Source organism: Panthera tigris, chromosome A3 (assembly GCF_018350195.1).
Source record: "Panthera tigris isolate Pti1 chromosome A3, P.tigris_Pti1_mat1.1, whole genome shotgun sequence".
NCBI classification, from domain to species: domain Eukaryota; kingdom Metazoa; phylum Chordata; class Mammalia; order Carnivora; family Felidae; genus Panthera; species Panthera tigris.
In genome coordinates, this window is record NC_056662.1 from 78,336,484 (window position 1) to 78,624,841 (window position 288,358).

At 38.0% G+C, this 288,358-nt stretch overlaps 4 protein-coding genes, 2 long non-coding RNA genes and 1 pseudogene across 14 annotated transcripts; 5 read left to right on the top strand and 2 right to left on the bottom strand.

The window, feature by feature from the left end:
• Window positions 1-53,245: 53,245 nt before the first annotated feature.
• LOC102957540 lies at window positions 53,246-73,991 on the bottom strand. The gene is made up of 4 exons (XR_006215745.1): window positions 73,914-73,991; window positions 73,476-73,536; window positions 53,816-53,896; window positions 53,246-53,399 (listed from the first exon to the last, which is right to left on the bottom strand). It is a non-coding gene; the product is annotated as an uncharacterized LOC102957540 (long non-coding RNA).
• LOC102957257 lies at window positions 53,620-53,797 on the top strand (annotated as a pseudogene).
• A 141-nt stretch (window positions 73,992-74,132) lies between the features above and the next one.
• REL (REL proto-oncogene, NF-kB subunit) lies at window positions 74,133-108,056 on the top strand. Its single transcript, XM_007075372.3, has 10 exons — window positions 74,133-74,475; window positions 84,372-84,514; window positions 85,028-85,176; window positions 90,048-90,139; window positions 102,349-102,489; window positions 103,598-103,702; window positions 104,444-104,656; window positions 105,462-105,530; window positions 105,659-105,724; window positions 106,922-108,056. Exons 1-10 carry the CDS (start codon window positions 74,466-74,468, stop codon window positions 107,683-107,685), a joined length of 1,752 nt encoding a protein of 583 aa, XP_007075434.1. The 5' UTR covers window positions 74,133-74,465; the 3' UTR covers window positions 107,686-108,056.
• A 784-nt stretch (window positions 108,057-108,840) lies between these two features.
• On the top strand, window positions 108,841-154,898 carry LOC122237331. Of its 4 annotated transcripts, XR_006215749.1 has the most exons (5): window positions 108,841-112,313; window positions 123,909-124,013; window positions 125,206-125,313; window positions 131,504-131,643; window positions 154,723-154,898. It is a non-coding gene; the product is annotated as an uncharacterized LOC122237331 (long non-coding RNA). The 4 variants fall into 4 exon arrangements; XR_006215748.1 differs by lacking the exon at window positions 154,723-154,898 and having other exon boundaries at window positions 131,504-131,739; XR_006215746.1 differs by lacking the exons at window positions 131,504-131,643; window positions 154,723-154,898 and having other exon boundaries at window positions 125,206-125,722.
• On the bottom strand, window positions 119,162-190,204 carry PUS10 (pseudouridine synthase 10). 2 transcript variants are annotated; one of them, XM_042981447.1, is made up of 19 exons: window positions 190,118-190,204; window positions 189,254-189,308; window positions 185,870-186,010; window positions 182,535-182,798; window positions 181,711-181,797; window positions 152,168-152,202; window positions 148,072-148,183; window positions 145,901-145,962; window positions 145,610-145,655; window positions 143,145-143,209; window positions 141,706-141,791; window positions 140,508-140,633; window positions 134,060-134,116; window positions 133,137-133,213; window positions 132,988-133,043; window positions 131,820-131,937; window positions 125,294-125,436; window positions 122,144-122,243; window positions 119,162-120,045 (listed from the first exon to the last, which is right to left on the bottom strand). In XM_042981447.1, the coding sequence occupies exons 3-19, from the start codon at window positions 185,993-185,995 to the stop codon at window positions 120,007-120,009; spliced, it is 1,599 nt and encodes a 532-aa protein (XP_042837381.1). In that variant the 5' UTR covers window positions 185,996-186,010; window positions 189,254-189,308; window positions 190,118-190,204; the 3' UTR covers window positions 119,162-120,006. The 2 variants fall into 2 exon arrangements, with proteins under 2 accessions (XP_042837381.1, XP_007075433.1); XM_007075371.3 differs by lacking the exons at window positions 189,254-189,308; window positions 190,118-190,204 and adding an exon at window positions 189,696-190,004.
• Window positions 190,205-190,236: 32 nt separating this feature from the next.
• PEX13 (peroxisomal biogenesis factor 13) lies at window positions 190,237-207,888 on the top strand. Of its 2 annotated transcripts, none has more exons than XM_042981448.1 (4): window positions 190,237-190,400; window positions 203,455-204,149; window positions 204,682-204,807; window positions 206,466-206,646. In XM_042981448.1, exons 1-4 carry the CDS (start codon window positions 190,309-190,311, stop codon window positions 206,540-206,542), a joined length of 990 nt encoding a protein of 329 aa, XP_042837382.1. In that variant the 5' UTR covers window positions 190,237-190,308; the 3' UTR covers window positions 206,543-206,646. The 2 variants fall into 2 exon arrangements, with proteins under 2 accessions (XP_042837382.1, XP_007075432.2); XM_007075370.3 differs by lacking the exon at window positions 206,466-206,646 and adding an exon at window positions 207,133-207,888 and having other exon boundaries at window positions 190,238-190,400.
• A 13,776-nt stretch (window positions 207,889-221,664) lies between these two features.
• On the top strand, window positions 221,665-276,938 carry SANBR (SANT and BTB domain regulator of CSR). Of its 4 annotated transcripts, none has more exons than XM_042981452.1 (21): window positions 221,665-221,778; window positions 225,272-225,430; window positions 235,220-235,406; window positions 236,216-236,309; window positions 238,312-238,550; window positions 241,881-241,939; window positions 244,457-244,617; window positions 249,053-249,139; window positions 249,252-249,362; window positions 251,865-251,988; window positions 255,440-255,592; window positions 263,962-264,107; window positions 264,843-264,942; window positions 266,419-266,451; window positions 267,287-267,386; window positions 270,453-270,544; window positions 271,443-271,471; window positions 271,549-271,622; window positions 272,449-272,537; window positions 274,184-274,275; window positions 275,171-276,938. In XM_042981452.1, exons 2-21 carry the CDS (start codon window positions 225,281-225,283, stop codon window positions 275,205-275,207), a joined length of 2,157 nt encoding a protein of 718 aa, XP_042837386.1. In that variant the 5' UTR covers window positions 221,665-221,778; window positions 225,272-225,280; the 3' UTR covers window positions 275,208-276,938. The 4 variants fall into 4 exon arrangements, with proteins under 4 accessions (XP_042837386.1, XP_042837387.1, XP_042837388.1 ...); XM_042981453.1 differs by lacking the exon at window positions 221,665-221,778 and adding an exon at window positions 221,864-222,219; XM_042981454.1 differs by lacking the exons at window positions 221,665-221,778; window positions 225,272-225,430 and adding an exon at window positions 234,690-234,737.
• Window positions 276,939-288,358: the final 11,420 nt, after the last annotated feature.

Genomic DNA, 288,358 nt, shown 5'->3' on the forward strand with positions numbered 1-288,358 from the left:
CTCCCCATCCAACCCAAGCCACTCTGAGCTCCCTCTAACCCATCTCCCTGAATGCCATGCTCCCCCCGAAAAGGAATCCTATGGTTCTGTTCTTGCCATGTCTGCCTGGACAGCCCTCCATTCCATTCCCATCTGCCCCCTTCCAATGTATTCCTTTCATTTTCCCCCAACATATTCCTTTTCAACTCTCAAGCTCCAGCTCACGTCCTGCTTCCTTAGTGAGATCCTCCCCCAAATCTCCAGTCTGAATTAACATCTCCCCAGCCTAGTGTTGCACCTGTTACAGCCCTACAGCTTGTCACACGTTATCATTAGGTTGATGGGGTTTTTGGTTTTCTCCATTGGAAGGCACATCCTTGGAGGGTAGAAAGTGTGACCCAGGATCTTTAAGTGGCTGATGTTCTTGGCAGAGTGGCTGACTCACGGTCAGTGCTCAGTCCTGAACCACGTAAAGTAGTTAAATAATAAAGCTGAAGACACCAAGCTGTAATAGGTCTGCCTGAGGAACTCTGAGATCAGAGAGGCAGTGAGCACTTTATCCACTGTGCTTCTGCCAACACTCCCGACAACGGTGTAAGAGTAGACCTTCCACCGTTTGGGAAACTAAGGCTCAGAGGTTCAGATACTTGTCCATGATGGGTGTTTTCACACCTCGCTAGGCTCTCATCCAGTCTCAAGGCTAAGTTCCATGATTATGCTGATGACCCCCAGATTTCATCTCCAGCCCAAGCCGTTCCCATACTGGAAACAATTCCCAACTGCCTATACTGCATCTCTAACAGACTTCTTAATCCGCTGTCTTCATCCTGGTAAATGGCAGCTTCCCTCTACCAGCTAGGACTAAAGCCGACTCCTCGCTTTCACACACCCATACCCAGCCATCCTATCGGCACCTGTCAGCTCCACCACCAAAGGCTGTCTAAATTTGACCGCCCACTCCCACTTCAGCACCTGCTGGGAGCCCCCAGCACCGCCCACCTGGATTATTGCAAGCTCCTTACCATCTCCCTGCTTCCACACCTGCACCCTACAGCCTGTTCTCCACACAGTAGCAGAGAGGATCTTGCCAAATGTAAATCCAACCAGTTCACCCTTCTGCTTAACACCTTCCAGCAGTGTGCCCATCTGAGTAAAAACACAAGTCCACACGAGGGCCCATGGGCCCTACATGATTCAGGCTCCTGTCAGTCGCTGCTCAGATTGTTCAAATAGCTTCTTCAGGTGTAATTCACATGTATACAGTTTACTTAATGTGTGTGGTTGTGTGGCTTTCAACATATCCTTAGAGCTGTGCAGCCACCCTCTCAGAGAATTTTGGAGCACTTTCGTCATTTCAAAGAGAAATCCTGCCTCTTGCAGCTGGCACTCCTCAGCCTCCCCTCTCCCTGGCCTAGGCAACTTGTTTTCTGTCTCCACAGATTTGCCTACTGCAGAGATTTCCTATAAACCTGTCTGATTTTATCACCTACTTCTGTCCCCCTTCCCCAGGCACCTCCTACCTCTCCCCCCCTTCCCGCACCTGAACACCCCCAGCATACTCCCTTCCCAGGGCCCTTGCCCTGCAGCTCTTGTGCCTGAAAGCCACACTGCACAGCCACACCTTCCCCTCTTCAGGTCTCTGGTCAAAATGCCACCTTCTCAGGGAAGCCTTCCCTGACTTCCGCACAAAACAACCCTCCCACCGTTCCTGAACCACTCCCCGCTCTACTTAATTTTGTCCATGTCACTAATCATTATATCACAGTATATATCATAATTACATATATTATATATTTGATATTTTTGTTATATATATATATTTTAAATTGTGCCCCCTCCGACACCCATGGAATATAAGTTCCAGAGGCAGAGATATCATCACTTTTGTACCCTCAGTGCCTTGAGAAGCATGTGAAATATACTCTATAAATATTGTCAAATGAATGGCAACAATAGTTTTCCAACAGGAGCCTATCAGACTCCAAAATCCATACCCTTGGTGGTGCCTGGGTGGCTCAGTCAGTTGAGCGTCCATCATCAGTTCAGGTCATGATCTCATGGTTAGTGAGTTTGAGCCCCCCCATGGTTAGTGAGTTGTGCTCTGTGCTGACAGCTCAGAGCCTGGAGCCTGCTTCAGATTCTATGTCTCCCTCTCTCTCTGCCTCTCCCTTGCTCTCTCTCTCATTCTCTCTCTCTCAAAAATAAATATTTTTAAAAATCTATACCCTTAAACATTATGCTCTGCAGATCTTAGAGAACAGGGAGGATTTGAACAGATGGTAAAAGGCCAAGATCTACCGCCCACGCTCAGTGTGGTGGATGCTGAGGTACATTGCCCAGCTCTCCCCTCAGGACAGGGCATGCATTACCCCAGCTGCAGCTCACAGTTGCATCTTTAGGGCTTGCCCTGGCCTAAAGAGACTGCCCTACCCAAGACCACTTCCCCTTTTCAGCACAGCCTGTACTCAATGGTCAATGCAGGGGCAGAAACCCTACCCTGAGCTCCGGTTTTAAAAGGCCACCCTATATGATCCAATAATTCCACTATGGGGTATTTATCCAAAGTAAACTAAAACACTAACCTGAAAAGATATATACACCCTTATGTTTATTGCAACATTATTTATAATAGCCAAGATATTGAAGCAGGCCAAGTGTCCATCCATAGATGAACAGATAAAGAAGAGGCAGGGTGTATGGGTGTGTATGGGTGTGTATGGGCGTGTATGGGTGTGTATGGGTGTGTGTGTGTGTGTGTGTGTGTGTGTGTGTGTGTGTGTGTAATGGAATATTACTCAACCATAAAAAAGAGTGAGATCTTGCCATTTGTGACAACATGCATGGACCTAGAGGGTATTATGCTAAGTGAAATAAGTCAGACAAATACCATGATTTCATTCATATGTAGAATATAAGAAACAAAAGCAAACAAGAGACAAACAAGAACCAGACTCTGAAATACAGAGAACTAAGGGGAGGTGTGTGGAAGGATGGGTGAAATGAGAGGATTAAAGAACACACTTAATCATGATGAGCACTGAGTAATGTATAGAATTGTTGAATCATTTACATTGTACATCTGAAATCAATATAACACTGCATGTTAATTATACTTGAACAAAAGAATCTTTTTTTAAATATGGCATATACATACAACGGAATGTTATTCAGCCTTAAAAAGGTATGAATTTTTGATGCATGCTGCAACATGGATGAAACTTGAAAGCCTTTTGTTAAGTGAAATAAACCAAACACATAAGGAAAAACTAATAATAAAAGAAATAAAGGACCATCCTAGCTTCTGAGCTCCTTGTGGTACTACTGGCTGAAGCCTTTGTTGTGACAGCATCAAAGTTCAACTTTTTGCTGTGTCCATCCTGTTTCCTTCCCTCCCCCCGAAGGCGACCATCTTGAGAACACTCCCCAATAAGCTTTGTTGTGCACACAAATCTCACAGGGCCTGCCTCCTGGGGAGCTCAACCTGTGATGCTCTGAACAAATCATCTGATGGCTTTTTAGAAAGGCTGAAGGATCTTTGGGAAATTGGACACCGAACAAGTAAGCTGGGCCTCTGAAATCCACACCAACAACCAGATGAACCAGTCCCACCTGTATCTGCATGAACCTGGCTCTCATCATAGCCCTTTTAACAAAAATAACATGGAAAGGAAAAGAAGGTGGTGTGCATAGCCCACGATCAGCTCCACCGCTCTGAAGTGTCTCTCACGTGAAAAACAGCCCCATCTTGGTCAAGCACACCTGAGCTTGGGCTGTCTGTGCTGTGACCTCACTCTGGTGAGCCAAGTGTACAATGACTCATAAGTCATCAGGCTCAATCAAAATTTCCTCTTGGCTACATACCCCGCCCCCACCACAAGGCCCGTGGTTATCTCCACCTCCCCCTTGTGGAGCATGGCTGCTGAGTGGGAGAGAAGTGGGAAGGGGGAAATCAGTCAGTCAAGAAGTGACAACCCCAAGGGGGCAGCAATATCCCTGCCTGAAGTCTAGAGAGGAATAAGCAAAAATGATTAAAATCATACTTGCCTGTCAGTCTTTTAGTAGAATAAGAAATTAGAGGGGCACCTGGCTGGCTCAGTCAGTAGCATATACAGCTCTTGATCTCGGGGTTGAGTCTGAGCCCCACTTTGAGTGTAGAGATTACTTAAAAATAAAATCTTTAAAAAAATTTTTTTAAGTGTTTATTTATTTTTGAGAGAGAGAGAGAGAGAGAGAGAGAGAGAGAGAGAGAGAGAGATAAAGACCAAGCAAGCAGGGGAGGGGCAGAGAGACAGGGAGACACAGAGTCCAAAGCAGGCTCCAGGCTCTGAGCTGTCAGCACAGAGCCCAATGTGGGGTTCAAAACCACAAACCGTGAGATCATGACCTGAGCTGAAGTCAGACGCTTAACTGACTGAGCCACCCAGACACCCCATATAATCTTTTTTTTTTTAAAGAAAGAAATTAGAGGGTGCAACCCTCCCTAGTGTGGGAGCAACTTGAGGGCAGGTATCGATTATCGACGTAATAGTAAAGGTCAATGCTCACATTGGAGAGACAGTGTGCCAAGCGTTGTTTCTGAGCACTTCACATATATTCACTAGTTTCATCCTCATAACAACACTAGGAGGTAGGTACATTATCACCCCCCATTCTGCATATGAGGACACTGCAGCTCAGAAGACCTAAGAAAAGGTGTGAAACTGACGAGGGCCATACAGATCATAAGTGGGTTTAGCCAGTATACTACACAGCTGGTGTATGTACTTCAGGACTAAAGGCAGTGCCTGGGGCTCTGCGGGTTACACCGCCCCATTGCCCTTCTCACAGCTGACCACATACACCTCAGGAGCAAGCGAACCTGGTTATAGACAACACAGGTTAAGAAGAACCACAGGGGCTGCTCTCAGAGCCCCCCTTCTTCCCGCCTGATGTCCAAGGGGCCACTCGCATCTCCCCTTGGCTTGATTTGTGGTGTCTGCTTTCTGTATGATGCATTCATTCTTTCCAGATTTTTTACTTTCTTTCCATTTGCTCACAAGGGAAGGCCTGCTGGGGTGGAAACATCACGCATGAGTTAAAGGAGAACAATGGGCGCTGAGGAAGCCCTGAGTGTGGTGGCTGTATTGTGGTTCCTGAGCTTCCTCCAGGCAAGATCTGATCGTACATTACACCCAGCAGGGCTGATGGAGACATTTATCACTTCCTCCCTCAACAAAAGGTGCTAATCAAAGAAACTTTTGCTCTCAGGGGCCAGTTAGCCCCTGTGCTGACTACAGCAAGAGCTCTACGGACTCTGGTTACTTACTTGTCCTTTCAGAATGGGACTGTGTCCTTATACCTACAAGCCCCAGCCCCTCCCAGTACACACACAGGTGCTCAGCTGCGTTCTTCCTTGGGCATCTCTGAGTAGCATTGCTTATTCTCGACTTATCCTCCTTGACCAAAAAGCAAAGGGATCCCCTGAGGTTCCAGATTTTGGAAATCGGAGACTGTCTAGATTGAGCTAGACCAATGTTGCTCAAGCTGTTTTCATTATCACTCCCTAAGGAGCCTTGACAGGCATTTTTTTCCCTAATCACCCTTCTTCCCATGGCATTATTATGTATCAGTATTTCTCAGATATTACAATGGTTTGTGTCCCTAAGTTTTTTGTCCCTACACTCCCGTCCCCTCAAGGAACGATTTTCACCTCCTTGGGAGCAATACTACCTATTGAGAATACATCATATACATACAGATAGAATCAGTCCCCCACCCTGGCATTCTCTTCCTTTGGGTGGTGACTGTTGACATCCTGCCCCGACACTGCATGTCATGTTCATGGTTGAATATAAACTCCCATCTACCTCTCACAGTGGAACCTAAAGCCTAAAACGATTTCCCTCCCAGGTGATAATGACCCAAGAGAAACTGAGTGCCTTTGTCCACCAAAAGACCAGTTCAAGAACATTCATAACAGCTTTATTGATAAAAGCCGAAAACTGGAAACAATTTAAGTGATCTTTGATAAAAGAATCATATGTTTACACAATGGAATACTACCAGCAATAAAAAGGAACAAACTATTGCCACATATGACAACACAAATAAATTGCAAAAACATACTGTGAGTGAAAGGAAAACAGACACAGAAGAGTACATATCATTTGAGTCCGTATCTGTGAGGTTCAAGAAAGGCAAAACTAGCCCACGGTAATGGTCTGAAAAGCATGTGCTGCTGGGAAGCCTCAAGATCTACCTTGATCTGAATTGTTGCACAGGTACATACAGGTTCAAATGTGAGTACCTGCATAAAAATTCTAGCTATACATTTAATATTTGTGCCCTGAACTCTAAGTAAATTATACCTTAAAATTTTAAACAAGTCCTTGAAAGCTCTTTAAGAAAAATTCAACTAGGGGTGCTTGATTAAGATACAGATTTCCGGAGTGGCTCAGATGGTTAAGCCTCTGACTTCAGCTCAGGTCACAATCTTGTGGTTCAAGCCCTGCGTCAGGCGCTGTGCTGACAACTCAGAGCCTGGAACCTGCTTTGGATTCTGAGTCTCCCTCTCTCTCTGCCCCTCCCCCACACGTGCTCTGTCTCTCTGTCTCACTCTCAAAAATAAACATTAAAAAAAATTTTTTTTAAATAAAAAAGATACAGATTTCAGAGTCCCTCCCAGAGACCTAGCCTATGGGGCAGGGCTGAGAAACAGAATCTTACCCAGCCCCCCAGGTAATTCTGGTACAGGTTGTCCTGGAACAGTGCTCTAAGACACAGTGGTCAAGAGTTTCCACAGAAGATCTCTACTGGCTCCATTAGCTTCCCCGCACATGTTCCCATTCTGTAAACCTAAACAACTTGAAGTGAATTTAACAAACGTTGCAAAATGTTCCCTGAAAACCTGTGAGGAGTACAACAGAAGTAGACCCCAGTGTCCTATAAGTTTAAATTGAATCTCTGTACAAACCGGCCCCTAGGAATGAAGGCTGTGATGTTGGAAGCAAGGAAAAAAAGCAAAGATACGAACACTTATACTAAACGGTTTTTGAACTGCTGCGATTGAGTACTCTGGTTTGAGCCCATCCTACATTACTGGGTGGTGGAAGGCACAGATCCTAGCTCCTCCTGTTGTGAGCTGTGTGACTTTGGGTGAATTACTTAACAACTCTGATCTCCAGGTCCTGCTCTGTAAAATGGGAATAATAGGGTTTCCTTTCTGTGGTTGTTGTAAGGCTTAAAAGAGATTTTAAAAAGGGGGGTGGGGCGCCTGGATGGCTCAGTCGTTAAGCATCCGACTTTGACTGAGGTCGTGATCTCATGGCTCATGAGTCTGAGCCCCACGTCGGGCTCTCTGCTGTCAGCTCAGAGCCTGCTTCAGATCCTCTGTCTCCCTTTCTCTCTGCCACTCCCCAGCTTGTTCTCTGTCTCAAAATAAATAAATAAACTTAAAAAAGAAAAGAAAAGAAAAAAAATGTAGGGACCATATGTAGGGGAGGAAAAAAAAATCTTTCGCTCTCTGCCGTTTTCAATTTTCTGCCTGGAGCCCTGCAAGTTAGACTGACAAAAGACAAAGTAACAAGAGAAAAAGAAACAGAAGTGTAGTTTACTAACAAATGCAGTGCCTGTGTGCAGGGGTACCAAGTGATGAGGGTATGAAGCACAGGGGTGGTTAAAACTTAGTTTATATAGCATCTTTACAAGAAAGAGAAAGAAACTTTTAGACAATTGACGGGAAAAGGAAGAGAATTTTGAGTTCCTAGGGCAGCAAACTGTGGGAAGGGAAACAGAGGAGGGAAACTAACGGAAGATAAGAGCTAGTACTAAGGTTTGTGATGTAGGCCCTTCTCTGGGGACCACCTCGGGCTGATACAAGCCTACAGTTGTCTTTAGTGATTAACGTCCCTCCTTTCTGGTAAAGGGGGGAGGTGGACACATTCACAAACTTTTTCCGGCTTTTAGACAAATGGGGGAGAGCAGAGAACTTTTCTTGAATCTGTTTCTTCTCAATTGTCTTCAGCTCAAAATAATTTTTACACCAAAGTGGCATACTTTGGGGTGGTGTAGTTGCCACCATTTAGAAGCATGCAGATGGAGCTTTTTAAGAGTAGCTTTCTCCAATCTTTCCTGAAATTTAAGTTCCTGTGTGCACTAGCTTCAGCCCCGTATTCACACACTAAATATTTATTGGGGTGGGGGGTGGGGGGCACCTGGGTGGCTCAGTCGGTTGAACGTCCAACTTTGGCTCAGGTCGTGATCTCACAGTTTGTGAGTTTGAGCCCTGCATCCAGCTCGCTGCTGTCAGCGTGGAGCCCGCTTCGGATCCTCTGTCCACCTCCCCCACTCACACTCTCTGTCTTGAAAATAAACATTAAAAATAATAATAATAATAATAATAATAATAATAATAATAAAATAAAAAAATAAATATTTATTGGGCATCTATTTAATGCCAAACACTGTGCCAAGGATGGGGGTTAAAGGGATGAATGAGATGTGGACACTCACATTAGATGGGGCAGGTAGAACGACCTGGGAGGACAGGTACTGAGGATACCCTGCATAGTTGCAGGCACGCCCCCCCCCCCCCCAATCTCTGGGAACTAGGGAAGTCCTCTCAGAGTTCCCCTGAGCTGACTTTAGCAGGATACATAGAAGCTGCCAAAAAGGCAAACCAAAAAAATGGAGAAACAAAGGCTTGGAGTGAGGAGGAGATATAGCTGTGTAAGCTTTCTGGGTTCTCTTTCATGGGGTACACTCATTCGAAAGCCAGCATCTAGTGAGAGGCAACAGGTCAGATACTGTGAGAAACATGGGGATGACTAAGACAGTCCATGGTCTCAGGAGGCTCACCATCGGAATCAAACCTTCCCAGAACTACTTGGGTGGTAGAAAGCAGACAATCAGAATTATACACATAATTCTATTTGTCCTATGTTACTAACCATGTGCTGGTCTTCAGAAGGGTGGGAAGGGGTCTTGGGTGCCTTTAGTACTTGTCCCCGGGATCTGGGGAGAGTCTCTGACCATGAGGGAGTCAGCAAGCAGTGATGACTGGCCACTTCCAACCACCTCTATCGCCCTCAAATTATAGCATTTAGGAAGCCCTGCCCTTGAAAGTCAACTTCCAGGGAACATTCACAAATAACAGAAATCACACTCCATCTCAGGTGGATCAGAAGCATCTTTTCCCAGCTCTCTCCAGATCCAAAGGCCACCATGTCACTTTGCCATAAATCCAACCCTTTCAAGAAGACTTGTGATGCTCAGTGAAACTGGTAACTTCTCGAGAGGTCTGTGAGAGGTCCTTCATGCTCAGTGGCATGCTAGTAAGTGGTCAACGTCAGCTCTCCAGGAGAAAAAGCCCTGATCTGTTGGGCAATTTTTCTAGTGAAAATGCTCCCACCATAACCGAACCACCAGTGTGAAGCCACTGAACATAGAGTTGGGAGAGACATGTGTCATTAGCTCACAAGCAGAGAGGACCTGCTCTGACACACCACCACGCCATGCTCTCCCATAGCCCTGAGAGATGACTTCCAGAATATCTACAAATGTTACCCCAGTGATGAACAACAGCACACTTTTTTTTAACTTTTTTTTTTTTTTTCAAGTGAGCTCTATCCTCAACATGGGGCTTGAACTTACAACACTGAGATCAAGAGTTGCATGCTCCACAACTGAGCCAGCCAGGTACCCCAACAACAACATATTCTTACCAGCCCCAAAGCATTGTTTGAAACAGCTTCAGGCACCATAGTGACCTGCATTCAGAGCTGGGCCCAGGCCTCAGGGACCAGGCCACCTCCCACAGCAGGTCCCATCCTTTCTCTGCCTGGTCACCTCCTACTCAGCCTTCCCATTCTCAGCTTGAGTCACTTCCTCAGGGAAATCTTTCCAACACCCCACCCCAGCCTAGGTCAAATCCTCCTACCAGGAGCTCCCAAAGCCCCACCCACCTCTCCTTCCTGGGCTCATCACAGTTTAATGGTAGATCTTGTAGGTGTGATTATTTGATTTGCATCTCTCTCCGTTTAGACTAATCTCCCAATGGATACAGACTGGTCACCACTAATCCCTCCCTGGCACATGACAGAAACTCAGCATATACTTGTGAGACAATGAAGACATGATGTGACGAAGTGACTAAACCCAAAAAGCACGGACACTGGGCAGAGCCAGAACTACCTTTCAGGGTTACCCTGCGGTGTTCTCTTGCCTTTACCTTCAGTCAGTTTCAAGGTTTGGGGCTCTGATATCAACTTAGCCACTCAGTCATCATCCAGTAGAGGAGGTAATTTTCTAGCTCTGAGGAGGAGGCCAGCTAGCCACGGGCCACCACCAGCCTGAATGGCTGTGTTCAAAGTAAACAAAGATCTCCCCTCTAGCCAGATGCAACAGCAAGAACTCTTGGATTTGCTACAGAATGTTCTTTGGGGACCAAAAAATGCACCTTTTCTCAGAGCATACAGCTTGGTGGGCACATGGGGACTGAATTTCAAATTGCAGCCTGGCATCTGTGCCAGGGCACAGCGCATAGTGTTCACAGCCGCCCTGCTGGCTTAGCCTCCTCCGGAGCCAGTCTTGCCAGGATCTAGGGTCAGAGAGTTTCAGACAGAATGGCAGTTCGAATCCCCTGAGGCAGGTCTGAGCTCAGGCATTGCGAAAAATGAGGCCAGAGTGGCTGGAACACAATGAAGGCAAAAAGGAACGGGGAATGGGGGAAGAAGAGGGTCAGAGAGGGTGGCAGGGGCCAGAAAGGGAAGAAGGGCTTTAAGTGGAGAACTTGTATTTTCAGTGTTTGTTGACTTGAATGGAAGTCATAAGATTGGATAAAACAAAGTTTTTCATTCTTTTTTTTTTTTTAATGTTTATTTTTGAGAGAGTGCAACCGGGAGAGGGGTAAAGAGAAAGGGCGACAGAGGATCTGAAGCAGGTTCTGCACTCACAGCAGTGACAGCAATGAGCCTGATGTGGGGCTGGAATCCATGAACCATGAGATCATGACCTGAGCCAAAACGAAATCAAGAGTCGGATGCTCAACTGACTGAGCCATCCAGCTACACCCCAAAGTTTTTCATTCTTATTGTCCTTATCTATTGACAGTGCATGAAGAATAGGCCCTAGGAAATGTATCAAGGTCATCCCCTTACTACATACAAGAGTCTGGGGACAAGGCCCTCCCCCAGGACATGTGAGACCTGAGCCAAATTATAACATGAAACTTCCTTACTCCACTTTCCCCTCCAGGTAAAATCAGACCACAATAAGCATCAAGGATGGCCTAAAGGGGTAGATATCTATTGTTGCATGTATCTACCTCCTCGCCTCTCTTTGGGGATTGTTTCTTTCCCTACTCCAAACACGTAGTTTGAACAGGGACTTCCATGTTCTCACAGACCCTGCTCCCAGCCACAGTCCCGAGATGGAAACTTGGCCCTAGCTAAGCCAGTCAGAATTCTCCTCTGGGATTTTTATTATAGTATGGACCAGGGGTCCTCAGGAAGTCCTTTCCGGTGCTTTCACTTAGCCGTTTTTCGTTTGTGGGGTGAGCACTTATAAAAACTGTACTTAGGTATTAGGGATACACTGGTAATAAAAGGAAAGGACACAGTCCCTGGCTCCCTAAAGCTTTCAGTCTGGTGGGAGGGACAGAGGAGAGTCCTTCCTGCTGGCCTGTAAAATTCCAGTGGGGACAGTGATTACAAGGGACAGTCAGGTGGTGCTCTGAGGACCTATGAGAGGAATCTGCCTGGTGAAGCAGGTCAAGGACAGCTCTCTGGAGGCAGTAAAGCTGAAGCAGAGATCTAGGCATCTGGAATGGCTTGTGAGAACCTAAGTGGCAGGATATGGTGAGCATAAGGACAGAAGACAAGAAGGAGAAGGGTAAAGTAGCACCTGGTGCCCAACGAGGATGAAGTGCAGAAGGAGCACACTATATCTGTTAGGTTCTAGTTAGAGAAAGGAATGGCTTCAAAAAGATAGAAAGTCTTCAATTCTCCCCTGAAAGTGATCTATAGAAAGTAGGCCTCTTCATCCCAGGCCCCTTTCACCATTTTCTCTGCCAGTTTTAGTGCTCGTTTTCATCTTCAGGTTTTCCTCACTCTCTCAAGATGACCACTGTAGCACCAGCTATCATATCCCCTTTCAAGGCAGAAGGAGGAGGAAGCCTTAAGAGCAATAACGGCAAAACTTCCAGCTGAGTCAGCCTTTTGTAAAGGACTTTCCCAGGAAGCTCAATTTCATTACTTCTGCATACACGTCACTGTCCATCCCTGGCTGCAAGGGCTGGAAACTGTAGTCTTTTCGGCTGGGTACATTGCCACTTCCAACAACATGGAAATTCTGTCACCAAGAAATAAGGGAAAAGTTTCAGATGCCCTTGGGATACCCAAGAGTAGATGCCAGCTAGGCATTTGGGTACACTGGAAAGTTGGAGAAAGGTCTGTGTTGGAGAATTAATTAGTGAATCCTCTAAGTAGAGATAGTGATTGCATGAATGAAATCACTGAGAAAGGGAGTAAGAGCACCTTGGATAGAGACCTGAGGAACTCCAATAGTGGACAGCCAGCTCAGGGGCTGAGCCTGCCAAGGAGACAGAGAAAGAGAAGGTTGGAAACTGGGAAATGTGAGGCTGTGGCCCCACCATCATGGGGAAGACCCCAATCTGCAGAGTTAGGGAAGAAAGCGTCCTTTGCAAAGAGTTAGCTGGAGGAGAAGAAGAAGAATTATAGGATGGGGAGGAAGGGTGAGGGGGAAAAGGATTCCCTGGTTCCCTCATAGCTGATGCCCTGCCCTTCCTGTGACTGTGTTGAACTTTCTTCCTGTCATCTGAGCCTTTTAATACATCTTCTCTCTTGTCGAAGTCACTGGGAGTCTCTCCCTTTATAGTTTATTAATGTAGACAAGTTGAGGCCTGAGGAGTGTAGAAAGTAACACCATCCACTGGGTAATGTGAAAGAGGAAGCAGCAGCTAATGGTAGATGAGTCTCAGGTCTTTTCAGCACATTTGCTGGGCCCACTTTGGGATGAATCCTAAGTGTGAACTCTCAAGGTCAGACCTTGTGCCTTTATGGCTCATAAAAGTCTCCTTGTGTTTGAATGAATAAATGTTTGTGGGATGAGAACCACCTCGGCATGATCATTGCTCAAGCACTCTTGAAACCACTGGCTTAAGAGTTGGTTCATTTAGTCATTCACTTCCCTTCTCCTCTTTCACTCCATCACTCTTTCAATGATCCCAAGGCAGAAGCCCCACATCACATTTCTTCTAGCTACAGTGACAAGTAGACCCAATGGCAACAGAGAAACAAACAAGGATAAAAAATTCGTTGCTAATGGTTGTGTTTTTGACTACAACATTTATCTGAAGGGCAGGGGCAGCTTATGTCCTGATGAAAAAAAAAAGTGTTAATCATTATGTAAATGACATTCCTGAATTTTCAAGATGATGAATCACCTAATTATCTATATAAAAATTCAACAAGCAGAAGTTGTTAACCAAGCTCTCTATCCACAAAGCCTGAGAGGAAAAACAAGATCAGGTATGGCCAAGTGGAAGAAGGAGCTTTGAATAGCAGGGAAAGGCCAGTAAAAATATTGCCCATTTTTGGGTGGGAGGATGGGGAATGTTGGAGGAGAGAGGTCCACCTGATATAAACCATATCTAGTTTCCACGTGACTTAAAGTTCTCTAGATACTGATATACAAGGATATGAAACACATGTCATCTCTTCTCAATTAACTAGACCAATATACTTATATTCACATTGGCTATTACTGGCCATAAACTTCTCCAAAGCTCCTTTTCCAATCCAGTCCAATTATACACACATAAACCATCAACTTTATCAGTGCTAGAGATGAACAAGGAAAATAACTCAGTCTGAATCCATTTCTCTACAGGAGGGTTTAGAGATGAGCATTTTAACTCAAGCCAGTCTTAGCAGGTAAAATCTTACCCATCCCCGTCAACTCTCTTGAGAAGGAACTAAACAACTATGATGAACCTGGAAAAGTGAGCATTTGATTCAGGAAGGGTGGTATCCAATACTTTTCAAACTGAAATCTTTTTATTCTAGGAAGAATTAGTCCTAAACAAATGGTGGGTTTCTCACTGGCTCAAGGTTTAATCTAACTGGTGGGTAACTGTCCATGAGAGATCAGCTGGTCTTAAGAGTTTGTATCACCATATACCATGCTTGGGTGAGCTGTACACACACTTTGCCACCTTGAAGTCTTTGCTCGCAGCGTTTACGGCATTAAACCCTTTTGGCTTCCCCCTTACGGGGATATGAAGCTGTTGTTTGTTCTAGTTCAGTCACTGAATTAGACAAAACTCAGCGACCTCTGAATAAGCCAACTCACTTCTGGAGTCAACTTGAGCAATATTCACTTATGTCATTAGTACTGGGGCGGTGGGGGGGAACCTTCTAATGTGCAACTTTCAATAGCCTAAGTCATTCCCTAATAGAAAATTAAGAGTTCAGTGATTCATACCAACCCTTCTCAGCCAAAAAAGATGCCTCCAATATTATGACTCGGTAGTCCCTTATATACTTTTTCCCCTGGGGGACAAAGAGTGACCTACTACCACAAAATGTTTCCCTCTGTCCCACCCTACCAGTTAGGGTAGGACAAAACTTGTTGCCTTCCCTCCCAGGAACCTCCCTCTCCCATTTAAATGAAAACTCCCCTCAGAAGAGCAGTAGCTTTACTTTAATCTGATTTACACAGGAGAGCATGTGAGGGAGGGCAGGCTTTCTTTGGTAAAGATTTCCACTCAGACTTCCCACTAAATATCACTGTCTCAATCTACTCTTTTCTCTTGGGGCCTCCAAGCCATTCCTGGGAAGGAGTTTGGAAAATGATCTCAAAGGCAGGATGGGAGGTAATATTGTGTCAGTTAAGGGAACACATACAGGTCTGCATTGGGATCTGCTACACACAGGCTGGATGACCCCGGGCAAGTTACTTTAACTTCTCAGTGCCTCAGTTCCCACATCTGTAAAATGAGGATAATAATGGCACCCACTTTGTGTACCTAAAGTATAAGATATGACGATGATGAAAATCTCTCTCCATTCTTCTCTTCTCTATTCCAATAAGAATGAACTTCTTTTCAGTTCCCTAAAACCCTCTCCTGTCTCTGTCTTTCTCTCCTGATATGAGCCTTCTAGAATGCTTTCTCTTTTATTGGGACAACCCCTCCCCCAACTTTACCCCTCCAATTCACCTAACACAGTCAGGTTTTACCTTAGATATTACTTTCTCCTGGAAACTGTCCCTGACCAGCCACCCCCAAGCCCAAGGGGACTGTCTGTGTAAATATTCCTGCCACATCCTACATTTAGCTTATCCAGCACCCATCATACTGAACTGTAAGTGTTAGATTAGACTACACTTCCTGAGGACAGGCACTGTATCCATCTTGTCCAAGGACTGAGCACAGTTTTGATAAATATTTGTTGAATTAAGGAATGAATCAAATGTTAGACAAAAGCTTACTAATACCAATTTATGGAAATTCCTATAGACATTTCAGTGGAGAGGGTATAAGAATGGAATTACCCAGAGAAGGGATCCTTGCCATCAAATAAAGATTTAGTGCCCAGACATTACTTCCTTGCCTTATAAAAACTGATGGCATTTGATGCCAATGGCTCAAAAACTATTTATTGTTTCATTTAACTTATCTCCACATATGTAGTAGTAATATACTATCAGGATAACAATACCAAGAAGTTTCTTTTAGGTATTTCTTTTTTTATTTGAGCAGAGGACAAACAGGAAGAAAAAACAGGAATTGAATCCCCTAGCTTGTAGTCATGTGTTTCTGCTTCTCAGAGCCTTGGTTACAGTGAAGAGGTGAATGACATTTAGATATGAAGCTAGTGACTTCAGATCTCAGTCTCTGGTGAAGTAGGGTATTTCCATTTGGAAATCACTGCTCTAAAAACGGCAATAGTGTGTCGTCATTATGCTAAACAGAACTCCAGCCCAAAGGAATTTCCCTGGGAGCCCTACTTCAGCCATCTCTCTGGCCTCTGGAAGGGTTTCTCTGGTTTTTGTCAAGTGCTCAATATGAGGTCATCACCATCACTATTGCTTTTCAGGATGCTATTCCAGGCACTGAGAAACTGAAGGGTAGGAGCTGAACATAGTGCCCATCCAGGAAGCAAAGGGGACCCAAGGAAACACAGAGCCAGGGAAAGGAATGAGGCTTTACCCAGTAAATGAGTGACTAGACAGGCCAAGGAGTACATGAAGGAACATAAGAGGTGGTGAAACAGACATTCTCCTTTTTTTTTTTTTTTTAGTTTACTTATTTTTTGAAACAGAGTGAGTGAGTGAGCAGAGAGAGAGAGGGGGAGAGAGAGAATCCTAAGCAGGCTCCACATCGTCAGTACAGAACCCAATGTGTGGTTCAAACCCACAAACTACAAGATACTGACCTGATCTGAAAACAAGAGTCAGATGCTCAACCGACTGAGCCACCCAGACACCCCAGAGACACTCTTCCTTTTGACAGGCTGTGAGTGAAGCAAAGGAAGCAGGGCAGATGGAATGTGTACACAGGGGAAGAAGGCACTTGGGAGGGGAAGCTGAGCCATGGGAGAGGGAGGGGATAGTTAATGGAGTGAAGTGCACTGGGGAACAAGAGGAAACCAAGATCAAGATGGGTGGGGGGAAACTTGGGGTTGAAATTACTTTTCTTCTTCCTAAACCTAGGAATCAAGACAGAGGCATTTTCAGAAGAAGAGAGAAGTACAGGGAGATGGCATACTAGAGATGGCAGTCCTGGGACCAAACACCTGCATTGACTTGGAAGAAGTGAGAGGCCTCTTTAAAGCTCTGGTTTCATCATGTGCAAAGCAGGGTTGTCTATACTCACCTTGCAGATGAAACACATATATGGCACCAACCTAGTGCTTGCGGCTGCTGCATAAATGATAGCAGCTGTGATTGTTACTCATCTCAGGAAAGCAAGAGACAAGGCCATCTGCAGAAGGGAAGCAAGAGACAAGGCCATCTGCAGAAGGGAAACAGGAGAAAATGGTTTGGGGCCTTGAGGGAAGTGAGCCACCATGGGAATAAGGCAGAGATACAAACAGTAGGTGACCAGAAGGAAGGTCAAGAGGACCAGCTGAGGTCAGAGGGCAGGAATTTGGGGCAGTCCATTGGCAACTCTGGGATTTGAACTAGTAGGGTTCAGCAGCATAGAAAGGTGTGGACATTTCCATCAACATTGCATTAACATCCACATTGTTGAGGGAAGTAGCTGATTGTTTTAGTTTGGGGGAAGCAGCTCTTTTGATGGGGAATGCCACAACAAAGCACCCCTGCGGTGCCTGGGATTCTCTTGTAGTGCTGAAGCCTTTTGGAACCCAGATCCTTCACCAAGGGGCAGACTCTGTTTCTCTGTTTCTCACACATCGCTGCCTGCACCAGGTTTTCACTATTGTGTTTATTAGAGCCATTGTCCTGTAAGCCTTTGCATGTGTGTATGTGGGAGACAGGTGGTGGGTAGGAGTGGAAGTTAGGAAAGAAGAGCCAGATACCTCCCGAAGATGGTTTATGGGGAAGACCAAACTGCAAAAATGCCTTTGAGAAGTTACCTTATACTGTTTGCTGATTGTTCATTTTGACAACCTGAGTTGTCAGTGACCTGCAGTAAAAGGAATACCCTGGGAACAGGATTTTTCAACATCAGAACTACTGACATCTGGGGCCAGAGACTTCTTTGTCATAGGGAGTTGTCCAGTGCACTGCAGGGTATTTAGCAATATCACTGGCGTCCACCCCTAGATGCCAGTAGTAGCCCTCCACATCCCAACCCATTTGTGACAACCAAACAGGTCTCCAGATGCTGCCGAATGTCTCTTGGGGGAAGGGGGTGTAAGGGTTAAATTGTAGTGTAGGGCTAACCTGTAGCTTTAAGAAACAACAGCTTTGTTTTAACAGTATAGGTTAAGAGATAACAGCCTTAGCCTATCAATCAAGGGACTGATTAGTGTTTGATTGGATTGGGGCAAGGGCCTGTTTGAACTGTTTCCACCTGGGAACTATTCCTTTGTTCTGTTCCCAGGTGATAATAAGACGATGTGGTCGGCTATAAAAACTCTGTACCCTGGCTATTCAAGACTGCACTCTGGTCAAGAGTGTCAGTCCCGATCGATCGGTTTGCCTTACCTCTCATTGCAATAAACTTTGTTGTGACTGTCACTGGTGCCCGTAGCATTCTGTTTCAGGAGTCGTGTGGATGCAACAGGGGGGAATCACCAGTGGTTGAGAATCCCCACCCTAGAAGGAAAGGACAGTCCTTGAAGGAAGCCATCCTAGCCTCTGCATTTCATCACTTTAAACTCCTTTGTGGTGGTTTCTCCCCTCCTGGCAGTTCTCCTGGGCCCTTCTTCCTCATCATCACATCCCCTACTCAATCATCACAGCATCACCTTCTTGGCAAGGGGGGACTACATGACTGCAAAATAGTCCATCCGGAAGGCAAGAGCAACAGAACGAGAGGCAGGCATTTCATCAGGAGCAGACTGAGGGGGCCTGAAACTTACATAATTTGGGTAACCCATTTATGAACACTAATGCAAAATTACAAACACAAAATTGCCAGGGTCCCTCTTGGGGCTCTGGAAGAGTCTGTACATTAGGGTGGAGCCCCGTATCTCAGGCTTCATCACTTTCACCACGAACCCTCTTTTATACACCATGCAAACCTGAGTCTTTCCTCAATTTTCTTCTCTTGCCTGAACTTTTATTCCCAGAATACTATATGTCGGGTTACCTCACTTAGGACATCCAGTGTGTTGTTCTCTTGTAAACAGATACGTAAGACATTATCCCTTTTGCTCCCCCCACCCCCCATAAGGTATTTAAGCTGAAACCGTACTGCTTTCTGCAAAAGAGGTACAGAGTTGACCAGAGATTGTATAAAAGGAACCATCTAGATTTTATTTCCTAGGCTGCATGGAAAATGAAATTGTTCTACTTATTAAAATAGCCTTTCTTCAAATTCTTGTGACTTACTAAAAATGACCATTAACATTTTCAGTTGGTTCCATTTTGGTTTTGGTCAGAGTTTCTTCTGAATTGAGTTTCACTGACAACTTTGGTGACATTTATCCTTCACTTCCTTTTTTTTTTTTTTCTAATGCCTTCTGGGACTGAGGCTAAGGGATGTGCTGCTCTTGTGGGCACAGCAGCTTTCCTCTCTGGATAGGACTGAGACCTGATGCTCCAATTATGGCAATAAATCATATTTTTCTTTCCAAACCACTTATTTACTCTCCTTAATGTTCTGTGTAAGAACCTCCTGTGAGCACAACATAAACCCAGGCTTATTTGGGAATCAATCCAACAGCAAATAAAGCCCTCTCCTCATCTCAAAGAGATCTAATAGGAATGACACATAAGTATATATAAACAATAACAACAATAACAGTAATGGTATTAGTAATACAGTTGGCCTTTGACTAATGTGGAGGGTAGGGGCACTGACTCCCGCACAACTGAAAATCTGCATATAATTTTTGACTCCCCCCAAAACTCAACTACTGATAGCCTGTTGACCAGAAGCCTCACCAATAATATAAACGACACATATTTTGTATATGTATTGTATATTGTATTCTTATAATAAAGCAAGCCAGAGAAAAGAAAATGATATTGAAGGGCACCTAGGTGACTCAGTTAAGCATCCAACTCTTGATCTCAACTCAGGTTGTGACCTCATGGTTGGTGAGTTCAAGCCCAGGATCAGGCTCTGTGCTGACAGTGTGGAGCCTGCTTGGATTCTTCGTCTCTCCCTCTCTCTCTGCCCCTCCCCCACTCTCTCTCTCTCAAAATAAATAAACTCTAAAAAAAAAAAAAAAAAGAAATAAAAAAGAAAAGAAGGGGCACCTGGGTGGCTCAGTTAGTTAAGTGTCTGACTTTGGCTCAGGTCATGATCTTGCAGTTCATGAATGTGAGCCCTGTGTTGGGCTCTGTGCTGACAGCTTGGAGCCTGGAACCTGCTTCGGCTTCTGTGTCTCCCTCTCTCTGGGCCCCCCTCCCTTGCTCGCTTGCTCTCTGTCTCTCTCAAAAATAATAAACATTTTAAAAAAAGAAAATGCTATTGAGAAAATCATGGTGAAGAGAAAACACACAGTACTGTAAAAAAAAAAAAAAATCCACTGATGTATAAGCAGAACCTCACTGTTAAAACCTGTTTTTCAAGGGTCAACTATAATTTGAGTATGCTCCTATACAGTTCAAGCACTCTACAAACATTAACTCACAAAATCCTGGGAAATACTGGATATATGTTATAATAATAAATGACAAATAATGTTATCTGAGGCATGTTAATTACAGCTATGGTGGAGAGCTGCCAGGAAATCTTCACAGAGAAGGAGGGATTTGAACTGAGCCCCTGAAATCACCATGCTTTCTGTAAGCCGAGAGACTCCCAGGCATCAATCACACACTTATTTCTTATCAACTCTTATCTTCTCACACAGTATTTGAAGCTACTTATAATAAAAAACGCAGTCACAACAGAATTGTTAACCCAAGACTTAAAACACAAAGATCACTTGGAGAAAGGAGAGCTATATGAGAGAACCCAGACAAACTAGTTCTCAGAATTGAGGTAAAATCAGAGTCTCCTGGCAACTTAGGTATAATGAGTTTCATAACTTCAACTCCCATGTAAAAACAAAAACAAAAACAAAAAACAGACAATACACTTGCTCTAAACGCTAAGAAAATTGACAGGGTGAATCTTTATCCGGCGGCAGGATACGGGAGCAGGAGATGGGAGGTGGGAGGGTGGTAATGGCAACATAAATTGTTTTCCACAGATACAGAAAGATCTTTCACACATGTGTTTCTCACACTTAAATTACTGTCTTGTGATGGCACTTCTGTGGGGGGGGCTGAGAAGCTGCGATCCAAGAATGCACATGTCCTGTGTTCTAATTCTGACCAGATAGAGGGAAAGAGCTTAGAGCTGTGCTTTTCAAACTCCAATGTGATCGCAGGGACATGGGATTCTAATTCAGTTGGCCTAAGTTGGGGCCTGAGGGTCTGCATTTCTCATAAGCCTGTGAAACACTGGCACAGAGCAGCAGTTCTCAGATGTGAGCGTGAACCAGAACGCACAGATGTCTGGGTCCTATCTCCTGAGTTTCTGACACAGAAGTTCTGAGGTGGAGCCCAACAGTTTGCATTTCTTAAAAAAACAAACAAAAAACAAAAACACCCCCACCACTTTATGGAGGTGTGATTGACATACAAAAAGCTGTCGAATTTTACATATACAATTTGATGAGTTTGGAGAGAAGTATACATTCGTGGACCCGTCGCCACAATCTATGCCGTAAACATATCCATTACCTGCAAAAGTTTCCTCCTGCCCTCTTTTTTATTAAGTCTTGTGGTGATAGGAGTTTGCATTTCTAACATGTTCCCGGGTGACACTCATGCTGCTGACACATCTCTCCCCAGCCACCGCATTTTAAGGACCACTGGCTTAGAACATCCCCCATGAGTGTTCAGTGGTCCCTCCTGGGCTTTGCAGGAAAGTTGGGGGGGTAGACAATTCAAGATAAAACAACCAAGATGGGCCTTCCAAGTAGGTATTTTGTGAGCTTAAAATGAAAAGGGGTCCGCACGCTTCAGATAATGAAGGTAAGGATAGCTGGCATTTGTTGACATTTTCTCTGTGCACCAAAGGGTTTAACTCACATCATCTCAGTCAGCATCCGGTACGGGCAGCAGAATTGGCTTCTGAGGTGCAGTGGAAGGGCCGGCGGCCCTGTGTGCGTGCCAGGAGGTAGTGTCGCATCTTCTGTGCGTTGCTGTGGTCTGCAGAGGTACCTGCAACGCAAGGCCAAACCGGCTCTCAGGAAACATCTTTAGATCTGGACAAGCAGACGCTGGAGGCCTGAGTTCTGCTTCACAGGGCTTGCAGGAAACAACCAGAAGAATTTGGGGGCAGGTGTTAACAATCATCTGTCTCAACCACAAAAGTACCTGAATATAGAACAGAGTTTATCAGCCCTGGCGTACACCAGAAGCACCTGGATGCCCAGGACCCATCTGGGGAGACGCAGTTTTAAAGGCTTTCCAGCCAGGGTTGAGGACTATTGGTGTAGCTGTGATTTCGGGAAAGATGAGTGGGCCAAGGACGAGAGCAAACACCAAATTTATCAAAGAAATCACCTATTCCCAGAGTGGGTCACTTAGGGGCTTGCCTAACTGGCCACACTGGTGTCATGCTCTTCTTTAGAGCAGAAGTCATCCAATTTCCGGACAGACCAGCATCACCTGGAAGGTTTGTGAAGGCAGGTTGCTGGGCCCATGTGTGGAGTTTTCTAATTCAGCAAGTCTGGAGCGGGCCCGAGAATTCAATTTCTAACACATTCTCAGGCAATGCTGATTCTCCAGATTCTAGAAGTTTAGCTGGTTTGCTGTTAAGACCTTAACTACTACATAGAGACGGATGCTTGTATTTCAGATTTTCTATTTTTTTCTCAGCCTTTTTTTTTTTTTTTTTTAACTGGAGCAAAAGGAAAAATGAAGATAGACAAAATAAGCAACAACCTTTTTTCCCTACACCCTAAATATGTATATACACAACTTTTCCAAGAAATAATAACAATTATATGAGGAACATTATTAGATCTAGAAAGATAAATATACACTCAGTGTCCCTTATATAAAAATCTATACAATAGGGGCACCTGGGTGGCTCAGTTGGTTGAGCATCCAACTTTGGTTTAGGTCATTATCTCACAGTTTGTAAGTTTCAGCGCCACATCAGGCTTGCTAGTGTCAGTGCAGAGCTAGCTTCGGATCCTCTGTCTCCCTCTCCCTGCCCCTTCCCCACTTGTACTCTCAAAAATAAATAAACATTTTTTTTTTAAATCTATACAATAAAATTTGCTTTGGGGTACCTGACTGGCTCAGTTGGTAGAGTATGTGACTCTTGATTTTGAGGTTGTGAGTTTTTAAGCCCCATGTTGGGTGTAGAGGTTACTTAAAAATAAAATCTTGTGGGGCACCTGGGTAGCTTAGTGGTTTAGCATCTGACTTCAGCTCAGGTCATGATTTCACAGTTCATGAGTTCAAGCCCCACATTGGGCTTCCTGCTGTCAGTGCAGAGCCCACTTGGGATCCTCTGTCCCCATCTCTCTCTGCCCCTCCCCCACTCATACTCTCTCTCTTGAAAATAAACAATAAAATAAAATCTTCAATAAAATACAATTTGCCTTGAGTTTAGAGCTATAACAAAGTTTATTTCTTTTGATAATGAATTAAATATCTTATAATTAAACAGTTTTAAAAAAGCTATATCCAGCTATTTAAATAAAGGTTTAAAAGGCTATTATAGCCTTGTTAAAATGCTATTTAAGGTTGAACTGTAGAAGTATTATTTTGGTAAAGCCTCTGAAGAAATGCATAAAGTGTAGGATCTCTATCAAGCTACAGAGTTTGGCCCATAAATGTTTCCTTTTATATACTCAGAATAATCGTCAAGAGATACTAAAGGTTTTCAATGTTTATAACTCTTTTCTCTATTGAGTAAAGTCAAGAACAGCAAAGATTAAGAGTCGAGTGCACTTAGAATTTGCTTATCCCTCACATGTGGGACAAGAGTTAGAAAAGCAGCCCAGACATCCTGGCATATGACGGTACAGCCTTTGGATGTGGCTGTATCACCTGTGGGCTAAAAGATTCTATATTAAAAAGAAGACAGGGGGCACCTGGCTGTCTCAGTCGAAAGAGCATGTGACTCTTGATCTCAGGGTCACGAGTTCGAGCCCCATGTTGGGTGTAGACATTACTTAACAAAATAAACTTTAAAGCAAATAAATAATATAAAAACAAAAGAAAGCCAGAAAAGCATTAAAACAACAACTAGGTCACTACAGTAAAACACAAAAGTACAAATGAAGAGTCAAAATCCCCACAAAGGGCCAGGCAAACAAAAACAATGAAAATCAGCAGAAACTGTTCTGATTTATTTCAAAGAGTGAACTTGAAATTAAACTCAGGAATCACTTCTTAAGCAAGGATGGCCACAGGCAGTCCCTGAAGGCTGGTGTCCCTAGTGGTAGTTTTCAGTCACTGCCCCAGGTGAGGAGCCTCACCCTCACCCTCAGAGTGTCCCCCAGGGCCAGTCTTGCTGGCCATCTGTACACAGGGTCCCCCAATTGTCTCTCCACCAGACAGCCCCATCCTCCCCACCACTCTGAGACACACCCAGCCAGCCCCCAGGCACCAAGCCGCCAGTCTTCACTCCTGGAGAGAAGGGCACCAACAAGGAGGGAGGGCGGTTTTCTCAGCTCTGGATGCACTCCTGAAAATGTCCATGCCAGGGATTCTATTTAATTGGTCTGAAATGGGAACCAGCAGCAATTTTGTTTCTTAATCAAAGTAAAATATGTAGACAAAAAAGTACACAGATCATAAGTATGCAACTCAGTGAATTACCCAATGTATATGTATTTTTTTTATTTGTATAACCATCACTGAGGTACACACACACACACGGACATTACTAGCAACCCAGAAGCCCTTCTTGCGTCCTCCCTATCATCTACCCATTTCCCCTTCTCTAAAGGTCCTGGCTTCTAACACCATAGAGATTTACAATTTTCCTGATTTTCATTACTTTATGATATCTCATATTTTGAGGAAAATCTTTTATGTCAGTATCCTTTCACTGAATGCTCTATTTGTGAGATTAATACTATTTGTAACTATAGTTTGCAAATTTTCAATACTGTTCAGGATACCATTATATGGATATACCACAACTTGTTAATCTATTCTACTGATGGGCATTTGAGTTGTTTGTGCTTTGAGCAATTGCAAATACTATTGCTGCAGATATTTTTGTACGGGTGTCTTGGTGCACATGTGCAAACATTTCTCTTGGGTATAAACCTAGAAGTAGAATTGCAGATCACAGGGAGATGTTGGTTCAACTTCAACAGACTACAAACGGCTTTCCCAAGTGGTTGTACCAATTATACTCCACTTAACATGTTTGTGAATTTTACTTGCTCCACATCCTAGCAGGAGAGCAGTATTTGTAAAAATTCCCTGGAAGGTTCTGCTATGCATCAGGTTAAGAACCACTGGTGCCATTATATGTCAAATACTTTGGAAATGGCATAAGGTCTCACATACTGCTGGAGTGCTAGAGAACGGGAGGATAAAGGGTGATGTTTTCGCAACCACCCAAGAAGCAGACAGGACACCTAGTTTTATTCCCATTTGGCTAATGAAGACACTAAGACTCAAGGTCATTGACTTGCCAGAAATGAAACAGCCACATAGTGACAGTCAGACTAAAACCCAGGACTCTTGATTTCTATCCCTTTGTGTGTTCCAACACACAACACAACATTATTCATTAGATGTCCAATATATAGAGGTTTGGGCCAAACCAGATGCCAAGGCAACTTCTCTGTTATCTCCTGTCCCAGACTTTAAGAAAGAAGAGAAAGCAAGGGCACTTGGGTGGCTCAGTCAGTTAAGCATCCCACTCTTGATTTCGGCTCAGGTCATGATCTCATGGTTCATGAGTTCAAGCCCCACATCAGGCCCTGTACTGACAGTGCAGAGTCTGCTTGAGATTCTCTCTCCCCTCTCTTTCTGCCCCTCCTTCTCTCTCTCTCTCAAAAATAAATTAAAAAAAAAAAACATTAAGAAGAAAAAGCAGAAGTCTCTAGTCATGATTGTGAGAAGCACACACTCTTCCTTCAGGCAGGAATGTAAAACAGTAAATGGGCCCTTCATTGCCTGGGAAGCTCCATGACCAGAAGAGTGGTCAGTCCCCTCAGGAACAATATGGTCTGAGCTTCCCTCTGACTCAGCTCTTCTCTGTCCTTACTGGGCAACCTTGGACAAGGGACTCAATCTCTGAGTCTCAATTTCCTCATTGGTAAAGTGAAAATGATAATATATGTACATCTCGTGTTTTAAGGAATGAAGAGCATACATAAGAACCTAATACATATAAGCACTCAATACAATGTAGATACTCTTAACATTACCAGTGAGAGTCCACTAACCCTGAATCTTCCCTTTTCCCTCTTTTTTTTTTTAATGTTTATTTTTTGAGAGAGAGAGAGACAGACAGACAGACAGAGTGTGAGTGGGGGAGGGGCAGAGAGAGAGAGGGAGACACAGAATCCGAAACAGGCTCCAGGCTCTGAGCTGTCAGCACAGAGCTGGACGCCGGGCTCAAACTCACAAGCTGTGAGATCATGACCTGAGAAGAAGTCAGACGCTTAACTGACTGGGCCACCCAGGTGCCCCCCCTTTTTCCTTCTTTACTGGATCTTTCCCAACAATGTACAAATGTGGTTATCTCCCCTATTTTTAAAAATCTCTCTCAACCCTACTTCCTTCTCTAGCTGGAGCCCCATTTCTCTCTTCCCTTTACAACTTACGGCCTTCAGGGCATCGTTTGTACTCACTCACTGCAGTTCTTCCTCTTCATTTGTTCTTGAACCTTTCCAACTAGACTTTCACCCCCACCACTCCACTGACACTACTCTTTTTCAAAGTCACCAACGACATGGACTTTGGAAGCTTCTTAGTCCTCATCTTACTTACTCTGTCAGCAACAATGGGTACAGTGGAGCACTCCCTCCTCCTGGATACATCCTTAACTGGCTTCCAGGACTTCCAGGCACTATACTCCCCCTCCTCTCCTCCTATCTCATTGGCTAGTCCTTTTGTCTTTTCTGCTTCTTCCTTCCCATCCCCGTCATAAACACTAGACTGTTCCAGGGTTCATGTCTTTACACTTCTCTTTTCCATCTACTGTCATTTCCTCAAAAAATCTCATCATCTCTTAGTTTTAAATACCATGTATTCATTGATGACTCCCAAAAGTTTCTTTCTAGCCCTGACCACTCTCCTGAATTCCAAACTCATAGATCTGACCGCCTGCTTGGGTTCTCCTTTTGGATGTCTAAAGGGATCTAACATGTAAGTCCCACCACTGAACTTCTGATCTTTTTCCCATCCTGAACCCCGTAAGTCTTCCCTGTCAGTTCACAGACTCCCTTTTTAGTTGCTCAAGCAAAAGACCTTGATGTTCTATTTAACTCCTTTCTTTTCCTCACACCCCACAACCAATCCATTAGCAAATCTTTTGATTCTATTTTCAAAATATGTCCAGAATCTCACCACTCCTCACCATTTCTAATATTACTTGGTCTAAGAGACTTTCTTCTCTTCCTTGGATTATTTCAATAGCTTCCTGACTGGTTTCACCATGTCCTTCACAGGCTACTCTCAACAGCCAGAGTGATCCAGCTAATATGCAAATCAGACCATGTCACTCCTTGGCTTACATCGTATTGTCGCTTCCCATCTTGTTCTGAGTAAATCAACATGCTAACAAGAGCCCTCCGTGATCCTCCACCCACACACCCACGCTTTTCTGACCTCACCTTCTACTCTTTCTTGTACTCATCCTGTTCCTGAGTCAGTCACTCTTGGCCTGCATGTTGATCCCTAAACTTGCCAGGCATGCTCCTGCTTCTGGGCTTTGTCATTTGAATCTTTCCAACAAGGTTCTACCTGTGCCGAGAATGCTTCCAACCCAGGTATTTTCTCCTCTCCATCTCCTTCATGTCTTTATTTAAATGTCACCTTCTCAGGGAGGCCTTCCCTAACCACCCCATTTTACACTGTACCCTTCTTTATTTTCTCCCTAGCACTTCTCACCACCAAACACAAGACACACACATTGTTGTTGTTGTTATTACTCTTGTTTACCAGTTATGTTTCCCAAAAGAACGTACAGGGCACAAAGGCAGGGCATTTGCCATCTCAGTTCACCCCAATATCTCCAGCAACTGCAGCAATGCTTACTTATAACACAAGCTCAGCAAATTTTGGTTTAATGAATGAATTAGTCTCTACTCACAAATGAAAAACAAATAAACACATCCTTGGTAAAAGAGATCCTGGGGGAAATCCTCAAGAGTTCTTTGGCCACTCAGAAAGAAATATAACTTATTTGAAGGGGAAATGGTTTTGGTTTTCCCCTTTATTTCTGAAAGTTCTATTTAACAAAGACTAGCCATATCTGCCCCCAGTAACTCATTTCCAATATTTAAGATGCTTTAATGAGAACACAGAAAAGAACAGGGAGTAGGAGCCTGGGAAGGGGTGAGGAAAAGGGAGGAAAGGAGAGGAAGACAAAGGAAGGGCCCAGAGCTCCAGGGAATGCAGGAGCCACAGAAACCAGACTTGCCCTGGGTCTTTCTGCTTCAATTCAACCAGGTCCTGAAGCAGGTTTCCCGCCTGCTGCTCTGCTCTCTGGCCCCTCCCAGGTTCATCACTCCTCCTAACCAAAAAATCCTTCTGGCTGGTTGCATCACTAATGGCGCTTCTTTCAGGTTATGTCAGAGCCCTCCCATTTAAAATTTCCATCATACAATGGTATGTATTAAGAAAGAATAAAAACTACTTATAGCCACTATAAATACCATTTCTCCCAGTAGAGGGGGGAGAGGTTGGGAAGGGATGCTGACTGCCCCAGTGCTTGATAAAGAGGGGGCAGTTCACTTTTCGTATTCACACACCTCCATGATAAAGGAACGGCCAACCGCAGTTCTCCATAGGACCAGCTAGCAAAGGCAGATAGGCAGCCACTCACCTGGCATGATTTGAGAAGCACTGAAGCCTGTTGCTCTACTCACCTGCCATAGCATTTGCCCTGCTCTAATTAGGACTGCTCTTCCTTTATGTTGTGTCACTAGGCGTTGCCTATCAAAGCCCCAGATGCCCTGTGGAAGGCAGACAGTCCAATCTAAGATAGTTGCTCACACTTACCAGCGCAAGAATGCAAATGGAAGCCTATAAATATGTGTTTAAATATTTAAAAGTTATAAACCAAGCCAACAAACTGATGAAATATGTTCCATTTTCCCCACCCTGACACCAACCTGGAAGGCTGGGTTCAAACTTAAAATTCTCAGATTCTTTAGACCTCCCCACCAGAACTGGTGGCATACGAAGGGCCAGCCCCCAGGCCCCAGGTGCACGGCTTCCCTTCTCCCATCCTGGCTCCATCCCACACCACAAGGGCCTCCTGCACATGCATGTGGACATCCCAGTGTGCACCTCTGAGTCCTGTTCACCTCCCCAGACAGCTGGGCACAGTCTTTCCTCAAGAGGACCCATATTTGGAAAAGGCCTGAAAGAGACCTGGGGCTCTTCGGGGCCTCAGGTTCCCAGAATGTGCTCTAGAAGGAGAGCATAGGCTCTGGGATAGGAAAAGAGCATGTGCCTTCAGCCCTAAGGATTCCTAACCCCATGGGGAAAGGCAGGGCAGGAGCAGCCCTCTAAAGCACGGGGTTCAGTGCAGGGCCCCTCTTGTTTGGGTCTAAAGGTTACGTTTCCCAGTTCTGGGGAGTGAAGGAAAAGACAGAGAAGTATGAGGGAGGGAGAAGAGGGCACATCTCATGTGCCCAGCATGAGATGCTTCCTGCAGAGCTGCACACATTGAGGGACCCCTGGACAGCCAGGCGGCCAGCCCAAAAGAGGGGTAAAGGAAAGTCAGGAGAAAAGGAATGGGAAAGCAGGTGAGTGGAAAGTGAAAAGACACTCAAAACAAAACGATTTTATAAGTAACCTTGGGCGTACTTTATCTATGTAAGTTATATAATGTATTTTTTTAATTGAACTACTAATCATACTCCCCAGCTCATTACATGTTATCATCATCATTACTATATCATTGGGTGGTAAAGAGCCAATCTTGTTTTATTTATATATTTCTTGCATTTCCTCTCCATTCCCTACTCCACACCTCTCATCCCCACTGGCAAACATTCTACTATATTAACAAGTATTTTGTATGTAGAGGGGGCCATCCTGGTTCCTCTCTCTTTATCTTTGGGTGCAAAAGCCTTGTGTCCAGCCATGCCTGAACCAAGAGATCATTCCTCTGCATGGACCCATTATGTCTCTTTGAAGTGATCATGTGTCTTCCATGTCCCTAGACCTAGTCAGCAACCTCCTAGACCTCAGAAGAATAGAACCACATTAAAACTGCCACAAGACCCTGTTGACCCTGGAATGGATTTGCAAAGACTCCACCTTGGATCCCAAAGGAGAGGCCAAAATCTCATGAGAATTATCTTCATCTGCAAATAAGTCCAGGCAGTTTTATTGTTCTCATGCTGTTTTGAAGTCTATTACATCCAATGTAATATTTTATCTGCTAAAAAAGAGCTTGGTATATTTTATACAGTAGATAGAGCAATGTTTCTGTACTTACTTATTCTTGGGAAACAGTCCATTTTTAAGTTTCTGGCTACTCCATGCACAGTAACTTTTTTAAATTTTATTAATAATGTATTTATTTTTTTAATTTATATCCAAGTTAGTTAGCATATGATGCAACAATGATTTTAGGAATAGATTCCTTAATGCCCCTTACCCGTTTAGTCCAACTCCCACTCATGCACAGTAATTTTGATCATTTTTATCTTGCGTATTCCAGTTATCTCTTCCATTTAAACATTTCCTATTCTTTCTATTGTCATTCCACTTACCTTTGAACACCAAAAATATGTATGGGTAGATTTTCATTAACTTAAAATTGTTGTCTAATTGACTCCCAATTACAGTATACAAAGTTAGACTTTTAAAATATGGCTGTTTAGGGGCACCTGGATGGCTCAGTCGGTTAAGCGTCCGACTTCAGCTCAGGTCACGATTTCGCGGTCCGTGAATTCAAGCCCCGCGTGGGGCTCTGGGCTGATGGCTCAGAGCCTGGAGCCTGCTTCCGATTCTGTGTCTCCCTCTCTCTCTGCCCCGCCCCCATTCATGCTCTGTCTCTCTCTGTCTCAAAAATAAATAAACGTTAAAAAAAATAAAAGAAAATAAATAAAATAAAATCTGGCCGTTTAATAGGATTGCTGTGTGTGTGTGTGTGTGAGAGAGAGAGAGAGAGACAGACAGAGACAGAGAGACAGAGAGAGAGAAATGACTTACATATTTAAATTATCCAGAGGCCAATTTAAAATAAACTTTTAGGGTGCCTGGATGGCTCAGTCAGTTAAGCGTCTGACTCTTGATTTCAGCTCAGGTCATGATCTCATGGTTTGTGAGTTTGGCGCTTGGAGTCTGCTAGGGATTCTCTCTCTCTGACCCTCTCTACACCTTCCCCACTCACACTGTCTCTGTCTCTCTGAAAATAAATAAACTTAAAACATTTTTTTAATTAAAAAATTAAAAAATAATAAACTTTTAGCATCAATCCTAATTCTTTTCCTTCAAAAAGAGATTTAAATTTTAATGTAAACTAAACATACCTTTGTAGTAATATGTTTTTATTTATGGAATTTTATTTATATTACAGGAAACACATGTTAAGAAGGAAAACAAATACTAAGAGACCCATGAGATCTTAGCAAAATTGCCAAATTCTCTCTCCCAAGTGTACTTATTTTTATTTTCCAGATATGTGGGCATATGATAAATGGTTTAGGAGACTAGAAGAATGTGGAACTAGCAGAAGGAAGCTTATCATTAAGAAGTCTCTGATGGTAATATTTCTGTTATGTCAAAGTTAGAAAGAATTTAATTGAAAAAGTAAGATATTATAAAAAGGGGTTAAGTCCATGGTTATAAAAATTACATCTAAAGACCAGCTCTTAAAGAATATGGGCTCTGAGACTAGGGGTAGAAGGTAGGGAGAGACCACCAACTGGTCCAGGGAGCACTCTCCAATCCTGAGAAGCAGAGGCTGGTCTGTTACCTTTGTAGGCCCCTCACCATTAATCTAAAGTGTGGATCTCTCGGGGACTAAGGGGTTGTCACTAAGGGAGGGTTAGGACCATTGGATCCGGATCATTCTTACCAGATCAGGATTTAAATGAAAAAAAAAAAAAAAATGGTCAAATGAAAAAAAAAAAAAGGTCAAATGAAAAAAAAATTGCATCCCTCCCCCCAGATAAATAAATAAATAAATACTTGGTCAACTTGTGCTAAAACAATCAAGGATTGCCAAAAATACAGGCAAACTCTTTTTTTTGGTAATTTTTTAAACACTTATTGATTACTGAGAGACAGAGAGACACAGAGAATGAGCATGGGAGGGGCAGACACAGTATCTGAAGCAGGCTCCACGCTCTGAGCTGTCAGCACAGAGCCTGATGCAGGACTTGAACTTGCGAACAGTGAGATGATGACCTAAGCCAAAGTCAGATGCTTAACTTACTGAGCCATCCAGGTGCATAAATACAGGCAAACTCTTGAAGTGAAGAAGAGACTTTCTTGTTTCTGCCCTGGGGGATTGGGAGCTGTCTGTGCACTTGGAGCCAGAAGCCTTCAGCATCTAGTCCTAGCTATGCAGGTGACTATGTGACCTACTATCCTTTATGCCATCTCTTGTGTACCAGCATCCTCCCATCCAGGGCTACTGTTAGCTCACACTGCATCTTCGTGTGAATTAGGAAAAGGTACTCCATGTAGACAGATGGAACACTCCACCCAAGGTACCTGGCCTAGAGAACGGGGTACCAGCTATTTGCCCCAACCACAAGCTCAGAAGGCTGTCATTTCCCATCAGCTTTCAAACAAGCTTTGTCCCTCTTGAAAAAGCCTCCCCCTCAACACCCTCCAAAGACTACCCCAAAGCTTGGTTCCCCTTCCCACCCTTCAATAAGGTCACCATATGGCTAAATCTAGGGGACAGTTTTTGTTCTCATTTTATAGGCCCTCTCAGGAAAGTTTGACCCTGCTGATCACTCGCTCCTTAAAATGATCTTCCCCTGGCCCCTGTGGCACCACATGCTCTTGGTCCTCCTCCTCTGTCTGGGGCTTCCTCCTTGAAACCATGTTTAAAAGTGAGCCTTCCTCAAGCCTCAGTCCTGACCATCCCCTCTTCCCATTCTAGGCTCTTTCCTTTGTGCCAGTGACCTCAAATATTATTTCAACAGCCAGGGAAAACCTTATTCCTTCATCGTCCCATTCACCTTAGGAGGGAACGGTATTGGAACACCTGTCCTGGCTGTCAACCCACAACTTACCACTCTCCTCCAAAGACCAAGTAATAGAGCTGATTGGGAAGGGTGGGGAAAGGCTGCACTAACTCTAGTGACAACACGATTGGGTCTGGCAATCTCCCCAGCAGACCAGAAGGCTAGCAACTGGGGTGGGGAGGTTCGATTCAAGGTGAAGATATGAGGAAGCCCAGAGATGGCTGCAGATTCCTAGCTACATTTTCCAGTTCGACTTTATCAGCAATAAAAGCCTTCTATTGATCCCTAGTGGTTGTCTGATCCTATTTCTCAGTTGGTTCTGAACTCAGATGAAGGGGATTAGATTTGTTTCCTCCTCACCCCCAAGCCCCATATATGGCCCACAAACCAGGAAAGCTTGAGGAACAGGCACAAAGATGGGGCTTTGGAGACATAAGATATACTCAGAGAGTTAGGTGTTTTGGGTGTGGCTGGGATAGGAGGTGTCAGTACTTCGTAAGCACAGGGCTTCTTGGCCCTTGATTGCTTGAAGACACAGCAGTTTAATGAGACTGGTGTCACAGAGCTATGGCAAACCCAGGCCTTTGCAACCTCGGTGCACACAGGCCGGGCAAGCTTTTGCAACTTACAAACCTAAGCAGGTGCACCCAACATGGGGATTAGATGAATCTCTCTGTCACTTCAAATATACAGAGCTCCAGTGGAAAAAATTCTTTAGGCATTAGTGGTTGGGAAAATTTCTTGCTGCTCCTAACATATTTCTCAGGCAGGAACAGCCTAAAGGAAGCTGTTTCACATGCAACTTCCTGTAAATGGAGCTAAGTGTCACTTGGGAGAGAACTGTGGTTCTTGACTCATCTTAGTGAGCTTGTTTAAGTAGTTTCCTGGGCTCCCGCCCCCAGTAGGTCTGGGTCAAGGCCTTTGAATTAGCATTTCTAACAAGTTCTCAGGTGGTGCTGATGCGGCTGGTCTGAGAACGACTTGAGAACACAGGGTTAGAATGTACTAGTTATGTCATTCTAGCTTTAGGTGCATTAAGTCAACTACCTCAAATTCTCTTCCTCTTAGTGTGTTGAACTGAACCCAGTTTTAGGGCCAAAGAGCGAACTGTGGTAGATTTAACCTCCTGGTTCCTTATGGCTTACCTACAGACTTCTAGAATCACCCTCAAACCCCACCACGTGGATCAAAGTCCTCTAGATTTGTTACCTAAGCCTGGCCATGGCTTTCATCAGAGATTCAAATAAGGGCCTTATTTGATGGGTAGCAGGCCATCTTTTGGGGCATTAATAAAAATATTATTTTTTAGTCTCAGAAAGAATAATAAAAGGCCTGTGCCAGGAACATGCTATCTGTAGGAATCAAGGAGGAGCTGGATTGGTTTAGAAACTAACAAAGATCCTTTCATTAACCAAACTCTAGAAGTCTCCTCTGAACTCTTTTCTCAACTGGGCCCTGATTTCCGGGCTTCCATGTTCATCTTTACATTGTCCAATTGTAACCAGAATCCTGCTAAGTGAGTTTAGCCAGACCACCCCCACCCCAACCTCAATATCTGATCAGGTTCCTCATCCTCCTCGGCCCACAGGTGATATCTGGTCACCCTGGCCTGCCTTCAGCAAAAATCCTATGAGCTGGGTTCAGCCAGAACCCCCTTGTTCCTGATGTTTCCTCTTAGTAATTTCCCATCCACTGACCACCCCCCTCCCTGCCCCTTGGCTATAAATTCCCACTTGCCTAAGCTATATTCTGAATAGAGCCCAATCTCTCTCCCCTACTGCAAAACCCCGTTGCAGTGGTCCCTACACCTAAATAAAGTCTGCCTTACCATTCAGTCTCTAACATTAGGTATGAATAATTTTTTCTTTAACAAAATTTTGATCTTGAAGCCAGAATCAGAGCAGTTGGAGAAAGAAAGATAAATAAAGGAGCCAGGATGATAATGGAGGGGGTGGTCAGCAGGGGAAGACTGAAGTTCAGCCAGAGACATGCCTGGCTTGTTTGCAGGCAGTGTCTATTCTGATCATCCAGCACTGGGCCTTACCACCACTGCCATGTAGAGAGAAGGATTTCCTTAAGAGACACGTTTTGATCATGGAGGTCAGGCTAGTCCAATATGAAAGGTGAAATAAGGGGCACCTGGGTGGCTCTGTCAGTAGAGCATCCGATTTTGGCTCAGGCCATGATCTCTAGGTTTGTGGGCCTGAGCCCTATGTCAGGTTCTCTGCTGTCAGCACAGAGCCTGCTTCTGATCCTCTGTCTCCCTCTTTCTGCCCCTCCCCCACTTGTATGCATGCTCTCTCCTCTCTCTCTCTCTCTCTCAAAAATAAAATAAACCTTAAAAGAAAAAAAAAGAAAGAAAGGTGAAATAAGATATGCCTGGACCTAACAACTCTCAAGGAAGGTGTTAGAAACCTTTTTGTTTAGGTCATTACTAGACCAGAAAGGTTGACTAAATAGGATCCAAACACTTCTAATAGAAGGAGGTAAAATTTCAGAGAACAGACTGGAATAATCTAGACCCTGCCACCCCTAACCAGGGAGTACAGTTCCAGGAAGCTCTTGAGAAGTGCCCTCTTAAAAGGTCAGATAAGGAGTCAACAATAAGTTTAATTGGGGAATCACCTTTTAAAGATTGCCACAGTTATGATAGGTAGTCATGCAACTGTGGCCACATTTGAGGGGAGAGGTCTGGGAAGATGGGCCCAGAATGCTTCTAGCATTACCAGTGAGCTTTCCAGTGGCTCAATTATTATAGGAGACGATTCAGACGTGGCATGTGCCTTGAGGGAACATACCCGGGAACTTCTGGAGGAGGGCTTTCAGGAAAGGCACAGGAAGATGAAATGAACTGCACGCAAACCAGCCAGGGCAGTGGTAGATAGAGTCCCAGCCTAGGTTAGATACCCATCTAGGCTAGTATCGACAGCCATGAAAGAACACCTACCCACGAAGAATAAATAAAGGAGGACAAGACCAGTATCATCAGCCATGTTTCTGGCAGGCTCAAAACTTCATAACTTCAAATTGTTCACTCTGGTGGACCCCACAAGACAGAATCTAAGGAATGTATCAGGAAAACAAATGTCTTGATTCAAAAGCAAAGGGAAAGAAAGAGGAAAACACTAATCAATACAGTGCTTGGCTGACATGATAAGGAAGGAAATGATCAACTTAAGAAGCAAGTTAAAATGTTAAAAACATGGCTGAGTCTTCCTAAAAAGAGAAGTGGAATGACAGAGGCAGATGGATAAATGAGAGATGTGTCGCACTTCGCAGAAAAAGACAGGACAGTCTCTGCTGCCTTTGACACAGCTTTAATACCTGAGAGAAAGGCAATGCTCTGTGGACTAGCACATGGTGGAGGGGGTTGTCCTCACCAGCCTCAGAGAAGATCCTCAGAACCATCACCACAAATATGTGCTGAGACCCTCCATGTGCCAGGTATGTCCTAGGTTCTGGGAAGACAGCTTGAACAAAGACCTCTGCCCTCATGGAACATATATTCAACAGCAGCTTTGGTTGAGAAATCCACTATGAATGATTGTCCAGATTAAATAAGTAGGAAAACTGCTTCAGGAGGCAGGTAGTAGAGACATTCCAGGAAAGAGGCAGTGGCTTTTAGGGGCTCAGGAAAGCTGATAAATATTCAGAGATTTTGCAAGGCACAGCTTTGGTAGCTTGAAATCTTCCATGGTAGGAGTACTTACACCGAGGAAATTGGCAAATGCTATAAATCAGGATCTCTTTCTTTTTTCTTCCCTCCAGAGAGCCTGCTTATCAGTATACCATTGCAATGATTGCTCTTAAGAAGAAATGTGGCTGTGTCCCTTGGTTTGACAGAGACAAGGGGAAATAGAAATTAGGGATTTTAAAATATACAGAATGGGGAAGAAAGGAGCTTCTAGCAAATTTCGGAGCATCATTAAAAATTACTAAATTTTTCAAGGGGGTGAAAAGGTTACAATTTCTAGATATGATATGGTAAACCCAGGCCATAATTAACCTCTTGATGAAAGACTTCTCCCAACACTAAGAAGTCCACAGGTCAAGAACTACAGAAAACTCCCATATAGACTGAGACGCATGCAAGATAAGCCTGATATCGGCAAGATTTTATTTCACTCTTTCATGTTTTCTCAGTTTTCCTTTCTTCCCTCAGATATTGCTATACTCTGTCAGGGCTTTCAGCTGGTGCCAGTACTATGTGTCTGTTCTGAGATTCTAAGAACTTGATTTTGGGGCACCTGGGTGGCTCGGTCGGTTAAGCATCCGACTTCAGCCCTGGACATGGCCCTGTAGTTCATGATTTCGGCCCCACATCAGGCTCTATACTGACAGTGCAGAGCCTGCTTGGGATTCTCTCTCTCTTTCCCTCTCTCTGTTCTTCCCCTACTCATGCTTTCTCTCTCTCTCTCTCAAAATAAATAAATAAACTTAAAAAAAAGAACTTTATTTTGATTGAAGTAGATATTCATCATGATTTTGGCTGCCCATCATCTGCTGACCTCTCCCCCCTCCCTAAGAGTCTTGATGGGAGGCAGAGTCTATCTCCTTTTGTAGAAGCAGAAAATGCCATTTACACAATTTCCCAGCTTCCCTACAGCCACATGGCAAGGGTGCGGCCATGTGACCAAGGCCCAGAACTTTGAATCCAAAGTCAGTGATGTACAGATGTGGGCCTGGCAGAGAACTCCCCATGAAAGTGGGTGCAAAGCTCTGTTCCCATCAACAGTGCCTTCACGGGGACACTTCACAGGTCACACTACTCAAAGCCAGGTTTTCCAGTCTTCCCTGCAATTTCCCCGCCTTTCCAAAGAACTGTCAATCAATTCCTTCTCTACTTACATCAGGCAGAGTCAGTTCTACAGCTCACAACCCAGAATCAGGGCTGATACAGCTGGTCTAAATGCTACAGGGCCGAGCAGATTTGCTCAGGTTTTCTAAGTTTCTCACGTGTGGGTGGGGCTGGTGCTGGGGTAGCCTTCTATGTCCTGTAACCCTTTGGACTCCAAAAGTGGAATATATAAGAGACTTTGGATGCAGCCATGGAGGGACCCCTCACTTCTCAGGCACTGAGTGAAGCCCCTGGGCTGAGGCTGACCAGAACGAGTCTGTGTACCAGATAGCTGTGTACTTCCATATCTGCTCTTTATCTTACAAGAGCAAGGAGATTTGGTTTGGGAGCTTTTATTCCTCTTTGGGAACAGAATACTATATTTCATAACATCGAAATACCACCAAGAAAGGGGGAGAAACTGCCAATTTAAACTTTAACACAACACTTGTCACTTAAAATGTTGATTTTATACTTACTTAACAAGCTCTTTTAGACTGACTTAGACATAGATTTTTACCATATGTTGTTCTTGTGCATACATAAAAAGGAAAATATGAGCAAAATAACTTAAAGTATTCTTAGAAGCTCTTTATATTCAGAATCCAAATATTCTGAATCATGTTTGTTTTCAGAGTTGGAAAAGAGCTTTTATTGAATATCTTTTCACTTTTTTCTTAAGGGTTCACACAAGTCTATAACATACTCTGCATACAGATTTTTTTCATTTAAAAAAATTTTAAATTTCTTTTTAAAGTTTATTTATTTTGAAAGAGAGAAAGAGAGAGAGAACACACACTTGCAAATGAGTGCAGGGGAGCGGCTAAGAGAGAGGGAGAGAATCTCAAGCAGGCTCTGAGCTGCCCATGTGTGGCTTAACATGGAGCTCAATCCCATGACCCTGGGATCATAACCTGAGCCTAAATCAAGAGTCATATGCTTAACTGACTGAGCCACCCAGGCACCCAGACACCCAGGCATACAGATTTTTTAAATAAGACCTCCATTTTATACAGTATTCCCCCCTCCAAATTTTTTCAAGCTTTAAAATTTTTTTAATGTTTATTTATTTTTGAGAGAGAGAGAGAGAGACAGAGTGCAAGCAGGGGAGGAGCAGAGAGAGGGAAACACGGAATCCAGGCAGGCTCCAGGCTCTGAGCTAGCAGCACAGAGCCCAACGCGGGGCTCAAACTCACAAGCAGTGAGATCATGACCTGATCTGAAGTCAGACACTTAACCGAATGAGCCACCCAGGTGCCCCTTCAAGCTTTTTATTGTGAAATAACTTTGGATGCAGAATAACTTGCAAACATAGCACAAAAGTATTATATCCATTACCTAGCTTCCCCCAATATGTTGAGTCACTTTTTAAAAAAATTGAGATATCATTCACATACCACAAAATTCACCGTTATAAAGTATACAGTTGAATGGTCTTTTGTATATTCACAAAGTTGTCCACTGTCACCATTACCTATGCCAGAACATTTCTATCACCCCAAAAGGAAACCCTGTGCCCATAAGCAGTCATTCTCCAGTCCACTCTCCCCACACTCCTACCCCTGCAACCACTAATTTACCTTCTGTCTCTATGGCTGAGCCACTTTTAAAATCAGAGTGGCCCATGTAATATCTGATGGTGTCACTCTCTGTGCCATCAAGAGCACTGGTGATGGAGCATTTTATAACAATGCTCTGCTCTATCTGCTGGGTTTTCTTCTAAGTTGCTGATATCCATTCTGCCAGGTTTGATGCATATGGCAGGTGATGGCACCACCATCATAACAGCTGCCTGGTGGATGAGACTATAATATGACTCCCAATTTTAGAGAGGTTAAAATGTGAAAAAAAACTGTTTCACATCTTAGTATTACTGAAACAATGTAATGGAAAAAGGTTATTTGGGACATTTCCATTTCATTGGTATTGCATCACTGTCAAACATCACATTGTCATATATTTATATTGTCATTTGATCCCATTGCATATCTTCTGGTAAACCTGTTGGACAAAACAGCTGAGCAAATATGAGATAGGAATTTTCTTTTCACCCTAGGTGAAAAATGAGGATAGTCCTTTTCTTTTCACGCTAGGTGCAGTGGGCATTTAAAGAACTATTCTGCTTCCATTTCAGAGCCTTCTTGGAGTAAAGGCTAAATTACCCAGCAATGGTTGAAGGAGGAACCCAAAGGAGCAGTGGATGGTAGGGTGCACGTAGTGAGGTTAGCCTCCTAAAGGTGGGAGCAGAACAACAGGTTTCTAATCCTCACCTCAGGGAAGTTCACTGCCAGGACTGAACTGTACAGTGACACCTCTTGCCCTCTCTCTAGCCCTTACTAACAACATGCTGGTTATGTTTTTAAGTTTACTTATTTATTTTAAGGCAGGCAGAGAAAGAGAGAGCAGGAGAGAGAGAGAATCCCAGAGAGCCCGGACCCCGATGCGGGGCTCAAACTCAATGACCCATGAGATCACGACCTGAGCCGAACTCAGATGCTTAACCAACTGAGCCACCCAGGAGCCCCCATGCTGGTTATTTTCTGATTGCCTATTCCCCACCCTTTTCTGCCCTCTGTGCCTGGGCAGGCTGACTGCTACACATTGCATTCCCCGGTCATTATAGTCCACTAGTTTCCTGTGGGTCAATGGGACGGAGTTCAGATGGTGGGAAGAGCAAGTAAGCAGGATATTTATCTTCCCCCACAGCCTAACCTCACCCTGGGGCAGTCAGAGCCAGTTTTGGCACTGGCTCCTTTCCTCAGCCACATTCCTGTTGGACGGCATCTCTTCCTTAGCTAGAGCTCTTGCTGAGTTCTGGTAAGAGCTCCCTTCCCTGATCCCCACTAGAATTTCCCTGTATGTAGTTCCTGGATGTTTCTACATCCCTTGTTGGTTCCATTAATCTTGCCCACGCCTCAGTTAATAATCCCTTTGCTATATTCCCCTCAATTACCTCTTTGAGTATACCATTTGTTTCCTGCTGAAATACTCAGTCCTTCCCCCAGGAGGAGTGACTCACGCACAGCTTGGGTGTCTCTCCTCTTCTCTCTTTCTCTCTTTCTGTATAGATCTGTCGCCCCTGCAGCAGGAACACAGTCCTTTTTCTCACATGACACAATCTTATTAGGCCAGGCTCTGTTTCTGCAATATGGAGGTTTGCTGTTGGAGGCCAATAGGTTAAATTCAGGGGGAGGATATTAAAAAGCCCGGTTTTGGGGCTCCTGGGTGGCTCAGTCAGTTGGGCATCCTACTTCGGCTCAGGTCATGATCTCACTGTTTGTGGGTTCGAGCCCCACATTGGGCTCTGTGCTGAAAGCTTGGGGCCTGGAGCCTGCTTTGGATTCTGTGTCTCATTCTCTCTCTGCTCTTCCCCCACTTGTGTTCTGTCTCTAAATAAAGAAATGTAAAAAAAAAAAAAATTGTAAAGCCTTGTTTTGTCTACTGATCAAAGCTGTATTGTACAATACAATTTAACCAATTAAAAAGCTGGGATTTTGTCTGTTGCTCTGAACTCATAAGATAGGGAGCATTATTCATGGGTCCCCTTAAATCCCAACAACCACTCTCAAATTATATCTCCAGTTTCAGCTCCATATAGAAAACTGTATTGTTTAGCAAGCTGCTCAGAACAAACATATCCATGACAAACTCAAGATCTACATCTTTCTACCCCAAACTTCCAATGTTCCTTATTTCATTCTCCTCTCTTCCCAGTTGCTAGAAACCAGAAAGTCATTCTTGACACCTTCTTCACCCTTAAATGCACAAACTTTCAAATACTGAAGATCCTCTTTCCATTTGCTACAACCTTGGTATAAGACACCATTAACTCTTGACTGGACCATAATAATACCTTTTTTTAAAGGTTTTAAGGTATAAACACACTAAAGAGACAAAAATTTTCCCACTTTCTAGTCTCAGATGTATCGTGAAGCTTCCAGGAAGTTCAAAATAGCTAAGAAACATTCATTCTAGTATAGAATGAATTCTAGTCCTTTGGCTAATAGTAAGTGACTTTTTTTTTTTTTTTTTTGTCTTTATTTTTTTAAGTAAGCTCTAGGTCCAGCATGGGACTCAAACTCATGACCTAGAAATCAGGAGTAACATGCTTCACTGACTGAGCCAGCCAGTCATCCCAAGTGACATTTTTTTCTCTTCTTTTCTTTCCTTTTTTTTCTTTTGAGAGAGAGAGAGAGAATCTTGAGCAGGCTCCATGCTCAGCAGAGAGCTCTATGTGGGGCTAGACCCTGCTACTGTGAGATCATGACCTGAGCTGAAATCAAGAGTTAGACACTTAACACAGCCACCTAGGTGTCCATCAAGTGACATATGTTTTAATGAAAGCACTAAACTAGTATCTAGGAGCCTTAAAACAACAAAAAAATAGTGTCCAAGTGTTTGGAGCTGTGGTCATCAAGAAGGGTAGTGCTACATGCTCCAGTTTTACAAATGCAAGGAAGACCTTTGACCCTAGGATCCTCCAGAGCTCTCTGTCAAGTCCTCTGCTGTTGTGGGTTAAATTGTGTTCCCCCCAAAAAGATATGTCCAAGTCCTAACCCCCAATACCAGTGAATGTGATCTTATTTGAAAATAGGGTCGTTGCAAATGTATCTAGTTAAATAAGGTCACACTGAATTAGTGTATGACTGGTGTCCCTATAAGAACAGGAGAAGAAATACAGACAGATACAGAGGGAAGATGGCCACATGAAGACAGAGGCAGGGATTAGAGTGATATTGCCCAAGGAACACCTAGGGCTACCAGATGCTGGAAGAGATAAGGAAGTATTCTCCCCCAGAGCCTTTGGAGGAAGCATGGCCCTGCAATATTGATTTCAGATTTCTGGCCTCCAGAACTGTGAGATAATAAATTTGTGTTGTTTTAAGCTACCCAGTTTGTGGTACTTTGTTACAGAAGCCCTAGGAAACTAATAAGCCAGACTTTAGAAATATAGGTCTCTAAAGCAGGAATTGTCAAAAATATAGCCTATGGGCCAAATCCAGCTCACTGCCTGTTTTTATATGGCCCAAGAACTAAGAACTTTTTTTCTCAGAACATTTGTTATCAATTTGATGATAGAGAATATTAACTTTGAACCTCAGTTAAATGAAATGTTATCTCCAAAAAAGAATTATTTTCATTAATAGACCTATATGACACAAAAATTCTGCTCAATTATTATATTTTTAATTTCATCATTTTAAAATGTGCAGAAATCTGTTTTCTCTTTCATTATATGAGTAGCTACATACTATCCACCATTTTGCCTCTTGGCCTGCAAAGAAAGCCTGAAATAATTTCTGTCTGGCCTTTTACAGAAAAAGTTTGAAAAAGAATAAAAGTTTGCTAAAGTTTGAAAAAGAATAAAAGTGTGCTAAACCCTGCCCTAGAAGAATCTCAGCATTATCTTCTCATTTAGCCAAGGGGATTTCTAAGCATCAGTAAAAACATTTTAGTTGTGATCAAGAGGATTGATTTTAATGTTTTAATTTTACATAAGCTTTTTTCTCATGTTATTTTTTTAATATATAATAGCTTCGTTGAGATATAATTCACCCATTTAAAGTATACAATGCAGGGCACCTGGGTGACTCAGTCAGTTGAGCATCCAGTTCTTGATTTGGGCTCAGGTCATGATCCCAGGCTCGTGGGATCGAGCCCTGCATCAGGCTCTGCACTGAACGTGGAGCCTGCTTGAGATTCTCTCTCTCTCCCTCTCTCTCCCTCTGCCCCTCTCCCCTGCATGCTCTCTCTCTAAAATAAAAATATAAAATAAAATAAAATAAAATAAAATAAAATAAAATAAAATAACAATGCAAAGTCTTTTCGTATATTCAGAGTTTGTAATCATCACCACAATCAGTCAGTCCCCAGGTCCCCCTAGCCTTCTGCCTCCAACCCTAGGGAACACCTAGTCAACTTTCAGTCACTATAGATTTGCCTATTCTGGTCATTTTATATGTAATAGGTCAACTTATAAGATATCAGAACGCTAATTGTATATATAATTGTATATAAGTTCGGCTTAAACTCACCTTTCATGAATAGTTGAGATAAAAGGCTTATGTAGTTCTCTATTAGTTTTATCAGAAATTACTAATGGCCCTATCTCGCTTCTGTGACCTCGCCTGCTTGCTAAATAGATAAATTAGGATGCAAAACGCTCCCCCACCTCCTCTGCCAAGATCTGGCCTAGGCAAGACCAACATGTAAAAAGTCATGTACTCGGGGCCCTACAGAATCTCAGAAGTCTAACTATGATTGGTCATTTTAAACCCTCTTAGGACAAAGACCTTTAAATTGATAGGTTCCTGCCAAAACTAACATCTGTGTGTCACAATATAATTGGCTACCATGAAATGTTGTAAATTGTAATTGGTTAACCAAATAATGATGTATGCTGACTTGCTAAAATCCATATAAGCTCACTGCTGCCTTTGTTCGGGGCCGTTCTCTGCACTTTCCTCCTTAAGATTAGGAGATCATGTTTGGCCTGGCCGTGAATAAAATCTTGCCTCCCTTCTATTCGGCGTCTGGTGGTTTTTTCCGACAGCACCCTGTTTCATTATATCTCTGTTCCATGTTACTTTTCTACCTTTGCTTTGGCTGATCTTAATTTTTATTTCATTTTTTTTTCGGTACTTTAAAACAAGAACTAATACCAGAAGTGTGAGCCGTAGGAGGCTTTGACTTCTCTGACATAAATCTTTCCTATCCTGAAATATAGCCCACAGATATGGCCCCACTGGCTACATGTCCTATATAGACTAAAAATGTCCCGGACTTTCCCTTCCAGAAATGTTCTGTGACTAAACGTCCTAAGGTCAGGAAACGAACACAGTGGATAGGGATACTAAACCTCCTAGCTTGTAGCTTTTTGAGTTGCTGAGTTGACAGGTTAGGAATCAGCCCAACTATCTGCCCTAGTTTGCTGGTACAGTAGTTCTCCCCCCTCCCTCGCTATCTGCAGTTTTGTCTGCCATGGTTTCAGTTACCCACGCTCAACCTTGGTCTGTAAGCAGATAATCCTCCCTCTGACCTATGGTCAGAAGGAAAAATAGTAGCCTAATGCTAACTCACAACGCCTCAAAATTTTCACTTCATCTCATCACATAGACATTTTATCATCTCACGTCATCACAAGAAGGTTGAGTACACACTTAAGCTGTTTTGAGAGACCACATTCACATAACTTTTATTACAGTATATTGTACTTGTTCTATTACATTATTCTTTATTTTTGTTAGACTCTTACTGTGCCCATTATATAAATTAAATTTTATCATATGTATGCATGTATAGGAAAGAACATAGTGTATATATGATTCAGGACTACCCATGGTTTCAGGCCTCCATTGGGGGGTCTAAGGACATATCCTCCACAGATAACTGCAGATACAGAGGAACCACTGGAATTTGAATCTCTGAAGTGGGAATAAAAAGTGGTGAAAAGAAAATTACTTATACAAATTACCTTTGAGAGATATGGCATAATCTTTAAACATTTCATATGAATTAAAACAAAATTCTTTCAGAGTCATTATTTTTTAAAACTATAACTTGGTCTCACTAATTATTTGCTTTTATTATTGGTAACAGGTCCTTTTGACAGGAAAGCACCACTTCACCTGGCTTGTCATGGTAATTAGCTCTAATGACTTCTAATGGGCCCTTGGGTTCTCTCCTTACTTAATAAAGAGCCATAGCATTGAAATCAACTCATCTATTGTTCTGGTTATCTATTGCTGCATTACAAGCCACCCCAAAGCTCACTGGCTTAAAACAATAATCATTTTATTAACTCACAAGGTTTCTGAGGGTTAGGAATTCAGGAAGAGCTCCACTGGGTGGTTCTGCCCCTAGGATTTCTTGTATAGTTGCAGGAGCTGGAAGAGTGGGCATTGGGAGAGTGTAGGACGCCTGGGCATCTCTCTTTCACCATGTCAGGAGGGCTCTTCACATGGTCTGTCTGCATGGGTTAGCTTGTGCTTCCTCTCAGCATGGTGACCTCAGGGTGATTAGGCTTCTTACAGAGTGGCTCATGGCTGTCCAACGAACCTGGTAGAATTTGCTCCACTTGTTATGACCTAGCCTGGAAAGTCACATAATGTACTTCTGCCATAATTTACTGGTCAACCAATCATTAAGGTTCGTGGCCCACATTCAAAAAGAGGGACCACAGAACCCACCTCTTCATGGGAGAAGAGTCAAGGAATTTGTGGAAATGTTATAAACTGCCATTCTTTATGCAGAAGACATTCTTTGGTTTATGTAATAATTACTCTGCTGAGACATATTATTTCTCTCTTCCTTTTACTTCCTGTGTTTTCTTCCCTCTTTCATGATCCCCTCAAACTGTCCACAAATTAAAGATTTCAGCTTTAAATTTTTGCTTGGTACTTATGTGTCCTGCACATAGATTAAATTTTGTGCCAGGTTCAAATATTTCCGGCTGTTCTGTTCTACTCTGCTTACTTCCTGTTTGGTTGATTTTTATTTCCTGTACTCTTTGTCAAAGGGTTTTGTCAAAGTTGTAAACTTCATTCTGGCCCCAGCAATCTGTTCTATTTCTGAATCTGCCAGTGGTCTTAAGCAACAGTATGCATACAGTAACTGTAAGTATAATACAGGAAGTGAAAATAAAAGTACTGTGTCTTAATATTGATAGAATTAAATGCCCACTTTAAAGAGATACATATTTGAATGGAGTCCATTTTCCAAGATCTCAGGCCTCAAAGAGTTGGTTCACCTTCCCAGTAGTGAACTGCTCTTGGCCATTGGTTGGATTATTGAGGATCTAGCCCCAAAGATCTTATTCCCAAGTGATTACAAACCTAGCTAGAATTCTCTTTTAGGGACAGTTCTATATTTCTTAAATCATTCTGGGCTATAAGTAGGAATCTCAACTCAACCGACTTAAACCATAAGGGAATATTTGTTATCTCATATTTTATAATACAAAGAGTCTGAGGGGCACCTGGGTGGCTCAGTAGGTTAAGTGTTGGACTCTTGATTTCAGCTCAGGTCCTGAACCTTATGGTTTTGAGATCAAGTCCTGAGTTGGACTCCATGCTGGGTGTGGAGCCTGATTAAGATTCTCTCTCTCCCTCACTCTCTGCCTCTCTCCTGAGCTCTCTCTCTCTCTGTCTCTCAAAAAACAAAAACAAAAACAAGGAATCTGAGGTGAGATGATTCCAACTCAGTAACTAACCATGTCATCAAAAAAATCAGATCCCTTCTAAATCTTTCTGCTCTAACATCTTTAGCATTTTGCTTTTATTTTTAATTCATGGTCTTAAAATGGCTCCTATAGTTTACTTGTCACATACAGACACAGCAAAGTCCAGTGAATTCCTGGGTACCTCTTTTCATTAATGAAAAAATGTATTCCAGAATCTCCCCAGCAAATTCCCCCTCTTGTATCAGTCAGAATTGAATCATTTGCCAATTCCTAACCCATTCTCTGGCTCAAGAATGGGATTATCAAGATTGAGTTAAAGACGAAGTTGGCATTTATAGCAGGGTAGATTACCCAAACAAAATCAAGGGAGAAGAGGAGAACGAATGATGGATGGAGGGCTTTTAATGTTTGGATTTACTGTAGTACAAAGAGAGAGATTCCCCTTCCCTGGAGTTCTTAGATCATTGAATGGCTCCACAATGAAGAGTTGCTCAAAGCAGAAAACTGGCAATGCTCTTTACCTACATCTCCCAAACATCCCTTCCCCCAAGCCACTGCCTCAAATCAAGCACTAATCTTCTCACCCCATCATTATTACAACTATTACAACTAACAGTCACCTGCCTCTGGTCTTGCACTTCCCCCAATCCCTCTTCCACATTGTTGAGAGAGGGTGAGCTTTCTCTCATGAATTATCAGGGTGTTCTCATTAGAGCTCAATTGCTAAAAATGAAGTTAGATGCCATTTTCACTCTCCACTTCCTCCAACATGAGTTCATTTATATAGTGAAATTTGTTTTGTAGCTGCAGAAATAGGAAAGTGTTCTGGTAAAAGGAGGTTGTCCTGGGAAAGCCAGGACAGTAGAGGAGACGTGATGGCATTTGTCACTATAATCAGTCTGATGACAATTTGGAGTCACAGTGGAGGAGGCGGTTAGAGCTGAAAGATAAAGGAATTGTATTCGTGGTAGATTCTGTGATACTTTGGGCACAAACAGTCCTATTGAGGCCTAGGTGACAAAGTATGATATAGCACTGGATAGGAGGGGAGGTCTTCTGGGTTCATCAAAGTAGGAGACAAGACTCCATGCTCTATTGTATTCTGTCCCTCCTATTTCAACTCTAATTAGCTATAAGGTCTTTGATGCTGAGACAGAGTTTTTCCTCTGCATTCCAAGGGCCTAGCACAGTGTTTGGCATGTAGTAAGTACTTAATCATTGATTAATTCAACATTTATTAAGTTTAATTTTCATTCATATACACAGACCCCAAAAAGAACCACTTAGAGAAATGATACAACCAAAATCATATAAAGTTTAAGGCAAAAAAGGCATTCAAAACACACTCAGTAGTATTAAAGTATAATTTTATGATTTATGATACTGATCTATCACTTTTTTTAAAATGCTTATTTACTATTGAGAGAGAGAGCGTGAGCAGAGGAGGAGCAGAGAGAGGGGGACAGAGGATCCGAAGCAGGCTCTGTGCTGACAGCAGTAAGCCCAACGTGGGGTTCGAACTCATGAGCCCTGAGATCATGACATGAGCTAAAGTTGGAGACTCAACTGACTGAGCCACTCAGGTGCCCCTAATAATAACTAAACATAGATAAATGTGTATATGTTATCCATAAAAATGAAAAAGTTCCACCTGGAATATCCAAAATTAGGTTAAATACATTTTGAACTTCATTAGAGTTTTTGATTGTTTGCTATAAATATTAGATGAAATATTTAGAACAATTAGATTATTAGATGAAAATTATGCTTGTCTTCAATCTCAGTTGTTAGATAACAAATAGAGCAAGCCTTTTTTATGCTATAACTTAGAAAGTACAACTTCCAGATCATAATTTCCTATTTTTCCAACTTTCCCACTCCATGGTCACACAAAATCTGTTTTTTAACTCATTAAGACCTACAAACCTTGGCAGTATTTCTAGTTTCCTAGGACATTCCTTCTCTAACTAACTTCCTTTCTTATACAGCTTAGTATAAAAAGTATGTAACAACACAGGAAAATATGAATAGTATAATATTCAGTAGAAACAAAAAACAGGCTACCATATTTTATTTATGTATAGTATTCATGATTGTAGCTATATAAATAAACAAAAGAGTTATGTAAGGATGGGATACCTGGGTGGCTCAGTCGGTTGAGCATCCAACTCTTGATTTCAGCTCAGGTCATGATCTCATAGTTCATGGGATTGAGCCCACTTTGGGCTCTGAGCTGACAGCAAGGAGTCTGCTTGGGATTCTCTCCCTCTCTCTCTGCCCCTCTCCTGCTCGCGTGTGCGTGCTTGCACTTTCTCTCCCTCTCTCTCTCTATCAAAATAAATATATAAACTTAAAAAAAAAAAAGTCACTTTAAAAAAAAGTTATGTAAAGATATACTCCAAACCATTACTCTTGGATATTTTTTGCACAGGGGTGGGAGTAAGGTTATTTTAATTGAGTATCATTTTCTCTACTTCAATTCTTTACCATAATCAAGTAATAGCAGAAGAAATATATCAAGGTTTGCATATAAAATGCCCTGGGGGCACCTGGGTGGCTCAGTTGGTTAAGCATCCAGGCCTGGAAACTGCTTGGGTTTCTGTATCTCCCTCTCTCTCGGCCCCTCCCTGGCTCACGCTCTGTCTCTCTCTCTCTCTCTCTCTCTCTCTCTCAAAAATAAATAAACATTAAAATGCTCTGGAAGAGAACACATAGACACATACTCATACATGTACACTGGTGACATTTGTATTAGTGAGGTAGAATTACAAGTCATTTTTCTTTTCTCCAATACTTCTTTAAAATGTATGTGTATATTTTTGATGCTATAATTTTAAAATAAAAATTTTAACAAAAATTAAGGACTTTGAATATTATTTTAAAACTTGTTGACTGGTTGACTCGCTTGCTTTTACTATATTAATCCATGATTTTGTATTTGTCTTACTATAATCACCACTATGCCTCTCTATAGGCATAGTTACTTACCTATCTCTTTGGAATCAGAGAGCTGAATCTTGTGCTTCTTTTTCTTTTTAATAGTTTTTAATGTCCAGTGGTGATATATTGTCAGTCATATCAATACTGAAGTGATTCAGTGTATAAGAATTTATATTTCTTTAGATATTTACTGAGCATATACAATACTCTGGGCAATGTCCTAAACATTAGAGGGAACAAACGTCGAAAAAGACACAGTCAATGCCTTTAATAAAACATGTTAAAGGACTTATTTTTACTTTCTCACAGAGATGGTGAATTGATAACTCTTGGGAAAAAAAGCATGAGGGTCTTAAAAGATACAAAGCCTTGTGAATGCTAAGCACTCCATATGTTAGTTAGCATTTTTATTCGTGGGATTATGGTGGCTAGTTAGCTAGCAAATATTTTTATATTGCTTTATGTTTAAAAAAATGTTATTAATGTTTATTTATTTTTGAGAGACAGACAGAATGTGAGTGGGGGAGGGGCAGAGAGAAAGGGAGACAATCCAAAGCAGGCTCCAGGCTCTGAGCGCAGAGTCTGGTGTGGGGCTCGAACCCATAAACCGTGAGATCATGACCTGAGCTGAAACCGGACACAACTGACTGAGACATCCAGGCACCCCATATTGCTTTATGTTTTAAATCACAATTGAAAATGTGACATGACAATGGGGAAAAGACCCAAACTAAGAGTTTGGAGGTCTAGTTTCAAGTCTCAACTCAGCAACTAATTAGCTGCATGAAGATGGACAAACTACTTAAATTTTCTGTGCAATTTCTTCACGTGTAAAATGAGGGTCTAAACTAAATGATCTATAAAGTTCCTTCCAACCTTAAAATTTAACTATCCTCGGGCGCCTGGGTGGCTCAGTCGGTTGAGAGTCTGACTCTTGATTTCGGCTTAAGCCATGATCCCAGAGTGATGGGATTGAGCCCCACGTCGGGCTCCATGCTGAATGTGGAGGCTGCTTGAGGTTCTCCCTCTGCCCCTTTCCCCTACTCCTGTACTCTCTCTAAAAAAATAAAAAAAAAAATTTTAAAGAATCTAAAATTTAACTATCCTCTGTTGAGACATATCAGAAACATCATATGACTTGAAGGTGATGATGGCTTTATTACCAGTTCTGAAAAATGCTAATTCCAAATCTGTGCAAGTAATTATTGGATCTCATGTTTGTGAAACATCAGATATTACTACTGTTACAGAAACCAAATTAGAACACTGTGTTATACTTCCAAGCAGTGCTATGCACACAAAACTAGCATATATAATACTATAGGTCCTAAACAATATAAACATAGAGATTAAAGAGAGGCATTTTTAAAATGAGTGTTGTATGACTTTTTTTGAGTTTTCATGAACTAAGATTTCATTTCTCTGGGTGTTCACAAACATTATGTTTCAGTTCCTTAAATGAAAATAGGTGAGTGGGCAGGTTTCTCAGAGCTACAGTCTTTACTTTAGGGACTGTCCCTTTCCCATAAAGTTTACTTTAGAAATGGTGGTACATGGACTCATGTTGGATAGGAAGGACAATAGGTGAAATTGATGATGGCAGGATCTGGGTCTGCTGACATACTCCAAGCTATTTACATATATTTTTAAGTTTATTTATTTTTGAGAGAGAGAGAGAGAGAGAGAGAGAGAGAGAGAGAGAGAGATCAGGGGAGGGGCAGAGAGGGGGACAGAGGATCCCAAGCAGGGTATGCATGAACGAACCTTGAGATCATGACCTGAGCCAAGATCAAGAGTTGGACACTTAAACAGCTGAGCTACCTGGGCACCTCTAGTTACTTTTTTTTTAATGTTCATTTATTTTTGAGAGAGGGGGAGACAAAGGATCCAAAGCCACCCAGGTGCCTCTTATAATTTTAAAAAATTTTTTTTTAATTTAAGTGATCTCTATACCCAACATAGGGCTTGAACTCGCAACCCCAAGATCAAGAGTCACATACTCTTCCAACTGAGTCAGCCAGGCACCTCTGATTTTTTAAAGTTAATCTATATATTCCATTTTCTTGCCAGCAATTTCTGCTGTATCAACACTTTTCCAGATTAAAAATTTGGGACTTTTGGGGGCACCTGGGGGGCTCAGTTGGTTAAGCATCTGCCTTTGGCTCAGGTCATGATCTCGGGGTTTGTGAGTTCAAGCCCCGCATCAGCTCTTTGCTGTCAGCACAGAACCTGCTTCAGATCCTCTGTTCCCCTCTCTCTCTGCCCCTGCCCTGCTTGTGCGCGTGCACACTCTCTCAGTCTCAAAAAAATAAATAAATAAACTTTAAAAAAATGTTGGGGCTTTTCTTTGCCCTTTGGTTCTCCTTAATTCCCTATAACCAGCTGGTCACCAAGGCCTATAATTTTTTCTAATGTCTCTTGATTGTTTTCCTTCCTCTTCATCTTTACTTCATTTCCACATTCAGGCTCATGCTTGTTTCAGGCTCATGCTTGTTTCACAGCAATAACCTCTTCATGGAAGCTTTCATGCAATCAGTCTAATTTCTTGAACCACTTGCCTTCATCATAGCACTATCAGGTTTAAGAACTTGCAATTTTCAGGGCACCTGGCTGGCTCAGTTGTTGGAGCATATGACTCTTGATCTTGAGGTTGTGAGTTTGATTTTTTTTTTTAATATTTGTTTATTTTTGAGAGAGAGAGATGGAGCACAAGCAGGGGAAGAGTGGAGAGAGATGGAGACAGAATCTGAAGCAGGTTCCAGGCTCTGATCTGTTAGCACAGAGCCTGACGTGGGGCTCAAACTCATGAACTCTGACATCATGACCTGAGCTGAAGTTGGATGCTAAACCAACTGAGCCACCCAGACACCCCTTGGGGTTGTGATTTGAGCCTCACACTGGGTATAGAGTTTACTTAAAAAAAAAAAAAAACTTGCAATTTTCTCCATTGTCTACAAGATAAAACTAAACTACTCCTCCCAGCATTATAATCCCTCCATTACCAGATTTTAACCTTATTTCTCTGTTTTTTAGTATGTATTCATATTAGTTAATGTTATGATAGCTGCTATAACAAATAGACACAAATGACTCAGAAAAGCCAGAGACTCACTTCTTTCTTAAGTTTATTTATTTATTTTGAGAGAGACAGCAGGAGCAGGGTAGGGGCAGAGAGAAGTAAAGAGAGAGAATCCCAAGCAGGCTCTGCACTGCCAGCTGCAGAGCCCAATGCAGGGCTCAAACCCAGAAACCATGAGATCATGACCTGAGCCAAAAGCAAGGGTCAGATGTTTAACCGACTGAGTCACCCAGGCTCAGAAATTCATTCCCCAGAAATTCATTTCTTAATTTAGTGTCTGAGTTCCAGGCTGCTCCATACAGTCATACAGGGTCCTTCCATCTTGTTTCTCCATTCAACAGGGTTGAATATGGATCACAGGACATCTTCTTTTTAGCCCTTGAAAAGGCAAAAAAGCAGGCTTGCCATCTGAAAGTCTCTGCCTAGGAATGGGTGGGCGCATATTATCTCTACTCAAGGGAAGTTGGACATACAGCACTATTCAGCAATCATGTATCAAGCTACAGTTAATACAGAAAAAGAAGAGAAGTTGGGCGAGGTAGCTGCATATGTTGAAGGACCTAACTGGCAGATTGGTGTCTTTTGCAAGATTGACATCATGGCAGATCCAAAAACTGATGACCAATTACATTTCACTGATATCAAAAAAATATTTCAACTCTTATACTCTCACAGGTAGAATGAATTCCGTACTGGCCACATATGGAGGCATTGCTTTGATGGTCTTATACTTCAAGTTAAGGTCTAAAACAACACCAGCTTTGAAAGCAACATAAATGGATTTTAAACTGTACCTCATCTGTTAAGTTCCCAAGCCCAGAGAAGCTAATGTCAATTCATCATCTGGTATTCAATTTGTACAATACATTATGAACCTGGAAAAAAGAAAAGAAGAAAAAAGAAGTCAGCAAGCTCTGTGTGCCACACGCCCTCTGCTTCCATTGTCCTGGTCTCTCCAACACTCAGCTTTTCTTTCCTTCTCTCCTTCTCTTCTCTCCACTTATCCAAATAACATTCACCCTATTAAAGTATTACCTCCTCTTATACATATTGCAGCCATATTAAAGAATGTCTCAGTAAGCTGAAGGAAGTGGAAATAGTTCCAGGCTCTTTAAAACTGATTTGTAGATCCTGGTCTTTGCTCTTCATGAAGTGCTTCCCCCCTTACTTTTGTTTTTTACAACTTCTTGAATTCTTGGAAGTGGATTTCAGAAATCTTAAATAACACTCACAGAATAATAAGTAAAAAGGGGAATGGTGGGGGTGGGAAGAGGGGTTGCCAATAGCACGGGTAGAATCCACTTCTAATGGCTGAGTCCAGCTACCACAACTATTTGTCCTGACTTGATAGTACTCTAATTGGGACTAGAGTGTAGTCTTGATAAGACTTAATTTCTTGTAAAATAACCTTGTTGCCTAAATTGATGTAAAATATCTACATAAACTGTGCAACCAAGGGAAGGTAATGCAGATAAAAAGGGTATCAAAGAGAAGCAGTTTGGCAACGTTCATCCAGAATTGTCTGAGGGAAAGACACTGAATCTGATGAGCAGGATCATTCTGGTTATTAGAGAAGTGTAAAAATAATTGCTTCTTTACATATATATTTTTTTTTAACTTTTAAACTTTTTATTTTTAAGAGAGAGAGAGAGAGAACATGCACAAGTGGTGGAGGGGCAGAGAGAGAGGGAGACACAGAATCTGAAGCAGGCTCCAGGCTCCAAGCTGTTAGTGCAGAACCTGATGTGAGGCTCGAGCCCACTAATCGTGAGATCATGACCTGAGGTGAAATCAGACACTTAACCAACTGAGTCATCCAGGCGCCCCGAATGCTTCTATATGTTGAAGTATTTAGGGAGAAGTGTACCAGTGTAGGGAATTGATTTTGAAATATGTTTTTAAAAAAATAAGGTAGATGAGTGGATGGATAGAGGAATGGAAAAATGGCTAGACAGGTGGTAAGTGTAGTGAAATTTATATTAAGGGTAGAATCTAGTTGGTGAGTGTATAGATGCTCCTTGCAAAATTCTTTCAACTTTGCTGCATGTTGAAAATTTTTATAACAAAATAGGATAGAAACCTGCTAACATTTTTTAAATACTTTCCCTGTGTCAGACCCTTTACATTAATGATCCCATTTCATCCTCAGGACAAGCCTGTAAGACAGACACTATAGTATTATTAACTCCATCTTATAAATGAGCAAACAAGCACAGAGAGGTTAAGTGACTTGCCTGACATCCCACATTTAAGATGAGGCCAATCTAAGATTTAAATCCAGGTGTGTGTTGTTTGCAAAGCCAGATCCCTTGGTTATGGGACAGGGATAAGTCAACAGGCTTTTTTCACAGCCTCCATAAAATATTACTCAAGATTCTATCATTCATTTTTCCTGATTCCTTATCCATGAAGCAGTCTTCCTACTTCTTCCCAAACAACTTGTATCTGGGAAAAGAGTGTCCTACGCCTAGTGGATGAACTACATCTCTGGTCACAAGCCTGTGATCAAACTCCAGAGCTGTGTTGGTTCTCAACTGTTAGTGGAAAACGAATGTCATCTATGTGGGGTACTGGGCTTTCATATTCATCACTAAATCAAGCGCCTATCAGTTACGATGTTCACTTGGAAGGGTAGGATGCCATTGCCTTTTGGCCCGGTTGTCCATTTGAACTCTGGTAGGCTACTATTAACCTGGGGCTCCCCTGGTCCCTCCAAGTACTTTCCTTAAACTCACCCAACACCATCCATTGTTTTTCTGGACCTTCGCTATTATCACTTCGGTTTCAAAATTTACTTCTGTGTAGGGGCACCTGGGTGGCTTCAGAAAGTTAGGCATCCAATTCTTGCTTGGTCATGATCACAAAGTTCATGAGTTCGAGCCACACGTCAGGCTCTGTGCTGACAGAGCAGAGCCTGCTTGGGATACTCGCTCTCTCCTCTTTCTCTGCCCCTCCCTGGCTTGTTCTCTCTTTCTTTCTCAAAAATAAATAAATAAACTTTAAAATTTATTTCTCTGTTAGTTGTTACAGTAGCAAGAATATACCCAACAGTATTATTACAATTTTCATCTACTAATGGAACTTTTACTTTTGTTGGCATCATAGAGTGATGGCAATAAAATTTATTGCCAACAATACTACTACAATTTGTATGACCCTAAGAAACAAATGTACCAAATGAATATCTCAATATAAAGGTTCTTTATAGGGTAAATTTGTTCCCTGCTGTGTCTTGGATTCTTTAGTGGAACACAGTAAGTTGAGTATCAGGGCTTTAGTGAAGAACAAATCTTGTCAGAGTGAATTTTGAGGGACAGAACTCTTAGGATAGTCAAAGAAAAAACATGGATCCCAGAGCCCTTCCCCTACCTACTAAATCAGAATTTCTGAGAATGGGTGCAAGTAATGTGCATTCCAAACAAGTTCCCCAAGTGATTCTTATGACCACCAAATTTACTTTAAAAAATGTTTTTAATGTTTATTTTTGAGAGAGAGAAAGAGAGAGAGAGAGAGAGAGAAAGAGGGAGAGAGAGAGCGTGTGAGGAGGAGGGGCAGAGAGAGAGAGGGAGACACACAACCCGAAGAAGGCTCCAGGCTCTGAGCTGTCAGCACAGGCCCTGATGCAGGGCTCGAACCCACAAACCATGAGATGACCCGAGCCAAAGTCAGAAGCTTAAGCAACTGAACCACCCAGGCGCCCCTTATGACCACCAAATTTAAGATCCACTATTCCAAATGACTTGGGATATTTTGGAAATCTGTGACCAAACTGTTGGTTGTCAAAATGATTTGGGGGCACCCATGGCATTCACTGTGGGGGTGGTTAGAGATGCTAGATGCCCTCTAGGGAGAGTCCAGCACAGCCAACCATCCTCATGATTTTCCAGGGTCTCACCAGATAGTCACATTCACATAGGTGAAAAATCTATTATAATAACGTAAGCCTAGAACACAACCCCATTTTACATATAAGCACAAAATATTTTTTGTGTGGTTTTAATATACACTGAATTTCTCAGGAATGCAACTACCATGTTAATCAAAGATTATTTTATTAGAAAACTTTTTGAAAGTTGTAAAATCACAATTCTGACAGCTCACCAGTATAGAACATCAGCATCAGACTGCATGTGCTGCACCTACAGTGATTCCATGTCTAGGCATAAACATTTGAAAACTTTAAGTCTTTTAATGTAGTCATACCCAAGTGTGTAAGGAAAAATTCAGTTTTCCTCCCTTACTCTCATACTACTATCAAACTCACAACTTCTGATACCAGATGTGTGGAATTTTTTGCCCATACCGGACAATTCTCTGTGACACCAGCAAGGTGTCTTATTAAATTTAACTCAATTCTGACACTAGCTAATGGAGACAACATGAGATCCCACAGATTTAAGGGCTCAGTCCCATGAGATTGCCCCCACTTCAGATGTCAACTGCAATTAGTAGTTACCCATAACCTTTGTCTGACTTGGCTACAAATCCGAAGTTCCCATGACCTCCTTCCCTTGGATTCAATTACCTGCTAGAACAGTTCACAGAACTTAAGGAAACATTTACTTATGTTTACCAGTTTACTATGTTATAAAGGATATGACAAAGGATACAGATGAACAGCCAGAAGAACAGATACACAGAGCAAGGTATGTGCAATATGGAGCTTCCATGCCTTCTTTAGGCAAGCTACTCTCCTAGAACCTAGATGTGTTCAACAATCTTGAAGCTCTCTGAACCCCATAATATTGGGAATTTTATGGAGACTTCATCAGATAGGCATGACCAATTATCAACTCCATTTCCAGCCCCTCTCTCCTCTTTGGAGAGTGGGGGGTGGGGCTGAATATTCCAAGCTTCTAATTGCCACTTGGTCTCTCTGGTGACCACCCCCATCCAGGACTCAACCAAGAGCTCACAGAGTTGACTCTTTAAAACAAAAGACATTGCTATCACCCAGGAAATTCCAAGGGATTTATGAGCTCTGTGTCAGAAAATGGGGGTCAGAGACCTATATATACATATTTCCCATTATTCATACCAAACGTTTACATATTGAAGTATTATTTTTTTTATAAATGGCTTTCTTTTTATTTCTCCTTGACATTGTTGTTAGAGCATTATTTTTATTTCTTTGAAAATATACATGTGAGGTAGATTATATCTATGAATTTCACTTCAGGATAGTAAACAGGATGTTACAAATATAAATTATAAAACAGTGGACACTGATCTGATAAGGTGAAGAATCATTGCCCTTGATACTAAAGAACATGCCTTAAACACATAAAATCTTTTTTTAAATAAAACAGCAATCATGAAGTTACATTTTTTAAGAAACAAACAAGTCTGGCTAGTAAATGGATGTGTTCTGGGTCTATGATCCAGAAGAATATGAAAGAGAGTGAGAGATAACAAAATGAAGTTGCCTTATAGATTTTGTGTTGTTGTTGAAAGATAAAAAAGATGCCCATTATCAAACTGAATAGATGTGTTTATAGAAAAGTTTCATAATAAAATCAACCACTGTGGTCCTCCATAGGCTCAGAAGAGCTATCCAAATGCAAGGTGTATAATATACAACACACTAAAGACCAGACATGGTGGGGCGTGTACTAACCCAACCAGGCTCAAGGAAGAAAGGTACTGACTTCTAATCAAGATAATTCATTCAGCAAATATTGAACATCTGCTATATGCCAGCTGCCAGGAATAAGAGAGTCACTGCTTTTAAGGATTGATTTTATATTTTAGCAAGGGAGCCAGGCATATGACCAAATAACCATACTTCAGTGTGATAGGATGATAGGTAATACGCTGGTTTTCATGTTGCACATATCTTGGAAGAGGTTGAGAGGATGTGATCACAAGGTGACCCTCAAGCTGAGCAATTAGAGTCTCTTTACCCCTCCCTTGTCCTTGGAATATATGCTCTACTCACCATTCCCACACTAGGAGACATTTCAAGGATGCAGCCTTAAGAGAGTAATGTGTTGTTGAGGCCATCTGGACTTTGTACGTGACTGGGCCCCATTAAGGCATTAATATAAACTTTTAAGAATCTGGCAGGTGGGTGTGGAGATCTACTTGTCTTACAGCTGACCAACACAAATATTGTATGGAAGTTCCCTTGCTTATTAAACCTGCAATTTACCAATCTGGAAAAGTCCCCTTCTTTCTTCTGTCTCTCCTGGTCCTCTGCATATGGGGGCCAGTTTTGAATTTCACCTGGGAAACTCCTGCAGATGCTAACCAAGGACAAAGAAAGAAGAGTCTATCTGGCTAAGGGAATCTGTAAAGCCTTCCTGTAAGCTGAGTCTTAAAGGATGAGTGGAATGAAACAAGTGAAGAAGTCTGTGTTAGGAGGCGGGGAGAAGGGAGATAGGTGATAAGCAGGGTGTCAAGGGAAGGCTATGCATGTTGTGTGGCCTTCATGGGGAAAGTTATTCAGAAGTCTATTCAAATATTTTAAAAAATTGAGGTATAACTTATGTACTGTGAAAGCCTTTACACACCACTATAGCTCAGTTTTTAAATATACGTAATCCATGTGAAAGATATATAAAGCCAGACTCTATAGTGGTATTGAAATAAGGAAGAGAGCCAAGTGTAAACTGAACTCAACTTTGATTTGTGCAAAGGTAACTAGACATTTTCAATGAAGAAGGGGGAAATAGGGAAGGGAAATGAGCAGTCAGGAGTGTGGAAATTTACAAAAAATGGGAAAGGGCCATCTGTGTTTGTTAACTGGCATTTATTGACGTTAGGCTCCTACCCTGCCAGAGAGACTAGGAGACAAGCATCTTGTGGCTAGGTGTTGGCTAGAACAAACAGTAAATACTTTCAGCAGGCTTGTGCTTTCCCAAGCAGCAACCTAAGGGGGATGAAGTCATCATCCTGGACTTAAGAAGTTAGAAACTTTGCTAGTGTTTGTTCAAGTCTCTTAGTATAAGGGGTGGGCAAAATAATTTCTGCTAAGAGTTGTCATAGTTAAGGGTGCCTGGGTGGCTCAGTCCATTAAGTGTCTGACTCTTGGTTTCCACTCAGGTCATGATCTCATGGTTCATGGGTTCAAGCCCCTTGTCAGGCTCTGTGCTGACAGCGTGGAGCCTGCTTAGGATTCTCTCTCTCTCCCTCTCGCAAAAAAAAGCAAAAAAAAAAAAAAAAAAAAAAAAGCCCACCCCACCAAAAAAAAAAAAAAACAAAAAACCCACAGAACAAAACAAAAAAAAGAGTTGTTATAGGTCAAGACTGAGGGCTTGTTGAAAAGAGGGCTCAGCAGAGGCTGACTAGAGTTTGGTCAAGGATTAAGTCTTTATCACCCATCACTCAGATCAAGATATAGAATATATCTAGCAACTCAGAAGGCTCCTTTGGGCCACTTCTCATCAATACCCACCCCAAAGGTACCCAACATTCTGCCCTCCATCACAAAAATTAGTTTTATCTGTTTTTGAACTCAATATACAGACATATCTTGTTTTATTGCTCTTTATTGTACTTTGCAGATTGCAATTTTTACAAACTGAAGGTTTGTGGCAACCCTGCACCAGCCAAGTCTATTGGCACTATTTTTTCAACAGCATTTTCTCACTTTGTGTCTTTGTGTCACATTTTGGTAATTCTCACAATATTTCAAATTTTTTCATTACTATTACATTTGTTATGGTGATCTATGATATTTGATGTTAATTATTTTGGGGCATTGCAAACAGCACCCATAAAAGATGGCAAACTTAATCGATACATGTTGTGTATGTTCTGACTGATGCACCGACCAATTGTTCCCCATCTCTCTCTCCTTCCTCAGGGACCCCTATTCCCTGAGACATAGCAATATTGAAACTAGGCCAATTAAGAACCCTAAAATGGCTTCTAAGTATCCAAGTGAAAGAATAATCACATGTGTATCACTTTTTTTTTTTAAGTAAGCTCTATGACTAATGTGGGGCTTGAACTTATCACCCAAGATTAAGTCTCATATTCTACCAACTGAGCCAGCCAAGCACAGCTCACATTTCTCTCACTTTAAATCAAAAGCTAGAGGGGCACCTGAGTGTCTCAGTCAGTTGAGCATCCAACTCTTGATTTCAGCTCAGGTCATGATCCTGGGGTTGTGGGATTGAGCCCCAAATCGGACTCTGCATTGAGCATGGAGCATTGCTTAAGATTCTCTCTCTCTCTCTCTCTCTCTCTCTGCCCTTCTCCCCCACTCATGCTCTCTCTCTCTCAAATAAATCAATCAAAAGCTAGAAAAAGGCATGTTAAAAGCTAAAACAAGCCAAAAGCTAGGCCTCCTGCACCAGTTAGCCAAGTTATAAATGCAAAGGAAAAGTTCTTGAAGGAAACGAAAAGTCCTACTGCAGTGAATACACAAATGATAAGACAGTGAAACAGCCTTATTGCTGATATGGAGAAAGTTTTAGTGGTCTTGAGAGATCAAATCAGCCACATTTCCTTAAGCCAAAACCTAATCCAGAGCAAAGCCCTAACTTTCTTCAATTCTGTGAAGGCTGAGAGAGGTGAGGGAGCTACAGAAGAAAAGTCTGAAGCTAGCAAAGTTTGGTTCATGAAGTTTAAGGAAAGAGCCATCTCCACAACATAAAAGTGTGAAGTAAAGCAGCAAGTGTTGATGTAGAAGCTGTAACAAGTTATCTAGAAGTTATCTTCATTAATGAAGGTGGCTACACTAAACAACAGACTGTCAATGTGGTCAAACAGTCTTCCATTGGAAAAAGGTAGGACTTTAATAGCTAGAAAGAAGTCAATGTCTGGCTTCAAAGCTTCAAAGGACAGGCTGACTCATTATTGGGATCTAAGGCAACTGGACTTGAAGTTGAAGCCAATGCTCATTTACCATTCCAAAAATCCTAGGGCCCTTAAGAATTATGCTAAATCTACTCTTTCAGTGCTCTGTGAATGGAACCACAAGGCCTGGATGACAGCACATCTGTTTCAAACACAGTTTACTGAATATTTTAAGCCCACTATTGAGACTTACTGCTCAGAGAAAAATGTTCCTGTCAAAATATTACTGCTCATTGACAATGCACATGGTCACTCAAGTGTGCTGATGGAGATGTATGGTGAGATGCACGTTGTTTTCATGGCTCCTAACATGACATCCATTCTGCAGCCAATGGATCAAGGAGTCATTTTGATTTTTATTTATTTTTTTTATTTTATTTATTTTTTTAATTTTTTTTTAACATTTATTTATTTTTGAGACAGAGAGAGACAGAGCATGAACGGGGGAGGATCAGAGAGAGAGGGAGACACAGAATCTGAAGCAGGCTCCAGGCTCTGAGCTGTCAGCACAGAGCCCGACGCGGGGCTCGAACTCACGGACCGCGAGATCATGACCTGAGCCGAAGTCGGCCGCTCAACCGACTGAGCCACCCAGGCGCCCCAATCATTTTGATTTTTAAAACATATTATTTAAGAAATACATTTTGTGATTTGGTTAGTGTTTTAGTAACATTTCAAGTTTTTTTGTTTGTTTGTTTTATAGACTAAATGTAGGGTTGGTATAAAGCAAAAATCTAATTATTAAATTTCTCATTTGTGTTTTATTTTCTTGAATACTTTTTTTTTCAGTTGTTTAAGGAGATTTAAAAATTATTGTACTTTGGTCAAAAAATAATAAATATATCTTATAAATGTAAAAAGAAGAAATATATTTTGATTCAGTAAAGTTGCAGGATACAAAATTAATATACAGGAAATCTGTTGTGTTTGTATATACTGATAACTAGCAGAAAAAGAAATTAAGAAAATAATCCCATTTACAATTGCATCAAAAAGAATAAAATACTCAGGAACATATTTAACCAGGGAGGTGAAAGAAATGATAAGACACTGTTAAAAGAAAGTAAATATACATAAATAAATGGAAACATACACCATATTTATGGATTAAAAGAATTAATATTGTTAAAATGTCCATTCTACTCAAAGCAAGCTACAGGTTCAGTGTAATCCCTATCAAAACACCAGGAGTACTTTTCACAGAACGAGAACAAATAATTCTAAAATTTGTGTGGAACTGCGGAAGACCTCAAAGAGCCAAAGCAATATTGAGAAAGAAGAAGAAAGCTGGAAGTATCACAATCTCAGATTTCAAACTATACTACAAAGCCACAGTAATCAAAATAGATGATAATGGCACAAAAATAGATCAATGGAACAGAATAGAGAGCCCAGAGAAAAACCTCTACATTTATAGAGAGGTTCAATTAATCTATGACAAAGGAGACAAGAATATACAATGGAGACAAGACAGTCTAATAAATGGCATTGGTAAAATGCAAAAAAAAAAAAAAAAAAAATGAACCTGAACCCCTTTCTTATACCATACACAAAAACAAACTCAAAATGGATTAAAGACCTAAATGTAAGACCTGATGCCATAAATCTCCTAAAAGAAAACATCTCTTGGACAATGGCCTCAGCAATATTTTTCTGTCTCCTAAGGAAAAAGAAACAAAAGCAAAAATAAACAAGTGGGACTACATCAAACTAAAAAGCATTTGTACAGCAAAGGGGACTATTAACAAAATGAAAAGTCAAGCTACAGAATAGAAGAAGATATTTGCCAATGATAGATCTGATGAGGGGTTAATATCCAAAATATATAAGGAACTCATACAACTGAAAAAAAATCTGATTAATAAATGGGCAGATGGGATACCTGGGTGGCTCAATCAGTTGGCTCAATCAAGCGTCCAACTCTTGATTTCAACTCAGGTCATGATCCCAGGGTCATGGTATCAAGCCCTGTGTTGGGCTCCATGCTGAGCATGGAGGCTGCTTGATATTCTCTTTCTCTCTCTCCCTCTGCCCTTCTCCCCAACTTGTACTCTCTCTCTCTCTAAAATAATTTTTAAAAAATGGGCAGAGGATCTGAAAATACATTTTTCCAAAGCAGACATATAGATAGCCAACAGACACATGAAAAGATGCTCAACATCACTAATCATCAGGGAAATGCAAATCAAAACCACAATGAGATATTACCTCACACCTGTCAGAATGGCTAGTATCGAAAAGACAAGAAATAAGAAGTGTTGGTGAGGATGTGGAGGAAAAGGAACGCTTGGGCACTGTTGGTAGAAATGTAAACTGGCACATCCACTATGGAAAACGGTATGGAGTTTCCTCAAAAACTTAACAATAGAAATATCATCTGATCTAGTAATTCCTCTTCTGGGTCTTATCTGAAGCTAACAAAAACACTAATATGAAAAGATATATGCATTACTATGTTTCTTGCAGCATTATTTACAATAGCCAAGATATGAAAGCAACAATAGAGGAACGGACACAGAAGATGTGGTATAGACAAAGGAGTATTACTAAGACATAAAAAAGAATGAAATCTTGCCATTTGCAACAACATGGGTAGATCTAGAGGGTGTTATGCTAAGCGAACTAAGTCAGAAAAAGACAAACACAAGATGATTTCACTTATACATGGAATCTAAAAAGCAAGACAAATGAACAAACAAAAGCAGAAATAGACTCATAAATACCAGAGGACAGGGGAGTGGGGGCATGGGCAAAATACATAAAGGGGATTAAGAGTTACAAACTTCTAGTTATAAAATAAATAAGTCATGGGGATGAAAACTACAGCATAGGGAATATAGTCAGAAATATTGTGATAACCTGGGGCACCTGGGTGGTTCAGTCAGTTAAGTGTCCAACTCTTGATTTTGGTTCAGGTCATGATCTTAATGGTTCGTGAGACTGAACCCCCCGTGGGGCTTTACAGTGACAATGTGGAGCCTGCTTGAGATTGTCTTTCTCCCTCGCTCTCTGCCCCTCCCCTGCTCACACTCACTCTCCCTCAAAATAAATAAAGATTAAAAAAAAATGTTCATCAACACCAGAATACATAAACTGTGGGGCGCCTGAGTGGCTCAGTCAGTTAAGCATCTGACTCTTGATCTCAGCTCAGGTCTTGGTCTGGAGTTGTGAATTTGGGCCCTACATTGGGCTCCACTGTGGGTATGAAGCCTACTTTAAAAAAAAAAAAAAGAATAAACTGTGATATATTCATAAACACGGATTTCTTTCCAATTATGAAAAAAATGTACTATTGCCATACAATATAGATAAGTCTTATAGATGAAAAGCCATACACAAAAGAATATATACTATATGACTCCATTTATAGGCATACCTCAGAGATATTATGGATTTGGTTCCAGATAACCACAATAAAGCAAATATTGCAATAAAGTGAGTCAAATGAATTTATCAGTTTCCCAGTGCACATAAAAGTTATGTTTGCACTATGCTATAGTCTATTAAATGTGCAATACCATTATATCTAAAAAACCAATGTATATACCTGAACTTAAAAATACTTTATTGCTAAAAATACTAACCATCATCAGAGCTTTCAGCGAGTTGAAATCTTTTTGTTGGTGGAGGGTCTTACTTTGATGTTAATGGCTGCTGACTGATCAGAGTGGTGGTTGCTGAAGGTTGGGGTGGCTATAGTCATTTTTTAAAACAAAACAATGAAAGTTTGCCACATTGATAGACTCCTTTTTTTGTGAATGATTTCTCTGTAATGTACAGTGCTATTTGATAGCAAAATGTGAGATCATGACCTGAGATGAAATCAAGTCAGAGTTTTAACTGATTGAGCCACCCAAGTGCCTTGGCATTGTTCTTTTAATTTTAGCCATTCTGATGAAGGTGTAGCAATGTTTTATTATGAGTTTTGTACACATTTCCCTTTTGACTGAGCACCTTTTTATATGCTTATTAATTATTTGGCTATTCTCTTTTGTAAAGAGACCTGTTGGGGTCTTCTTCCCACTTAAAAAATTGAGTTATCTTTTTCTTACTGATTTGTAGAGTGGATAGGAGTATGTTAGTTGGATCCCATGGGAAGCAGATACCAATATGAAAGGATCAATGAGGGGTGCCTGGGTGGCTCAGTCGGTTGAGCAGCCGACTTTGGCTCAGGTCACGATCTCGCGGTCCCTGAGTTTGAGCCCCGCGTCGGGCTCTGTGCTGACAGCTCAGAGCCTGGAGCCTGTTTCGGATTCTGTGTCTCCCTCTCTCTGACCCTCCCCTGTTCATGCTGTCTCTCCCTGTCTCAAAAATAAAAATAAAACGTTAAAAAAAAAAAGAAATGATCAATGCAATTGATGTATTGGGGGTAATGCCTATGAAAAATAAAGGGGAGAGAAATAAAGGAATAGGCAGGAAGAGTCTTCAGATGCAGATCTGACACTTGTGAAAAAGGAAAAGGAAGGAGAATTGGGTAGGAATACAATCAGATTGAAGTACATCTCTGAGAAAGTCTTAACCAGTCCAATGAGAAGCTCTAACACAACAGCTCCCCATAGAGAAGTTCTGTACTGGTTGGAGATAGTGAGCCCTTGTCCCACAACTGTGCTTATAACTGGCTAGATGTTTCTAAGGAAATGTGTGTACTTGGCTTGCAAGCTGAGGTAGATCTTTTCTAGAAGTGAAATCTAAGCAAAGTAACTGATGGACACCACAGAATTCTTTACCAGATGTATGTATTGCAAGTATCTTCTCCTAGTATGTAGCTTGCCTTTTTATTCTTAGTGGCATCTGTTACTTTTAATTAAGTCCAATTTATCTATCTTTTCTTTGTTATTGCTTTTTGTACATTGTTCAAGAAGTCTTTGCCTTTCTCAAGTTCATGAAGGTATTCTCCTATGTTTTCTCCTAGAAGTTTTATCATTTTGCTGTTCACATTAAAGTCTATGATCCATTTTATTTTAATTTTTTTTACGGTTTATTTATTTTGGGGGGGGGGTGCAGAGAGAGAGGGGGGAGAGAAACCCAAGCAGACTCCACGCTGTTAGCACAGAGCCTGGCACAGTGTTTGATTCTACAAACAGTGAGACCATGACCTGAGCCGAAATGACGGGTCAAACACTTAACCAAACTGAGCCACCCAGATCCCCCCATAGTCTATGATCCATTTAAAAAAATATTTTGGGCATGGTGTAAGGTTAGGTTCAGGTTCTATTATTTTCCAGATGACAAATTTTTCCCAGCACTAATGAAAAGACCTCCTTCCCTGCCCCACCCCCCCCGCCCCCACCTGCAGTAGAGACTGTTCTAAACAAGTGACTGTATATGTGTGGGTCTGTTTCTGGATTTTCTAGTCCAGCCCATTATTCTATTTGTCTAAACTTGTGCTAATATCATACTATCTTAATTTCTGTAGTTTTATAATAAATTTGGATATGTGGTAATGTAGATTCTTCAGCTTTATTCTTCACTATTGGCTTGGCTATTCCAGGACCTTGGCATTTCTCTATATATTTAAGAATCACCTTTTCAATTCCAACAAAAATATGCTGCAGTTTCAATTGGGATTCATTAATTCTATAGACTAATTTGGGGAGAACTGATATTTAAACAATATTAAGTCTTTCAATCCATGAACATGGCATGTTTCTGGAGAGGAACTTCTAGGTAGAAGGGAAAGTAAGAACAAAGGCAGATGGACAAGAAAGAGCATAGCTTCTGGGATATGAGAAGCTACAAAGCAGTTCATTGAGGTGTAAAAGTGCAAGGCATGGAATGCAGAAGATGAGGCTGAAAGATGTGCATTCATACTAAAGACTCAGGTGACAATGGATTTGAATAGGTTCGAATGGCTTTCACAGGGGTTAAAAGTGTAGGCAGGGATAATAGTTAGGAGACCATTCCAGGAGTTTAGGTGAGATATAATGAAGAACATTGACAATGGCAATCAAAGTGGGAAAGAAATGGATTCATATTTTATTGGTAAAATCTGCAGTACTTGGTGACAGGATGTTGTAGGGTAGATGGGAGATGGTGAGAGTCAGAGATGGCTCCCAACTTTCTAACCTGTGTCTGAGTAGATGGCGGTACAAAGAATATGTGAGTAACAGTAAACCTGGGAGAGAAATGGTGAGTAGGTTGAGGTTGGCATGCCGATAGGGCTCCCAGCGAAGTGTCTGGAAGACAACTGGATACATATGGTCCTGGAATCATAGGTAAAATCATGAGAATGGATCAGATCACACAGGGAGTATGTGTGGGTTGAGAAGTATTAAGCATCCTTCCCTCATATTCTCAGTGAAACTTAAATTTTCCTAATTCTTTGTCTTCTTTTTCAAGACAATATTGCCCATTGATCTTCCCTGGGTTAAAAATCATATAAAGGGGTGCCTGGGTGGCTCAGTTGGTTAAGCATCCAAATCTTAATTTTGGCTTAGGCCATGATCTCACAGTCCTGAGATCAAGCCCTGCACTGGGCTCCATGCTAGATGTGGGACCTGCTTCAGATTCTCTCTCCTTCTCCCTCTGCCCCTCTCCCCCACTTTTTCTCTCTCTCAAAAGCAAACAAAAACCATATAAGAAATAGTGTTTACTGGTCTGACATTACGTTTATGACCACAAGTTTCAAATAGTCATTCAGTGCAGCAGAAATACCTTCTAAAGTTCCACTCTCAGAAACCATGTTTTTGGCTTCTCCTCTTCCTCCAACCTTCTATTCTCTCCTTGCCCTCTACTCTCAGTTGAATTTTACCTCATAATTTACTAAAAAAAAAAGGGGGGGGGGAGAAATTTGACTACCTCATTTTAATTTTTATTTATTTATTTATTTTTAAAATTTTTTAACGTTTATTTATTTTTGAGACAGAGAGAGACAGAGCATGAACAGGGGAGGGTCAGAGAGAGAGAGGGAGACACAGAATCCGAAACAGGCTCCAGGCTCTGAGCTGTCAGCACAGAGCCCGACGCGGGGCTTGAACTCTCGAACCGGGAGATCATGATCTGAGTCAAAGTCAGATGCTTAACCGACTGAGCCACCCAGGCACCCCTGACTACCTCATTTTTATACCATCAAGTGTACCAGGTTCTCTGCATCCTCTCTGCCTTCCTTCTCATTACCACAGAGGAGTCCCCATTCCAATCTACAGCCAACCCTGTACATCTGTCCTCTACATTTCACCCTTTTTCCCTGCCTCACTCATTAGCCCCCTTCTCTCTATCATCAATTTCTCCTTTGCTGCCAAGTCCCTTTCATCTTTATACAAATATGCCTTAATATCACTCTCTATAAACAAAGCAAATCTTCAGTGCCAGAGACTGCTAGTGCTCACTGATACTCATTTTCTTTTCTTCTTCCCGAGCATATAGCTAAATGCTATTTCTCAAATTCTATTTTTCAGCCTCCTTGTGGAGGTCATACAGAAAGTAAATTGTGACTTAGTAATGTACTCAACTTTCAGGCCTGGCCCATAAAAATCTCCCATGTATGATCCTCTACTCTCTTTTCTTTTCCAGGCTGATTTTGAAGGCCGCATGTTGATGCTACAAGACCGAAGGCATCTTCCAGATTACTCCTGGAAGAAAGCCACTCAACTCACACTGGACTGTGACTTGAATAATAAACAAACTTCAATTGTGTTAACATGTTGAAATTGTGGTTGTGAGTGACAGCCCTTAGCCTCATATAGTTCTGCATTCCCCCTTCAGTTATTGCCTCATTTCTGTTTCCTTTAACACTCTTGAAAGGGTTGTCTGTACTCCTTGTTTTCATCATTCTCCTCAACCTCCTCAAATTCAGCTTTCATCCCCACCATTCCATTGACATGGCTCTTATCAAGGCCATTAATGACCTTCATCTTGCCAAATCCAAGGTCCTTTCTTTATTCTATCTTTTTCAATCTCTCAGCATCATTTAACACAGCTGACCATCTCCATTCTTTCTGAAACACCCTCTGGGACATCATAGTCTCTTGGTTTTCCTCCTGCTTCGCTGGCAGCTCCTTCTTCTCTACCAGTTCTCTAAGAATTCAAGGATCCCAGGGTTCTTTTTCATATTTTTTCCCCTCTATCTACACTCTATGTTTAGGTAGTCTTATCCCAAATGAAATGCCACTGATTCCCAAATCTTTATTTCTAGCCCTGACCTTTTCCCTTAGCTTTTGTTCTGTATATTCCACTGTCTACTAGGATGTCTACTAGGCATCTGTAACTTAACATGTCAAAAACACAACTCCTGATTTTCCCTCTCAAACCTCTTTCTTTACTAGCCTTCCTTTTTACCTGGTTGCTTAAACCAAAAATGTGGGAGGGGTGCCTGGGTGGTTCAGTCGGTTAAGCATCCGACTTCAGCTCAGGTCATGATCTTGCAGTCTGTGGATTTGAGCCTGGAGCCTGCTTTAGATTCTGTGTCTCCTTCTCTCTCTGACCCTCCCCTGTTCATGCTCTCTTTCTCTTTCTCTCGGAAATAAAAAAATATAAACATTAAAAATATTTTTTTTAAAAATGTGAGAATTGCCCTTGTTTACTTTTCTCCCTACTCCTCCCTACATCCAGTCCATCACCAAGTCCTTCTGCCTCGGTCATCAAAATAGCTTACTAAATTTGACTTCTTTTCGCTATCTCCTCTGCTAAGACACTAATCCAAAGCACTTCTTTCATTTAGACTACTCCAACAGCCACCAGGTAGTGTTCACTAAGTTTAACATGTCAGCCTGAGTAAACATCTCAAAATGTATTCATAAATCAATCACACACAACACTCTCCAATAGCTTTCTGTGTGCTACTGGAATTAAACCTCATCTTCCTTATCATCGTCTACAAAGTCCTAGAGGATCTGGCCCCTGCTTACCTCTTCAACCTCATTCTGTTTGCGTTAGTCCTCCTGGCCTTCTCTCCATCCCTCAGGTAAGCTCTTACCAATCTCCAGGATTTGGTACTTGCTATTCCTCTGACTGGAATGTTCTTTCCCTGAATCTTCCTGTGGATACCTCTTTCTGATCACTTAGGACTCAGCTCAAATGTCACGTCTTCAGAGCATCCCCATCCTCAGTCATATACTATCCCATTGCTTTATTTTCTTTACAGAAACAAAAAAACAAAATACCTTCAGGATAGTATTTTAAAGGATCTTTTTTGATAATATGCTCGATGTCTTTCATGTGGGCCATAGCTGCATGAAGACAGATGCTCTGTCTTCTTTCTTAGTGTGTCACCACCTAAAGAGTACCTGGCACAGAGTAGATATTTGTTGAACTGAATGAACAGTATCTACAACTGGGTGCCTTCGAGGAAAACTAGCATGCGCTATTCTCTTCTATAAGTGCCAATAACTAGCTGCCTATCATCTTTACAGTAATAAGCTCTTTTTCTCAGCATAAGTCCTCTCAAAATCAAAATTACTACTTACCTTTGTTGTTTTTTAGTCCATCCATCACCTTGTCTTGCAATCTTTCTATCTTAAAAAATTAAGTGAGGGCACCTGGGTGGTTCAGTTGGTTGAGCATCCGACTCTTTGATTTCAGCTCAGGTCATGATCCCAGGGTGGTGGGATCCAGCCCCACATCAGGCTCTGCCCTAAGTGTGGAGCCTGCTTGGGATTCTCTCTATCCCTCTCTCTCTCCCTCCCTCTGCCCCTCTCCCCTGCTCATGTGCATTCTCTCTCTCCCTCACTCTAAACTTAAAAAAATAGGGGCACTTGGGTGGCTCAGTCAGTTGAGTGTCTGACTTCAGCTCAGGTCATGATCTCAGGGTTCTCTGGAGCCCCACATCAGGCTCAGTGCTGACAGCTTAGAGCCTGGAGCCTGCTTCAGATTCTGTGTCTCCCTGTCTCTCTGCCCCTCCCGCCCTCAAAAATAAACATTAAAAAAATTTTTTAATAAAAAAATAAATAAATGTATCCTGTACAACTAAAATATTTTCCCTTTTCAGATACGGACTGAACCTTTCAAAAGAGCGTTCCACTACTTTAAAAAAATGTGAAAGGGTTAAAACAAATCTTTAGGAAGGTAAGATAATAAAACCCATAGCTTAGTCATATGACAAATTAAAAAAGCCCTGGAAATAAATATAAACATGCGGTCCTATTAATGAGGAGATTTAAATAAGTCAGTCTTTGAAAAATAAAAGATAACAATTGATTAGTTCAAAATTCTATGGTTGTTACTAAATCTCCTTAGGTAAACTTGTGAGTTTACAGATTGGAGTGGTGTTAGAACTGGTCCTAAGTACTGCAACTGGGACAGATTCTGTTCGGTCCAGAACTCTTCAGTAGACAAACATTATTATCCTCTATTAAGTTCAAGAGGCACCTAAAACCAATCAATTTCTGAAGGTGGAATATAAACAAATAGACACAAAATATTTTCCATTCCTATTTGTCATTCACCTTCCTAATGAATTCTTAAACATCTGTGCTAAGTTCTCCCTTACAGTTCTGATATTGGGGGTTGTAAGGTTAAATTCGTCTAAAAACTAAATTAAAAAATTTCCCTGGTACCAAAATGGACAAGAAATCTCACCTCCTTTCTTTTTACTCAGCAATTCCTTTAGAAAAATCGAAATTATAAATGATGTCTCTCTTTGAGAGGTATGTATACCTTTTAAAAAGCTAAATAAGCCTCTTGCCAGTTTTGAATCCCTCTAAGGTCTTTCTTAGGGGCCTTGAAATTACCTCTTTGAAACGCAAGCACCAGGGAGGACCCTGTCCCACCTCTTGGTCTTTGTGGGATTTTAAACCCCAGCTGTTGGCTTCCAGATGTAACTTCGTATTATTTTTTTCCTTTGGATAAAGACAGCAGGTCGGTGGTGGATTATATCTGCCTGGCTACATAAACAAATGAGGGTTGTTGTGTCTTTCTTTTGTTTTTTTTTTTTGTGGGTTTTTTTTTTGTCTTTACAATCTCTTTAGGGCATCACATGTTTTAATGCTTATTCAATAATAAAATTGTTTCATTCTTTCCTACTTTTAGCGGAGAGGATATTATGGAGATGGTAGATTTTATTTTTATTATTTATTATTTTTATTTGTGCGAGAGAGATATTGAGCGATCGAGAAAGCGAGAGAGCGAGAGAGCGAGGGAGAGATCGCCCAAGCGTGGGAGAGGAGCAGAGGGAGAGAGAATCTTGAGCAGGCTCCACGCTCAGAGCAGAGGTCAACAAAGGGGCTCAATCTCACGACCCTGGGATCTTGACCTGACAAGAGTCAGAGGCTCAAGGGACTGAGCCACTCAGGTGTACCAGATTTTATTTTTAATGATTTCCCCAACTGGGTCCTCCAGTTTCAGCACTTGTATAGCTGGCTGATAATCCCCATGCCCCCTCCACACTTGTCTTAGGCAGTAAGGTATAGTGCAAAGACCACGGAATCAGACAACCCTGGGTTTAAACCGTGCTTTTCATTTTACCAGAACGTAACTTCTCTGAAGTATTACTTCTTTTTTTCTCTGAAGTATTACTTAACTTCTCTGAACCCCTATCAACCTCATTTACAAAATTAGGACAATACGTTTTAAATGAGGTAAATAAACGGACACACAGGAGGTGCTTAGCACTCGAACGAAACAGAGTTATACCACACTGCCTGCACACACTAAACGTGTGTTCCACTCCCCCTCTCCTCGTGGGTACCTGTCAAATCCCAGGATAGCGTTTACCTCACTAATCTCGAGCACACTGCGTTAATAGGCAACGACCTCGCAGTGAGGATCTTCACAGCTGAAAAAGATTTAGTAGGTAAAGTTGACAGAGCCCTCGCAATTCAAACAGAATGGGGGAAAATCAGGTTGCGGGGGTCCCCAAATGCAAATACGTGAATTACAAATGAATACAGGCGACAGCGCTTCCGCACTTCCTCTCCGGGCACATCAGGACACCGCCCGCCGACGCGGGGGCGAAGATTTGCATGTACGAAGTTGGGAAGAGGCGGGGAACCACCCATCGAAAACCCCGGCCGCTGTCCCCCGGGGCCCCGGAGAGCCAGCCCCACTTCACCGCCCGGCCCGCCCCCAAGTGCTCCGGTGCGGCCGGCCCCCTGGACGTCACCGCACCTTCCCACCCTCTTCTGAACTTTAAACCACGCGCCTCAGAACAACCTGGAGGAGGGGGATTTCTTCCGAGCCTGCGGCTTTCGCACGCTCACAATAGTCACCGCCGGGCTCCCAGCGTTCCCCGCGCTCCCGAAGATCCCGCCTCCCACTTTCCAGACCCAGTCTCAAAGCATTGGGCTGCAGGGGGCGGGGCGCGGGGTAGGGGCGGGGCGGGGCGCGGGCCTCCGGGACGCCCCGCCTCTCCGCCCCCGGGGCAGGCGGCGGTGCGGGGGTCTACGTCAGCCGCGGGAAATCCCCTCTCCTAGCTGCCCGCCCCTCTGCCTGGCCGGCCTGTGGCTCTGGCGGCGCTCCGCCCCCTACCCCTGGCTCCCGCACCTAGGGAGGGCGACTCTGGGTGCTCCGAACGCGAGAATTAAGGGGGTGGGAAGGTGTGAGCCGCAAACTCCGAGGAGGGCGGGAAGGAGGAGGAGGCCCCGGGGGTGGTCAGGGGAACAGGGGGTCCCGTCGGCAGAGTCCGTCGGCCGCCGGACCGACGCGGGCTGATCGCGGAGGTCTCGGGTCTGGACGCTTGGAGCGGGCGGCGAGGTGAGCGGAGCCATGGCCTCCGGTGAGTGTTCCAGGCGCGGGTCCGGACCGGGGGAAGGAGCTCCTCCGGACGTCGGAGTTTCGGGGGTCCCAGTTTTGGTTGTGCGCGTTATGTTTTAAAATCGTCTCATCTGGCAAATTGTCAGCCTTTAACAAGTTCCCCGGTTCAAGGTTTGCGTGCGAAATCAAAGTCACGCTCTGTAATTTGATGCCAACGATTTGATTTTTAGGATTAGGGAAGTAACAATTACCTAAATAAAGGAGGACGGATAGTTCTCGTATTTAGAAGTTGTTTTATGTTGAAATGGTGGTTATGTTTTAGAGCAGGAATGAAGAAGCTTCAGACCTCAGGAGTGCGCTTTTTTTTTAAAGTTTAATTTCATCAAGTGCCGAGAGGTGATCACTGATGTGTTGACAGTTGTACAAAATGTGGTGCGGCTTTAAAAGTCACCAGTGGTATCCCAACAGCTTTTAAGTGGAAACGTTGCTTGAACAAAGTGGACAGTTTCTACTCTAAAGCGCGTACATTCTGTTTTATGGAAAAGTCATTTTTTTTTTTTTATTGGAAAGGAGTATTAGAACACCGGTGCTTTTAAAATAGGAGCAGGAATGAAAACTGTGCATCACTAATGTAGAAACTGATTTTCAGTTAATAGATGCGTCCATTTCTTGCTTTGGAGGGAAACGACTTTATCAAAAAACAGGTTAGAGGACAGGGGAGGGAGTCACAAGTATGTAGCCGTGGTTTAGATCTGTTTGTAACCTAAAGGGAAGTAAATCGAGTAGATTGTTCCAGTTGGACCTTTACAGGATGCTGGCAAGGTTCATGAGGCCGTTTCCCGGCAGAGGGAGCAGCTTGAGCAAGGCTGGGAGGCCTTATCGATAGTATTAAGTTAGCGCTGTACTAAGTGGCAGAAGAGGGGACCTTATTTTTGCTTGACCCGCGTCCTCCCAAGTCCCTGGTTCAGTGACCCTCAGAAGGCTGATATCTAGCAGAGAAGAGGAAGTAGAAAGCATTAAAGGATTTTTTTTAAGGGTTGAGCAGAACAATGCCGTAGCTACTGCTGTAGGCCGAAAAGGAAATTGGGGTGGTTCACATGACATTTGATTTCACTTTGTCTGTGGTTTTCATGTGAGAATACAAGTGTAGTTTAAAATATTTCAACTTTCTCTTTACCCACTTCAGTGACCCCAAACTTTAAGATAATTTTGTAAATTTATAACTTCAAAGCACATTTAGAATAAAAGTGCAAAGATGATCTGAAATATTTGGCTAATTTATTATTGGTTACCAGAAAGAGATTTTGTGTGAAAGTAGTAAAGAAAGGTGAACATTATAAATAAAAAAGGTCAGACTGCTGTCATCTTAACCAAACTTCGTTCATATGTGGCTTGAATACAATACTTCTAATTATTTTACAAGGGAGAAAAGAACCATTTACACAGAGGGTAGCATAAGCCCCACAGCATTCAGGAAGACGATACAATTTAAATTTGTTTAATGGCAGTGTATTTTGTGCTGTTGTGAGAGCTGATTCCCTAAATGGAAGGGGAAGAAATTTAAAGGAATGGAAAGCTGTAGAGCAGTTATCTCTCTTTTTTTGTTTTTGTTTGTTTTCTGGGTTTGTTTTTTGTTTTTTGTTTTTTGCCTTTTCTGGAGTTGCATTGAAATGGGACTATTTAAAATATAACAAGTTATTTGGGGCGCCTGGATGACTCAGTTGGTTAAGCGTCCAACTTCCGTTCAGGTCATGATCTCACGGTTGGTGGGTTCTAGCCCCTCGTTGGGCTCTGTGCTGACATTTCAGAGCCTGAAACCTGCTTTGAATTCTGTGTCTCCCTCTCTTCCTCTGCTCCTCCCCTTGCTAGTACTCTTTCTTTCAAAAATAAATAAATTAAGTAAATAAATAAAAATAAAATATAACAAGTTATTTAAATTGGAATTCAGTTGTTTGAAAACTGCCAAGGAAATTTTTAAAAAGGAGTCTGGGTATATTTTCCTTAATCACTTGTAAAGGCCTTAGAGAAAAAGATGCAGTAATTACAAATTCTTTTCCTGTTTTGAAGCAGTAATTGAACCGAAAGAGTAATAGGAAAAAAAATTTTGCTTAGTTTATCTTTGTTTAGTTTAGATTATTTGTAGTAAGGTAGTATTGGAACCTCAAAAAGTATTTTTATTGATTACCAAGCACTTTAGACCGTGTCTTTATTTCTCACCGGATGTCATATGTAAATAGGTATGTGTAGTTGCATATGTTATCTGTATAACGTAAAAGTAGGAGATCATAATCTCATAGGCAAAATTATATAAGTACCATGAGTAACTGGGACTTTGATATGTTTATGATTCTAAATTTTGTTCAGGTAAATTACCAAATTAATTATTTAGGATTTCACAGATCAGGTTCTATTAAGTTGTCTTTATTGCTTGTTTGTTTGTTTGTTTGTTTGTTTTTAACACGTTGATTTTTCTGTCTTTTGGCACAATTAATTAGAACAGGTATTGCTAAGAAGAATGTTCCTTGTCCACTTAGGGTATGCGTAGGCAGTCATTACTCTTGTATATTTATGATTCTGTTTTGCTTAACATAAGCAAAATTAGCTATTTTATGTCTGAATTTAAGGCTTCTCATTGTTCCAGTAGAAAGTACGGAATGCTCTTATGCACACATAGGTCTGTTTCCTAATAAGCAGTACTGTCTTTGGTAAAATATGTTTTAATATTTAGATAATTGATTTTTATTCGCAGTTTTCTTAAGTATAGTTCTGTTGTGTCATACAATAGGAAGTACATGAAGAAATTGTTTTTGTAAGCCACAATACTTCCAACTCTGTGGTGTGAGTTTCAAGAGAACTATAAGTATTTCTCTTGAGTAAGGGGAAAAAAAATCAGTGTAGGTATGATGCAACTTAATCTTTAACGATAAAGCTGGAAGCTGGAATTGGCAGCTAAAGCAAATGACTTTTTTAAGGAGAAGACTGCACACTGTAAACACGAAGGCTGTTTCAGACTTGCCACCCATGAAAACGTAGAGACAATAGTGGTATGAAAGAATGAAGGTACTGACAGAATGAAGTGGTATGATAGAGTGAAGGCACTGAGTGAGCAAAATGGCTAGGGAGGAATCATGATGAATCATAATTGGTCCCATCTGGGGTGTGTGTAGTATCTTTCCCAAATACAACTTAGGAGGCTCAGCATTTCCTTTTGTCCTGTCCTTCTCTCATCTGCGTTCTCTGCAAAGGATTGTGTTTGTAGGCACATGACACAAATACTTGCGTGGGACATACTTATACTAAAAACCAGTCAATATTTGTTTAATACTTTTTAAAATTGGCATCCTGTAATGTTTAGTTTTAAATTTGGCAGGCTTTTTAAAAATATATATTTATTTATTTATTTTGAAAAAGAGCATGCGCGCACAAGCGGTGTAAGCGGCAGAGAGTGAAGATACAGAAATCCCAAGCAGGCTCAGTGCTGTCAGCACAGAGCCCATCCGTGGGGTTTGATCCCACAAACCGTGAGATCATGACCTGAGCGGAAACGAAGAGTCAGTCGCTTAACTGACTGAGTCACCTAGGTGCCCCTAAATCTGGCAGTCTTAATCAAGACAGGTGATTTGGTATTGCCATTTATTTTCAATTTAGTTAAATACCTGAGTAATCTGGGACAGATTTTAAATATTTCTCTACTTTTTCATCCCAGAAGTTAAAATTTTTTTTGAGATCCTCCCTGCCCCCCAACACAGTGAAATCTCTAGCACTTACCAACTCTTACATCTTTTATTTACCTTATGCTGCATACATCAAATACACATCCAAAACTTTCCTTACTTGGATTCTTAAGGCCCCTTTCCCAGTCAGCCTCAGATATTGGAATAAATCTGGACTTTAGCCCATAATGAAGCTGGTTTTATTCCAGTTCTGCTACTCTGTGAGATAAAAATGAGAGAATAACTATTATAAAGGCTTGTTTTTAGGAACCCATAAATACCCATCAATGTTAGTTTTCTCATGTAGTGGAGCTGTTTGGGGACTCAGACCTCTAGGAAATGGGACTTTCTAGAGATAGTTTTGAGTATCCTGACATTCTAGAATTCTGTGAAACCTTAAAAACTTACAATAATAGGCTAGAACAGATGCTAGACAGGAAATAGTCTTTCAGGAATATATAAGACTACCCATTTACTTTTAAACAATTTGAAATGGTTTTCTGTATTTTTAAACTAGGGCAGAAGAATTTAACAGTGATGTTTGGAGGCAGTGTATCTTTTCTCTGTTGTCCACTTAAATGATACTGAACGTTCTGAAAAGAAAGAAAATAAAAAATTTCTTAGTAGATAAACAGTGTGTCCTTTTGCTAATGATTGATATAACTTATCCTTCATTTGATTTCTTTTGCACCTTCTGTGTTATTCTCTTTCTATCCTGTGGGAATAGGCTTAAGTTTTCTTTGCCTCTTCGTTAACTGAATGCCATTCTATGTGAGAAATGGTAACTCTAAATTTTGACCATAATTAGGAAGAAACGGAAAAGCTCACGTGTGTCTTAAGGTAGAGAAGATTATCACCACAATTCAGTTGGGTTCCTAGGTTTGAGGAATGACAAATCTTTTCTTTTTCTCCAAAGTGAGTGAAGGTGATATTTAGAAAAGTGTATATTGTTAGCTCCATTTCCTCCTTTGACTCTCAGGCAGTCTGTTATCCAGTACTTCTGTAAGAGAGATGTGGTCTGTAGTCAGTTATTCTCAGCTGTGGTGTTGACATTTTAGTGTGTTATCATTTGCTTGCTGTATTGTAACGAGTATTACTAATGATAGTTAAAATATTAGTTTTGCAAACAATTTACCTTTTAAATAGATCGCTGTGATTGGAGACCATCCCATCATAATGCCTTTTTCCCTTGCTTATATTTGGCTAAGCTTCTTAGACTGGGAGAGAAAGAAGACTTAAAAGTTGTCAGAATTCCTCTGCCTAGTTTGTCTATCACCCAGCTCATACTTGTATATGAATTTTTGGACTGCTCTCTAGATATGTGCATTGTTTCTGCTTCTTTATGTTTTAGGGCAGTGGTTCTTAATCAGTAGTTTGTTAGAATGGTTTGGAAGGCTTTTTCAGAAATATGTTGGGGCTTTAAAGATTTCTGTTTCTATTCAGCAGATCACAGGTGGGATCAGGGCGTGTATGTTTTTTGAAAAAGCTTCCTAGGTAATTCTGATACATACCCTCACTGTGAACTCTGTTCCAGGAATTTCATTGGATCTAAATACTGACTTCCCTATACCAAGATGCATTATCTTCTTAAATTAAGTTGCATTTATTTTAGGTTATTTGCTGTAATCAGTTATTGTGACTTTACCCCTAGTGGTTTTTATGTTTGGGTTTTTTTGTTTGTTTTTTAATTTGATCCATTGGGGTCCCAGCTATCATATTTGCTAATGTCATTTATAATTTCTTTTTCTTATAACTTCATAATGTTGAGCTTTAGCATCTATAAAATGTGATAATAATTCCTGTTCTGTTTTTATGAAGATTAAAGTTGAGAGGATCAAATAAGAATATATATAAGAGTACTTTAAAACAGTGTTATAATTACTGTAGTTAACTTTTTACTGAACAATTAACACTGGTTCCCAGTGCTGGCTATAAGGTTTTAGTTAAGGTGTCTATTTCTGACAATTAAAGCTCCATTTTTAACTTTTATTTCAATGTAATTTAAAAAAAATTTTTTTAAGTTAATTTATTTTTGAGAGTGTGTGTGTGCAAGTGGGGGAGGGGCAGAGAGAGAGAGGAAGACAGAATTTCAAGCAGGCTCCTTGCTGCCGTCGCAGGACCCCATGAGGGACTTGAACCCACGAACCATGAGATCATGACCTGAGGTGAAATCAGGACTGGCCACTTAACTGGACTGACCTACTTAGGCACCCCACAATGTAATTTTTTTTTTTTATCTTAAAAACTCAAATAGCACCTTTTTTTTTTGCCTAAGTGCAAATAAAAACATGAATATATCTTGCAAATATTTTGGCTATATTTCAGATGTTTTACAGTATTGTTAAAAATGCAGGGGTCAGCCCTAGCTTTTGTATAGTATTGGTTAAAGAAAAGTGCAGTAATCAAGAACTACTTAAAAGAAATTTCAACTTTTCAAAACTGTAGTGATTTGAGATAATCTTAGTTGAGAGTACTTATTTTCCCTACAATTCCCTCATTGATATTTTACCTTCTTCCACTCCATAGATGACTACATTTCAGCACTTTTTTCAGGAGAGTAGCATTTTAAGGCAGAGTACTGAGGAAGGAAATAACTGGTACACTGTACTGATGCGTGATATAAGTGATTTATAGTTGGGAAGTAGTTTTAAATCATAAATACAGATAAATTAGACTGTAAATAAGTATGAAGATTAGAAAAGTGTAGCAATTCTGGTACCCACAAAGCACTGTTTTTTTTCCTTAGTAGGGAAACCTACTGAAGGATCATCAGTATGATCCTTCAATGTTTGTGTAACTTACACAAACAAAAAGATTTTTAGATTTTCAGTTATTCATTCTCCAGATGTTTACCGAATATCAGTGTATAAGGCACTGATGAATACGTTACAATTCTTGCCTTCAAGTAGCTTGAAAAGAAATAAGACCAGTAACTTGATGAAGTAAAACAAGTTGCTTTTTTTCAAGAAGAAATAAAACAGTGAGTCTCCCCTTAATTATAGTAATTTGGAATAATTGTCATAAACAAAATACTATGGCAAATTAGAGGAGGGGGAGATTATTTCCAGCTGGGGGAATGTAGAATATTATAATAAACTGTTGGTTGCTCATGAGACTTTTTTTTTTTTTTTAACCAATAAAGAGCTTCTTCAATAGGAAGAATAGATTTCAAAGGGTTTTAAGTACTTGATGTTATATGATAACTAATATTTTTCATTTTTATAATTTCACATTTTTAAAAATTATTTTAATCTTTCAGCAACTGCTCTTTTCTTGTCTATAGCCTTTTTTCAAAAACGCTTTCTACTTTAAGGTAGTATTTTGTAACCAATGAAATATTTGAAAAATCACTATGAGCCTAACTAGCACTTTTACTCACACTCATCTCCCAAAAGTTAGCCACTTACCATTAATGATGTAATTCTATATCAACTTCCCACCAACCACCTTTAAATAAATAGTGGGCATGGATTTATTTGACCTTTAGTTCAACCACATAAATTATTTTATGTATCACTTTAAATATTGTTGAGTATTGAGAGGAAAATGTACTTTATTTTCAAATACTCCTTCAATAATATATAAGGATATGAAATATTTGAAACTGAAATGTGAATTTGAGTTATTTGAAATATGTGAAGTTGAAACACTCATCTGCATGCCTTACATTTTTCAGTAAAACTGAAATAAGTGTTAGGAACAAGAGTAGGTTAAAGTCCGTTTTCCCTGGCTCTTTGTCTTTTGCCTAAACAAATAGGTAGTAAATTCAAACAGGAGTCTGAACCAACCAATTAATTAAAGGTAACATTAACACTTCATTCAGTAACCCAAAGTAGAAACTGTGGAGCCTCAGTGATTCTTTACTTGCTCTTAACCCTAATGTTCAGTCACCAAGGAGTGTTAATTTTATGTTTTCAATAATCCTTCATCCTTGTTATTACTACCATATGTCAGACGTGCCCTCATCATTGGGCACAGTAGCATAACAGCCTCTGAACTGATCATCATGCTTTCTCCTTTCTTTCCAATCTGTCCACTGCCATCAGAATTCTTACTCTAAAATGTCAGTCTGATCATATGGTTCCCCTGCACAAAACCATTCATTGATTCTTTGTCACTCAGAAGGAAATCCAAATCCCCAGTGTACTCTGGCATTTGGTTCTAAAGGTGAAAGTGTATTACACGTTCATTATGGTTATATTGGTGATTCTTAAACTTTCTTTTCTGTGCTGCCACGACTTTGGACTCCCTGCTGAATGCCAACTTTCTCCCTTCCCCCTCTGCTCTCTCCACCCTTTTGCTTCATTAATTCTTTTTCCTTTAACACAGGCATGTCTGACTCTTTTGCTCTTACTGTCATTTTATGCACAATTTGTTAGCATAAACAAAATTTTGTTTTGTTGGACTCTCCTATAGTCTAATAGTTTGTGTTGTTTGCCTCATTGGTTTTTTTTTTTATTTTTTTTTTTAACGTTTATTTATTTTTGAGACAGAGAGAGACAGAGCATGAACGGGGGAGGGTCAGAGAGAGGAAGACACAGAATCTGAAACAGGCTCCAGGCTCTGAGCTGTCAGCACAGAGCCCGACGCGGGGCTCGAACTCACAGACCGCGAGATCATGACCTGGCTGAAGTCGGACGCTTAACCGACTGCGCCACCCAGGCGCCCCTGTGTTTGCTATTAAGATAGGACTAAGTAGGAGTCACAAGTCCTCTTCCTCATACTGTACTGGGAAGACCCATTGTGTTACCCTTTTGAAGAGTTTTCTTGCATTCTAACAGAAGATAAGTCTTTAGTCAAAGAAATTGATTATCTAATTGTGGGAATTTAAAAGTCACTAAGCTGACTGAGGGAATTTTTTTTAATGGAAGACATCTTTACCTCCCTGAAGTAAAGACACATTGCTAAGTACCCTACTTGTAAGCACACTTGAGTGTCTCCACTGAGCTTTCATTTCCACAAAATGGATCATAAGAGGGGGTAAACAAACATGCACGTGTTCTAGGGCAGCTCTATTGACATATAATTAATGTATGATAAATTACACATGTTTGAAGTATGCAGTTTGATAACTTTTGACATAGAAATACAACTCTAAGAATCATTATCACAGTCAAGATAATTAACATATCCATCATCCCCCAGGTTTCCTCATCCACTCCACACCCCTGTTCTTAGGCGATCAGTGTTCTGCTTTCTTTGATTATAGTTAGTTCATATATTCTAGAGTTTTATATAAATGGAATCCTACAGTATGTGCGCTTTTGGTCTGGTTTCTTTCAGTCAGCATAAAGTTGCATGTTTTAAATGACATTCGTTATAGAAAGTAAGTAATTATTTTCTTTTCCTCTGTTGTGTCTCATACTTTAGTAAAGGTTTAGATGGAACTGATTGAAAATTGTGGTGAGCTTAAAATCACTTCTGGAACTTGTTTGGATATACTATGTATCAATCCTTTAAGATTCCAATGGAGATATTTAAAAAACATATCCTTCTGCAAGGATTTAAATGCATTTTCAGTTTCTTATTTTTCTTTCTCTTTAATGTTAATTTTTGAGAGCAAGAGTGAGTGAGCGAGCGTGTGGGGGTGAGGGGAGAGAGAGACAAGGAGACACAGCATTCAAAGCAGGCTCTAGGCTCTCAGCTGTCAGCACAGAGTCCAACACGGGGCTGGAACTCAAAACTGTGAGATCATGACCGGAGCTGAAGTTGGACGCTTAACCGACAGAGCCACCCAGGCGCCCCTGTATTTTCATTTTCAATTAGCCGTCTTTTAGTACTGTTAAGAGTCTAATGCAAAATCAAGCAGTTAAACTCACTTTTGGAGTATGATATTGCACTTCTGAAGACTATCTTGACCCTTCTGTGGGAATCTTGAAGGAAACCCTTCTACTTGTTCTCATATGAGAAGTGGATATCTCTGAAGTGGGTATCTCAGAACTTCACACTGGCATTAGCTGTAGATATTAAATGATAGAGTGCTACCTAATAAATATGATTTGAGTGATCTGTGTTAACATTATGTTAATTATGAGTGGGAGAAGAAGGTGCCTTTACAATTCAACCTTGGGTAATTGTATTTCAACCTTATTGTTTAATATTGGGAGGGAAAAATTTTTAGTCTGCTGTTTTGAAAGAAACAAAATGGTTAAATCCATTATTACTGCTATCCTAATTTCAATCTTCCTCTTTTTCAAATTTCCAGGTGGGTATAACCCATGTATAGAGATAACTGAACAGCCCAGGCAGAGGGGAATGCGTTTTAGATACAAATGTGAAGGGCGGTCAGCGGGCAGCATTCCAGGGGAGCACAGCACAGACAACAACCGAACATACCCATCTATCCAGGTAATAGACCATTTTCCTGTGTGTACCTAACTCTTAATTGCTTCATATTTTAGCTATAGCAATTACATTCAAGACCCAGTTTCTTCACAATGTGCTGTCATTTCTACTGTGGCTTGTGCTGTCATTTCTACTGTGGCTTAAATATATACTTTGAAGGGGTATTTATGGTATGACAGTGAACAGAAAAGCCTGGCATTCAGTGGCCCAACATTCAGGTGTTTTCTCATGCTCCATGATAATATTATGGTATAACTTGTTTTAAAAGGAAAATGGGCAGAATCAGATTATGTGACCAATTGAAATTAACGCAGAAAATAGTACTCCAGAGAACTGAGAGGTAAATTCTTCCCTTCTGGTATTCTCTGGAAAGTTTCATCCAAACTGCATTTGCCAGTCAACTGGACTTTATTTATCTGGTGCTAACTGCATTATATATATTCAACTCTCATTTAGTAGATCAATTCTTAATGAGATAAATTTATGGATTATATCTTTAATTTCCCCCTTTTTCAGATTATGAACTATTATGGAAAGGGAAAAGTGAGAATTACATTAGTAACAAAGAACGACCCATATAAACCTCATCCTCATGATTTAGTAGGAAAAGACTGCCGAGATGGCTACTATGAAGCAGAGTTTGGACAAGAACGCAGACCCTTGTTGTAAGTACACAGTCACAGATCTCTTTAGGAATAGGATAAGCATAGGATGCTCTGTTTACTATGCATGTACATCTGTTATTTTTTAGCAGAATAGAGTAAACATTCAAGGTTAGTTGTGGTTAATTCTACTATAGCCACTTCTCACTTGGATGCGAAAGCTTCTCATACTATGAAAACTATTAATATAACTGCTGTTAATGAAATAACGCTATAGTGTACCTTTAAATTTTCTTACCATTTGCTTAGAACCACCCTTTTATTCTTTACTAGTGGACAGCCCATGATGGTAGCAGGAATACTTATTGTTACTGAAGGTATACATAAACTTATTTCATGCTGTGATTTTCTTTCTTAGTTTGAACCATTTATGAAAGGTTTTCTTTCATATATTTTACTTTGTCCTTTCATTAATAGTTAAAAATCACCAAATATGAGAAAATCAACTGGAAAACTGGAATTATTATTTAGAAAAGGACAGGTTATAAAAGTAACATACAATAGTAATTCTAAGATAAAAAAAATCATTTAACACTTTGGTGTTGGTGAGGCTGCCACAAGATGGGTCCATTATCATGTTGGTGGTAGTACAAATTAATCAAATCCTTCTGGTATGCACTTTCACATAGGAAAAACCTGAAAAATATGAATGTCTCTTGAACCGGCAATTCTGTTTCTAGGAGTTTATCCTCAGGAAACAATTAAGCTTAATTTAACTATAGTGATATTCATTGCAGCTTTGTTAGTAAAAGCAAAAAGTTTGAAGCAATTGAAGTAATAAACAGGGAGGGACTAGTTAAATAAACTGGTACATCCAGGCATTAAACATAACATTGCAAATATCTCTTTGTATAGAAAGATATTCACACTATGTAAGATAAATTGGTTTTAAAACAATATGTGATTAAAAATATATTTTTTTAAATGTATGTGTACATATACTTGGTATTAATAGTAGTTGTCTCTTGGTGGGTAAGATTGTGGGGTTTTATATTTTTCTTTTAACTTGTGTTTATTCTATAGTTAGTTTTTGTGATGAACATATATCGCCTTTGGGGAAAAAAATGAACCTAATTACAACAGGGAAAATGTTAGTAGCCTCCTTCTGTATTAGTAGTGACTATTTAGAAAATATACTTTAAATTTATTATTATTTTTAATGTTTTTATTTATTTTTGAGACAAAGAGAGACAGAGCATGAGCAAGGGAGGGGCAGAGAGAGAGGGAGACACAGAATCTGAAACAGGCTCCAGGCTCTGAGCTGTCAGCACAGAGCCCAACGCAGGGCTCTAACTCACAGACCGTGAGATCATGACCTGAGCCGAAGTCGGACGCTCAACCGACTGAGCCATCCTGGCGCCCCTAGAAAATATACTTTAAAAATATTCCTCTCACAGTAACAACATAAAACCAAAAATAATTAGTAATGCACATGTGGCAAGAAATATTTCCTGTTTATATTATTTGACCTCCCAATGCCATTTTACACTGTGGACCCTTCCTTTCTTAGAACATTTTTATTTCTTGATTTCTGTGAAAATAACCTCTCCTGTTTTACTTCCTACTTTTCTCGATCTTAGTTACAGGCAGTTACATTTTTGGACTATCTTGGTTATGTTCAACAGTGCCCTTTATGGCTGTCCTGTTTCTCCCCCCAATCCAGGTTTCTGTTAAGGATCACATATTGTATTTACTTGTCATGATTATTTAAGTTGTCATGATTATTAAAGTCTCCCTTAATTTAGAACAGTTTCCCAGTCTTTTTTGGTCTTTCATGGACATTAACATTTTTGAAGAGTCTGGGCTGTTTTGAAGATTGTGTTCAGTGTGGATTAGTCTGAATAGTTGCTGGTTTATATTCATGTTAGTAACACGAATAATACATTCATGTTAACCTGAAACAATTTGGATGAGAAATCTACAGAGGTGCTGCTATGTTGTTCTCAAAATATCCCTTCAGGAGACATGGGATATTAGTGTTTTCCATTGGTGATGTTAATCAGCATTCTATTGTAAAGAAAAACTTTTCCTTTTTCCCCTTTCCTATTAAAAAAAAAAAATAGCACTGTAGCCCCATGGATTCTTATATACACTGTACTGTAGTCCATTATTGGCATTATTATTTTGATGTTCGGGTTGACCCATATATGACTAATGCAAGCCCCTTCAACCTGTTTCCTATGTCCTTTTGATATGTTCCCATCTTTCTTTGAGCACTTTTTTACTTTCTGACACAGCAAAGTGTTCAAGACTTACTTGTACTTTTCTTGCCCCAGCTCTGAAATCAGTTTTTTTCTAAGGAGCCCTGGTTCCCTTCAGTGGAGAATGGTATTTAGTCCCATTGTCTTTTTGACATATTCTTGTAAATATCAAAACACCTCAAATAGAGTATTCCCAAAACCGTGATTGTACCATGATCATACTTTTTTCTCAGTGCTTCTTCCAATGTGCCTTATCTCAGTGGTTGCTATAAAAGCCCCAAACTTGGGTATCATCCATGACACCCCTCCCACAGATGCATACTTTGAATTCATTAACCAGTACTTCTTAAATAGTTCCTGAATCTATGCACTTTCCTCAGTGACCTCCATCACCACCACACTACCTGTAGTCTAAATGTAAGCTGCCAGAATAGCCTCCTGACTGGTCTGCTTGCATCTTTTTGTACTCCCCCTCTCCCCCCTGCTCCCCAAGTCTGTTCTCCACTTAGCCAAAGTGATCTTTTGTAAAAGTTAAGTTAATTTATTCAGAGTGAGCTTTTCAAATACAAATCTGAATGTCAAATCCCCATTTAAAATATTTTAATGGCTTTATGTGGCTCTTGGAATAAGGACAACATTCCTTATTGGCCTGTGAGGTCTGCATGGTCTCCTTGTATTTCTAGCCTGCCATTATACTGTGCTTTCCTTGAACTTTACACTCCAGTCATAGAGGCCTTCCTTTAGTTTGCTGTATTTACAATGCTCTTCTGTAGGGACCTTTGCTTGTTCTGTTCCTCCTGCCTGAAGTCACTTTACTCTTCTCTTCCCCTACTTCATTTCTGTTTATATTAAGTATCAGTTCATACAATAAACCTGTTTGTCCATCCAGAATTGATCAAGTCTCTCCCATCAAAGGCTCCTATGACAAAGTGTATGTCCCCCTTATCAAATTTGTTAGGATTTCAGTTTAGCATTTGTCTTTGTTTTTTTATTTTATTATTATTGTTATTATTTTTAATATTTTTATTCATTTTTGAGAGAGACAGACAGAGTGTGAGGAGGGGAGGGACAGAGAGAGAGGGAGACACAGAATCTGAAGCAGGCTCCAGGCTTGGAGCTGTCAGCACAGAGCCCGACGCGGGGCTCAAACTCGTGAACCATGAGATCATGACCTGAGCCAAAGTCGAATGCATAACCGACTGAGCCACCCAGGCACCCCAGCATTTGTCTTTTGCATGTGATTATTTAATACTTCTATATCTGCTTCACTAGACTAGAGGTCAGCAAACTTTCTCTGTAAAGAGCCAGATAGGAAATAGTTTAGGCTTTGCAGTCCGTATGGTCTGTGTTGAAACTGCTCAATTCTCTTGTAACATGAAAGCATGCCTAGACAATATGTAAACAAATTGGCTTGTCTGTGTTCGAAAAAATCTGTGTTTGCAAACACAGGTGGCGGGCCAGATATGGTCTGGGGGCAATAGTTTGTCAGCCCCTGCGCTAGACTGTGAGCTGCATGAGGGGAGGGATTGTATGTCCCCATAACTTTCCAGACAGTTTTGGTACAGAGTAAGAATCCAAAATTTCATTCATTAAATTTTTTGTCAAAGAGAAACGAGAACCAAGCTATGAATCTTTCAAAGAAGTAGAATACTTTTGAGGAAGAGGATTATGGTTTCAGGGTTTTGAGAAAGGATTACGTATTCCAGATTTATTTTTTAATTATTGGAAGCAGAGGAAAGAAATGTCAAAGGTATCTTAGGTGCTAACAAAATCACAAGTATGGTGAAGGTGAAGAGCAGGAACATAAGACAGCATGAAACAAGGCAGGCAGCCTCCTGTTGCAAAGTGCTGTTATGAAGTTTGAACAAATAGTAATGTTATTATAACCAAGTTTTGCTTCCTTATTCACACCCACCCAGCTTTAATGATGTCATGGTTTTTCCATGTGGGAACAAGTATGACTGGTGGTGGTAGGGGAGTTCCCCCCTCCACCATCTATGCTACAATATGCAAATTAGTAATATTTGTAGCTATTGAGAAGTTTTCCATAAATGACATTTTAAAACTTTTGTTAAATATTATTCACATTAAACAACTTTCTAATTTAAAATGTTTCAGTGTTTTCTTATGAATGATTATTATAGCTTCATATAATATAGCATAAAACATATTCCATTGCTACTAGCAGTGAAGTCAGGGCTCAGAAATCAAATGTCTGTGGAATGGATCGGGGATAAGAGGACTAGCAGGCATTATAGTAAATTGGAGAGCCCTGCATAAGTGGGGCTGCAGGTGCTCAGCTCTAGCCAGGTGTTTCTGTGCCAGTCTACTGTTGCCAGACCTTTAGAATGTTGAAGAGAAGCCAGAAATCCATATATTTATATTCAGTTAACTTGATTGTTAACTGTGCGCATTTGTTTTTTTATTTAAGGTAGATGACACTTTTATGGGCTTAGTAAAACATACCTGTGGGCTTCAGCTTATGGACATCTTTTTACAGCTTTTTTGTTCGGGAGGTCAGTTTTAGCTTTGTGGTGTCACTTTCCTGTTAATCTTCATCTAATTTTGGTATATTTGACATATTTGATTTTTGCAGTATCCTTCGGTAAAACCTCATTTATATGTCTTTGTATTTAACTGTAAAGCAGTTTGAAAGTTCTGTTTTCCTTCTAGTTTTCAAAATTTGGGTATTCGATGTGTAAAGAAAAAAGAAGTAAAAGAAGCTATTATATCAAGAATAAGGGCAGGAATCAATCCTTTCAATGGTAAGTATGCTTGGTATAATCATTTCTGTTATTTGGGTATTGACCTATTTGTGTTAGTGAATTCTATTTGTATCTCAAACCTGTGCTTTAAGAGCTACCTTAAGTTCCATGTTCACTTTTCTACTTGTTAGCGTATACCTGTATCTGAAGAATGAAGAATATTTAAAATCTTTCATAGTGTTGGAAAAAAAAAATTCTTTGGCAGACCAGGCTTTCTGGTATCAGTGGAAAGTGCCATTGTTTTCTATAAGAAAACCTCAAAAATGTTCTGATTCTTTTTGAATGTGGCCTTCCTTTTGCCACCCCAGCAGATAGTATACATTACCTTTTCTGAATGTTGAATAGGCACTGTGGTTATAAGATATTGAAGTACATTTAAATCAAGAGCATATTCAACAGCAAAATTTAAATTAATCCCAGTGTGGAAGAAGATGTATAGAAATAGTAGAAGCTATACAAAATATTTTCATTAGTGTATTTATGTATAAGGCTAGATATTTACTGGTTAGTAGGTTTTGTTAGGGATGGAGTGATACAGTGTAATGCCTGGCAATTATAAGCACTCTGTTGTTTGGATAGATAAATGCTGGCATCCTACACTACAGTTAGTTTCCATTGTAAGTCTTCTGCAGCTACTTAAATAAGCATGATTCAGGAATTGAACTACTATAAAATTTTCAAAGAATACATTTCTCTGTCATATTTAAGACATCCTTATATTGTTGGGGCATCTGGGTATCTCAGTTGGTTAAGCATCCAACTCTTGGTTCTGGCTCAGATCGAGCCCTGTGGGATATTCTCTCTCTCTCTCTCTCTCTCTCTCTCTCTCTCTCGCCCAGGAGGTGCTCTCTCTCTGGCGCTTCTGGTTTCATGAACTCTGTCTCTTTCTTTCAAAATAAATAAATGAACTTTTAGAAAAAAATACATCCTTATATTGTTGGTTGTTTGTTTTTCCTGGATGTATAAAAATAATTTAAGGGATACGAAGTGAAGTTAAGGAATATGTTCATAGCCAAGTGCGGTGTTTATATGAATCATAAGGTCTGCATCTCTTTTCCCTAGTCTTTATTTTTCATACTATTTAGTATAATGCTAAAAGCAAAAGTCCCCTTCAGCCTTCCTCATCAGAGGAGACGACTATTAAATTTGATGTGTATTTTTCTAGAATTTCCTTTATATATGCATAGCTGTCTCCCTAGTTTAGCAGCTTCTCATCTCGTAGTTTTTACAGTGGTGACTACTGTAGGGTAGGATGCCGACATTTAGCTTGCTGTAGTCATTTACCTATTAAAATAATACAGGGTGCTTACAGTTGCACTACTCCAGATAGTGCCATCCCCAGCAAAATCCACTAAACAGTAAATATATATGAATAATATAAATGAATATACACAAATATACATATTTATTTTTTTATATAATGGAATCATGCTATACTGCTACTGCTTGTTTCTTTGTACTTAGGAATAGATCTTAAATATCTTTCCATGTTAGTACTTTTGAATCTATTTTACTTTTTAACAGAGTACTCTATTGTTTGGACAGACCATAATTTGTTTATCTAGCCATCTATTCATGAGCGTTTAGGTTTTCATTTTATTAAAAAAAAAACCAACTCCATTGAATATATACACTTTGAGTTCTTGTGTGATTATTTCCTTAGGATAAATTTTCAAAAGTGGAGAATTTCTGGGTCAAGAGTCTGCTCATTTTCATTGCTCAAGTAAAAACCAAAACTTAAAAATTAAAGAGTCCATCTAAGTTTAGATGTAGTATAAAACAGGGAAATGTAGCACAAAACAAGGAGATCATGAATAATAGCTACCATTTATTAAGTACTTTTTGTATGTCAAGAAGTAAATGTTAGGTGCCTATGTATGCTATTTATTTAATCATTGTAATGGCACTTCTTTTCAGAAGGGAATTCCAAAGCTTTGGTTATTTAATTTTCCCAAGACGTGTAGCAAATGGCAGAGCTGGAATTCAAGTCTGGATCTGACTCCAGTGGAAAAGCAAAAAAGGAAAATGTAGATGGACCTTCTAGAAGTTTTTTAGGTTTTTTTGTTTTTGTTTTTTTACACCAATCCAGAACCAGGCATGATGGTAATAACGCTCATATAGCACTCAGAGTAGTTCCTAGTACAAAATAAGTGCATTACATACTTATTTCATTAAATTTCTTTTTTAATTTTTAAAAGTTTCTTTACTTCTTTATTTATTTAAATAATCTCTACCCCCCAACGTGGGGCTGGAACTCACAACCCCAAGATGAAGAGTCACATGCTCTTCTGACTCAGCCAGCCAGGCACCCCTTATTTCATTTAATTCTTATAGCAGCCTGTGAGGTAGGGACTATTGTTGTTATCTCCATTTTATAAATAAGGAAATGAAGGGATAGAAAAATTAAGTAATTTTCTCAAGGTCATATAGTTGGTAAGTGATGGTACTGGGATTTGAACACAGCCTGGCTATCAGGCTCATGATCTCTCTACTGCACTGCCTAGGTGGATTTAGATTTGGGGAAGGGAGCAATCCTGCCGGTTGAGCCTTCACAGTATTTGTGCTTTTGGTTGTTATTTAGTTTTTTGTAACGTCCCTTTCTTCCCCATAGCCCTTTTGCTCCCTCTTTAGTTTAGGGACCTACCATCTCACAATTTGAATTGTAGTAATCTCCTCCCCCCACACCCCAGTAGAATAATCTTCTTAGAATAGTGCTTTAGCATATTACTCTGATTAAAACGTTGAAATGGCTCCTTTAAAAGTTTAAAAACTAAATGGCCCTAAATTGAAAGTCTTCCACATGTAGCTCCAGCATATCTTTCCTGCCTTCTCTTCCACGGCTCCTCTTCATGAACCCCTCGCTATTCCAGCAAAACTCTTTTGGCCACCTACCCTAACCATTTCTCCACCATCTTCTACATTTTTCTCACTACCATTGTAGGAATGTAAACTTAACATCATTTATAGCTGGACTGTTGCTGACAGCCCCTAAACTTGTGTTCCTGCCTCTGTTCTTAATATCCTCCAAGCAGTTTGTACACTCTGCATGCAAAAATATCCTTCTAAAACAATAGGAATTCAGTGGCTCCAAATAATTTTCAGCAGTGGTTCTCAAAAATATACTTCATACTTGCTAAAAATGTAGATTCCAGGTCATATTCCCACTGATTTGCTAGGTCTAGCATGGGGTCTGGAATGCTGTTTTGAGAAATCTCTAGCTTCATGTTTCTTAACTTACTTGACTGTGACTCACAGAAGAAATAGCTCTTGTTTCTCCACCAATACATACATATGCACACATACATACATACATAAAGCACTGTTCTTACTACATGCAGTATACTCTATTCCATGCCTTTGCATTCCATTTCTTTTTCTTTTCTTTTTCTCTTTTTTTAAAGAAAATGCTTTTCTAACACACCAAATTAATTTTATAACCAATGGGTCCCAAACTCTTACTAAAAATGTCAATCCACATCCACCTCTATGTTTATAGTGGCATTGTTTACAATAGCCAAGACAAGGAAACATCCCAAATGCCCATTGATTGATGAATGGATAAAGAATGCTATATATACACAATGGAATATTATTCAGCCATAAAAAAGAATTAAATCTTGCCATATGCATTGACATGGGTGGAACTAGATTATAATGCTAAGCAAAATAACTCAGCGAAAGACAAATACCATATGATTTCACGCATGTGGAATTTAAGAAACAAAACAAATGAGCAAAGGGAAAAAAAAAAGAGAAAGAGCAAACCAAGAAACAGACTCTTAACTCTAGGGAACAGATGGATGGTTATCAGAGGGGAGGTGGGTGGGGGGATGGGTGAAATAGGTGATGGGGATTAAGGAGCACACTTGCCATGGCGAGCACCAGGTGATGTATGGAAGTGCTGAATCACTATATTGTACACTTGAAACTAATATAGCACTGTATGTTAAGTGAAATTAAAATTTAAAAAAGAAAATGCTTATCCAACCACCAAATTAATTTTATGACCACTGGGTCCCAAACAATAATTTGAAAATCTCTTCCATAGATGATTCTGGTGCAAGCCAACCATGGACCACGCTTTGAGAAACTCTGATCTACTTGCTAGATTCAACTTCTCACTCATAGCATTCAAAGCCTTTGATCATCTGATCCTTGTTTTCCGTTCCAACTTCTTCTCTGGCTTGCATCCTCTGCTTTGACTTCCTGTCCCTCCTTCCTCTAACACTGAGCGCACACATATGTGCTTTGTTTTTGCCATCTGAAATATTTTGCCGTGTTAGAAGAGCCACATTCTTTCTTGCTACTGTGCCTTTATATACGCAATGCCCTTACGTGGAATGCCCTGATCTACCTAGTAAATTCTTCCTGCTCAGCCTTCAAGTTTAAAGGTTGCCTCTTTGAAGCTTTCTGTGACCTTGCCACAGGGAAAAGTATTGTTTTCTGAAAATGTTGTACATCTTTCCAATATGATTTGCTATGCCTTTGTGTGTTTCTCCCTCACTGATTCCTGAGGCTATGAAGGACTGTCTTCTATGTATCTCTAACACACAGTCTAGTGTGTGGCACATGATAGGGGCTTAATTAAAATTTGCTGAAAGAGAAAATGAACAAATGAATGAGTGAACACACCTTGTTTGTACTTGTCCACCAAAAATATACAAGTTGCTTTCCTTATCTGAAATGCCCTGAAAGCCTTTTTAGCTCTGTTGAGCCCAAGGTAATATCCCCCTAATTATACCAGTCACTCAGCAATTGGTCATGAAAAGCTTTGTGACATCTGTTGGATTATTTAATTCTCCAGCAGTTGTTTTATGAGATGAATTTTATGCTCATTGTGGACAGGATCTATGATGGAACTTGCTTATATTTCACTTTGGTACCTAAACCGTATATTTATATTACTGTTAAAACAAATATCTTCACAATATATTTATATTACTGTTAAAACAAATATCTTCACAATATCTTATATTTCACTTTGGTACCTAAACCGTATATTTATATTACTGTTAAAACAAATATCTTCACAATATCTGAGGTAAAAGTTTCCTATTTATATACAGTAAGTTATGCATCTTAACTACTGATGCATTCATTCCTTCAATAGGAATGTTACCTCATTCGGTCTTTATAGTCCTAGGTTGTTGTAGGTGGTTGGGATAAGTTAGTGAACAAAACGAACAGAAATTCCTGCCTTTGAAGAGCTTCTATTTCTGTGGAGAAAGACCGACAATAAACAAATTTACTAAGTAAATATAGTAGGTGATTTATTAGGCAATGAAAAGTTCTCAGGGGGAAAAATCAGTGTAAGGAGTCGGGAATCTGTAGTTAAGGGGAAAAGGTTATACATTTAAATAGGACGGTTAGAGTAGGCTTCATTCTCTATTCCAGTATAGTTTTTATAATAGAAATTATGGTTATTATATGTTATTGTTTTCCTAGAATATTGAAATAAGACCTAAAATGTACATTTCTCTTTTTTTAAGTTCATTTTTTTATTTAGAGAGAGAGTGAGAGCGAGTACAAGCAAGGGAGGGGCAGAGAGAGAGAGAGGGTGCAGAGCCCGATGAGAGGCTCAAACCCACAAACCATGAGATAATGACCTGAGCAGAAATCAAGAGTTGGATGCTTAACCGACTGAGCCACTCAGGCGCCCCCTCAAATGTACATTTCTAATACTAAGCAAAACAAAATCTAATCCCCTTGAAAAAACTCAAAACACCAAAAACTAATTTAGATAACTCAGAATTATCCTTTTCTTTGGTGGTTTATTTTATTTTTGGGATATACAAGTTCAAATTCTACCATGTACATAGAAATTTGTCAGTGCTGAATTTATACTTTTTCACAGGTGTATCACTTCACATAGGAAAATTCTGTTAGTACTGTAAGAGATTAGTTGACTTTGTTTTTATGATCTATATTTGTGATATATAGAAACAGTAAAATTGGAAGTGTTTAGTAAAATAGGACCTGCACTTTCTGGTCTATAGACTGATGTTACATCATTGTGACAGTCTGTTTTATAGACATCAGGTATCGTGTGAAAATACAAAAACTGGTAAAAATTATTCTTAGCTTTGTGTAGGATTAGTTTATGTACTACATCAACTAGTATGTTTTAAGGGCATTCCTTACTTTTCTTGCTATTAATTCTTTAGAACTATCTCTTACAAAAAAGGGATATACAGCAATCAAGTAGTGTTAAACTTGAGGTTTCATGTAAGAATATTGTTCAAATTGTCAAAGATGTGCTGAAATCTAAATTGCACAAAGAATTTAATGAAGGGTTCCAATATCAAGTTTTTTGGTTTTTTTTTCCAATATCAAGTTTTAATAGTGTCCACTTAGCTGGAATAAAAGAATAGCAGTTAGACTTCATAGAGGACTCTTACAACAAAAGCTGAAAAAAAATTAAGTTATTTATCATTTTCTAGCTATGTGTTTAATGATGTACAAGGAATTCTAATATTCATTGATTAAAATCGATAGGATTTTGACAATAAAGAATTTACAATTCAGTTTTATTCAGTGTCTTATTATTTTTCCATATAGAGAGGACACTGAGTTGTTACAAAGACTATTTTACAATTGAGTTTGGGGGGATTATCTTATATTGGTAGTCTGAAAGATAACACAGTTTAAAAAGACAAGTGATCTCTAACATAGATTCATTCTGGTCTCTAAAGTCTGGTTTAATACAAGAAAATATAAGAGCCTTTCCTCACAACTTTAAGCTTAAAAAACAAGAAGAGGGGCACCTGGCTAGCTCAGTCCACTAAACATGCAACTCGATATTGGGGCCGTGACTTTGAGCACCATGTTGGGTATAGAGATTACTTAAATAAATACATTTTTTCTTTTGTTTTTAAAAGACAAGAAGAAAAGCTTTTGAGTACTTCATTATCCTTTCTTTACTGCATTCACTTTAGTTTTTCAAACCTTATTGATTATCATGGGCAGAACTTGGGGCACTTCTTTCATGCCGTCTGTATTCAACATATTCCCATTATAACTCTTTTCATGTTATGTAACTTTACCTATTTTTCATGGAGACACTAATCTCACTAAGAGCAGGCATGGTCTTTTCATATCTGTATCTGGTATTTATTTTAGTGCACAGCACATAATAGTAACTCAATAAATATCTTGAAAGAATGAGTAATGATAGATGGCTGTGACCATTTACCTTTTGCCTGGCCACGTAAGCACTTTAAATGTTAGCTTTTCTTATGTTATACATGACAGGTTATCTATACATTTTTTAAAAAGTTTTATTTATTTTGAGAGTGAGAGTGCATGAACAGGTGAGCTGGGGAGGGGCAGAGAGAGAGGGGGGAGAATCCCAAGCAGTCTCCACGTTCAGCATGGAGCCTGACACGGACCCACGACCACAAGATCATGACCTGAGCCAAAATCAAGAGTCAGACGCTTCCAGATACCTGGGTGGCTCAGTCGGTTAAGTGTCCGACTTTGGCTCAGGTCATGATCTCACCACATTGGACTCTGAGCACCACATTGGACTCTGTGCTGACAGTCTGGAGCCTGCTTCAGAGTCTGTGTCTCCCTCTCTCTCTGCCCCTCCCCCACTCACGAGTGCACGCTCTCTCTCAAAAATAAATAAACATTAAAAAAAAAAAAAAGAGCTAGACACTTAACCAACTGAGCCACCCAGACGCCCCTCTATACATTTTAAATAGCAAGTCAAATGAATTATAACTAAACTTCATTTTTTTTTTCTGAAATGAGACTTAAATGAAATGAGCTTTTTTTCCAAATGACTTTTAAATGAAGTGAGCTTTTAAAATTATTAGCCTATATACTGTGTATTTTTGTCCTGATGTTTACTTGTATTTCAGTGATATTTAACTGTATTAGAATTTTGGAAATGTCACATCTCTAGAGCTAATATATACTATAATTGACTTTAAAATTTTGAATCCCTACTTCTAAGAGAAATACATCATGGTAATATTTTTCCGATAAAAATTAAATTCTTATACATACTGCTTTTAGGACTAAGGAGTAATATTTATTTCTAAAGACAGATTAAGAAGAACAATTGTTACCTTGTTGCCTTTTGATAAATATAAAGGGAAATTTTAAACTAGTTTAAGAGGAATTTAAGAGAATTTGATTGTTCTTCGTCAGATTTTGCATATTTTTAAAAGCTGAGAAGCATTCTCCACATTGCAGACCAAAATACTGCATTTTGTATTATAGAATGATACGTATATTTTTAAAAACCTGTAGCAAGCATTATCCTAAATGAAGGAGACATCAGAAGCAGGCTTTGAAGTTAAGAATGAGAAAAGAATGTGTATTCTTGCTACTTCTGTTCAACATTGTAGTGGAGAGTGTAGCCAATGCAGGGACACCTGATTGAAAACGCAGAAATAAAACTGTAATGATCAGAAGCTATTCTTTATGGTGAAAACTCAAAAAGATATACGAGTATATTATCAAAATACTAACCTCAAGAAGAATGGATATAAAATTAATATACAAATATCAGTAGCATTCTATATATCAACAATAAATAATTAAAGGAAATATTGTCAGAAAATATAAAGTACGTGGCAACAAATCTGAGAAATGACAATGAAGATTTCTTTAGGGAAAATTATAAAATTTCATTATGAGAGGGTGGAGAATACCTAAACCGAAGGAGAGATAGGTCATGTTTACTAATATCAATATTATAAAGATGTTATTTTCCCCCAAATTGACATACAGATTCAATGCAATTCCAGACTCTTGAGATTTTTCATTAAATATGATAAAATTATTCTGAACAGGAAAAGGAGGATATTTTATAGAAGAGAAATAGCGATGACAAACTGGCTTTATCAGATACTAGAATTTATTATAAAGAGAAGTATTAATTAAGGCAGTGTAGTATTGAGGTAGCAATAGACAGATTGACCAGTGGAATAGAATTGTGACCCCAGAAACAGACTTAAGAAAATATGAGAAGTTGGATTTTTCTAACTCTTGCTATATACAAAAATCAGCTGAAAATGGATTACAAATTTTAATGTAAATCAACACTTTTAAAAACTCTCGGTAGAAAATCTTGGTAAGCAGATTTTAGTCCTTGGCATATACAAAGAGAAGACACAAAACAAAGTTTTATAAAACAGTTGATACATTTGATGGTATTCTTAATTTCAGTTTATTGTATTTTTCAATTCTAGAATTTATTTGGTTTCTTTTCTAATAGTTTCAAGTTCTGTACTAAGTTTAATCTTGTCTTTTAACTCCTGAGTACATTAAGTATAGTTATTTTTAATATTTTATTTATTTATTTATTTATTTATTTAGAGATAGAGACCGTGAGCAGGGGAGGGGCAGAGAGAGAATCCCACGCAGACCCCGCACTGTCAGCACAGAGCCCAATGCAGGGCTCAAACTCACAAACTGTGAGATCATGACCTGAGCTGAAGTCAAGAGTCAGATGCTTAACTGACTAAGCCACCCAGGCACCTCTAAGTGTAGTTCTTTTAAATCAGGTTTCTGAAGACTTCACTATTTGAATCTTTTGCAGTGTTTCTATAGACTCTTGTTTTTCTTTTCTTTTTTTTGTTTTAAATCACTTTATTTTGTCTCCTCATATGCCTGGTTATTTGAAATAGAATACCAGTCATCATATATGAAAAATTCTAAGGATTTTAGATCTAGGATGTTGTTATCTGCCTTCAGAAGATTTTCTTATGGTAGGTGACTAGTCACTAGCAATCTCAGATCACCTCAAATCAGTGAATGATTTAGGTTATTTGAAAGCGGACTTCATCTCTGTGGATCTGGTATCTTTCCAGTTCATTCTTTTTTTTTTTTTTTTAATTTTTTTTTTTTAGTGTTTATTTATTTTTGAGACAGAGAGAGACAGAGCATGAACGGGGGAGGGTTAGAGAGAGGGAGACACAGAATCCGAAGTAGGCTCCAGGCTCTGAGCTGTCAGCACAGAGCCCGACGCGGGGCTCGAACTCACGGACCGTGAGATCATGACCTGAGCCAAAGTTGGACGCTTAACCAACTGAGCCACCCAGGCGCCCCTCCAGTTCATTCTTAACTCCTGAAGTGTAGCTCCTCCAGGGCCCCAACCAAAGAACTGGGCATTTTTCAGGTCCTCCATCCTCACTATACCCTGAACTCCCTTTATCTTTCCCCTACAGGCTACTGAGAATTTATCTTAACTTCTCATTTTCTTAGCCACCTCTTAGAAAATTGGCAGGCTATATCTGGAAAAAAAGAAGCCTCTCATTCTGAACTTAACCTCTATGGGTTTCTGTGATACTGTGATTTATAATAAATATATATTTAGTCTTCACCCCCATTCCTGACATAAAGCTCCTAAAACCTTTTGTAAGTGATAACAGAAAAAAAAAAAAAAAAAAAAAAAAGGGTCTTTTGTTGTTTGTAATAAACTCCTTTCAGCCACCCCTGTTATGTCATATTATGTTATGATATGAACACCTGCATCACAGGTGTTCATATCATAATATGTTGACTTTTTAGTTATACAGATATGTTCTTGTAGACTCCTTCAAATGCTTGGCTTAAGAATGCAAATGAGAGCAGCGCCTGGGTGATTCAGTTAGTTGTGTCTGACTCTTGATTTCTGCTCAGGTCATGAACTCACAGTTGCTGAGTTCGAGCCCCGCATAGGGTTCTACGCTGGCAACATGAAGCTTGCTTAAGATTGTTTCATCTCTTTCCCTCTCTCTCATCCTGTCTCCCGCTCACAGTCTTTCTAAATAAATGAATAAAGCTAACTTAAAAAATACTGATGGGAATATTTAAGATTTTTTAATGTTTATTTTTGCCAGAGAAAGAATGAGCAAGAGAGGGGCAGAGCAAGAGGGAGACAGAGGATCCCAAGTGGGCTCCACACTGATAGCAGTGAGCACTAATGGGAATATTTTAAATGTTCTGATAGCTACAAAGACTGTGAGCATAGTTTAAATAAAAACAGTCAAAATTGCATTGCCATTTTATTAGTTATTTCCTGTAAGGACCAAAGAATTTGGTATTTAACTGTGTTTTCAAATTTAGTATTTCAAATTTTAATACTTTCTGAAAACTAAAATTTCATAAAAAATTTCCACATTGCATATTTCATGCTTTTAAAAATATGGCTGTTATGATTTATTGCTACAGCTTATGTTATTTGAAAATGCAGTTAATATTTTCTTGTTGAACTGTATTTCTTTTCAAATATCAACTTAATAAACTGTTACTACATCTATTCTGTCATAAAGAATAGGTTTTTATATTTTTTCAGAACTGTAAAATTTTCCTGCTAGTGTTTTTGTTCCTTTTAAAGCAAACTTAATTTGTACATAAAATTCCTTACGGAAACTAGCTAGTTACCTTATATCATCTATTTTCTTCTAGGTATTTAATCCCTAACATATTGTTCTGAATTTTAGTAGTTATTTCTATGTATGTCATTTTTATGCAAAACATACGTAAAGCTTTCTAATAGAGTTCAGTTTTTGAGAGCATAGGTTCAGGATTCAATGACGTCTTAGTTTGAATTCCTTCTCTACCATTGCCTATCTGTGAAACTTTGGAGAAGTAATTTCATCTCCTTAACATCAGTTCTTGGGGTGCCTGGGTGGCTCAGTCAATTGTCCAACTTGGACTCAGGTCATGATCTTGCGGTTCGTAAATTCAAGCCCCGCGTCAGGCTCTGTGCTGATAGCTCAGAGCCTGGAGCCTGCTTCAGATTCTCTGTCTCCCTTTCTCTCTGCCCCTCCCCCACTCACACTCTGTCGCTGTCTTTCAACAATGAATAAACGTTAAAACATAAAATTCTTCATCTGTAAAACAGGGATGATAATAATTCTTATACAGATTTATATTCTCTTTTATATTCTTCCTATTCTCTGTTGCATATAATCTGCAACTACTTTGTAAGAATTTGTCAATTATTAATGTCAGTTTGGGGTTCTGCTCTAAATTTCAGATAACTTAGGATAGTTACTTCCTGACCATGGCTATAACTTAATACTGTTAGTGACTGACTACGTGCTGGTAATGATAAAAGGCATTCTTGGATTGTGTGCCATTCTATTTTGTTAGCACAGATTGGATGCTACTTAGGGTTATTGGATATGTTGGGCAAGGAGGAGGACCTAGCAGGATTTTAGTTCTATGTGACTGTTTTACATGCTTAAAAAAATTGTACTATTTATATTTAGTTCCTGAACAACAGCTGCTTGATATTGAAGATTGCGATCTCAATGTGGTGAGATTATGTTTTCAAGTTTTCCTCCCTGATGAACATGGTAATTTGACAACTGCTCTACCTCCTGTTGTCTCTAACCCAATTTATGACAACCGTAAGTACTTTATTTTCTTATATTTGTAGCATTAGCTTATGGGGTTTTTTAGTTTAATTTTTTATAGTATTTTGGCAATTAGAAAAAAGTATGATCATTGTAAGAAAAATTCAAGTATTACTAAAATAATAGGAATAATCTTCTATGATCTCCTCCTTCTCCAAAGATAATCACTATCCTCAGGTACATTTAACCAGTTTCTTCATATATATTCACAATATATTTTTGGCAACTTTAAAAAAAATCACAGATCCTTTAAAAAAAATTTTTTTTTCCTCTTAGCAATATATCTTTAGCCTTTTCCCCCTTTAGGTACCTTATTCTTTCCAGTAACTGCATATTTCTTTATATGGCTATATCACATTTTGTGAAATCATTACCTTATTACAAGACATTTGATTTGCTTCCTTCTTGACTTTTTTCTCTAACAAATTGTACTTCAGTAAATATATCCTGTATGTGCATATTTTATGCAGATGTGTCTCTAGCATAATTTTATAAAAGTAGAAATGTTGGCAAATGCTAGATCAAAGGATATGGATATTTGTAGTTTTAGAAGATTATGAAATTGCCCTCGAAGTTTGTGTGTGTGTGTGTGTGTGTGTGTTTGCTTTTATATGCATCCACTCATGGTATATGACTGCCTGTATTGCATGTAGAAGCATAGTGGAGCATAGGCTTATAAAGGTGGATCAGAGTATCCTCATCATGGAGAACTTTGAATTGCCAGGGAGAATTATTGAAATTGTATTCCTATACATGTCAGTATGAAATTGCATTGCTCTAGAGTTATAGTCATGATGTCATGATTGAAGAGATTAATCTGGTGACACTGTGTAGGATGGATTGAAAGAATCCGAATTTAGAAACAGGGAGATTTAACTAGAGGACCTGTTATTGCCGAGAAATGAAGTCACAAGGCTCTAAACCAGTTTGGGCAATGTAGTTAAAAAGGAAAAGGACAGATGTGGATTATTAATGTTTTTAGTGTCCTTAATTTATTTATACACTAAAGCTTTTATCTGTCCTGTAAGTTGTTTTCCTAGAATTCTCACCATAAAAAATGAGTAAAAAATATTACTAATTTAAAAAAATCCTTTATGTTTAGGTGCTCCAAATACTGCAGAATTAAGGATTTGTCGTGTAAACAAGAACTGTGGAAGTGTCAGAGGAGGAGATGAAATATTTCTACTATGTGATAAAGTTCAGAAAGGTATTTATTTATTTGTTTCATTGAATTTAGAATATACAGATCTTCCTGGGCTTACAGTGAGGTTACACCATGATAAACTCACTGTAAATTGAAAATAATCTTAAATTGAAAATGCGTTAATACACCTAACCTGCCAAACATCATAGCTTAGCCTAGCCTACCTTAAACATGCCCATAACACTTACATTAACGTGCAGTTGGGCAAAATGACCTAACACAAAGCCTATTTATAATAAAGTATTGAATATCTCGTGTAATTTATTGAAAACTGTACTGAAAGTGAAAAACAGAACAGTTGTATCAGTTGTTGACCCTCCTGATCAGGTGGCTGACGTGGCTGGCTGACGTGGCTTGCTGCCACTGCCCACCATCTTCAGAGTATTGTACTGCATATTGCTAGCCCAGAAAAGATCAAAATCTGAAGTACACTTTCTACTGAATGCATATTGCTTTCACGCCATCATAAAGTCAAGACGTTGTTAAGTTGAACCATTGTAAGTTGGGGACCATTTTATTTCATATTTATTTAGAGAGAGAAAGAGCACGTGTGGGCAAGCAGCGGAGGGGTAGAGAGAGAATCCCAAGCAGGCCCTGCGCTGTCAGCACAGAGCCCATCACAAACCATGAGATCATGACCTAAGCTCAATTGACTGAGCCACCCATGCGCCCCCAATCTGTACTTTAGATTAATAGATGGATTTTGTTTTCCCATTGCTATTTCTTTGCTTTTGTATTCACTAGATGACATAGAAGTTCGGTTTGTGTTGAACGATTGGGAAGCAAAAGGTATCTTTTCACAAGCTGATGTACACCGTCAAGTAGCCATTGTTTTTAAGACTCCACCATATTGCAGAGCTATAACAGAACCAGTAACAGTAAAAATGCAGCTGCGGAGACCTTCTGACCAGGAAGTTAGTGAATCCATGGATTTTAGATATCTGCCAGATGAAAAAGGTAGGATTTCTTGATGGTAAGGTTTTATACATTTCTTTCATTTTTTTTTTTTAACGTTTACTTATTTTTAAGTAAAATAAGAGAGCACAAGCATGTGGGTGCAAGTGAGGAAGGGGCAGAGAGAGGGGGACAGAGAGGATCCAAAGCCGGCTCCACGCTGACAGCACAGAGTTCAAAGCTGGGCTCAAACTCACAAACTGTGAGAGCATGACCTGAGCTGAAATCGGATGCTTAACCAAATGAGCTACCCAGTCACCCCAATATATATTTCTTAAAGTTAGTTCTCCTAATAACATTTTCTTATTAGATACATTTGAATACAGTAGTGTTTATTCATGATTTACATTTTATTTCCTGAAAGTTTTCAGCTGATTTTTTACCAATTGATCTTTATGCTCTTTTGCGTCTCTTTCTTTAGAAAGGAATCTGGAATAGTTTCAAAGTATCCGAACTGTTCATCAAAATTTATTTTATATTTGAGGTTCTGTTTTTGTCCTTATCATGCCCTTTTTATAGATGGAAAACTTGCCACTCAGAAACTGGTCTTCATTTTGGTTTGGTCCTTAATCTGCCCTTATTGTGTTAGTTGACATTGTTGACTTATAGGTGTTATAAGAAAACAAGATGAGTATTATACCTTTTACTGCTGACTTGGGACACATACTGCAATACTTACTAAATCCATATTATATATATATTTTTAAAGCATTTTCTGTATGGGAATAAAACACCTATTTAGTTGTTGAAGGAGAAGCAGCACAATCCTATGATGATTCACATACTTTCCTGCTTTCTTTTTAACCAGATACTTATGGCAATAAAGCAAAGAAACAAAAAACAACTCTACTTTTCCAGAAACTGTGGCAAGATTGTGGTAAGAGTATTTTGGATTGATTTGTATTTAAATAGATTTGGGGGTTTTTACTTTATCCCATTTTCCAAATTTTAACTGATGTTATTTTTAAAATTGCGTTTAATAATGAAAAAACTTTATCACAACAGTTAATTTTCCTGAAAGACCTAGACCTGGTCTAGGATCAACTGGAGAAGGACGATTCATCAAAAAAGGTATTTCATCCCCTGTAGACTATTCCTTAAATGGTCAAAAGATCAGTGCTTTGCACAGTATATTGGAATTCCATTCTTAAGAATGAAAACTGCTTCTTTGCTATTTTCCATTCCCACAAATTATTTCATGCTTTGGATATTAAATGAATTGATCTCCATTTAAAGTCCTGTTGGAAACTATGATTATGTTTTTGGGATTCATTGTTTGAGAAATTACATTTGTTCATATGGTGGTAATTTTACTTAATTATGGTGTGTCATGGAAGAAGTGGTTTGGATCTGGCGGGTCACTTATCTTTAAAGTTTTACTGGGACACAGCCACGCTCATTTGATGACATATTGTCTGTGGCTGCTTTTTTTGCATTACAGTGGCAGAACTGAGTAGTTCCAACAGAGGCTGTATGGCCCACAGAGGCTAAAATATTTGGCTGTTTATAGAAAAAAAGTTGTGAACCTCTGGTTGAGATCATTCAACCAGGGTTATTTAATTAGAAGTCTTTCGTTCCCCTTAACATTCTTAAATGAGTGCTTTTTCCTGGTTGAGTATGTATAAGCAGTCATATACTATATAAATAGATACAGAATCCTTAATTTCTTTCTGACTGGGAATTATATGGTACTTTAGAGTTCTAGCTTAATAGATCTTAGCAAGTTATGTGGATTTTTCAATCATCCCTAATGAGCATTTCCTCCATCCCTCCATTTTCTCCTAAAAATAGTGAATTTGAAATGGTTTTGGCTAGTTAGATTCCCATTACCTGAAATTCTGATTTTTTTTTAATGCTTTATTTTTTAAAGTAATCTCTACGCCCAATGTTGGGGCTCGAACTCACAACGCCAAGATCAAGAGTCACATGCTCTATTGACTGAGCCAGCCCGGGACCCCTGAAATTCTGGGATTTATTTTTCACTTTTCAAAAATACCTTTCTAGGGCCTCAGAAGCTAGATTTTCATATTTAACTGGAGTGAAGTTAACTATGCCCAAATAACTTACAAAATTAAAGGTATTTGTAAAACAGTGTTACAGAATGCAGCTTTAGACTCATGTCTAAAGTGCAATTTACTATTTTTATCTAAACTGTTACATCAGTGTCCTTGAAAGTTTTCTTTATTAGTGTGTTTATGCTATTTTAATTTAGAGATATTTTTTATACTTTTATTTCAGTTTTGTAAAAATGTATTTTCCTCCCCACAGAATCCAACTTTTCTCATGGTGCAGTTTTGACAGATATGTCCAGGACCTCAGGCATTTCAAGCCAAGCAGACTCCTACTATTCCTCGTCTGTGTCCATCTCGAGTGCGTTGTCACATCATACTTCAGCCATACCTGCAATGGTATCTCAGCCTTCAAGCTGGTCTTCAGGGGCCCACCCCACCTCACGCTCAGTCAACACAAATCCACTGAGTAGTTTTTCAACGGGGACACTTTCCTCTAATTCACAAGGTGTCTCACCATATCTGGAAATACCTCTTGTGAGTGATTTGAATGCCTCTAATGCTTGCATTTATAACAATGCTAATGACATAGGCAGAATGGAAGCATCATCCATGTCATCAGCTGATTTATATGGTATTTCTGATGCCAACATGCTACCGAATTGCCCTGTGAATATGAATGACAGCATGAGGGAGTCTGATAATCCAAGACTTGTGAGCATGAATCTTGAAAACCCCTCATGTAATTCAGTGTTAGACCCGAGAGACTTGAGACAGCTCCATCAGATGTCCTCTTCCAGTCTGTCAGCAGGCGCCAGTTCCAGTACTACGGCTTTTGTTGCACAGTCCGAGGCATTTGAGGGATCTGATTTCAATTGTACAGATAACAGTATGATGAATGAGTCGGGGCCATCAAACGGTACTAATCCAAACAGTCATGGCTTTGTTCATAGTCAGTATTCAGGTATTGGCACTATGCAGAATGAGCAATTGAGCGACTCATTCGCGTTTGAATATTTTTAAGGTAACTTGTGTGATTTAAATGGTTACTCAAGATTTAAATCCTTTGACATGTTTGTAACCATTTTTATGTTACCTATATAGATACAGTATTTTATATTTCTCTGAGACTATAACATAGGGTTTTGTTTTGTTTTGTTTTTTATTTAAAAGATGACAGTTCAAAACTTCTTTATCAGAGAGAAGTATAAAACTTTGGGGATGTAGGGCCTTCCTCTAACAGGCGATCTTGGCTCTGGAGCTCCTTGTTTAGCTGGCAGAGAATTTGTCAGGATATAATGAAAGATGAATCTTCAGTGCTGAAGCTACAGCTTGAAAGAGAGGGATGAAATCATTTCCTAACTTCAGGAAGAGGAGGAAAAATTCCAGCATTTACAGAAGACTTTTGCTTCAAAGAGTAGATAAATCTACACAGACTGAACTTCTAGGCTAGGATGCCCTATAGAGTCTGACATCCAATGAAGGTTTATTAAACTAGCACATACTTCAGCTTAGGCTAAATCATTATTTGACATGAGTGTATAAAGTACATGTTAAATATTGAATAAAACCAATTTTCCCATTAACCCCCCCCCCCCCGCCCCCACACACACAACTTCGGGTATATTGAATATAAAGCTAGAAAGTACCATAAAAGGACAATTCTGAAATGGAAATTTAAAAGGGCCTGTTTTTTCTTTTGAAACATGTGACCTGATGCTGTGTGCAGTGCGAATTCTGTCTTTAGAGTCCTATCCCATTTCCCCATGACAGAATGAGAAGGTGAGAGAGAGCAAGGCTCTAGTTTTTCCAAATATACTTTTTTATACTTCTTTTATATTGTATTAATGTATTCTTAGGTAAATGAATTAACTGATATTTGCTTTTTAAGCAAATTTAAGGTGAAACCTGTAATGACTATGTCATTGGAAAAATGAATTACTTATTATTTTTGAGACCCATGGGCCAAGGTGACCCCTAAGGGGTTTTCTGGAGTTTCTTAGATTTTTTTTTTTTTTTTTTAGAGAGTGAGTGAGTATGAGCTGGGGGAAGGGGCAGAAGGAAAGAGAATCTTAAGCAGGCTCCACACTCCTTGTGGAGCCCAATGCAGGGGTTGATCCCATGACCCTGGGATCATGACCTAAGCTGAAACCAAGAGTGGGATGCTTAACCAGCTAAGCCACCCAGGTGCCCCTGAGTTTCTTAAATTTATATGTAAATCAAAAGTCTTTAAAAATTTAACTTGGACAGAAGGGAGTTGAAGTGAGCTTTCAAGGCAGGGGAAGTTCTCTACATTTCGGTCTTAAATCCCTACCTTTAGAATTGCTTGTGATTTTAGCTTTACATCCATGTCTTTAAGGTGAAGAAGTTTCCTTAGACCTCTCTTTCTTGTTTCCTGACTCACTGTGATCTCATCCAATTTCGTGCCCTCTTCCTAAATTTTACCCTTAGACCTATCCCCTGACCTCCAGACTTGGAGCTTACATTATGCATGCAAAACTGATTATTTGACATCTCTGCTCAGAACCTAATTAAAGCTCAGACTCGACATAACTAAAACTGAGTTCTTGATCTTCCCTCCCAAATTTGCTTCTCCTTCAGTCTTCCCCAACTTAGTAATAGTAATGCCATGCTCCTAAAGTTGCTCAGGTCCAAAACCATGGAGTCATCCTTCATTTTTTATCTCCCTAATCCAATCCGTCAGCAAATCTGGTAGGCCCTGCCTTCAGAATATATCCAAAGTTCACCACCTCTTTTGACCTCTACTATCAACTTCCTGTTCTAAGCCACTATCGTATCATCTCCTGCCTATAGCCTCCAAAAACGCTCCTACATCCTTGTGCCCCTACTGTCTATTCTCCCAAAAGTAGCCAGAATAATTATTTTTAAAAGAAGTCAAATTGTCAGTCATCTGCTCAAACCATCCAGTGGCTCCCTACTCCCACGCAGAGTAAAGACCAAAGTCCTTAAAATTAGCAGGCCCACACTCCCTCTCCTGTCTCATCTCTTACCATTTTCTTTTCCTCATTCAGCTCCAGGCATTTGGAGCCTCCCTTCAAAAACACCACTTATACTCATCCCTCAGACTCTTTGTGTTTGGTGTTTTCTCTGCCTTGCCTGTCTCTCTCAGATACATGCGTGGTTCACTTCTTAACATCCTTCGGATTCACTCAGCTGTTGCTGATCAAGGCCTTACTCAACTATCTACACATGAGCACTCCATGCCCCCTCTCCCTTATATTGGTCTATGGTACTTATCAGGATCTGACTTTACTAAGCATTTGTTTATTGAATCCCCAGTTTGTGGAATAGTGTCTGCCTCCTATTAAGCACCGAGTTATTTCAAAGTACTACTACTAGAACTTTCAAAGTGTAGTACTAATAGAATGTTCAAAGTATTATAGAACTTTGTTTTTTGAAAGACCAGCTCTAATTATTAGATGCTTAGGATTTTTTATAATTCTGTTTAATGTGACATGGGGTTTATGTCTGAATCATGTACCTTCAGGTCAAGGATTAATACTGGTAATCCAAACTGTTTGAAAGCAGAGCAATCCCAGTGGCAAAATGATGGTAGAATTTAGGCAGTAATAGTAGTTGTGATGGAATTGTCATGATGCTAAGTAAATAGCTTGTCAAAGACTTAGTCTCTTTTACAACCAGAATCTCCCATAAATATTGAGCATGTTCCGAGCTAGAAACAGTGTGTCATTTCACTTACGTAGTGTCCAAGCAAACCAATAAAGTTTATTGGAACAATCAAAATGGGAAATGTGTGGATGTCATGTAAATAAAAATTCCGAGTGAATGATCCTGGGAAATGAGAAGGCGAGCAAGATAAATCTTGACTTGAGGTCTGGATAGTTTAGGAAGCAGAAGAAAAAGAGTAAACACACTTAAGTACCATTAATATTTCTCAGAAATTTGATTTCAAATCAAAACATTTGTTATGTAACTTTAAAAACCATAAGCATATAGCATGCTTTAGAAGTACTTAACCAGTAAGTGAGGAAAACTTGGAAGGTATAATTCCTTTTTTATTCAAAATATGAACCCAGGATATCTCCAGATAGTGGTTCATAGGTGCTGAGTTTTGTTTTTGTTTTTTTTTAAAGAGAATCCTATAATTTTATATTAATTAGCACTGGCAAGCTTAAACACAGTTAGAATATCTAAGTGGATTTTCATTAAATAAGCAATTGACTTGTTTCGCAGTTTTGGATTTTTTTCTGTGTAAGCCGCATTAAGATACTGCAACATCTGTGTTTAGAGTATTTCCAATGGATTTCTCATTTTTCAGGTGCTATTTACTGATTGTAGAATTTATTTTATAATTTAAAAAGAATTTGGCAGCCAGCTTCTCCTTGATCTCTAAATGTATTTATGCTCTCACACGTAGTTTCCAAGGAAAAGGTGCCCTTCTGCCTTTCTAAATGAACTCTACTTGTACCTTGGACTGTCCTATCTCTCCCGTCTTGTTTTTGTGTCCTCATATCACCATTTAGTGCCGGTTTTCTTTGTATAAATGTGGTAAATGTCTTCTCTAGTCTAAAAAGAAAGGAAACAAAAATCTTTCCTACCAACTTCATGCCCTTTCCTTCACATCTGGGCTTGGGAAATGCTTTCAGCCTCCCATTTCCTCAGCTCCCATTCTTTGGCTTACTGTTTCATAATATTCTGGGGAGAGGGCCAGAGTCACTGTCCTTGTCAAATCTAGTGTCTTTTTGTCAGTCCTCACTCTGCCTGACCTATTCATAACCTTCTTCCCTATTGGCCACTCCCTCCTTGGATGCTCCTCCCCGGCTTCTGTGGTAGATAAGATTCTCCGAGGCTGACATTTTTTCCAGTCTCATCCCAAGCCCTCATTTGGTGCTATTTTTCCCCCTGGGTGGCCTCATCAATGCCCATGATTTCAGCTTTCTCTCATGCTGCCCACACTTACCTTTATAAACTGGCTCCCCCTTTGGATTCTCTACTTTCATTAATGGGATTGCCATTTACCCTGCCACCCAGAATAGTTAATAGGAACTTCAAAGTCACATTTTATTCCTTTTCTCCCTCCCTCACACTCATACTTAGTCATCTGGTCTTTTTAATTCTGCCTCATAAAAATGACTTGCATTTTTCCCTCCTTCCTTCCTAGTGCTTTCTTAGTATAGGTCTTCATTTCTTTTCCCCAACAAGAATCTTCTGTATACTGTGGTTAACAATAATACCACATTCTCCTTAAGCCTTATTATGTAGCTGGCATTCCTTGAAAAATCTCTCAGGCTGCCAGGCCTCCATGCCTTTAACATACTCACTTGTCCTCTGCTCTTCGGCAACAACATGTATCCTTTTTTTTTTTTTTTAAATATAAAAATCTGTATTTATTATAGTTAGCATAAAACATTTTTTGCATCAATTATTGTTGTAATTTAGGCTGAATAACTCCAGCTATTTGGCTACTGTACCGAAGTCCTCTTTTGAACCTACAACGAAGAGCCTGTGATAGTTATGGAAAGCGTTACCATAGCAACCTATATTGATGTCACAAGCTCAGTCTTCTGACTTCATTGCATAATGTAGTAGCAACTGGGTTTGCAGCAGAAACACCCTGCTAAAGAAAAGTACCTTGGTTCACAGCAAAGAGGACAAAGGAAAACAGCAAGGTATAGGGAGTTGAAAGAAAGGAATTATTAATGCCTTGTAGTAGGTAACTAGCTCACAAAAATGAAGAGGACACTTTGAAATTAAAAAGCATATAGGGGCACCTGGGTGGCTCAGTCACCCGGGTGGAACCTGGGTGGCTCAGCGGACCCGGTGGCATCCGGCTCAGGTCATATGGGTTGGGGGGTTTGAACCTTGTGTCAGTCTCCACACTGACTGTCCAGAGCCTGCTTGGAGTACTCTCTCTCTGCCCCTCCACCGTGTGGGTGCTCTCAAAATAAACAAACTTTTTTTGAAAAAGCATATAGCTAGAGTTTTTTATTTTTTGAAATAGTAATGGGTAAAGGATATGATTGATGTCCTAATCTTAATTTTAATAAAAATGTGGAGAACTCTTACATCAATATGTCATATTATATAGCTAGATCTATTTAAGCATGTTTTTGTATGTCTCAGTGAAAGATTGTATCTGTTAATGAGTATTATGCTTCTTACACTGGGTACATTAAATCATCAGTGTTTATTTTACCATGCAAATATTCATCCTCATTAGAATACAAATAAGTGACATGGCTTTGCTCATTTAAAATACAATAAAAATTTGCAATGATATCCTTTTTTAGACAGGCCTGATCTTTCCATTGGAGCCTAAAGCCTGTTCATTATGTCAGTTGGTCTAGATTTCTATCATACAGTGAATTTCCGAATTGAGATTTTGGAACTTGAAAAGGCATTTACACTAATAAACTTCCTCACCAGAAACTAAGCAACACATATCCTTTAAGACTGGGCTTCTCCTCCGTGAAGCTGAGTCCTCCCCCAGTTGAGACACAGTTCGGTGCGTGCGCCTGTCGCCGCGATCCTCTCAGTCAAGTACAGTCCTTAAAGGTTTGTCTCATTTGGCTTTTGGACTCTCACTTGGCACCATCTGTGGCATCGTTGGTGCTGAATAAATGGTAGCTATTCATTAAAGAGGGAAGGATAAAACTGACAGAGGATTATAAAATGTGGACAAGGATATGATTTTTAAGGGGAAAGTTTACTTAAGCTGGTAGGAAAAGCAGTGATGCCAAGATTACCCAGTTTGTGAAATACTTTACTGTCTGCTTCCTATACTGTCAACTGTATTAGGTAGAAACTTTAATAGTTATTAGGATTGTTTCACATCTCTGACCTTGCTCCTTTTCTCTGCTGTATGTGGCAGTTTTAATCTTCTAGGCGTTTCTTCAACACCGTACACTTGCACAGACACTCCAGTATTAATGTAATAAATCACATAGCACATTTTTAAAAGTTTATTTATTTATTTGGGGAGGGGGGCAGGGAGAGAGGGAGACAGAATCCCAGGCAGGCTCTGCGCTCAAACTCATGAACCGTGAGATCGTGACCTGAGGCAAAATCAGGAGTCAGATGCTTAACCGACTGAGCCACCCAGGCGCCCCTTTTTTCCCTCACAGAGCACATTTTTGTTAAGTCTAATGTGCAAAGCACAGTGTTAGGTGCTAGAAATGAAACAGGTGATGGAGATAAATCTCCTGCTCTCACAGATGTCAGTCTTTTTCTTTTAAGAGGTAAAATACTCTGCCAAGTACAGAAAGTGGACTAGTTTTAAGTGTACAGCTTGATGAATTTTTACGTATGTAAACAATCATTTCCAGTATCCCAGAAGTTTCCTCCATGCCCTTTCCAATGTACCTATATCTCAAAACCACTATTCTTATTTCTGTCATCAGAACCTACTATTATAATGGCCTTTTAAATTGGTAACTGGGTTCCTCTAAAAGCTGGGTTGTCAGTTTTAAACCTAATGTTTCAGAAAAAAATTTGTCCATGTTAAGAGACTTGGAATTGGTGATCTAGGCTGCCCGGTAGTGCCCAATAACTTGTTATATAATAGGGGATTAAAGAAATTGCCACGTGATGTTAAATAGCGTGGGAAAATGGAAGGAGTAGGGATTTTTTTTGTCGGAACATCTAGGTGTGAATTTTCAGCTCTGCAACTTACAGGTTATGCAATATTTAACAAATCATGCCTTCTGTGGGCCTCTCTTCAGATATAAAATGCAGATAATACCTTCTTTACCTACCTCACAAGATGTGTTGTATTAAATAAAATAATGCACAAGAAACTAGTGCTAATGAAATATTAATAAACCAACATCTATGTGTATCCTGTGGCCCTGAGTAATCTCTAAATCCAGACATTCCTTCTAATATATGGCAGAGTGAGAACTATGGAGTAGATTCCTTAGTAGGAACTCTGAGATGGGTTTCTCTTTAGAGTGACCATCTGTTGTGCCCAGATCTGGAGGCTGTTCATTTGGCCTTACTTTTAACAGAACCATTTTCTACCATATTCTGTTATATAGCAAACCTAAGATCATTTCCAGTTCTGAAATTCTAGGATCCTTAATTTATTTGCCAAAGTTGATTATGAGTTGGGAGTTGTAGCACTATCTTCCTACAAGGGAGCCTCATCATAGCTAACGAAGTTGCCACTGAAAGATTTCTGATCGTTTCCCCCCCCCCCCCCAGGGGTTGAGTATGAAAAGGGCAAAATTAGGATGCTTTTCGTAGCACACAGAATAAAAAATTTCATGCTATTTAACATAAGCCCAGGAGTGGGCAGCTAATGAGAGCGAAATGTATGGTCTGTGTCTGATCTTATGCCTTTGTCTAAGATTTAGTCAAATTGCTATTTTAACTAATACATCTTAGCAGAATTTAAAGGACAGACTTAAAATCATTGGATAAGATTGAATCTCAAAAGTAATTGTAATTTTTTTCATGATACAAAAGTATAGGTTAAGAAAAAACCTTTATGTCCCCACTACTGTCACTAATAAATAAAACACAGATAAAAATTTTAAACATTCATTTCTCCTAAAGATTTTCTAAATATGTTTCATTTCGAAATGTCTATAGCTTTAGGAAAAAATACCACCTGCTAGTAATTATCTATTTAGAGGGGGTAGAATTTATCATTTGTCACTTACCACTCATTTCCACTTCAGTTTACGATTGGACTTTCAAAAATTTAAAGAATCTTAAATGTTTAAAGAATTGAAAGAACTTAAAATTTTTCCTTAAATAGTTATGTGTGAATAGTAATAATAATTAGTAAATAATGGTGCTTCAGTAAATCGAGTTTTCAGGGATATCAGCAGAGTAAATAAAATGTGTTTTTGATAAAAGTAAACATCTTGGCTGTTTTTCTTATTACATAATCAAAACAGTGTAGCTTTGCATAAAATGTAGTAATAGAGAAGATGGGAGTATTTGGGGATCTACTTATGGAATTTAGTCTCAGGAGACTTCATTGGGAACATGGTACAGTCTAGACGAACCCTTTATATGTCTTATGTTTTAAAAGAATGTATTAAAGGGGCACCTGGGTGGCTCAGTAGGTTGAGCATCTGACTCTTGATTTTGGTTCTGGGAATGATCCCAGCACCATGGGATCGAGCCCCACGTCAAGCTCCATGTTGAGCACGGAGGCTACCTAAGATTCTCTTTCCCTCTGCCCCTCCCCTGCTTGTGCTCTCTTTTTCTTTCTCAAAAAAATAATAAAATGACTTTAAAAGAATGTACTTAAAAATGGTGTTAACTAATGAATTACCCTTCTTACGGGCTCTAATAAATTTGAAGGCACTGTAAAAAGTGGTTTTTGTTAAGTTCTCAGGTATTCAATTATTTATGTTAAATGTCACATCAAGATGTAATCATTTGTAAAATGTCAAGATGCTTTTTGTTGTACAGAATATTTTATTACCTTTGTAATATCTTTGTATACAGTGATTTTTTTTTCGTGGTAATAAATGGAAAAAACTCAAAGACTTAAAATTTTGTTGTCGTTTGACTTAAACTATTGATGAGATTTTGTTATTTATAGCATCCTCCTTGGGAAAGGTAGTTTGGTTGCTTAGAAACATTAGGCATTTTTATGGAAAGCTATAGCTGAATATACCTGCATATGTAACTGTTCTGTGAAATGATAATTTTTGTAGAGTACTAAAATGCATTTTTAAAAGATTTTCATTTTCTGCCTTCCTGACTTATTTCCTGCCTCTCTCCCTTCCTGTATAATTCAGGACAAAAGTCATTCACTTATTGTGAGCAAGGTACAGGTAAGTACTTTGCCACAGGAGGCAAAGGTGGTGCCCCAGTGTGGGACTGCTGGGTGGAGCTGAAGGAGAACATTTGAGGGTGGTAGAGAGGGGACTTTCTGGGATCTGGAATAAGAAATAGGAGATTGGTTATTTAGGAGGGGGACTGATCTATCAAGTAAATAAATAAGGCTAATGGGAGCCAGATTTCTGTCAGAGAAAGGTATTACAAATATGAAAAGGGAGAAAGCTAGAATAAGGTTGGAATTGGAAGTACTGGTATACAACTCCCAATTTTCAATATGTGTAAAGTAATGTGTTTGTGCGTGTATGCATTTGCATTCGTAAGTAACAAATTATAACCCGTCAAATAAAACAGGAAGCCACAAATCCACAAGAAGGGAAACTTCTGCCTTTCAGTGGAATGGTAACCAAGAAATGTAAAAGGAACGGTGGAATTAGAAAATCAGTATTTGACAAATCTTCAGCAAATGCTAAAATTAATAGATGAAAGTGTGATGATCTCCTTATAAGATACTAATTAAAGGGAAAAAAGAGTAACTATAAAAGTGGAGGAGCCTGGCAGACACTACCTTCATTAAGTGATTAAAATCCAGTCGTCAGCAACTGCACAAATCAAAATTGTATAATACCTGATAAGATGCAAGAAGATAGTATCTCCTATGGTACTCTTGCGAGGAAGGTACAACCTGAGTCTAATAAGGAAACATCAAGCAAACCCAGATGTAGGAGCAATCTACAAAATAACTGACCTGAAATCTTCAAAAATATTAAAGTAATGAAAGTCAAGGAAAGACAAACTTTTCAGATTAGTGGAGATTAAAGGAACGTAACAGTTATATGCAAAGCGTGATCCCTTGCCCGTGAAAGTCACCGTTGGGACAACTGGTGAGACTTAAGTGGGGTCTGTGGATTACGCAGTCGTAATATCTATGTGAACTTCTGAGTTGATGGTTCTGTTGTGGCGAAGAAGAATTTCCTTGTTTGTAGAAATTACACACTAAAGTATTCAGGGTGATGAAGCATCACTGGCTCAATGGTTTAGGGGGAAAAGGTTCTTTGTACTTTTCTTGCAACTTTCCTGTAAATTTGAAATTATTTCAAAATGAAAATAAATGAGTATCATAAAAGCGGTATTTTTTTTTTTCTCCATAATAAAAAAAGCAGCACCTAGGGGGCTCAGTCACTTAAGCATTTGACTCCTGATTTCTGCTCAGGTCATGATCTCACAGTTTGTGAGTTTGAGCCCCATGTCAGGCTCTGTGCTAACAGTTCAGAGCCTGCTTGGGATTCTCTCTCTCCCTCTCTCTCTGCCCCTCCCGTATGACTTTCTCTCTCTCAAAATAAAAAATAAAAAAAATTAAAAAAAAAAGGAGGGGGGTACCATTTCAGAAAATCCAAAAAGCTTGTGTCAAAGCTCATTCTCTTTACATGGGCTTAATAATCAAGGATAAAGATCCAAAAGAAAAGATCAGCCTAAGTAAAATGTTTTTCTCTTTGGAAATGGAAATTTAACTTCCAAGTTTCTTTCATATAACTTGTTAATGTCACCAGTTATCTTACTTGGGATATTTTTTTTTTCTTTTTTTCTTTTCCAGGTATTCAGAGTTGTTTTTCCTAAACTAAATCACAGACTATATTTGGAACAAAGAAATACTAAGAAGTACAATAGGCCCTTTCTTTAAGTGTTATTAAAGACTTAATTTAAACAAAGCTATGAGGGGAGATCACAAAACTAAAAATAATTTTATATGGGCAAAAGTGAAACTGTAGCACTCATTACTTAATATTCCCAGCTCTGCATAACACAAAGACCTAACGTTAACTTTTAACAACCTGTGTCTCATAATATATGAACATATGGAATAAATAAAGTATGAACAGCTAATGTTTTTGCTTAAAACTTTGCATGTCAGGAATAGGAATTTAAGAAATAGAAATCTGTTAAGGAAGTTCTTAATTTTTCCAGTTTAGAGATTCCACTAAATTCAAGGCTGAGCCACAAGAAACATGCAAAAGACTATCTCCCAAATTATTTAAATCTTTTGTGGCAAAACTTCCCCAGAAATGGAGAAACACACAAAATTTCTTACCTGTTTATCAGAAGTTTATTTCCATTATCCCTTTCTCACTTTCTGGCATTGAAAATAGTGAAAAAAGTTTTTGCTAGTATTCACATACGGAACTTCATGTCAATTAGATAATTTTCCTGATTTCTAAAATGAATAATACATCTTGGTATCTATGAAGTAGGTTTAATGAAGAGATGGAAAACAATAATCCAATACCATCCAAGTCACATGTGTTTTAAAATAAGCTCAGATAGTTGAATCAGGGTGACAAATTATACTTAAATCTCAAATTTTAATGATATTGCTGAAACATTCCTCTTAATGACCCATCCATTTTCTTTAGGTTTGGCTTATTTCCTGTTCTCTCTTCATAGTACCAACTTACTAACAAATGGTCATCATATGAGATCATATGAAATACACTTGGGCTATTTTTTTGGTAAGCTCCTTGATTTGGCATCTGAATTCTAAAAGTCAATTCTCATGGTTAGTGCATTTAAATGACATTCTCAGGTGCCTCCTTTACACAGTGGGTGCTCAATAACAAGGTTTATTAAGAAAGGACCTTAAAGACCAGGACACTTCAGTTTTAGCCCCTCCTAAGGAAGTAACTAACAATTTTAGACAAATCATTTAACTTCCATTCTTTGGTTTTCATATTTATAAAATGGAAATGATGAAATCCTATCCACTTGATGCAAATGTGGGAAATTGGATAATATATTGAAGCACTCTGGAATATATCAGATTGTTTAGCAATCTTAATTTTTCAAAATCTTATCCCTGGGGTTGAAATTACTGAAGGCACTTGTGTCTCCTTATTTAAAAGATTTATGGAAGTCTCTTACCAGGGTACACCTCAATTCCTAAGTTTCACTTTCCCTCCCCAGGAAAGGTATTGATTTTTTTAGGTTGTCAAAATAGTAACTTGAAGCCATTAAGATTTGTGACAGATTATACCAAAGAGTACTTCTGTTGACAACGGCTTGCTTGAAGTTTACCGGGAAAAATATCAATGATGTCAGATTTACATTTGATATCTTAGGATATTATAGGATACTGTCCTGTGTATAAATCTAGATCTTTTGTCAAGATCATTTAACAAATTTAGAACATGATTTTGAAGGTGGTATGTCTTGTGCAGGGAAATTGTTCTGAAAGAAATTCTAGCTTCTCAGATTATCAGAATGCATCCTGTTTGTGTACTTCTCTAAATGGAATAATTAAGAGAATGTTTCCATTATTCATAGTTTGGCTTGTGGGGGTTGGAGAGGGAACAAGAAAAATCATAAGATATCCTTAGAACATTTAACACAAAATATACACATATATAGATCCTGAGATGTTACAACAAATGTTAAAATATATAGACCAACATGATCCAAATGGTTTCCAAGACACTGTTATGGTGAGTAAACAGCCATCATACAGTGTATGCTGAACGGATGTCCACATCGTGCCACGAAAACCCTACTCTGTGTTTCCAAGTTTGAAAGCTAGTCATCCAGAGCAGGGGGCCAGTCAACATCTACAGACTAGAAGGAAGAAAACAAGACATTAAAACATTACTGTTCCAGTAAGCATTTGCTGATATGCTTCTAAACTTAATAGTTTTAATATAACACAACAGAAGAAACTGCATTTGAAGAACAGTCATTAAATACCACAGTTCAACACTCTAAAATCCACATGAGGCCTTGAGATTCTTGGGCCCAAGGTCTGTTTCTGAATTCATAGAGTATTTGGTTATCAGCCAGTTATTAATTGTACCTTTGAACAGTAAGAGACTAGAGTACCTCTAAATTTTCTAAATGTTATTTATGGGTAAAGTAGCAAACAAACTCAGGGAGCAAGACCAACTTTCCCTCGGAAGTCTCAGCAACTTTTACTCTTCAGATCATTTTCATTTTCCCATCTTGCATTTAACAAATACTCAAGCAGTTTATACACTTATAGTGTTATTTGTAACCTAGCAACCAAATGAAAAATAAATGAATATGAAAGAGCGCCTGGAACTAGAAAAGAATAAATGATCATTGAGTATCATTTCAGAAGTTTTGTTTCTTGAAAAATCAAATTTATCTATCTCTACTCACCTGGTTTGGCTCTTCTAGAACAAAACCTTTAAGTCATAGTGAAATTACAGTAGCAGACAATTTTTTCTCCACATAAGCAATCACTTCCTAGGCTTTACAAGTATGAAATTGCACCTTGTAATTTACAAGTATGAATTGCACCTTGTAAGAGGGCCTAATTTGAGAGAAAAGTTTAAAAAAATCCACTGTACCCATGTCTTGTTTTGTTTTGTTTTTGAGACTTAAATTTTAAAACCCAGTATGATTTACTAGACATGATTTTTTAAATTAATCTACAAGTTACTACCAGAATCAGGAAAATTGGGTGTGTGTGTGTATATGTGTGTGTATTTTTTAGAAATCCCAAGATATTTTGGTTCTGTTTCAGAACACAGCCATGTACTTAACACCCATATATAAGTTCATGGGTTGTCTCTCATGCCTGAAAACTAAATATTTCATACCATGATCTTGTATGTGTTGAACGCAGGAGAGGTTTCAAAAGCTCCCTAGGTGATTCCAATGGACAAACAGGGATGAGGAACATTGGCCCGTGACTCTGATATTCCTAAACTGTTCTAAGAACTGAAATCAAGGAAGATGAATGCAGTTGAGATTTTCTTCAACTAAAGGTTGTCTTCCTCAAAATAAGTCTCATGAGAAGGCTCCCTGCAACCTTGAAGGTGCTGTCACTGGCTATACTGCAGGAGCTGTATAAAATCTAATTTGAAAGCTCTGAAGAAAACTGCCAGTAAGGTATTAATGCTCCAGTGATCATGTGATTACCATAGATGTTTTCACAGTAGGCAGTTATACCCACTTCTTTTTATAACATCAATCCCAGGTGCAAAATGCTAGCCTCCTAAAATTGTTTTTGTTGGGGGGTGGGTTGGGAGAGGGACCCCCTTCCTCAACAGGTATTTGTCAGAGACACAACTTGTGACTCAATACCTACTGATGCTCAAATGAGAAAAAATACTTATGGAGAATTTCCTGAAAGACCTATTCATGCCACTCTTCTAAATACTTAAGAATTTAACCTTGTTTCAATTCAGACTATTAGAGCAGAGAATTTGTACCACATCATAGAGGTCCCTTACAGAACTGCTTTTATAAATAACCGTTGGCTTATCTCATTTTCTATCCCTGTCCTGAATGTATGTTTCTGAGCAATCTGAAACTCCTGAAACAAAACAGGTATGGGAATTAACTCTCTAGAGTCCAAAGGACATATGAAGGGCTCTTAAGCATCATTTCCTCACTCCGTTTAAGGGTTTAAGATCTCATGCCACATGTAAAGCAACTTGGTTAGCAAATTAGCTATATATTTGCAAAAATCACAAATGAGACCTTGTATTTTTTAAAAAGATAAAAATTCCAAAGAGTCCCTCCCTGCAATACAATGCTACTGTGAGATTTTGACTATTTTCAAATACCTATTACGGTGAATAGAGATAGGTACCTGTTTGGCTTAATGCGCCACCCCCCCCCCAAAAAAAAAGCAGAACTTTGTTGAATTCAATGTACAAACAGGCATTTCCACAATAAAATGGTTTACCTCAACATCCAGCTCAAGAATGTCTGCAGTCATATTCATTAGAGAGCCAATGTTCGGCTTGGTTCTCCCAAAGTCTCCATGTACAAACTCTTTAATGTAGCTGGGATTTGTTTAAGGAAACAATGGAGATAGCTATGCAGCACCAACTGTTTGGTGAGATTTGATAGGTAAAAGGGAAAGGACAGACAAAAGCAGAAATGTTACAAGGGTAAGGTTATTTCCGAGCTGTGACCAGTGATGTGTGTCTTAGAAAATAAGCTCTGGGGGGCGCCTGGGTGGCTCAGTCGGTTGAGCGTCCAGCTCGGCTCAGATCATGATCCCACAGTTTGTGGGTTCGAGTCCCGTGTCGGGCTATGTGCTGACAGCTTGGAGCCCGGAGCCCGGAGCCTGCTTCCAATTCTGTGTCTCCCTCTCACTCTGCCCCTCCCCTGCTCGCACTCTGTCTCTGTCTCTCAAAAATAAATAAATGTTAAAAAAAAAAAATTAAAAAAAAGAAGAAAAGAAGCTCTGGCAACTGGTTCCCACCAGCCTGGAAGCCAATAGCAGGACTCAGCACTAAAAGTCATGACTTTCTTTTTTTCTTTAGTTCACCTCCAAGTGCCAAAGTTTAGCTATGGAATTTTTTTTTTTTAAGTTTTGTTTGTTTGTTTGTTTCAAGTAATCTCTACACTCAGTGTAGAGCTTGAACCCACAAACCCAAGATCAAGAGTCACACGCTTCATTGACTGAGCGGGCCAGGCGACCCTGGATGTACATTTTTTTTTAAGTTTATTTATTTATTTTGAGAGAGAGTGTGTGTGCATGCATATGCACACGAGCAGGGTAAGGGACAAAGAGAGAGGAGAGAGAGAATCCCAAGCAGGCTCTGTGCTGTCAATGCGAGCCCCAGGCAGGGCCTGAACTCACAAACTGTGAGATCATGACCTGAGCCAAAATCAAGAGTTGGACGCTTAACCAACTGAACCACCCAGGGGCCCATGGATATGGATTTTTTTAAGTTAACTGTAGTTCAATACTAAGTAAAACAAAACCTTAGCTATTTTTTCTCTGCCACAAATTCCATTTTGTCATCTTTTTGGCCTCATTTTTCAATAATGTCAGCTGGCATCTGCCAAATGATAAGTTTCCACAGGGTCACACACAGAGTAACCTCAATGATGGCTTTCCTGGTAATGTGACCCAGTGACACAATAGGAGTAGGATGGGAGGGACAATAAGAATATTAATTTAGTCTTGAGAAAGGTCCTTCAGAAGGATTATCAAAGGACCTAAGTTCTTGTTTGCAACTCTTGCATGGTTAACAAGAGAATTAGGTTAATTCTTCTTTTAAAGGGGCAATTTTGTGTTTCCCTCATAGGTCTTCGAATTTTGAAGTCAATGGTTAATCCTAGAATTACTTATTAAGATTATATTAATATTCCTTACACAGGACTCTACTACAGGCTTGAAAATATTTATCTGAAAGATATAATTTTGCTAGCATTCAGTAAAACTCATTTAGCGTTATGTTGTGTTCTATAAACCAGCACTTAGTATAAAAACTTGATATAATTTGAATAGGAAAAGTAAGTTTATTCTTAGATGATAAAACACTTCCACCATTAACATGCTGATATGATGTCCTCACTTTCTGAAAGTTTATTCACTCTACTTTCACCAAATGTTTTGACTCAAGGATAAGACATATAATTATCTAGTAACTGCCTTCTTTACTAAATGCATGATTACACAACAGTTATAATTCTTTTTCTCTCACTTTCTTTAGAGAATGCTACTTCTGAGGAGCAATGATGAGGGGACATGACCAAAAAGCCCCAGAATAACCAACTGGAAGGGCCAGAATGTTCTTATTCATATCCAGAAGGATGAGGTATAAGTCAAATGAACTAGTTCAGTGTACTGGGCAATGTATGTGAAAAATCCACATACTTCTGTGTATAACCACATGGTATCTAAAGCTTTACCAAGTAGTCTTTCTTGGCTAATCCCTTAAATTCAGGTACATGGCTAGTCCTAAAAACGTTTTAGTAAGATTGAAAAGATACTTGTTTCTTCAAAAGACCACTGCATTTCACCTGAGCACACTACACCTAAACTGGAATTAGGTAAAAAAAGTGGGAACAACAACAACAAAAAAGAAGTGATTTCTTTGACATTCCATTTACAGTAGGCAAATGTGCTCCAAACAACGGAATTACAAAGGTCTGCCTGCTGTCTTCTCAACAGATCAATCCCTCGATCTAAACCAAAAGTTGAAAAGATTTTAAGAGTAAATAACATACATCTATTTCACCTTCGCAAATTCTGGTTGCTTCTGGGATGTCAAAGGGCGGGGTGAGGGAGGAGGTTGGTGGGGAAAGAGAGACAGACTAATTACAGCAATATGGTGACAATGCTAGTTGGTGATTAAAATAACTTTTTTTTTTTGTTGCCTTCGATCCATAAGTAGATCATTAGTTTTATTATAGTTAAGTATTTTATCACTTCATACTATTGGATCACTAAATAATATAAAAACAGGAAACAAACACACAAATATTAGGAGCACTTTTGAAAAGTAAACTAGAGCTAGGACTAAGGCAACTGCCAGATGTATTTTAACCAGCAGCTCAGGGTTAATACAAAACCATACAAGGCAGAGCCCAATATGAAGAAGTGATCATTTGTGGACTGTTCTCTTGTTTTGGGCCAGGGGGCAAATAAAGTGTAGATCAGTATGTAAAGTAGGGCCACTCCCATCTACTATCAGTGTTTAATAATCTGGGGCAAGCGCTCCAAATACTGAAAGGACCCAAATGTCGTTATGAAAATGCGACTTGCAAAATGTTATGAAGACACAAATCAATAAATGAATCAATCAGAACTGTTTCCTGAGTCCTTACTATGCAGTGGGCATTGTGTGAGACACTGTGACTATTTTAAGGTTCACATTCTATTGGCTGCTGACTCATGGTTTAAAAAGTCATTTTGAAAAATACAAATTAAATGGGACCCCCCCCCACACACACACACCCAAAAACAGAATTTTTCTCCAACCTAATCCTTACCCTAATTGTTCCTAGATCAAGTTGAACCTATCTTCTGGGGCAGCGTGAACTCTTCCACTAAGGTTCCGCTTAGATTACTGCTGGGCGGAAGGCGAAAGGATACGTGCCAGCTTGAGTCTTCAGGTAGAGGTGGAAGTGATGTTCATCCACATAACGCGTCTCCATGGAGTGAATGATGCGAGTTCTCACAGCCAAGGGCCTCCGATGCAGGACTCGGAGGGGTGTTTTCTGGTCAATCTTTAAGTCCTAGAGGAGGATATGTTACACAACCATGGAGTCAGCTTTGCTCCCAGGGCACCCGGGGAAGCCCATCTCAGTGTCTCCTTTGTCATCCATGGCTCACCACAGAGGTCTTCTTTGGTGGACCCCATCTATCACTGTCAGGGTAGATACTGGTACTATAATAAATTGTACCTCCAAAGGTTCAGGCTCTATGGAACTTCTCATAATCTAGTCCGTAGTTACTCATTTTCTGGGCCTCCCTATGCTATTAAAAAAGGATTTGGATGGGGCACCTGGGTGGTTCAGTCAGTTAAGCCTCCAACTCTTGATTTCTGCTTTTGGTCATGATCTCACAGTTGGTGGGATCTAGACCCACGCTGGGCTCTGTGTTGACAGCTCGGAGCTGGCTGAGAATTCTCTCTCTCTTTCTCTCTCTTTCTGCCCCTCCCCTGCTTGTGTGCACTTGTGCTCTGTCTCTCAAAAATAAATGAATAAACATTTTTTTTGAAAAGGCTTTGAAGTAAATGATCCCCAAGGTCTCATTTACTCTAATATTTAACAAATTGATTAGGACCCCAGAGTTCTAGTCTATCCTTTATTTTAACAGAGCTCTTCTAGAAGATCTGTTCTTACCTTTTTTTCCCCTGACCCAACAGATGATTTGACAGTGGGGTGAATGGCTGAGGTGAGAAATGGCTTTCTGTAGAAGGTGAGACCTTGGCATCACTTGTGTGTATGGGCAGTGTGCAAGTTTGAAGGACAACCATATACCTACTCACTAGGTTATTTTTTTTGGTTATATGAAAAGATGTATCTGGAAAATTAAGTTACATCACTGTTTAGGGTAGTATTTTCAATATAATAACTACAAAGAAGTGTGTACAATAAATCAAGACCTCTCAGTATTTGTAAGCCCAGTTCAAGTTACTTGAGAATAACAATACTACATGCTTTTGACAATTTAGATTTTTTAGGGGCACAGCCTTGTTTTTCTTCAGAGATTTCCTTTTGTCACAAGACATAAAATAAGAAATAGAGATTAAAATTGTAAAAGGTCAACTAATTCTAAGTTTTAAAAATAGATATTGGATATAACCAGAAATGTAGGTTCATGAGAACTTTGAATCCTCTGCCATTTCTTGCTGGAACAACTCCTTCCTAATTTATACGACTTGGGAGCGCCTGAAGCCATGCTAAGAGAACAAAGATTTCTGTCTGGTCTCCCCTCTATCAAGTTTTCCACCCAGAAAGAAAGAGCAAGTTCTGACAAAGACTACACTTGAAATGGTGTGACTGTTTTGATCATAGCAGTGAGTCAATGGCCCCTCCTAACTTGTAGGTTTTATGATTCCATAATTCTTTGATTTAGAAGCATGTTGTTCTGCTGAGATATGCTGTCTACATAAGGTCTGACATTTCTCTGGCCAAAAAGACAAAAAAAGGACATGGCTGAACTGTTAAGGAATCTGTACAGATACAGCCTTCACTGTAGAATACAGAAATAACTGGCCTTTAAATGAGTGACTAAGGAATGCTCCTCTCCCTGTACTAGTACTCACTCCCAGTCCTAGTCAATGGAAGTACTGACTGAGCTGGGAGACCCACCACTGCTTCCAATATAACACTCGTTCAGCACACACTCCTGTGTGTTTTGTGTCTGCTTGTTTTCAGTAGACAAAAGGAAACTATTTACTTTAACATTGCATTCTTCTGGCCCCATTCTGATGAATTTTCAGAAATACAGACACATACGCAGACAACTTTTTTTTTTCCTTAGAAATAGAATACTCTTAAAAAAGAAGAGACAACAGACTTCAAGCTGTATTAGAAAGCTGTAATCATCAAGACAGTATGGTACTGGCACAAGAACAGACACTCAGATCAATGGAACAGAATAGAGAACCCAGAAATGGACCCACAAACATATGGCCAACTGATTTTGACAAAGCAGGAAAGAAAATCCAGTGGAATAAACACAGTCTCTTCAGCAAGTGGTGCTGGGAAAACTGGACAGCAACACGCAGAAGAATGAACCTGGACCACTTTCTTACACCATACACAAAAAATAAACTCAAAATGGATGAAAGACCTAAGTGTAAGACAGAAGCCATCAAAATCCTTGAGGAGATAGCAGGCAAAAACGTCTCTGATCTTGGCCGCAGCAACTTCTTACTCAACACGTCTTCGGAGGCAAGGGAAACAAAGCAAACATGAACTATTGGGACCTCATCAAAATAAAAAGCTTCTGGACAGTGAAGGAAACAATCAGCAAAACTAAAAGGCAACTGACGGAATGGGAGAAGATATTTGCAAATGAAATATCAGATAAAGGCTTGGTATCCAAAATATATAAAGAACTTACCAAATTCAACACCAAAAACACAAATAATCCAGTGAAGAAATGGGCAAAAGACGTGAATAGACACTTCTCCAAAGAAGACATCCACATGGCCAACTGACACATGAAAAAATGCTCAACATCACTCATCATCAGGGAAATACCAATCAAAACCACAATGAGATACCACCTCCCACCTGTCAGAATGGCTAGCATGAACAACTCAGGCAACAACAGATGTTGGCGAGGATGAGAAAGAGGATCTCTTTTGCATTACTGGTGGGAATGCAAGCTGATGCAGCCACTCTGGAAAACAGTATGGAGGTTCCTCAAAAAATTAAAAATAAAACTACCCTATGACCCAGCATTGCACTACTAGGTATTTATCCAAGGGATACAGGGATGCTGTTTTGAAGGGACACATGCACCCAATGTTTATAGCAGCACTATCAACAATAGCCAAAGTATGGAAAGAGCCCAACTGTCCATCGATGGATAAATGGATAAAGAAGATGTGGTATATATATACAATGTAGTATTACTCAGCAATCAAAAAGAATGAAATCTTGCCATTTGCAACTACATGGATGGAACTAGAGGGTATTATGCTAAGCGAAATTAGTCAGACAAAGACAAATATATGACTTCACTCATATGAGGACTTTAGGACACAGAACAGATGAACACAAGGGAAGGGAAGCAAAAACAATATAAAAACAGGGAGGGGGACAAAACATAATATGGAGAACAAACAGAGAGTTACTGGAGGGGTTGGGGGGGATGGGCTAAATGGGTGAGGGGCATTAAGGAATCTACTCCTGAAATCACTGTTGCACTATATGCTAACTTGGATGTAAATTTTTAAAATTAAATAAATAAATAAATAAATAAATAAATGTGAAAAAAACAAAAAAGAAGAGACAAATAGTAAATTTGAAGTGACTTTTTCTCAAAATGGGGTAGTAACTCAGTTTTTCTATTTTTTTTTTTTAATGTTTATTTATTTTTGAGAGAGAGATAGCAAGAGCAGGGGAGAGGCAGAAAGAGGGAGACAGAGGATCCAAAGCAGGCTCTGTACTGACAGCAGAGAGCTCAAACTCATGAACGATAAGATCATGACTTGAGCTGAACTCAGAACCTCAACCAACTGAGCCACCCAGGCGCCCCTCAGTTTTTCTATTCTTGATGACAATAGGAATATTTGAAAATAGTTTTAACCCCAACACAAAAAAATTATTAGAAGTCAGCTAGTCCCATCAGTCCATTTGAGCTATGAACCATTAAAATAGACCCTTTCATTGCTTACTCTGCACCTACAAAAATTATCTTTCACATTATTCAGCATTATTTCTGAATTAGCTGTGAATAGGGCTACCTTCAAACTATGAATGCATTTTTTTTAAGTAATCTCTATACCCAACATGGGGCTTGAACTCACGACCCCAAGATCGAGAGTCACATGTTCTACCAACTGAACCATCCAGGTGCCCCAAATCTATTTTTAAAATGAGTTCATCTTCCCCTCAGAATTCTGAATGACTTACATATGTGGTGAAATAGTGGTTTAGAAATTTGTTTTCCAATCTTAAGAATATCGGTCTAGAGTTAAACTATCATTCTAAAGGCTGCAGATAATGGGCTAAAAACCAAACGGCTTTTGATATAGACTCATGGAACATAAGATCTGGAGGCCCACTGGGGGTGATCTAGTCAACACCCACCCCCGTGTTAGGGATGAACGTGTCTTAACAGGTGAATGATTCATACTATAAACATTATTCTGCACTTCACTTTCTTTCTCATAATGTCATGTGTGTTTCTGTAAGTCATAGGTGTGGACCTACTTCTATCCTTTTTTCCAACAATTTTAGGCATATATACACACAAGAACATAAATGGGATCACATGCTGCTTTAGTTTTTTTAATAACTTTATAATATTCCAGGTTCCTCTGCCATTTCCTTTTTTTTTTTTTTTTTTTTTTTTTTTAATGTTTATTTTTGAGAGAGACAGAGACAGATGCGAGTGGGTTGGGGCAGAGAGAGAGGAAGGCACAGAATCAGAAGCAGGCTCCAGGCTCTGAGCTGTCAGCACAGAGCCTGACGCAGGGCTCGAACTCACGAGCTGTGAGATCATGACCTGAGCCGAAGTCAGACGCTCAATCGACTAAGCCACCCAGGTGCCCCTGCCATTTCCTTTCTGAAGGAAGTTCACTTTGTTTCTAGCTGTGTTGTTGTTGATTTTGCCACTTTGAATAAAGTCAGTAAACATCTTTGTGCACAATCCTTAAGCCCTGGAGTTTTATTTCTTCAGGACAGATTGCCAGTAGTGGAAGTGCTAGGTAGAAGACGAATGCGTTTTTAATTTTTATAATCACTGCTACATTATTTTCCAAAAAAGGCTAAACACTTTACATTTCTACTGACAAAGTATGCAACTAGTCTTCTCCATGCCAACCAATAGGTGCTAGTCTCAGAGGACTAAAGTGATGTCTTATTGTTACTTTAATCCAAAGTGGAACGTCTTTTCAGATGATCCTTGGTCATATGCAGTTGCTCTTTTTCAGCTGCTTGATCCTTTGTCTATTTTTCTCTATTGGGTGTTTGCATTTTTCATAAGTAGAAATCCTATTTATGGTATCTTTTGCCACACGATTTGTTTTGTACATAGTTGCATATATGTGTATACAGAAACACACACTCATGTATATGTTTTAATGTTTATTTATTTTTGAGGGAGAGAGACAGAGCATGAGTGGGGGAAAGGCAGAGAGAGAGGGAGACACAGAATCTGAAGCAGGCTCCAGGCTCTGAGCTATCAGCACAGAGCCCAACATGGGGCTCGAACTCACGAACCATGAGATCATGACCTGAGGCCAAGTCAGATGCTTAACCGACTGAGCCACCAAGGCACCCTTCTCATGTGTATGTTTAAATCACAATGTATCACCCAATAAATACTCTTATAGTTTGTTTTCTTCCCCTGAGCATTTATCAGGAACATTTTCCTTTGTCAATAGTCATCTACCACATAATTTCTAACAGCTGGTTAGCAGTAGTCCATCATACAGATAAACCATAAGATGAAGTCTGTCTCCTCTAGTAGGTCATCTAGATTATTACAAAATATTGCCCATTTTAACAACGTTGTGATAACTATACAGACCTCTATATCCATTTATGCTCATTCCTTGCATTTGAGAGTAAATTATCCTTACAGGAAGAGATGGGAATAGGTGGGAAGAAACATGCAAAGGAACAGGCAGACCCTCTACAGTGCCATATGCTCATGTGAAGGAAAACCTAGCACATGCCAAAATTTGTGCTGTACATATATTATCCTTCTTAAAAATTTATAACATGTTGGGGCGCCTGAGTGGCTCAGTTGGTTAAGAGTCCGACTTCAGCTCAGGTTGTGATCTCACAATTCATGGGTTTGAGCCCCGTGTCGGGCTGTGTGCTGACAGCTTGGAGCCTGGAGCCTGCTTCAGATTCTGTCTCCCCCTCTCTCTGCCCCTCCCCCACTTCCATTCTGTCTCTCTCTCTCTCCCTCAAAAATAAACATTAAGACAAATTTATAACATATTTTATTTATACACTTTATCTTAGCATCAATTCTGTTAGACAATTCTATTTCGTATTTCCTTTCTACGGATGACCAAATATAATAATAGCATTGCTCACGTTTTCTATGTACCAGATACTGTTCTAAGTGTTTCACATGACAACTCATTTCATTCTTCTGATTCTACAGATGAAGGAAACAAAGCATAAAGAAGCCAAGCAACGCGTCCAAAGTCACACAACTAGGAAATGCAGATTCAGGATTTGCAGCCAAGCAATCTGTGCCCAGAGGCAGGATCTCAATCACTGGCAATGCTGCCTCTCAAACAGGTTCGATGAATTGCCCAGTCATTCAACCAGTAAATGGCAATGCCAGGATTTGAAAGCAGGTCTCACATTCCCCCAAGCCCATGCTTTATGACTTGCTACTAACAATCTAAAAGACAAAGAAATATTTTATAGGCAATCAGAAAAAAAAAAAGAAAAAAAGTAGAGCATTTAACTACCTTTATGTCATTTAGGAATTCAATGTCTTTTTTCTGTATGGCTTTATTTGTCCATATTAAGGCACTGTAGGATTTGGTCTTTTCTTCTTCACCTTCTTTCATATGTCCTATTGCCTCTCTAAACAAAAACAAGAAAAGAAAGTTTGTCTAAACACACAAAATACACTTAAGCCTTGCCCCAACTTCCCTTTCTTCAAAAATAGCTTTATCAAGATAAAATTTACATACAATTCCCATTTTAACTGTACGATTCAGTGATTTTTAGCATGTTTAGAGAGTTGTGTAGCTATCTCCATAATCTAATTTTAGAATACTTCATCACCCCAAAAAAGAAACTCCATCCCTATTTGCAGTTGCTTCCCATTTCCGGTTTTCCCTAGCCCTTGGCAACCACTAATTGACTTTGTCTCCATAGATTTCCCTACTCTGAATATTTCATATAAAATGGAAGCACACAATACATGGTGTGTGGTGTCTGGTTTCTTTTACTTCATAATGTTTTCAAGGTTCATCATGTTGGTGCATGTATCAGTACTTTATTCCTTTTTATTATTGAATAATATTCTGTTGTATGGAAATACCATATGTTACCCATGGACATTTGGGTTGTTTCTACTTTTTTGCTATTATGAATAATGCTACTATGAACATTCATGAGCAAGTCTTTGTGTGGGTGTACATTTTCATTTCTTGTGGGTATATATCTAGAAGTGGAGTTGCTGGGCCATAATGGTAACTCTACATTTGACCTTTTGACAAACTGCCAACTGTCTTCCAAAGTGGCCACACATAATCTCACAGCAATTTCTTAGGGTTCCCATTTCTCTACATCTTTGCCAGCATTTGTTTTTTTCTGTCTTTTTGATTATAGCCATCCTAGTGAGCCACCCTAGTGAGAGTAAAGTGGGATATCACTGACGTTTTGACTTGCCCTTCCCTAATGGCAAATGATATTGAGCATTTTTTTTTTCATGTATTCATGCATAAACATAACATCCTCTTTGGAGAAATGTCCACTTAATCATCTTCCCCATTTTTAATTGGGTTGTTTTCGTATTATTGAGTTGTAAGAGTTCTTTATATGTTCTGGATACAATTCCCTTAACAGATACATGACCTACAACCAAAACTTCCATTTTGAGTTCGTCTCCAGTGAGTCTACCCTTACCTTGTGACAAGCTGCAAGTCACGGACTTGGATTTTGTTAGACGAATTATTAATTTTCTGTAGTAGCAGAAAAAGAAAAACAATTAGCAACTCTAGTTCAGTTACAGAGTTGCAGAAACATGACGATTTCCATGTCATGAAGTGGTTTACCTGCTGAAGTTCCTTAATTTCTTGTGAAGTGAAATGTACTCTATGAGGATTCACCAGCTCAATTGCAAAGGGCCTTCCTGGCAGCACACACCCCGTCATGAAACAGAAACGTGTTGATGGAGTTAACATTTGGGCCAATGCAAGAGGGTTAGGAGGTGTGAAAAAACGAGTTGAGCTCTAGAGGACTGAAAGTTTAGTGACATGACTACATCTGGGGGAGGGAAGAATGTGTGAAAAGAATCAAGGGGCTTTTTGGGGGGCTGCTAAACCCCAGGACAGGCAACATGTGAAAATGACTGCTTTCCCAAAAGTCCACGAACAAGCCTGTGTTAATTACAAAATAAAATCCAAACAACTGCTAATTGATTTGGTTACACAAAGGCAACATTATTACACACAGCAATGCCCAGGTATACCAAGCTGAAATCCATCCTCCTAGCCTAATCCACTAGTGAAGTGGAAAAGCTGTGATTCCATAAGGGGAAGGGACTATTAACTCTCAGCATCTTTCTTGTAATGCAACAATGCAAAATGAGAGAAATGAAGGCTAAGAGAACAGAATCACTTTTTAAATGAAGATGTGCATTTTGAAAACTGTACTGGTACTGCTGAAATGTTATCAAATGGAACAATTAATAATCAAACTTTTGGAAAAACTTGGTTACCACCTTGTTAATCCACATAAAATTCCCTTAGAACCTATAGGTATGCAATAAGGATGGCTTCTGAACACATGATTCCTGTTAAGACATAATCATATAATTTATAAAGGTAGCTCCATAATTCGCAAAGCCTCCTCACTGGGAGAAGCTCTGGGCTTTGCCCACTTTGGTTTTAACTGAGCAACTACAGTGAACCTGCTGTCTGAGAAGGGTGATAGTCTGAAAGTTAGTTCTAGTCAAGTGATGCTGTTGCAATCTTACCATTTCCTAATGTTCTCACATCTACATCTTCTCTTCCAGAGGAGGAAAAATTAAAACCTTTGCAAAGGAGATAAAGAAAAATAATCAGAAACATAATAGCCCTAAGACTTTCATTCCCACCCGTTGGTAGAAACCCCATTTGTCTGAAATAATCTACAGGAGAACTCCAAGGGATAGTCGCCATCCCACCTCTAATCCCAATCTCTAATAAAAATAGCAATGATAAGAAGTACCATTTATTGAGCACCTATATGCTGGGCACTGAGCTAACATTTTGCATACATTAATTCATTCAATCCTTATTAGAACTTTATGATGTAGGTATTAAATAAAAGAACACCAAGCTTCTAAAAGGATAAGTACTTTTATCAAGGTCGCATGATTAAATGGCAGACAGAGCTAGACATTTCTGATGTCAAAGCCAGACCTTAACTATCACCTCATGCCACCATCCCATGGGAGACCAGAGGCAGAGCACTTTTTAGAGGAAGGCTCCACAACAACCCTGGTCACAAGTTTACGGTGAAAAATCTGTCATTTTCCTTCTTTTTTTTTTTTTTTCCTTGAAACAAAACAAAGCAAAATCATTTATTTGAGAATTAAACTCTATGAAAGGAAGAGGAGTGGGGGGGGAAAGGGTTTAAAAGTAAATTCTTTGTATCAAGCAAAGCCTAAGCTGGGACCACAACAAAACTAGTGTTCATTCTAAGATAAATGGATCATCCTAGACTAAAAGCTGCAAATATTAGAATGGGAAATGGTGTAAAAAAAGGTGCGGGGGGCAGCTGTTGCATCATAACTTTCTTAGATACAAAACTGACAATTTCACCATCATTGCCATAGCAAACGTTACCACAGGCAGGCATTATTCTAAATTTTTCATAGATGTTAACACTATAAGGTAGGTACTATCATTATCCTCATTTTACTTACAAGGAAAATGAGCCAGACAGGATAGGTAACTTGCCTAAGATCACATTACTGGTAAGTGGTAGGGCCAGGATTTGAACCAAGTGGTCTGACTCCATCCAGAGTCTCTTAACCACTGTCTATACAACACCACCAAGAGATAGGCAGAAGAGTTCAGACTCATGCCCACAGGGAAAGCAAGACTGGTCTTCTTGGATCAGGGATTAGAAAAGGCTGGGACGTTTGGAGAACTCTGGTCAGTCATTAGAGTTTGGTAAAGTTTAAGATCTCTGAACACATACATATATTAGAGGCTATACAAGGCACTGTGTACAAGGCACTGTGCTAGACACAGGGGAGATAAACAATATGGACACGGTCCTGATCCTCACAGGGCTTACTGTTTGTGGAGGGATAGGGACTGTAATATAGTGGGTAGGGCTACGACAGGAAGCACATAGCATTATGAGCACATACAGCACCAAGAGCACAACTGCAACATGAGCTATGAGATTTGTATTTATTCCTCAATGGTCCAGCTACTTCGGAGAGCACAAGATGAGGAAGAACAAGATAGCCGGAAAGAGCAAATGGGAAAGGCGGAATGGTGAACACCATTTAGACAGCCACTTTTTTCCCAGGAAAGAGTCTATATGTAAAGGTCCCATGTAGATTTTAGAAAAAGGAAGGTTAAAAGGCTTGGAAAGGCCTATGAAAACTACACTGAAGATTGGCCCTCTTTTTGAAGATACTTAGCTGTGAAGAAAGTAGGATTTCACCCTTTCCTCATGTCTAAGAGATCCCTTTGGCAAGCCAAGGTCAACACTTTAGGGAACATAGGTTCTGAACTATTGTTTGACATGTACTGTCAGGGTAAAGTGGGCTCCTCTCTCCCACAGGGCCCAAAGCTATGGGTCTCATAGAGAGGAGTAACTCAGTACTGGTTAGGTAAGGGCCAGACAGCCAAGGTAGGACTAGAATTTAAGCTGAATTTAGGCTCAGAAGTCTGGGTAAATTGGGGCACCTGTATGGCTCAGTCAGTTGAGCATCCAACTCTTGATTTTGAGTCCTGTCATGATCTCGTGGTTCATGGTATCAAGCCCCATGTTGAGCTCTGCACTGGCAATGTGGAGGTCTTTTTTTTTTTTTTTTTTAACTTATTTATTATTGAGAAACAGACAGAGCACAAGCATGGGAGGGGCAGAGAGAGGGGGAGACACAAAATCTGAAGCAGGCTACAGGCTCTGAACTGTCAGCACAGAGCCCGATGCAGAGCTCAAACTCACAAACCGCGAGATCATGACCTGAGCCAGGGTCAAACGCTTAACCGACTGAGCCACCCAGGTGCTCCAGGTGTCCAGGTCTTGATCTCAGGGTCGTAAATTCAAGCCCCATGTTGGGCTCCACACTTAAAAAATAAATATAAATAAATAAAAATAAAAAGAAGCCTGGGTAACTTGTGCTGCGTTAATACCTAAGAACTGGCCAAGTAAGCAGCTATGAGAGCCACAGGGTCAGGCTTTTCTTGAGGTAGAGAATCAAGGCCAGGCAAGGAATAGGATTCTGTGGACCATTGAGTCCCAAAGAACCCTCCACTCCATGTTTAGACTCCATTGTTAATAAAACCCATGGTAACATCAGTAGCTTCTAGACAGAATCAACAGACTCAAGGGTAGCACTAACTAGGGGTGGATAGATAAATGGGGAATTCAGAATGGCATCTGGGAAGCTGAAAGACATTGACTCCCTGGGGCTGTGATCTGTCTTATACCTGCCCACCTCCATCTCCAAACCAGCCATAATGTCAGGGAACCAGGGGATCCACAGTGACTGAGCCATAACCTGTGACTGATGGGGGAGAAGGGAAAGAACAGGATACAGAGAGGTAAGTCAAACAGTGACAGCTAAATCAGACCAGAAATTTCCAATTCATAAATTAGCCCATAAAATTTCCACAAATTCCAGAGGTGTAGGATCCCAAGCTAGGCCCTTGGGAAGTCCAGAGAAACATTAAATCCAGACAAAGGAAGAAGTGATTATTTATTATATCTTTTAGGAAAATATCTCAAATTTGGACAATACATTGAGAAATATTTTTGGGGATGGCACGCCTGGATGGCTCAGTCAGTTAAGCATCAGAATCTTGATTTTGGCTCATGTCATGATCCCAGGGTTGTGGGATCGAGCCCCACATAAGGCTCTGTGCTGAGCGTGGAGCATGCTTAAGATTCTCTCTCCCTCTCCTTCTGCCCCTCTCCCCTGCTTGCGTGCTCTTTCCTCCTTCCTTCTCTGCTCTAAAAATAAATAGATAAGTACATAATAGAAAACTCACTTAAAAATACTTTTGGGGGTAACCTTTAAAACTTTATTCGTATGCAATTATGAATAATGCTAACAACAAAAGGAAAAAGAGTTAAGTATTAACTCCTTAATACCTTAATACCTTAAGTATTAGGAAATACATGTTTAAAATTTGGGTGAGTTTTCATTTTTCTTTTTTTTTCTTTTTTTTTTTTTAATTTTTTTGATGTTTATTTATTTTTGAAGGAGAGAGGCACGGCATGAGTGGGGGAAGTGCAGAGAGAGAGGGAGACACAGAATCCGAAGCAGGCTTCAGGCCCTGAGCTGTCAGCACAGAGCCCGACGCGGGGCTCGAACCCACAAACTGTGAGATCATGACCTGATCTCTGAGAGCTAAAATCGGATGCTTAACTGACTGAGTGAGGGCGCCCGGCTAGCTCAGTCGGTAGAGCATGAGACTCTTAACTGACTGAGTGACCCAGGCGCCCCTTTTTAAAAAAATTTTTTAAGTTGATTTATTTTGAGAGTGACAGAGACAGCACAAGTGAGGGATGGGCAGAGAGAGAAGGAGAGAGAGAGAATCCCAAGCAGGCTCTGCACTGCCAGCACAGAGCCTGATGTGGGGCTCGAACCCACAAACTGTGAGATCATAACCTGAGCCGAAACCAAGAGTCAGACGCTCAACTGACTGAGCCACCCAGGCGTCCCTTCTTTTCTGTTTTTTTAAAGATTTTATTGTTAAGTAATCTCTACACCCCATCAATGTGGGGCTCAAAACTCAGACCTGAGATCAAGAGTTATACGCTTCACTGATTGGGTCAGACAGGTGCCCTGGTTGAGTTTTCTAAATTCACATTATGCCTTGTCTTATCCCCATAATCCTGTGAGTTCCTTTTGCTCAAAGGAACAGAAATTGTAAAAACAAAAACAAAACCAAGTGCAAGAATGATCAGGAACTATCAGCAGTTCAGCTAGTATGTAGTGGGTAGTGGCCCTCATACAGAACACACAGATGATGGAACTGAAAAATGGGCAGAGGCCAGATGATGAAGGCCTCAGAAGATCAAGTTCAATAGTTTGGATTTTATCCTGCATGTAGTCATTGACAAGTTTTCAGTAGGGAAATAACATGACAGATATTTATTCAATAAGTGAAATAGCAAATGTATTAGGGGAAAGTTTCTTAGACACAGTGACTTTGAGAGTGTGTCCAAGTTTACTACTCATTAACCAGGGGATTAGCAAATTGATAATATGATGTGCCAGTTTGAAGTGACTGAGAAATCTCCCATTTAGGGGAAGGGACCTTTATAAGAGTAGCTAGACTGCCTCATATAATACCACTTATTTTCAAAGAGTTGTAAAACATAGAGGTACATCAGTCAGAACCATCTTCCCAGAGTTGTCACATGTTATCTGCAGAAATAATGAGTAATATATCTGAGATACACAGGTTTAGCAAATTGATGCTATCAATCAGGCATTTCTAACAACAGGTTTTATCCCCTGACAAGGAGCCAGTTAGCATCAAGGCCCAGAGGTCTGCTTTTTCTCAAGCAGCTCTCAATAAATTTCCTCAGGACACAATTACAGATGCTAAACACACAGTTTGCTTCATTTTCAGTTTGGGGACAATTTCCCCCCCTCAAATGGAAAATGAAACCAAGCTAACTTCATGAAAGATTGCAAGGGGGAAACACATCTGTTTCAGAGCCTCCTGACGGCCCTCTTGGCAATGGGGCCTTCCTTGAGACCCAAATAATCAAAACTGAAAGTTTCTTGAATCATCTTATAGAAAGAGAGTCAGGTGGCTCCAAAAAGAGTTTGAAAGAAACTTTTTGTACTAAAGCTTAATTTTCACTTCTTTATAATTTGGATAAATCTTACATGATACCCAGTATGTAGATATTAACCAAGTAAAAGCTCATGGCAATATCCCAGAGTCCTTTTTTTTTTTAAGTTTATTTATTTATTTTGAGAGAGAGAGACACAGACAGACAGAATACATGCACACACAAGCAGAGGAGGGGCAGAAGGAGAGGGAGAGAGAGAATCCCAAGCAGGCTCCACACTGTCACTGCAGAGCCCTACATGGGGCTTGAACTCACAAACTGTGAGATCATGACCTGAGCCAAGATCAAGAGTCGGATACTTAACTGACTGAGCCACCCAGGTGTCCCTTATCCCAGAGTCTTTACTGCTGAGATTTTGGAAAACGTTAGGTTGCTAGGTTAATATCTTCTTTATTCAGTAAACAATTCTTAAAGACCCTTAAAAAGAGAGTCCACCTACCTGATAGGCAACAAATTATAAGAGGGATGTGTTTTAAAGTGCTTGTCTTCCTTCTTGACAAGCCAGAGAGGTGGAAGGAATAGCCATATCTCATCTCAATCATCTGCTTGCCATTCCTAAAGCAGTCTTGTCTCAAGGTTTTTCAGAGAGAAGAGTAGATATCTAGTTGCTTCCTCAAAAAAAGTGTTCTAATTATGCTAGGAGACCCACTTTAAAGTAAATCAATCATTGCTTATGGCCTACAGTTTTTCCTGTTGTACAACATGACTTCCTGCAATTGAAATCTTAGCCCCTTCCCTCTAGCCTAATCCTAGGTGAAATCACAGTCTCTATGTGGTCTGCGACCTGGCAGACCTACAGAGACAGAGAAAACCTAAACCTGGCAGGATCTGACTCATCCCACAAACCTGGGCTCATTAATACCTGGAAAATTAAAATACAACACAACTATCATGAAGTCTTCATGAAATGGTAGCTGTTGACCTGCTTTCTCTAGGCTTGAACTTTATCCCAGGACATTTTAGCAGTTAAGGTGGAAGCTAGACATTTGCCAGCGATTATTCTTTTTTTTTTTTTTTTACCAGCGATTATTCTTGAACAAGAACTGGATGTGGAAGTTGTGTTTTAATTTCCTCATATTCCCCCAAAAGAGGCCAAGTCTGAGGTGTCCCAAGGTCAGAACTTAAGTGCATTCACTTAAAATAGTTTCAGTGGTTTTGAATTTGCCCAGGAAAAAATAGTCATCTTGAGAGACGAAAGAAATCCTCGGCTCAAATCCAGCCCAAGCCAGAGGTGCTCAGGACATGGTGACCCTTGTTCATGGGAAGCTGCCAGGCAAGGAGTCTAGATCTGGTGATTTACAAAATTTAGAAATCTTTCCCGCCACTGCAAAGAAACCTATTCATGAATGACAATGTATTTAAAATATGAATATTATAACACTTACTCTCTGCTTTGAATACTGCCAAAAGATGGTCTGAAATTAATTCTTCCACTGAAGATTCCAGCTTCCTTTCTCCATCAATTATCCAAGGAGTTTGCGGTAGATTCCTGGAATATTTATTATATCTCCCTGCCAAAGAAACATAAGGTAGCCTGGATGGAATGATATAATTAACATAATAAGATAAAACAACTATATACTGAGTGCCAATATCCTAGGTGCCACGATACAAAGCAAGGCTTACCCTTCAACTAACTTACAATCTAACTTGGGGAGCCAGCATACAGACATATAAATAATTAAATTAAAAGATTTAAGGTAACAATAGAAGAGATGGTTAAAGACATGATATGAATCATCAAACGAGCTCTAAAGAAAAGCTCAATAAAAAAAAATAAAATGCTCAATATATTTATTAATCCGATTGGCTGGCTGAACAAGTTATATTATGGAACACACCAAGGGTCATTACCAAAAAACCCAGCAACTACTGCTTTTATGCCTGATTAATAATACTTTAATGCAATACTCATTGGTGATAATATATTCCAAAGACTTCAAATACGGGAAATTTTGAAGTTTTTTAATTAAAAAAAAACAAAAAAAAACAAACAGAAAATGACTCACTGCTTTATGAAGAAAGCTGCACCATGGCAGGTAGCTTTCATTACCACAGGGCAGAGTATTATAGTTAAGACCACGAAACAATTTCATTTCGGCCATTACTATGAAATAGATGTAGCTTTCAAAACAAAAACTATCTGCTAGATTACCTCTTGGGAAGGTCAATGCAACAATTTTTTATTTAAAGCAGAAACTCAAATCTTCAGTCATTCTGCAGATAATAAAATTATTTTTTTCAAGTTTGCTTTTATGCTTTCTGTAGCTATGTTTCTCCCGATCAGTTTCGGGTCTCTGCATCTACCCATATTTCTATGGGTATTGGCCACCTCTGATGGAAACTATTAAAACTTAAGAAGTGTCATTTCCCTTTGGCATGGTATTTCAAATAACCAATCTGAGTGGACCTTGAGAATACCTACAGAAGCTAAAATAAGCTTGACTATCAGTCCTAGTTCTCAAAAGAGTTAATTAATCAGAACCTGGTAACAAAAATTAAAAGGAAACAGAGAGGTGACTTGAGTTTTCAGAAAGGATAGTAAGTTGACAGCATAAGTATATTCTAGACTAAATATTTTACCAGCCACAAAAACAGCACCATGAGCACACTCAATGTCAAGAACAGTGCATACAGCCTTTGGTGAGTTTGGAGGACAAGGAAACTGCCTGCAAAACAAAATAAATTTTACAGCTACTATTTTCCAGAAAAGATATTGAACCACATAACTAGGATGAATCAGCATTGTCTGAGACACACGGAACCCGAGTCTCTCACGGACTAAGCCACTCCCTAACTTTAAGTTTTGAAATCATAAAGATCTTTTACACCTCAAGTACACTTTAATACACGAGACTGACACAAAGTAAATCAGGGCTCTGCTACTACCTTTCACTCAGGAGGCTGCATGTTCCCAGATGATAATTTTTAACAGCCTTGAGATCTGAGAGAAAAACCCATATTTATGAAGTGGAAGCCTCTCCAGGGTCTTTAGCCATCTTGCTCCCTATGAACAGTTGGTGCCAGCTTAAAAAATCGTTAATCATTTGGGTAAAGCTGGTAAGTCCCACCTGTGGGGAGGGTCTCCACCAGTTTTCTCTCTTTCTCTTTCTCATTCCAACTATGACCTTGGGAATTAGATCACACACAGGGCCAGAAAAAGTGGAATGTGGCAGACTCTGCCCTTTTAACTAAAAAACTTCAATCTGAGGACAGAAAAGAGCAATGTATGGCTTTATTTTCTGTCTACCATCTGGGAACTTCCAAAGCCATGGACTGGAGTCTACCTGTAAATGACTCAATGTGGATGGACTCCAAATGCTTGGCTTGAAAATTTCATACAGTTTCCTAAGGTGTCTTAACAAAAAAAATGACTTAGAAGTTCAGGACCTATTGCTTGCAAAGAGAGGCTGACTTTACTTTCTAAACTTTAGTGTAAGTATTTCCACTTCCTGAGACTCACTTTTAGTCAATAAAATATATAAAACCTTCCTCACAACTTTATTGTTTGAAATTTATTCAAGGATATTCTGGAAAGATAACCATGATATATTATTGAACAAAATGAATACAATGAGAATTAAAATATGAGGTTTATTGTATTTCAGCATATTTTAACAAGTGAAGGGCCTTTTTCTCCCTCGTCTTCAGATGGACAATACTCAAAATGGGGGATGTAATGGGACCAACTCTGGGCTGGAGAGACAGGAACCCTGGCTCTAAGCCTATTCTATTACCCAGTTGAAATCTTAGGCAAGTCAACTCCCTCAACATGCTCTTCTAAAGATAAAGAAGTTGGATTTGACACACCAATTCAAATACCAGTCCAATAAACATTTACTGAACACTAGTACATGCCAGGTACTGAGCCAGGGATTTGGGAATATAATAATGACTAAGACACAATCATCATCCCTGAAATACATCCAGCCTTGTTTTAGAGACTGGATGTTAGATTATCTCTAACATTCCCTTTATTCTAAAATTCCATGATGCCGCCATGTTTCTATACTTCTACTCACTTGCGGAAATCCTCTTCTTTTATCTTATTCAACGCTTTCACAACTGCCATTCTAGTGAACACTGACTATATAAGGTAAAATGAAAAGAAAAGACATTTTATCACTCAGACAAGAAAACATCAGAGGTGAAACACAGAACATAGTTGGGGAAATTACATCATTTTAAAGGAGAGAAATACTTAATAGCTTCAAGAAGGTAAAACATAAGCATTTATTCCATCAGTTCTCCCCACAGCCTTTCTTTTCAGTCTAGTCTGTGTCCATAACACCATGTAGATCTAGCAGAACAGTTCAGCAGTTGGTTGCCAGGCTAAGAGTAAACAGAGCCAACAAGCCCGCCCTGGCATCTAGCAGCTCAACACCACTCGCCAGCCACAGAGAAAGTAAACAGATCCACTGTAACAGAAGGACATCTATAACAAATGTCCCACTTTGGGTTTTTTTAAATAAGAAAAGTCAAACCATATGGTAGATATGCTAGAACAAATTAGTGTATATATACATGGCTTACTATGATAAATTACAATTACTTTTTCTGTTTTGTGAAATTACACTTGACTAAAAAGAGGCACAATGTAGGTCTCTCAACAGTTTATCATCAAATCAATGATTTTCTAAACCATATTTTGGAGAACCCCAAATTATAGGGTTAAAACTGAAAATTCAGTGCCTATTTGTTAAGATATGAAAACTTAAGCCTGAAAGAATCTCAAAAGGTTATTTAATTTGCTCTCAGCAATAAGGCGGGAAAACTACATACACTATACCACTGGCCAAATGATGTGGTATCTGTGATGCTTTGACAAAAATTTCCTTGTTCTACAATTTGGTGCTGGTACCTGTATATTTCCTCAAAGATAACAAACAATGCAATGAGATCTTCAATATAAACATGGCTACAGGTCATTTGGGCAGAGCTTTCCAACTAGTATGGCAAAGCAACGAGCTACAGTTGTGCCAAGATGTTGAGCCCTCTAATTCACAAGGGCCGAAGAACCCCTAGACCAATTGCTTCCAAATTAGAGCAACTTGTTAACTTCAGGGTGCTGAACAAACATGGTAATGTTCTAGGTGTATCATGATGTGAGAAAGGTGGGAAGCAGTGCTTTAGACTTTCTCACATTTAGACTTGCTGCACAGGGAATTTGACAAATGGTGCCAACTCTGTCTCCCATCCCTCAACACCCCCTCCCCCTACCACCCCCTGGTTCCAAAAGGCTCAGCAACCAGTCAAAGCAAGAGTAAAGACTAACAGATGTATCTTTGGCAATGAATACACACACACACACACACACACACACACACACACATATGTATATACACATATATATATGTATATATACGCCACGTATATATACACTAATTTGTTCTAGCATATCTACCACATACACACATACACACACACACACACACACACACACACACATACATTTTTTAGAGCATGTGCGTGCACGCATGTGAGCAGGGTAGGGGCAGAGGTAGAGAGAGAGAGAGAATCCCAAGAAGGCTTCGCACAATCAGTGCAGAGTCCTACGTGGAGTTCAAACCCACAAACCTTGAGATCATGACGGGAGCTGAAATCAAGAGTCAGACACTTAACCGACTGAGCCACCCAGGTGCCCCAGGAGAGAGAATCTTTTAAGCAGGCTCCATGCTCAGTGCAGAGCCCGATGTGGGACTTGATCCCATGGCCCTGGGACCATGACCTGAGCCAAAATCAAGAGTCAGACACTTAATAGACTGCGCCACCCAGATGCCCCAAGTTTATATTCTTTTTAACGACCATAAGGGTAAAATGGATGTCAGTAAAAGTAATGCTTGAATCTTCACATAAAACCAGGTAAGTATCTGTGGCATGAAATCTTGCCAATATTGTTGCCTTGCCATTCTACCCTGGCATAGCAGAAACTGAAATGCATGCTAACTATTTTGCTCATTAACATGAAAACCAGCTCACATCAAATAAAGGGGAGTTTGTATAAAATGCCCTTTTGCAAATGTAGCCTGAAATAGGCATATTAATTCAGATTGTCCTAAGTAAAATAATTTATTTTGGATTATATTTCTTAAATGCCAATTTCTAGAAAATGAGTATTAGACAAAAGTTTGGAATGCTAATAATTAACATGGATTTTCCCCAATGATGTAATTTTGGGAATAAAACCTCAAAGTCGAATTTCCCCAAACGGGTAACAGTAACATCATTGAAACACTGGTTCTAAATTTAACAACACCAGGGAGACAACCTAGACAGTGACACAAATATGAGAATGTTTGTGTTATGACTTCCTAGCTAGAGGCAAAGGTGTTCAGAGTTGGAAAAAAAATAACTGTAGCAAATGGAAATATTTAAAGAATGATTAAAAGATACATTGACAACATCTCTAACACATATCATTTTGTTGTTAATTTGAATATTCAGCTCAAATAAAACTCAATAAAGAATAAAAAGGAGGAATCTTTACCTGTTTGTTTTTGGCTGGCTTGAAGCAATCTGGGCATATTGCACGTCTAAGTAAAATCCAAGTTAATAAAGAAAAGTTAATGAGTTTATTTTGGGGTGAATATAACTCAAATATATTTTATATAATATTGCTGCTAAATTCAGGATATTAGGAACAGACAAAATGAATCTCTATACCAGCTGTATTGGTTTAATCTGCTAAAACATGACAAGTTACAAAGAGGGCTGTTTCATGAAAACCCAAAAGCATTAACAATGTTACACAATTGACATTGTTTACGTAGCAACTTACAGGAAGTGGCAATCCTCAACTGTTTCTGGGTGAGCAAAGATCACACTCACTTCAAACAAGCTCTAAAAATTATAAAGACAGTTTAAAAATGAGCAAAAGGAAACCAACATCTAACCACTTATGAATGGAAATAGAAATTAACTCTCAAAGATTGGCTCAGAAAACGAATGAGAAGGAAAACTGGAATACTACTGTTCTCAAATCAGCTTGTTCACAGGGCCACTGAAAAGGATATAATTTTGTTGGGTTTTTTGTTTGTTTTTTTGTTTTTTTTTTTTTCACTTCAAAGCTCAATTACTAGTGATTCTACCAAAAAAAAAATTTAACAAATTTTGAAATAAATTTGTATGATTTTTGTGCATGTATATAAATTCGATGTGAAGATGAAAGAGAATTCAGGGAACTGGGAAGAGATAACTGAAAGAATTGTTCCTGTCAGTATTATGATTAGGATTATTAGCAAGGCAAAAGCATTTTATTCACATACTTAAAATCTCTGTACAAGGCTTTATTTTTTTATTATTTTTGTGCTAAGGCTTTATTTTTAAGTGCTCAAACTTCTTAATGGATTTGAATTTTAAAAGAGAGATCTTAGCTTTTTATCACAAAAATGATACATACAAATTATAAATAAACACAGAATGGATTTTTTAATCCCACACCACTGAGGTAGAATGTAGTAACAGTTTGGCGTGTTTCCTTTTAGCTATTTTTATAATATAAACATAAATGTATATACTTCATGGGATATTAAACATACTTTTGGAAAATTACTTCAATTAATATGCCAAGGACATCTTTTCAACTCTAGGGACTGTTGGACATTTAAGTTGTAAGCTTTTCTGTTATTAAAAAATGCTATAATGAACATCCTTGCATACAAAATAAGCACAATTTCATACTCTATATACATTCATCTCCACAGAGAACAAAAATTCAACATAGAGAAAAACAATAAATGCCACACCATGTAACAATTTATTCTTCTTTATTGAGTATTTCTATATTTATTGATTGCATTGAATCATCAGCAAGCATATTAGCTACTCTAGAATCACAATAATGAATAACTAGGTTTTTTTTTTTCTCTCTAATCTACAAAGTAAAATTAAAATCACAAGACATTCCTTTTACTCAAGAAAACTTCACTCATTCTGAATCTATTAGTACACTTGCATCTTTTTGTTTTCTATTTTCTGTTCTCACTGGTTCAACATGTAAAATTACTTATGCTTCAAAACTGAAGTTTGAGGTAAAAATATTTTGCATCAATAACTTCTCTAATTTCCAAAGTACTTTCATTACCTCATTTCCTCTCTGTATATGTGTGAAGTGGTTTTATTCTCTATTCTATCAGTATTCAGTTTAAAGGACAGAGTTTATTCATATGAACAGAGAGAAACAGAGCTAAGAATTTTTCTGAATGGTGAAAAAATTTTTTTAACTATTTAGCTTTGAAGGATGGTTTGGTGATTTTACTGGAATAAAGGTGTATCTGATATTCAGGGAATTTCCTTCAAGCAAAATGATAAAGCTATGAGGCCATACTATTAAAATCTAATTTAAGAGAAGCTGGTAATATGTCCTGTTTCCACATCTGGAAACCTGTCGAACTCTCCCCTAAATTCAATCCATTCTGGAGACTGAGGTGAGGTCTGTTCCGGAATAGGGGAGACAGCTAAGTGTTCTGGTTTCAAAGGCGGTGTCTACTTAAAATTGAAAAGGAGGGACTTGAGATACCAACAAGGTGGGATAGATTGGATCCACGCTCACTGTAGTTGACTGATTATATCTGAAAATAAGATTAGCCACAGATAACCAGAGTTGACTATTTAAGTTACATAAGTTACTCATAGTTACTTATGTATTGCTCTGTATTAATATGTGTCTCTCCAATTAAACTATAAATATATTAAAGGCATAGATTAATTTCTAATCTTTTAAAGTCAATTAGGGTACACTATACTTGTTATACACATAAATGTCTTAGATCACAAAGAAGTCTTAAAAAAAATAAAAACTTTCTCAATTTAAGACTGTTAGAAAATAAGATGTTAAAAGTTTAAAAATCCTCCATTATTTAAAGAGAAGATTATTTTGACTAATCAAAATTCTGCCATATGATGATGTAAAACCAGCGAACAAAATTAACAGTGCTGATGATCAAATACCTTTCCATCAATGGGAACACCCAGTTCCTCTGAAAACAGGGGGTGAGTTATCCATTTGTAGGCTTCTTTTAGCTGAACTATATCATTTCTTCCCAGAGACAGATTCTGCTTTCTGAATAACATAAAAATTAATTCACTGACATGAAAAATTTCACTTTTTCAACTAAAGGCAAAAATTTATGCAATTATTTAAAAATATTTATTGAGTGCCTACTATGTGCCAGGTGCTATTTTACACATTAGCTAGAAAGTAGAGAACAAGTAGACAAAAATCCCTCAGCTCGTGGACCTTATCATCTAGTAGAATCAAAAAACATTTTAGGGGCGCCTGGGTGGCGCAGTCGGTTAAGCGTCCCACTTCAGCCAGGTCACGATCTCGTGGTCCGTGAGTACGAGCCCCGCGTCAGGCTCTGGGCTGATGATTGCTCGGAGCCTGGAGCCTGTTTCCGATTCTGTGTCTCCCTCTCTCTCTGACCCTCCCCCGTTCATGCTCTGTCTCTCTCTGTCCCAAAAATAAATAAAAAACGTTGAAAAAAAAATTAAAAATAAAAAACAAAACATTTTAAATGGTATGAAATAAATAAATAAATAAATAAATAAATAAATAAATAAAATGGTATATAAGATAGTTTCTAAACTTCAAAGACAAAAGAATATTAATGACCTTTTCTGAGCTACCATTGCCAGATTCCTGGATGTATACATCAGAAGACAGAAAGGTGTAATAGAAGGGATTATTTATTGCTCAGAAACAACAAAACTGTGTATTAGGATAACCTCATCCAGACTAAAAATGTTTGTATCTACTCTCCTCCTGATAATGGGGCTTACTTTTGGGAAATCAGTGTACAAGCTGTATTTTACTGCTGAAGAAGAAACATTAAATTCTAAAATATCAATGTGCTGAAATGCTTGTCAATTTAATATCAGAAAAATGTCTGAATAAAAATCTGACATTCCCCCCAAATCTACTCATGAGCCAATAAACAGATTTGGGGAAGTCCCAATTATGATTTCTAGCTTTTAGTTTGAGTTTGAACAATTTTACGACTAAAATTGTTATAGAAAGGAACTGAAGGGGGTGCCTGGCTGACTGAGTCAGTAGAGCATGAGACTCTTCATCTCTGGGTCATGAGTTCAAACCCCACACTGGGCATGGAACCTACTTAAAAAATAAAAAGAGAGAAAGAAAGAGAGAAAGGAAGAAAGAGGGAGGGAAAGAGGAAGGGAGGGAGGAAGAAAAAAAAAAGAAAGGAACTGAAGTGAAAAGAAAAGAAAAACATGCATGCTATGATATTATTAAAACTGCTTTGTTATGCTGAGTATAATATGATATCACTAATACATTAACAAGTCCACTTCATTCAAATTATTAAAACTACAAATCAGTCTTACAGCTATATACAGGGCTTCTTTTAACAAAAGAGATGTTAGGGCCAGCTTGTGAATCATTTTTTCTAATGTACAACTTTCACTGATAGAAAATGACTACTTATATCAAATATTCATTGTAATTTAATTCTTGAAGACCAAAAGACACTACTAACTGCAGGTAGAAAACAAAAAATAATTTAGCTAATGGCTAAATGTAATTGATCTAAAAAAATATGTAAAGATGACTTTCCTCTAGAAATAAAGTTAAGAAATAGTTGATGTACCGATTCGATATCCAGTTGAAAGTATAACTGATTACACAGAATGTTTTCATATGCTTTGGAATTGTGGTTTAACAATGAAATACCCTGATAAACTCTATATCTGACAAATAATCATATTATTTCTCTACATTTAAGAACTTATTGAAACACTAAGTGTTTGAGCTTCATAAACTGTTCCCAATTCTCTGAATATTAGAAACTTTTTAAGTATTTTAAAAGACTATTTGATGTTGTGTCAACAGTTTAATGATATTGGCATAATATAGCATCACAGTTGAAAAGTAAATAACTAATGTATGAGAACACATTTTAAAGGATAAAAAGTTGAAACAAAAAAATACAAGAATAGAAAACCATTTAAACATTGTTTAGACCCAAGAGAGTACAAGGGGTTACAGCAAAAACCAATCCTAAATATGAGTTAAAACATTTCTCATGTATTTAAGAAAAGTGGCATTTTAAACCCTTCATAGTCTTTTAAATATATTTAGATATCTTAGTCCAGTTAAAAAAAAATTCCATTATTTTTCCTTCCAGATTAAAGAGCTGGTAGAAAGGGTTAGTAGACAGCTTGGAAACCTTAATATATAAGGCAAATAATTAACACTTAAAATGCCAGATTTCACTTTCTGCCACATGAATGTGGCTAATAACTTTTTTTTTAAGTTTATTTTTTTGAGAGAGTGAAAGAGGGAGAAAGTTGGGGAGGGGCAGAGACAGACAGAATCCCAAGCAGGCTCCATGCTATCAGCAGAGAGCCCGACATGGGGCTTGAACTCACAAACCGTGACATCGTGACCTGAGCCAGAATGAAGAGTCAGATGCTTAACCGACTAAGCCACCCAGGCACCCCATAACTTTTCTAACATAATGTAGGGTAAATGTTTTCATAGAAGTCCTTAGCATATGCTTGATGGTCCTTTAGAGGAATTAGTAGTCACTGAATTAAATTCAGTCCCAATTTAGTACTTAGTACCACGTTTCCCTCTCTCCTGTGTCAGATAACTACTGATAAGGATGTCAACTGCAAATCACTTTTTCTATCAATACAACATGACAGCCATTCCAGAGGAAAGATGAACCAAAATATCCAAGCACAATTAATTTTTCTTAATTCCTTGAATCAATTCTTTAATGGCAATTCCTCTACAATATTTTGAATGTAGAATGAACTATGGACACTGAGGGAAAAGATTAGTAGTTTATATTTTTTCTGTTCCAGTATCTCTATATTGAACAGGATCTTTTGAAGAGCTAAGCTTAGTTTAAAATTCTTCAGTAAAGGATAACAACAGCAGCTCACAAGCAATGTGGATGGAAACTGGAAACATTTAGAAAATAGCATTCTCTGTGCTAAAAAATTTCTCAAACACAGGATCAAATTTTATCATTCCAGAAACACAAGCATTTGAGACTAATCTAACACAACCTAAGTAAACCCCAAAACCTTTGACAGATATATTACTATTACCCTCCCAGAAAAGCAGATATGAAAGAGGAAATAAATCAACAAACAAGCCAAATCAATTACTTTTTTTATAAATCACTTAACCAAGTATAAGATTCTAATACAGAAATCTATACTTCTCTCTGTGCTTTTCTCTCCAGAGTACACAGGAACCTCTAGTAGTCACATAGCCCTTTTTATATTGGTATAAAATTTTTAGTTTCAAAATCCAAGAGGGTCTGGAAAGTTAAAGATTTTTTCTTAACTCGGTAAGCAAACACTGACTTGAACGTGTGAAGCTTTTTAGAGACTTTGTGTATCAAACTTAGTGTGAATATTCATGTTTCACTGCAGAAATATAAATGTGTTTGATTACAGAGTACCACCTCAGACCATGAGGGGAGGGGTATGTTATATATGGTATCTAACACCATATTGCATTTCTAAAACCTAAAAAATTCTAAGTTCCAAAACATATTTGGTCCCCAAGGGTTTCAGATAAAGGACTGTGGACCTATGTTTTATATGTTTTATCTGTGTATAAACTCAACTGTTTTTCCGCTTTAGTTAGGATTTTACTTTGTGTCTTTTAGAGCATAGTTTTATAATTTAGTTTCTAAGACCAGTATAAAATTTATTCTTTTATAACAGCTTGCCAAACTACATTATATAAGTGCCTTATATAAATGTAAAATATGTATTTACATTCTTGTTAAATCTACAAAAAAATGAATCCACTTTAATAGACACTAGTAAGATGCCATGCAAATAAATTAATTAAATAAGGTTGACACCTAAGTCATACCATAAATTTGTTTTCTTTCTGTTAATTTCTCTAGGAGCTAGTGAACTCACTCTAAAAAAGGAGGCAGTAGTAGTAAAAGTACTTTAAATATCAGGTAGCTTAAAATAAATAAACATTAAAAAAAAAAAAAGAATCAGGTAGCTTATATTTAAATGGTAGAAAAAATTCCCTACCTAAATTACTTACCCCATTTCCTGTTTTACCAGCAACCATGCAGCATGCTGTAGGCAATTTAGTCACACCCAGAAGAAGAGAAAAGGGGAAAAATGTTCATTGAAATGAAGTTCCAATATCATTACTAAAGTGCTTAACTAATTTGCTAATCAAACTCTTTTTAGGGGAGTAGTAAGTGTTCAGAAATGTGGCAATGACCTCAATCTCATTTAAAGTCAGAAATGAGGTAAGATGCCACTTTGCAACGCTGGGTTACTGTGGCCTAAGAACTCAACAGGGGTATCTCCCTCCTCCCTACAGATTTCTATCTCATTAATGAGATACAAGTTTGTAACATAAGGAGTTTACTTTTTTTCTTAAAATATCTTACTTCTTCACAGAGGAAGGCCCAAAGTAATGGAGAACAAACTATGTCCCCCAAACAGAATTAAAGGCCTCAGTTTTTTTTTTTTTTAAAGAGAGCTACACATTTTTAATTCTATCTAATTAATGATACCCATATGTAAGTGTACCAACATCTGTAAGTCACTTTGGAATAAAACTAAAACTAAGATGGGTGGATGGATAAATTGATGACTAGATATACAATAAAGGAAATATAGAAAGAGTAATAATGATAGAATCCAGGTAGGTATATGGGTGTTCGCTTTACAATTCTTTCAACTTTACTGAACATTTAAAAATTCTCATAATAGGGGTTCCTGGCTGGCTCAGTTGGTGGAGTGTGCAACTTTTGATCTTGGGGTTGTAAGTTCGAGCCCTGTGTTGGGTGTAGAAATTACTTAAAAATAAAACCTTAAAAAATGCTCATAATAAAATGTTAGAGAAAATGTTCTGGGAAGAGTTAATAAAAACTGAAAAAGTTGCTAAAATGGAGACAATAACATTCACAATCATGGTTGTTATAAGGATTAAATTCATGCAAAATGCTTGACACAGTAAGTGTGTGGCACTAAGATTTCTCAGTCTGCCATTGACATCCCACAGCTGTCACCTTATAGAAAGCAAATGACATGTCCTACCTCAGCATATAGCATTTTGTGAACATGACAGAAGCACGCGTGTGTAAGTCAATAAAATACCATATGTAGTCTCTGCATCCACATGTCACAGGAGTGGCCATTCATTATTGCTATTAGAATATTAGACCCGCCCACCCCTACACACACATTGTGATTCATACGTAGAATCCTGTCCTTTTAAACTTCAAAAGACCAGAGGGACACTAGATCCTTTTAAAGATTTATACTCTTTCAGAAATCTTAGGTGAATTACTTTGTTCAGACATGAGCCACCTAGAACTAGAGCTGTTCCCAATGCCTAAACACCTCATCAGTACCTTCTGATTCAGTAGTTTACTTTGCTAGCTCAATCTAACACCTTTGATAGCACTACAAGTCCCCATCCTCCTTTCCTTCATTTACTCAAGCCCTCTTTCAAAGAATGTGGGCATATGGTATAACACACAAATTACTAGGAGTCCGGAGACCTGGCTTTAGGCATTACTAAATTGCTGGCACTCAGTTTCCTAATGTGCCAAATGAAACAATTAGACTAAAATGAATGAACTGAAACTTTTCAGTGGCAAAACTTTTCAGTGATGGCAAAAGTCATCATTAATGGGCATCAGTTAGTATATTGTTTTGTAACAGAGGCTATTAAGACTTAAAGGACTTTATGATCATAGAAAAAAGTGAATAATGGTCTCCCAAAGCTGAAACTTGCAGTCAATATTGCCCCACCTTCCTTTAGCCTTCATATTTTAAGAGGTCAATAAATACTTGTTTTTTCATCCATAAAGGGGTATTAATACTCCCCCCTTCAAGGGACACTGTGGGAATTTAATGAAGTTGTGTATGTAAAGAACCAAGTAAGATTCTTGGCATGTACTTAACAAATAGTAACTATTATTGTATTATTGTCATTTTTGAATTAAAACCTTAACTGCAATTCACAAATAATAAAATTATTATCCCTTAAAAGATTTCCATGACTTGATTCCCAAACTGCTCTGCCATAGGTAGTTCTGGAACTTCTCTCATCAATAAAATCCTCATGGGTATCTAAGCTATAGAGAACTATCTGTCCCTTCTTTAAGGGGACTCAGACTCTTCTGTCCTTTTTTAAAAAAAATTTTTGAGAGAGAGAGAGCATGAGTAGGGGAGAGAAGAAGAGAGAGACAGAGAGAGAGAGACAGAATCCTAAGAAGGCTCCAACACTCATCATGGAGCCTGATGCAGGGCTCAATCCCATGACCCTGGGATCATGACCTGAGCCAAAATCAAGAATTGGATGTTCAACCAACTGAGCCATCCAGGCACCCCTCTTTTGTCCTTTTTTAGTGAACTTTTCATCTCTGCTTTTAAAGCAAATCCTGTTTTCTACAGTCACTTTCAGGTGATGCCCATCAAATCTGCAACATGTCCTGCCATCCTCTGATTATAAGTAGGGCAGAACTGGAGGTTGCCAAGGGAGACCAGATTACCATGTGTAACATATAAAATTAAATCAACTGTCTTCAATACCTGAGATTTGCTAAAGGGTTTTTCCTTCCTAATCCTCTGCAGGCTTCCTGCTCAAGCATGCCAGCAGGTTGGACAGAACTAATCACACAGCAGGGGCTGGAAGACTGAATCCCAAAGAAGTCAGTGTTGCTCAATTATTCAATTTTTACTACGTGCTAATAATGTCCTGGACCTGCTTCTGCTGAGGAAGAAAAGTACATTTCTCTCTTTCAGGTCACCAAGATAATTTTAATAAATGTTCTATTCCTTAGTCAGTGGGAAAAAATCATTCTCTAGAGTAAGCAATTTAATTCTTCCTCCCCAACAGAACCAAATGGCATTAAAGTTATCAAGTTTAATCAAATTTGGTACCAAAGGCAGTATGTTATCTCCTGAAAATTCAGGAACCACACAACTTAATCCCAGACTCTGCTTTAACTGTATTACAGAATTCTAGGCAAGTGCTAAATGAAGCAGAAGAACATGCTTGCTAAAGTGCTTGTGTATTCTGGTAACCACCACCACCCCCCCCCCCACACACACACACCATGGAAAGTCTATGCCTGGGAATGGCTTTTGAGCTTAGGGTTCTGAGCTGGGGGTTCATCTAGCACCAAACAGTGAGAGTGGGTAACAGTAGAGCCAAATTGACACCGATTTAAGTAGAGGTGGCAGCTGGGAAGGACAGAGAGAAAGAGAGGTGTTAAAAATGGCATGTTGGGGAGCTACAATTCAGTAAAACTGGTGCTCAGGTTATATATAATGTGCACATAAACGTGAGTAGGGATTCAACAACTAGAGATGAAACTCGAAAGATGAGCAGGTTTTAAGTGCCATGCTAGGGCATGACTCCAAAGCATGAAACCATAACAGAAGAAGTGCCACATTTACGTATATACAAAGTCCCAGGGCAGCGCAAAGAATGAACAATATTTGATCTTCTTTAATTAAGTCACAACAGCCATCATCTGCACACTATTATTTTTCTTACATGGTAGCTTAAGAAAATAAGATAGTTCTTATACCAGAAGGCCTCATTATCCTACATGGGAAAATATAGTGTGGGAATGGAGAGGAGTAAGCAGCTTTAAGAGGTAATGGAGAGAGACCGGCAGGACTTGGCGACCAGCAGTGATACTAGGGTTTCTAAATTACCACTAATGCCCTTTTTAAAACTCTAAAAATCTTTTGAATTCTACACATCTCCTGGACTCATTTATAACTCATAATAACAAAGAAAATGTACCAACAGGAAAATGACAAGAGTTGTGTGGAAAGCTAGAGGTATTACCTCCTATTCTCTCTTCTCCTAACACACACACACACACACACACACACACACACACACACTTATGTATTCTACCTGCACACAAACAGGCAGCTGGGAATTAGGTTCAACAACGAGGTCAGTAACAACAGTAAGTCTTCTTTCCTCTTCCCAGCATGCCTGCCTAACCTTTCCTTCTCCTCCTCCCCATTCCCCAGCTTGCTACAGCTGTGAGCATCTGCCTCACCGGGGCCTGCTCCTCACTTCGCGACAGGTTTGGTGTCTGGCATAGTGGCAGAAAGAGGAAGGTAAGAGAGGAGGCAGGAGAATACATTCTTATAACCATTGCTGGGCTCCCCCACCTGGCTGAGGTAAAGACCCTTCCTCCCCCATGTCTCCTCACCTCTACCACCTCCCTGCGTCAATCTTATTCTTCTTCTCCAGAGTCTCTGATATCACATCCATGATGTAATGACTAACAGAATGAGTCTGGGTGTCTCTTTTGATGAATAAAAGTTATGTCAGCTCTGTTTGAAAAGCCACTCATATCCTCTACATTATCTTTCCCTATAGGGTTGAGGGAGAAAAAAATGAAGTGGGGGATTAAACTTTCTCACTCCAGCCCTCCCTAACACTGCTGGCAATACAACCTTTGGACAGCATTAAGAAGACTGAACTTTTTATTTTTGACAAGACAAGAGGGAAAAGGCAAAGACAAGTCAGCAAAGACAGAATGCCCCAGAATCTGCAAGGCAAAATTAGGGTGTACAGCTCTAGTGACCCAGTTCCCAGGAGAATCCTATTTCTAAGTTCTGAGTTTTAAGAAGGAGAATTCTTATTGTATTTTCCAATATTCTAGGTGCTGATGTTTGCCTAGCTCTGAAGGACTTAATTGGAAATAACCACCAGAGGAAATTCTATGGGGGTGGGAAGGTGGGGTAGGATGGAGGAAGGGAGATGACAATGAATGAAAGGCTCTGGGATAGACATAAAGACAAATATCACTCATGTGGAGTCTAAAAAACCCCCCACAAAACCCTATGAATAAACATATAAAAAGCAGAATCAGACCTATAAGTACAGAAGACAAACTGGTAGTTGCCAGAGGGGAGGAGAATGAGGGATTGGTAAAATGGATAAAGAGGAGTGGGAGATACAGCTTTCCAATTATGGAATGAACAAGTCACGGGAATAAAAAGCACAGTATAAGGAACATAGTCAATGATATTTAACAGTGATGTATGGCAACAGATAGCAGCTACCACTTGTAGTAAACATAGCATAATGTATAAACTTTCTAATCACTATGTTGCACACATAAAACTAATGTGGCATTATGTGTCAACTATATTCAAATTTAAATTTTTAATTAAAAAAAAAAAGACAGATATGGCTCAGTCCTGTCCTTTAATGTCATATGCTAATGAGAGGATAACTTGGCAACTAAATTACAGGTAACTCTGAAGTTAATATCAGTGAAGCGAAGCTATCTCAACAAGTATCTGTTAGCAACTGGGTGTGGCTGAGGGGATGCAAATATATTTCCCCCTAGAATGTGATTTTAGAAAAGTAGCATCCTCACTGAAATATCAGTTAACATAAAGTGAACTTGCAGATTCAAGAGACTTCAATGTATCAAATATAGCTCAATTTCAAGACATAAATACAATTTTACCTCAAAATTACTACCAAGAAAAACAGGTTTTTAAAAAAATTTAATGTTTATTTATTTTTGAGAAAGAGAGACAAAGCACGAGTAGCAGAGGGACAGAGAGAGAGGGGGACACAGAATCCACAGTTCAGGCTCCAGGCCTACACTATCTCTCTAAATAAATACACTTGAAAAATAATTTTTAAAAATGTAGGTATTACTTTATAAATATGCTAAAGTAATTTGTTACTATCAAATAAAGATTTATGGCTTCAAGATGGTAGAATAAAGCCCTTTCTGTCTGCTTCTTCTTTGGAAAACCATCTCAACATAAGATGGAGAATGAGAAACAGAAAAACAAACTCCGTCTACAATGAAACAAAAAAATAACTCATCACCCCAAGCCTCCATACATGAAGACAAAAAGGGAATGCAGGAATGGAAAGTAGCAGAGCATAGGAAGTGGATTCTTAAGTGTTGGCAAAAGGAGATACTCGCCCCTCCAAACCCAGCAAAACTGAGGACTGGACGTGTAAGACAACAGAGTGTGAAATGGGCTAACAGGGGAAACAGCTAACAGGTGGTATGAGGAATGAACAGAACCCAAGGTCCTCTCCCTGACACCATGCAAGGGCAGATTTATACTCTGGGTACCAAACTAGAGGTATTTACACTCAGAAGCCCCTGGCAAGAGGACGGCTGGAGTAAGGCCCTGCAAGGAAAACAGAAGTGTTCAGTGAGAGTTTACAGTCTGCATAGAGACCTGCAGTTCCCTCTCTCATCCTGCTCTGGGTACTGAGGCAGCCAAACTTATACTTCTCTGGACAGAAGATTAGAGGATTCATTGTTGAATGAACTAGATGGTTTCTGAGGGAAAAGTTTCAGAAAGTGATATATGGTCTCTCCACATAAAAAAGTCAGTTTACTACCTGTTTTCCTCCAATAAAACCCAGTCCACAAGCACCACTGTCCTGCTCTATACAGACCTAACTTTCAATCGCTTTTAAAATGTCCTATGCTTAACAATGAATGAACAAAGATCACTTACTCATTTAGAGAAAATCTCCAACATGAAAGGAAGAAAATAAAACAACAAACACATAAATAGAAAAAAGTAGAAAGAATAATACATGAATTCCCATGTACCCTTTGAGCCAGCTTCAAGTTATCAACATTTTGCCAATCTAGTTTTATCCATCTCCATTACCTTTTTTTTGTAAAGAAATGACCTCAAGTTTTAATTTTTTTTATTAAAAAATTTTTTTAATGCTTATTTATTTTTAAGAGAGAGAGACACAGAGCACGAGTGGAGGAGGGGCAGAGAGAGAGAGAGAGAGAGAGAGGGAGACACAGAATCCGAAGCAGGCTCCAGGCTCTGAGCTGTCAGCACAGAGCCTGACATGGGGCTCAAACCCATGAACCATGAGATCATGACCTGAGAAGATGTTGGATGCTAACCGACTGAGCCACCCAGGTGCCCCCATCAAGTTTTTTGTTTTTTTAAAGAAAATCCAAGACAAATCATTTCACCTGTGAATACTGTCCAATGGAAGCATTTTTAAAAGTGACATTCTTTACTACCAATTAAACTTATAATTGAAAGATTTTAGACATTGATTCCAAAACATGTGAGGGAGTACATAGTTTCTCAAACTTCTTTTGGGGCAGCAGAAGGGTATATAAGCAAAAAAAGTCTGAAAATCACTTACTGCACCTTAGTTTAAGCAAACAACAGAAATGAAAAAGGGACCAGAACCACATATTTGGAGAAGGTTTGGGGTTTTCCCCTTTTCTTTTATTCTTTTTAAATAACATGTTAGAAAGTACAGAATACACTGTCATTTATTTTGGAACATGATTTTCTCTGTCTCTTTCTCCACTGTATATTATCTCAACTTCAAAGGCTTTCTGTTTCTTCAGCAAAGAAAAAAAGTAGGAGGGCCCCAGGCGGGGGAGGGCAGTAGGGGAGAACGTAGGACCTCCTTCCTCCTACTCTCCATTTCTTCCTTTTAATCTGACCTTTGGACAGAAATAAACTGCACTGCAGCTGCTGGGGACTTGGGCAAGATGTGCTGAATATGGTCCAGAGTAGCCACACCCAATGACAAGTAATGTTGTGTGCCCATGTGTGTTAGGCATATATTAGTAAACAAAATAGACATAAACCCTTGCCTTTGTAAAACCGATGGCCAAGAATCATAAAACAAACAAAACAAAGAAATCACACTATTTTATGTGATAAATACAACGTGAAGTGATAAAGACAGTGGAGAAAAGTGAGAGAGGAACGAGGAATGGAAGAAGTGACCTGCAATTTCCAATACGGTAGTCAAGGAAAGCCTCACTGTGAAGGCAACATTTGAGAAAAGATGTGAAGGCAGTGAGGGAATAAGCCATGAATATATCTGAGGAAGAAACCTTTCATGCAGAAGTAACAGCAAGCAAAGGCCCTGAGGCAGAAGTTGTGCCTGGTGTGTCCAGTGAATAAGCAGTAAGGCAGCCAATGTGGCTGAACAGTCAAAGAAGACAGAAACAGGTGATGAAGTCAAAGAACTGAGGTGCAGTGCTAAGACAGGGCTGCTATAGGCCCTTTTAAGCAATTAAAGGAGTTTGATTTTACTCTGAGGGAGATGGGGACAATAGGAGAGTGAGCAAGGAAGGACTCGAAATGATTTACTTTTTAAAGTGATAGGGGACAAGCATGGAAACAGAGGCAGTTGTTAAGAGGCTATTGTTAAAATCCAGGTAATTGCTCAACCTGTCTGTGCACCCTCCACCTCACGATCAAGGAAATGATTTTGAAAAATACGTAAGGAGAACTGGGGTCTTTTCTAGTCTGGGATCTAACTAACTTTTGCTCAACAGTCTTCAGTCCATTTCCTAAAAGAATAAGCTGAGGCTTTACCAGGCTATAACTCTGCTTTTGGTTCTGGTCTTGGCTTGTAGTTCTATGTATAGTGTGATGAACACAACTTTCACTGAAATAACATTAAAAAGATGCAACAAATATTTAAAAAGTAAACAATAGGCTAGTCTTATTTACAAATACATATATGCATGTATATATGTAAAAAACTTAATAAAATATTAATAAATCAAATTTTATTAAAATAAAACAAAAAATTTTTATTTCAGGAAAACAAAAGTTCAACACAAGAAAATCTATTCAATAACTTGACTACAATAATAGTTAAAAAAAGAAAAATGTAATGATTGCAAATATCCATTTCTGATTTGAAAAACTTACTAAACTTGGGGGCGCCTGCGTGGCTTATTTGGTTAAGCGTCTGACTTTGGCTCAGGTCATGATCTCACAGTTTGTAAGTTTGAGCCCTGCATCAGGCTCTGTGCTGTCAGCACAGATCCTCCTCTCCCTCTCTCTCTCTCTGCCTCTCCCACTATGTCTCTCAAATAAATAAACATTAAAAAAAAATTTACTAAACTTGGAATAGAAGTAAACTTCCTTAAAGAGTATCTATTAGAAAAGAGTTAACAATATACTTAATATCACAAAATTCTAGAAACATCCCTATTCTTGAGGGTCAAGACAATATATAATTTTCAACAAAAATTACTAGACATGCAAAGAAATAAGAAAGTGACTCGTTTTTAAGAAAACAGCAGTCAGCAGAAACTGACTCTGAGTGGGCCCAGAAATTCAATTTAGCAGAAAGAGCTTGCAGAATTGAAAGAAGTCATAGAAAACAACCTGTTGCATAAAAAGGAACAGTATAATTAATCACAGGCTTCTCATCACCAAAAACAAGTAACAAAAGATACTGGAACAACATATTCAAAGTGCTGAAAGGAAAAAATTTTGTCAACCAAATATTTTATATCCAATGAAACTATACTATAAAACTGAAGGAAAAATAAAGACTTTTCAGATAAACAAAAACTCAGAGGATTCATCACCAGTAAATCTATATTAAAAACAAAAATAAAAACCTTAAGCTCTTCAGGAAGAAGGGAAATGACACCAGATGGCAACTTGGATCTACAAGTAAGAATGAAGAGCACTAGGAATGGTAAGTTTGTAGGTAAACATAATAGGTATGTATACTGTTTTCTTCTCTTTTAATAAAGATATATGACCATTTAAGGCAAATGTTGTAACACTGCATTGCTGGGTTAAAAGGTATATAAATGTAACAGATATATACAACAATTACACCAAGGACAATAAATTGAAATATAATGTTGTAAAGTTACTTACTATATTTTACCCGATTGAATTAAGGTGAAGATGCATATTATAGCCCCTAGAGCAAGGGTTGGCCAAATTTTTCTGTAAAGGGCCGGACAGTACATATCTTGGGCCTTGCTGGCCAGGATGTCCTAGTGCACCTACCCAACTCTGCTATTGCAGTACGAAAGAAAAGCCTAAAATAAACTAAGCTCCCACTTCAGGAAGATAGAAAAAGAAGAGCAAATTAAAGCCAAAAAAAGTAGAAGGAAGGAAATAATAAAGAGCAGAAGTCAATGAAATAGAAAATAAATATATAGAAAGAGTAAATCAAGGGGTGCCTGGGTGGCTCAGTCAGTTAAGCCTGACTGTTGATTTCGGCTCAGGTCATGATCCCACGGTCATGAGATTGAGCCTCGTGTCAGACTCCATGCTCATGGCATGGAGCCTGCTTAGGATTCTCTCTCTTCCTCTCTCCTGCTTGTGCGCGTTCTCTCTCTCAAAGTAAATAAACAGACAAACATTTAGAAAAAAGTAAATCAATGAAACCAAATACTGGTTCTTTGGAAAGGTCAATCATATTGGTAAATCTCCAACTGGACTGATCACAGAAAAGAAAAAAAAAAGACATAAATTACCATTGTTAGGGAATATTAGTCCATAATACAGAAATATTATGAAAAACTTTATGTCAATATATCTGACAACTTAGATGAAACAAATTCCTTCAAAAATACAAATTATCAAAACTGACAGAAGAAACAATAGGAAACTGAATAGATCAGTATCAACTGAAGAAACTGAATTTGTAATCAAAAAATATGATCATGTTGTAAAATATCCTAAGGAATCTCCAACAAAACTATTACAACTATGAAAAAAAGTCAGGCAGAATTGCAGGGTACAAGGTTATAAAACACCAACTGTATTTCTATAAACAAGCAATGAAAAATTTAAAAATGCAATAAAAATACAATTCCATGTATAATACCACCCAAAAGAATGAAATTCTTAGGGATAAACTTTTAAAACATGTGTGAAATCTGTACACTGAAAACTATAAAGCATTGCTAAAAGAAATCAAAGAGTGAAATATACCACATTCACACATTGGAAAATGCAATACTATCCAGATACCAATTCTTTTTTTTTTTTTTAATATTTATTTACCATTTAATTTACAGTGCTGTAAGGGGAGAAATTTATTGGAAAAAATACAATTTTCTCATTCTAAAAATTCTGAATTGATTCTGCTTTGCCACAAGGAATGGCAAAACACACACATATGCGTACAAACACACAAGAGCATTATTTTGAAGTTAAAAAATACCAAATTTAAGTCAGATACCAATTCTTATCAAGTTTACCTATAAATTCAATGCAATCCCAGTCAAAATTTAAGCCAAATTAATAAAAAAAATAAATTGATAAGCAGATTCTAAAATCTGTATGGAAATGCAAAGGACCTAGAATCACCAAAGCAAATTTTATTATTTTTTTTAATGTTTATTTATTTTGAGAGAGGGAGAGAGAGAGTTAGAGTGTGAGCAGGGGAGGAACAGAGAGAGGGAGACACAGAATCCGAAGCAGGCTTCAGGCTCTGAGCTGTCAGCACAGAGCCGGATGCAGGGCTTGAACTTATGAACTGAGTTCATGACCTGAGCCAAAGTTGGACGCTTAACTGACTGAGCCACCCAGGCACGCCTCACCAAAGTAAATTTTAAAGAGAACAAAGCTCAAAGATTTGCTGTTTTCAAGACATACTATAATGCTGGAGTAATCAAGACAGTTTACTATTGATATACAATCCACTGATGACATATCAATGGAAGAAAAACACACATATATATATACACACATATGGTCAGTTTATTTTCTACAAAGTTAGCAAGGAAATCAATGGGGAAACCAAGGCTTTTTCATCATATGGTACTGAAAAGAAAAACAAACATCAACATTTACCTCACAGTATATTTAAAAAATTAACTCAGGGGGCGCCTCGGTGGCTCAGTCGGTTGGACGTCCGACTTCGGCTCAGGTCATGATCTCACGGTCTGTGAGTTCGAGCCCCGCGTCGGGCTCTGTGCTGACAGCTCAGAGCCCGGAGCCTGTTTCGGATTCTGTGTCTCCCTCTCTCTCTGACCTTCCCCCGTTCATGCTCTGTCTCTCTCTGTCTCAAAAATGAATAAATGTTAAAAAAAAAATTTTTTTTTAAATTAACTCAGAATGGATCAGAGATATAAACATAAAAGCTAAAAGGAAGAAAATTTTTTATTTTATTTATTTATTTATTTAAAATTTTAGAGACAGAGGAAGGATGAGCATGGGGATGGGCAGAAGGAGGGAGAGGGAGGGGGGAAGAGGGAAAGAGAGGGAGAGAGAGGGAGAGAGAGGGAGAGAGAGAGAGAGAGGGAGGGAGGGAGGGAGGGAGGGGGAGTAGGAGAGAGATAGGGAGAGAGAGGGAGAGGGACAGAGAGAGAGAGAGAGAGAGAGAGAGAGAGAGAGGATCCCAAGCAGGCCTCTATGCTCAGCATAGAACCTGACATGGGGCTTGATTCCACGATCCTGGGATCATAACCTGAGCTGAAATCAAGAGTCAGAGGCTCAACCAACTGAGCCACCCTGACACCCCTGAAAACTTTTATAATAAAACATAGGAGAAAATCTTTGTAAACTTGCAGTGTACAAAAATTTGTTAGGTAGGATACAAATAGCATGAACCATATGAATAAAAAGCTGGTGAACTGGACTTTATCAAAAGTAGGAAGTTGTCTTCTTTGACAAATATCATTAAGAAAATTAAAGAACAACCCACAACATGGGAGATAATATTTGCAACACATATACACATAATAAGGATGTGGATCTGGACTATATTAAGAACTGTTACAACTCAATGAAAAGAAGACAACCCAAATTTTTTAAATGGGCAAAATATTTGATAAAGTCACATGTGAAGAGACTTCAAAGATATATGAATGGCAAGTAACTACATGAAAAGATGCTCAACATTATTAGTCAGTAGAAAAATAAATATATAATCTCTACACACCCATTAGAATGGCTCAAATGAAAGAAAGTGATGATACCAAGTGTTACTAAGAATGTGAAGCGACTACAATGCTCACATACTGTTGGTGGATTATAAACATAAACTGGTAAATCTACTTCGGAAAATTGCATGGCAGCTTCTCATATGGTTAAACACATACCTACCGTATGACTTAGATTTCCACTCTAAGGTATTTACCCAAAATGAAAATATACACACAAATGATTACACATAAAAGTTTGTATACACCAGCTTTATTCAAAGAACCCAAAAACTGTAATGCATGAATGTGTAGACGTGTAGGAATGTTAGACATGGTTGATTAATATCGTTAAGATAGTTCATATTGTTAGGCCTAACTGGCTTGAGGTGGAAAAAGCAATACTCTTTTTTTTTTTTTAATGTTTATTTATTTAGTACAGAGAGAGAGAGACAGACAGACAGACAGAGTGCAAGCAGAGGAGGGACACAGAGAGAGGGAGAAGAATCCCAAGCAGGCCCAGCACTGTCAGCACAGAGCCCAATGCAGGGCTAGAACTCACAAACCATGAGTTCATGACCTGAGCCAAAGTCAAGAGTTGGTCACTTAACCAACGGAGTTATCCAGGCACCCAACGGAGTTATCCAGGCACCCGAGAAATAATCTGGTTTAAAGCTGAGCAATAACTTCAGGGTTTGAATGGTTATTCAGTGTCAGTTTGAAATAATTTTTTCTTGGCCCAATAAACAAATATTGTGGGATGAAGGCATATGAGGTGATAGTTTTTATGCAGTATGGATATAGATTGCTTTCATAGATCTTAGAAGTGATAACTATGATTGGTAAAGTTAACATAAATAGTGAAATTAGTATAGAAGAGGTGAATAGATTTATTGCCTTTATTTGGAGTTGTACCAACTTTTTGGTTCTGAGACCAATGGATTATTACTTCTAGCCATTAAAAGTTTAAAAAAGCTGTTATTATTATACATGGAGGCATGAATTAATTCTTGCATATTTTCTCAGTAAAAAAGATGTTTTGAGTTTCTATTATTAGATTCACAATCTAATATTTTATTAAAATATATTAAAATATATTTTATTAGGTAAAATATATTTAATTTTATTTTTATTAAGAATGGATGTCAAAATAATTTGGGGGTTAACTGATATAAGTAACAGGGCAGTAAATGTGGGGCTATGAGAGCATTTTCTCATGTGAATGACAGTTTGCTCTATTGTGTTTTGATTAATATATAAAGGGACTATAGGGTAGTAATAACAATCTTAATTCCTATTAGGATAATGATAATGTTGGATAATGAAAATGATGATGTAATTAATTACAAATAGTTCTCCAATTAGGCTAATTGTTGGGGATAAGACCAAATTGGTAAGGTTCACTAGAAGTCAACATGCTGCTGTTAGTAGAAGGAGAGTTTGTTAATCCCTGAGCTAGAATTATAGTTAGCTGGGAATTTGTTCATAGTTTGAATTTGCCAGGCAAAATAGTGTTGATGTAAGGCTGTGGGCAATTATTAGGGCTGTAGCTCCTATGTAACTTCATGGTATTTAGATAAGAATGGCTACAATTATTAGTGCTATATGGCTAAGAAAGGAATATGCAGTGAGTGATTTCTTTTTAATGTTTTTATTTTATTTTTGAGAGAGAGAGACAGAGTGTGAGTGGGGGAGGTGCAGAGAGGGAGACACAGGATCCAAAGCAGGCTCCAGGCTCCGAGCAGTCAGCACAGAGCCCGACGTGGGGCTTGAACCCACAAACCGTGAGATCATGACCTGAGCCAATGTCGACATTCAACCAAATCAAGAACTAGATACTGTTTCAGTTCAGGATTGAATTATTAGAAAGTTTAATGAACCTGTAAGATTTTGGATAAAGATTAGGGCAATGAAAAGTGGGAGTGATCCTACTAGAATATAAAATAAAGTCCTGCTTTTAATCATTCTATTTGGTGTCCTTAGTAGCTGATGATGATTAGGATTGGAATTAATGTTGCTTCAAATAAAATATAAAATAAAATTCATTCTATAGCAGTAAAAGTTGTAATTAAGAATATTTGTAGCATAACTAGTATTGTAATATATAGTTTCTAAGGAAGGTTGGCGATTCTTTCATCTAGTGATAGATGAAACTGACTGGCTATGGATATTAGTGGACAAAGTTGTATCATTAATGTTAATAAGGGCACTGACAGGGAGTCAGAAAATATTAGTGAAAAGTTAAGGCTGTTATCATTAAGTTGATTTAGGAGGAATGAGCTAATAAAGCTGATTAATAGGCTATAAATTGTAGTGTTAATTCAGATTATATTATTTTAATGTATTCCTTATGACTCAGCAATTCCACTCACAGGCATATAGCCTAGATAAACTCCTACGTATGTGCACTAGAATACAGCTACAAGAATGCTTATGGTTTTACTGTTGGAAGTAGCCAAAAACCAGAAATGAACTTAATATCCATTTATAATAGTATAAATAAACTGCAGTATATTTATGCAACTGAAAACTGTATAACAATGAAAATGAATAAATTATAGCTACACATAGCAATATAGATGAATCTCTTAAAAATAATATCAAATGAAGGAAGCCAGACACAAAAGATGTATTATGTTATGATTCTATTTTATATAGATCAAAATCAGGCACATTTAAACTCTAGTTTTAGGGGCAAAGACAGGGGATAACTACTGATGAATATAAAAACAAAACTTAATAAAATGAAAATGAAAATATTTCTATTCTAGAATAGAGGGTAGAGTTCAACTTCGAGGACTCATCATGTAATCTGTGTTTTCTATAAGGCCATTACTTAAATATGAGAAATGAATGACTAATCAAACTGGAATAAGACTTTACCTAAGATGTCCAGCAAGTTAACCAACAGACATACTGTGTCTCAAGTTCAGGGGAAAAAAGGTCTATGTGCTAATAGAATATTGTTTATCTGGGGGGCACCTGGGTGGCTCAGTCGGTTAAGTGTCTGACTTCAGCTCAGGTCATGATCTCATGATTCATTTCATGAGTTGCAGCCCTGCATCGGGCTCTCTGCTGTCAGCAAAGAGCTGACTTCAGATCCTCTGTTCCCTCTCTCTCTGCCCCTCACCCATGCTCACTCTCACTCACTCTCTTTCTCAAAAATAAAAAGTATTAAAAAAAACAGAGAAGACACATGTGGTACATCTTAATCTTAATTGCAAAATAACTCAGGTTACATCATGAATAAAAATTTTATCCAACAGAAGTGTCCTTAATACATACACGCATTTAAAAAAATCTTACCATTCATACATGGTTACTGATCTACTAAATAGGCTTGAAATGCATGTGTCCAATTCCTTGATAAGTAGAGGGTTTCTGTGATGCTTTCAGAGCTATGATCCAAAGTCTCACTAAAATCACTATCTCATGGTTTCTTTTTGTTTTAAATGTTTATTTATTTTTGAGAGACAGTGAGTGGGGGAGGGGTAGAGAAAGAGGGAGACAGAATCCCAAGCAGGGTGCACACTGTCAGCGCAGGGACCCATGTAGGGCTCAAACTCAAACTCTGAGAACTGAGCCTAAGTCAGAGGCTTAACCGACTGAGCCACCCGGGCGCCCCACTATCTCATGGTTTCTAACATGAATTTATAGTGATAATACACCATAATATCCAAGCTTCAGAGAAATTTTAAAGTTTACTTTTTTACTTTGAGAGAGAAAGCATGTGCACGTGTGTGTGCACGCGCACAGGGGAGGAGAGAGAGAGAGAGAGGGAGACAGAATCCCACATGGCCTCTGTGCTGTCAATGCAGAGCCCAATGCAGGAGTTGATCTCACAAACCAGGAGATCACGACCTGAGCAGAGATCAACAGTCACATGCTTAAATGACTGAGCCACCCAGGTGCCCCCAAGAAAATGTAAATCCTAGATATGAACTGAATTCTGAAAAGATTATGAGTCTTAACACAAGCATAAAAGGGCTACTACCTATGTTGACACCTTTACATCTACTTCATGATTTCATTTCCTTTTGCATGCTTCACGACTACATTTAATTTAAATAAAATCCATTTTCTTTTTCCCCACCCAAGTTAGTTCCCCTTACAGTATCTCTGCCCAGATACAGCAACATTTTTAACAATCACTTCAGAGCAAACTGAGATCCTGCAGAAAAAACCATCAAGAATTTCAGTTGTAGCAATACTTTAACAGTTACTTACATGAATAGCTTTTAAATTACGATGTAATGAAAACAATGTATGATTCTTTAATTTGCTATATATATATTATATTTGTGGGTTTTTTTTAAATAAAAAACCTAACCTCTTCTTTCTGCTAGTGCCTGCTCTGAGGACTCTTGCCACAATTGTACAGACTGACATGCATCCAGCTAATCTCTGACACACTAATTGTTAAACCAAAAGATACAAGCAGTAGAAAGGAAGTAGTTCTGAAAACGGACAACCCAGTGTTCAACTGAAGTCTTTACATGAGAGTTTTAGAAATGATTAGAGTATCCAAATTGGTTGAAAATATTTATAGCATTAAAATTGGATAACTATGCACAATAAAAGTAGTGGCAAGGATTTCACTCACATGTGGAATTTAAGAAACAAAACAAACAAGCAAAGGGGAAAAAAGACAAACCAAGAAACAAGAATCTTAACTCTGGAGAATAGACTGATGGTTACCAGAGGGGAGGTGGGTTGAGGGATGGGTGAAATAGGTGATGGGGATTAAGGAGCACACTTCTTGTGATGAGCACTGGGTGATGTATGGAACTGCTGAATCACTGTTTTGTACACCTAAAACTAACACCCACTATATGTTAACTATAGTGGAATTAAAATAAAAAAATAACAACGGTAAAAAGACAGTTTTTCTTAGAAAAAGATTTCTCAGATAAACATTCCCACAAGGGCCTTGAATGGGATCTACTCTAGAAAATGGATTCCATTAATATTGATCCAGTATTAATATCAGTGAAGAAAAACAGAGCAGGTTTTACTTAAAAGGGAAGATTAATAAAGATAACTTCCAATAGTTTAAGCACTACAACTTAAATTTTTAAATGTTTATTTATTATTGAAAGAGAGAGAGAGGGGCAGAGGAGAGGGGGGGCAGAGGATCCAAAGGCAGGCTCTGTGCTGACAGCAGACAGCCCAACACAGGGCTCAAACTCATGAACTGTGAGATCATGAACTGAGCCAAAATGAAGAGTCAGACGCTTAACGAACTGAGACACCCAGGCGCCCCAACCTAATTTTTTAAAAAAGCAGGAACAGCTGCAGCACTTCCATTAATCAACACTTTTTAACTGACTGACCTAATCTAAAACTATTTTGTTGACCTTGCCCTTTCCTAAAAGAAAAGAAAGTACCGGTAGCATTTCTTAAAAATGAGGTTTCTGACAAGTCAGTAATGAAGTTGGACGAGTCTGACTTCAGGGTGGCACCTGCACCCAGGCCCTCTTCTTGGACATTTGGACATATGTGTGACTTGGCTGAACACGTTACTGGCACGCCCACCTCCAATTATTAAAGGACTGTAACATCATAATTCATCACGTCACACACACACACGTACCAATCGTCCTAAGATCAAAGGAAAATCAAAAGTAGCTCCTCACAAAAATGACTGGAAATTCCTCTATTTTAAGATATCTGCTGTAATAAAATACTCGATTCAAAATGTCTTCTCCACCTACTCCAGTCATCTGATAACCAAACTTGAACCCAACTGTGGTGGGAAAGTCTTAAAAAATGTAATTTTAATTTTATTTTTAAAAACCATATTTTTAGAAAATCACCAAATAAACTGGTGATTTATCCTCATTCTTGTTAAAATATTACGAGTTCTGGTTGTGTGTGTGTGTGTGTGTGTGTGTGTGTGTGTATATATATATATATTTTTTTTTTTTTTTTAACCAAGTATCCTTTCTCTGACTTTGAAGATATTGTACCCTTTGAAGAAACAAAGTACCGGTGAAGGTCAAAACCTAGGCTAAGTCTCTCCTATAAACACAGCAACACAATAACCCACTTTTGAAATCTTACCAAATCACAATTTAGGCAGTGGGATATAGCAAAAATCAAAAGCATAAACCTTAGAGTGGACAGATGAGCATTCAAATCCTAGCTCTGTTATTTATTAGCAATGTGATCTTGAGTTTCAGTTTCATCATCTGTACAATAGGGATAATAACACCATCTACTTCAAGAGGTTGTGGTGATTAAATTACATATATTATATATATATCAAATTATACATACCAAAAACAATCATAACTTCATAGGTTAGAATTAATAAGTCTAAAACATGGTGGTGACATCAGAAAAAAAGGACAGTTGACATGACTTCTCTATGTAACAAGAGAAACCCAAATCTGAAATAGGCAGAGCCTAAATTAGAAGTTCCCTTTTTCTGAAACTTAGTTTACTAGGCCACAAAGTCCTAAAATTAATGAAAAAAAAAAAAAGTTTGATAAGGAACTCAACAGTTGGTAAGTAGCAACGTGATAATATGTTGCATTTGATGGGGAAACTGAGTTTTAAAGAAAAACAATTTGCTTTACCTTATATTCCTTATTGTATTTATTTCTTGTATTTCTTCTTGTAAATTTTAAATATGCAAAGTATAACAATTCACAAGAAGGGACCATACAAATTAAAACAATAAACTTCAAAATTTAAAGGCTGCCTCATATTCTTACTGCACCCTACTACCTCTCAATGACCTGCATGGGTTGATAAGACATAGCAACTCTTCTTTCTTGCTGCCTTCTCCACCTATACTTAGCTAGTTCAGACCAAGAAAAAAACAAAGCTAGGAAGTAAGCATATGCATATTCAAGTATTTAAACATATGTGTGAATACCCTGCCAACTGCATTCCTTTTTTTTTTTTTTTTAATTAATTTTATTTTAGAGAGAGAATGTGCATACCCAGGGGGAAGACAGAGGGAGAAAGGGAGAGGATCTTAAGCAGGCTCCATGCTCACCATGGAGCCCAACTCAGGGCTAGATCCTATGATCCTGGGATCATGACCTGAGCCTAAATCAAGAGTTGGACACTCACCCAACTAAGCCACCCTGGAGCCTTGCCAACTGCATTCTTGAATTCAATATACATATTATTACTGTGATGGTCTTTAGAATTAGCCTTGTTTCTAGTCCTACTTCACCATGGCATCTCCTTCCCAGGAATAGGATCCATTCCTCTTTGCTACATGCTGCAATGACCTCAGGAAGAGGTTTTTGTTTTACATGTTGGGCTCCCCTGGGCCTGCATCCCTAACAATGGGTTATTAGACCTCTTCAATACCTGCTCTGACTCCTTGACAGCTGGACTTCTGACTACCCATTCTAACCAGGACTGGGGTTCTGTATAGACTTTGACTAATTGCATATTACTCAACCTTTCTCCCTTGGAACACATGTCCCAGATATGCACTGAGTAACAGAATCCTGAACCTACTACCATGTCAAGTCCCATGTTCCCCCTAACACAGCACCTTTGACTAGATTCATCATTCTGGTGAGCCCTTGATCCTTGTTTGTGTTCTTGAGTGGATGGCTTAATAAGTGGAGTAGTTTAAAAAAGGCAATGCCCATAGAGCCATGGTAGTTAGGTAAATAACCACACCTGAATGTAACAAGATGAAAAGATGGTATGGTCTAAAAACAAACAAAGAGCCACCCCAAATTCCAATAAATATGCCACATTAGGCAAGCTTTGGTTTTTCTCCTCTTCAAGTGAGGATAAGTGAGATGATTAGTGAAGCAGTACCAATCTGTGAGGCAAAAAAAATAATCCAAGCGTATCTTTTTTCTAAATCACAGATATAGGGGATTCATTGAACTGTGAGAGATTAAAAGGGGATCACCTTATATACAAAGGTTGGGAACTCCTGGATTCTCCATCAGAAATTCTTAATGGATTTATTTACACTGAGGGTGGGGCATGGTCAGAGCTCTGACAGATCACAGCTATATACACATCATCGTTTTTCAATGAGTACCATAAAAAGCTAGGAGTTTTGTTCTAGTTCACCAGGGTCTCCTACAGATCTATGATTCTGTGATTCTACTTACTTGTTGTGCTCACAGGGACATGCTTTGGGAGTTACTTTTTATAAGGAAGATAGGTTTAAGTTGTTGCACATCCTCTGAAGGGTTTTTAACGTTGCAGCCTATGTATCTAAAACATAGCAAGGTTACTATCCCCCCCAACCTGTCCATAAAGAGTCTATTGAAAGACACCTAAGGAGCAGAGACAGTGATCTCTGTAATTTCTGCATGTTTTTCAGTGTCTCATTCAACAACCTTATAAAAACACATTCTGCATGATTTAGTGGACCACACAGGGATTGAAGCAAGTTCTAACCAACTAACCTAATAAAAAAAAATAGGGCTACAAATTCTGAAATCTCCTTAGTAAGCTCGGAAAAAGTTTGTTAGTCAAAGTGAACCTTGAGTTGCTCTTAAATGGTAGGTGAGAGAGAACACAAACTGATTTAGGCAAGATGCCTGTCATGCAAAATAATAATGTGAGAAGTCATGGAACATGAACAAAAAGCTGAAACTACACATGCTAAATCAGAGTCAGGTTAATGAATGAGCCTGCATACACAATATGAACTTGAAAGCATAGTCTCTGTATTTGAAGTCAAAGTGATTTCAACATAATTAGAAAAAAACATTGCCCTTTAGAAAAAGTAACTACATCAATCAGTTGGAGGGGGGAGGTTCTGGAGTATTCGATCAAGAAAGATCCTAGATTAATGGCTGGGAGTTTAAGAGGCCCTATAAGTACATGCAAATTTTTGAATATACACATGTCTAGGAAAGGGATTCAATTGCTTTCTTTAGATTCTTAATAAGATGATGATCCCAAATTGGTTATAAACCCACAGATTTAAGTAAAAATCCAATCTTTTGAATATCCATTTGTCATAATTTAAGAAAAAAATTGTAAATATAAACTGCCACCACAGAAATGGTACTGCTTTTATTTTTGGTTAGTTTTCTAGGGCTGTGTATAATTTATAGTACTTAGTGCAAAGCATGAAGATATTACAAGTATAAAAATGAAAGCGTGAGGAGATCCTGGGTGGTTCAGACAGTTAAGCATCTGCCTTCAGCTCAGGTCATGATCTTGTGGTTTGTGAGTTCGAGCCCCGTGTCAGGCTCTGTGCTGACAGCTCAGAGCCTGGAGCCTGCTTCGATTCTCTGTCTCCCTCTCTCTGTCCCACCCTCTCCCCCGGCCTCCTCCTGCTCATGCTCTGTCTCCCTCTCTCTCCAAAAAAAAAAAAAAAAAAATTAAAAAAATGAAACAAAAAGTTTTTGATTCGACAAATGCAACTCCCAACAAGCTGCGTAAGAGTCAATAAAGTGAGCAAACTGTTTCCACACACTACCAAAAAAACCAAACTGATAGTGCAATATTGCCCTCTACTGGACCACACTAGTAAAGATAAACCTAAAAGAACAGGACTTTAAAGAGTTTACTTTTAAAAGGACTAAATGGAATGCTTTTTCCCATAAATGTCAGTTTAGTCTAATATTAGAGTAAGTCTGGATCATTCATTCTCTCATAATTTTAGTGTGGCACTAATTTGAATGTGGTGAAGAAGTTTAGAGGACTCAATCATGAATATAAGGTAACAAAAAAATAACTAATGTAATAAATATTTTTCTTAAAACTATATAGGATCTTAGAATTGAAAAGGCTGAACACAGTTTCTAGTCTAACCATCTCTATGGTATACACTTTCCTTCTATATATCTCTGCCAAGTAATTGCCCAGCGTTGGCTTAAATATTCTGGTGGAATATACCATCTCTGAAGTCTATCCTGTTCTGAATAGTTCCTTATAGCTTAAAATGATCTCCCTCCTGATTCCATCTCTGCAACAGAAAACCCCTCAAATATTGAAAAATGGCAAATTCATCCCACTACTCATACATTCTCCAAATTAAACGACCCAAGTTCCTTCAACAGTGGCTCCCTGACCAGGTTTCAGATGTGTCCACCATTTGGAATGCACTCCTCTTAATGGGTATTTGTTTTCTTTTGCTACTATAACAAATCCACTACAAACAAAGTGGTTTAAAGCAATATGAATTTATTATCTTACAGTTCTTTAGGTCAGAAGTCCAACATGGGTCTCACTGGGCTAAAATCAAGCTGTCAACAGGGCTGTATTCCTTTCTGGAGGACGTAGGCTAAGAGAATCCATTTCCTTGCCTTTGCTAGCTTCTAGAGGCCGCCCATATTCCTTGGTTCCTTTCCACTATCTACAAAGCGAGCAACATTGCATCTGACCATTCTTTCATAATCACATCTTCCTCTGACACTGACCTCAGCCAAGAAGGGTACTTTTAAGGGCTCATATAGTTATGCTGAGCTCACTCAGAGAATTCAGGATAATTTCTCCATCTCAGGATCCTTAATCTTAATTACATCCATAAAACCACCCCCCCCCTTTTTTCCCACGTAAAGTAACATATTCCCAGGTTTCAAGGATTAGGAGGTGGACTATCACACAACGCCTTTCCATTTATCCCTGTTCCTCCTAAAGTAATATGTTCCATCTGCATATGGCAGTCCATAAATGGTCAGCACTGAGTAAAACCAGACGGACCATCACTTTCATCTCTCCAGATACTACACTTTCATATCTGTACTAAAGTCCAAAGAGGTTATCCACATCAGTCCCCTAATTCTTACCAGGCTATTAACTAAAACACCCACACCTTATCTATAAACACAGCTTTTAAGCCATTCCTGCTCTGTCCTTTAGTTGGCAGTGGTTTTCTAAACCCATGTATAAGAACTTATGTTTACTCCTGTTAAATTTCAACTTGTTAGATTTTCCCTATTCTTGAGATCTTTCGGATCTCAATTCTAACACTCAGCCTATCTGCTATATTTTTAACTCTGTGTCATGCATATCTGCAGTGTTACCATTATATCACCACTAGTAGAAATCATGAATGAGACATCTGAAAAAAACCTCCCAGCACATTAGAAATCTCTCTGAAGTTGCGTGATTCTTGAATTTCGGTGTGTACTTTAATTGTAGAAGGGTTTCTGTGCCCTATATCTGGAGATTCTGATTGAGGAGGTTTAAGACAAGGCCCGGCAATCTGCTTTCAACACCTTTCTCCAAGTGGGTTTCAATCAGCAGAGTACACTTGGAGAAACACTGTCCAGGTTGAAATCAGTTACTAATCAGTTCCTTTTGGGTATGTCCAGCCACATACAACCCACCCAATTGTCTTCACATTCTGTTCATGTTTCCTGCCACAGGAAGTTATCATGAGAAAGAAACCTGGTCAAATCACTAGCTAAATCCCTTTTATAGTCCTGCTAGCCTATAAAAGGAAGAAATGACGCAGACATAATTTGTTCTTAATTTGTTCATAATTTGTTTATAATTTTTTCACATAATCTGTTTGGTGTGTTCACCAAGTTTTCCTTACCCTCAGTGCCCACAATTAACTTTTTAGTTCTTGATCTAGAATACTGCCAGGAGTTTAGGGTCAAGCTCCCCAGTTAGTAGTTAACAAAACCACCTTTAGAAAACTGGGGCTGCCCTTCTCTGTCTTCCAGATTTTGGAAAATGTGCTATCTTTTAAAAGCTCTCAAAGATCATGGACAACTGCAAGTTCTTTCTCAATCCATCCTGGAACGTCATCCAACCAGGCCCAAATACCTGAACCCATTTAGAGCAGCTTCACCATGTGGAGCTCTCACTCTCCCTCACCAGGCAATGATCATTCTACCCATTTAGGTTGGACATCATTTTCCTTCATAGGAAGGACAGAAGCAAAATAAGATTTTCAGAAGTTCCACTTTCTTTGTATCATCCATCAGCAATACCATCAGTTCCAAATAGCAGACATATCCCCTTTTTCATTTCTTTCTTCCTATAATCATAACTTAAGGTACCCCAAGTCTTCCTTAGCAATTCTTGCAAGCTTCTACTCATTAGAGATTTTATTTTCCAGTTGCGATTACAGACCTAAGCCTCCTCCTTATATCTGCATTACTCTGACTTTACCTTTCCCATATCTTTTTTTGGAAACTGACTTCAGTATGGCAAAAAAATTACAACTGGAGTTGGGTGATATATACTTAAGGACTCATTAGGCTAGCCTTGCTACTTTTGTAATTTTCTACAATAAAAGATAAAATAAATACATATAAATGTATAAATACAAATGTTTATATAAATACAGAGAGAAAGAGATCCCCCAATTTCTTCTTCGTTGAGATGCATTTTTATCCTTAAAATTTCTTTTATTGGTTGGGATAATTTGGTTTTAATTAAAGTCTGAATTGCACTTTCTCTGAACCTCCGAATCCTTTTATCTTCCAGCCCAGATTCCTCTGCCATTTTTCTCTGACTCCCTTTTCTTTGGACTGTTTGACATCTACCTATCAAAAGTGTAGGATTAAAAAAAAAAAGTGTAGCATATATTCTCATTATGCTTGTTTCTCTCTTCCTACCAAGAATATAAATTTTAGGGGCGCCTCGGTGGCTCAGTCAGTTGAGCATCCGACTTCAGCCCAGATCATGATCTCGCAGTCTGTGAGTTCGAGCCCCACATCGGGCTCTGTGCTGACAGCTCGGAGCCTGGAGCCTGCTTTGGATTCTGTGTCTCCCTCTCTCTGCCCCTCCCCCACTCATGCGCGCGCGCGCGCGCGCGCGCGCGCGCTCTCCCTCTCTCTCTCTCTGTCAAAAATAAATAAACTTTAATTTAAAAAAAAAAGAATATAAATTTCAAAAAGTTCTCAGTTTATTATCAGACTAGATTATTTCTGCCATTATCCTTTAGGACAGTGGTTCTCATGGTGTGGTCCTTTGTAGCAACACCAGCAACACCAACACCACCCATTAGCTTGTTAGAAACACAAATTCATGGGTCCAACCGACCTACTCATCACAATCTCTAAGGATGGGGCCTGGGAAACTCTCCAAATGAGTCCTATGCACATTAGAGTTTGAGAACCACTACTTTAGGAGAAGACACTGTTCCAATTCAAAAGCCATCAATGTGCTTTTACCAAATGTGATTTGCATCAAGTGCTTAGACACTGGGAGTCCCTGATACTACTGTAAACACTAACCTTTATGATTCTCTTATGTTTGCAACTCATCACCTCTTCTTTGGCCATACAACACACTTCCATGCCTGTATCTATCCCATCTCTCTCCTTTTATTCTGCTCTGGATGGTGTTCAGCATTCTTCCACTCACAGGATCTCTGATCTCAATGCAGGTATATAATTTCTTGCCATATCACACCATCATATCTCTCCTCTTAACAAATCTGATTCTCGTAAAAAAACTCATCCTTCCTTTGTTACATTCAAGTGGTGAGCCCAAATCCACAAAGTCATCATTATGGTAATGATATACTTATAAATGATATACATGATATACTATCCCTTATAATCTCAACCTTATCATTCGAATTTTGTGTACTGTTATAAAGACTTTGGAGCCTCTAAGTATTATATCCAGCTAGGTTCAAGATTTGTCTTTTGTGAGTCCCTAAATACTGCTTCCATTTATTCTGCTTACCATGTATTACTTGATGTCTAACAGGGTTTTACCAGTTAATTTGCTTGTTTTCCTCCTCTTCGGCACTATTCGGTCTAAAACTGTCCCAACCAGATAAGACAGTTCCTAGGAAAACACACACAGATGTATTCTACCTCTCCCTCCATATTCTCCCAAACTCAGTGCAAGATGATGATTATATCAACTGCAAGCTTTTCTTCCTAAGCTTTTAAATTAGTGCATTTATAATGATGATAAATAAAAACTATAGCTGTAGCCAGAAGGGATTGATAGGGCCAAATATGGAAGAATTAATATAAATTTAATACTTTGATTAAAAAAAACACCTTTACTTGAGTTCATCCTTTCCCTTAGTTCTTTAGTAAGGAGACACACACTATTACCATGTTGATAAAAAGTTATTTGTTTTCAAATCAATGTATCTGTGATCATAATTTTTTTCTTTAGAAGTGGAAAACACTGAATCATTCAAATTCACTCAATTGTGTATTCCACTCTGAATTATGAGATAACTAGCATCAATCAATTCCACACATATTAATGTTTATCTTACACACAGAAAAATAAGTTCTAAGTTTTACAAGCTCTAAGTTGAAAAACTGCAATGTAGAAGAAACATGTCACTAGAGAAGTCAAGAATTTATATTCAAAATGCAAGAATACCGGGGCGCCTGGGTGGCTCAGTTGGTTGAGCGTCCGACTTCAGCTCAGGTCACGATCTCGCGGCCCATGAGTTCGAGCCCCGCGTCAGGCTCTGGGCTGATGGCTCAGAGCCTGGAGCCTGTTTCCGATTCTGTGTCTCCCTCTCTCTCTGCCCCTCCCCCGTTCATGCTCTGTCTCTCTCTGTCTCAAAAATAAACATTAAAAAAATTAAAAAAAAAAAAAAATGCAAGAATACCCCCAAAATGTGTAATTTGTTTAAATTGGGATATGTAACACATATGTTAACTAGTTTGAATAGCAATTTATATCCACTCTGTCCTACATATCATACCTTAACTCCAAAGAAGTAATAAAAGGCAGCAATACAAGAAAGTGACAACATGTAATAATGAAAGAAAATCACAAAATGAAACATAAACACAATTTGCTGAAGAAACCTGCATAGTATACAGCATGTAGGACTGCATACTTTTTGAATAATTAATATTCTTAAGAAATGGGTAAAAATGTATTACTCAATATAAAGGAATACAACGAGGCGCACCTGGGTGGCTCAGTCAGTTGAGAGACCGACTTCGGCTCAGGTCATGATCTCATTGTTTGAGTTCGAGCCCCACGTCAGGCTCTGTGCTGACAGCTCAGAGCCTGGAGCCTGCTTTGGATTCTGTGTCTCCCTCTCTCTCTGCCCCTCCCTCACTCATGCTCTCTCTCTCTCTCTCTCTCTCTGTCTCAGAAATAAACAAACATTAAAAAAAATAATAAAAAAAAATAAAGGAAAACAATGAGTCACTGAACACACTATTCTGTGGAAATGTATTAATTCTGCAATAACTGGAATGCTCACATATTTCTGCTAAATAGTTTTGTGGTGAAAATCAGTTATAAAAAGTAAATAGAAGGGTTCTTGGGTGCCTCAGTCGGTTGAGCATCTGACTTTGGCTCAGGTCATGACCTTGCAATTCATAAGTTCGAGCCCCACATCAGGCTCACTTCTGTCAGGGCAGAGCCCGCTTTGGATCCTCTGTCTCCCTCGCTCTCTGCCCCTCCCCTGCTCATGCTCACTTGCTCGCTCTCTCTCTCAAAAATGAATATTTTTTAAAAAGTAAATAAAGTTTAAGCAGAATTAGAAATATTCTGTTTCTAATATGGAATATAAATACTTCATAAGTATTCAATAACTATTAAATGGATATGTTAAAATGATCACTTAAGTGATAAAAATGGAAAATACAAATTTTAATGTCAAAATATAAACTTTGAGATGAAGAACTTGGTGGTAAGATATATAACCGCACTTAGAAAATATGCTTCATATTTCTATGTTTATTACTCAAACACTGCAACTTTTTATGAGTTACTTAGCTTTCGGAAGTCGGTTTCTTGCTACCAAAACTGGATTCAGAAAATGACCTATCCGTGAAAAACGCTTTGATGATTCACTAGAAAATGATTTTATGTGTTTATAAACCTCTGTACCTCATCATCATCCCCTTTATTCTATTAGTTCAGCAATCTTGTCATCGACAGAGATACTATTTAAAAACACTCTACTTTTTTTCACCTCCCAGCTCTTTGTCATTCAACCAGCTTCAACAAGTCATAAGTTAATCTTCGGCCTTTTGGAGGCTAATAAACATAGAATTTGCTACAACATACTTTGCTCAACCAAGGAGAGTGATGATAAGATATAATGTTCTGCTGACACTTTTAGATTCTTAGGGAAAAGACACCTTACACTCCCATAAATGAATATGTTTAGAACTCATTGTTATAATTTGAGATTACAGGGGTCATTCCCCCTATAATTCATTTAACAGTATTAACAAAGATAGTTTTATGTTTTCATGTCAGTTTTGACACACAAGAATGTTACAGTAATGACTACTATTATTTTTTTCACTTAACAAAGGAAAAAGGTTAAAATAAACATGAGGCCATTTCTCTCCCTTTTTCCATGGACTCCAGAAAATAAGAAGGTTCATCATAACTGAAATGATCCCATCCCAAGACCATTATAAAATGTATACAACTGCCCCAAAACATTTCTGAAGTCCTGGTCAAATCTCTTTCTCTGATCAACATGCCTCACACAGATCTAAAGCTCAATGAATATCTGCTACAGAATGAGGACCTTTAAAAAAAAAAAAAAAAAGACAGTCCTTTTAATGGCACAAGGAACACTGTTCTCTTCACTAAGTCTTCAAAAAGTGACTTAAACTAGTCACTTTACATATTGAAAATGAGAGAAATTCTCTGAAATCTCTACCTTTCAATTCCTTTAGAGGACTCCTGGCCTTTGGGATGTTTTTCATGTTTAGAGGCACTAGGCTTTTATTATATAACTTCCCACAGAAGACTGAAACCATGTGATATTCTCAGCCCTGCTGACACAATAAATATTAAAAACTAAAAAAAGAAATAAAAGAGAGACAGTCCTATGATAAACTAACTTAATCAATAATTCCTTTTTTTCATTCATTCATTCATTCAACATTATTAAGCAGCTATAATAATGCCATGCTTTAAATCACCAATTATTCAATAAGTACACAACAAGTAGAAAATATGGTAAGGCATATTTTTACATCTCCATTTTTTGAGAAATTTCTAGCATGCATTTCACGTATAGTTTCATGCATTTAAATGACCTTACCTCTCTTACAGATAGCTGTGGTGGGAAGGAGACTGAAAATACCAAGTTGGTAAATTCAAAACCAGAGGCCTCAACTTTTTGGCACACCTAAAAAAGTATTACATAAAAGCATTTTTTTATTACATAAAACAGTATTCTATAAATTCTCAGGAATTGCTGCAAGTTTTACACTAATCTTCATAATGTGGATTTTGGTCTAGGAGATCACACTACACTCCTAAACTTTCACCTTTGGGAATTCTCATAAATATCCTGAAATCAAATATTTGCTAACTATAACCCTGAACAACTGATATCACAAGGTTCAAAACAGCCAGGATTCACTTGCAGAACAATCTGTGGAACGTCAAAATAGTTTTCTATTAGATCACCTCCTAATTTAAAAAATATTTTTAAGCAAAATAAAGCCAAATTTGGCACTCTTGACAGCTAAGAAACAAAAGGCCATCCCACATTCAATCATGTACCTTCCACAGGACGGTAACACTTGTCATTTCAAGACACTAATAGGTATGACTAAGAGCTTTTCACTAACTCCTAACTATGTTAAACAGCAGAAGGAAACTGCTATATTTTCTTCAGTTGAGTAGCACTCATGACAAACACAAGGACACATATTTCATTAATTTTCAGATATCTTGTTAATAACGTAATTTGAAAAGAGTCGGCTTGTTTTTTCAAAAAAATGTAAAAATGTTTTAATGATCCATTGGTGTTAAACAAGTTGAAGTGAATGGTATTGCTCCTTTAGATTCAAGAATTCTAGGCCTTAAGACTGAAAATTTCTACATAATTGCACATATAATAAAAAACAGATTATTTACCTTTTTAATGAACTCTTTTTCACAGAATTCTTGAAGAATTCCTAGACATACATTGCATACATTTAAATTTGAGTTCTTAGAAGCAATGCTACCATCTTCCAAAATGGAGACCCTCCCCTCTCCATTTTGACTCAGATTATCAATCCCATCAATCCCATCTTCTAGTTCTTGTAGTCGAATTTTCTTGGGAGGTGGGTTTGGAACATCCGAAATTAATTCCTCTTTTTCAGTTTCCAAAAATTTCTGTAGTTCATTGAGCAACTCCTGGAAAGTTAATTTGGAAAAAAGTAATAACCTTTTGACAATGCCCTTAAGGTTAGGATGAAAACAGGAGTGAAATTACTATATATCACAGACTTATACAATGTTGATTTATATCAATTTTGGAGAAATCAATTAACCTTACTATCCAGCATTGGCTTTCTGGGGAATTTAAAAGAGAATTATCTGTAACTCCTCCAATATATGTGTGAATATTCTTCCAAAAGAGTTTCATATATCAGTGAAGCTAAAGTCCTAAATCTGAGGCAGAAAGGTTCCATTAACAAATTTATTACAGGTGTAACCCGTTTTACTGTGCTTCAGTTTATTCTGCTTTGCAGATACTGTGTGTTTACAAATTGAAGTTTTGTGGCAACCTTGCATCAAGCAAGTCTATCAGCACCATTTTTCCAACATTTGCTCACTTTGTGTCTCTGTGTCACATTTTAGTAATTCTCACAATATTTCAAACCTTTCCATTATTATATTTTTTATAGTGATCTGTGACCAGGGATTATGACTCTCTGGAAGCTCAGCTGATGGTTAGCATTTTTAGCAATAAATTATTTTTTAATTATGTACATTTTAGACATAATGCTATTACACACTTAAAAGACTACAGTATAGTGAAAACATAAGTTTCATATGCACTGGGAAACCAAAAAATTAATTTGACTCACTTCATTGTGATATTTGCTTTAGTTCGGTAATCTGGAACCAAATCTCTATATCTCTGAAGTATGCCTGTAATTTGGTTTGTAGTTATGTCATGAGGATCATTCACTTGCTAATTTTAAATTTTAAAAAAGCTTCGCTTCTAATTATTAACAAATAGAAATACAAACTGAATTCTATTATTGCTAGGTTATTTAATAATCTCACAAGCACTAAAACCTCATTTGTACAATATTCATTTAATATGAATTCTGAAAAAATAGAGATTATACGTATATTAAGTAAAAATAATTTCAAGACGAGTTACTCAACAAAGGTAAACAGATGCTGGCAATGCTGAAATTAGGCACCATAATTACAAAAACCATGTATGCATTAATTGAAAGAAGCCTTCTACTACACTCTGGTTTGCCTAATTTCTGTCACCCTTTGTAGTAGAATGTTAAAAGTTGCATTTCTTTGAAACTGTTCTCACATTTCAGGCATTCCATTCATCTAAAATCTCAGAGGACTTTTTTTCTGTTTTGCCTAAATTAGACAGATTTTATTATTCAGTTGTTGAATAAATATACTTTTGAAATTCACTCAGGTTACAATTCACTGGCTCTAAAGAATAAAAAATCTTACACTCAAACAAATCTAATTTATTTTATTAAGACATTAGCTCCCCTATTTCATCTTTAACAGAAATATTCATATATACACACACATATAGGTATATTGTGACCTACACAAAAGTTTATTACCTAAATTCTATAATGTCAGTATAACATAGTACATGTGTATGTGTACATAAATAGTAATATGACTAGAACAGGTCAAAACCTAAGTATATTACAAAAAAGTCTTCAAATATTTTCATATTTACATAAAATGATACAAATAAAAGTTGGTAAGACTAAGTGTCTTTATAAGATATATTTTTTAAATCTTACGACAAATGCATAGAATGATAAAATAATGTGTCTGAAAAAATGTGTAAGGAGAGTTATACAAAACCAGTCTTATTACTTTATAGTCACAGTGTGTATAAACGAATATACACATATATATTAATCATCATAGCATATGTACCATTTTCAAAGTGTTTTCACATACTTTATTAGATACTGTCCCTTAAAATCCTGTGAGGTGGATGTTATCATCAATCCCATTTAGAGAGGAGAAAACTGAAGCTGGAACTGGGATTCAAATCCATGTCTTCTAGCTCCAAATTCTAGGCTTTGGATTCAGACAGATAGTTCATATCCTAGCTTGCTCACTTAATAGCTGTGTAAATTGGGCAGGTTGTTTACCTCTCTGTGCCTCAGTTTCTTCATCTGAAAATAGAGACAATCATAGTATGTACTTACCTGATAGGTTATTATTAGGATTAAATGAGAGCTTGACATATAATAATGTTATATGAACACTGGATATAATTATTATTTCCAAAATAATAGAAACAACTAATACATAAGGGAAATGACTTATATTTCTAACTCCTGAACAATTTTTAAAAACTGTAAAATGGGGTGCCTGGGCAGTTCAGTTGGTTAAGTGTCTGACTTCAGCTCAGGGCATGATCTCATTTGTGAGTTCGAGCCCTGTATCAGGCTCTGTGCTGTCAGCATACAGCCTGCTTCAGATCTTCTGTCTCCCTTCCCTTATCCCCCACCCCCCACTCTCCCCAAAAGTAAATAAACATGTAAAAAAATCGTAAACTGTAAGAAACAGAGTGTGCGTGTGCATATTACTGTTAATATAGGTATATATTCACATATATATAATTATTGTCTCTAAAAAGACCATCACTAGTAGAATCAAGTATATTTCACAAAATATGTTACATATTTTATGTGAAAGTATTGCTAGTCAAACCTCTGTATATTATCATAAATGTCAAAGATCCCTGTATATTATTTTTGTTGTTATTAATAGTAAAAAATGATGATGGTAAGCATTTACTTCTAGAGGGTTACAAATACCTATTTGTAAGTACAAATGGTAATACAGAAAACAGAAAAAGAAAAAAATGCAGCCAAATCCACACTTAATAGATCTTCCACTTAATAGAAGATCTCAGGACTGTTATTCTCCTGTCACATATATTACTAACATCTGGTTAGAAGTACTATTTTTTGATATCTGTCTACTCTTTTGGGAGAAGTATATACAAACATTACATACACCAGGGATGTGCTTCACAAAGATCCCACTACATTAAGTGTCAGATATAATCACTTAAGAAGGAACTTACACTTTTATGGTCTAGTGGAAATTCCATAATTACCATTATCAGGAATTATTTTATTATAGTTTTTTTTTAATTTAATTAAGAGCTGTGGATACTTTCCCCCAAATGTACAGGTATTCATTGTAGAATAGAGAAACTTTCTTTAGAAACAAAATGAAAGTACCTTGTAGGGACATTTGTAAGGTGCATGAAAATCCACACCACAGAATCTGAAGATACATCTTGGACAGGTACCAGTACTGAGTAACAACTGGGCCACATGCTTATTTTCCTCAGTCAGTGGAAACATATTAAATAATTATAACTAGAAAGAAAGAAAAAGTAATGAATATCTTTTGTGTTTTACTTTCACAAATATGTCACCTTTAGGGATAAAAACTAGCTTTAATTTGAAAACACTATTTCATACTCTTCAACAATATCCCTCTCATTTTATGCATATTTAAACATAAACTTGAAAGACATTTATTAGATGGATCAGGTAAAAGTTTCTAATTGTCAAGGAATTTAGCTTAGCATTCTGGATTATTGATAAAGTACGTCAATTTAACTAAATCAATCAAAAGATATAAAAATAATCAAGAACAGTTGTCTCTGAGGAGGGTAATTCAAACAAAGAATGCAGAGTGAAATTTTGTTATTTTATACCATTCAGGGCTGTTTGGGAACACAGAGTAGTAAATTCAATGAATTTTCCCTATTAGAAATTAAAAATGAGTTTGCTAGGAAGAAATAATCAGAGTAGCTAAGCAGTCAAGTATTTAAAACAAATTGATCAGTAGATCTAAAAATACCAATTATAGTTTGATGAAATAACTAAATGACAACCATTAGGAAAATGAGAAAAACCTGCTCCTCTGATGCACAAGTAAAACCTCCGCCCACCAAAAAAAAAAAAAAAAAAAACCCCACAAATTACATGCAAAATAATTTAGAGTAACTATTATCTAACACAAGTTGCTACTTTTTGCAATTTGAATAAACTCCCTTAGAAACACTTACAAGAGAATGGGGTAAAATCCAATATAAAACTCTTATTGCCAAATAAAATTAAATTACTAAAATTAAATTACATAATCATTCTGTTTCTCAAATATAGATATTCTGATTATTGTACCACCTCATATTACTTTAAAATGAGGAACTGGCAATATTTTATAAAACAATAATTGCATGGCAGTATTGTGGGATGGTATAACTATGGTCATGCAGATAAAAAACAGTAGCATTTTTTGAGAGGCGCCTGGGTGGCTCAGTCAGTTAAGCATCCAACTTAGGCTCTAGTCATGATCTCACACTTCGTTGGTTTGAGCCCCAAATCGGGCTCTGTGCTGACAGCTAAGAGCCTGGAGCCTGTTTCCATTTCTGTGTCTCCCTCTCTCTCTCTGCCCCTCCCCCACTCACACTCTGTGTTTGTGTGTGTGTGTGTGTGTCTCAAAAATAAATAAAACATTAAAAAAAAACAGTGGCACTTTTTAATTTGTGCAGTTTTATAATCCAAATGAACTTGCCTAAAATTTGTGGGAAGGTAAAGCTCTTACCAACTCCTTACTCTGAAGATGTGATTCTTAGAATTAGCTTTGTTTTCCAACCCTTTAGAACCCACTCTTGCAAGTTTTTTAATGTTCATGGACACTTAACAGCATACCCTTCACATAAAGAGTGAGGAAGGCAGGTAGAGTGTATCTTATACAGAACCCTTCACCATAAAAATCAGTTCAGCAGCCAGGACTACAAAAAACAGACTCCCTCTGGCTGAGTTCTAACTCAGGTGAATACAATATGGGAGCTGGTAGGTAGAAAGAGAAGAAACCCAGACATGCCTGGATACACCAGTGAGAACTTTGAGACACTGAGACTGAAGCTCTGATTTAGGGTTGCCAAGTACATTTGGGCTCGAGGCCATTTTCATGAAATGACACAGAGTATTTGGAGAACACTTTGTACATAGAGAAGCTCTGTGTGGTCATCATCATATAAGTGATATGAATTCCTTCCGCCAGTCCATTTAATCTGCTAGTTTGATAGTGACAAGGTGTGGCATTCACTGAGGGGCTGAGTATCAGCATTTAAAGTATGTCCCTGATTGCACTCCCTTCCCAGAGAAACTATTTCTGTCTCACTCTTTTTTTCTCCTTTCCATTAGTTAAGGCCAAAGATTTCATTTAATTCAGAATTAATCTTTAACTCAGAAAGAGAAACAAACCCTCCTCCCTGATAAATAAGTGGATGAGTAAGTTCTTTAAAAGGTCACTTTGTATCAAAGATTTCCCTGGGGACTTAAGTTAAATATTTTTATTAAAATGGATGCTTTCTTAGGGGCACCTGGGTGGCTCATTCCGTTAATCTAACTCTTGATTTCTGCCCAGGTCATGATCTCACAGTTTGTGGATCAAACCCCACGTGGGCTTCTTGCTGACAGCGAGGAGCCTGCTTGGGATTGATTCTCTTTCTCTCTCTCTCTCTCTCAAAATAAATAAATAAACTTAAAAACAAATGGATGCATTCTAAGGATAAGATCGTTCCATTTGCAACAACATGAACAGACCTAACAGTTTATTATGCTAACTGAAATAACTCCAACTAAGAAAGATAAATACCATATGATTTCACCTATAAGTGAAATTTAAAAAAAAATTTTTTTAACAAAAACAAAATGAGAAAAGAACAAATTGATGGTTGCCAGAGGGAAGGGGAGTGAGAAATACAGGCTTCCGGTTATGGAATAAGTCTATGAAATAAGTCACAGGAATAAAAGGCAATGATATTATAATAGGTTGTAGGCTGACAGATGGTAGCTACACTTGTGAGCACGGAATATCAACATACAGAAGTTGAATCACAATGTTTTACACCTGAAACTAATGTAACTGTCAAGTACACTAAAGTAAAACTTTTTAATTGAAAAAAAATTAAAGGGGGGGGGATGCTTTCTTTCCTTTGGCTCAAAGACAGTTTATTTCTCCAATAAGCACACTTAAAAGTAGCATGCAAAGTCAATACATGACACATTACAATCTTTTGGCTCTGAGAAGTTCCCAAACCTGTTCCAGAATTAGGAAACCTCCTGCCCCACGTAATTTGAAGGTCTTAAAAGAGAAAACAAAACCCTCTCTTTGGCGTTTATGTGTTACTAATGGAGCAGTCTTCCAAACCCTCTCAAGATTATTTTCATTTAGCAACAATCTAGCAACTTCTCAAGCAAGTTGGCATGTTAACATTAAAAGGAGGAAATGCGTTATGCCTTAAGGTTGGTTGTTTAATTTTGATGTACAGCACTGAAAGGATTTCATAAGACATCAGAAATAAGTTGTTTCATATAAGGTTTATTATCTTTGAAAGCAAGCCCTGAGAAATGTATCCCATACTGTAAGGTTTTCATTGTTGGTTGCCTTTCTTAAGATTTTTTTTTTTTTTTTTTTTTTTTTTTTTTTTGCTTTTCGCTTGTTTTACAGACAGAATCGGAACAAGTCATTGCAACAGAACTTCCTCCCACGTGTCAGCGTCCCTACGGATTTCGGGTCCCTTCTCCACAAAACAATGATACCTGGAGAGGACGATGGACTTTATTTTCACCTCTTGGACGACAACTGCAACCATTCCTTGCAGAGAAGGGGCAAGGGCGAGTGAAAAAACACCAAAATGGCCAGACTGAGTCTCACATCCCGTGATCTTTTAACACTCATTTCCACAGAGAAGGGTGTCATTCGTCTCATGGGGGTGGGGAGAAGTGGATTTTCAGAACTTCATTGCGCTACCGTTACACTCAGCTGCAGAATGTACTCTAGTCTCGGAAATTCATCCAAGATCTAACCTCGAGTCTCTCCTTCGGCCAAGCAAGCCCTTACCCCCTCAGTCAGGTCCAAGAAACTTCCCACTCACCCCTCCTTGCTAACAAGGTCGCTCCAGCAGAAAGGAAACGACCCCCTCCATCCAAACCTCTCCAACGCCCAAGCCGCACTCCCACCCCTCGGACCTTCCAGCCTCACCTTCTCCCGCGACGCCGGAGCCTAAGGTTTAACCCCTTCCGGCTCCCAGAGGGAACGGGGAAGACTAAAGACAACGCACCTACTGCGTGTAGCAATTCTGTTCCCCGAGGAAACGAGAGCTTTAGAACTAAAGTACCAGGTCCTCTCGCAGGGCCTGAATGAACTCTCTCCCCTTCTCGTTTGTAGGGAAACCAGAAAAATTGCCTGGTGCACCGCCCCAACCCCTCACCCCATCCCCACCCCTTCTGGGGTAGGAGTCGGTGGGATCCAACACCCCGCCAGAGCCAGACTAGTCCCAGAGAAGCCTCCGTGGACTCCGACGTCTAGGAAGTTGTAGTCGCTGTTAGAAATATCGATGAGCCCTTAGCCTCAGGTTTAGAATGGAAATTCTTGCTTAAGCGAATAAAGAGAGTGTTCCCCACCCCCGTGGATTAGCCGCATCTTCCTATCCTCAAGTCCCAGCCGGCAAAGCACCACAAGCGACGTCCTGACTGCAGGGGTGGGCGGGGTGGAGGGCTCGGTACTCTGCCGGTTGCGCCTGGCGCGCGAGGTACTAGTGTACCGGGGCCTGGAGCGTCCCAGCGCGGACCAGGAGTGAGCGGAGGCGGAGGAGATGGCTTCCCAGCCGCCGCCTCCCCCGAAACCCTGGGAGACCCGCCGAATTCCGGGGGCCGGGCCAGGACCAGGACCCGGCCCCACTTTCCAGTAAGTGTGGGATTCTTCAGACCGCGGGTTTGGCGGGCTGGAGCGGGAACTTGGCAGGAGACGGTTGAGGCCGTTGTTGGGCTGAGGTGTCCCCTCCCCCCTCAACCAAACCCCAACGGTGAGGGTATCAAGGTGGGGACAGGGCGCCAGTGTGGGGAATTTCGATGTCAAACAGCTGTTTCTGACTTGACGGCTCTTGGTAGGGACACTGTCCAGGGAGCCTCTGGGCGCCTCACTGGATCCCGGTGCTTGGAAGAAAGGGGGCGGCTTCCAGCCCCTTGCTGTTAGCGGGACGCCGTGACAAAACTGCTAGACCCCCTTTAAAGCGTTAGACTTTCGGTCTTCCGCAGATGAGAGTGGCTGGCACTTGCCCAGCCCCGGCTCGACTGGGAACAAAGTCTCTCCAAAGCTTTTAACAACCTCTCGATAAGTTGGTGAAAGCCCAAAAGGTCGCTTTTACGCAACTGGAACCCAAGCCTATACAACTTTGAGTTGTTTTCTAGCATAACTCAGCAACGTTTTGGATAAAGATTTGGAGAAGCAACTTCTAAGCGGAATTCTAAATCCAAGGCCTATGGATGGCCTTTGTGTGCAAAATACTGTGTCATTTTTCTAAGGCCTGTGTGTTTTGTATTTGTTTTTAATCAGTGTTAAATGGATAAAAAGTTAAAATAGAACGAGAGAAGAGTTTCACAGCCTTGTCTGTTTCGTGTTGGGTGCATCTGGACATCCAAATTTAAGTGGTGACATTCGGATGTCATCACCTATCATACAGTAGGTTTACCTAACACCTAAAAATCCCCAGTATACTGGAATGTATTTCTACTGTGTTCTAAAATCTTGTAATCCTTATTTAAACGTCACGATGCTTGAACATATTAGCAACTTAATTTAATAATGACAGATACATAACAAGTAATGAGCCGTAATTATACTGTTAAGATGAGGCGACACTTTCTGCTACCTTTTTTATGAGCGATTTGACTTTTTAAAAAAGTTTGGACAGCTATTTGGAAGACAGATTTTATACCTGACATCCTGTTAAAGTTCTGTTTATGTAAAATTAACCATTTTCCCACTTTTTCTCATTGTGAATTTTAAACACGTGGAGACCAGTAGAGAGTAAGATAATGAATACTTGTGTATCCACTCCTAGCTTTAAGAAATGTTAACATTTTTCCAGATTTGCCTCATTTTTTTCATATTTTTTAAAAAATAAAAATTACAGAAATGGTTAAGCCTCTCTTTCTTCTTTCCTCCTGTAACTACTGTCCCTATTTGGTGTTTAATGTACCCAGTTGTGTTTTCATACTTTATTTGATACTTTAGTACCTAGGTTTATATGTTATATATATGTGTGTGTACAGTATTCACTATGTTTTTAAACTTCAAATCATATGTGTGTGTATCATTTTGCAAAATGTTTTCCCCTTAAATATTATTGATTTTGAGATTTATCTTGTTCATACATATAGCTGTAGTCCATTTTAATTGCCATAGGATATTCTATTATATAAAAACAAACTATTCTGTTGTATTAAAGTATTATATATTAAAAACTGCAGTGACCATTCGTGTGCCTTTCTCCTTGTCCACATTTCCAAGAGGCTTTCTAATAATGTTATTGGGAATAGAATTGCTTGGTAGAGGGTATGCTTATCTTTAAGTACTAACTGTTGCCAAGTTGCTTCCCAAAGTGGTTTTATACCAGATTTTACATTTTCACTAGCAGGGTATTCTGTTTCTCTACATTCTTTCAAACACTTGATGATGTTATTTTTTAGTTCTGTATTTGCCAATCTAATGGATGGGAAATGATATTTTCATCTTTAATTTGCACTTCTCTGATTAGTAATAAGATTGTCTTTTTGAAAGTTAATTAGACATTTGAGATTTTTCTGTTGGTATCTTTGGCTCACTTTTTAATTGGCTATATGTTTGCTTCTTAACTTGGTAAGAGTCCTTTATTCTAATTCTATACTAATTCTATTATGTTTGTTTTTAATATCTTTCAGGCTGTGGCTTGTCTTTTTGCTTTATATTTGTGTTCATTTTTGTTGTACAGATACTTTTTAATTTTAATATAGCCAAAATTTTCATATTTTATTGTTTGTGTTTTTGGTGTCTTGGCTAAGAAACCCTTCCTGTCTTAGATCAAGAAAATTTTTCTCTATTTTCTTTTTCTTTTTTTCTCCCTTTTTTTTTTTTAAGCTTATTCATTTTGAGAGGGAGAGAAACACAGCCAGAGAATCCCACGCAGGCTCCACACTGTCAACACAGAGCACTGGGGGAGGGTGTCTGGAGGTGGGGGCGTGGATCTCACAGACAACAAGATGATGATGTGAGCCAAAATCAAGAGTCTGACCCTTAACTGAGCCACCCAGGCACCCCTCTCTCTATATTTTTTTTACATGTTCTGCATTTCACATTCATATTTTTAATCCACCTAGAACTGACTTTGTTGTACAAAATCAATGCGAAATAGGTAATCTAGTTTTTTTTCCATGTGGATAACTGTCCCAGTACCATTAATTTATATATTCTGTGCTAGTTTATAATGTCATCACATTCAGTTTTCCTAAATGTGTGGTTCTGTTTGGGATTCTATTGGTCTTTCTAACCACCACAGTTTTTAATAAGTTTTGATATCCGGTATGTCAGTTACCTCTCCACATTGCTGTTCTTCATAATTGCCTTTGTTACATTTAGCCATTATAAAAAGACTTACTGTGGTTTTTATTGAAGCTTTATATTTTATGAAAATACGGACTTTTTGCCTCCAATTGTGTTTTGTGACTGTCTCCATGAAGTACTTTTCCATCTTTTATATCTAGCATAATTCAGACTTAATTTGTTCTGGTGGTTTGGTTGAAATTCTCTTTGTTCCATGTTGCAGTCCTGTCATTTACAAATAAGCCAGCATAGATAACCAACAATCTTGTATTGCTCTTGACTTTCATTGGAATGCTTGTCAAGTCTCACTATTAAGTTTGATATTTGCTTTTTGGTTTTGATAGTTCTCCTTTTGAACTGCCATCTCCTTGCTCAGATTTTTATTATGAAGGAGTATTAAATTTTATGAATGACTTCTATGAATTTGTTGAGATAATCATATGTATTTTTTAAAATTTGAAATGTGATTTATTTACATCAATTAACTTTCTAATTTAATCAATCCTTAAATTTCTGGATGAACTGCTTAATTGTGATTGTTTGTAAAATACAATGCTGAATTCTGTTCTAATATTTTAAGATATTTGCATGTATATTTCTAGGTGAAATTAGCCTGTAATTTTCTTTCTTTGTACTATCCTTTTTTAGCTTTATTTCCAGGTTGCATAGGTACAGAAATTTTTCTTTTGAGTCTTATTTTTATTCCTTTATAGGTAGATTATTTTTTCCTTAGTAGTCTTTAAGATTTTACCTGATACCTTGGTCCTCTGCAACTTTATTATGTTCTGTTCAGGTATGAATATACAGACATGTATATTTTTTCCTCCTCAGTAGCTACAGTGTTCATGCTCACTCATAATCCTTCACCGTAAGGATTCAATCTTTCTTTTATTTTTTTTCTTTTCTTTCTTTTTTTTTATTTTATTTTTTTTTCAGTATATGAAGTTTATTGTCAAATTGGTTTCCATACAACACCCAGTGCTCATCCCAAAATGTGCCCTCCTCAATACCCATCACCCACCCTCCCTCCCCCCATCAACCCTCAGTTCTCAGTTTTTAAGAGCCTCTTACGCTTTGGCTCTCTCCCTCTCTAACCTTTTTTTTTTTCTTCCCCTCCCCCATGGACTTCTGTTAAGTTTCTCAGGATCCACATAAGAGTGAAAACATATGGTATCTGTCTTTCTCTGTATGGCTTATTTCACTTAGCATAACACTCTCCACTTCCATCCACGTTTCTACAAAAGGCCATATTTCATTCTTTCTCATTGCCACGTAGTATTCCATTGTGTATATAAACCACAATTTCTTTATCCATTCATCAGTTGATGGACATTTAGGCTCTTTCCATAATTTGGCTATTGTTGAGAGTGCTGCTATAAACATTGGGGTACAAGTGTCCCTATGCATCAGTACTCCTGTATCCCTTGGATAAATTCCTAGCAGTGCTATTGCTGGGTCATAGGGTAGGTCTATTTTTAATTTTCTGAGGAACCTCCACACTGCTTTCCAGAGCGGCTGCACCAGTTTGCATTCCCACCAACAGTGCAAGAGGGTTCCCGTTTCTCCACATCCTCTCCAGCATCTATAGTCTCCTGATTTGTTCATTTTGGCCACTCTGACTGGCGTGAGGTGATATCTGAGTGTGGTTTTGATTTGTATTTCCCTGATAAGGAGTGACGTTGAACATCTTTTCATGTGCCTGTTGGCCATCCGGATGTCTTCTTTAGAGAAGTGTCTATTCATGTTTTCTGCCCATTTCTTCACTGGGTTATTTGTTTTTTGGGTGTCGAGTTTGGTAAGCTCTTTATAGATTTTGGATACTAGCCCTTTGTCCGATATGTCATTTGCAAATACCTTTTCCCATTCTGTAGGTTGCCTTTTAGTTTTGTTGATTGTTTCCTTTGCTGTGCAGAAGCTTTTTATCCTCGTGAGGTCCCAGTAGTTCATTTTTGCTTTTAATTCCCTTACCTTTGGGGATGTGTCAAGTAAGAAATTGCTGCAGCTGAGGTCAGAGAGGTTTTTTCCTGCTTTCTCCTCTAGGGTTTTGATGGTTTCCTGTCTCACATTCAGGTCCTTTATCCATTTTGAGTTTGTTTTTGTGAATGGTGTGAGAAAATGGTCTAGTTTCATCCTTCTGCATGTTGCTGTCCAGTTCTCCCAGCACCATTTGTTAAAGAGACTGTCTTTTTTCCATTGGATATTCTTTCCTGCTTTGTCAAAGATGAGTTGGCCATATGTTTGTGGGTCTAGTTCTGGGGTTTCTATTCTATTCCATTGGTCTATGGGTCTGTTTTTGTGCCATCAATCTTTCTTTTAATTCAGGAAATTTTTCACTAATTATATCTCTATTGTTGAAGAAATATTCTTTCCCATCTCTTCTTCTGGGGGACTTCTATTAAACGTTGTATCAGGAATAGTTTCCCCTACAAGTAATAATATGTGACTTACTGAGTTTTGGACTATAAAGACATTTCTTGTTTAGTTAACAAAAAGTCTAGAGATCTCCTAACTCAACATTGTCATTAGGAACCTACGTTTTTCCTGGCTCCCTTTTTAAATTTTTTTCTGTAAGCTTTCTGAGAGTTTGGGCCATTTCTGTATTAGTCTTTCTTCTTTGAAAGAAATCTCTTTTTTTCCTCCAGTGCTTTAAAGATTTTCCTCTTTGTTTTTGGTTTTCGGTGATTATACTTTGTTGGGCCTCAATGTAAACGGTTTCGTTTGTGTTATTTTGGGTGGGATTCATAGAGATACTTGAATCTGATTTGATGTCTTTCATTAATTTCAGAAAAGTCTCAGCCATTATCTCTTCAAATATTCCTTCGGCCCATCATCTTTTCACCCCTTTGACTTCAACAGCATATATGCTCTGTATTTCACTGTACAGCCCATACCTTATACTCCTTTCTGTATATATTCTTTTGTTACTCATACTTCATTCTGGGTATTTTCTTAGGAATTCTCTTGTAGTTCACTGATGTTTTTCTTTCAAAATGTCCAATCTGGTACTGAACCAGTCATTAAGTTCATAGTTTCAGTTATTTTAAATTCTTCAGTACCTTGTTCTTTCATGTTTTAAACAGGTAATGTTGTATGTTTTTAGCTTTTCTAGTTTGTTTTTTTTTTTTTAGTGGCAGGATTAGTCTGATTACCTAGAATGCCATTGCTTGAAGTGGAATTCCCCAAGTTCTATCTATATTTTCACTGTGTTCCTTAGTCTACAACTAATTTTCTTTTTGCCTCATAGTTGCAAGATAATCCCTGTGGCTGTGAGCATCATGTCTAAGCTTTGTAATGGAGTTTTCTTCATATTTACATGTTTTTATTTCATTTCAATTTTTATTTCACAGATGTCATTGCTTCATTGATGTCTATTTTAAACATATTTGCAGGGCGCCTGGGTGGCTCAGTCGGTTAAACGTCCAACTTCGGCTCACGTCATGATCTCGCAGTCTGTGAGTTCGAGCCCCACGTCGGGCTCTGTGCTGACAACTCAGAGCCTGGAGCCTGTTTCGGATTCTGTGTCTCCCTCTCTGACCTTCCCCCATTCGTGCTCTGTCTCTCTCTGTCTCAAAAATAAATAAATGTTTAAAAAAAATTTTTTAAACATATTGGCAATCCTTGTTGCGATGTTACATGAAACTTATTTTTCCTTGAATGAATTTTCATTCTAATTGTTGATTTTTGTTAGTTTGGTTTCTTAGTGTTTTTATTTCTTCTTGTGTACGGCATTTTTGATATGTTTGTTTTAAATAGGCATTTTTGAGTTCTGTTTCCTCTCCTTTCCCTTCCATTTATCTCTCTGTGTCTAGTAGGTTTTCTATTGACTCTCCCTGCTCCTTCAGCATGCACCCTCCCATGTAAGAATCAGGTGTAAAAATGGTGGCTTAGATTAAGGATATCAAAGATGAAGTCACTGAGTCAGTAGTTGTTTCATTTCCTGGTCTTGAGGCCTAGTCAGAGTCCTACCCTTCTTAGTTCTGTAACTTTCTAAAAATCTTAAACTACTGTCAGCAAGTTTCATAATCTCTTTTTAGAAGCCAAAGTGATGCATCCCAGGCCACAGCTTCAAGCAGTGAATTATTTCCATTAGAAAGGAGCACTGTTAGTTCTTGTTACTTCCTAGAAGTCTAAGTCCTGGTTGTCACTACCTGATTTCAAACCCAGAATTGAGTAGGCCTGTAGCATCACCCTTCCAATCATTTTACATTTCTGTTTGGTTTCTGTTATGTAAATCTAGATATGCCTATTTGTTCTTTTTGTTTTATCTATTGCTCCTACTTTAGAGCAGAGCTGCTTTATGAAAACCAGGAAATAACTACACTGTTAGTCACCTGACCCTTTTTAAAGTTTGGTTCTACTTTTTGTGATGTGATACAATATGAAGTAAACATAACCCATGAATTATTCTTGCCAAAAATGTTAACATGATTCTAATTAAACCTTTAGATGCAATGTTTAATTTAACTGGAAATGTAGAGGATAGAGATATATTTAAACAACATTTTGGGGAAACACAGATTTAGAATGTAAGACATTCTAAAAGAAAACTGGCTGGACTCTTCAAAAAGTCCAGGGCATTCCAAAAAATGGAATGATTCTAATTTAGAAGAAATGAGGAGACAACCAACCAAATGCAGTGTGTGAACCTTGATTGAATTTTTGTTAAAAAAACCCACAACAACCTAAAAGACATTTGACTCTTAAAACTCAATGATAAAAAGGCAAGTACCGTAATTTTTCAAATGGGCAAAATATCTAAATACACATTTCTCCAGAGAAGATTTAAAACTGGCAAATAAGGGGCACCTGGGTGGCTCAGTCGGTTGAGCGACCAACTTCAGCTCAGGTCATGATCTCACGGTTTGTGAGTTCGAGCCCCGCGTCAGGCTCTGTGCTGACAGCTTGGAGCCTGGAGCCTGCTTCGGATTCTGTGTCTCCCTCTCTCTCTGCCCCTCCCCCACTCATGCTCTATCTCTGTCTCAGAAATAAACATTAAAAAAATAATAAAACTGGCAAATAAGCACATGAAAAGATACTCAACATCATTAACTGTCAGGGACATGCAAAACAAAATCACAATGAGATACCACTTCATACCCACTAGGTTGGCTATAATGACAAAGATAAATAATAACAAGTATTGGCAAAGATGTGGAGAAATTGGAACCCTCATGCACTACTGATAGGAATATAAGTAGTTGCTTCCAGTTGCTTTGGAAGACAATCTGGCAGTGCCATAGAAGGTTAAGCATAGTTACTCTATGATCCACCAATTCCATGCCTAGGTATATATACCCAAGAGATAGGAAAGCGTATGTCCACACAAAAATTTGTACATAAATGTTTATGATAACATTAGTCACAAAAGCCAAAAAGTGGAAACAACACTATATCTATCAACTGATGCATAAATAAATATAACTCAGCAGGAAACAGGAATAAAGTACTGATAAATACTACAATATGGATGAAACTTCAAAACATTCCATTAAGTAAAAGTAGCCAGTCACAAAATACTATATGTTGTATGATTCATTTACAGTAGATTCTCATTATTTGCAGATGCCAAATTTGCTAATTCTCCTCACTAAAATTTATTGTAACCCCCAAATCAATGCTCATGACACTTTCATGATCATTCACAGACATGGATAGGGTGGCAAAAGATTTGAGTCATTTCAGATGAGATGAGCTGAGATTGAACAAAGCAACACTCCTGCTTCTTGTTTTAGATTTAAGCTTTAAGCAGGTGTCCTTTTAACAACCAAATGGATGCCACATTTTTCATATTTTTGTTGGTGATTTTGCTATTTTAAAACGGCCTCTAAGTATAATGCTGAAGTGCATTGTTTCCCCCAGGAACAATGATTCTATTTGTTAATTAGATGTTCATAGCAAATTTATAGACTATGACTATCGCAAATAACAAGAATTAACTATATGTGAAATCACCAGAATAGACAAACCTATAGAGACAGAAATTAGATTAGTCATTGCCTAGGATAGGGAATAGAGCAGGAAATAGGTAGTGACTGCTCATGAATGTGGGATTTCTTACTGGGATGCTAAAAATGTTCTGGAATTACATAGGTTGGTAGTTGTACACCTCTGGTATCTCAATAAAACTGTTTGAAGACACTTGAGGGTAATGGATAGGTGTTGAATTTTAATTGGATAATGATATGGAATTGTTAATTTTTAGAGATGTGAAAATGGCATTATGTTTTGTCTGAAATATCTTTGCTCTTAGGAAATAACATGTTGAGGTATTTAGGAGTAATGTATCAAGTCTGCAAGTTAATTTCAAATGGTTCAAGAATTTTTAAAAGACTAGACAGTGAGAGAAAGAAAGTTCATGTGGCAAAACAATAATAGTTGTTGAATCTAGATAGAAGGAATGAGGGTATTCATTGTACTTTCAACTTTTTTTTCTGTTTGAAATTTTTCAAAATAAAAAGTTGGGTTGGTGAGACTTTTGGCACGTTCAGCACAGAATATACATCTTTTGTTATAAGTTGTAGGTGTGTTAATTTCTCATTTTGCTGGTTGTAACAGAAGGCCAGATGGAATGTGGACACTGAATGTACTTGTATATGCCAAAAATAGCATTAAAACCAGAGAAGAGTTGGAAGAAACTTTCTTTTTTTTTATTAAGTATTTACATTTAATTCCTTACAATTTTTAAACTAACATATTCATCAAAACTTATAAAAGAAGGATATATAAAGAAAAAATAATCTGTATTAATGATCTGTGTGATATATGTGTTTTAAATATTCACTAAAAAGAGACTTCAGCATAGTGGTTGTATCAGTATCTTTTATATGCTAAGCACTGTAGTAGGTGATGGAGAAACAAGGATAACTCCTGCACCTATGAGGAGCTCACCTTGTAGAAGAGGCAGACGTGTATACAAATGTAAGATACTGTACGATGATGGACAAAGAATTGTGGGAAGGACTTCTGATGACAGTAGAATAATTTAAGAAAAAAAAACAATGCTATTAAGGACAAATAGAAAAGCTAGGCAGAATATAAAAACATCTGCTTAAAAACATCTGCTTGAATGCATTATAGAATAAATAAGGTAAAGATTTATGGAGCCCAGATCCAAAAGATGGAAAAAGAGAAAGATGGAAATCCACAAAAGTGAGAGTAGATTCTCATAGAAGCTGCTGCTGATTCCAAAAGAAGCAGTTCAGATGATGGGAAGCTAGTTGAAGAGCACCTTCGACAGATTCTTGGAGTATGGTTAGAGTCTAGTAGTCCTCCAAGACAGGGTGCTGATAAATTATCCATACCTTGTGTTATGACCCTAAAAAGATACATCTATCTAGATATGAGAGTATAAAAGAAGCAGACACTCCCTTACAGGAGCATAAACCCAGCTTCAGATCATCTCAGTCCCTGAAATTAGATTAGGGACAATCATGGATTGATAATAGCTTTAGCAGGCTAGTTTGCCTGAAGCAAACTAGAGGATAGTTCAGAAAATAGTATCCAGAATGAAATACACCTAGAGGAAGAGAGCATCATCCAGAGTCTCAAATTCTTGCCACAATTCTTCATGTATGTCTCATGCATAAGCAAAATCAAATAGCAGGACCCAGAAGGATATTAGATAACATAAATTGAAACTAAGTGAAACAACGGATGAGAAAACATTTCAAAAGGACTCTAGAAATTGGAGTTACTGAACAGACTTTAACATAAATTTAAAATGTTTAATATGTTGAAGGCAATAGAAGAAAATAAGGAATTTTGGCAGATAATTGGAAACTATCAAAAGGAAAAGGAATATGTAGAACAAAAATGCAGTAACCAAACTTAGTAACTCATTGGGTTTAGCAACAGTTTAGACACTGCTACAGAGATAATTAGTGACTTAGAGCAACGTTCTAAGTGTGTTCTGTAGCTACCAAGACTGGCTGCTGTTTTCAAACTATAAATTAGCAGCCCACAAAAAGATAATGAAACTTTGGCCAGAATGTAAAGCCACGTTAATACTAAGCACACTATTTAGTTCAGTTGGCATTAAGAATTCATTGATAAAGAGGCACCTGGGTGGCTCAGTTGGTTAAGCATCTGACTTTGGCTCAGATCATGATCTCACAGTTTGAGTTTGAGCCCCACATCAGGCTCTCTGCTGTCAGTACAGAGCCTGCTTCAGGTCCTCTGTCCCCCTCTCTATCTGCCCCTGCCCCACTCACACACACTCTCTCTCTTAAAAATAAATAAGCTTAAAAAAATTTTTTAAAAAAGAGTTCATTAATTCACATTATGGTACAAGATACTTATTTTGTGATGTATTGGCCCTTTTGAATAGCAGGACCTAAAGGATAATTAGGAAGAAAATATCCAACATATTTTTGTACCAAGAGACAAAAGGGCAGAAAATGCAGAAAGGATGGGAAGAGATTTAGAGGATTAAGCAAGGTATAATTTAAAAATAGGGAAAATGAGGGGCGCCTGGGTGGCTCAGTCAGTTAAGCGTCCGACAGCTCAGGTCATGATCTGATGGTTTGTGGGTTCGAGCCCCATGTCAGGCTCTGTGCTGATAGCGCTCAGCCTGGAGCCTGCTTCAGATTCTGTGTCTCCCAGTCTCTCTCTCTCTTTCAAAAGTAAACATTAAAAAAAAGTTTTTAAATAGAGAAAAGGAGTAGTCTTATACAACAATGCTTCTCAAAATATTTGTGCTGATACCTAATACCTTTATAAAATACAGTAAAAATATAACAATGTCAGATTGCTTAAACAGTCTTATTGTACTTTTCTCATTATAGGTCAGTGCATATGACTCATAAATTAGCACTGATCGACAAACCATATTTTAAGTAGCATGATACTAAAGAAATTGAATTTGTAATTAAAATCATAATCATCTTGATAGATGTTGAGAAATCATTTGATAAATTCAATGTTCATGGTAAAAACTCTTAGCAAATAGAAATAGAAAACAAATTACTAAATTTACAATAACTCTACAGTAAACATAATAATGGTTACATGCTGAGACATTTCCCTTTGAGATCAGAAATGAGACGAGAATGCCTATTAATCACTTCTGTTCAAGATTGGACAACATGTCTTAGGTGCAATACCTTCTTTAATAATCAAAACTGTAAGAATTGGAAACATACCTATCATTCACATACAATATGACTGCAAATCTTTAATTGAAAATCCAGAAGAATCAAAAACAAGTTTGTTGGATACAAGCACCATATTAAAAAAAAATCCATTATTTCTACGTAACAGTATCAAAGTGAAATTTTAGAAGACACCGTTTATAGTAGCATCAAAAAATATCAAATATACAGGAATAAATCTAAAGAAAACCTGCCACAAGGAAACTATAAAACAGTATGGAAACTTAAAGTTATTTTTAAAAACCATTATTCAGAAAAATCTTTAAAAGATCTAATAGGGCCGCCTGATTGGTTCAGTTGGTTTAGTGTCTGACTCTTGATTTCTTGATTTCAGCTGAGGTTGTGAGATCCAGCCCTACATCTGGGCCTCCGTAGAGCCTGCTTGAGAATTTCTTTCTCCCCTCTCCCTCTCCTGCACACTTGTGCTCTCTCTGTGTCTCTCTCAAAACAAAACAAAAACCTAATAAATGTGGGTTGAAACTCTAAATATTATAAAGATATGGTTTATCTCAAATTAACCTACAGATTCATTGTAATCCCAAACAATCTCAATAAGGTTTTTTTGTAAGTATTTTTTTTAATGTTTATTTATTTTGAGAGAGAGAGAAAGAGAGTGCACGCACTTGGGGCAGAGAAAGAGGGAGAATCCCAAGCAGGCTCTACGCTGTCAGTGTGGCTTGAACTCACAGACCATGAGATCATGAACTGAGCCGAAACTAAGAATCAGCCATTTAACTGAGCCACCCAGGCACCCCTCAATAGGGTTTTTTTGAGGGAGAGGGTGTGGAACTTAAAGCTCTGATTCTAAAATGTATATGGAAATTCAAAGGGTCAAAAAAGCTAAAACACTCTTGAAGAACATTGGAGGAGGACGTGTTTTATTGAATACTGCTAAGACCTATTATAAAACTATAGTGATTAAGATAGTGCCATTTAGGGGCAAGGATGGACAAATACCTAGTTGTAACTAACCCTGAGAAAATAGGTTGAAGATACTGCTAATAATGCTAGCAAGTAAACAAGAAAATAGCAGAGTTTAGTCAGCTCTTTTATCTTGTTCATTTTAACGCTGAGATTCTAAGCATGTAGATATTAGAGACTAATCCTTATTCTTACCACCTCTTCAGTAGATCTGTCATTAACACTGGGTATGTAAGAGGTGTTTAATAGTTACTTTGAATTGAATTTATTATGTGCTTAAGATACTATTTTGAATCTTTTTTTTTTTTTAGATCTGCTGATTTGGGTCCTAGTTTATTGACAAGACCTGGACAACCAACACTTACCAGAGTGCCCCCACCTATTCTTCCAAGGCCATCACAGCACACAGGAAGCAGCAATGTGAATACTTTCAGACCTGCTTACAGTTCATTTTCTTCAGGATATGGTGCCTATGGAAATTCGTTTTATGGAAGCTATAGCCCTTATAGTTATGGATATAATGGGTTGGGCTATAACCGCCTCCGTGTAGATGATCTGCCACCCAGTAGATTTGTTCAGCAAGCTGAAGAAAGCAGCAGAGGTGCATTTCAGTCCATTGAAAGTATTGTGCATGCATTTGCCTCTGTCAGTATGATGATGGATGCTACCTTTTCAGCTGTCTATAACAGTTTCAGGGCTGTATTGGATGTAGCAAATCACTTTTCCCGATTAAAAATACATTTCACAAAGGTTTTTTCAGCTTTTGCATTAGTTAGGACTATAAGGTATCTTTACAGACGGTTACAGTGGATGATAGGTTTAAGAAGAGGCTCTGAGAATGAGGACCTATGGGCAGAAAGTGAAGGAACTGTGGCTTGCCTTGGTGCTGAGGACAAAGCAGCTAATTCAGCCAAATCTTGGCCAATATTCTTGTTCTTTGCTGTTATCCTTGGTGGTCCTTACCTCATCTGGAAACTTCTGTCTACCCATAATGATGAAGTCACAGGTAAGAGTAATAGAATAGGTTCAAAAACCACATAACAATCTCGAATTTCAAGAATAGATTTGTTAAATTAACGTTCTTTGTGTTCATTTGTATTTAATATTTTGATCCAATTATATTTTCAGTTAAGAACTTGAAAACTGGAAAATGAATATATAGCAAAAACAGGCTTACTGATTAGTTTATTGTTTATTTAATGTAAGAGTACACATTGCCTGACTACTGTTTACAGGGTACTGAACTTGATGCTGTAGAGGCTACAGGTATGCATAGGATATAATTCCCTTATCTTTCTAAAACTTACTGTCAGGGATGGATAAGACAATATACAGGTAATTGTAATTTTGACCTTGAAAAAAAGGAGAAAGTTCATAATATATATCCTAGTGAGCATATTTTTGGATTTTGCATAGTGTTAATTATAGAATTTACTTTGGTGGAGGGTGGTGCTTTTCTCTTGGCAAATAGATTTATACAGTTTACACCATAGCCAGTGAACACTAACCCTAACTTTAATTCTTAATTTGGTTTGTAGACAACACCAACTGGGCAAGTGGTGAGGATGACCATGTAGTTGCTAGAGCAGAATATGATTTTGCTGCTGTGTCCGAAGAAGAAATTTCTTTCCGTGCTGGTGATATGCTAAACTTAGCTCTCAAAGGTAACAAAACATGAATAAATTGGAATTACCCATGAATTTTTTGAATTTGTAAATGTACTATTAAAAACTGCAACAAAAGATCTTGGTCCTTGTTCGTTAACTCAGAAGTAGTTGCTAGTATTTCTCTTTTGTGTCAGTTTAGACCTTCCAGATCCAGGGATGTGGAAGAAAAATGCCCAACAGGGTTGTTCCAATAGTATTTCACTGAGATAAGGAAAGATTTTGTTTATGTATATAATCACTTATAAACTCAAAACTTGAATTCCAAACTCTGTTAATCCCCACACAAAAACATGAGATTAACACTACATGTAACAAATCTAACAACCCGAAGAAATTCTCCTGTGACATAAGTATCCCTGTCAGTCTTTAATTGCTCGGACTGGTATTGCTTTCTTTTTTATTTGACTAGTTTACTTCAGAAACTCCCAACATGAATATTTTAGGAATTACTGTCATGAAGTATTAAAGAACTTCAGCAAGGAATTTATACACATCACAGGTTTATTTTTGAACCAGGTCACTAATAGTTTTTAATGGTTCCAGGTAAAATGGCCTTTTCCCTTAGCTTTCCTCAGTAAGGATGATCAGAATTTTTATGGATTTGCAAAAAAAAAAAAAAAAAAAAAGATTTTTGTGTGTTTGTGGGGATTCAGTTTTGCTAGGAAGAGTAACATTTTGTTGGTAAAAATATTAGTGACAATAGTAACAGCTATCCTTTATAGGATAAGGCACTATATATCTTTCATTTAACTCTTATAATAATGCTGTGATGTAGGTACTATTATTATCCTGACCTTGTTTTACTTATGAGAAAACTGAGACTCAGAATAACTAAATGGGATCACAAAGCTAAGGTGTGATGGAGCTGGACTATGAACCTAGGTTTGTCTGACTTCAGAACCTGTACTTGTAACCACTTTGGCTGTTTTCCATGTGATCTATTAATGGAAACTTGAGCCTTTAATTAGTTCTAGTCATTACATAGGGAAAAAATATCTTCCATGTCCACATAATTTATTGTATAAATAATTGAAAATTTTGGATCAAATTTGCTAAATCTCTGCCTCATCCCTCATACACAAAACCTAGGCTTCTAAGTATTAGATTCATATTTTTCTTCTAGTGAAAATAGCACTTTCCTATTTTGGATTACAAAAGAGTGATTTCTTTTTAAGATTTATTGTTAGACCCATACAAATAATTAGTTTTAATCTAAATAAAGTATAAAGAAGATCAAGTGTGGTTTCTTTCAATATAGTATTTCAGGAAAATTTTATATCTCATATTATTCTTCCACTAATGACACCTCTTAACACTTTAGCTTTGCTTCTTTGTTTTCTTCCTTTGCCCAAAATACATTTGAGCATTTAGAACAAAATCAGTTACAGACATGGTTGATTTTAAGTGTTTTATTTTTTCTCTATTGTAGAGTATTAAACATAAAAATGTTATATTTGCCTAACTTATAGTGTTGACCTAAAACCCTAACAGTTAAACAGCTTTTTAAAGATATGAGTAATCTTTAAAATACCAAAACACAAAATTGAATATATTAAATAAATCTTTCCTACTTTAAGATTAGAGTACTGCCTTACCTTTTTGTCACGTGCCTAGAGATAACTGAGGTCTTTATTTTTGCCTATCTTGGATTAAAGTTAGCATTCAGTATCTTCAGAATTATTCATCACAATCACATGGAATGAATTTTGTATTTTGGCCAAAAGTTACGTAAAGAAATTTGGCTTGTATAAAGGTATGTATTTTCTATACTTCCCTGTAACTTCTATTGAGAAGGACTGAGAAATTCATTTCTTAAATTTCAATTTAAAATATGAAAGACATGGGAGAGAGCCAAAGCATAAGAGACTCTTAAAAACTGAGAACAAACTGAGGGTTGATGGGGGGTAGGAGGGAGGGGAGGGTGGGTGATGGGTATTGAAGAGGGCATCTTTTGGGATGAGCACTGGGTGTTGTATGGAAACCAATTTGACAATAAATTTCATATATTGAAAAAAAATATGAAAGACAGTGATGTTAGTTTTAGCTTTTAGGAGAATTGAATCTCCTTACTCTATGAATGGACCAACTAATAATAAACTTCATGTTCTTCAAGGCTGAAAATATAGTAAGTATAAAATTAAAAAGTATAAATTGTAAGAAGGGACTCTAGAACTGTTAAGCCTACTCATTTGATTTTGAATATATGTATTTGTTTATGTATTTTATTGTGTAAGTGTAACACAGATATTAATATTTTATTATTACTATTTTGTTGGACTCCAAAATGTGTTATAATTACAAGGCTGTCTTTTCTTCCATCAGAACAGCAACCCAAAGTGCGTGGTTGGCTTCTGGCTAGTCTTGATGGTCAAACAACAGGACTTATACCTGCTAATTATGTCAAAATTCTTGGTAAAAGAAGAGGTAGAAAAGCAATGGAATCCAGTAAAATTTCCAAGCAGCAACAATCTTTTACCAACACAACACTAATTAAAGGAGCCACGGCTGCTGATTCTTTGGATGAACAGGAAGCTGCCTTTGAATCTGTTTTTGTTGAGACTAATAAGGTTCCAGTTGCACCTGATTCCACTGGGAAAGGTGGAGATAAACAAGATCTTTGATATCTTTCATGTTTGCCTGCAATTGAACTATACTTTTTAAAAATTACTTCTTACAAAGAAATTAATCTACAATCCAATGAACACATTTGTTAATGGCTATTCCAGGTGTTTTGCTGCTAGAAATTATTAAAGTTGTACACTAGTATGTTGGTCTAGTGACCTGGTTACATTTTACGAGTTCTTAGACCATGAGGGTATTTGTTTCACCTAGATTTTAAGATTATGGAGACTGCTGTCATTTTCATCTTATATAAAATCCTGTGTTTATTGAAAGAATAAGTTTGATGAACTATAGAATACACTGTTTGCTACAGTAGGGGTCATTAATGCTTTTTAAAGTTAGAGATTTGGAATTGATTTGGAATCCTCAGATAACGAGTGATAACACATAAATATGAGAACAGGCAAAAGGCTAATTTTTTTTAACAACTTTAATTAAACTGAATAATAAAAATTTTCTGATCTGTGTTATATGCAGTCTTGGGTTTGCTTTAGGCAGTAATATATTTTTATCTACTAACAGTTAATACTTTTACCTTTTATTGTATTTTTAAAAATTCATCTTGAAAAGGTCTTGAAAAGGTCACTAGAAGCATGGTTCTAGAGTGATATTTAGCCCTTATAGTTTTTCCTGCTAGTAAAAAAGGCTGAAAATTCTCTTTCTTACATATTATTTCCATTTCTTCTGATGATCATGGAATGTTTTATCCCTTTACAATATGACTAGTTTTCATCCTGGATAAATCAGAATATATGAAGGATTTACTTTCTTTTTCTCCAGCCAAGACTCAAATCCTTCAAATTTACACATTACAGTATAATCATTTCCAGAGGTAATGATTTATATCTTTTCATGGATTCTCTGCTTTTCCCTCATATAATTACTTTTTAAATTCCATATTCAGGCTGTTCTGTAAACATTGAAAACATGTCACATTGGATACACATTCTGTTAGGTTTAGTTTTTACTACTGAGACTATAAACGCAATGCCATTTAGCATATGATAATACTATACAACTTGTTTTATATTTAATAATGACTTTAAATCCAGTTTAAACTTCAGTACACTGAATATTTAGCCATAAAATTGGAAAATCATACAAAATTGGAGAACCTAAACATTGTGATCATAGTACAAAATAATACTTTCAGGAATACAGGTGTACAAAAATACATTTACAGATACTTGCTGAAAGCCTGGGACTATTTGATAAAGATTTTGATTTAGTATTTTCATCTTCTTACAGACTTTATGTTGTAAGTAATTCTAGAACAGTTCACACTAAAACATAGAAGATCCAGATATATACGTATATACAAATATATAGCATGGAACTTTACTAAAGTCTTTTTGGGAGCCTCTCCTTTGAAATGACAATATAATAAGTAACATATAATTTAAACATATAATTTAAAATACAAATATTGACCCTGTGCAGAAAAAAATAATAAGATAGTAAAATTTATTTATCTTAGGCCTATTTTTCAAACACCGAGATACTTAGTCTTCAAGTTGAGATAAAGTTCCTTGCATATTATTTTCCATTTGTGTTCTACAATTAGAGGTTCTGGTTTTGTTAGAGTAATTTATGGAGACTTTGTCCTTGAAACAATTTTTGATAAAGCAAATTATTAAATTTGGTGTTCAAACATGTAAATTGGGGGTGCTTGGGTTGCTCAGTGTGTTAAGCGTCCAGCTTTGGCTCAGGTCATGATCTTACAGTTCATGAGTTGAAGCCCTGCATCAGTCTCTGTGCTGTCAGCGCAGAGCCTGCTTCAGATCCTCCATCCCCCTCTTTCTCTGCCCCCCACCCCTGCTCTCTCTGTCTCTCTCAAAAATAAACATTTAAAAAAACTTTTTTTTTAAAGAAACATCTAAATTGATTGCTAGAAGTCAAGTCAAGTAGGGGTGAAATGCTGAGGCATTAAGGATAGAATTTGTGACTATTAAAGGTGCATAGGGAGAAGAGTATAGCACAGAATGAATGACAAAAACAATTTCACTTTTCTTAGGGTATTTGTTTTTTGGTTAAGTATGCTAAATTGCAATATACGTTATCTGGTAACTATTTGTTTCTGAAAATTCCTTTTCAATTAGAATTTTGTAAAAGGAATTTAGGAAAATAAGCAGAGAAATTTTGTAGCCTTTTTTATCATGATAGTTTTAGTGTAATTTTTTAGTTGAGATTAAATGTAATGTTCACAGATCTATTATTGTTTTTAGAAACTTATTTAAGGAGTACTACATTACAGAAATTACTAACTGAAACCAAAACATTTTCAATTAAACAGAACAATAAGTCACAAGTTACAGTAAGAAAACATTTAATTTAAAAAATTTTTCTGATTGTATTTTATCAGTTTAGAAAGGAAAAGGTAAGAGGACTATAAATTTTCATGTTTTAACATTTTATGTAGGTACTTGATTCAGTCTATCTTTATGTCATAATTATATGTTTACTTGAATATAGCTGTCTTTTATCTTCTTTCTTTGATGGAAAAAAGAACAGAAATTGTTCTTCAGTTAAAATTTCATTTTGAATAGATTGTGAAGTTACTTTTACTGGACAAATAAAAGTATATTAAACTTGGTTGACATTTTTTGAAGATAAACTGTTAACTCTTTGCAGGTTGAAATTAATATAAAAAGTCTCTATTTTTCTTCATATCATTGTATAAACTACTGCAAACCAATTTGTTCTATTTCCTTGTGATTTAAAGAAAAATATCAGATTTACATTATATAAAAATAAAAACCCAAAAGGTTATAAATACGAGACCACAAATCTAGGTTTTGGGAGATCTATTTGCTAGTCTGGTTACCACTATGAACTTACTGTAAGATTTAGCTCACAGTATTTTTCAGTTTCCTCACTAATAACATGGGGCATAGCTACTACATCTGTCTCACGTGAGAGTACTCCTTAAAAATTGTAAAGCAGGGGCGCCTCGGTGGCTCAGTCAGTTAAGCATCCAATTTTGGCTCAGGTCATGATCTCCCAGTTTGTGGGTTTGAGTCCCACGTTGGGCTCTGTGCTGACTCAGAGCCTGGAGCCTGCTTTGGATTCATTCTCTCTCTCTCTCTCTCTCTCTCTCTCTCTCTCTTTCTTTCTTTCTCTCTCTCTCTCTCTCTCTCTCTCTCTGCCCCTACCCCGCTCACAGTCTATCTCTCGCTCTCAAAAATAAACAAACATTTAAAAATATGTAAAGCAAAATCAAAAGTACAATGTTACAGCAAGTATATGTTTTGTAAATTTTTCTGTGTATATTGAAACTTTTTACATTCTGTAAAAATGTCACAAAGGATTTATATCCATCTAGAATTTCAGAATCACATATACTTAATTAAAAATCAAAATTTGCTTGTACTTATAACTTTGCCTAAAATGCAATTTAAAATTATTTTGCTGAATACTGGAACTGCCTAACTTAGAAGAACACATTGGAATATTTATTCAACACAAGAAGTTTTGTTTTTTCAGAATTGCCTTGACATGTTCTTTCGTATTAGTTTTTTATTGAGCTTATCTTATTTGGAACAATGAACTGTTTCTTTTAAACTCAGCAAATGCATGAATCCTTTGGGATACTTATTATGCTTCATGAATAGTTTTTCACATTTAAAGAAACAATGTTTAACCTAAGGCTTAATGTTTCTGCTCATGTAAAATGAGTGTTTTGGTTTGTGAGGATCTCAGGTGTTTAGAATTGAGTCAGTCATTGATCATACTCTTTATTAATGACACCAATATCATTGGTCTAGCAAGGCTACACTTTTGTTCTGTTTTATTTCACCTTTATTTTCTTCCTCTCCTACCTGGTATTCCGTACTCCTTGTTCCCTACTATACTTAATGTTTATCCTTCCAAGCCATTTTCCAAATTTTGTATATATTTCCTTAAAAAACTATATTTTTTAAAACTATATATTTAATATGTGTTCTATATAAATGATAATGTGGTATGAATCTATTTTGCTTCTAACTTTCTTAAAATATTAAGTTTTATGACCTACTCATGTTACCTTATATGACGTGCTTCTGACTGGTGCATATTATTATACTGCATTCACATACCACAGCTGATCTTTTCCTCTAGCCACAGATACTTAAGCTCTCAGCTGTTTCCCCTTCTACAAACTTGTACGTGTCTTCCTATGAAACTGCCCTGTCATCTGTATGGGATATATGTCCTAGAGTAGAATGCCTCGGGTTGGGGGTATATGCATATTTAATTTCAGTTAAGTAATGCTGCATTGTTTTCAGCAATGGTTGCACCATTTTACACTTGGACCAGCAAAACATGAGGATTACATTTTATCTGCCTCTTCAACAGCACTTGATATATTTGATTTTTTGTGAAGCTGATATGTGAAGGTGTGTTTTTGTCTTAATCTGCATTGTCTGATTACTAATGAGGGTAGGCATATGCTTTTTTGGTTTTCTATTCTTTGGAAAACACTATATTGTACTTATAATTTGCCCTTTTTTTTCCTATTAAGTTTTTATCTTTCTTGCTAATTATATAGTAAGAAACTTTTTATAGAGTCTAGACATGTTATTGTCAGGTTCAGACATTGGAAATAACTTGGTCTTGTCATTTGTTAATTCTTGTGTTTGGTGTCCTTCATGGAATAGAAATCTTCGATTTTCCCAATTGTGCTTTTTAGGTCTTGTTCTTCTCAGTTTTATAGTTTCACCATTTACATTTAGGCCTTTAGTTTAATTGGAATTTACCTTTGGATGTAGCATGTGGTATGAATCCAACTTTTTCTCCGGCTAGTCATAAAAGGGAATGGGTTAACAAAATCCCTTCTCTCTATGTATGGGGAAATTATTTTGGTTTTACCTTCTCCTTAGCACAATTTCCTTGGAAATCTATTAAGATAAATATAGAATGCCAACTACTTACCCAGCAACATTTTTGTGTTGTACCAAAAACAAAAAAACAACACAGGCTTTGAGAATTCTCAGAGAAAGGGAAGACTGTAACTGAGCTTGTTCCTCATTGCAGAGACTTGGAACCTACCATCAGGGATTTTTACAAGATAGTGGTTCCTGTGGCACATGAGGCTTACCTAAGGAGAATGCCCTTCTCTACATGATCTATTTACTATGGTATATCCTGCCAAGCTAAGTGACCTTTGTGCTGAGCTATATCCTTTTGGGTCTTGTGAATGTCTGCTGGGCATGCAGGGTAGGATGGTAGTCCATTTTTCTAACCATTACCAAATAATCTACATCTTCCCCCATTTCATTATATACCAAGTTCCTATAAACATGAAACTTTGAGGCTCTCCATCTTCTATTGATATATATCAGTTCCTTTCTTTCCCAGTACAACACTGTCTTACTTAACGTTACTTGGTAATATGTCCTAATATATGATAGGTGAATCTACTTTGCCCTACTTTGTGAAAATTACATTAGCCATTTGTGGGTTTTTATTTGGCTTAAGTTATAGTATCAGTTTATCAAGTTCCCTTTTTTAAAAAAGCTGCTGAGATTTTGGTTGGAATTACATTGAATATAGAGGTTAATCTAGAAAAAATTGACATACGGTTAAATCATCCCATTCATGAACACAATTTCCCATTTTTTCAGGACATTATGTGTATGTGTGTTTGTTGGGTTTTTGTTGTTTTGGCTGTTCCTAGGGATTTTATAAATTATGTTGCCATTGACAATGGTGTCCTATTATTTCTGGTACAGAGAAATGTACTGAACTGGGTATGTTGATCTTGTATTTGCAGCTTTGAAGAATGCTTATTAGTTCTAATATTGATTCTCTTGGATTGTCTATGTAAATGCAAATAATGACAGTCTTATCTCTTCCTTTTTAGTCTTTGTGCTTAGCATTCTCTTTATTGCCCATCTGTTTTTGACAGTGGCTGTGGTAGCAGGCATTTTTATTTTTTCTACCTCAGATTCTAAAGTTGCTCTATTAAATGTGATGTTTGCTGTGAGACTTATGCTAGTCTTTTATCCAAAGAAGTTCCCTTTTATTGCTGTTTTAAATCTGCATTTGTTTAGATTGTCTTTTGACTTTTCACCTCTAGTAATAGTAATTGATGAATAATATTGATTTTCTGATATCAAACCATTCTTGCATTCCTTCTGGGTACTATTTTTTTTCGATGAAATAATTTGTTTTACCAAAAAAAATACGTTTATATATGTATGTATACATATATACGTATACACATATACATATATATGTATGTATACATATATACGTATACACATATACATGTATGTGTGTGTGTGTGTGTGTGTGTGTGTGTGTGTGTGTGTGTAAGATGATTAATATAAAAGTGAGGTATTAGCAGGGCACCTGGGTTGCTCAGTGGGTTAAGTGTCTGACTCTTGATCTCAGCTCAGGTCTTGATCTCAGGGTCGTGCATTCAAGCCCCACGTTGGGCTCTGTGCTGGGCATGAAGCCTACTTAAAAAAAAAAAAAAGTACTAGCATGCAGAAATCTAGCTGTATACAGAAGGTACTATTGCTGCTGTTTGATAAGGTGTCCTGGGAGAAGATAAGCTGAAAAGACGCACTGGATCATAGTCTGGCTTCAGTTTCTCTGAGAATTTACAAGAACCATTTCTGGAGAAATCATTGGGCAAGGTCCTGAGCAAATCTTAGGAAACCCAAGGTTATCCACAGTTAGTGTATTTTGGAGAGTACCAACTACTAGAACTGAATATCTGCCTGTAACACAGTCCAGGGGAGTGGGGTGCTTAGGCTTTTCTACTTTTAAGTTCCCTGTGGCCATCCTTCAATCAGGAGTAGATCACTTGTGTGTTCTCAAATGATCCAGGGAACAGGACTTGAAGGAAAAGGGCAAGGACTTCATCACCATGCAGTTTAGCTAATCACATACAGCTAATAATCTGGGCCAGGCTTACCCAGGCTCTATCACATTAAAAATAAGCTGTAACATGGGGTGCCTGGGTGTCTCAGTTGGTTGAATGCCTGACTTCGGCTCAGGTCATGATCTCACTGTTTGTGAGTTCGAGCCCCACATCGGGCTCTATCTGGGCTGGCAGCTCAGAGCCTGGAGCCTGCTTAGGAGTCTGTGTCTCCCTCTCTCTTTGCCCCATCCTTGCTTGTACTCTCTCTCTCAAAAATAAATAAGCATTAAAAAAAAATTTTTTTTTAATAAGCTGTAACAGAAAGCAACATTATGTTTCTCTTGAGTCATTCCACATAAGAGAACTGGTGGTTCTGTTTCCAGGTTTCCATCTTCCTACATGGTCTTTTTCCCCCTGTTGTATATCTTTGGTCTTTCATGACAAATCTTTTCCTCAGGTTTCTGCTGAATTTTGGTTGTTTGCTTATGTTTAAGAATAAGAGACCAGGGGCATCTGACTGCCTCAGTTGGTAGAGCATGCAACTCTTGATCTCAAGATCCTGAGATCAAGCCCCACATTGGACATAGAGCTTACTAAAAAATAATAATAAGAGAGTAAACAGCTAATTGAAGATCTTGAACAGGCAGGTCGGGCTGGTTTGCGAACTATGTTAAAGCTAGTTTGGAGGGCATGCATAGGATTTGCTAATATTTACCTGAATTCAACTATCCATCCAGTCTCAGACAAAGTAAACTACCAAACTTAGAGAATGTTCAGAAAAACACCAGAAATCACCTTCACTGTAGGTAAGCAATCCAGTGAGAGTGGAGAGGGGCTGGAAAACTACATGTGTATAATTTTTTCTTATAAAATCACTAATCAGCTAACACTCCTTCCCTGAGAAGCAGTAAGAGAGGAAGGGAAGGTGGGAAAAAATAAGCACCAGAGTGTCACTCTTGAGAAATACTTCCATGTGGAAACGTGGATTAGGGAATTATGTTAGACTGAAAAGTACATTAGATTGAACTTGTATTTTTATTTTATTTTTTATTTTTAAGTAATCTCTGCACCCAAGGTGGGGCTTGAACCTATAATCCAGAGATCAAGAGTCACATGCTCCACCAACTAAGCCAGCCAGGTGCCCCTGAACTTATATTTTAAATTTGTCTTTACATTTGCTTTTTTTTTTTTTTTTTTTTTTTGGTCTCTGCTCTTTCTAAGTGTACTATGTTTAAAATCTCCATTTGATAGCTTTTCATGGTTTTATCAGTTTTTCGCATATTTCCACTACCTTACTACAAGTGTTGTACTTAAAATTTCTTTTTTTATAGATCACATTTTTTTCTTCAGGTTTTTTGTTTTGTTGTTTTTTTCTTTTTAATTTTTGCTGCAAAAAGCTTTATTGTTTCCGTTTGGTCCATGGCTTGGGACAGGGCTCCAGGGTGGTTAAAAAGCTGCCTGGTGGCTGCAGGGAGAGGCTCAGGCACAAGCCCTGGTCCGGGGGATGCAGGCCAGAGAGGTCCTTCAGAGGCTGCCAGGCTTCAAAGGCTCCTAGTCGCGCTTGAGGGCCAGCCTTTAGAAGAGATACTCGCCCAGCCCAGCCTGGGGGCTATCCCGCCTACAGGGGTGAGTCAGGCGGTTGCCCATCTTCTTGATCCCCTTCTCATCTTGGTCCTCCAGGAAGTCACAGAGATGGGGGTCTGCGTGCGCGGAACTGAGGGCATGCAAAGCCAAAAGGGCCTGGTTCAAGTTCTTCTCCAGAACCGGGGCGGCTTCCTTGGTGTCCAGGGTTTCATTACACTCTTCCTGGAACAGCTTCTACCTGGTCCTGGTCCTGGAAGAGGGTACAGCTGCCTCGTTGACTTTGCACCTTCTGGGGACACTCCGCACCCTCGCTTCTCAGCCAACACTCGGAAGTGGCCCACGCCCTCCAGAGCCCCATTGTCACAGTCGAAATAGAAGACCATAGAGGTAGGTGTAGGAGGCCTGCAGATGCATGTTGACCAGGAGGTTGACAGCCCCCTCCACCTCGGTGAAATAATTCTGAGGAATCCGGGGAGCTCACAGTTAATGAGTAATAAAGAGCTAAGCTCAAAATAGGGTGTTGGCCAGTCCCAGAGGCAAAGGATGGCTGAGAAGATGGCTCCAAAGGTTGTGACTGGAAAAAGGGTTGGAGGGTGGTCGGGAGGCTGGTAGAAGGGGCGTCCCTGCATCCGTTCCATCCAGACACTGTTGAAGCAAGAGACAGATCCTCAGAAACCGCCAGATGCATTGTCTCTTCAGGTTTGAAACCTATACATTTCTATTTTTATTCTTGTTGTGGTTACTTTTTAACCCCTAATTATGTTTATGTTTCTCTACCAGTGTTTAAAGTTATCAATATTGAAGTCTTACAACCACACAAGAATGTTGGCATGCTATCATCCTCCCTGCTTTCTCCTCCAGACACTTCTCCCTACTGGTCCCCTGCCCCTATTCCTTCACCAATGTCAGTATCCCTTGAAGTTTTATTCCAGATTGTTATGGTTAATTTTTCATATTTAATATTTGCCTAGTTGAAGAAATAACTTGTTTGAAGTTACTATTTTTCCTTCATATATATGTTTTATCCATTCACATATTTTTAACTATGAAACTAGTAAAATCGCATGGTTTTAGAAAATCAAATTGTGATTTTAAAAAAAAAGGAAATAAAGTAGTCCCCTACCTCACTCCAGGTTCCCAGAAGCAAACACATTTAGCTTTTCTGCTACTCTGCTTTTACCTTATTTCTAAACAATGTGCTCATCCTGTATTTCTTACAATTTTAGAGGTTGTCTCCTCACCCCCCATGGAGAATTTAACTGCTTTACACTACTATCCCACATTTTCTCTGCAGCCATTTCAGACTCAGAGATGGAAGTTTTGTGTCAAGATTGGCAAAGCAGCCACACCAGTTCTGGAGCACCCACCTGTACTGTAATTTGAGAGAGAAATAAACTTTTATTGTGTTTAAGCCACTGTATTTAGGGTCTCTTTGTTAAAGCAACTTAGTCTGTACTAAAACTGATAGAGGGATGAGCTTCTGAACATAAAAGGGTTAGACTTGGTGAGGAAGGGGAAATAGATGAAAGTTTTAGATACAATTACCCATTCTGCATAAAAGGCCTTAGGAAGGAACATCTGTACAATGCCAAAGATTCTTCCTTGGGCAAAGGTCATTGAACCAAATGAGTTGACCTTGGGCAAGTCACTTGAACTTTCTCTAACCTTGGAATAAAAAGATTGAAGAAGCCCATCTATCAAGGATTCTTTCTTGCTCTGTCATTCTGTAAAGGGATATTGTTCTCGAAAAGACTAGAGAGTGATGAGGAAAGCTTCAAACATTAAGTTCCTGAATTGATCATTTAGAGATGGTATAGTAGTATGTGGATCTACAGCAAGAGCAAATGTTGTGAATGGGGTCCAGGAATAGAGCTCTATTCTATCTCTGCTTGCAAACTGGTTGATTCTTTTTTTTTTTTCCAATATATGAAATTTATTGTCAAATTGGTTTCCATACAACACCCAGTGCTCATCCCAAAAGGTGCCCTCCTCAATACCCATCCCCCACCCTTCCCTCCCTCCCACCCCCCATCAACCCTCAGTTTGTTCTCAGTTTTTAACAGTCTCTTATGCTTTGGCTCTCTCCCACTCTAACCTCTAAACTGGTTGATTCTTACTGACTTCATTCCTTTTTATCGAACCTTGCTAAAAGCAAAAATTGTCAGCCAATATGAACTTAGATTTTGACCTTTTCTAAACTCCTTTCCTCAGAGCTGTAGGCTTGATAATCTACCTTTCAAGTTAACACAAGTGACACTTCCCAATACACTCGGAGTTACCAGCCTTCCAGCCTGCAATATGCTTCTACCTGCCAATGCCATACCTAGCTTAGATCTTTGTAATTATAGCACACCCCTTTCAGGGACCAAGTTTTCCCTTTTAGGGACTACTCTAAGCTTCTGTAACAAACCAAAAAAACAACAGTAGCTAAAGAAAGATAAATACTTTTTCTCATATAACAGTCTAGGGCCTGTTAGGCAGCTTCTCTTCACAAGGTAATTAAATTCAAGGCCAAGGTGCCTTCTATGTTACTGCTCTAAAAAATCTCATGAGTCCTTTTTTTATTTTTAAAGTAACATTTACTTTTTAAAGTTTATTTTGAGAGAGAGAGCACGCTTGCATGAGGGGCAGAGAGACAGGGAGGGAGAGAGAAAATCCCAAGCAAGCTCCACACTCAGTGCTGAGCCTAATGTGGGCCTAAACCCACAAACCATGAGATCATGACCTGAGCTGAAATCAAGAGTCAGACACAACTGACTGAGCCACCCAGGCGCCCCTCTCATGAGTCTTTCTAATCCTCATGGTTTAAACTGGCTCACCACCATCACAACTGAGTTCAGGACTAGGAGAAAGAAAGTCAAGGGCAAGTAAGAGAAGCAAACAGCTTCTCTTTAAGAATTTACCTAACTAGGCGCACCTAGGTGGCTCAGTCGGTTAAGCGTCCCACTTTGGATCAGGTCATGATCTCACGGTTCCTGAGTTTGAGCCCCGTGTCAGGATCTGTGCTGGCTGCTCAGAGACTGGAGCCTGCTTCGGATTTGGATTCTGTGTCTCCCTCTCTCTCTGCCTCTTCCCCGCTCAGGCGCGCTCTCTCTCTCTCTCTCGAAAATAAACATTAAAAAAAGTATTTACCTAATTAAATACAGAGCTTGCCTAACTTCCGTGTCTCTGTGGAATAAATATAATAAAAGATTTGATAGTAAAAATAGCAAAAAGAGTTGATACAATTAGAAAAAACTGACAGCCACTCAAATCATCAGATCTCATTATAGTGATTTACCCATTTGAATAGAGCTTTATTTTTTCTGTCCTTTCTAACATTTAGTTTTAGTCCTCAGACTAGACACATTGCAAGTGAAAATTAAAAGTAATTGACATGGAAGCACCTGAGTGGCTTGGTTGGTTAGGCCTCTGGCTTGGGCTCAGGTCATGATCTCACAGTTAGTGGGTTCAAGCCCCACATTGGGCTCTCTGCTGTCAGCACAGAGCCGCTTTAGATCCTCTGTCTCCCTTTCTGCCCTCCTGCCCCCCCCCAACAAACATTAAAACATATTTATAAAAAATAAAAATTAAAAAAAGTAATTGACATGGGGGGGCACCTGGGTGGCTCAGACCATGAAGCATCCGACTCTTGATTTCCTCTCTTGATTTCCTCTCAGGTTGTGATCTCACCATTTGGTTCATGAGTTCTAGCCCCATAATGGGCTCTTCCCTGACAATGCAGAGCCTGCTTGGGATTCTCTCTCTCTCTCTCTCTCTCTCTCTCTCAAAATAAATTTTAAAAAAGTAATTGATGGCACAAAAACAGACACCCAGATCAATGGAACAGAATAGAGAACCCAGAAATGGACCCACAAACATGGCCAACTAATCTTTGACAAAGCAGGAAAGAATATCCAATGGAATAAAGACAGTCTCTTCAGCAAGTGGTGCTGGGAAAACTGGACAGCGACACGCAGAAGAATGAAGCTGGGCCACTTTCTTACACCATACACAAAAAATAAACTCAAAATGGATGAAAGACCTAAATGTAAGACAGGAAGCCATCAAAATCCTCAAGGAGAAAGCAGGCAAAAACCTCTTTGATCTTGGCCTCAACAACTTCTTACTCAACACATCTTCAGAGGCAAGGGAAACAAAAGGAAACATGAACTATTGGGACCTCATCAAAATAAAAAGCTTCTGCACAACGAAGGAAACAATCAACAAAACTAAAAGGCATCCGACAGAATGGGAGAAGATATTTGCAAATGACATACCAGATAAAGGGTTAGTATCCAAAATCTATAAGGAACTTATCAAACTCAACACCAAAAAAACAAATAATTCAGTGAAGAAATGGGCAAAAGACGTGAATAGACACTTCTCCAAAGAAGACATCCAGGTAGCCAACCAAACGTGAAAAATGTTCAACATCACTCATCATCAGGGAAATACCAATCAAAACCACAATGAGATACTACCTCCCACCTGTCAGAATGGCTAACATGAACAACTCAGGCAACAACAGATGTTGGCGAGGATGAGGAGAAAGAGGATCTCTTTTGCATTGCTGGTGGGAATGCAAGCTGATGCAGCCACTCTGGAAAACAGTATGGAGGTTCCTTAAAAATTAAAAATAGAACTATCCCACAACCCAGCAATTGCACTACCAGATATTTATCCAAGGGATACAGAGATGCTGTTTTAAAGGGACACATGCACCCCGATGTTCATAGCAGCAGTATCAACACTAGCCAGGGTATGGAAAGAGCCCAACGGTCCATCAATGGACGAATGGATAAAGAAGAGGTGGTATATATATATACAATGGAGTATTACTCAGCCATCAAAAAGAATGAAATCTTGTCATTTGTAACTACGTGGATGGAACTAGAGGGTAATTATGCTAAGCGAAATTAGTCAGAGAAAGACCAATATCATATGACTTCACTCATATGAGGAATTTAAGACACAGAACAGATGAACATAAGGGACGGGAAGCAAAAATAAAAAACAGGGAGGGGGACAAACATTAAGAGACTCTTAAATATGGAGAACAAACAGGGTTACTGGAGGGGTTATGGGAGGGGGGATGGGCTAAATGAGTAAGGGGCATTAAGGAATCTGCTCCTGAAATCATTGTTGCACTATATGCTAATTTGGATCGAAATTTAAAAAATAAAATTAAAAAAAGTAATTGACACATAGTAGTATTTACCCTACAAGACTGAAACTTATATATCTTACTTGTTTCCCAGTAATAGTAGTTACCACAGTAACACATGTGGAACCTATCAATGTGAATGAACACTGAATTTCTAACCCAGAGCTATTTACGTTTTTCAAGAGATGCCTCCTGATAATAATGACAACGCTTCACCCAAGATACTTCTTGTGACCTTCTAAATGATACAACTTTACCATTCTACCTAAGCACCTATACCAAAGTGACCTATACCGCCAACTATTTCATCCATGGTTGATCCGAGTTCTTTTATCTCCCTTGTTTCTATTTCCTCTAGAGTCAAGAGTTGGTCACTTAAGATCCGGTCGGGAGGATCTGGTTGCTAAGAAACAAGACGCTGGGGGGTGAAGACGCTGCACTGCGACAAGCCCAGGAGTGAAAGCGAGAGGGGGAAGGGAAAGGCAAAGGCACTGGGCTGCGGCCGCTAGCTGCAGCCGCTTCTCTGGCCACCCGTCCCAGCCCTGCAGGAGCTAGTTGTTCATTGGTTCCGCCGCTGTAGCGCTGGCCTGTGATTGGTTGGACGGCGTGGGGGCCGGCGGTACCCTGCGAGCAGGAGGGGCGATGCGTGTGAGTACCGTGGCCATGCTTGCGGGCCGGGTAGCTGGAGCTTAATGGCGCGAGGACAGTCTGTGCCGGCCGCTGCAGGTGACAAAGGCGTAGTGAGGGCCACCGCGGCCCCGAGCAGGTGAGCGAGACGTCCAGGGGCCTGGGGTGCCGGCGGGGGTGGGGGGTGGGGGGGACGGGAAGTGCGGCAAGGGGCGGTACCGTTGGCAGCCAGCGGCTTCACGCCGCGGCCTCCTCCTCCGCCGGGCCGGGCCGGGGTCGCGTTAGCCCAAGCGCCCCCGAAAGTCCCCACGCCCAGCCTGCAGCCCGCCGGCCTTCCCAGCCCCAGGTCCCTGCCGCCTGTCCCCACCGCACCACCAGCAGAGGGTGCCCCGGTGTCCGTCCGCCGGGCCGCGCCCTGTGTCTGCCAGCATCTTCCCTCAGCCTTGCCCCCCTGCCCGGCGCCTTTGTCAGTCCCCAACCCGCTCCACGCCTGGGGAGTTTCTACCCCTACGGGAAAGGCGGGGACACCACAGGCTGGGGAACTCTGAGGACGCTCCTCGCGGTGAGGTCTGCGCCCAAGGTTTGCACGGCTTTGATCTATTTATCCTGGGTTGCAGATGTGATTTTTTCGTTCACGGTGAAAGCCAACTGCCTCGGTTCTCGTTTGTGGTCAGGAAGCGTGGACACAAGGCTTCTCTCCTGGAGCAGGATGACTCTGTTCTCTCCCGATCTCAGTTACGCCAAAGGCCTTTGACCTACCTACCCTACCGGCCCCTTCGTTTAGCGTCTTTCCTCTACCTAAGGAAAAAGGCTTTGTCTACAAAAGCCTTTTTCTATTTGGAAAAAAAAAAAAATCAGATGCCAGTGGTGGACTTCCATTTGGTCTTAATTAATTAGATTAGTTTTATTAAAACATTTAAATAAACCAAGATTGTGGGAATGGGGTGGGGGGAGTAGGACGCGAAGAGTTCTTAACAAGTGTAGTGCATTAAATAGAATGTTTATTTCTGGTAAATAACACGTTTGACCTTAAGCATTAATTAACATTAAAAAAATAATTTATCGGGGCGCCTGGGTGGCTCAGTCGGTTAGGCGGCCGACTTCGGCTCAGGTCATGATCTTGCGGTCGGTGAGTTCTAGCCCCGCGTCGGGCTCTGTGCTGACAGCTCAGAGCCTGGAGCCTGCTTCATATTCTGTGTCTCCCTCTCTCTGACCCTCCCCTGTTCATGCTCTGTCTCTCCCTGTCTCAAAAATAAATAAACATTAAAAAAAAAAATTAAAAAAAATAATTTATGAATGGAACTAGATTTAGTAGTAGTGTAATTTGAACTTCAAATTTTTTCTTATTGCCACAGTTTTTGATAAGTCTGTACTTTTCTTTCCAGAATGTAGTGCACTATGACAGCTATTCCAAGAGAATTTATGAGAATATCGTGTATATTATAAATGAATATTACATGTGAAATATATACAAAAATTTTTAAGTATTTGATATGGACAGTATTTTTAATTAGCTAACAAGTGCCAGCACTTTGCAGGCCACAATAAATATTTTAGAACTTTTAAATGAATATTTTTGAAAGTGAAGAAAAAAAAAAAGCACCCAAATCCTTGCCCTGAATTGTGGATTAGACTGTTTTCTACTGAGGTCCAAACAAATTATAATGAAATACTCTATGTTCTAACATACATTTCAAATTGTGTGGTATGAAAAGTGACAATGTGCTAGGCATACAAGTGGAGAACAATAAAGCTTTGTAAAATCTATGTTCACCTGGGCTCCAAGAAGTGTTTTACAATTATTAAACTGCAGTTAGCCCTTGAAAATGCAGGGGTTGGAGTGTTGACCACCCTCAAGTCGAAAATACTCATGTTAACTTTCAACTCCCTCACAACTTAAGCACTAATAGCGTACTGTTGACCACAAACCTTACTGATAACATAGTCTATTAACACGTATTTTGTATATATATTATATACTGTATTCTCACAATAAAGAAAACTAAAGAGAAGAAAATGTTATTAAGAAAATCATAAGGTCAGCTGGGACATTTGGGTGGCTCAGTTGGTTAAGTGTCTGACTTCAGCTCAGGTCATGATCTTGCAGTTTGTGAGTTCAGGCCCTGCGTCAGGCTCTGTGCTGACAGCTTGGAGCCTGGAGCCTGCTCTTGATTCTGTGTCTCCCTCTCTCTCTCTGCTCACTCTCTGTCTCTCTCTGTTGCAAAAATAAATAAACATTAAAAAAAAGAAAATCATAAGGAAGAGCAAATACATTTATAGTCCAGTATTGTACTGAAGGAAGTCTGAGTGTAAGTGGATCAGTACACTCAAACCTGTACTGTTCAAGGGCCAGTTGTACTCAATAAATAACAATTATTATGTGTGTTCTTCCTCTGCTCCTCCATGGCTCCCCTGTGCTTTGGTTCTCAGCAAATGATATTAAAATTACCTGTTTGTCTGCTAATATCCCTCACCAGACCATAAATTCCTTGAGGACAGGGACCATGCCATATTTATTTTTGTATCCACAATGCTTGGCACATAGTTGAATCTCACTAAATGTTTATTGAACTACATTTATTTGGGAAGCTTTCTAGAGCCCTTTTTCTTGGTGATTCTATTGCTTGAAGATCTTGGACTCCCTTGGTCACTGGACATGTCATTCAAGGGCTCCTGGATTGAATTAGAGGATGCGATGGGAGGACAGATGGGTGGGGAGCCAGGTGAAGAAGCAAGGGAAGCCTCCACGGGGCAGGAGTGACTGCGTATGTGCGTGTAGGTGCTTTTTATATTTGAGTGGCAGGGTGTGTTTGGATGTGTGTAAGGATTAAGCCTTATCAGGCCAATTGTCATGTTTTTCCTGAAGACAAGGAAGAACACTCCAAAAACTCAAATTTCTAGAAATAATACTAATTACAATTGTTGCTATAATCTTCCCACAATTTATAACTAATAATCACATAGCATAATAACAATGATTATGCTTCTCCTATCATGTCAGATTAACTTGTTTTTAAATTTCATTTGATTACATTAGTAAAATTTAAATATACTCAGTCTTCATTGTTTGTAGGATGGACATTCACTCACAAAAGAATAAAGGAAATATTGCTTAGGACCAGAATGAAATTATAATTTTTTTAGTGAGCTTTATTTTTTTGTTTGTGTGTGTTTGTGTTTTATTTGTTTTTTTTTTACAGTTAAACTCCACCATCTGTGAATTGCCAATCAATGTACAAATAAGGCACACTTATGGATTTTTTTTAAGGAAGATATATTGTATTCAACTTCCCCCCCCCCAGTGTTTTATTATGAAAAATTTTAAACATATAGCAAAGTCAAAAGAATGTTATAGTGAACACCTGTGTACCCACCACTTCTACTACCATTAATATTTTATTATACTTTTTTATCACATAATTTATCCATCTGTCCATCCACCAATCCATAATATTGAAATGCTATAATATTTGAAGAGATTTGAGCCGTATATTCCATGTGTATTTTAGGTCACTTTTATTCTTCCTTTATAGGTAGCATATAATTCTTAGGAATAAATTGTAACTGATTTATAATGTCCTAAAAACACTTGGATTTCATATGTAAATAAATCTATTTGTCTTTATTTCTAGTTCCAAAAGATGAGTCGTGGATATTCAGAGAACAACAATTTCTTGAACAATAACAACCAAATGGTGTTGGACATGATCCTTTATCCATTAATTGGAATCCATCAGACCATCAACTGGGAAACTGTGGCAAGGCTTGTGCCTGGGTTAACACCCAAAGAGGTAAATAACCATCCTCTAGATAGCTCCTGGAAAAATCAGAAAAAGTGACCAATTTAAAGAAACAGCTAGTGGGGCACAGTCAGTTAAGCATCTGACTCTTGGTTTTGGCTCAGGTCATGATCTCACGGTTGGTGAGTTTGAGCCTGGTTTGTGAGTTTGAGCCTGGTTCATGAGTTTAAGCCCCATGTGGGGCTCCACAGCACTGACAGTGCAGAGCTTGCTTCATATCCTCTGTCCCCCTCTCTCTGCCCCTCCCCTGCTCACACATCAGCTTGCTCGCTCACTCTCACTCTCTCTCAAAAATAAATAAACTCAGGGTGCCTGGGTGGCTCAGTTGGTTAAGTGTCTGACTTCAGCTTGGGTCATGATCTCACAGTTCGTTAGTTCGAGCTCCACGTCAGGCTCTGTGCAGACAGCTCGGAGCCTGGAGCCTGCTTCTGATTCTGTGTTTTCCTCTCTCTGCTCCTCCCCCACTCATGCACGAGCTCTGTCTCTCAAAATAAATAAACATTAAAGCCTTTAAATAAATAAATACATACATAAATAAATACATAAACTTAAAAAAAGAAGAAACGCTACTCCTGAAATCATTGTTGTACTATATGCTAACTTGGATGTAAATTAAAAAAACAAACAAAAATTTAAAAAAAGAAAGAAATGGCTACTAAGAGAAAAACATTTGAATTTTACATATACATATGTGTGAATACTGAATGTGCATATGATATGATTTGACTAGATACAAACTGCATAAATTATTATTTATGTACATTACCCAAACACCTGGTACATTAACCCACCTGGTATGTTTAAATTCAACCAATTGTTTATGTAACAACTGAAAGTTCACTAATACATAAATTTAAGTAACAAAACTGTTACTGGAAAATTATGGGTAGATAAAATTTTTGTAAATCAAGTCATATGTTATTAAATCCCTAATGCTATGCTTCTCAAATTTGAGTGATGGACAGATCTTTTTAAAGGAAAACCTTGAGAACTCCCAATGTTGACTTAAATTATTTTTTTAATGTTTATTTTCTTTATTCTGAGAGAGCATGAGCAGGGGAGGGGCAGAGAGAAAAGGAGAGAGAGAATCCCAAGCAGGCTCCACACCATCAGCACAGAGCCTGACATGGAGCTTAATCTCACAAACAGTAACATCAGGATGTGAATCAAAATCAAGAGTCGGATGCTTAACAGACTGAGCCACCCAGGTGCCCCTTAAATTATTTTTATTATAATGTAAATAAAATGTCCACTAATAATACTAGTTGTAAACACACCTATACACCCATAAACCAAATTTGCATATTATAGACACAAGTGAGAACTAAAAACAACACAATTCAAACTAAAATGGTTAGCTAGGGGTGCCTTGGTAGCCCAGCTGGTTGAGCATCCAGCTTGATTTTGGCTCAGGTCGTGATTCCAGGGTTGTGGATCCAACCCCTCATCAGGCTCCACCCTGAGCATGGAGCGTGCTTGGTATTTTCTCTCTCTCCCTCTGCCCCTCTCCCCTGCTCATGCTCTTTGTCTCTAAAAATAAAAAAAATAGGGTCCCCTGGGTGGCTCAGTTGGTAGACTCCCGACTTCAGCTCAGGTCATGATCTCACAGTATGTGGGTTCAAGCCCTGTATCCAGCGCTGAGCCTTCTTGGGATTCTCTCCCTCTGCCCCTTCCCCTCTCACGCTTGTGTTCTCTCTCTCTCTCTCTCTCAAAATAAGTAAAGAAACCTTTAAAAAAATTAAAAAAATAAAAATAATAATGGTTACCTAATGTGGTAAAGTAATAGTGTTTTGCTGAAATTGAATTGCTGATTACAAGGCAAATATTGTGTGATCTGTCATGGCACAAAATATTTTGCATTTAGCTTATATTGCCTTGTACCTTTCAAAGACTTCATCCTTCCTCCACTTTTCTCTCTTTAATCTCCTATGAAGACTTACATTGCACCATGACATTACTAGCCTTCCCCTGACACCACTGCCTCCCTCCTCTATCAAGTCCCTTCGCTCTCTTATCCTTTTAAAAATTAACCTTAGATGGGGTGCCTGGGTGGCTCAGTTGGTTAAGCATCTGACTTGATGATTCTCATGGTTCGTGAGTTCAAGCCCCACATCGGGCTCTGCACTGATACTGCAGAGCCTGCCAGGGATTCTCTCTCTCTCCCTCTCCTGCTGCCCCTCCCCCACTCACACTCTCTCTGTCTCTCTCAAAATAAATAAATAAACTTAAAAAAAATTTACCTTAGACAATTGAAGTATTTCTTAGTACAACTTAATTACAAACAGAAAAGCAAATAGGCACTGAAATACTCTGTTATCCTGATGATTTAGATGATTTTATTTTATGCTTAGAATCAAAACTTAAAATCTAAACATTCTTATAGAGAACTCTTTGATTTCTAGTAATTTATCCATGAACCCTAGTTTGAGAAACATTGACCTCAGAATTTCTGCTGTTAATAGGAATCCTAAAGTAGGTGAATCATCTCAGAGTTCTCTAAAAGTAGAAATGACATTAGTGATTTTCCCCAATAAATTTTAAGCGTATTTACCATTGCCCTGCTCCGTCATATACACTCAATAAATACTTGTGGATGGACTTCTGTTAATTTTTCTATTTTTCTTCCCTCTTCTCCTTTTTTTCTTTTTGGATTCAGAGTAGCAAACAGTCCCTCCTGATAATGTGATTGTGTACGTTCAGAACGTATGTTAGGAAGAATCAGGAAAATATTGAGATAGGATTATTCCTATAAAGGGCACATGGGCAATGGTTTCACTCTTATGTGGATCCTGAGAAACTTAACAGTAACCCATGGGGGAGGGGAAGGAAGAAAAAAAAAAAAGAGGTTAGAGTGGGAGAGAGCCAAAGCATAAGAGACTGTTAAAAACTGAGAACAAACTGAGGGTTGATGGGGGGTGGGAGGGAGGGGAGGGTGGGTGATGGGTATTGAGGAGGGTACCTTTTGGGATGAGTACTGGGTGTTGTATGGAAACCAATTTGACAATAAACTTCATGTATTGGAAAAAAAAGGGCACATGGGCATAATGTTTCACATGTAGTGGATGCTTAAATACTTTTAAATCAATAATAAACGTGTTTTTGCTATTAAAAAATAAATAAATAATAATAAATAAATAAATAAATAAATACTTGTGGAATCAGTGAATGAACCAAGTTCCACCATCTTCTTTTGCAGCTGAGAAAACCAGTACCCACAAGAAATTACTTGCCCTCAGTTATGTTATAGGTCTTTGTGAAATGATGAGGGAGTTTATTTATTTTTTACGTTTATTTATTCTAAGAGAGATTGAGAGAGAGAATCAGTGGGGGAAGGGCAGAGGGAGAGGGGGACAGAGGATCTGAAGTGGGTTCTGTGCTGACAACAGAGAGCCTGATGCAGGGCTTGAACTCATGCACTGTGAGATCATGACCTGACCTGAAGTCAGACACTCAATCAACTGAGCCACCAGGTGCCCAGGAATTTATTTTTTAGTGTATAGTATCATTCCCTAATTTATACTTTTCAAACCTTCTGGTTCAGTTTTGAAACATGTTAACTTTTAAAATGGGACAAACCTGTGAAGTCAACTACTGTTCTAACTTTTTATTGTGAATATCTTCAAACGTATAGAAAAGTTGAAAGAATAGTACTACACCACTCTATTCTAATATATATGCCCTAATTGCTTGATCCCTTTATGTAATTTTTTTCTGTGGTATTTAATAGTAAGCTTCAGGCACTGTGACACTTTACCCCATAGACTACAGTGTACATCTCCTTAAAAATAGACATGGGACACCTGGGTGGCTCAATCTGTTCAGCATCCGACTTTTGATTTCCGCTCGGATCATGTCTCATGGTTCATTGCATCCAGCCCCACGTCGGGCTCTGCACTAGCAGCATGGAGCTTATTTGGAATTCTCTGTCCCTCTCTCTCTGCCCCTCCTACGCTTATGCTCTCTGCCTCTGAAAGAAACATTAAAAAAAAATGACATTATTTTATAACCATGGTACCATGGTCAAACCCAAGAAAATTAACAATAACTCTGTGATATCATCTAATATTCACTGTGTATTCAAATTCACTGAATTGTTGAATTATTTTAACTAAAATACAACTAAACGTGAATCAGATTATTTTTAAGTAGTGTTAATTTTTTTAATATTTGCTTATTTTTGAGAGAGAGAAAGAGAGAGGGCAAGGAAGGGGTAGAGAGATAGGGAAACTGAATCCAAAGCAGGCTCCCCGCTGCCAGCACAGAGCCCCATGCAGGGTTTAAACCACAAACCATGAGATAATGACCTGAGCTGAAATCCAGAGTCAGACACTCAACTGACTGAGCCACCCAGGCACACCTAAGTAGTGTTAATGTGTTTTTAAATTTTTGTTTAATGTTTATTTATTTTTGAGAGATAGAGAGAGCGTGCGGGCAGGGGAGGGGCAGAGAGAGAGGGAGACACAGAGTCAGAAGCAGGCTCTAGGCTCTGAGCTCTCAGCACAGAGCCCGACATGAGGCTCGAACTCACGAGCTGTGAGATCATAACCTGAGCCGAAGTCAGCCACTTAACCAACTGAGCCACCCAGGTGCCCCAGTAGTGTTAATTTTTTAATAACTTTTATTACTAAACAAAACATGTCCTTAAAGAACACACACAGGCACAAAGGAAATAAGTGAAAAATCAGAATGATAAATCTGGCCCTATCTAAAGTAAGTTGTTAACACCTTGGTTATATATCCTTCCAGATACTTTTCTATATACAGAAAAATTCTTCAGGTGGATATACAACAAATGTATTGTTTGGCTGCTTGCTTTTTCATTCAGCATATCGTAATCATCTTTATATATCAGTTAATAGACTTCTGCAGCATTTGAGCTATGAGCTATAATAATTTATTAAACCAGTCCCTTTTGTCCCTTTAGTCCCTAGGCTATCTAACATAGTTAGAAATATGTTATTCTTTTCTTAAGGCTTTTGTTACATATTGCCCACTAGAAGGGCCATCCGTGTTATATTCCAATCAACATAGCTGAATACTTGATCCCTGCACTTTCTATATCACATATTATTTATGTGTATATGTCTTTTCAAAATTCCCATTTAAAAAAAAATTTTTTTAGATGTTTATTTTTGAGACAGAGCGAGAGACAGAGTGCAAGCGGTGTAGGGGCAGACAGAGAGAGACACAGAATCTGAAGCAGGCTCCAGGCTCAGAGCTGTCAGCACAGAGCCCAACGCCGGGCTTGAACTCACGAAACGTGAGATCATGACCTAAGCCGAAGTTGGATGCTTAACCAACTGAGCCACTCAGGTGCCCCTCAAAATTCTCATTTTTAAAAAATGTTTGTTTGTTTGTTTGTTTGTTTATTTATTTATTTATTTATTTATTTATTTTAACGTTTATTTATTTTTGAGACAGAGAGAGACAGAGCATGAACAGGGGAGGGGCAGAGAGAGAGGGAGACACAGAATCTGAAACAGGCTCCAGGCTCTGAGCTGTCAGCACAGAGCCCGACGCGGGGCTCGAACTCACGGACCGTGAGATCATGACCTGAGCTGAAGTTGGATGCTTAAGTGACTGAGCCACCCAGGCACCCCTGTTTATTTATTTTTGAGAGAGAGAGAGCACAAGTGAGGGAAGGGCAAAGAAAGAGACGTAGACACAGAATCTGAAGCAGGCTCTAGGCTCTGAGCTGTCAGCACAGAGCCGGACACAGGGCTTGAACCCACGAACCGTGAGATCATGACCTGAGCTGAAGTTGGATGCTTAAGTGACTGAGCCACCCAGGCACCCCCAAAATTGTCATTTATATAATATATATATATATATATATATATATATATAATTTTTTTTTTAAGTTTATTTATTTTGAGAGAGAGCACATTCACATGCAAGTGGGGGAGGGGCAGAGAGAGGGAGAATGAGAATCCCAAGCAGGCTCCGTGCTGTCAGTTCAGAGCCCAAGATGAGGCTCAGACCCACAAACCACGAGATTGTGACCTGAGCAGAAATCAAGATTTGGACACCCAACTGACTGAACCACCCAGGTGCTCCATCAATTATATATATTTTTAATAAATGTTAACTTGTTTCAGTTTTAATTTACTTTAAATCCTAAAGAGGTTGAACATTTTATATTTAATTCTATGTCCTTTTTCTATTTGTGAATTTGTTTTGTTAGTAGTTTTAAATAATGATTTTCTATGTATTAAATATATTAACCCTTGATCTAGTTATTTTTTTTGTTTGTTACCAGCCTATTAGGTTATTAATGGTAGTCTCATATACAAATGTTTACAAGTTTAAAATGTTTAATGTAAAATCTGTGTATCTTTTACTTTAATATCTGCCTTTTTTGTCCTGTTTAGAAAATCCTTCTTGGGGGCATCTGGGTGGATTAGTCAGTTAAGCATCCTGCTGTTGGTTTCAGCTCAAGTCATGATCTCATGGTTCGTGGGGTTGTTGCCCCCTGTTGGGCTCTGGCACTGACAGCATGGAGCCTGCTTGGGATTCTTTCTCTCTCTCTCTCTTTCTTTCTTTCTCTCCCCAGCTCACGGACATACACTTTCTCTGTCTCTTAAAATAAATAAAAGAGGAAAAAAAAAAAGAAAATCCTCACATGAAGCCGTATAATAAATACGTAGTCACCTACATTTTCCTGACTACTTTTATTTTCTACTTTTAAATCTTGACTCCACATGGAGTTTATTTTAGTTTTAATGTTTTTTTTCTAATGAATAGTTAATTGTCTCCACATTTATTGAATATTTCATTCTTTATTACTGATTTGAAATTCCACCTTCAAATCTCTGGATTTACTATTCTAATCTGTTGATCTCTATCTAATCCTACTAACAGTTCTATGTTCATTTATTTTCAATATTTTTTAAATATCTGGTGGACAAAAAAATATTTTTTACCTTTCCTTAATATTCTGTTATTTAATTTCCTGGGTTATCGTGTTTTTTTTTCCATTTTGACAATGATCGTGTTGGTATTTTGAAAGTGGAGAAAGGATGAATTAAGAGTTTTTATGTATCGGGCGCCTGGGTGGCTCAGTCGTTAAGCATCTGACTTCAGCTCAAGTCATGATCTCACAGTTCGTGAGTTTGAATCCCCCCTTCAGGTGAGCTCATGCCCCACTTGGGTGAGCATGAGCCCCCCTTTGCTACTGGTGAGCTTGAGTCCCACTTCGGGTGAACACAAGCCCCACCTTGGGTAGAACATGAGCTGGTGAGCCCTGCTTCTCTCTCTCTCTCTCTCTCTCTCTCTCTCTCTCTCTCTCTCTCTCTGCCCCTCACTCACTTGCACACTCTCTCTCAAAAAAAAAGAAAAAAAGGAGTTTTTATGTTTTTAAAGATGAAATAATGTGTCTAATTTTTCCAAAGTGCACCATTTTACATTCCCACCAGTAATGTCAGTTCCAATTTCTTCATATCCTTGCCAACACTTTTATCTGTCTTTTTGAATACAGCCCCTTATGGGTATGAAGTAATAATTCATTACGATTTTTTTCTTTTTTCTTTTATTATGATTTTCATTTTCATTTTCCTGATGGCTAATGATGGTCAGTATCCTGTCATGTGCTTATGGGCCATTTATAGATCTTCTCTAGAGGAATGTCTATTTAGATCCTTTGCCCATTTTTTAAATTAGGTTATTTATCTTTTTATTATTGAGTAGTAAGAGTTCTTAATATATTCTAGATGCAAGTCCGTTGTCAAATAATATGATTTGCAAATATTTTCTGCTATTGTATATGTTGCCTTTTCATTTTCTTGATGGTGTCCTTTGAAACACAATTTAAATTTTGAGGAGGTCTGGTTTTTCTGCTTTTTCTTTGTTGCTTGTGCTTTTAGTGTCATAGCTAAGAAACTATCACTTAGTCCAAGGTTATTTTCTCATAAGAGTTTTATAGTGTTAGCGCTTACATTTAGTCTTTGCACAATATGTCTTTGATCTATTTTGAGCTAATTTTTGTGTGTGGTATAGGTAAGAGGTCCAGTCTCATTCTTTTGTATATAGATATCATGTAATTTTTGCTTAAGCACAAAGAATATTTAACAATATAATTTAAATTATTTATGGTTTACTTCTTTGTTTAAGCAATCATGTGTTCATTTCAGATATTCAGAATTCATAATATTCTTACTAAGTATTAGAAATTGCTGTAAACTTTATTAAATAAGATAAATCTACATTATAGCTGTGAACTTTACCTAAAGGATATCCAAAAAACCTGTGTGGGTTTTTTTTTTTTAAGATTTTATTTTCAAGTAATCTCTACACCCAACGTGGGGCTTGAACTCACAACCCCGAGATCAAGAGTTGCATCCTCCTCTGACTGAGCCAGCCAGGTGCCCCAGGAACTTGTGTTTTATTTAAAAGCCTACCTATCACTTTCTCCGTGTTACAAAAACTAAATTCATTTTGTAGGAGAAATGAATTCAGTAAAACCATTTATCTTTTTTATCCTATACATGTATATGAATCTGTACATTTTTCTAATGATGTTATAACATTTGTTTTCCTTTATTTGTCCAGACGTTCATCACAACTTTTTTCAGTCTTCATATAAAAAAATATTTGGTTTTTCATATATCATATTAATTATTTTTTTAAGACTTTGTTTAAAGACATAGCATATTGACTGCATATGTCCATCTATGCATACATATTTTTTAAGTGTGTTTTTTAAAAAAAAATTTTACTTTTCAAAAGACTAAGCCTTGAACAGGCATTTCATGTAATAGTAACCGTATAATCAATCTTTACTGAAAATAGTGCTTAATATCTAGTGGGTATTTGATAATATTTGTATAATAAATGAGTGATGCCATGCCCAATGCTTTATTCATTTAATATATAGACATATACATTGTATATATTTTTCTCCTTTTGCACCTCCCAGATTACTTGGCCTGCTATGGAATTTGCCATCCGTGTTGATGTTGGTGCAGATTTAAAAATGGATGCTATGGCAGTGTTGTTTGACCAAGATCCGCATTAAGGAAGGCATTTTATGCTGTGACCTAAGACACACATAGAAATGACATTTCCACGAAGGAGTACTTAGCCTAGTATGCTTAATGCACTTCCGATATTTTCTAATCTATTAAATTTTACTTCTTTTTTTTTTTTTTTTCCTCTTCAATTGCTGATCTGGACCTTCTAAGTTGATTTCTTGAGTAACTGATGGGTTAAGGGGAAAACACTGTTCTAGAACAAACTATGCCCAAATATGTGACCATGATGTATTACTACTGTATTTTGTGCAAGGTGAACCTCAGTGTTGGTAAGAACAAAGTCTTCATTATTTTAATAAAGAAAATCTAGTGTCACGAATTAGATTCTTTTTGGTTTGCTTTCCATTGAAGGTTAAAATTTGGTCTGATTCCTGACGGGAACTCAGTTAATGTAAAAATAATAACCAAGTTTTTAACTAAATTATTAAAATTGTCAACTGATAATAAAAACAGACCACAGGGAAATATGGTTTATAAAGACATTCTTCATTTTCCTATAACAGCATAAACATATTATGCCATTGGGTTAAAGTGTATTAAAAAAAAGTTCTACCCTGAATTCTTAAAAAAAAAAAAAAGTCAGAAGCTTTTGTGTATTGAAATGTGTGCTAATTTTCTAGGTATTACCCAGCAGATTAGTATTCACTCGTAAAAAATGATTATAGAAAAGTATTGTCAAATAGAAGGCAAGAAAATAATCTTATTTTTTAGTTACAAAAGACCTACATTTCCTTCCTTGATGTCGTTACAGTGTGCAAAAAGGTTTGATGAACTGAGGAGCAGTGGCAGCTCACCTGTTGACAACCAATATAATCCCCTAATGGCTGCTGGAGAGAGTCCTGTGGAAACCTTAGCCACATATATCAAATCATCACTTCTTGACATGCAGGGAGTATTTCAGGAAACTCCAGTTGGTCAAGATGCAGTTTCCAAAACAGGTACGGTTTGAAAACAAAATTTAGTGTTTGTCCTTATGATAATTTTGCAACATATGCATTTCAATCAACTTTATTTACTTAGAGGCTAATATAAACATTACTGGAAAACCTATTAGTATTTGTATCTTCCTGAATTTTAGAAAATTATCTTTGCTATATTTGAAAAATGTTTTAGTATTACCATACAGGTCAAACGCTATTACCAAAAAAAAGCTATTTACTATATCAAAATTTACTACTCCAGTCTGTTGGCCTAGTTATGTCATAATTTCAGCGATTTGCTGACCTATACTTTCTACTTAAATTTTTTTACTGAGAAAATGTTGCTTGTTCCTCATGTTATCTTTTTTTACAGCTACCTTTTATTGTAGTCAACAGTAGCTTCGAATACCACTGTGGCAGTGTAGAAAAGATCTTTTCTGCAATTATGTTGGAAATATTTACTGATTTTAGAAATTCTGAGTGTAGTAAATAATTTAACCTCAGCAACAGCAAAGTACTGATATAAAAACTTGCTTCAGGAAGACAGAACTATATTGTTGGCTTTTGAACATTTGATCCCTGCCCATTCACACCATATCATTTTTTAAATCTTCAGTGTAACGTCAGCAATGTGTGATCCTATTTTTGTACTGTTTTTTCCATATACCTTTAGAAATATTAAGGGAAATGCCACCTAACAAAGTGCCATCTTTAGCCTTGGAAACCATGCATTTACAGTATAACCATTCAGTAAGTAAAAACCCTTTCTCAGCTAGAAACGCTAACCTCCCCCTTTGTTTTTGTATGTGTTTGTTTCTGTATTTAAGGAAGACATAGTATAGCTTCCACAAGGAATTGTTCTTCAGAAAGTGAAAATTGTACTACTCGTAATGGTGGAGAAAAGACTGAAGAATCTGAAGGGTAGGAGGCTGGTTCTTTGCTAGATAAGATTTAATATGAATATCAACTTTAAATTATAAAATATATGATTGGTGATTGTATACATCAGTTACCATAATTTAGGAATTTCACATTACACAATTGTTGAAACTTTTGGAATCAGAACAGTTCATGTGTTGAACTATAACAATTGCTTGATAGCTAAACATATGGCTTATTCCTGTTATAATTAAATTGGACTACAGTTTTCCACATAAAAAATTCATTTTCATATTTGTAAATATTAAGAATAGCCTCTACTAATACAAAACTTTGAAAAGCAAATTTTAAAACCCAAAGAAAAATCTCTGCCATTAATTCTCCAATCTAGATGTGTATTTTAGAACCATTGGAATATAATTCTGATTATGGAAACATTAAAAATTAGAATATACCTTTCAGTATATTGCAAGTTTTGATTGTTTTGTATATTTTACATAAAATAAATTAACATATTTTAAGTATTCACCTTGATGAGTTTTGGCAAATGGATACACCATGTAACCATCACACAAATGAAGATATAGAACATTTTCATCATATCTGAGAGTTCATTTCTGTATTTTCAGTTCTGATAGGTTTTTTCTTCTTTTTTGTAACAGCTTTATTCATATATAATTCATATACCATAAAATTTACCCTTTTGAAATAGTTCTGGAGATGGATGGTGGTGATGATTGCATGACAGTGTGAATGTACTTAATGCCATTGGACTGTACACTTAAAAAGAGCTAATATGACAGATTATATGTTATGTGTATTTTACTACAATAAACAAAAATTCACCCTTTTGAAGTGTATAGTTCAGGGATTTTTAATTTACTCACATAGATTTTTAACTGATAGTTTTGTTTGTGTATCACAAAATTTATCAGATAATTTTCTTGCTGGGATTGTCTAGTATTTCATACTGTAGATCTAAAATCCATAGAAACATTATGCTTCATTATACAAGCATACCTTACCAGCACCTGTTTATATTTTGACCATAATTTCTTTGGAAGAACAATTTGTGAAGAGTTATTTAAATTCCTTTGACCTTGACAATAGTGTTGGTTAATAATCCTTTATCTGGGAGCCCAGTTTTGTTTCAAATATGATTTTTTTGTATTAGAAAGTTACGAAGTTCCATTGAACACATTAAATTCATATTGTAGGACAGTGTGTCTCTTTTGATTTATTCTCTTTTGTAATGACATGAAAGTAGTTGTGGATCATGCTGATATTTCTTTTTGAGGTGATCTAATTTTCAAGGGAAAGTAAATTCAAGGACTATGTATTTTTTAAGCAGTCTTTCTGATGCATCATCTAAACTTGTTCTTAAATTATTTTTAAAATATGTTAATAAACACATTGTAGTCTTAATTCTTTTAACTACATTTACTAATTTATATTTGATGAATGCATAGAAATAAACTTTCTTGCTGTTAAAAATAAGTAACCATGCTAATTTTTTGATTCTTCAATGAATGAATTTAACTGTTTTTCTTATTTATTAATAGTAATAAAATTTTAATATTTAATATTTATCTCCTCATACCCATAACCATGTAAAAGTACTGTTTTATGTTCCTCACAGGAATTAGAATGTGTTATTTAATTTTTGTGTGTGTGAATTGGTATTAGTTTTTAAAACTTTGTTATTAACTTATAACTTGAAAACTAAACTTTAAACCATGTAAATTATGAGTCCTGTAATAAAAATATTTTTGTTTTTCTAAGTTCTTAAGTTATTAGGCTTAATAAGCTTAACAGCTTAAGCTGTTAGGTCAATAACCTAACTAAATTTAGTCAAAATCTAAAATATAGATCAGGTTAGCAAGATACTTTTATGAAAAATTCTGAATGTCAAACCCTTTCAAATTTATTTATGGTCAAAACTTCCAAAAACATCTTGTTCTTGTACTTCCAATAAATGTCAGTATTCTTGGCTCCTCCTCTAAAACTCTAATAATTTCATTTCTGTGTAACATTTTTTATGAAGGCCAAACATGGTGATCCATGTATGTGATGAAGCAAAAAACTTGAAAGAAGATTTTATTTGCCCACGAGATCTTTTGATAGCAGAAATGAAGTACTTTGCTGAATATTTATCTATGGATGCCCAGCGCTGGGAAGAGGTGGACATTTCAGTTCATTGTGACGTTCACATTTTCAACTGGTTGATAAGATATGTTAAAAGGAACACTAAGGAGAATAAAGATTGTGAGATGCCCACTTTAGGTAAAAGACCATCTATTGCTTATTTTGTAGTGAAATTTATGTGTCACCTGGTAGTTGCTTCACACCAAGCATGCAATGTGGAAAATTATTTGGACATTAGTATTTGTGCCTAGATTTAGTAATCACCTTTTAGGAAACTGATACCTCATCATTTTTAGTAGATTATAGTGAATGTATGGCAAGTGGACAGGTCTCTAGATCAGCAGTTCTCATTGTATGGTACATGGACCTCTGGAGTCCTGGAGATATTTTGTTGTTTTTTTTTATTTTGAGAAGGAGAGAGAGAGAGAGAATGAGTTGGGGAGGTGCAGAGGAGGGGAGAGAGAGATTGAGAGAATCCTAAGCAGGCTTCATGCTCAGCGCAGAGCCCAATGTAGGTCTCAATCTCACAACCGTGAGATCATGACCTGAACCAAAATCAAGAGTCAGACACTCAACCAGCTGAGCCACCCAGGTGCCCCAGAGTCCTGGAGATCTTTTAGAAGGTTCACGAAGTCAAGACAATATACATAATAATACTAATATCTTACGGTCTTCTTCTTTGTTGCCATTTGTTCACATGGTATAGAAGTAATGGAGGGCACACATCTGGGCAGGGGCACCAAACTGTACTAGTGGTCATCATATTCTTGAATAACATGTGCTCATAGTTAAAAAGATAAAAAAGAAAAGAATAAATTCAGTCTCACTTTAAGAATGTCCTTGATGAAACAGTAAAGATGAGTAATTTGATTAACTCTTGACCCTTGAGCATGCATCTTTTCCATGTTCTGTGTGATGGCATGGGAGGTGCACTTCTGCACACTAGAGTGTGATGGTTGTCTAGAGGAAAAGCACTTGTGCAGTTGTTTGAGTTGCAAGCTAAACCAGCTGCTTTTTGAAAAAGAGAAAACCATTTTTACTTGAAAGAATGAGAGGCAAATTATGGTTATTCAGACTTAGGCAAGATATTTTCTTGAAAATGAATTAAGCTGATCAACTGAAGGGAAACAACTGACAGTATTTGTTGTCAATAATAAAATTCAAGGTTTCAAGTGAGAGAGTAGGAAAACTTGTATCTGCTTCCACATGCTTGACAGTTTCTCCATATTTAAAAGACTTTTCTGATGAGACTGGTGGTGATATTAACAAATGTGAGAGAGATATATATATACATATATATATTAGAGAGTGTGTGTGAGGAAGTGGTAGTGGGGGAGGGAGAAAGAGAGAATGAGAATCTTAAGCAGGCTCCATGTTCAGTGCAGAGCCCAACACGGGGCTCAATCTCATGACTCTGACGTTATGACCTGAGCCGAAATCAAGAGTGAGACTCTCAACCGACTGAGCCACACAGGTGTCCCTTATATATATTGTACAATGAAATGTTTCAACATTTAGAAGATCTGCATAACTCAGTGAACCAATATTTTCCAAATGACAGTGCGTGATGTTAAAATCATGCATGGGTCAAGCAAAGATCCATTCAAAGTGCAAGATAAATCATTTGACTTTGAGATAACAGAATAGGAAAAGTTCATTGATATGACTTCAGATTCCATAACACCTAACCTTTAAAAGAAACTATCAGTTGTTGAGTTTTGATGGACCATCAGAGAAGACTGCCCACAAACTGAATGTAGAAACAGATATAGAATCCAGCTATCTTCTCTTAAGTTGGATATCGAAGAAATTTGTAAAAAATGTCAGTGTTACTCTTGCTAATTTGTATTTTGGAAAATACAGTTATTTTTCATAAAGATATGTTAGTATATAATGAGTTTATTCTTTTAAAAGGAATTAAATATTTCAAATTTTTCCTTTTTTAATTTATACTGATAGTTCTAACCCATCTCAACAAAAAAGGAGTCTTAAGATCAAAAGCTTGGGAACCAGGGATGCCTGGCTGGTTCAGTCATTGGAGCGTGCAACTCTTGGTCTCGGGGTTGTGAGTTCAAGCTCCATGTTGGGTGTGGAGATTACTTAAAAATACAATCTTAAAAAAAGTAAAAGTTTGAGAACTGGTGTTCTAGATGAAAGGAAGAATAATGAGTAATCTTTAGTCGGGTATAGCATTGTATAGGAAATCACACTTGTAGTTTAATAAAGTCTGTGCCTTAGAATTTGCTATTTGTAGCAGTCCCAAAATATTTTTAAATTCTTATTAATAAATAAATCTATAGGGATAGTATAAACATTTTCTGAAGAAACTTATTATTAATAGATTTTAAGGATCAAATTAATGAAAAAAGATTTTGGTGGTTCTTAAATAAAAATTACAAGCTTGCTAAATAAAAATTTTCAGCCAGTTGGAGTCCAGAGATTCCAGATCACTCAGATATGGTTATGTATATGTGAAATAAAAAATTAAATTATGCAGGGAGAAAAAAAATGTTTTATCCAGCATATTTATGCATATAGTCACTCTGTAATCTTTGACCTTATATCAGTAGCTACAAACATAAACTTTTATAAAAGCAATCTTTATTCTAACCAGGAAAACCACCAGAATGCTTACTTAAATCTCTAATAGTGCAGACAAGTGGTCTTAGCTGGAATGAGCTATATTACTCTTCCCTGAGGAATTTTTCATGAGGAATTTTTCACCAGTCCCCTTCACCATTTCTTTCTATCTGAGAGCCTTTAACCTAGAATTATTGTTTAAACAAAGATTGGAATTGCTCATTTTAATCATTGCATAGTCCTTTATTTGGAAGGATTATCTCAGTACTATAATGGGAAAAATCACAATTTTTTTTTCCTTAAATATACCTCACAGGAGATGACTTAGGTTTACCAAAATAGTAGTGTCAACCAGCATTCCCCTTTCTGTGGTTATGCCTCGCCTCAGTTTGCCTTTAGGAAGTAACTTTAGCGCTTCTGTGGTAGTAAATTTTATGTTACCTTTTAGAGTCTTTTAAATAAATAATTGTTCATGACAGGTATTGTACTGCCTTTGAAATAACTTCGCTAATAACAAGTGCTTTCATTAATCATTTAAAAGATCTTCTCACTACGATTTTTTTTATGTGATAAATTAGAGTCTCAATTTTAATTATCTTTTTCTCTGATTTAGTTAAGCAGAAGTTTGCATGTGTCGTATCTTTAGCTGGAGTCTTTTTACTTAGATATAAATCTAATTCCAGGGCAGATTTACTATGTGCTTTCTCTGTACCCCATATTTTAACATTGCATTTTCTTTCTTTCGTGTATCTAAGCCATATGACGTAGTAATGTTATAATAAACTGCTCTTACAATGTAACATCCTCTTTTAAGGTGAGAAGGACCTTGTCCTGAGGAGATTGAGGTACAAATCAGAAGGAGAATTAAATTTTTTTCTTTCTTTTTAGAGCCAGGAAATGTCATTTCAATTCTTATTTCTTCAGAGTTTTTGAAAATGGATTCATTGGTAAGTATTAATAAAAGATCCAAGTTCTTTTATTCACCTATGCTTAATTTAACATACAACTTGATTTTTCCTTCAAGTGCCTAGAAATTTCTAAGACATCTTACTTAAGTAGTTGTTAATTCAAGAGTGTGATTCTGTAACTGAACTAATAGGAATTTGCTTCGCGGTGAGTTACAGCTAAGAGCCTGCATCAGGTAGAGTTGTCACACAAAGGAAACTATTTGCAGCAAATAAGGAGATCATGGGGAATTACTTCCAGAGCTTTGACTCGCCAAGGAGGGGTGAGCATTTTCTTTTATTTAGGGTTTAGGATGAACATTCATAAAGGGGAGCTCTGTCATACAAAGTAAAGGTGTGACGTAGCACAGGCATCCTGTGCTATGTTAATGAAGCTTGTGCTCCACCTAGGATGGAAACTTCAATTTTATAATGAAACAGAGGTAACTGGAAGAGGGCAAGGTTCTATGGGTTTAAACTGTATGAGGTCTTGGGTTTGTTATCTTGGGTGAGGAGTGCAGGGCCTTGCTTACTTTGGAAACAGCGATGAGAGTTTTTACCACTACTTTGGTCAGGCTATTTCCAGGCCTGGTGGAGACTGTTAGTTTTTGTGTTCTCTTTGTTCTCTTAAAATTCTTAACTGTTAAGGTCTGTGTATTTCTTTGTAATTCTGACACCTCCTAAAGGCACTTCTGTAAGAAGTGGTGCTTGGGCAAGTGGGGCACAGATCACAGAAAATATCTGGGGGCCTAAAATGACTTCTCTTGAGTCAGGAAAGCTTTGTCTCACCTTTCTTTTTCTAGGGATTCCTAACTCTTCTTACTTACAATTCCATTAGAATAAACTGCTCTTGTTCTGTTGGGAAGGGGTTAAACTAGTATGCATCATTTGTATATTACGCCTATACAGCAAACAATATATCTTCAAGGAATAGCTTACTGGTGTATTAGATGAAACTAAGCAGAATTAGCTTTACTCCAAGGTGGATTTTGCTCTAAAACCAAATTAAATGAAAATTAATTTGAATATATTTGTTCATTATTTAAGTAATTTCTTTAAGCATGTTTGGTTATTTGTGTCTTTCATTTATAAATCAGTGAATTAAAAACAATACCCAAATACTAATATAATTGTATATGTATAAACCCAATGCTAAGGTCTGTTGTTAAGGACTAGTTGATAAAACAGAAAAGCACAGTATATACAAATACGTATCAGGCTCTAACATTAAATACGTTTGTTTCTTGGGGCGCCTGGGTGGCTCAGTCGGTTAAGCGTCCGATTTCAACTCAGTTCATGATCTTATAGTCCATGAGTTCGAGCCCCACGTCAGGCCTTGTGCTGACAGCTCGGGAGCCTGGAGCCTGCTTCGGATTCTGTGTCTCCCTCTCTCTCTGCCCCTCCCCTACTCATGCTCTGTCTGTCTCACTCTCAAAAATGAATAAATGTTAAAAAAAAGTTTTTTAAATGTATTTGTTTCTTTTTATTTAATCAATTTCTTAATCATTCACATGTTTATATATGTTTGTGTTAGGGCAGAGTACTCCTTTGCTATATTAACAGATGTGAAGTTTGTTTAAAATTTTTTTTTTATGTTTATTCATTTCTGAGACAGAGACAGAGCATGAGCGGGGGAGGGGCAGAGAGAGAGGGAGACACAGAATCTGAAGCAGGCTCCAGGCTCCGAGCTGTCAGCACAGAGACTGACGCGGGGCTCTAACTCACAGACCGTGAGATCATGACCTGAGCCAAAGTCGGTCGCTCAACCGACTGAGCCACCCAGGCGCCCCTGAAGTTTGTTTATTTGAGTGTTCAAGGTTTTGCTTAGTTCTCTGTATTCTTTCTATTCTTTAGTTGCTCCCTATTTAGTTGCTGGTATTAATTGTTCCAGGGAAGGGTTATAGAAAAAAAGCAGAGATGGAAAGAATCCTTAATGTTTGAGTTTTGAAATCTAAGCCCTAAAGCATATTTTTTTTTCCCCATAACAAAATATTTGGAAGAATACATGATTAGCCAGAGCTACTTTTCCCCAAACCCCAAAGCCACCTCAAAAAGTAAATAAATATACCTCAGGTTGGAGAAAGGGGAAGAAAGTCAGAAAGCAAGCACAACACAACTGAGAAAACCCTGAAGTGACTATATTTCTGCCACTCAGAGAAGTAGAGGCTTAAAATTGCCACTAAGTCTAGTTTTAGGAAATTACATATCTTGTATACTGGAGTTTGTGGACTAAGATACATACCTGCCACAATCATGAAAGATGCTCATTGCATCATTGTTTAAAGTGTGCCAGGAAAATTGAAGATAATTTTTCTAGCTTTGTATGGGTTTGTACAACTATGGCCTGTTGGCTCACTTTGGAATAGTATAGATTAGCCCAGTATAGATTAACCTGAATGCAGTTAGTGCCTAGTAATCCATGGATCGAGCTTTTAATGAATTTTATCTTTGAAAGGTATTGAAATGACATTGTCCTTCATGCTACTCTTTTCAACATTCATTTTCTATTCTTTTTTTCAGGTTGAGCAATGTATTCAGTATTGCCACAAGAATATGAATGCCATAGTTGCTACCCCATGCAACATGAACTGTATTAATGCAAATCTTCTCACACGTATAGCTGACCTGTTCACACATAATGAAGTTGATGATTTAAAGGACAAGAAAGATAAGTTTAGGAGGTAATTTTTTTAATTTAATTTTTAACCTAATGTTCCTGTTAGAAGAAATATATTTCTATTTCATTTTAGTGAAATATTCTATTTTTAGAATATATTTAGAAATATTTCTATTTTTTTAAAGTTTATTCATTTATTTTGAGAGAAGAAGAAAGAGAGCATGAGCAGGGGAGGGGCAGAGAGAGGGGGAAAGAGAGAATCCCAAGTAGGCTTTACACTGTCAGCGTGGAGTCCAACGTGGGGCTCAGTCCCATGAACTGCGAGATCATGACCTGAGCCAAAATCAGGAGTCAGCTGCTTGACTGAGCCACCCAGTTGACCCTCTATTTTATTTTAAATGAAGTAAAATTTATCCAGAGCCAATGACTCTAGATAAAAATTAGTACTTATTTTTTACAATGTACACATGAGCATATCGTGTTAGTGAATTATGTTCAAAATGATTAAAACTGGCTTTATTATAAAGAGGAAGAGTAGTATGGGATAAGGTCGGCAGTTTAGGCGCTGTTTCAGTCACAGCAAAGAGAGTATACTTTATTCTAAATGTGAATGAGAACAGAGGAGTGGCATGATCTGTTTTTGAAGAGACCATCCTGTTGCTCTGTGGAGAATAGACTATATGGATGTGAGAAATAAGGAGACTGATGAGGAGAGGCTAGTGTGATAATCTGGTGAGAGATGAAAGAGTTTGGACTAGAGTAGGAGCAGTGGAGCTGGAAAGAAGTAGATGGATGCAGAGTGTATTATTAGAAATATTGACAGATTGCAAATGGAATAATGTGGGAAAAGAGTGTATCCTAGGATAATTACTAGGTTGAGGTTTAAGGTTGAGCAACTAAGTAGATGGTAATACCATTAATAGAGGAGAGATTGGGGTAAGGGGTTCAAGAGGTGGATAAGAGATTACTTAATATATTTAATACACGTTTTGGACATCCAGGCAAGATAGCAGAGGTAGGTGGTCATATAAGTTTGAAGCTTAGGTCAGAGATCAGAGCTTAAAATAGAAATACAAGAGTAGATAGATTTGAAACCATGGAACTGGGTGAGGTTTCTTAGCAAGACCATTCTTTCTCCACTGAATTGCAGTGGCACCATGTGTTTCCAAACTCTCCATTTTGTTCTGTTGATCTCTTCTTTTTTTTTCAATTGAAATACAGTTGACACATAATGTTACATTAGTTTCAGGTTATAACATAGTGATTTAAAAACTCTATGCATTAAGCTGTGCTTACCACGAACATAGCTACCATCTGTCACCTTACAATGCCAGTACAATCCTATGACTTACTCATTTTGTAACTGGAAGCCTGTATTTCACCCTCTCCTTCACCCCTTTTGTCCATTCCCTTACCTCCCTCCCCTCCAGCAGTTTGTTTTTTGCATTTATAGGTCTGATTCTGCTTTTTGTTTGTTCATTTATTCATTTGTTCTTTAGGTTCCACATATAAGTGAAATCATATGGGATTTTTCTCTGACTTATTTCACTTAGCATTATACCCTCTAGGTCCATCCATGTTGTCACAAATGGCAAGATCTCATCCTTTTTATGGCCAAGTAATATTCCACTGTATATACACGTATACCATATCTTTTTTATCCATTCATATATCGATGCACACTTGGATTGCTTCCATATGTTGGCTATTGTAAATAATGCTATAATAAATATACAGGTGCATATATGTTTTCAAATTAGTGTGTTTTTTTTTTTCTTCAAGTAAATACCCAGTATTGGAATTACTGGACCATATGGTAGTTCTGTTTTCAGTCTTTTGAGGAACTCCCTTCTGTTTTCCATAGTGGTTGCACCAAGTTACATTCCCATCAACAGTGCACAAGGGTTCCTTTTTCTCCACATCCTTGCCATCACTTGTTATTTCTTGTCTTTTTATTCTAACCATTCTGACACATGTAAGATGATATCTCATTTTGGTTTGGATTCACATTTCCCCCTCATGATTAATGATGTTGACATCTTTTCATGTCTGTTGGCCATGTGTATGTCTTCTCTGGGAAAGTGTCTATTTACTTTTCCAATCATTTTTTAATTGGATTGTTTTTTGGGGTGTTGAGTTGTATAAGTTTTTTATATATTTTGGATATTAACCTCTTATTGGATGTATCATTTCAAATATCTTCTCCCATTCAATAGGTTGCCTTTTTGTTTTGTTGATGATCTCCTTTGCCATGCAAAAGTTTTTTATTTTGGTGTAGTAACGGTAGTTTATTTTTGCTTTTGTTTTCCTTGCCTAAGGAGACATATCTAGAAAAAAGTTGGAAAGGTCAATGTCAAAGAAATTGACTGTGTTTTCTTCTATGAGTTTTATGGTATCAAGTCTCTCGCTGAGGTTTTTAATCTGTTTTGAGGGGGTTTTTTTGTGTATGGTGTGAGAAAGTGATCCGATTTCATTACTTTGCCTGTAGCTGTCTAGTCTCATTGATTTTTTTTGTCTGTATTGGTATCAGTAGCCCACTGCCTTAATTACAGTGGCTTCATAATATTTTTTGGTATGTAGTAATCTAAATTCTCCAGCTTAGCCTTTTTTCAAGATTGCCATTTTGGCCATGTTAAGTCCTTTCCATTTTTGCATAATTTATATGGAATCAGCCTGCTCATTTTCTCTTTCTGTCTCTCTCTCATAGACACACACACACACACACACACACACTTGCTGGAGTTTGATGTTAACATTGATTATATTTGAAAAGATTTGAGATCTCAATTGTACTGGCTCTTTCAGTCCATGAACATGGTATAACCCTCCATTTATCTTAGCAACATTTTATAGTTTTCAGTGTAGAGATATTTTTCTTTCTTTTTTTTAATTCCTAGGTAAAAATTTTTTGGTGCTATTTTAAATGCTATTTATTTATTTAATTTTCCAATTGTTAGCAAGAGAATATTGATAAAGACTATCCAATATTTAGAGGTTCAACAGAGGAGTGGCCATTTAGTGGCCTGAGAAGCAGGAGCCAGTGAGTCAAAGGGAAGATAAAAGGAAAGATAGTTTCAAAAGTGGAGAAGTGATTGGGGCGCTGGCTGGCTCAGTCAATAGAGCATGCAACTCTTGATCTCAGGGTTGTGAGTTCAAGCCCTACACTGGGTACAGAGATTACTTAAAAATAAAATCTTAAAAAAAAAGAAGTGGGGAAGTGATTAAGTGATCAAATGTGTAGAATGCAGCTACCATGTAGAGTAAAATGAGGACAGAAATGTGACCAATTAGATTTAGACAAACTTTTTTCCCGATGTTTTGCTCTAAATGAATGCTAAAAATTTTAGCAGTTAGCCATTAGGGATAGGTAGGCCCAGGAGACGATTTTTTTTTAAGGTAGATACTAGATAATGTTTATATGCTAATCAAAATGATTCATTCCAGAGGGGGAAATTGCTAATGCAGGGGGTTATACAAAAGTTTAGTCCTTAGGGGAGATGAGACAGAGGGCAATTATCTGAGAGCTAAATACTTAAAAATGGGATTAATATCCTAAATCCAGACCTAGCCTCAAGACATACACTTCGAATTAATGACATAAGACTTAAAGTTTGCTCATAGTATGTATAATCAATAAGTTTTTGTTAATATATATCAATTGCTTAATGCTATATCTGGCACTCTTTAAAAACACTATTCATTTAACCCTCATAAAACCTTGTGAATTTGGGATTATTAATCCCATTTTATTTTATTTTTTTAATCTTTATTTATTTTTGAGAGAGAGAGACAGAGTGTGAGTGGGGGAGGGAGGGAGAGTGAGGGAGAGAGGGAGATGCAGAATCCAAAGCAGGCTCCAGGCTCTGAGCTGTCAGCACAGAGCCTGATACAGGCTTGAACTCACAAACCACGAGATCATGACCTGAGCTGAAGTTGGACACTTAACCTGAGCCACCCAGGCACCCCATATTAACCCCATTTTATAGATGAGAAAACAACGTTCAAATATGCCAAGTTATTATTGGTAGACCCAGGATTCTTAAGTTTTCAAGTTCCTCAAACTTGAATATTTTTACCAAATATTCTTGTGAAAATACATTCTTTTTTTTTTTATGTGTATTTATTTTTGAGAGAGAGAGTGCACAAAAGTGGGGGAGGGACAGAGAGAGGAGGAAACACAGAGCTGTCAGTGCAGAGCCCAACCCAGAACTCAAACCCACGAAGTGTGAGATCATGACCTAAGCTGAAGTCAGACATTTAACCAGTTGAGCCACTCAGGCGCCCCTGAAAATACATTCTTAATTAAGCAGTTCTCATTAATAGGTTTATTTACTTAGAACACTATAAATATATCGTAAATCCCCAGAGTGGCTCTCTAAGGATTTATTAATTTTATTTTCTACATATGCAGGTAGATCAGTATTTATTTTCATCACTATCAAGTAATTTTCATAATGTAAACATAGAAAATTAATTTGTCCATCATTTGTTGTTAATAGTAAACTTTTTTGTAAGAAGATTGAAAGACTTTTTGATCCTGAGTACTTGAACCCAGATTCTCGGAATAATGCAGCGACATTATACAGGTATGGTGATGTATTTTTCTTTGATATTCTGTACAGTGCAGCTGAATTCTTTAATTTTACTACATTTAAAATTTTTCTCCTTGGATATTTTTGTATGTTCTTTGTGTTATAGATGCTGTTTGTGTAAGAAACTTTTAACAAAAGAAACAGAAAGAAGAATTCCTTGCATTCCTGGAAAAATCAATGTGGATCAACATGGAAATATTATCTACATTCACATAAGGTGCAGTAACATTAAATATAGCTTTTAAATGTGAATTACTAGTGTTTGTCTAAAAACATAACTAGTATTATAAGGCATAGGATAACATTTTTCTCTGAATGTAATCCAACTTTGAGTTAGAAAGATGCTACTTGCGGGGTGCCTTGGTGGCTCAGTTGGTTAAGCATCCAACTTTGGCTCAGGTCATGATCTCACGATTCGTGAATTTGAACCCCACATTGGGCTCTGTGCTGACAGCTCAGAGCCTGGATCCTGCTTCGAATTGTGTCTCTCTGCCCCTCCCCTGCTTGCCTGTCTCTGTCTATCAAAAATACATAAACATTTGGGGCGCCTGGGTGGCTCAGTCGGTTCAGTGTCCGACTTCAACTCAGGTCATGATCTCACAGTTCATGAGTTGGAGCCCCATGTCAGGCTCTGTGCTGACAGCTCAGAGCCTGGAGCCTGCTTCCGATTCTGTGTCTCCCTCTCTGTCTGCCCCTCCCCCGTTCACGCTCTGTCTCTCAAAAAGTGAGTAAATGTTAACAACAACAAAAAAAATACATAAACATTTTTTAAAAATTTAAAAAAAGATGCTACTTTCAAAACAAAGTTTTGCAAAAGTTTTATTTTATTTACTAAGTAAATTTCATGATTTTTTAAACTTTAAAATAGTAAAAATTATTCTTGAAAGATATTCTGGTCACTGCCATTAAAAATTATTTCCCTAACAGATTTTATTTATGCAAATGTTATATTGAATTTGACAGAGAACCAAATTTACTTTCAGGTAAATTTTGGCGAATGAGGAAATTGTCTTTAAAATTGAATTTTCCATAATCTATTTCTTCTTCATACTTTGTCAGTATTTCATTAGTTACGTAGTCTTTTCTTATTCCCCTTTAGGTTCAAAACTAGTTCTCATTATCAGTTGGGGGGAGAGTGTTGCAAGTTGGTATAATATCTCAGAAAAGCAAAAATTCTGAAATGTATGTATTTTCTAAAAATATCTTCCTGCTAGGAATTTCTCCAAAGAGGTAATGTTAGATTTGTGAAAGCACTCAACAAGAGCATTTATCGCTATATTGTTTAAATAGAAAAAAAGGGAAACATCCAAATGATTAAGTGAATTAAAATATATCCATGTAGTAGTATATCTATATGTAACATATCTAATCCATTCTCAATGTGCAGCCTTTGAGAATAATGTTGTAAAAGAATGTATACTTACGTAGCAAGTTGTTAGTCGTGAATTAAGTGGGGGGAAGAAAGTTCATAAAACTAGAAACATTTCGCCAAAGTGTAAACTGTGGTGTTACCTTTAAGTAATAATATTATGGATGCTTTTAATTTTGTTTGTTTTTTTCTTCTATGATAAAAATGTATAGCACTTTTGTTCACTATAAATGTTAAATTGCATATTTTAAACATTAAAACAAATATAAACACATATGACCCTAGTATTAATAGCATAGTCATGTTTATTTTATTTTTATTTTTTTAAGTTTATTTTCTTAGTAATTTCTACACCCAACATAGGGCTTGAACTCATGGCCCTGAGATGAAGAGTTCCATGCACCTCCAACTGAGCCAGCCAGGCACCCTTTACAGTCATGTTTAAAATGTTTCATTTTTGTCTTCATATGACAATCAGGGAAATCTTCATTAGTTATTGTAAGCACCTAGGATGTTATACTTCTTTGTCTTAAGACTTGATTTCACCTTTTGGAAAGCACTTTCATTCTGACAGCAATAACTATTAATACTATTTGAAAAAAATTGATATTGACTTCAACATCCATTTTTGATTTATTTAAAGCATTTCCGTGCAAGTTAGCTGTTGATATTTTTTCCGTTGTCTTTAATTAAAACAGATGTGCCTATGTAATTTGTAATAACATCATGACATCCTGTTATTTGTTGAACTAAGGACAAAAATAGCAAAAGTTCAAAAGATTAAGGGATTTGGAAAAAATAGGAACATGAGTTACATATGGACATAGCCAATAGGGTTTTAAGCCTTTGCTATTTTTTAAGTTTATAACTTAAAAATGTATGTTACTAAGACCTGATTATATATTACTATATTATTGAATTATTGGAGAATTCCTTTTGAAAATAATATAAATAATATATTAATGAAATGTTTAGAATCACCAATAATTAATAACAACTTATTCTATAATATGTACAATTAGAATAAAGGTTCTATTTAGCAACATATGCCTAAGTCTCAACTGTTAGTCTGCTCAAACTACATTTAACATAGCTCAGCAAAATAATTTGTATAGTTTAGCAAAATAATTTGGCGTTCAATCTTTTATATCTTTTTCTTGTGTCCACACAAAAAGAGAATAAACAAACTCCAAATGAAATTTTATCTACTGTCAGTATAGTCCATCCCACAACCAACATTTGGGGAATGTTATTGGAAATAAGCCACAAATTTAAAAACATGTACTGAAAACAAATTGTTTATATTACTTGCTTGTAAAATAAGATAATAATTGAGGCTCTTTTCCCCAGGGATAAGACTTGGGATGTTCATGAGTATTTGAATAGTCTTTTTGAAGAATTAAAATCTTGGAGAGATGTATATTGGCGCTTGTGGGGAACAGTCAACTGGCTAACTTGTTCAAGATGTTATCAGGTGAGGGTTTTTTTTTTTTCTTTTTAATATCTTGTTCTGTAAACATTCATAGCGGGCTCTCCCTTTTTTTGTTTTTGTTTTTTTTTTCTTTCAAGATTTTGTTTGTAAGTAATCTCTGCATCCAACATGGGGCTTGAATTCACAACCCCAGGATCAGGCATTGCATACTCTACTGACTGAGCCAACCAGGCACCCCGCATAGTAGGCTTTTTTAATACAGGATGTTTAACTAGTATGTTTGGATGTGTTTTGACAATATCTGACATCTTTTTAAAGAAACTAGTGGCAAAAACGGTAACACTATTAAACATTCCTTCCATCTGGTTTCATCTCTCTTACTGTGTATCTTTGTCTTCCTTTTTACTTTCATTGCTGAAACAATCAACACCTTGCCTCATTTTTAGAAAACCAACAGGTTTTAAGTGACCCAATCTGTTTTTTCAGTGGGAAAAAAAACAACAAAATCCTTACTACCTTTAGTTATTTTAAGCCAGACTTTCTCTGTTAGCCCATTAATTTCTTCAAAAATTCAGAAACACTTTGTAGATATGGTACTATTGATATGTGCTCTTCTTATTGTAGCTTATTGTAGTTGTGTTCCCAAAAAGGTTAAAAGATTTTGTTCATTTTTTAAAAATAAATGAAGTCTGTAATAAAACCACAAGAAGCTTACTATATGAAGGTACCTGTAATAAATAATTTTATAAAATAAATAGATTTTAATAGGTTACAGTCATTCCTAATTAGTGTTAGGTATAAATCTAGAGTGTTCTACATAAAATTTTTTATAAATCCCTAATATCTCCTTTCCTCACTAATTTTCCTCTCTCACTTGAGTAATAATTTTTGGTAAATAGAAAGAAGAGCATCTTATCAGAACCATCAGAGTGAGTTTTTTCAAACTGTGTAAGTTTCCACCCAGTGAACTCTAGTCCCCACAATTTTTAATTGGATTTTTTTTAAGAGACAGCATGAGAAAAGGGGGAGGGGCAGAGGAAGAGGAAGAGAGAATCCTGAACAGGGATCAACCTCAATATCATAACCTGAGCCAAAATCAAGAGTTGGATGCTTAACCAACTGAGCCAACCAGGCGCCCCCATAATAAATACTAAATATTATAACTCACTCTTCAATATGCTATAAAAAAGTGAAAAAAATCCCTCACATTTTCTGTGTTCTAAATGCTAAATAAGTTAGATTTTAGAAGCCTGATAGCCTTGATTATTAGTGATACTCCATTGTAGGGAAGACTACTACATACACCAGCCTGACAGTAAATAGTGCTGGTGAGGGTGTGGAGCAACTAGAACTCTCATACATAGCTGGTAGGAATGCAAAAGGACTCAAGGACTTTGGGAAACTGTTAGGCATGGTAAATGTTAAACTTACATTAGCCACACAATCCAGCAATCCTACTTCTAGGTAATTACCCAAGAGAAATAAAAACCTATGTTCACATGAAAACCTGTATGGAAATGTTTATTATGGTGGCTGTTTTCATAATGGACCCAAAGTAGGACACTATAAAGTCCTTCATGGGTGGGTGGATAAACATACTGTGATGCATTTATACATCACTAAAAAGGAATAAACTGACACATAAAACAGTGTGCATAAATTTCAAATCCATTTTCTAAGTAAAAGAAGCCAGACTCAAAAAGCTAAATACAGTATGATTCTAGTTACATGACATTCCGGAAGAGCCAAAACTATAGAAACAGTAAACAGATCAGTGTTGCGTGAGGCTAGTGTGGAAGAAGGAACTCAAAAGGGGCCTAGGGGAGTCTCTAGGCTGATGGAAGTGGCTTAGGCTTTGACTGTGGTGGTAGTTATGTGACTAAATGCATTTGTCACACCTCATAAAAAGGATGAAGTTTACTGTATAAGGATAAATTTTACTATATGAATGTTACACTTCAATAAATCCAATTAGGGGTGCCTGGTGGTTCAGTCAGTTAAGTGTCCGACTCTTGATTTTGGCTCAGGTCGCCATCTCAGGGTCTTTAGATCAAGCCCTGCGTCAGGCTGTGGGCTGTGATGGAGCCTGCTTGGTATTCTCTCTCTCAAAATAAATAAACACTTAAAAAATATATATTACGGAGAGTTTATAAACCCATAAAATAGTTCATATGCAAAATATTTTGTGTATGTGCACCCTATAGCTTTAATCAGACTCCATATTTTTAAATTAAAAACCATTTGAAAATCATAATGGGAACTAACAGCAAAGACTTTTGAATATAGACTGATGAAGTTTTGGGGTGATGGTGGGGATCATGGGGCTTGGAGCTGATGGCCAAGAAAGAATTCTTGAAGATGTCTTTGGTGCAAAAAAGGTGACTTTATTAAAGCACAGGGACAGGACCCATTGGCAGGAAGAGCTGCATTGGGGTTGTGTAGAATGGCTGGTTATATACCATGGACTTGGGATAGGTAAAGTCAAAGAGAAGTTTCCAAAGAGACTTTCATATGCTAAAGACTTACTGGAGACCTATCAAGCTAAGGTTGTTTTTCCCTCTAGCAAAGCATTAACATTAAGACAGTAGGGGAGTTCCTGGACTTTAGGCTATTGAGGAGATTGCCTTTTTCTTGTGAACTGATGGAGACTCTTATTAGTTTAACCATTTGGAGGTTTGTTTTTTTTTTCCTTTCCTGTTTTTGGAAGTGTCCAGGAGATATCATACATGGCCCACCTTGAGGGAGTGTGCTGTTAGCCTGTACTTTGCTGTCAGCTTGCCCCGTGCTCCCTCATCATAGACTATCTTTTACTGCTTTTAGGTTCAACATCAGTGCTTAAAATTGTTAATTTTTAAATTTTCTTTAAATTATTTTACGAACTTAAAACACATCTGAAAACTATTAATTTTATAATTAAACCTTGGTCAGTTTTTGACCAGTGATTTAGAATTGTTCCATAGTTTTCACTAATATTGGTGCTAAATATTTATCTTAAAAAATATGTCTAGGAATAATCAAGTGAGGCAAATTTTATTTCATTTTTTTCCTTGGAAAACTTTTCATGTGATTAGCCATTTATAAAATTAGATGTACATCGAGATCAACTTAATGCACCTGAATTTTGAATGAAGTATTTTTATTCTTGCTTTTTAATAGCTTTACTGAGGTATAATTACCTGCCATATAATTAATTCATTTTAAATGTACAATTCAATGATTTTTAGTAAATTTACAGAGTTGTGTAACCATTACCACCATCCAATTTTAGTACATTTCCATCATTCCGAAAAGGTCCCTTGTGTCCATTTGCTGCCATTTCCCAGTCTATCTCCAACCCTAGGCAACCTCTAATCTACTTTGTATCTCTAAAGATTTGTTTTTCTGTACATATTATGTAAATGGAATATACATTATGTGTCTTAAGTAAAAATTTTTTGAGATGTATAATTTCATGGTGGGAATAATCATTGCTTTTATATATTTCTTTTTTCAGGCTTTTCTCTGTATAGAATTTTCACATTGTCAGTATCACTCAGAAACAGTGGTTTATCCAACTGCAGCAAGTTCACTGAGTACTGTTGGCACTGGTATTTATCCCTGTTGTAACCAAAAGGTTCTTCGGTTTGATCCCACTCAGCTAACAAAGGTAAATTTTGTTTTTTGTTGTTTTGGGGTTTTTTAGATTTTATCTATTTATTTATTTATTTTAATTTTTAAGTTTATTTATTTATTTTGAGAGAGAGGGATGGAGAGAGTGCGTGGGAGGAGCAGGGAGAGAGGGAGAGAGAATCCCAAGCAGGCTCTGCGCTATCAGCCCAGAGCCTGATACAGGGCTTGAACCCATGAACTGAGATCATGACCCAAAAGTGTAGTATAAAGTACAAAGTATAAAGGTGATACATTCCTGTAGGAAGGACTTTAAAGAATATAAAAAATAAGTATAGTAAAAAGTAGGAGACCCTCTTTACACCACTCCCTTGTTCTGCATCTTGTCTTAGAGGTAACCAGTTAACAGTTTCCTTTCAGACATTTTATACATTTCAGACACAAATTATATGCAATGTTTTGGTATTGGAAATCTGATCATACTATTCATACTATTCTGCCCTTTTAGATCAACAGTATACTTAGGTTATCTTTCATTTTCTTTTACTGCAGTTTAATATCCTAAGCCGTGCATATATCACAATTTATTTAACCATCCTCCTGTCGATCAACATTTAGATTATTTCCAGATTGATGGTATTACAGTGTTGTAATGAACATCCTTGCACATATATCTTGGTACAATATGTGAGTATTGCTGTAGGTTAGAGTCCTTGATCCGTAACACTTTTGAAAAGGTTATATAATTAGATTTCATAAATGGGGGGGAAAGAATCTAAAGCTCTTCCTCCTCCTTCTCTTCCTCATCCATACAGCAGTTATTTATAAAGCACCAAAGCTGTTTCACACACTGTGCAAGTCAGAGAATAATCTAATTTCTGTAAAATTAGATTGTTTCCGCTTTCGTGGAGCTTTTAGTTCATACAGTACTATCAAAAGGAAAAAAAAAAGCATGCAAGGAAATGTTTGAAGAAGTACACAGGGCCGTAAATATCTATAATAGGCTGGTCTGATGTGGGCATTCAAGTCAAGGAGTTGGCATTCAGTTGAGATCTGAAGAATGGATAGGAGTATATGAGGTAAAGAGGAAAAGAAAGAGCATTCTAATCTGAATACCAAAGCCAAAAGGAACACAGTGAATGAGAGAGACTGAAAGAAACTGCCTTTTGTAGAAAACATATAGTTTGAGAAAAAGTTGGCAGGGTAAATAGGCCCTGCAGGGCCAGGACCTTGTAGGCCATGTTACAGTTTTTTCTTTATTTTGTATTTTGAAAATCACTTACAGTGTGGATGGAGAGTGGCTTGGGAATAGTAAGTGCAGTCAGGTACAAGAGGAAGTTACCGTGGTAGTCTTAGAGAGAGATGATAGTTTGGCCTAGGGTCGTAGAGATGAATTCAGTATTTAGGAAGTAAAACTGAAATGGCCTGGTGGATTATACCACAGAGGAAGAAGGAGTCGAGGATAACTCAGTTTCTTGCTTGTGCTCCTGGGTGGTGATAGTGCTGTCTACTGACGAGGAAACAAGAAGGGAATCCGGTTTGGAGAGAAGCTCATGAGTTTTGCTTTGGACAGTCTGAGATTGAGGTGTCTAACAAAGAGTGTTAGATGCATGGGTCTTAGGGCTCAGAGAATTGGCTGCCTGGAGGTGATAATTTTAAGTCTCCTTGCAAATAAGTAAGAATTGAAACCAGCAGGTATGGGTAAGCATAAGAAGAGCAGATAGCCTAAGGCAGAGCCCAGAGAGACTCCCAGAGTTTAATGGCTGGATAGAGAAGTGTGAGCCTGCAAACGAAAGTGATCAGGAGCAGCTGGAATAATAGGAGGAAAACCAAGGATGTTGTCGTGAAAGTCAAGGGAGTAGTATTTAAAGAAAGAAAAAGTGGACCATGATGCCAAATACTGGTAGAATAATGAAAGATATGTGTCCTTTGGCTTTGGTAACCTGGAATTCATAAGTGTAACAATCTGTTTTGTCAAAGTGCTAGATCCCAAAGCCAGATTGGTAAGGGTTGCAGAGTGAGTGAGTGGAAGAAGAACAAATGTGCACAATGTGAATAGCAACTCTTTTGGGAAATTTGAAAAAGGTAGAAAGTAAGTCAGTATTACGTTATAGATATTTGTTTATTGTTTCTGCTTTATTTTGTTTTGATAGGAGAGACCTTTTTATTTTTTTATTTTTATTTATTTATTTTTTTAAACGTTTATTTATTTCTGAGAGAGAGAGAGACAGAGACAGAGCATGAACGGGGGAGGGGCAGAGAGAGAGAGGGAGACACAGAATCTGAAGCAGGCTCCAGGCTCTGAGCCATCAGCCCAGAGCCCGATGTGGGGCTTGAACTCACAGACCGTGAGCTGAGCTGAAGTCGGACGCTTAACCGACTGAACCACCCAGGTGCCCCAGGAGAGACCTTTTTAAAAGGCAGTGGGAAGGATCCAGTTGAGGAAGAGAGGTTGATAAGTATAAGGCTATGAGGATACAGGGTAGGGTGGGATCATAAGCACATGTGGCAATCTCAGTTTAGACAGGAGGAAGGGCAGTTCCTCTGTTGTAACAGTAGAGAAGAGTAGAATGGTTGCAGATATTAGTAAAATTGTGTTTTTGTCATTTAGATAAATTTTTCCAATCTAATGCCTTTCCTGTTCTCTATATAGTAGGGGGTAAAGCCATCTGCTAATAATAAGGGGAAAGGGAAGGTTTGAAGTAGTCTTTTTGGAAAACATGAGAGTGAATTTTCCAGAGAAAGGTTGTAGGTTAGTAAGCAGTTTGAGATCCCATGGGAGATTGGTAATCATAAATTTACAATGAAACCCAACATGTCTTTTATGTTACTCTCTCTAGCACCCCTAAGCTGGTTGAGTGCAAACATGGAGAAAATGGGTAGTTGAGGTCATCCAGAATTGGGGTTTTGCCAGATGGGTATGATTAGATTTACTGCCAAGGAATTTGGGTTATTAGCAAATTTAAGCTCAGTGGCAAATTTAAGCTCAGTGGCAAATTTAAATTTAACAGGAGATTAGATACAACTGGAAGATAAAAGTCAGAAGAAACTATCCAGAATGAAGCACAGAGAGACAAAATGATGAGAAATCTAAAAGTAAGAAACCTAGAGAGTGCATGTCATTTTTTAAATTGTGGTAAAATAAACATAAAAATTTCCATCTAAACTGTTTTTCAAGTGTACGGCCCAGTAGTATTAAGTATATTCACACTGTTGTACAACCAGTCTCCAGAACTCTTTCCTCTTGCAAAAACTGAAATTCTATAGCCAAGCAACATTCTCCATTCCCCCTCCCCTCAGTGCCTGGCAACTCCCATTATATTTTCTGTCTCTACAAATTTGAATTCTCTAAGTACCTCATATAGTAGTATTCTACACTATTTATCTTTTTATGTAAGAAGCACTAATTTCTTAATGGGGTTCCCAATAGAAATAAAAAGAGAATGTATTAGAGGCAAAATTTGAAGAGATAACGGCTGAGATACTTCAGAATTATTGAAAGATTTTAATTTATAGATTCAAGAATTCCAGGGGTGCCTGGGTGGCTCAGTTGGTTGAGTGTTGGACTCTTGATTTTGGCTCAAGTCATGATCCCAGGGTTGTGGGATTGAACCCCACATTGGGCTTCACATTGAGCATGGAGTATGCTTAAGATTCTCTCTCTCTCTCCCTCTCCCCTTCCCCCCTGCTCTCTCTCTCTTTAAAAAAAATAAATAAAGTAAAATAAATAAAAAAATAAAAAGAATTCTGGTGATTCCCTTTAATGGAATTGTTGAAGCACTATATTGTACACTTAAAACTAATATAACACTGTGTGTTAACTAACTGGAATTAAAAACAAAAAAAAAAATTCCAGTGACTTCCAGTAAAAATGGTAGGAAATCCATACCTGCACATATCAGAGTGAAACTGCAGACAACAAAAGAAAACATTTAAAAGCAGCCAGATGGAAAAAGTAGATTCCCTTCAAAACATCAATAATGAGAGTTCACATCTCAAAATGGTGGCAATGGAAGCCAGAGTATAGTTCCTTCAGTCTTTAGTGTACCAAAAGAAATAGTTAATATTCTAGAAATCTGTGCCTTCCTTAAATATCCTTCGAGAGTGAAGACAAAATAAAAGCATTTTTAGGCAAAGAAAAATTGAAGGAATTTTCAACCAACGAATTGCTTTAAAGGAGATACTAATGATGTTCTCAAGATACAGGAAGGAATGAAGACCAAAGAAAAAAATTGATATATTGGTAAATCTAAATGAACATTGACTATATTAAGCAATGATGGTAACACTTTATGTGTGTGTGTGTATGTTTGTAATAAATATAGGACTATATAAGTAAAACAGAAAATTTAAAATAATTGACACATACTCTAGATTTTAATGTATAATTTTAAAACCCACAACAATAGCCTGTAGATTAGAAGGATGTTAAAGTGGAGGTCTGACAGTTTAAAAGGTCTTGCATTGTTTAAGAGAAGAGGTATTAATGGAGTGCCTGGGTGGCTTAGTCAGTTGAGCATCTGACTTCAACTCAGGTCATGATCTCATAGCTTCTGAGTTTGAGCCCCGTGTCAGGCTCTGTGCTGACAGCTCAGAGCCTGGAGCCTGCTTCGGATTCTGTCTCTCTCTCTCTCTCTCTCTACCCCTCCTCTGCTCATGCTCTGTCTCTTTGTCTCTCAAAAATAATAAACATTAAAAGAAAAATTAAAAAAAAACAGGAGGTATTAACAAATTAGACTTTGATAAGTCAAGGACACATGTTATAAGTTCTAGGGTAACCACTAAAAGGACAAAAGAATGTATAACTTCCAAATTAATGTATATAAAGGGAATGATTTAAAAAAAAATCTTAGCAAATTTAGAAATAAAAGGGAAATAACACAATCCAATAAAGAATAGATAATACACAACTTAAAACAAATGTCACACTTAATAGTGAAATGTAGAAAAGTTTTCCTTTGAAATTAGGAGTAAGATAAGGGTGAGCATTGTTACAACAGTTCTATTCAAATTGAACTGGAGGTCCTAGACAGTATATTAATGCAAGAAAAAAATAAAAAGTGTAAGGATCAAAAAGGAACTGTCATAATTTGCAGATCACATTGTGAACATAGAAAATCCTGAAGAATCTTCAGATAAATTATTAGAATTAATAGGAATTTAAGATTGATCTGTTAAAAATCATTTACAAAAACCATTTTTATTTCTATAAACCAAACAAGGTTAGAAGATCAAATTTATAAAAAGAAACCATTTACAGTAGTCTCAAAAAGTCAGGTACCTAGGATTACATCTAATAGAATATGTGCCAGAACTCTATACAGAAAACGTAAAACATTAATGAGAGAAAATAAAACTAAAAAATGGATTGTCATACCACATTCATAGATTGGAAAACTCAGTACTGTAAAGATGTAAATGTTCCCCAAACTGGTCTATTTAGATCAATGTAATCTCAATAAAAATACTAACAGATTTTTATTGGGAACTTTGCTAAACTGACTGTAATGTCTGTGGAAATGAAGAAGGCCAAGGATAACCAAGATACTCTCAAAGAACCAAAGGTAGAAGTGCTTGCTCTGCCCAACATGAAGATTTATTACAAAGCCATTAGGGTGATACTGGCAAAGAGTAGACAGACCAGTAGAAGAGAGTACTCAGAGCCACTTGGATACTTGACTATGACAGAGGTGGCAGTATAGAGCAGTGGGCAAAGGATAGACTTTTGAGTAAGAGGTCCTGGAACATTGGTATATCCATTTGGGGAAAAAAAATGGAAATGGAATCTATCCCAAACTACTCACAAAAAAAGATCTATATGTGAAAGGAGAACGAATAAAGCTATTAAAAGATAATACCATAAAAAATCTTATTTTGGGGGCGCCTGGGTGGCTCAGTCGGTTAAGTGGCCAACTTCGGCTCAGGTCATGATCTCACGGTCCGTGAGTTCGAGCCCCACGTCGGGCTCTGTGCTGACAGCTCAGAGCCTGGAGCCTGTTTCAGATTCTGTGTCTCCCTCTCTCTGACCCTCCCCCATTCATGCTCTGTCTCTCCCTGTCTCAAAAATAAATAAAAAACGTTAAAAAAAAAATTTTTTTTTTAAATCTTATTTTTTATTTTAGAGTGAGTAGGGGAGAGGGGCAGAGAGAGAGAGAGAGAGAGAGAGAGAGAGAGAGAGAGTCTTAAGCAGGCTCCATGCTCAGCGTATGGAGCCCAAGACAGGGCTCGATCCCATGACCCTGGGATCATGACCTGAGCTGAAATCAAGAAGCGGATGATCAACCAACTGAGTCACCCACACATCCATTATTTAGTTTTTTTAAGTAAACTCTACCCCCCAATATGGAGCTCAAACTCACAAATCCAAGGTCAAGAGTTGCATGCTCTAATGAATGAGCCAGCCAGGAGTCCCAAGAAAGAGATTTTTAAATTCCAGTACATCACCTACATTAAATAAACTTCAATAGACAAAGTCATAGGTAGGACCAGATATTAGCAACATATCCATAAAAGATTCATATTAAGATGTTTTTATCTCATACAAATCAATAAGAAAACAGTAAGTGTTTAACTTTTTCATGTTTATTTATTTTTGAGACAGAGCGCGAGCAGGGGAGGGGCAGAGAGAGAGGGAGACACAGAATCAGAAGTAGGTTCTAGGCTCTGAGCTGTCAGCACAGAGCCCGACATGAGGCTCGAACTCACGAGCTGTGAGATCATGACCTGAGCTGAAGTTGGACACTTAACCGACTGAGCCACCCAGGCACCCCACAATAAGAAAACAATAATAGGAACGTCACACAAGAAGGCATTTTGATGGGGAAAAAAAGACATTTAGCTGTCTTGTAACCACGAAAAGGAGTTCAACCTCATTTGTAGTTGAGGAAATGCAAATTAAAACCACAATGAGAGGGGCGCCTGGGTGGCTCAGTCGGTTAAGCATCCGACTTCGGCTCAGGTCACAATCTCGTGGTCCATGAGTTTGAGCCCCGCGTCGGGCTCTGTGCTGACTGCTCAGAGCCTGGAACCTGTTTCAGATTCTGTCTCCCTCTCTCTCTGACCCTCCCCATTCATGCTCTCTCTCTGTCTCAAAAATAAATAAACGTTAAAAAAAATTAAAAAATTAATTAAAAAAAATAAAACCATAATGAGATGCTACTACATGCTCACCAGAATGACTAAGATTAAAATGCCTTACCAAGTGTTAGTATATAGAGTAATAACACTCATATACTTCTGAGAGTAATATAACTTGGTACACATGAGCACTTTTACACCAGGAAGTGTAAAAGATTGTTCATAACAGTTTTATTTGTAATTGCTCCAAACTGGAAACAACCCATCCATCAACTGTAGAATACATATGCAAATTGTGAATTTGCATACAATGGAATAGTATACGTTAAAACAAATGTTATTGTTACATACAATAATGTGGTCGACTCATAAAGACATAATGTTAAACAAAACAAGTGAGGTAAAAGTATAGCTAAGTTTAGGGATGCATCCTTTAGTGGTAAAAGGATGAAAGCAAGGAAGTGAGTACCATAAAAGTCAGGATAAAGATTATCTTTTGGGAGAAAGGAGGCAGTTACAATCAGGAATGAGCCCATAGGAATTCCAAAAGTGTTGGTAATATTCTAGTTTTTTTAATTGTGTGTGTGTGTGTGTGTGTGTGTGTGTGTGTGTGTGTGTATACACTTATAGATATATAAGTTTATTTATTTTGAGAGAGAGAGAGAGAATCCCTGGCAGGCTCCCATGTGGGACTTGAACTCATGAACTGTGAGATCATGACCTGAGCCAAAATCAAGAGTCAGATGCTCAACCAACTGAGCCACCCAGGCACCCCAGCAATATTCTGTTTCTTAATGTGAATGAATGTTGGTTACATGAATATTCTTGACTGTTTATTAAGGTGTACATTTATATTTCTTGCTCTTTTCTGTATGAGCACAGTTAACCCTTGAACAACATGGGTGAACGGCATGGATCCACTTATATGTTGATTTTTTTTTTGATAAGTACAGTATAGTACCATAAATATTTTTTCTTCCTATTTTCTTTCCTTAGCTTGCCTTATTTTAAGAATACAGTATATAATACATATAACACACAATATGTGTTGATCAGCTGTTTATCAGTAAGGTTTCCAGTCAACAGTAGGCTCTTAGTAGTTAAGTTTTGGGGAGCCAAAAGTTATGTGGATTTTTGACTATGCAGGGGATCAGCACCCCAACCCTGCATTATACAGGAATCAACTGCCTTATTTTTTTCTTGAGAAAAAGTTATAAAATGGTTAATATGACAATATGGCTGGGCAAAGAAAAACAAAAACATACAATCATCTTTAAAGGAATATTTCTATTACAAACCAACCTCTCTAACGTAGTATCTCTTACATGACAGGGTTGTAAAGTGAAGGACCATGTAGTTGCTCTTCATGATCAAAGTGAAGGCGGAGATTTGCTGTCGTGTCCAACCACTAGAATACTGGACGATCTGCACAAACACAAAGATGTCATTGTTGTGCCTTTTTCTAAAGATACAGTTAGGTGAGGTGGGGGTGGGGGGACGCGCTGCAGCGCTTCATTCAGTGCTTCCCATCTCAGAATCCTTGTGCCTCCCCAAACCAATAATGGCAGACCCCACATAGCTTACGTTATTCCAGAAAGCTTACTGAAATTATATGTCAGCTTGCAGTAAGAGCAAGCAGGTGTTTATTTGATAGAAAAAATATGGGAGGTCCAAGGGAAAGAAAAACTAATAAAAAGAGTCTTTGGTGATTGAAAGGTTGGGACCTGCAATTCAGTTTTTGAGGGTTTTTTTTTTCTTTTTTGAAGTCACTTAAGCCCTTTTTAAATCCTTGATTGATACAACTAGAAAAAAAATGACTAAGGTTATCTTTGCATAAATTTGAAATCCTTGATTTAATAATTTCTGAAGTCACTTCTATCATTTTGCAATTGCAGTAAGCTGTCAGGTTGGGGGTAGGGGGACCCTTTCCTGCAGGCTGTTCTCATAAAAGTACCAGTCTTAGCAGCCCATCTCACTACCTGGCAAGTAGGATGCTTGGAATGCAGTAGTGCCTCCCCTGTATGGAGTGCCTTCTGCTAGGGGAAATCACTGGAGGAATTAAGAAATGGAAATGTTGAGGTGGCATGCCTTATACTCAAGAACTATATTTCTAAAGAACATTTATAAAACATTTGCAATAAAAATAGACATCATTTGCATTTAACTTCTTCTGAAATTGAACACTTCTCCCTAAAATCTCTTTTTCTTTCAAGTGATTCTGGGGTTGGTCCCTGTGATGAAAAGGGTCTAGACTGTGATGTTTTATTGGAGCCAAATACACCATGGGGCCCCAAAAGTGGGGAGCTCAATGCTGTGAGTAGCTTGTTTCACTTATTCTTTTTTGATATGAACAATTGGTGACATTTAATCTTTGACTGAAATGTGATGGGTTTAAACTGAAATTGATATTTTCAATTAATAAGCATTTACTGACTATCTGATCATAACAAATGCTGAGTTAGTAGGACTGTAAGGGTAATAGGACATGTTCCTTGCCCTCAACTAATAATTAATCAACTTCAATTTGGGGAAAAAATATAACATGTAATTCAGAGGTTTTATTATGAACAAGTAATGATTTGAGGATTGAAGATAGTATGAATGGGATATTTTGTCCCCTCCTAATTCTAATTCTGTAAACTTTTTTGGTATGAAATTTTTTTTTAATTGAAATCAGGAATGCATTTAGTTTTTGCAGGGTTTCAAAACTGAAATATTTTTCAGGTGGCCAGATAGCTTTAAGTCCTTTGATTCTTATTACTGACAACCAGGGAATCTCTATTTGCCCATGAACTTCCTCGCTTTGTATTGGCTGAGGTATCATTTACTTGACAAAGTGAAATATTCTATGTAAAATGTATTGTCAACTCCAAATGGCTACAAATATTCAATCATTAACATTCTTTAATTATGTACAATATAGCAAATGAGGTTTTTTGAATATCCATATATAATTTGGTTCTTGAATCTATAATAAAATATAAACATTAAAAAGTGATTGAAATAGTTCAAAAATTAAATCATATTATCTCTGCCTGTGATTTACTTATCCTTTGGAAATGATACTGGGAAGTGTTGATTTTCCTTTTTGTTTTTTTGTTTTGTTTTTAATGTTTATTTATTTTGAGAGAGAGTGAGTAAGAAAGGGTTCGGAGACAGGGCAGAGACAGTGAGAGACAGAGTATCCAAAGTGGGCTCTGCACTGACAGCAGAGAGTCCATTGCAGGGCTTGAACTCACGAACCGTGAGATCACGACCCCAGCTGAAGTTGGATGTTTGACCAGCTGAGCCACCCAGGTGCCCCAGAAGTGTTGATTTTCTTTTTCTTTCTTTTTTTTTTTTTTTTTAATGTTTGTTTATTTTGAGTGAGTGAGTGAGCATGAGCAGAGAGAGGGAGTAGAGGGAGAGTGAACAGAAAGAGAGGAGAAGAGAGAATCCCAAGCAGGCTCCATGCTGTCAGCACAGAGCCCATTGCAGGGCTTGATCTCACAAACTGTGAGATCATGACCTAAGCCGAAATCAAAACTCAAACACTTAAGACTGAGCAAACCCAGCTGCCCCGATTTTCTTTTTCTTTCTTTTCTTTTTATAAACATATACATCTTTTTATAGACAGCCGTTATAAAAACCTTGTAAAACATCATTTTCAGCCTGAGTTTTAAGTTGTTTCAACCTGGAAAGGAACTATACTTGCAGCTTTTTTCAACTCTTACAGTATCCACATGAAAATAAGGAGCTGCAATCTGGGTAGATACAAATTTATTAATCTCTCATTCCTTTGTCTTATAGTTTTTGTCACTGAAAAACTGGACTCTGCAACTGGTAAGTAAGCAACTATACTTTACTTTCATAGATCTCTTTCTTCCAAAACTAAAGTTTAGTTTAATAGAATCTTACCAGTATCTTATTTTACAGACTTTAGTTCAATGCAGTTATCTTTTTCAGCTTCTGTAATTTTGTACTTAACTAAAAATGCCATTGTTTAAAACAGACATATACTCCATAAGTCTCCTTAGTGGCTTTTTTGAAGTCACTTTTAAGTCACATTAGGTCATAGAACAAAGCAACAAATGTATTAAATTCCAGGTATTTGGTGGTTTGATTGACACGTTGGTTGATTTTTTTTTTTTTTTACCTCTTTGCCATCACCCTGCCATGTGCCACCAATATTCAGAAGAATGGAAATGGAATTTGGATCAGTGATGACAGAAAGCAGGGTGGGTAGATGCAGGAAGCTGATGCAGATATGGTTGAGTAATCCAAGGCCACGTTTATCCAGAGAATGTGTACATATGGTTGCTTATGGGACTACTTTAATACTAGCAATTATTATATTTTAATGTAATCCTGATATCAAGGAACATGCATTCAGTTGAGTGATAGAGGTATAGTTTGACAAATGCTGATGACCTATTATGGGCCCAACACTCTACTAGAATATGCGAAGGAAATAAATAAAAGATATTTAATGTAATGTGATCCTCTCCTAAATGTAGAACTTCTTATGGCCATTTCCTGAATGTTGTATTAGGTATTCGTCATTTTATTAGCTCTTGTTTGACTCATTAAATTTAGATAAATTTGAAAGCGTCCATTAGAGATGTATTAATATTATGTTTTTAAAAGGGTGTGTGTGTGTGTGTTTTTTTTAATTCAGAAACAACAATCATTATTTTCGGAAGAAGAAGAATATACCACTGGATCTGAGGTCACTGAAGATGAAGTTGGAGATGAAGAAGAAATATCCAAGAAACAAAGTACTGATTTCTAAGATAAAATCAAGTCTCACTTTTATGACGGGGTTGCATTCTAAAGGCTCTAATGCAAGGGATGATGAATTAGCTTTGTAAGTCTACATGGTAGGTTACAACATGGAAAAAAAATAAATAAAGGAGGCTTCATCAAGATTCTCTAACCCTGGCACTAACACAGAATAATCACAAAGTTATTTAAAAAGTGCAGTGTACTGAGAAACAATCCTCCAAGTTTTCATTTCAAGCGTAACCTAAGGGGTTTCTCAAAATGTATGACTTATATCAGTGTACCAGAGATGATTTGAAGTGACACTATTCGAGCCCCACATCAGGCTTTGTGCTGACAGCTCAGAGCCTGGAGCCTGCTTCAGAATCTGTGTCTCCCTCTCTGTCTCCCCCTCCCCCATTCACGCTCTGTCTCTCTCTCTCTCAAAAAATAAACATAATAATAAAAAAATTTTTTTTGAAGTGACACTCAAATGAAGCACCAGAGTATGATTTTTAAAAAACTAAAAACATGATTTTATACAACTACAGAATGAACTTGTGTCAACATTTTTCAACTCATTAGTGAGAGAAACAGCCAAAGTTGGTTCAGAGAACATTTGAAGGCTTGGGTATTTATAGACACTTGAAAAAGAATGTTAAAAAGGATTGCAAGTTAGTGGCAAAACTGATTGATGTTCTACTAGGCAGTAACTGATAACCTTTGAGGTTATCTTTTCTTCTAAAAAAGAATCATTTGCATTTCTATTAGACACAAAAATCTGCAAGTTAACATAAGACTTCATGTCCTCTGGGCCTTCAATAACAGTAAATAGGAAAGACACAAGGATATTTTCTTTGAGAATTAAGTAATTCTTACATGGGCCTTTTTTTTTTTAAATATAATTATTATCAAATTAGCTTGCATACAACACCCAGTGCTCATCCCAACAAGTGCAATATTACACTATTGCAATATTACAATATTCCATTGTGTGAGTGTATCACCCATTGTGTGAGTATATCACCTCCTCAATGGCTGTCACCCATTTTCCCTCCCCTCCACCCCCTCCACCCCCTCCACCCCCTCCACCCTCAGTTTCTTCTCTGTATTTAAGAGTCTCTTGTGGTTTGCCTCCTTCCCTCTCTGTAACTGTTTTTTTCCCCTTCCCTTCCCCTATGGTCTTCTGTTTCTCAAGATCCACATATGAGTGAAAACATTGATATCTGTCCTCTGACTGACTTATTTCACTCAGCATAATACCTTCCAGTTCCATTCATGTTGCTGCAAATGGCATGATTTCATTCTTTCTCATTGCCAAGTAGTATTCCATTGTATATATAAACCACATCTTCTTTATTCATTTGTCAGTTGATGGACATTTAGGCTCTTTCCATAATTTGGCTCTTGTTGAAAGTGCTGCTGTAAACATTGGGGTACATATGCCCCTCTGCATCAGCACTCCTGTATCCCTTGGGTAAATTCCTAGTAGTGCTATTGCTGAGACATAGGGTAGATCTATTTTTAATTTTTTGACAGACTTTATATTCAGATTTGGGGGCTTACCTGCTTAGCTTCACCTTGCTTTATGGGTTCCCTCTCTATTACTAGTTGTTTTCTAGTCCTAAGTAGGGCTCCTGCTTTCAGAAGCTTGAGCTCAATGAAGTTTGGGAAATCGTCCAGTCAAAGGCACAAGAAAGTCTCACTTCTCTTCAAGAGCAATTCTGTCTTGCAAGTGTCTTTCTGCTTGCCTGCTTAGCTGGATCTCCTAGGGTCTCCTGTACACTTTCATAGTTTAACAATCATTTGGGCAGAGTTTATAGTCACATTTTAGATCTCCAGTCTTCTGTGACTTTCTTCTAAAATTTCACCTTTAAATTTCCAGCTTCTCTTTCTTTCAATTGTATCATCTTTTCCCTGGAGCTCATAAGGCTGTAATTTTCCTACCTTAGCTGGGGATATTGAGAAAAGTGCCCTCAGGCAGAAAGCCATAAACTCACAATTCTTACCTCATGCATCTTTTTTTTTAAGTTTTTAATTTTAATTCTAATATAGTTAACATAGAGTGTTTTATTAGTTTCAGGTGTACAATACAGTGATTCAACAATTCTATAGATTACTCAGTGCTCATTGTGATAAGCATATCATCATGATAAGTGTACTCTTTTAACCCCATCACCTGTTTCATTCAATCCCTCCCCTACCTCCCCACCTCATGCATCCTTTAAATGTAAACACTCAACTTTCTACCTCCCTTTGATTATTTGTCAGTACCTACATTTGGTTGTTTATAGTATTTTTGCTCTCTTTCTACCATTCTTTTCTTTAGAAGGAACTTGTCGTCACACTAATCTCACCCTATCGTGTCTTTTTGATGTTTGGGAAACAGTGATCTGATGTACTCGCCTTACCTTCCAACATTGATTTTAGAGAAACGCATCTTTCCCCTCCTTCTTTTCTTTTCCTTTCCTTTGTCCTCTACACTGTCAGCTAGAATAAATTCAGAATATTGATTGTAGCAAAGCACTAGTTCAGAATACAATTTGTCCCAAATCTGCTTCCTCCCAAAATCATTTCTGTCCTACCTCCATTTTTACCCAAATAGCCCCTTCCCACCCACCCAAGCAAAGACATTTTAAAGCTTTTTTGTGAGTTCTTCATTCCTCCCATTCCCAAACTGTGTTTTTTTGGGTTATGGTATTGTTTTTTGTTTTTTGTTTTTTTTTTTTGGTATATAAAAATTTGGAATTAGGTGTTAAAACCACTATCAAATTAGATTCAGAGAAATACATATAGTTTCCCCCAACATTTTCAACATTTAATTTCACTGGGATTTTGAAATTATTGCCCTGATTTTTTTCTCCTTAAGGTTTTGACAAGTAGAAAGAAGAAAAGTAATTAAAACTAACCCCTATAAAGTACATTCAACTTCTCAATATATTTATATTTTATTTAGAGGTAATTTGTTAGTTTTAAGAAACATGTCTTTTTTACAAAATGGTTTTATTGTTTGGAAGTAAGTAATAAGTGCTTTGGAGAAGTATGTGAAACTTATGCTCATAACATTGACTTTCTTTTGTCAGGGAAAAAGGAAAAGCCAAAGAAGTTCACAAAACAACCAAAAAAGCAGATGTCTTCACCCTGTGGTCAGAAGAAAGAAAAGGTGTTAGAGAAGGTAACTCTAAATTATCTATTACTGTTCTAAAGTGCATATTGAGAAATAAGCAGGCAAATAGAGCCAAGAAAAATCTGAAGAAGAGTAAGAACATACAGTGGAATGCTAGAGATATAGCAACGAACAAAGAAGTTCCACATAAACAGATTAAAGATCTCTAAGATATATTGATAGGTGAGAAAAAGTATACATAGTATAGAATAGATAGAGGAATCTATATATCTTTCCTTATATATGCATAAAATGTTGCCTCTAAAGGGAAGTGAATGGGAGACAGAGACTTTTCACTATATGTGCTGTTTGTAACTTTTGAATCTGGAACCAGTAGTACTTGTTCAAAAAACTTTGAAATGAGATAAATAAGTAGACTTTATAATTTTTAAATAAATTGTATTTTATGAGCTTTTAAAATAATTCTTATTTCACATGCCTTTGAAAGCCAGGTAGGATTAAGAGGACAATAATAACCATATTTGACTAAAAGAGAAATCATAGATTCCAAAAATGTATGAAAGGCTGCATTGAGACAAGTTCCACACAATTATATTGGGCAGGTTGTACGTTCATCTGCGTGCCAAGTGCTGCAAGCACACAAATGGGTGAATTCTAAAAGATTGTATAAGCTGGGGCTTCCAGGTCAGACAGATAAAGCTGGGTTCAAATTTAAGTCTATATCTCTTTGGACAAGTTCTTTAACTTCTCTGAGCCTGTTTTATTATAGAGATAATTACGGCTGCTGTCTCGTGTGGTTGTTGCAAGGTTTAAATGAAATAATACTTGTGATGCTTTTGGTACGGTGTCTTGAACTCAATAAATTAAGCTGCTTTTTATTTTAAACTGTAACACTAATGAGTAAATATGTTCTAATTGGACCTTAATGTTATCTACTCTTTTTTAGTCAACTTCTAGAGATGTGTCTCCTTTCATGTGAGTATTGCTCCTTAATCCATCAGATATTCACTCTTAAAGCATCAGTGCTGATTTTTGTTTAAATTTTCTAATAGCGTGAGTATGCAGAAGAATAAATGGGATGCCACAAGATCCTTGAGATTCAACCAGGATGCACAAAGGGAAGATGGTAAGTTTTAATATTTAGGTAACGTACAGATTAGGTATAAATAACAGTGAGAGGAATCTTTCATTTTTTTTTTTAATTTTTTTTTTTAATGTTTATTTATTTTTGAGACAGAGACAGAATGCAAGTGGGTTGGGGCAGAGAGAGAGGGAGGCACAGAATCTGAAGCAGGCTCCAGGCTCTGAGCTGTCAGCACAGAGCCTGACACGGAACTCAAACTCACGAGCTGTGAGATCATGACCTGAGCCTAAGTCGGACGCTCAACCAACTGAGCCACCCAGGTGCCCCAGGAATCTTTCATTTTATGCAGTATGCTGAATAGCGTTAAAAGTTCCAACTGGAATAAAGCCCAGAATTTGCACATTCCCTTAGGAATCAACCAGAGTTGTATTAGTAGACAACCCCAGCAGATAATGTGTTGTTTTATGCACCTGTGGTTTGGAGGTCTCAGACTGACTTTTGCCCATTACTTGCACATCATATTTTAGGTTCATTTACAGTGGTTTTTTTTTGTTGTTCTTCACTATTTATTATAACATGTAACCAATAGGTCTGTTTTTAATCTTTTTTTAATTTTTTATTTTTTTATTTTTTTAATATATGAAATTTATTGTCAAATTGTTTTTAAAAGCAGCACAATTACCCATGTATAAGCCATTTTACCACTTGCTGCCTAAAGTTCTTCAAAGATAAATATGTGTAGATGTCTGTAAAATAGTATCTAATGGTATTTTCATAAATTCATGATAATTGAAGTGTGTGTTCTTTAAGAAACAGAAGTTATAAATCATCCCCATAAAAAGTTAGGTTTATTATATTTTACCTCCAGATCAGCGGCGGATGTCCGAAATTACAGGGCACCTAATAAAGATGAGATTGGGTGATCTGGACCGTGTCAAGTCAAAGGAAGCAAAAGAAGTAAGAATTATGTGCTAGGGCACTGTGCTTGCATAGATATGCCTTCCTACTTTATTTTCATCATGAGTAATATAAAGATGTTTTAGGCAGAATTTCTAAAAACTAATGTAAATATTTTAATATATTTTTATATTCTGTACCAGTTCACTCACATAAACGTTGTCCACCTTCGTATCACCCGTGGTCCATAAGTCCTCTATAACACACATAATAAGGTAGGTTATTGCTGAAAGTGTAATGTCACACCACGAGTAGATTAGCTGTGCATTGCTGACTATCCAGCGGGTGACTTTTTGGAAGTTGCTGATTTCAGTCAACTCTGTAGGCAGTGCTTAGATGTTATTTCTAAAATAAGATGTAATCTTGCTGAAAATGATGCCTGGAAATACCTGTGTTCTTACTAAAACTATGTATTAGTCATAACACTGTATATTAACATTAGTATTGGTATTATGTATTCACAAAAACTCTTGCCCTAATTCTTTTATTTAAAAATTTACTTCCCTATAAAACTTATAAAATCTTTCTTTTTAAATTTTAATTTCAATATCATTAACATACAGTGTCAAATTCTAAAGCATGATCTGTGAAAGAAAAAATTGACAAATCAGACTTCATCAAAATATCAATGGTCTTTTTGAAAGACACTACTAAGAAAATGAAAAGATAAGCCATAATCTATGAGAAAATATGTGTAAAACACTTACCTGGTAAAGGGTGTGTCCAAAATATATAAAGAACTTTCAAAACTCAATAATAAAATAATCCAATAAAACTAAATGGGCAAAAGATTAGCCAGACCCTTCATGAAAGAAGGGATACAGATGGTAAATAAGCACATAAAAAGATTCAGCATCTTTAGTCATTTGGGAAATGTAAATTAAAGCCTCAGTAAGATAACTGCTATATAACAACTAAAATATCTACAATGAAGGGGGAAAAAGTGCTGGTCAGGATGGAGAGCAACTGAAACTCTCATTTATAGCTGGTAGGGATGCAAAAAGGAATGGTCACTTTGGAAAACAGTGTGTCGGTTTCTTATAAAGTTAAACATTTACTCACCATAGAGATCAGTTCATACATGTTTATACTGGCTTTATTCAGAACTGCCAAAAATTAGAAACAATCCAAATGTCCTTCACCTAGTAAATGAATAAACCAACTGTGGTGCATACAAAAAAGAAAGAACTAATACATCAGTAACATAAATGAATCTCCTACACATTACGCTAAGTGAAAGAAACCAGATTTCAAAGGCTACACAGACTGTGTGATTCAATTTAGGTAATATTTTCAAAAATACAAAACTGTAGGGACATAAAACAGATAAGTGGTTGCCGGGAACTGATCGTGGGTTGACTTATGAGAGGCACAAGGGGATTTTCTTGAGGTGATGGAAATGTATTTCTCCCTTGTAACAATGGTTACACTACTGTATGCATTTTCAGAACTCAGAACTGTACGCTAAAAAGGGTGAATTTTTACTATATGTAAAATTATTCACATAAATTATAATTCAAAGAGCCTGAATTTTAAAGATCAAAATAAAATTACTGCTAAGCTAAAAAGTAATGCCATTTTAATAAAGCAGAGCTTCTGTTGATTCCATAAAAGTAATAACTTCATTTTGCCCCTTTACTCTGCAGTTTGCAGGAGGTATTTATTCCAGACTTGAAGCGCAAATTAAGGCCTCAGTGCCAGTCACTGCCCGGCAAAGCAGCTCAGAAAAAAACACAAGGTAAAGCAGCATAAACAGATTCAGAATGCGACTGGCTTTGACGTGATTTTCTTTTTTTAGGGAAAATGACATGAACAATAGAGGCACATAATTGGAGTTTGGTTTGTTTTGTTTCAAAGATTAGATCATCCAGACATTAGTCAGAACCAGAATTTAACATCAAGTTAAGACTTAAAAAGCTCATAAGCATAAAATTTAATGAAAGTATAGTTTTGGTTTTTTTTTTAAGTTTTCTGTTTACTGAATTACTTCTGTTCTGAGCCACCTGCTGATAAGAATGTAAACTATACTGCTACTGTGAATTAGTAGAATTTTATACTGTTTATGGGTTATATATTATTATTTTATATAAATCATTGAAGTCTTTCCTGTCCCTTATTTTATTTCTCTTAATAAAAAGTAACTTGTGGGTCCTCTGTCGTTTTACATCACAAAATTTCTTTTAAATTATAACACTTATTGAGATCGGATCATTAATACTACAGATCCAAATGCCTTATCAGCAATTCTGAAATCCAGAAAACCATCAAGACTTTTTTGTGCATTTGTGGCAACTCAAACCTGGCTGAACTACTATGATGCTGTTTATAGTTTTTATTTATCACACTTAATTTAAATGTTCATTTGTTACACTGAAAAAGTATTAATGTGTTTGGTTAGAGGGCATTGCTCCAATCCATAATATACAATATATGTACCATACTCTGTCCCCCACATCCACAAAAATCTGAATTCCAAAATATGTCTCACTCCAAAGGTTTTTAAAAATGGATTGTGGGGCTACATGAAGTTTCATTTAACTCTGATACTGTCAAGCAAACAGAACCTAAAGCAGCAGCAACTTCCTCCTGTTTTAGAAGCACCTCTGACCTTCTTTTCTGTTTAAAAAATCTAGGTCTAAAAGCCGTTTTGGTCCAGGGCGTCCTGCATAAAGCATCTTAACTACAACTAAAAAGAAGACACACCTCTGGACATCTGAAATTGCTCACTTCTTGAAGATCTTCAGAACAGTGACTTCTAAATGTTTTATTTATTATTCTTGCAAGCCACATAAATCATAATGCTAAGGGAAATGTATAGTTAGGTCTTTTGAAACCTAATTGTAAATATGAAACTTCTTAAATCTGACTTTCTTTTAATGTGATGCTATGTAGAAAATCAGTATTTACAGATTTGCATAGTTAAGACTCCTAATATTTGTTATCCTTTATTTATTTGAAAGAGAGGAGGCCTCAACTCTCAAGTAGCTAAGACTTTTTAAGACCTTAATAAATTAAGGGAACACAGCTGGTGATGGTACTGTGCATGTGCACTGATTATAGTATGCCTTTTGAGCTGTAACTCTTGGGATAGCATTGAGAACTGCAATCTGTGTAATGAAACTCCCAGGGATGCTAATTTTAAGTTTGCATGAATATTAAGGAGTGACAGGTCTCAAGCCTATATTAAATAAAGTTTCAAGGTGTGATGTATTCCCTGTGTTGGGCAAGAGGGTTTTTTTTCAGCATTAATCCATGGAAAGCACAATGTTCATCCAACTTGTTTTTCTTTCAGTTTTTAATGCTTATCTATTGGTTATCTGATCTGGAATTACTGATTATTCCTTTTCCTCTGTGAAGCCAGTGCCATTCCGAATTTATTAAAATAACTTGATAGTTTTAGGATAGTAAATCATTTTAGTTGTTTAAAACACCCAGTGCGCAGTTCTCAGGGCTCTAAAACCCAACCATTTTTCTAAAGCCATTCGAATAGCCCCATTAAACAGTTACAATTACTTACTACTTTAGCAGTGTCTAGAAGGAAACATTCCCAAATGCATTTGATGGGTGAAAAATGCTGTGCATTCAGTAGAAATCAAGCTAAATTCTATTATATAGATCATGTTTTAATTTTTCTAGCCAAGCAGAAAGAGTGCTCAGGGAAAATTTGTTCCAAACTATAAGCATAAAAAATTATGTGTTTGGAAATCACATATAGGCCTCTGAAAAACTTATAAAATTCACTGTTTCTATTTGTAGTCTTCATTGTCTTATAATTGGAATTTCTTCAAATTATTTAGAGAACAGATTTTGATAATGTGTGACAGAATGGCAGTTTCCATTGAAATGTTGAAGTGTTAAACTCCGTTAACACATACAGAAATCATTTTTAGGGACTATTTTAGTTAGTAAATGCAGCTAGATGTTATTTGATGCTATAGGTATGGCTTTTCCAAGGTTTTTGAATTTATGTTTGGAAATTTTGTTCCAGTTTATGTATCTTTCAATTGTTTGATGTTTTTGAAATAGATTATAAAATTTTTATTTTCAAAAGAAAATGTTTTCTAGTACATGGTCTATAAGCTCTGTTAAATACCACAGTCTTGTTTCTTTTACTGTATTCTCTGATTAAAAGGATTTAGGCCTGTACAGGTTATATAGTGCTGTGATGGTCACAACTGAAAGAAGTATGCTCTTTAGATTTTTAACTGATGATAAAAAGGCAAATTGCTTTTCCCCTGGGAGGACTGTACCAGTGGATTGATTTTTTACAAACCAGAATTTATCAGAATTTGATTTTCTTCAGAATAGGCTTTTTATTTTATAAACATCTGTAATACATAGCACAGGTACCACAAACATTTTAATCAAACTGTTAATAGTATTTCTTTACCAAATACTTTGGAAAGGTTTTATCTTACATTAATTCTGAATTTACATTCCTTTAATTGAAATAAATGTTAATGACAAAAATGGTTTGAAAAGTCCCTCGATCTGAATCATTCCATCTTCTCAGGAAAAGTCTGGATGGGCTCCTAGAGCACAGGTTTTCATGAAAAATTAGCTCTGTTACAAGGTGTATTTTATAAATTTTAAGATTGTTTTGAGTGAGTTTATCCTGGTAAAGATTCAGCAAAATATTTAGGGGCTAAAATATTGCAGGAAAGATTATCTGTTAGGGGTGCTTATTCCACACTCTTGCACCATGTTTGTAATTCTCCCTTTTCAGAACATTCAGCCAGATATTGTGAGATACGCTAAATTGCTTTGGAAGCTGAGGCTGAAGCCCTATTATGCTAATCTGCTAAGGGCAAATTTAATATAAAAACAAAAAGAATACCTTTCACATCTAATATCTGGAATTAAGTCTTCAGCTCTCCTTCAGCTATTCATTGAGCAACTATTATGAATCTCACCTTTTCGTACCGCCTAGTTAACAGGTACTGGGACCTAGCCAGTTTAGTTCAAATAGGCTAGCTCTCCCCCTCTGATTTAAAGCTAATCTGTTGGGGAAGGTGATGGGATAGTATTAATCCCACCCATATGGGATTGTTGGAGGATTAAATGGCTTAATCTAAAAAAATTAGCACAGTACTTTCTGACTTATAGTAAACCCTCCATAAATGTTAACTATTATTGTTATTGCATTGTTATTTTAATATTTGGAAAGTAGCCTTAAATTCTTTAAGATGGGAGTTTTATATCCTTCTTCCTATAATTTGAATTACTAAGGGTGTGTGTGTGTGTGTGTGTGTGTGTATTTAGTGCAAGAAAGAAAAGGACACCTAATATTTTGGTGGTTGTTATGGCATTTTGTGTTACTTTATTATATTAAAGGTCTTGGCGTTACTTAAACAAAGAGCATTTGAAGGAAGAGCTATGTAGGAAAACTATTTCCTGATGTTGGTAGTGACCTATGCTGTTTTCAAAGAGGTTTACTGAAGAATAGAGTGAGAACTACAGCATAGTCTTATAGCATCCCTCTTTCCAAGATGCGTTTTTCCTTGAGAAAATGTAGCTAGTTTGACTCTTATTATTTGTCTATGACAAGGCCAATTCTTACCAAACTGTAGGTGGTATAGAAGAGTAGTTGCTATTTGTTGAATATATATCCTGAGGATGGTGCTAGCTCTCTGATATGTCCTATCTCCATTAGCCTCACAGCAAACCCCCCAAATCAGATGTTATCCCACTTTATAGGTGGGGAAGAAAGTACAGAGAGGTGAAATAACCCACAAACCGGGATTGGAATCTGGGCCTATCAGCAAATTCCAACACTTCCTTAAAACAATTTTACCTTGGATTGCTTAAAACATTCCTGGAGTGCCTCCTGCCTCATGGCAGCTCCTTCAGGCTGAAAACAGCTCACTGCCTATCATTCCAGTCATGTTTATCGAACTGCCTACTTGGCTTCGTATTTGGAATACCAAGAGGTATCTCCAATTGAACATAGAAGAGAACATGTGCTGTATCTCCCCAACACCAACCCCCAACTCCCTGCTTGTTCAAGCCCAATCATCCCAGTTCAGTAAATGGCACTACCACCCACCCAAGGGTGCAAACCAGCTACTCAGCAATTATTCCTCTTCCTCTCTTTCCTTCACTTCTTCACATCCAATTCGTCAACAGGTCCCAAACATACCCTACATCCATTTGCTTCTCTCCATCTCCATTATCCCCACGCCAAGTCATTAACCTCTTTTACACCAAGTATCACAATAGCCCCCTAAGTAATTCTCTGACTTCCACTCCAACCTGTTAACTCACAAAGCAACTATGGTGATTTTGAAATGTGAATTAGATCACATTACTCCCTGCTTAACACTCCAGTAACACCCCATCCAACCTAGATTAAAATGCAACCTCCACTGCTCGGGTTTCCAAAGTCTTACATGACCAAACCCCTAGTTGCCTCTTGACCTCTTTTTCCCTCCTGCTTGCTACATTCCCCTCACATTAACCTACCTGTTCCTCCAAAAAGTAAGATCATTCTCATCTTTCAGTTTCTTCAGTTAGCTGTTCCCACTAGGTAGAAAGCTCTTCCTAATAATTCAGATGTTAGGTTACATGTCATTTCCTCACAGGAGACATTTCCCATGTGCTCAATCTAAACTAGTTACCAAGGTCACTCTCATCACATCATCATAGTTTATTTCTGTACATATCTGACATTATTACTTGATATTTTAAATTTTTTGGTGGTTTGCAATCTGCCATGCCAGAAAATGAAATTAATTGCATCTAAATTGGAAGTAAAACTCCCCATCTATTCACAGAAAAAATGATCTTATATGTAGAAAATCCTAAGAAATCCACTAAAAAATCAATAGAGCATATAATTGAGTTCAGCAAGATTTTAGGACATAAAATCAATATACAAAAATCAATTTCTATACACTAGCAATGAAAAATCTGAAAATGAAATTAAGAAAACAATTCCCTTTCCAGCAAAATAAAAATAAGTTTATAAAACACAAAAATGTGAAAAATTTTTGAAGAAAAGTATACTCTGAAAACTATGAAATATCATTGAAAGAAATTAAAAAAAAAAAGAGCTAAATAAGTGGAAAGTTATCCATGCCCATGGATCAGAAGACTTAATACTATTAAGATGTTAATACATCAACTTGATCTACAGATTTACCACAATTTGTATCAGGATCTCAGCTGGCTTTTTGTAGAAATTGACATGCTAATCCTAAAATTCATGTGGAAACTCAAGGGACCCAGAACAGCCAAAACAATTTTTAAAAAGAACAAAGAGGATCCACACTTTCTGATTTTAAATCTTACACAAAGGTACAGTAATCAAGACATGTAGTACTAGCATAAGGAGAGATACATAGAACAATGGAACTGAATTGAGAGTCAAGAAATAAACGACATGTGTCTATGGACAATTGATTTGCAACAATAGAGCGTTTTAAAACCATTCAGTTGGGAAAGAATAATCTTTTCTATAAATAGTGCTGAGACAACTGGATAGCCTCCTGCAAAAGAATAAAGTTGGACCCTTACTTCCTTCCATGTACAAAAAGTTGATTCAAATGGATCAAAAACCTAAATGTAAGAACTGAAACTATAAAACTATAAAACAAGCAAATCTTCATAACCTTGGATTTGGCAATGGATACTTAGATATGACACTAAAAGCACAAACAACAAAAGAAAAAATGAATTGCCCTTTATCAAAATTAAAAGCATTTGTGATTCATTGGACACAACAAAGTGAGAAGACAGAATGGGAGAAAATGTTTACAAACTGCATGTCTGATAAGGGACTTATATCCAGAATATTTAAAGAACACTTACAAGTCAACATTAAAAAATCAACCAGTTTTTAAAATGGTAAGTGGTTTGAGTAGACATTTCTCCAAGGAAGACCTACAAATAGCCAATAGCACTTAAAAGGATGCTCAATATCATTAGTCATCAGGGAAAGGCAAATCAAAACCACAATGAGATACCACTTGACACCCAGGAGAATGGCTATCACCGAAAAGGAGCCAAGTAACATGCTGCAAAGAATGTGGTGAAATTGGAATGCTCATAGACTGTCAGTGAGAATTCAAAATGGTGTAGCCACTTTGGAAAGCAGTCTGGCAGTTGCTCAAAAAACAAAAACAAAAACAAAAAAACAACAAAAACAGGGGCTCAGTCAGTACAGCATCTAACTCTTGATCTTGGCTCAGGTCATGATCCCAAGGTCATGGGATCAAGCCCTGTTTCAGGCTCCACGCTGAGCATGGAACCTGCTTAAGACTCATTCTCTCCCTCTCTCTCTCTCTCTCTCTCTCTCTCTCTTACCCTCCCCTCCCTCTGCTCCCTCCCGACTCATACTCTTTCTCTCTAAAACAAAAACAAAAACAAAAAGCACTTATCATTTATCCTCCAACTTATCCTAATAGGCATATAATTTTTTATTTAGTCTCTTCTTGTGTTTACCCCCATGCATGTATTTATGTACAGAACAGTATGTTTTCTGCTTTTTCTTACAGATGGAGAAACTGAGACCCAGAGATGGCAACTTGTCTAAGAGCAACAGAAACGAATGATCTGAACAGGGTGCTCGTAATGACAGTATTGCTGTGTTAAATGAGGTAATACATACAGGTAAAGCACTTAGAATAGTGCCTGATATATAGTAAGTGCTTGAAAGATACATGAAAGGCTTTTAGAAATAAGTATATTGTGCTTGCTCCCATTTTTGGCTTTGCCTTGTGTTGTTCCCCTGGATTGCTCTTCTTGTGTTTTGCTTCCCACTGGAATTTTCCCCTTGCTTCAAGTCCCTGCTCAGATCTCACCTCCTCCATGAACCTGCTGAACTCTCTCTTCGAATTGTGTTACACTCACCGCACTGCCACAGTTTAGCAGTCAGATGTTAAACCATCTGTTTGTTCTCTACAGTTAAAAGCCTGTTTTTTGGTTTGCGTCCTTTTCTCTCCTTTGTTCATTTGTTTTGTTTCTTAAATTCCAAATATGAGTGAAATCATTTGATATTTGTCTTTCTCTGACTGATTTATTTCACTTAGCATTGTACTTTCTAGATCCATCCATGTTGTTGCAAATGACAAGATTTCATTCTTTTTTATGGCTGAATAATATTCTTGTGTGTGTGTGTGTGTGCATGCACGTGCTCATGTACACCACATCTACCTTATCTCTTCATCTATCAATGGACACTTGGGCTGTTTCCATAATTTGGCTATCATAAATAATGCTGCAATGAACATAGGTGTGTATATATCCTTTCAAATTAGTGTTTTTATATTTTTAGGGTAAATAGCCAGTAGTGTGATTACTAAATTTTAGGGTAGTTCTATTTTTAATTTTTTGTGGAATTTCTGTACTGTCTCCCACAGTAGCTGTACCAGTTTGCATTCCCACCAGCAGTACAAGAGGGTTCCTATTTCTGCATCTCCTTGCCAACACTTGTTGTTTTTTCTGCTTTGATTTTAGCCATTCTGACAGGTGTGAGGTAATATCTCATTATGATTTTGATTTGCATTTCCCTGATGATGAGTGATGTTGACCATCATTTCGTGTGTCTGTTGGCCATATGTATGTCTTCTTTGGGGAAATGTCTGTTCATGTCTTCTGCCCATTATTTGGGTTTCCTTGGTGTTGAGTTTTATCAGTTCTTTATATATTTTGGATACTATGCCTTTATTGGTTATGTCATTTCCAAATATCTTCTCCCATTCAGTAGGTTTTGTGTTTTTTTGATTGTTTCCTTTTATGCAGAGACTTCTTATTTTAATGTAGTCCAAATAGTTTGTTTTTGCTTTCGTTTCTTTTGCCTAGAAAAATGTTACAACCTGTGTCAGAGAAATTACTGCCTGTGCTCTCCTGTAGGATTTTTATGATTTCAGGTCTCACATTTAGGTCCTTACTCCATTTTGAGTTAGTTTTTGTGTATGATGTAAGAAAGTTGTCCAGTTTCATTCTTTTGCATGTATGTAGCTATTCAGTTTTCCCAACATCATTTGTTGAAGAGACTGTCTTTTTCCCATTGCATATTCTTGCCTCCTTTGTTGAAGCTTAATTGACCATATAACTATGGGTTTATTTCTGGACTTTCTATTTTCTTCCATTCATCTATGTGTCTGTTGTTGTGCCAATACCATACTGTTTTGATTACTACAGCTTTGTAATATAACTTGAAGTCTGGAATTGTGATACCTCCAGATTTGTTTTTCTTTTTCAAGACTGCTTTGACTATTTGGGGTCTTTTGTGGTTCCATACAAATTTTAGGATTGTTTGTTCTAGTTCTGTGAAAAATGCTGTTGATACTTTGATAGGGATTGCATTAAATCTATAGATTGCTTTGGGTAGCATAGGCATTTTAACAATATTTGTTCTTCCGATCCATGAGCATAGAGTGTTTTTCCATTTGTATTATCTTCAACTTCTTTCATCAATATTTTAGTTTTCAGAGTACAGGTCTTTCACCTCTTTGGTTAAGCTTATTCCTAGGTATTTTATTATTTTTGGTGCAATTGTAAATGAGATTGTTTCCTTAATTCCACTTTCTACTGCTTCATTATTAGTGTATAGCAATACAATGGATTTCTGTATGTTGATTTGTATCCTGCAACCTCACCAAATTCATTTATCAGTTCTAGTAGTTTTTTGGTGGAGTCTTCAGGGTTTTCTACATATAGTATCATGCCATCTGCAAATAGTAAAGTTTTACTTCTTCCTTACCAATTTGGATGGCTTTTATTTCTTTTTGTTGTCTGATTGCTATATCTAGGACTTCCAGTACTGTGTTGAATAAAAGTGATGAGAGTGAACACGCTTGTCTTGATCCTGAGCTTAGGGGAAAGCTTTCAGTTTTTCCCCATTGAGTATGATGTTAACTATGGTTTTTTCATAAAAGGCTTTAATTATTATTATTATTATTATTATTATTATTAATATTATGTTCCCTCTAAACCTACTTTGTTGAGGGTTTTATCATGAATAGATGTTATAGTTTGTCAAATGCTTTTTCTGAATCTATTGAAATTATCACATGGTTTTTATCCTTTCTCTTATTCCTGTGATGTATCATGTTGATTGATTTGCAAATATTGAACCACCCTTGCATCGGGGTATAAATCTCACTTGATTGTGGTGAATGATTTTTTTAATGTATTGTTGGATTCAGTTCACCAATATTTTTTGAGAATTTTTGCATCTATGTTCACCAGAGATATTGGTCTATAGTTCTCTTTCTTTGTGGTGCCTTTATCTGGTTTTCATATCAGAGTAATACTGGCTTCCTGAATGAATTTGGAAGTTTTCATTTCTCTTCTATTTTTTGGAATAGTTTGAGAAGAACAGATATTAACTCTTCTTTAAATGTTTGGTAGAATTCACTTGTGAAGCCATTTCGTCCTGGACTTTAGTTTGTTGGGAGTTTTTTCACTCCTGATTCAATTTCTTTGTTGGTAATCAGTCTGTTCAAATTTTATTTCTTCATGTTTCAGTTTTGGTAGTTTATGTGTTTCTATATTGTCCAATCTGTTGGCATATAATTTTTTATAATATTCTCTTATAATCTTTTGTATTTAAAAGGTATCAGTTTTAATTTCCCCGTTCATCTCTGATTGTGTTTGAACCTTTCTCCCACCCCTCCGCCCCTGCCATCTCTCTATCTATTTCTCTTCATGAGCCTGGCTGGAGGTTTACCAATTTTGTTGATCTTTTCAAAGAGCCAGCTCCTGGTTTCATTGATCTGTTCTATTGTTTTTTAGTTTCTTTTTTTTTTTTTAATTTTTTTTAACGTTTTTTATTTATTTTTGAGACAGAGACAGAGCATGAATGGGGGAGGGGCAGAGAGAGAGGGGGACACAGAATCGGAAGGAAGCTCCAGGCTCTGAGCCATCAGCCCAGAGCCCCGCATCGGGCTCGAACTCACGGACCGCGAGATCGTGACCTGAGCTGAAGTCGGACGCTTAACCGACTGAGCCACCGAGGCACCCGTTTTTTAGTTTCTATGTCACTTATTTATGCTGTAATATTTATGCTGTAATCTTATTTCTGCTGGTTTAGGGTTTTGTTTCTTCTTCTTTTTCTAGTTCCTTTGGGTATAAGTAGGGTGTAAAGTTTAGGTTATTGAGATTTTTCTTGCTTCTTGATGTAGGCCTGTATTGCTATAACCTTCCCTCTTACAATAACTTTTGCTAAATCCCAAATGATTTGGACTATTGTATTTTCATTTTTATTTCTCTCCATGTAATTTTTAAATTATTCTTTGATTTCTTGGTTGACCCATTCATTGTTTAGTAGCATGTTATTCAACCTCCATGTATTTGTGCTTTTTCCAGATTTTTCCTTGCGGTTGATTTCTGGTTCCATGGTATTGTTGTTGGAAATGATGCATGGTATGACTTTCATCATTTTTTAATTTGTTGAGATGTGTTTTGTGGCCTAACATGTGGTCTATTCTGTAGGATGTTCCATGTGCACTCAAAAAGATGTGAATCTGCTGTTTTAGGGTAGACTGTTCTGAATATACTTGGTAAATCCATCTGGTTCAATGTGTCATTCAAAGCCACTGATTTCTTGTTGATTTTCTGTTTGAAAGACTTATTCATTGATATCAATAGGGTGTTAAATTCCTATACTAATATTGTATTACTGTCAGTTAGTTCTTATGTTTGTTATTAACTTTTTTATGTATTTGCGTACTCCCATGTTGAGTGCCTAAATAGTTACAATTGTTATATCTTCTTGTTGGATTGTCCCTCTTATTATTAAATAACATCCTTCTTTATCTCTTGTTGCAATCTGTTTTAAAGTCTGTTTTGTCCAATATAAGTATTGCTACCCCAGCTTTCTTTTGCATGCATCCATTTGCACAATAAATGTTTCTCCATCCCCTCACTTTCAATCTGCATGTATATTTAGGTTTGAAATGAGTCTCTTGTAGGCAGCATACAGATGGGTTTTGGTTTTTTATCCATTCTGCCACCCTGTATATTTTGATTGGAACGTTTAGTCCATTTACATTCAAAGTTATTAATAGGTATGTATTTATTGCCATTTTGTTACTTGTTTTGTGGTTGTTTTTGTAGTTCTTCTCTGATTTTTTTCTTCTCTTACTTTCTTCTCTCACAATTTTCTAGCTCTCTTTAGTGATATACTTGGATTCTTTTCTTTTTATTTATTACATATCTATGCCTGGTTTTTGATTTGTGGCTACCATTAGGTTTGTGTATAACATCTGCATATAGCAGTCTGTATGAAGTTGATGGTCGCTTAAGTTTGAACCCATTCTTTACTCCTTCCCACCCCATATGGTGTCATATTTACATTCTTTTATTTTGTGAGTTCCTTGACTGATTTTTTATAGATATTTTTACTGCTTCTGTGCTTTCTACTTTTCTTACTCTTACTTATGGTCTTATCTTTCCATTCCAAGAATTCCCTTTAATGTTTCTTGCAGTGCTTGTTTAGTGGTCATGAACTCCTTTAGCTTTTGTCTGTCTGGGAAACTCTATCTCTCCTTCTATACTGAAAGATAACCTTGCTAATAGAATATTCATAGCTGCAGATTTTTTGTCCCTTCAGCTCTTGGAATACATGATGGTACTTCCTACTGGCCTGCAAAGTTTCTGCTGAAAAATCCACTGATAGTCTTATGGGTTTCTCTTGTATGTAACTATCTTATTTTCTCTTGTTGCTTTAAAAATTCTCTTTATCCTCTCTGGCCCTCTCTCTCTGCCCCTTCTCCTGCTTGGTCTCTCTCTCTGTCAAAAAAAAAGGTGGGGTACCTGGGTGGCTCAGTCACTTAAGTGTCTTACTCTTGGTTTTGGCCCAGGTCATGATCTCACAATTCGTGAGTTCAAGCCCCTGTATCAGGCTCTGTAGGACAGTGAGGAGCCTGCTTGGGATTCTCTCTCTCCCTGTCTCTCTGTCCCTTTTCCTGCTAGCTCTCTCTCTCGCTGTCTATCTCTTTCTCTCTCTCTCTCTCTCTCTCTCTCTCAAATAAACACTTTAAAAAAGTTTAAAAAATCTCTCTTGATCACTACTTTTGCCATTTTAATTACTATTTGTCTAGGTGTGGACCTCCTTGGGCTGATTTTGACTTTTGTGCCTTGTGGATCTAGATATGTTTCCTTCCCCAGATTAGGGAAGTTTTCAGCTATTATTTCTTCAAATAAATTTTGTGCCCCCCTTTCTCTTTCTTCCTTATAATGTGAATGTTATAATGCTTGATGGAGTCACTAAGTTCCTTAAGTCTATTATCATTTTGCATATTTTTTTTCTTTCTGTTCAGCTTGATTACCTTCCATTATTCCGTCCTCCAAGTCACTAATTTGTTCTTCTGCTTCCTCTAGCATGCTATTTATTCCATCTAGTATATTTTTTATTTCCTTTATTGTGTTCTTCATCTCTGGTTGGTCCTTTTTTATTTCTCTGTTAAGGGTCTCACTCCACTCTTTGCTCAAGTCCAGTGAGTATCTTTATGATCATTATTTTAAATTCTCTATCAAGCATATTACTTAGATCTGTTTCCTTTAGGTCTCTAAAGGAAGATGAAATTTCTGCCCCTAGCCCACTGTTGGGGCCACCGTATAACTTGTCTGTGTGGTTTTCTTCCCCTCATCCCAGGGCAGGAGAAACTTTGGGATGGTACTGGCCCCTGTCAGAGCTGTTTGCACACTGCCAGGCTTATGGCCCTGGTTTGAATGGGCTTGACAAAGAGCATATTAGAGGGGAGTGGGCCAGCTGGGGTGGAACATGCAGTTTTAACAAGGTATGCACTGATCCACACGTGAAATGAGACCTGTTGCCTTGCAGGGACCAGCCTGGGTGGACACACAAAGCATGCATGGGCATGCATGGTATGCAGTTTTAACAAGGTGTGTGGGGGGCTTCCATGGGATCTGTAAAGTGCAAAGTGCTCAAGTCAGGAAACATGGTTTACTCCAGTCTTCTGGGGGGAGGGACCCACAGCATAGGGATTGAGGGGTGACTGAAAAGGGTAGATCTGCTGAAGCCAGAGAGGGGGTGTACCAAGCAGTTCGGTACTACTACATCTCTGGCAAATGCCTGGTCTGACTAAACTCAAGTAAAGGTGACCACCGACTGCCCTGGAGGGCACTACAGGACCTCTTCCTCATAAGGCCATTACTTTCAAGAGCAAAAGATGTAGCTGACTTTCCTAACATAGAGAAACAGACACAGAGAATTAGACAAAATGAGGGGGTATAGGAATATGTCCTAAATGAAACAAGACAAAACCATAGCAAGAGACCTAAGCAAAATGAATGTAAATAATATGCCTGATAGAGAAGCTAAAGTAAGATCACCAGGGCACCTGACTGGCTCAGTCAATACAGTATGCAACTCTTGATCTCAGAGTCATGAGTTTGAGCCCCACATTGTGTGTAGAGATTACTTCAGTAAATAAAATTTTTTTAAAAATAAATGAAGTAATGATCATAAAGATATTCATTGGACTTGAGAAATGAGTGAGAGGGCGAGGCTTTGTGTAAGCAAGTTAGTTAGTGAATGTCAGTGGGCTGGTTCCTGTAGGTAACTGTGTGTTTATGCTGGGGGACAGGGGAGGGAAATGGTACCTGTGAGCTCCTTTGTTTCTGTAGAAGTCCTTCAGTGAACCCATCCTTCTGGGACACACTCTGATATTAGTAAATAACTCCCATATGCACCATGTGTTTTTTCAAAGTGCTGCTTATATGCTGTATCTCCATGAGCTGTTTGTTGTGCTGTGTCTTTAAGCAAGGGGACTCAGCTTCCTCTGGGCTCTTTCAGAGCCAAGCCTGCTGACTTAAAATTCCAGACTTATGTCCCACTCACTTATTGTAAG

What these genes read in the sequence shown, in the direction of transcription:
- REL (XM_007075372.3), top strand. An exon ending in ATGTGATAAAGTTCAGAAAG is followed by an intron (nt 103,703 to 104,443) that starts GTATTTATTTAT and finishes TGTATTCACTAG; the next exon opens with ATGACATAGAAGTTCGGTTT. An exon ending in AGGACGATTCATCAAAAAAG is followed by an intron (nt 105,725 to 106,921) that starts GTATTTCATCCC and finishes TCCTCCCCACAG; the next exon opens with AATCCAACTTTTCTCATGGT.
- PUS10 (XM_042981447.1), bottom strand. Translation starts at nt 185,995, where the DNA reads ATGTTTCCACTGACTGAGGAAAATAAGCATGTGGCCCAGTTGTTACTC. An exon ending in CTTACAAATGTCCCTACAAG is followed by an intron (nt 182,799 to 185,869) that starts GTACTTTCATTT and finishes TTAACTTTCCAG; the next exon opens with GAGTTGCTCAATGAACTACA. An exon ending in TTCTTGAGCTGGATGTTGAG is followed by an intron (nt 120,046 to 122,143) that starts GTAAACCATTTT and finishes TCTTCCTTCTAG; the next exon opens with TCTGTAGATGTTGACTGGCC.
- PEX13 (XM_007075370.3), top strand. Translation starts at nt 190,309, where the DNA reads ATGGCTTCCCAGCCGCCGCCTCCCCCGAAACCCTGGGAGACCCGCCGA. An exon ending in GGACCCGGCCCCACTTTCCA is followed by an intron (nt 190,401 to 203,454) that starts GTAAGTGTGGGA and finishes TTTTTTTTTTAG; the next exon opens with ATCTGCTGATTTGGGTCCTA. An exon ending in CCATAATGATGAAGTCACAG is followed by an intron (nt 204,150 to 204,681) that starts GTAAGAGTAATA and finishes TTTGGTTTGTAG; the next exon opens with ACAACACCAACTGGGCAAGT.
- SANBR (XM_042981452.1), top strand. Translation starts at nt 225,281, where the DNA reads ATGAGTCGTGGATATTCAGAGAACAACAATTTCTTGAACAATAACAAC. An exon ending in GGATGCACAAAGGGAAGATG is followed by an intron (nt 271,623 to 272,448) that starts GTAAGTTTTAAT and finishes TTTTACCTCCAG; the next exon opens with ATCAGCGGCGGATGTCCGAA. An exon ending in AGCTCAGAAAAAAACACAAG is followed by an intron (nt 274,276 to 275,170) that starts GTAAAGCAGCAT and finishes TAAAAAATCTAG; the next exon opens with GTCTAAAAGCCGTTTTGGTC.